General features: G+C 43.3%; 2 protein-coding genes and 2 long non-coding RNA genes across 5 annotated transcripts; 2 read left to right on the top strand and 2 right to left on the bottom strand.

Annotated features, from left to right (window-relative positions):
- Positions 1 to 28,763: 28,763 nt before the first annotated feature.
- Positions 28,764 to 33,175, bottom strand: LOC128327048 (uncharacterized). Of its 2 annotated transcripts, none has more exons than XR_008308424.1 (3): positions 32,099 to 33,175; positions 31,705 to 31,797; positions 28,764 to 29,836 (listed from the first exon to the last, which is right to left on the bottom strand). It is a non-coding gene; the product is annotated as an uncharacterized LOC128327048 (long non-coding RNA). The 2 variants fall into 2 exon arrangements; XR_008308425.1 differs by having other exon boundaries at positions 32,577 to 33,175.
- Positions 33,176 to 51,300: 18,125 nt separating this feature from the next.
- Positions 51,301 to 79,269, top strand: LOC128327046 (uncharacterized). The gene is made up of 4 exons (XR_008308423.1): positions 51,301 to 51,664; positions 53,041 to 53,271; positions 72,731 to 72,830; positions 79,088 to 79,269. It is a non-coding gene; the product is annotated as an uncharacterized LOC128327046 (long non-coding RNA).
- Positions 79,270 to 94,203: 14,934 nt separating this feature from the next.
- ARAP2 (ArfGAP with RhoGAP domain, ankyrin repeat and PH domain 2) lies at positions 94,204 to 248,514 on the bottom strand. The gene is made up of 33 exons (XM_053255178.1): positions 248,319 to 248,514; positions 238,592 to 239,651; positions 228,391 to 228,461; positions 222,701 to 222,777; positions 214,262 to 214,350; positions 212,014 to 212,385; positions 211,726 to 211,795; positions 209,234 to 209,354; positions 206,508 to 206,686; positions 189,740 to 189,855; positions 186,812 to 187,011; positions 184,865 to 184,950; positions 182,230 to 182,412; positions 176,926 to 177,100; positions 175,385 to 175,519; positions 168,195 to 168,345; positions 165,912 to 166,014; positions 164,435 to 164,633; positions 161,594 to 161,657; positions 156,496 to 156,659; positions 154,930 to 155,142; positions 153,615 to 153,720; positions 151,693 to 151,840; positions 144,056 to 144,124; positions 139,615 to 139,698; positions 135,261 to 135,378; positions 133,328 to 133,456; positions 124,448 to 124,587; positions 117,251 to 117,333; positions 115,143 to 115,178; positions 108,235 to 108,298; positions 97,195 to 97,329; positions 94,204 to 95,099 (listed from the first exon to the last, which is right to left on the bottom strand). Exons 2-33 carry the CDS (start codon positions 239,476 to 239,478, stop codon positions 94,770 to 94,772), a joined length of 5,097 nt encoding a protein of 1,698 aa, XP_053111153.1. The 5' UTR covers positions 239,479 to 239,651; positions 248,319 to 248,514; the 3' UTR covers positions 94,204 to 94,769.
- A 6,314-nt stretch (positions 248,515 to 254,828) lies between these two features.
- Positions 254,829 to 284,851, top strand: DTHD1 (death domain containing 1). Its single transcript, XM_053256785.1, has 10 exons — positions 254,829 to 255,099; positions 266,434 to 267,232; positions 269,777 to 270,107; positions 271,230 to 271,409; positions 274,002 to 274,246; positions 276,001 to 276,165; positions 277,650 to 277,939; positions 280,971 to 281,215; positions 283,700 to 283,757; positions 284,550 to 284,851. Exons 1-10 carry the CDS (start codon positions 254,829 to 254,831, stop codon positions 284,849 to 284,851), a joined length of 2,886 nt encoding a protein of 961 aa, XP_053112760.1.
- Positions 284,852 to 288,358: the final 3,507 nt, after the last annotated feature.

Raw genomic sequence — 288,358 nt, 5'->3', positions numbered from 1 at the left:
AGCCACCATTCACACAGACTGTACGCTTGAATAAAATGCGGTCTTCTTTAAAGGGCAAACCAACCCTCTGCCTGAACCAGGACTGTATTCTGCTCCAATACTGGGAGACCCTTGGTCCAAATCAACTTATTTGGCTTATTTGGTATCTTAAGGTGGTTGGACTGCTTGTTGTGCTGATTGTTTTGCCTTATAAGCAGCAGCAGCTTATAAGGCAAATTCTTTTGATTTGACTTATGCACTTTGATTTGACTCATTCTTTTGATCTGACTTATGCACTTGACATAAACTGGTCAATGAGTTAGTTGTTTGGGCTGTTTTGTGCTGTTTTTTCTGAGTAGATGGGATAGAATTCTGCAGAAAATCTAGCCAATGAATTGGGCTCAGAATGAAAGGGCTTTGCTGTAATAGGGACAAACCATGAACAGAGGCGCTCTTACCCCTGGACTTCAGAGCCTAGGTCCAGGGCCTCCACAGCCCCGGCCTGGGGGGGGGGGAATCCTCTTTAGTCTGTCCCAGGTGGTGTGGTCGTCCGGCTGAGCATAATGATGCTTAATTTGCAGGGAAGGGGGGCCTCCAAATGCCTTTAGGTCCAGACTCCAAAATTACCCAGGTGCACCTCTGACCATGAACAGGAAAAAGAGATAGTAACATGCACAGGACATCCTGGCTTACATCCTAATGAAGGATGCTCACTTCAAGGGCCTGCAGAGGTGCAACGAGAGCCCTTGCAACACCCCCATTCCCCCTGCATACGTGCTGTAGCACAAGAGCCCTTAGAGTGCTCCCATGCTCCAGAAGGGTTATGCAAGATCAGAAACATGTCGCTGACCCCCTGGAACTCAGGGAATGCTACAGACATCAAGGGCTCTTGCACAACAGCATGCACGCAGGTGAATGGGGGAGCCGTGAGGGCTTCTTTCATACCCCCTGTAGGTCCTTGAAGTGTGCATGCTTTGTTAGTCAGGATGCCAACCACTCACTGTAGCATTTTTTTCATTTTGAAAAAGTATGAGCCGATCTACACACACAAGAAGTAGCGAGCATATTTCTTCCGCCATCATTGTCCCCTACATCATTGGCCCTTCTGGTTTATTGTGCTCTGAGCATGAGTCCTGAGGAAAGGGCTGATGACTACATATGTGTGGGAGCTGCGCACCAGCCTCCCATTGCAATGAATTCCCAGCACACTTCAGAGTGTTGTGTAGCCTTAGGAGATCCAGGAAAGAAACAAGAGAGAAGTGGATTCTATGGTGATCCGCTCCCACACATGAAGATATGCCTGTGGGGGCTGAAGTTGATGGTTCCTACAGATCTATCAAGCCAGCAGAGCCACAATTCACCCAGTTGAGAAAAAGGAAAGTACAAATAAATATAAATGATGAGGATTAACTGACATGCATAAGCCTAATAGAAACAATACTTCTACTGTTATTTCTATTTCTATTTGTTGAGGAATAAAGAATGATGTGGGGCCACTTATGTTCTTTTCCTTTGTTTTCCTTTTTAAAAAGCTTATATTGTTAAAATCAAATAGGCTCACCTACCAGCTCCATTGGGAATAAAAGTATTCAAACTAGTCACAGTCAAACCAAAATGTTGTTGTGTGAAGGCCATTTGTATGCGAAGTTAGTTAAAAGAATAAGCGTTCACTTTTTGAAGCACCTTCTATCACAATCAGCCATTTTCCCTGCAGGAATTTTGAGTCAAGAAAATATCTACTGTTTTTCATGAGAAATGCTTCTACTGCCAAAGAAACCGTATTTGGTACAAGGCTTTGTGGGCCAACAGTGGCATCCAGTGGAGAATCAATTTATCATTTAAAAAAACATTTTTTCCCTATCACGGCATTTCTTCACTGTTCTCCTGTCTATTATGTTTTCAGCCTGGAAGGAACAGCTCTTAAGTCTGGTTCAGTCATTTAACATTACCATCTCCTTCTTACTATTTTGTAAAGTTATGAGAAGTATAACAATGTATTCTTCTGAATAATGGATATCACAGCATTGCTAAAAAGGATTTTATGGTGTATTAGAACAAGAGCTGCTTTGTGTGTCAAAGTCATCTGATACATATAGAGAATTGCTGATTAGATACTCTTACCCCTGTCTTGCCCTCCAACATTTCACAGATGAAAGCAGGGATACTCTTGTGTACTTATAGATGGAGGTGTGGTTCAAACTTTTGATGCCCTAGTAGAAGTTTGACTTTGGTGCCCCCTAGCGGACAAATGTGGAGCCTCAGCTTTACTTGAGCCACGCTCAATCACCAGGTCAAATGACCAGCCCAAATGGATGACCAACAAATGACTAGCCCATGCTGGCTTAGGAATAAAGTGGGAGAGGGGGAAAAGCTGAGGAGCTCAAAGCCTGTCTGATGCCTGCCTTTCCTCTATTGCGAACGCCTCCCTCCTCTCAGTAGTACAGGCTCTGCTTTCTTCTGGTCCAACCAAACTCTCTGTTTTCCTGAGAGGGAGCTTTTAATGGTATTGCATAGAGTTCCCTATGTCAGGCCTGCCTGACTGCAGCTGAGCCAACTGCCACGCACACCACTTACTTACTATTTGGGGATTAGGCACTTGAGAAACCAGGATTAGGGCTCCCACCTGAACAGCCACAGCACTAACAGCACCGAGGGCATCAGGGAGGGTGTGGGGACAGAGCATGAAGAAGGTGGGGGTAGGAAAGGAAGTCAGAGACCAGCTAGGAGATGGGTCCTGTCCACTCAGCATCTGCCCAGGGAACTGGCCTTGTGTGTTGCCTGTTCCCATTCGTGCATGAAGGGCGGAGATTCAGCATATTCCTACTTTAGAACAAACCTCAAGGTGTTGTTGCATCAAAACTCAGCAAACTGTGGTTTGTTTATTTCTCTAAAATATTTCTATCCCATCTTAGCAGGAAGCTCACAGTGGCCCAACAAGCTCAAGCCAACTTAAACCAATTTGTTAACAAGCCAGGATATCAATCCAGAATCAGTGTTTAATCTGAACTAAGCCTATGAACATAGTGGCCCATATTCAGCCCCCTCCTCAGTGGCACGCACACATGCGATTCCCCACCCCCAGTAGTGCATGCTCTGTGTACAACCCGCTCACAGCCCCCACTCACCCACCCCACACTTTGCCCAGACTCACCTTCAGTCACCTGCTTGAACATCTCCTGCTCCCTCTGAACACTTCCTGCTTCTTCTCAGGAGTAGGAAGAGCTGGCCAGTGGCAGGTGGGCAGAGAAGGAGGAAGCGGCAAGGAGGTGGGCAAATGGATGATGGACAGGCAGCAGGAGAAGCAGCCAGGCAGGTAGAAGGGGGAGGCAATGAGGTGGCCCTCAGGAGGCTGCAGAGCCCATGTTCCAGGGATACCCTGGAACACTGGGAGCTCCGCCCCTGCCTATGATAGTGAAAAGTACATACTTTTGCACATTAGGTCACCCTCCTTAGATGCAAGGTGCAGTTAAAAAAACAACACTCTCCATCCAGCAGCATTTGGACCATCTCTCTCCACACTATAGATGAAGACTCTCCCCTTCATATGCTAGAGCAGTAGTGTAAAAATTGTGATTCATGACTCAAGGACAGTATATACAAGCAGCACAATAGATAGCAAAACTGACAGTAACCATTTGAGGTTGAGGGGAGGGAGAGGTTCTGCCTACATACAGAAGCTCATAAGGATATCAAGAAGAATGGTTCAGTTCAACCTTCTTCATTCATGCTATTCTTTTATGTGGAGGAAGGAATGTTTCTTCCATGGGAAAGTACCAGATTCTGCACTGAGTAGTGGTCCCATGTTTTTGAGATAACCAGACTCATTTGGTTCCTTTCTACAAAAGTTGTTCAGATTTCACCAAGGCATCCAGCACAAATACTGGAATCTGGTGTATTCTGTGTTGACCATCTACTCCAAAATAGAGTCAAAAGCAGCTGCTATAACATGAGACCTCCAGAATGTGCTGAGTTAATGACATCAATTATGCACCCTGAAGGCACCAAGTAGGCACTGTTACAGCTAGTGCAACTCAGGATGTTCTCAGAACATACTAGGCCTCACCACACATATACACAGAGATTTTCTGTATGTCACCATTGACAATGGCTTCACAACCTTGCTATGGCAAAGATTTCCTTAAAGTCCCTGGGCTTTGGAATGTCTGATTCAGGCCACATTCACATGTAACACAGAAGCAAGGGTCCAATGGACCTGAAGTTCTACCTTATCCGTCCCACCCCCCCCACCCCGCCATGCGCTAACCTGCACGCATTCAGATGTAACCACTAAGACCCGAACTGCAGTCAGGGAAACTGCAGCAAGGGGAAATTGGCTGAACAGGCAGGGCAACTTGCTGCCTGGCTTCCTCCTTCGCTTGAAGGTCAGGCATGACATCCAATCGGAACCAAGAGAGGGAGGAGCTTCCTTCTCTCAACTCCAGTCTCAGAGAAGGCTGCCTCCAGTTCAGCGATCATATGTAATGCTGCCAAACTCAAACCTCAGGTAGAGTTAGTGAAATTCACAACAATCCAAGGGTTCAAATAGGAGTTTGGAGAGGGAAACCTCAGGTCACTTTTCGAATGGGACAGAGGTTCCATTCATTTGAACGTCCAAGAAATCCAACCTCTGCCACGTTTAACTCCAGTTTCCTGTTATGTGTGAATGACATCAAAATCATGGTTTGGTTAAATCATGGTTCCACAGCTCATCTGAACCCAGTGCTGTACTTCAACTGTGATTTACAACTTCCAATTAAACCTGCATTTGAAACCAAAGTTCAACCTCTGCTTCAAATGTGATTTAATTGTGGCCTGGTTTGTAAAATACAGCCGCAGGTTCAGGCAAACTGTGAGCTTAAGCCTTAGTCAAATCATGAGCAGGGACTGTAAGGAGACAGGGGAAGGAGAACATATGTGGGTTCAGCCATACTCACAACAGTTTCCTCAGTTATTTGAACCCACTCAGTGAATCGGTCTCTCCACTCTACATACATGCACCAATGTCTCAGTAAAAGAGCAGTTCAGTAGGGAACTGGCTAGACCTTGAGCCAGATCACCAACGAGCCAGCCCAGTCCAAGGGTCACCTTGGAGCTGGACTGGGCTCAGTTCAGCTCAAGGTCAAGCAAAACCCCCTGGGCCAGGCCGGGGCCAGTTGGGTGTTTTTTTAAAAATGGTGGACTTATCACCTTTAAGGCCTCAGGGGGTGTTGCTATGGCCGCAGGGGGTCTCTGGTGGTTCCCAATCCCTCCACCAGCCTCCCCTTGGTCTCCCATGGGCAGTTTTGGCCCATTTTGCCCTCTCTGAATTCACGGTGGCCAGTTCAGAGGCCCACGCACATGCATGACAGCCTTCTAAATGACTGCTGCAAACTCAGGGAGGGCCAAAATGGTTGGAAAATGGGCCAGAAGGGCCTGCGGGAGACCAGGGGGAGGCCAGCCTGGGGGACCACCAGAGACACACACCCCCTGTGGCCACAGCAGACTTGGAGGCCCTGGGCCTTGGAGGCAGTAGGTCTGCCATTTAAAAAACAAAACAGGCCCTGGCATCCCTGAACACAGCCTGAACTGGCTCAAATTTGAGGTGAGCCAGGCCCTTCATTTGGGGTGCCAAAACTGAACATGCTCAGTTCAGTTTGAGCCCAGTTTGGATTCGAATCAAACTGGGAAAACCGGGCAAACTGAACTAGATGTTCAATTGACATCTAGCAATATTTCCCAGCATTATACTGGGAATTACATTGGGACTCTCACAATAGTCTGTTCTGCCTGAAGAAGCACACATATATACATCATTTCTGGCAGTTTGGTTTTTTGGAGAAGACGGACTAGCAGAAATAAGCTCATGAGCTATGACTGTTACAGTTGTACTGGTTTCCATTGCTAGGTACATAGGAACATAGGAAGCTGCCATATACTGAGTCAGGCCATAGGTCTTTCTCACTCAGTATTGTCTACACAGACTGGCAGCGGCTTCTCCAAGGTTGCAAGCAGGAATCTCTCTCAGCCCTATCTTCGAGATGCCAGGGTAGGAACTTGGAGCCTCCATCCCCTAAGGAAGCTCACACTTCTAGTCTCCCTTTTGTATGCAACCAGGGTGGATCCTGCTTAGCTTAAGGGGACAAGTCATGCTTGCTACCACAAGACCAGCTTTCTTCCCAGGTCTAGGGGTATATTTATTTATTTGTCAAATTTATAAATATTTTAAATAAATAATAAAATAAATAAGTTTGTACACCAGCCCAAACCTTCACCTCTGAGCAGTTAACAATAACATAAACCAAGTTAAAACATACACAAAAATCTTAAAATAATTTAGACAATCAAAAATTCAAAACAGACAAAAACTACATATAAAAAGCTGGAAATGCTTGGGTGAAGAGGTGGGTTTTCAAGTGCCTTTAAAAAATTGTCAGAGATATGGAGGATCGTATTTCAGTAGGGAGAGCATTCTACAATCTTGGGGCAGCAATTGAGAAAGCCCGTCCCTGTGTGGCCACCAGCTGAGCTGGCAGCAACTGGAGTCGGACCTCTCCAGATGACCTCAATGGACAGTGGGGCTCATAATGAAGAAGACATTCTCAAATACCCAGGGCCAAAGCCATTTGGGGCTTTATAGATTATAACCAGCGCTTTGTATTTTGCCCGGAAACCTATTGGCAGCCAGTGTAGTTCTATCAGCAAAGGCGTGATGTGGTCTCTCCTCGATGATCTAGAGACCAACCTGGTTGCTGCATTCTGTACCAACTGGAGTTTGCAGACTATGTACAAAGGCAGCCCCACATAGAGCGCATTGCAGAAGTCAAGTCTGGAGGTTACCAGCATATGTAGCACAGTTTTGAGGTTGTTCATCTCATCTCAAGAAATGGGCACAGCCGGTGTATCATATTATATACTGGCATATATAAGAGAGTTCACCCCTGAGCTGATCCGTACAACTTAAAGAAAAGTAGATGTTATAGCGGAGAGAATTTGTGGGTGATGTATTTTTCAGCCTTTTTGTATATCAATTTGTATAAATTTTTGATTTACTTTAATGAGTGTAGCTAATTTAATTTATATTGTTAAAGATGTATGTTGCCAGTACTGAAATTTAATGTGAGAAGTGACAGTGTTTGAAATCCTCAAGTAGAAGGTGAGTGTAATGAGCCCATGAAAGTATTGTTCTATATTTACTTATAGTGGGAAATTAACTTTCATTATATGTTTCTAACTGAGCTATATAAGTTTGTCTCCTATTCAGCTTCTTGATTGAAATTTATTTCTCTCTGTATTTATTGTCAATAGCTCATTACTGGCAAATTGTCCATGGGAGACTTTGATTGGAACTTATTACTCTATCTTTATTGGTAACTTTCAACTTTTGTATTCACGTTGGGTATCATATGTATATTAAACAACTTTTTAGTATACTCATGGAGATTTTATTTTATTGTTTCTATATTTTCAAACAAGTGTTTGAATAAATAATATTGTCCATCCATTATATCATTGTGCCCTGGTTTTAAATATTTCACCCATTGTATGGGCCAGGTTGTTATTGTTCCTAGTTTGTGGGGGTGGCACGGGAATACAAACAACAACAACAACAACAAATGTTTATACACTGCTTTTCAACAAATGTTTCCAAAGCGGTTTACAAAGAGAAACAACAAAGAAATAAATCAATAAATAAGATGGATATCTGTCCCCAAAGGACTCACAATCTAAAAAGAAACATAAGATAGACACCAGCAACAGTCACTGGAGGTACTGTGCTGGGGTGGATAGGGCCAGTTACTCTCCCTCTGATAAATAAAGAGAATCATCACATTTAAAGTGTCTCTTTGCCCAATTAGCATGGGCTAACACACAGACTGAAATGTTCATTGATGTGGCCTGTCTCTTCCTGATATCTCTGCATTTGCCTCACAAAAGGACACTACATGGCAGACCTATTCCAAATCAAAACAGCATTTGAAGAAAAATAACATTAACAATGTTTTTACCTCAAATAAAAAGGAAGAAGAGAAAACAGGCAGAAAAAGATGAATCCTGCTGTACAATCCATGAAGTAGTTTTAAACTAAGAGTCCACAGATGGCCTCAATCATATATATGACAGGGCACAGGAAACATCCTCAGCTTGTCCTCTTCTCTAAAGATAATACTACTAATCTTTAACCCCTGCTAACTGGGCAAAGAGGCACTTTTTAACGTGGTGATTCTCTTTATTTAGCAGGGGGAGAGTAACTGGCCCTATCCACCCCCAGCATAGTACCTCCAGTGACCATTGCTGGTGTCTATCTTATGTTTCTTTTTAGATTGTGAGCCCTTTGGGGACAGGGAGCCATCTTATTTGTTTGTTATTTCTCAGTGTAAACCGCCCTGAGCCATTTTTGGAAGGGCAGTATAGAAATTGAATACATAATAATCTTGACACTGAACTAAGGTCTACATGTGTCATTCCCTCTCATTGCATCCTTTTGACCCTTTTTCATGACAGATAGATCACACTACTAAAGGGCCTACTAATTAGGAGTTAAGCACTTGGGTTCTGGTTCACAATAAAAATTATGTGCATATAATCAAGGGTGGGTTGGTGTCCCACCACAAAGAAGTAATACACATTGGGTGGCCTTCAGGCCTTTACTGGAGCAAAGAGTCATCAATAGAAGCTCCTTTGACAAGCAGGAGAGCTGCACAAACTTCCATTGACAGTTCCATTCCATTTTGACTTCTGCTCTGCTGGATGCCATCTACTAGAACAGGAGATCTCAGCCTTTGGTTCCCAGATATTGTTGAACTACAACTCCCATCAACCTCAACCAGAGGCGTAGCAAGGTTGTAGGGGGCCCAGAGACGAGATATTAAAATGCCCCCCCCCATCACTGCCTTCCTCTCCTCCTGGCCTAGTGTCTCTGCTAACTATCCCAACTAGTAAAAAGGTGAAGTGTGCCATCAAGTCAGTTTCGACTCCTGGCACCCACAGAGCCCTGTGGTTTTCTTTGGTAGAATACAGAAGGAGTTTACCATGGCCTCCTCCCACACAGTAGAAGATGATGCCTTTCAGCATCTTCCTATATCACTGCTGCCCCAAATAGTAGCAGTGGGGATTCAAACCGGCAACCTTCTGCTTGTTAGTCAAGCATTTCCCTGCTGTGCCACTTAAGGTGACATATCCCAACTAGTTACAAGGTGTAAATTTATTTTGTATTTATTTTTATTTATTTTACGTTTTATTTCCCGCTCTTCCTCCAAGGAGCCCAGAGCGGTGTACTACATATGTAAGTTTCTCTTCACAACAACCCTGTGAAGTAGGTTAGGCTGAGAGAGAAGTGACTGGCCCAGAGTCACCCAGCTAGTATCATGGCTGAGTGGGGATTTGAACTCGAGTCTCCCTGGTCCTAGTCCAGCACTCTAACCAACTAATACAATAGAGTAAATGGCACATCACTTGAAGTCAGCAATCCTCAGATGGGGAACAAATAGTGTATTTGCAAGATGAGGAGACAGAAGTTCTGTCTTCTCATGTTGCAGACACACTATTTGTTCCCCATCTGAAGGTTGCTAACTTGAAGTGATGTGTCCCCTGCACAAAGAGAGGGAGGAGGGCAAAGACCATTCAGACCATCTATTCCTCCAGAATATGTTGGTGCATGAAAGTTCTCTTCTAACCCTTGTTAACCATATTTAAAGTAAAAAAGAAAGCACTAATAATTTCATCCTACACCTCCATGATGCCAAAACGACTCAACCCTTTTTCATTTAAGCAACAGCCATGTTCATCATCATAATTACCACCACTCCAGCCTACTTTTCTTACTTTACAATATGAAGGAAAAAAATAATTAAAGCATCAGGGAGGGGTGGAATCTTTCTAATTAAAAACAAAGAGGGAAAATATATCAATGTGAAATAGGAGTGCAGTCTTTAGATACTATGTATTTGGGAGTAAGTTGTCCTGAACTCAGATTTACTTCTGAATAAGTATAGAGAAGTAAACGTTTCAGACCATGGGACCAGAGGGGCATAAAGTATAATGGATAGTAGTAGATGTGTCACATTCCTATGTAGAGCCAAGGTGTATACATGATAAAAGTCAGCACCACCCACACTAAAATAGCATCTAAGTAGATAAACAGCCTAGTAAATACCACCATATTTTTTTGTAGAGAATGCATTTTTTTAAAAAGAGATCTATGCCAAAACAGCAGTGCTGGAGGAAGCTTTGCCAGAATGCATCCGCTATTCTTCCCTGCCTGACTTTCAAAGGGTTCCAACACCCCTTTCAAGCCCACTAAGACCCCTGTTTTCAAAGAGCCTAACCTGATCGCACTTACCGGAGAAGGCAACGTCACCCAAGCACCTTCCCCAAACCTCGAGTCCCGTAGTCTTTCAAGCACACACATACATCCAGCCCCGAAATCTGACTACTCCATAAAGCTGTGAGAGAGGAACGGCCACTTTCAAGGCTGGAATGGGGCGGGCGGGGGGGGGGGGGGAGCAAGGAAGCCGAAGCCTGGATGGCTGCAGGACCTGAGAGGAAACTTTCAGAGGCTGCGCTGATTTGGTGGTGGGCGGGGTGGGGGGGAAAGAATCTCCCTCATAACAAGAGGCTTTAGCAGATTTACGCTTTTGCTTGGTGTCCACAGGCTATGGGCTCTCCCCTTTTGCAGGCTGAGCCTGCATACATGTGGGCTGGTGGAGGCGGAGAAGCGGCGGCAACCACTCAGCTAACCTGAGGGCTCAGAGTCCTGCAAGTCCTCCTGCTGCTCCATGTCTTCTTTAACTTATAAGTTAGAAAAGCTCAGGCTTGACGTTACCTCTCCTTGCTGGCAGCGCGTGTTCCAGGCAGCAGCCGACCCACTGGTCATGCACCTTTCTGGATCATGTGGGGTGCCGCCAGCCAATGGATGGGGAAGGAGGAGGAGCCCACGAGGCAAAAGGGTGGAGGGAAGGAGAACTGAAACAAGGAAATACGGCGACCCGAACAAGGAGAGAATGTTTTTTTAAAATAAAATAAAATGATTCAGGAAGAAGCTGTGGTGGGTGCTGGGTGGGGGAGACATGTGACATGTCTCTGGGGGGCCCCTAGACAACTGCCTCCCCTTGCCTGATTATAGTTACGCCCCTGACCTCAACCACAAAGGCCATTGTAGCTGGAGATGATATGAATTGTAGTCAAACAACATCTGAGAGTCCAAATTGGGACTGTACTAGAGCTATGTATGGAACTTATTTGTCAGGAATTCATTTTTCAAAACACCATTTCCTAGGCCTAGATGTAAATTGTTACAAAGTATTGTCGCAATACTCCAGACATGTAGAGGAAGACAAAGAGAGGAGGCATATTCTCTTTTCACTCACCTGCTCCTTGTTTTTCATCCATGAACAGCAGCCATAGTTTCAGACTATAGCCCCTAGTCAGTCATATATTTATTCCTTTTTTGCTTCCAAGTTTTCTATTAAATGCTAAACAATGCATTCTAAGCAGCACAAGGGACACACAACACAACTCATCTGTCTGAAATATGCAAAAGATGACCTTACGAGCGGTGTCAGCTATTATACTGAACTCTCAATAAACCATTTCTCAATTTGTACAAGCCTTGTCTTTGTCACCACTCATTTGGCATGCTTAATTACCTCCCCTGCATGGCAGCAGAAATCACACAGCTAATACTAAACATCACTTAATATTTCCAGAAACTAGATCCACTTAACCATGTCATTTTGACAAAACGCAGTTAATATGAGGGAGGAACACTGATTCAGAAGCAAGGGAAGTTGAAACAACACATATAACTTAAAATACATTCATTGACATGTTAGGGTCCCCCCTACAGGGAAGAAGAGGAGGCCTCTGCAAACTGCATATGGTAACAAAGACACGTTTGTTTCTCTCACTTGTGCAAAAACAGGAGACCTCATCAAAACAGTGGAGCAGATTTGTTCTCTAGTTGGAGTACTAAAGGGACTTTCCTTGCTGCTGTTTCCTGCTACAGTCCTGTCTCACCATACTGAGACCTGATTTGTTCCTAGGACCTTGTCCCCCAATGTTTGGGCAGTAGCTGGATCCCATTTTTAAGTGTCCCTGATAGAACGCATGGGACATCCTTGATTTTCACCAGTTCAGATTTTCACCTGCTATGGGATCAAGTTCTAGCTACAGCTCATACACAATAAAAATATTTCTGTGTGGTGTGCAGAAATCCAGAATCTGGTGGATAAAGAGGGATCTTTTGTGCCTAGATCAAATGTAATACAAGTGCAAGCATGACTGGTTTGAAGGATACGTTCCAGGAGAAGGTGTGAGAGAAATGTATAGCGTGCGAATGAACGATAAAATCTGTTTCGCACATCATAGGGTGCTGCTACAGCATAGTTCACAGAAATTATGCAGAGGGCCACACAGTGTAGCAGACTCCATGAAACAACTGATACATTTCAGCCATGAAACCACAGTATATTCCCTCACCTATATGTGAAAATAAAAATGTTAAACTAGCCTGAGAAACAAATATCACAGGCAGTTCTGTACCACACAGTTGACCTGACATAATGTGAGTGAATGGAGGACAAGGAACGTACTTTCAGTAAACACTGACGTCCCATGTGGGAGCAATCTTGCAAAGGCCCCCACAGAGAAAATATTGTTATTTATTATTTATTTTTATTAGATTTCTGTACAGCCTTTCATTAAGACAATCTCAAGGAGGTTCACACAAAAGTTTAAACAAGTCTACAAAAATTATACAATTAAAATATCAGCTAGAATATGAAAACACAGATCTGATTAAAAGCTTAAAAAAAACAAGCACAATATGAGAATAGCAAGACCTGAAGTACCTGGAGGCTTACCATCTGAACAGGATCACAGTCGTTCCATCTGTCATTTCATTAAATGCTCTAATATCAATAATGACAACAAGGAAGAGCTCACTAGGGGTGTGCATGGAACCAGGAAGCACAGTTTGGTTCGAATAGAACCAGATTTGAACCAAACCTGGTCTGGTTTGGTTCCATGCATCTCAAGCCGGGCTCCAGTTCAGCTCGAGGCCAAACCAGTTCAGGCCAGGCTTGAAGAGGAGGTCTTCTAGAGGGTCTGGCAGCCTCCAGGGGAGGTGCTGCCATGGCCATAGGGAGGTCTTCAAAGGTTTCCCATCCCCCCACTGGCCTCTCCTCAGTCTTCTTCGGGCTGGTTTGGCCCATTTTCAGGCCTTGTTGGCCCTCTCCTGACTCATGGTGGCCATTTTGAAGGCTGCTACTCATGCGCACTGACTATTTGCATGCCTGAGTCATGGCCTACTCACCCCCATGCAGCTGCGGCAGCACCCCCCAGAGGCCACTGGACCCAGCTGTAAGTTTAAAAATTTGTATTTATTATCTCTAGAACCCCCAAGCTGCCCCAATTTGGATCAGTTCAAAGTCAAACTGAACCAGGCCCTGTTTGGCTGGAGGATGAGCCATCGAACAGGCCCAGTTCAGTGGCGAACCAGTTTGACCTCACACATCCCTAGAGCTCACTGCATGACCTTTAAATGTCATTAAATGTCCATTCGTCTGGCAGCTACTCAGGAACGGGCCTTCTCCGTTGCAGCCCCTGGACTTTGGAATGTGCTCCCGGTTGTAATAAGAGCCTCCCCATCTCTGGCAACTTTTAAAAAGGCAATGAAGACACATTTATTCACCCAGGCTTTTATAATTTTAAATAATTTTAATAGTGGGTTTTAAATGTTTTTAATCTTTTAAATGATTTTAATTGTTAATTGATTTGATGTTTTAAATCATTTTAATTGTAAACTGCCCAGAGATGCAAGTTTTGGGCAGTATAGAAATATTTCTAAATGAATGAATGAATGAATGAATGAATTTGTCATCAGCAACACACCCTTCCCTCTGCTGCATTTTTGACAGCCTCGGGGACTGCACAACTTCCTTGATTCCCAGCTCAGGAGTTTCCTAGCTTGGCCTTTAGGAGCTCCCACCACTGATCCCTGAGAGCAGTGCCTTGTTTATGGATCTTGGACAAAATATAGCAAAACAATCTCAGTTTTACCATTATTGACATAGCTACCCAACAAAAAAGTAACCTCTGTTAGACAAGCACATTTTCAGTACAAACACTGAAAGTCATGAACTATCAGTCCAAGCCTACTTGAAAGCCAACAGTCTAATGTCTTTATGGTTCAAACAGTACATCAAAGCAAGGGCTGCCATCTTTGTTATCAGCCAAACTCTGAGTCCATTGGCAGCATTTTCTGCCCCATACCTGTGGAAGGAGGCAGCCTGGAATCCATCACCAATAGCCTCGGACCAGAAGAGCCTGCACATCAACAGAGGGGCTGTGTTTATGTGCTGCCATCTTTACCATTAGCCAGGCCCTGATTCCATCTGCAACTCCTTCTACCCCTTCCATCTGAAGCCAGGAGCTTAGACCATACTTTATAAACTTCCAGGCACCATAACACAATGCCACACATACCCATATATTCCTGCTGTAATTATAACTTTGCATTTCCGCTGTAATCTGCTTTGGAGCCAACCTTGACTGAAAAGCTGGATATAAATAGATCAAAATAAATAAATGAAACTGTTGTGGCTGATGTGGTTCATAGGTCTTCTTGTTATAATGTAGCAATATATATGAAGTGGAAACCTAGTGATAAAGTATGCAATGAAACTTTTTTAAAAAATTATATGAATACGTTAAATGTAATAGATGACAAGGGCAACAGCAACCTGAACATCCAAGCAGAAGACATACAACAACAAGTTGTTCTGGTAAGAACTAATCTGTCTACTTTCCTTTCACTATACTCTTAATTGATAACTACCATCTTCACAAGTTAGCCCACTTCAGCCTTAAATGTTCACATGTTCACCATCTTGAACTGGGGTGGATGTTCGGGTGGAATGTTGGTTTGAGGTATCCCTATATGTCCCTAAAACTATTCCAAATTTGGTTCAAATTGGTTAGGCAGTTCACAAGTTAGTCTTCTTGTGCCTCAAACAGTCCACAAGTTAGCCCACTTGCACCTTAAATGTTCATGTGTCTGCCATCTTGAATCGGGGTGGGTGACATTATCACAAACTACGCTCATGAGCCATCCCTATGTGTCCCTAAAGCTATAGCAAATTTGGTTCAAATTGGTTAGGCAGTTCATAAGTTAGACCAATTATGCCTCAAACATTCATGCATCTACCGTCTTGAATGAGGTGGATGACATCATCACAAACTACGCCATTGAGGTGTCCCTATGTGTTCCTACAACTGTTCCAAATTTGGTTCAAATCTATTAGGTGGTTCACAAGTTAGTCCACTTGCACCTCAAACATTTATGCATCCACCATCTTGAATTGGGATGGATGACATCATCACAATGTTGAGGTATCCCTATGTGTCCCTACAACTGTACCTTGGCCATCACCCAAGTTATACTCCTTGAATATATACAGGCACACAATCGAGCAGGTTTAATGCCGTAAATACCTGGGGGGTCTTCCATACCTCTGGCACCAGAAAGGCTCATGGCACTCATGCTGCCTAAAACACCTAAAGGAGCACCACTGCCACCGTAAAAATTCTTCTAGTCAAGAGGAGTCCACTACATACCTGCAGCCCTTAAACTGTTTGAAGCCAGGTCTCTGGTACAGCTCTTCTATGGCACCCAACTGGGCTGCTTTGCCCCAACTTTGCCCCATTGAAGCCTGCCCCAGTCCAAATTCCTAAGAGCACTTCTCCAAGTATCATGGTGCATCTCTAATGCTAGCCTAAATCTAGAGGCAGGCCTGGTGAAAGTGAAGACCAGAGTTTGGATGGCCATACTCAGTTACTGGTTAAGACTATGAAGCTATTCTCACAACCAGCAAAAACAGGTCTGAAGGCGGGGTTAGCACTACCGTGTGGAACCTCAGCAAGCTCTCAAACAGGGCTTTGTAAAAAGAGGGTCACCCAGTTCCCAGCCCCTCCTCTAAAACCAGGTTCAGCAAGCAGGGGAGGTTGCCTACCCCCTCCCAGTGCCCGTGTGGAGCCACGGGACACTGTGGGACCCTGCTTGAGGCTCCCTCCCCGGGGATACCATAGAGACTGGATAAAAGAGTGGGCTGCAAAGCAAGCAGAAGTTTGCTTGGAGAAAGCCTGTCCAGCAAAGAGCACTGAGCTTCCTTAAAGTGGCAGGCACCTTACAAATGAGCCCAAGGGGAAATATGAACATAGGAAGCTGCCTTCCACTGAGTCAGACCATTAGTCCATCCAGCTTAGTACTGTCTTAGTCCTGTCAACACAGACTGGCAGTGGCTTCCCGAGGCTCTCAGGCAGGATTCCCGCTCAGCCCGACCTGGAGATGCCAGGCAAGGAGCTCAAATCCTTCTTCCTATAGCAGCCCTATCCCCTAAGGGGAATAGTTGCACAGACACATGTCATACTATTCATTCATTTTACTAGCTGACCCTGCACAGAGCATCTGTGTTGTCTTGCACTGAACCTGTGGCATTGCACCCCCACAATGCTCTTGCTCGCTCTCACAACCCCCAGCAATGCTCTCGCTCACTCTCGCCACCCCTGCTCTCCCCCCACAAGTCTCTCGCCAACCCCCGCTCTCCCCTGCAAGTCTTTCGCCACTCCCACAATGCTCTCGCTCACTCTTGACCCCCCGCTCGCCCCCGCAAGTCTCTCGCCACCCCCCGCAAGTCTCTCGCCACTCCCGCAATGCTCTTGCTCACTGCCTGCTCACCCCCTGCAAGTCTCTTGCCACCCCCACTCTCCCCCCGCAAGTCTTTCCCACCCCACAAGTCTCGAGCTCATGCTCTCTGTCCTCCATCTTCCTATCTCTGTCTCGCAGTCCTTGCTTCCCCCTGCCACTGCCAGGGACTGTCACCTGCTCGCCTGACAGCCTCCAAGCTCCCTGCTGCTTCACATCACCCCCGATCCAACTGTCAAACTGGTTTCCAGCTGCCCTGCAGGGCGCACGGCCTGTCTAGAAGAATTAATAATATAGAATATCCCACTCTTCCTCCAAGGAGCCCAGAGCAGTGTACATCATACTCAAGTTCCTCCTCACAACAACCCTGTGAAGTAGGTCAGGCTGAGAGTGAAGTGACTGGCCCAGAGTCACCCAGCAAGTCTCATGGCTGAATGGGGATTTTTGTGCTCCTTCCTGTCCCCTGCAAGTCACTGGACAAGAGCAGGAGTGTCCCTGCCCTTGCCTGCAGCTGCCCTTGCCTGCAGCATGGTGTAGTGGTTAAAGTGCTGGACTAGGACTGGGGAGACCTGAGTTCAAATCCCCATTGGTTGTTGTGAGGAGGAACTTGAGTATGTAGTACACCGCTCTGGGCTCCGCCGGTTCCTCCTTCCATCTGCTGGTGGAGTGGGAGCGACCGCTGGAATGACTGTCCGCGCAAATGTCACTGGTTCAGCCTCATGGCGGCAATGGCAGGGGGGGCAAGGGGGGTTCTCCCTTTTACCCTCTACACACACTATACAGTGGGGTGGGGTGCCACAGAGGCGACAGCCACAGCTGCGGGGAGGGTGAGGTTCCCCCTTCTGCCTTCCCAAACCATGCTGCAGTGTACGGAGTGTGCCTTTTGCCTGGGCTACTTATGGGGGCATCTGGCAATTGCTCCAGGGGGCATCTGCTGTGTCCCTCCTGGATCTGAGGAGTGCGTTGGGGGTGTGTGTGACTCTTCCTTTGGGGCTAGTTGGCAGCTGCAGCTGCTCTAGTCTTCTCTCTCCTTTTGGGCATCAGGACGGAGTTCAGTTCCTTTGACAGTGCTGCAATTGCCAGGAAAGGGTTAACTGAGGCTACCAATCAGAGAGCTACAAAGCGGGTCTGCAGCTTGGAGCCCTCTGAGTGGTCTCCTTGGGTCATGTGCTTGCTCTGTCCACTCACGGACTGCTGTTGCCATGGGCGGGGCTGGAGGACCAACAATGCTAGCAATGGCTGGAGAGAACCGTAAAAAGTTAATCGTCTGTCACTCACACTCCCTGCTGGGTTTGCAGCATGTACACGTCTGTTTGCTGTGAGGTAAAAATAGGGTTCTATCTGCTTTCAGAAGCTAAACCTGTTTTCTGCTCAGCTGAATAGCTTCTATCTCTCCTACCACTGGGTCTAGCCCCCCTAACACTACAGGACAATCATCAATCGACCTGGAAACCAACACTGCTGACAAAAATGTCATCCCTGGGGCTCTCCCCTCCCTTCCTACTTTCCATGGGCTATGTACAGGCAAAAACATTCATTAAACAACACATAACATAATGGACATAGAGCACCAAAATGATTTAGGCAGGGTCCCAGACTTCCTCATCAATGAAAGACTGAGCTACATTGCATCTCCCGCTATACGAATGCAAATACGACAAATATTTATATACCGCCTTTCAACTCAAGTTCAACTAAAAGCAGTTTACATACAGAAATTAATTAATTAATTAAATGCCAGTCCCCAAAGGCCTCACAGTCTAAAAAAGAAACAAAAGAAAGACACCAGCAATACCCACTGGAGAGATGCTGTGCTGGGGTTGGATAGGGCCAGTTGCTCTCCCCCGTTAGATAAAGAGAATCACCACTTTAAAAAGGTGACTCTTTGCTCAAGCAGCTAGAAGCCCCCAAACACAGAAGGGCTGTCACCCTAGCCCACTGTGCTGCCCTTCCTTCAGCTGTGCTAAAAGGTAAATACAAGAAGACACCCTTATCAGAACACCTGTGCCCCTGTGATTCTGGGCAAGTTGAAACAGCAGAACATGGCCTTCTCCACTACCCATTCTTCAGAGACATTCTTCTCACCCTCATTCTTCCAGGATTATTTGAGACCCCAGGTCACTCAGGTCAATCCTACATCTCTCTCCTGCTTTCTGATTGTCTTAACATATAATGTTGCCAAGTTCTGTGTGGCAGCATGTAAATTCATTGGGTCCTGACTGACAGCAAGAACTAAGCAGACCCAACACAGCTCATGTTAACCCATGTTAACCGTTTGTCTTTGTATAGCATATTTTACTATCATAGTTTTCACTCCATATTATTTTATAGTTTTTACTGACAATCTTCACAGACTGAGTCTATTTTAACCACTTAAAGTTTTTATAATTTTCGGCAGCATATACTTGAGGCTGCTTTTGTAATCTCTATAGACTATATCCATTCTGCATTAAATTTAAACGTCAATTCTCAAGCTACTCACTTTGACTGTAGTTTTAAGATAGCTTAACAGTAGCTGTATAGCATATTATCTTTTAGCCACACCTACCCATTAGCTACTGTCTTAACAGTTCCAGGCATAGCCTGTTTCAATGCTGTTTTAATGTACTCTGCTTTGTGCTGGTCAAAGACCGTAATAAAGACTGATTGATACAACTGTACCCAGTTTGATTCATATTGGTCCAGGCATTGAGAAGTAGGGATGTGTAAACCGTCTCGACGTCGAACAGGTTTGACGTCAAGCCGGTTCTATTTTATTTTATTTATTTTATTTTATTTTATTTATCAAATTTGTACACTGCCCCAAACTTTCGTCTCTGGGCAGTTAACAATAGAATAACACAAGTTAAAAACATATACTGTACAACAACTAAAAACAATTTAACTATTTAAAAATGAAGCAGAAATTAAAACCTAAAAATTTAGGAAGCCGAGAAAGCTTGGGCGAAAAGATGGGTTTTCAAGTGTTTTTTGAAAATTGCCAGAGATGGGGAGGATCATATCTCAGCAGGGAGCACATTCCACAATCTCGGTGTAGTGACTGAGAAGGCCCGTCTCTGTGTAGCCACCAAACGAGTTGGCGGTAACTGGAGATGGACCTCCTCAGATGCCCTCAATGGGCGGTGGGGCTCGTAGTGAAGAAGATTCTCTCTTAAATACCCAGGTCCTAAGCCTTTTAGGGCTTTATAAGTTATAACTAGCACTTTGTATTTCATCCGGTAACCTATTGGCAGCCAGTGTAGCTCCATCAGTAAAGGAGTAATGTGGTCTCTCCGAGATGACCCAGAGACCAACCTGGCTGCCGCATTCTGAACCAGCTGAAGTTTCCGGACAACGTACAAAGGCAGCCCCATGTAGAGCGCATTACAGAAGTCAAGTCTGGAGGTTACCAACAAATGTACCACTGTTCTGAGGTCATTGATCTCAAGAAACAGGTGCAGCTTGCATATCAGCTGGAGCTGACAGAAAGCAACCCTGGCCACCGCCAGGGGTTTGACAGTATGGGGTCAAATTGAACCACCCCGTTCAGTCCAACCCTGGACTGAACATCCTCCGACTGTTTGGGGGGGGGGTTGCAATTTTTATATGAATTAAAAATTTTTTTTATCATATCCCCTTTGGGAGAGTTCCTTGAGGCAGCAGTGGGGTGGGGGAGGTCCATGGAGGTTCCCCCTCCCCCAACAGCCTCCATTATCACCACCAGAGGCGCATTCGGCCAGTTTTTCAGCCCATTCAGGCCTTTGAACTTTGGTGCGGTGGCCATTTTGGATGACACTGTGCCTGCGCAATTGGACTCAGAGAGGCCTGGGCCATGCCAGGCCCCTCAGAGGCCAATTGAAAAGGTGCAGCAGTGTCCAAAATGGCCACTGTGCTGAAGTTCAAAGGTCCAAACAGGCCAAAAAAACAGCTGAACGGGCCACCGGTGGTGATAACGGAGGCTGGCAGGGGGGAGGGGGAACCTCCATGGACCCCCCCCCCCTCGATGCCCCAAGGAATTCCCCCAAAGGGGAGACAGTTAAAAAATATTTCTTAAATTTTTTTAAAAAAATCACCCCACCCCCCCACCCCCTGACCGAAACCGAACTGGGGTTGAAGGGGGTGCTGGAATGAACTGGTCTGGTCAGGTTTGAGTCCGGTCCAGACTCGAACCGAACGGGGCCAGTCGGTTCTATGTGCATCCCTATTGAGAAGTTGATAGGCACACACACACACACACACACACACACACACACACATACACAATCCTGGGTGTAAACCTATTTTCTTTAAGGAAATTAGGCAAAAAACTGATGAATTTGTCTACTATTACCTTTGATAATGGCATTGCTTAAAATAGGAATGAGAGGTAAAATGGATCTGGTTGAATTCCCTCAAGTAGGATTGTTTGGTTATACAGCATTATCATATTTGCTATGTGACCCCTAATTGCCTGGAATTACCCATGTGCTTGAGACAGTAGCAGCAGCCAGAAGAAACTATGGTCCTGACAAGGACTGAAAAGGTGAATATTCTTCCAAACATTTTTTTTTAATAAAAAAGAAGCATTTTACCACATTGAAATCACTGACTAATATCTAGATTAATCCTGTACCAATGCACCAGGGGCTTTGGTTCACAAGGATGGCCCCACAGTTTTTGGTGATCCCTCCTTCTGTCTGCAGCTATCTGTGCCTCCTGAAACTATGTTCCTTAGACATAACAGGAAACTCTCAGGGATGTAGTTTAAGGAGGCATGGGTAGCTGCAGAGCAAATCGGTAGGGAGAAATAACTGAAAATCATGCTTCCCTTGAATGACAGAAAACTCTGGCATGCCAGTGCAATATTTGTCTGGTTGTTGGCCACTATTTCCAGCCCCAAATATGAACACAATATGCAATGCTAACTGAGCAAAGAGACACCTTTAAAGGGGTGATTCTCTTATATTTAGCAAGGGGAGAGCAACTGGCCCTATTCAGCCCCAGCACAGTATCCCTCCAGTGGGGGGAGGGGGCATGTTGTTAGTCCTTTAGATGAAGGCAAAGCCCCCCCCCTTTAATATTTATACAGTTATAAAATCTGGCACACATGAAGTCCTCATTGGAAGGACTCTGTGTGATTTGTTTTCAAAGTTGTGAGTCACTCTGCTTCTGTTTTATTTAAATATTCCCTAAAAAAATTATTTTTTGAAAAAATAATGAAAAAATGAAATAAATGAAAATAAAAAATATTCATTCATTCATTCATTCTTTTAAGAAGTGGCTAAAAATGCTTACATCTGTCTTGTTTCAAGCCACAACTTTACAAAACGTTTTGGATCTGTAGCCCCTCCTTGGACCATAATTCCACCCCCATGTAGAGGAAAAAGGATATTCCTTTGATTCCCCCCCCCACCTCCATTGCAGGAACAGGAAGACCTTTTAAAAGGGATTTAAAAATACTTCACACTTTTTAATCCCTTAAAGAGCTAGAAGGGAAAGTGAGAAATTATTTCTAACCACAAAAGTAGAAACATTTAAAGTAGGGGTGTGCACAAAATAGACTTTGGGGCTCTTCTGGCGATCACAAAAATCGGGCTAGGAAAGCCTAGTCTGATTTTTATGGGTTGTCAGAACCACCGGGCTCGCAGCCAAGCCCGGTGGTTCTGGAGCGGCTAACTCACTCCTGTAGCCCGCCCCTTAGCCCGGGTTTGCGGAGCGAGTGCTCCGCAAACCCGGGGCTATCTGCTTGTGAGTAGCCGCGGCATGGCTCCACGGCGCGGCTACTTGCGAGTAGACCCCCAGCCAGGAGGCTTAAAAGCAGCCTCCCGGCTCGGGGGTCTCCCCAGTATGCCCTACGCGCTCACGTGGGGCATACTGGGGCTTGCGGGGGCCGCGCGGCCCCCAAGCTCCCTAGCCTCCGCTGGCTCTGTCTCGGAGCCAGCAACCGTGTGGGCGGCCGATCCAGCCACCTAGGGACCCCTGCCAGCTCGTCTGCGGGGAAAGCGGGCTTAGCCCACTCTCCCCACAGTTTCTTAAAAAGCGGATCTCACGGATTGTGAGACCCGTCTCTTTGTCTGCCTCGGAGGACTGGTTTACCCACCTATCCCAATTGGTAGACCAGCTCTCCCCAAACAGGCCTCAAAATGGTGCTTGAAACACTCAAATTGATTCAAGCTGAAAGGGGGCTGTTTCATTTTGAGCTTGAAACAGGCCCTTTATTTTAAGGGTGTTTTGTTTCAGTCTTGAAACACTCAAAATAGCCCAATTTGAGTTGATTTGCACTTCAATTTGCACATCTCTGATTCAAAACACTTTCACTCTTACGGCTTCTGCAATGGGGAAGACAAAAATTAATATAAACTCAAAAGTATGTCCTTTTTCCCCTACACAGAGGTGGAATGCTGATCCTATGGAGGGCTTCAGATCCAGAACCTTTTGTAAAGTTCTGGTTTGAAATAAGCCAGTTTTAGCCCTTTCCCCCTATTTTTAGTTTCTCCCCCCCAAAAAAATTCTCCAAAACTAGAAGTTACCCATAGCCTTGAAAAACATAACACATATTCCGGCCAATGAGGACTTCATGTGTACCATATTTCATAACTGTATGCCCTTCCATTCAGGAGATATAAAAGGGGGAGAAAAAGGAGCATGCTATTACCCCTTTTGATGAAGGCAAAGGGAAGATTCCTCCACGTGCTTGTGGAATGGTGGTCCAAGGAGGGGCTTAAGTTTCAGAAGGATGTTTTTTTAAAAAAAGAGTTCTGGCTTGAAACAAGCCAGATTTCACCATTTTAAGCTATTTCTAAACAAAAAATTAAAAAGTTCACCAAATGTTAGGGATTGACCAATTAGCTTCAAATTAACTACAGGGGGGTCTGACCCCCTTCTGCACATGTGTGGCAAGTTTCAAGGTTCTAGACCTAACCAATTATTTTAGTGAATTTATTTTATTTTCCCCATTCATCTCTATGGGGGAAAATCCTATTCCATTTTGCTAATTCCAAAATTCTGAAGTATTTCTAAAATTAATTTTGATATTTTGGAATTAATCCCAACTTTTCCACTCTATTTTTTTAAAAATGGATTAGAATGTTACTGATGTTTACTGATGTGGGGCAATTTTGGATAAAATCTGAATTTTCAAATCTGAATTTGCACAGGCCTAGCTTCTGTAGCTATGTTTGGTGAGCACCACTGTGAGCACTACCATTCCAATTCAGCTTATTTGTATATTTGTTATATCCTAGCTTTTGGCCTAACAAAACACTGGAGTGGAGAATATACTTCAAGAGATAAATGGGCCAATCAGAATTTCCAGTCTCGGGATTTATGAGTTTACTAACCTTGAAGAGGGAGCAGAGCCTTTTGCCCAGGCTCATGCAGTTCTTACATTTTCTAGTTTTATTTTCTAATATATTTGGTATTAAATATTAACTTGGGGTGAGCAAAGGTAACATGTAGCATAAAATATAACTTTAAGCTAAACCAGCATCAACACTAGCAGAAGAGGGTAGTTTAATAAGAGCACAATGGGCACCAAAGTTTCAAATTTAAAATTACTTCTGAGTTTGAAGGTATTACTGACAGTACTGTGAGAATGTAGGAAAAATATGCCCCTATTTGCCCCTTACCAAAATAAGCCTCAAGTCAGGGAAAGCTAGTTGTGTTTATGTCCCATTTAAAATAATGGGTAAGTTAGTTGTGACTAATTTGTCTCATTAATTTGAATGTGACTTAAATGTGACAGACTCTCTCTCAATGCAGGCCATTTTCTTTAAAGTAATAGACCTGATGTTCTAAAATACAGCCAAGTGTGTTGACTCTGCAGCAGATCTTATTAAATATCTACATTTTTAGACAAAAATAAATAAGCCTGATGTCAGAAAATTAGTGGACTCTTCTTCATTTCTCCTTTCTAAAGGGCTACAAAATGGTGACATGCTGTAGAGAATGCAAATTTGAAAAGTGATTTTGTTAACTTTCAAGTTCAAGTCAAAGTCATATCATTTCCTATCTTTAATAGCAACCCAACGGCAAAAGAGAAAAAAATGTATTTCATGTGCTGAAGTGCAGTAAAAAAGAGGAGCTAAATCCAACTGTGACCTTCAGGTATATTTCTGCATACACTCACAAAGATATCAGAAAGACTACTTTGCCCATAAAAGATGTCCCAAGGGATACCAATATCAAATAGTTTGTCTTTTCATCTGTGAACTCAGAATTCCTGCACATGTTTGAGTCTTCTTGCCGCCAGAGTCCCTAATCTTTTAATAGAGTCATTGACAACCTTTTATCTGTTCAAACACACTTTCCTGATGATCTGAAGAGTTAAGGACTATCTTCTGCAGAAACACAAGCAAGAATAACTAATGCTGTCATCTGTGGGTTGCTTCACGTAGGACTTCTTTTCTACATGAGTAGATTAGATTTTAAGACAATGGACAAGGCCTGTCTTATGCTTGTAAATTTGTACCGCAGCTAGATTTTTGAGGCACTTTATAATTAATGAATACTATCAACATATTCCGGATAAGCCAACAGCAATTGCCATGTTCGTGGTGGCATGACAAGAACCACCATGATTGTGAAATTTGTTGCTGCATCTACCTTCTCCCTGGTTACACATCACATTTCTCACATTGACACTAGGGATGTTACTGAATTCCTTTCTTGCTTAAATTTCATGATGAAATTCATGGTTCCAGACTTCCCCTGCTGCCTAGTAGATCGGATTTTAGAAGATACAGAATCTCTGTTCAGACATCAGGCCAGTGGCGGTACTGGGCGGGGGGGATACTAGTGGGGGGGCACAGTAGTGGCAAAGCACATGTATGTGGCAAAGCTGTGTTCCATAGATCAGATTTCTGAAACAGAAATGGGTGGCCAGGCACTTCATGGGGGGTAGTCCCCCTCCCCCACAAGCCACCCTTGCACTAGGCCAGATTACACAACCATTTGCAGGTAGGGTGGAGGGTTAGAAAGCTCCTATCCCAGTAGCAGCACATCAGAACCTCTGTTTGTGTCGGCAAACTCAGGAAACACACAATTAAGCCTGGTGAGGTGTCCAGTGTTGGAAGTGGGAGCTGAAAGCATGGAAAGTCCTCCAAAGGCCTAGCAGGCCTACCCAACATGCTTTGCACTGCCATTAGACTGGAAGGCCTCATGATATCAGCAGTTGCCCTCTGATTGGACCCATCCCTGCTGAAGCCGCTACATCTACAGAATCATAGAGCATGAACTGCACAGAGTGGCACATCCATGGACATCAGTCTCTGTAGTCACAGGTCTCTGTTGTTTCCAGGCCTGCTGAGTCCCCAGTGGCTAGACAGAAAAGGTAAATGGATCCACATGACCAAAAAAGCCTGCCTCCTTCCCTGATTTTGATGATTGTCTGAACAGACACATGTTGTTGTATGTGCACACATCTGCACACATGCACATGTTTTTGTACATGTATTTACCTTAAAGGGGAACCCTAGTACAGGCCCCTTAAAATGTATGGTACAGATAGGAAGTGTACTAGTGTACTACTATATGTGCATTGAATGTAACATGTTAATAACTGCATATGAACACAATGTCCACAGATTGTATAAGCGCTGAACATTAAAAGGCTAATGATGTCTGAATTCTATGCATTTTGGATGCATGTGTAAAAATACATATTTAATTTGATTGTATTATTGCACAAGCAAATTCTTTCCATGGCTATTAATGAGGTACAGATGTTCTTACCCCGCTCTATGCATAACAGTTCTGGCTCCTTCTCTTGCACCCCTGACCATTACCTCCAGGTCCTCAGGAGCAGAGGTAACACCAGGCTCCAGATCTGAAGATGGAGACGCACTTGGCTGGTTGGGGTCTCCCTTCCAATGGGTCTTCTCAGGAGGAGGGGGAAACTAGCCAAAGTGTCTCCTTGGGAGAAGGGCTGTCCTAGGAGTTCAGGAAGGGGCAGGGCCTCTGCTAACTAGAAAAGGCCCTCAGGTCAGCACCTGCTCCTCACTGCTCCCATTAAGAGCTCATGCCTTGCCTTACCTGACCTGCATTTTGACCTGGTCACTGATTTAAAATGAACTTCTGCTACCATCTCCTGTGAGAGGCAAGACACAAGGAGAGGGATTTTCAATCCATTTCCTCCCCAATTTGAATAGAAATAGAGTCTCTGGCGCTATTTTTCTCCTTATTATGCACATTAGTGCATGGGCGTCTGCAGAGGGTCAATTGCTTCCCTTCCCCTGGATTCATGGCCACATTCACAAGGAACAGCAGTTACATTTATGTATCAAACACCGATGCATACCTGTCAGCAACTGAGGTACAGAAGAGGGTATCTCAGCCAAATAGTGTGAACAGCCAGTGTTGCTTTTCACAACTTCCTGGGAAGGAAGTTAAAGTGCCCTGTGGCTGTGTAGTGCTTTGACTTGTGTAGGAATGAGCTTGTGATTCACAGCGCTCATGACTGCTGAAAACAGAGCTGAAAACAGAGTGGTAGAGCATCTGTTTTGCATGCAGAAGGTTCCAGGTTCAGTCCCTGAAACCCTGGAGGATCACTGCCAGTCAGGGTGGACAGCTAGATGGAACAATGATTTGACTCAGCATAAGATCCCTATTTTCCTAAGAAACACCCGAACTGCCTGGAAAATGTCCTTGATGTTTGCATGTCCATTTAACTCCCTAAGTATGCATTTGGCAAAACCTGAAATACCCAACAGAAGGTCAGAAATTCTGACAGAAGGTCAGAAATTGCCTGATGCACTACAGCAGTGGTCTTCACAGTTTTTCAAGAGGATGGAATCTTGGCAAAAACCTTTCAATGTGAAAGCTATTTCCCACAGTGCTGATCTCGATGCAGTGATGTGCTTTGCCCAGCACCAGTTGGAGGACTGTTTTTAAGAGAAACATAGCCCTTTCAAATCCTAGTGCCATTGTGGAAGGCATGCACAGTGTGCCAGGAAGTGTTGTCCTTCCTAAAACTCTCTCCATACAGATCTGTAAGGAAAGCAATTGGAAAGACTACACTTCCCATCATTCTGTGGGCACCTTTCATGGGGCCCTGGGGCTCGAGAGGGCTCTGTTTGCTTTAAAAGAGTTCCTCTGGTGCTGAGCAAAGCATTGCACTGCATTGTGGGAATGATTGCCTCCACATAGTGCCAGGGGGCTGCTCTTAGTATTCAGCTTTGCAATTCGAGAGCTACATTTAGGGTCAATGGGAGCTGCTGCTGGCTCCTGGGCCTTGCAGTACAGAGTATCTAAAGGATCTCAGCCAATCTATTAACTCTTACTGACTTTAAGGCTAACAACTGCAGTCATATTCAAACATTATTGCTCAGTGATACATTATCACTCAATGACATCAACAAGTAGTGTCTTGCATCTGTGGATGATCCACTGCAGCACAAACACCATCCACAGAATTTTCATATCATCTCACAATGCTTTTCACAGGATCCCCTTCACACATTCAGCTAGCAGTGATCTAGTGTTGGATAACAATGTGATGTGCATACATGTGACATGACCTAATGTTGCACATTCTATTCCCTGCAAGGAGATGCTACATGGGTTCCCATCTACTTCCCAACAGAAGATGGTGATAGTGAGAAAGTTTCACTTAATTTAACTTGTATTTTAACACAATAAACTCTTGTATTAAACAGAAAGGAAGCACCCTAATTCCATCCATATGCATTCTCAAAAATTGCAAATGGCATGAGAGAAGGAGGCGAGGGTTGTCTTTATATATAGGGTCGTTAATGGGCACCAGTTCTAATAGGAAAACCTAATGTGAAAAATCTACATTTGAGTATAGGATTGTAATTGAAAATGAAATCTAAATTTCCCAAGTGATTTGATCAGTATTCTATAGCAGCAAATAGGAATCTGTTCTATTTTTAATAACCAAGTGTCCCCAAAAGAAAGGAAAAAAAGGACACTGCCTATTAAAAAATAAATAGAACCAAAATTGTCATGGTTTCTTCATACTGTTATTCAAAGAGAAAGCTGTATAATTCATAGGGATAATACTATGTTTAATGTGCTAGCATTTCAATATTTTGCTGCATTTATTATGAGTTTAACAGATTGCTTTTGCTTATCACTGCTCTGTATGCATTAGAACTTTCACTTGTAACTTTTTCTAAAGTATTTTAATTAAAATGGGACTGTTTACATTTGTTTATGGCACATTAATATTCCAGCATGCATAAAATTTTTACTAAATAATATTAAATAATTAAGAAGTAATACATTATTTATTGGTTCTGAAGAGTTTTCTGCAATAATGTAAAGCGTTGTGCTGCCCTGTTATTGCAAAGTCAAGTTGGTGACAACAAATGAATTGCTTCATATACCCAGCAAATATAAAAATTACTAGCATAGCTCAATTGGCAATATTTTAAAGCTTAAAGTACATCTTTGAATTCCTCCAAAATAAATATGAATATATTGTATGACAAGAAGAATGAGACTAGAAATCAAAACTGCACCTGTACACCTGGTTTCTCATCAGCATTTTATGTCAGAAAGTTGCAAGCTTGATTAGGTGCTCATAGAAATGTCCAAGGTACTATACCTTTGAGAAGCAATAATTCACACACACAGTTTCCAGAAATAAAACACTGATAAATAATTAGGTTTTACTGGCAGCATCACAATTAATGACCATCAAGCCTCTTTGCCTCAGTTCATATGTTCAGCCAGGAGTGGTACTGAAATTACATGGTGGAAAGAAGCACAAGTCCCTCCCTTCTCCCTCACAGAGAGCCTGCAGTGTGAACTGAGCCCTTCATGTGAAGATCCAATTGCATGAAGGATTGGTTCATGTGCTTCTTTAATTTTTGGAGAGGAAAGAATTGTGGAGATCGGGCCCTTATGTGACTGAGCACTCCCAAAGTTTTTTCCGTTCACATGGAAGGGGTTTCAGTTTATCTCATTTCAATTTACGGAGGAAGTTTCCATTCACAAGGCTCTCTGTGGTAGATGGTGCACTGTTCCATTGAATCTTCTCCTCCAGCCTCAGAGGAAAGGTGCCTCTTAATACTAGTTGCAGGGGAGCAATAGCAGGAGAAAGGGCAATGCCTGTGGGCACCTCTTGCCTGTGGGCTTCTCAGAGAAATCTGGTGGGCCACTGTGCAAAACAGGATGCTGGACCAGATAGGCCTTGGGTCTGATCCAGCAGGGCTGTTCTTATGTTCTTATCTCTGCATCAAGGTGACAACTATACTGTTAAAATAGCAAACTAACTTTATTAAGCAAGAACTTTAAAAACCAACATAATTAAAAGGAATATATATATTTGGAAAAACATGCAGAAATCCCTTAGAGATGTTAAATAACGGGAAATGTCCTGATTAACACTGCCCACACATAAGTTTGACATTTCCCTCTGCTGCTCTTGATGCTCCCTGAAAATATGTTCCTGACAGTCACTCAATCCTTAAGGACATATTTTCAGAGGCATTAGGGGCAGCATGTAGGGGAAGAATGGCAGTTCAGTCTCCAAATCGCAGAGTAAAGCCAGTATGGTGAGAACTCAGCTAAGCAGGAGGTCTGGAGACAGTTCTTTAAGTTTGAAGAACAAGGATTTATTCACAAGTTACAAATAAAACAGGAAAGCCTGCAGCCTAATCTAGCTGAGTTTATGGTTGAAGGGAGAGAGAGAATAACAAACAGCCATTAGGAGAGACTAAAATGGTGACTAAAATCCCTGGGAGAACAAAGAGGGGAGGAATCCTGCACTCTTTATCTATGCCCCTAAAGCTCCTAGTGGTCATTAAGAGATAACTGCTGCTGTGAGCTGATGCTGCTAGGGTGCCAGTCCTTACACAACAGAGGGAAGGGTGGATTGTCAAAAATAGTTGTACAAGCAAAACTTACACGAGGGTAGTATTAGTCTGGATGCAGCCCAATAACAGTATCCTGAACCAGGCCTGTACATAGCCAAAAAAAATTGGATTCCAACAAGACCCAGCCAACAGTAGCACTGTTAGAAAGCACCATATGGAACCCTCTCAACTACAGTGTTCCCTCTAACAGGGATTCCCAGATGTTGTTGACTACAACTCCCGTGATCCCCAGGCATAAACCATTGCAGGTGAGGATTCTGGGAGTTGTAGTCAACAACATCTGGGAATCCCTGTTAGAGGGAAAACTGAGAGGGTCTGGTGCTATTATTGGGAAACACCAGCATTCTGTCAGTAAGCCCACTCAGCCTGCCCTCTCCTCCTCCCCCCACCCCCCGTCTTTTACCTGTAGTTGGGTTGAGGCAAGGGACAGGTTGCCTCACTTCCTCTTCATCCAAAGGGAGCATTTAACCAGCAGGCTGCATTACTGGATGAGGCTTGATTTTAAAATTAACTTCTCCGTGCGTTACCTGTCCTTCTAGGTACCTGAGGGGCGTGGGTAATCCAGCAGCTGGACCACTCGGGCACCTAGGAGGACAGCTAAAGAAAAAAAGTGTTGGTTTAAAATCAGTCCTCAGCTGGCAATGCAACCAACTGGTTGAGTGCTCCTTCCAGAGGAAGATGAAGCAAGGCAGAGGGCAGTGCAGAGGAGGGGGTCCAACAGAAGTGTCAGATGATATCTCTGACAGAATAACAGCAGAGGGCCTTTTGACAATTCTGTCAGAGGCTCCCTGATGTTGCTGCAGAACTTCATTCAGTTATGCCTGGTACAAGACATGTTGGGTCTGGCATGCCTGCCGGACCCGAAACAATACACAGCCCTGCTACGAACCATTACAAACGAACTATAAATTCCCATTCCAGGGAAATCGGCAATACTTGAAGTTTAAAAATAATGGAGTTCAACCCTGGTGCTTGCACAATTTCAGAAAGTACATCAGAGCTGCAATGACTACCTCACCCAATTCCAATTTGCTATAAATTTCTAATGGGCTGTAGCTCAGAACGTCTAAAGAAAAATAGGAAGGCTCTGAGTCAGGAGCTTAATGAAGTGATGCATCCAAACCAATGAAAGCAATACTACTGACCATTAAGCACATGCAAGATGAGAATTAATACAATCCAAAATGATCCATAGGACTTATTGGAAACTTCAGAGACATGCAGATAGAGAGCCAAATTACTCACCAGCCTGTTACAGTGTTGGCTGCTGCTTTTGTGTTCTCATTGTGTGAGATTTTGTGTTGTCATACTGTGGTCTTTGAAAATTATTTCTCCATTCTGGAAAGGAACCAGAATACATATATTTATTTTATTTTTTTATCTATTTGATTAATTTATACTAGCTTAACCTGCACAGAGCACCTGCACACTTGAGTGCTCCCCTCACCCCTTGCCACAGTCCCCCTCACAGAGATCTCTCCACCCTCACCTGAGCCACACTCCTGCTCCTCCTCCTCAGTCTGGTTGCTTACATCCCCCTCACCCCTCTTGGTCATGGCTGTAGCCCCCTATTCCCAGAGACCTCCCCACCCTCACCCAAGTCCTGTTCCTCCCCACAGGAGCAGCAGCAACGGTTTACCGGGTCCTTCTTCACTGCTGCCATGGTCGCTCGATCGCCTCAGGCCACTGACAGGCCCAGTCCCATCCCTTGCCTGCCACCCCCACCCCTCCGCTAATGGCCTCGGTAGCCCCAAACTGCAGCAGTGCTTGACTGGGCCCTTCTTTGCTGCCAATAGGCAATGCCATGGCTTCTCACTCCCCTCAGGCCACTGACAGGCTTGGGCCCATCTCTCGCCCTTCATTATTTCTCTCTTCTCCTCCACTCACTCTTCCCTTCTGTCTTTTCCCCTCCCTTCTTTTCTTTTCTTTCTTTCTTTCTTTCTTTCTTTCTTTCTCTCTCTCTCTCCCTTCCTGAGTTAACAGATCTTGTTTCCTCCTCTAATTCACACAATGGCAGCCTCCTTCTCCTAAAGGGGCTCTTTCCTCCCTCATGACCCATCTTTTTGCAGACCCCTGCCTGCTATCCTTGTATATATAAAGACTAGCCAACCCCTCACAGAGTATCTGTGTGCTCCTTGGGGCCAGTGGTTACCCCGTGTTCTGTCACAGTCTCCATTTCCGGGCCCAGCCACCTCTCCTCCCCAATGCCACTTCTGCCCCCACACTTTCTTTCCCCCCTCCTGGGCCTTGCCTCTATGGGCGGGCCGGGCCTGCCACCACCTCTGGCCTCTGCGACCAGGCCCGCTGCTGTGGCGACCAATCCTCCTGGGTGTGCCTCAGCCAATCATGCCGGATAATACTGTAAGGCTTTATTTAGCTCTAGGAATGAGGTACCAGTATTAATGATGCTTAGGAGGCTGATGAAGCTTTGTCTGCGAAACGGCGAGTATCCGGAATAGCCACTTGACTTTGACTTGTGTAGTTCATATTCCTCCACCAGGGCATGCAGTGGGCTTTATCTCTCATTTACAACACTTAATTTATTGAAGCCACGCTCGACTGGTTCTCTGCAATTTGCGTGTTTGTTATTTGAAACTTTCACTTCTGTGTGGATGATATTGAGTGTTTATCAAACAAGCCAGCACCCCCCTTTCTTTTGCCCTGCTCAGCTACATCTCCATATGTTCAGTTTGTATTCTCCTGAAAGGTCATAAGGGGGTTAAGTCTGGGACTGATGACTTCCACACCCTAGTGAGACTACGTTTGATGCGGCTTTTTTGTAATTTGGAACTTCCACTATTGCATGGACACCAGTGAACTTTGCCCATTTATTCAGCAGCCCTATTTTTGCCTTGCTAGTCACACCTCCTCTGGAAATCTTGGACTGTTATTGTACATGTTAATAACTTTGTATTGTGATGGTTTGAGTATCATTGTACATATTATTCTTGTTGAAATGTTATGTTTGGATTAATGATTTATTGTTTATTAGTATTAGTAATTAGAGATTATTCTACTATTGGTTTATTGTTTCTCAGTATACATTTTCACTGTTTGGTTGCTTTATATTATTTGTATATATGTTTGCCGTAGTCACGGTGGGATTTCCCCTCCCCTCCCTCCTCTTTTTTGCATCCAGTGCCCAGCCAATCAGCTGGGTGCTGGGACGTACATTCCAAGGCACACCCAGTACAATCAAGAACATCTTCAGACCAGTAACAGTTGCATTCCAACTGATCTTAACCATCACAGGCTCCTCCTCCCTATTTGCATATGGATTCCCCTCTGCCCATTTACCACAGTGCCACAGGCTCCTCCTTCCTCTCTGTATATGGAACCCCCACTGCACAATCACCACAGTGCTTCTGCTTACAAACTCTCACAAGAGCTGCCACACATGGAATTAGCAATAGGTACATCTAAGAGAAATAAATATATAGATACCACCCGACTCCAGTCCAAAGGCTCTAGGCGGTTCATACAAATAAATATAATAAAAACAAAACAACTATTAAAACAACAATTTAAAACATCCAACAATTACTAAAAGCCAGGCCCCAAAAGAAAAAGGTTCTTAAGAGCTCTTTTAAAGGATGGTAAAGATGTTAGACCACAAATGTCTATAGGGAGTGCATTCCACAGCTCAGGAGATACTACAGAGAAAGCCTGTTCCTGAATTGTCACCAGAAGAGTTGGCAGCATCTGTAGACGGACCTCGCTCAATGACCTTAATGTGTGGTGGGGATCATGCAGAAGGTGGCGCTCTCCCAGGCAACTTGGTCCTAAGCCATTTAGGGCTTTAAAGGTAATGACCAGCACTTTGTATTTTGCCCATACACTTATTGGCAGCCAGTGCAGTTGTTTTAAGACAGGCATAATATGGTCTCCCCGAGAAACCTCAGAAACCAATCTAACCACTGCATTTTGGACCAACTGAAGTTTCCAAACTACATACAAAGGCATAGAACGCATTGCTGTAGTCAAGTCTACAGGTTAACAGAGAGTGCACCACAGTTCTGAGATCATTGTCTTCCAGGAATGGACACAGCTGTTGTTATCAACCAAAATTGATAGAGGTTCCTGGCCATAGCTTCAACTTGAGAAACCAGAGTGAGGCCTGGGTCCAGAAGCACTCCCAAGCTATATACCTGTTCCTTTGTGGGGAGTGCAACCCCATCCAGAACAGAGAGATCTATCATGTCCCTCAAAGTATGACCCCCTACCATGAGTACCTCCCTCTTGCTTGGATTCAGCTTCAATTTATTATCCTTCATCCAGTCCATTACTGCCTATAGACAGGCATTTAGAGGGGTTATGTCATTTCCTGATGATGATGTCATGGAGAAATAGATTTGGGTGTAATCAGCATGTTTATAACACCCTGCTCCAAAACTCCTGATGCTCTCACCCAGAGGTTTCATGTAGATGTTGTAAAGCATTGGAGATAGGATGGAGCCCTGAGGGACACCATACAATAGCTCTCATTTCAGAGAGCAGCTATCTCCTAGCAAGTCCATCTGGAATCTACAAGAGAGGTAGGAATGGAACCACTGCCAAGCAGTACCACCTATTCCCAAATGCCTCAAATGATACAGAGGGATACCATGGTTGATAGTATCAAAAGCCACAGAGAGGTCCAAAAGAACCAACAGAGTCACACTAGGGATGTGCACACAATTGGCTGGCCTGGTTCAGATTGAGTCTGAACTGGACCGGGCCAGTTCAGTTTTCCCTCCCATTGAACACCCCACCCCACCCCGATTTGGTTCAGTTCGGGGGCGGGGGGTTCAGGAGTCTTTTTATTTTTTTTAAGTACCTTCCCCCTCCAGGGGACTTCTCCGAGGCCATGGGAGAGGTCTCACAGAGGTCCCTCCCCTCTCCCCCACTGGCCTTCCTCATGCAACAAATAACCCGGTTCAGGCATTTAGCTCTTTCTGGCCCTTTCCCCCTCACAGTGGCCATTTTGAAGGCCTGGGTCATGACCTGGCCACACAGGGGCCCATCATGCATGTGTGGCAGCCTCCAAAAAGGCTGCCACCATGGGGGAAAGGCCCAGAAATTACCGAAGAATGCCCAAACTGGGTGGTTTTTGGCATGAGGAAGGCTGGCGGGGGAGGGGGAACCTCCACAGACACCCCCATGGCTTTGGAGAAGCCCCCCCCAGAGGGATAATTTCTATCTATCTATGAAAAATGACTCACAAACTCTCTGAATGGCCAGTGGGGGTGGGGGTGGTCTGGAGTCAGACCGAACAGGGGGTGATTTGGTTCGAATCTGCACTCTTGAACAAAACCTGTTCACTGTCAAACCTGTTTCTACATCCCTAAGTCACACTCCCTCTCCCCATTCCTTGGTAGAGATCATCCATCAGGCCAACCAAGTCTATCTCCACCCCCATAGCCCTCTATAAAGCTAGTTTGAAATGGATCTAGATAATCAGTATCTTCCAAAGTTGCCTGGAGCTGATCAGACACCACCCTCTCAATTACCTTGTCCACCCAAGGGAGGTTGGAGCCTGGCCTATAATTATCCATCACTGAGGCCCCTAGGGCAGGGTTCTTAAGTAAAGGTATCACAATTGCCTCCTTCAAACATGGAGGCATCCTGCACTCCCTCAGTGAGGTATTTATAATGTCAACTAGGCCATTTATCTAGTATGTAATCAGAGATGGGCAGTATCTAAAATACAAGTATTTTAAATATTTGTGTACTTTGTATCTAACACACTTTTCAGAAAAGTATGTTGCAAAAAATACATTTGCTCAAGTATTTTTTATTTTTAAAATACATTGCTGAAACCAAAATACATCTCAGCCAATCACTGCTTTGCTTTTGTGCTTCAGGAGCTGCCTTTTTATTGCAAGCAGGCAACCCATTGGCTTCCAAGCATGTGTGTGTGTGTGTGTGTGTGTGTGTGTGTGTGCGCGTGCGTGCTCTGTTCCTCCTTCTTTGCCCTGTGAAGTTTGAATAGTTTTACTCTGCTGCTGACTGGTCAGCCAGTCTAGTTTGCAAATCAAAGGAGAGAGAGAGAAAGAGAGAGACTGTCCCTGTGAGTAAAATGAGAAATGAGGGGTGAGAGTGGCATGAGAGTCAATTGTGGGGGGCGAGCTAACCCTCCCATTTTGGATGCAAGAGAACTCCTTACCTCACAGCTCCCTTGCTTTTATTCATTCACTTTCTATACCGCCCTTCCAAAAATGGCTCAGGGCGGTTTACACAGAGAAACAATAAATAAATAAGATGGCTCCCTGTCCCCAAAGGGCTCACAGTCTAAAAAGAAACATAAGACAGACACCAGCAACAGTCACTGGAGGTACTGTGCTGGGGGTGGATAAGGACAGTTACTCTCCCCCTGCTAAATAAAGAGAATCACCATGTTAAAAGGTGCCTCTTTGCCAAGCTAGCACAATACTTTAAAGTTTATCTGTTCCTCTAGCTAAAAACCTGACCTGAAGCAGCTGAAGTTCTTCTGGTCCAGTCTTTGTGTGAATTTGCAACTTCCTAAGGCTTTGGCAGATTGTTTACAAATATCTCCCTGTCTGTGTTCCCTATTGTTTACTGTGTTGACTAATGGTAGCACATTTCCATTTCTTTCCTCTCTGTGGAACAAAGCATCAGCATACTCTCCTTTGGAGAGCTTTGTGTTTAGATTGCTGGAGGGCATGCAAAGTGCTTTAATGCCTTTCCAGGTTACCTGGCTGTGGTGGGAGGGGATTCTCACATTGAGGTGATTCTTATGATCGCTGAGAGTGGGCGGGGAGGGTGTAGAGAAAAGACTGCTTTTAACTCCCCCCCCCCCCCCCCCGCCAGACAACCAAGCTCCAGGTCTTCGGCATGCTTCCCACACACCCAGATGAGCAGCACTCCATGGGAGAGCATGGAGTATTTTGCAGCCAGAATTCATTGTTCCTGCCACCACGTATCCCCACAATGCACTGTGTGCTGTACATTTGGGGATTCCACCATCTCTCTCCTCAGAGCCTGAGGAGACACACAATACCTGGCAGCAAGATTAAGGGTGTGCTCGCACCCTTAACTTTGGCGAGCATCAGGTATAGTAAGGAGATCAGGCTGTGCGAGAGTTCCAGGATCTGCAAGGATCCCAATACTTCACACAACCAGCCTAACCCAGGCTGGGCTGCCCTAGCCTGGGTTAGACTGGTCTTGAGAACAGGCTCAGTATCACTGTGGGACACACAGAACAATACATGAGATCAAGCAGCCATGCCTGCTTAGCCTGGATTAAAAGCTTCTAAAGTTTTAAAAGCCATCTTTTCCCTCACAACAGCCTGTAAATTTGAGGGGGGTGGGAAGAGCCTCACCGGAACAGATGACTCCATGTACAGTACCCAAGTTTGTTTTCCCCCATTTTATCCTCACAGCAATCCTTTGAGGTAGGCTAGGCTGAGAAATAATGAGTGGCTGAGATCACCCAGTGATCAGACTAAGTGAGGGCTTCATGACTGAGCGAGGGCTTCCACCTGGGTCTCCCAGTCCTCATTCAAAAACCTAATCACTACACTATATTGGCTTACGTGGAAGTTAGAATCTTATTTTTCTGATTTGTAGGAGGGTATACGAATAAACCCTTTTGGTTTATATGTAAACTAGAAGCTTTCTTTAGCTTTCTTAGTGAGTAACAGCTTGGGTTTAGGGGAATCCTTCTGCATCACTCCTATAAAACACCTCCTCCCCCAATTGTTCTCAGTGCTTCAAGAATAGCATAGAGAGAGAGAGGAAAGGGGGAAGAGAATTAATTGGCATAAAAGGAATTATTCTCTTCCCTCCCCATATGATTTGACCATATAATTGCTTCACCATAAATACAACTTGCAGCTCATTTGACTAAGCCACAGATATAGAATTGCAGCCTTTTTCATGCCTAGATTTCAATTATTTCAATGGGTGTACTCTAAGTAGGATTAACATTGGATACATCCTGTTTTGTTTTGATTTTTATTGACATATTCTGTGTATATTCCACACACACACCCAAAAAAGCCTGCAGATGCCCATGGAAGGTGGTGAGAAATAGAGCAATTGTGGCAAAAAGAAACGGTATTACGTTGTTTTGGAATTATTGATCTGACTGAGTGTTTAAAAAGCTGGAAATTCTCCAGTTTTTGCAGGACAAATACAAGCACATTTGTATGTTGGATGGGTATCCCATTGTCTGATGGCTATTTTAAAAGATATAATACAAGTCTAACATCAAGTGGTCTTGTAGAACAGTTATTGTCCTTTGCTGGGATGATTCATAGCCCCAGAAGGCACAACTTGAGTAATTTAATCTTTGAAAAACCTATATTACCTAAAGGAAATGAAAATAAGTTCAGATAGATAACAAACATCTCAAAATCGTTTCTCTCCCCCCACCCCGCATTATATTTTGTGGTTTAAGATATATTTTAAACTACTGTTTTGTATTTTGTATTTTTATTTGTTGTTTACCAAGTATTTTGTATCTAAAATACTTTTTAGAAGTATGTTGCCCATCTCTGTATGGAATCTGCTTATCTATTTCAAAATGTAAGCAGTTTATAGTTGGATATTTGCCTGTTGTCTAATCGCTATCCAAAAGGAGCACATAGAGTGGATTCTTAGGGCTGTTGCAAAATGTCTTGACTGCAAAGAAGATTTGAGGCACACCATCAATCCAGGAATAAATTAGGCAATTGACAGACCTAGCAATGAGGAAAAAGATTTTTTTTTTTTGATAAATTGGGTAAATCAGAAGTATTTTGTGGAATCTAGAGTCCATTACCATAGCTGACCAAAAAAAATGTTTCTTTTTCCTCTTCTTTAATCAAATAAGAATCTCCAGTATTTATCCATGGATGTTTCCCAATCATAGAGATAATCCAGAATATTGTAGCTTTCCTAAAACCTTATTCTTTCTTCCAGACAGTGTATCAGTGACTATTCTTAGATTTGTCAGCAATCTCAGAGTAATAGTTACTAAATTAGGTTTATGATCTTCACTTATTGGTGAAATTACAATGTATGGATTATATGTGGCTGCCAATATTATATTTGAAGTATATTGCTAGCCTGAATTCTGTGCTGGCTACATTAATAAAACACTAAGTAGGTGTTGGTTTTCTGTGAGGTTTTTGATAAAGAAAGACTATTCTAGAGCTAAATACTTGATTGACACATATTGCAGGTCACACGCTTGATTTGGTCTTTTACTCCGATCAGGGTGGTGTTCCGTGGGTGGGGACTCCTGTGATTTCCCCATTGTCGTGGACGGACCACCGTCTGGTTAAGGTTGGACTTACGACCACTTCCCACCTCCGCAGGGGTGAGGGGCCTATTAGAATGGTCCGCCCAAAGAGGTTATTGGATCCGGTAGGATTCCAAGAAGCCTTGGGGGGATTTAATGTTGGCTTTGCTGGTGATCCTGTTGATACCCTGGTTGAGAATTGGAACAACTTGCTCACCAGGGCAGTAGACACGATTGTTCCTAAGTGTCCCCTCCGACCTGCTTCAAAACTGGCCCCTTGGTATACAGAAGATCTACGGGGGCTGAAGCAGCAAGTCGGTGATTGGAGCATGAGTGGAGAAAGACTCAACTCGAATGTGACAGATTATGACACAGAGCACATAGAGCACATTTAAAGATCTATGCTCAGATGATACATGCGGCAAAGAAGCAGTTCTTTTCTGCCTGCATTGCCTCTGAGAGTTCACATCCAGTGAAGTTGTTCAGGGTTGTGAGGGGACTAGTATCTTCCCCCCCTCCCTTGAACCAGAATTTGGAGTCATCAGTTACCCACTGTGATGTGTTTAAAGAATTTTTCGCAGATAAAATCTCTCGGATTCAGGCCAACTTAGATGGAGACTCCACAATTAATTTGATGTCTGAACTGGAGGTGTCCGATAACTCCTCTTATGCAACTCGACTGGATCAGTTTCAGTTTGTAACTCCTGAGGATGTGGACAAGCTGCTTGGAGCGGTGAGGCCTACCACTTGTTCTCTTGACCCTTGCCCGACATGACTTGTTCTATCTAGCAGGGATGCTGTTGTAAGAGGCCTGGTGGAAATCATAAATGCCTTTCTGAGGGAGGGCAGGATGCCTCCTTGTCTTAAGGAGGCAATTATTAGAGCTCTTCTAAAGAAGTCTGTGTTAGATACCTCAGAGCTGAGCAATTAAAGGCCTGTTTCCAACCTCCCATGGTTGGGCATGTTAATTGAGAGAGTGGTGGCCTCTCAGCTCCAGGCGGTCTTGGAGAAAACCAATTAGCTAGATCCATTTCAAACTGGCTTTCGGGCGGGCTATGGGGTGGAGACTGGCTTGGTTGGCCTGATGGAAGATCTCCAATTGGCAATTGACAGAGGACATGTGACTCTGTTGGTCCTTTTGGATCTCTCGGCAGCTTTCGATACTATTGACCGTAGTATCCTTCTGGGATGTCTGAGGGGGTTGGGGGTGGATGGTTCCGCTCCTACCTCTCGGACAGATTCCAGATGGTGTCAATTGGAGATTGTTGCTGTTCGAGATGTGAGCTTAAGTATGGTGTCCCTCAAGGCTCCGTACTTTCTCCAGTGCTTTTTAACATCTACATGAATCCGCTGGGAGAGATCATCAGGGGATTTGGAGCTGGGTGTTACCAGTATGCTGATGACATTCAGATCTAAGAACATAAGAACATAAGAAAATCCCTGCTGGATCAGGCCCAAGGCCCATCTAGTCCAGCATCCTGTTTCGCACAATGGCCCACCAGATGCCATTGGGAGCCTACAGTCAGGAGTTGAGGGCATGCCCTCTCACCTGCCATTACTCCCCTGCAACTGGTACTCAGAGGCACCCTGCCCTTGAGGCAGGAGGTGGCCTACAGCCCTCCGACTAGTAGCCATTGATAGACCTCTGCTCCATGAAGTCATCCAAACCCCTCTTAAAGCCATCCAGGTTGTTGGCTGTCACCACATCCTGTGGCAGAGAGTTCCACAAGTGGATCACACGTTGTGTGAAAAAGTACTTCCGTTTGTTGGTCCTAGACCTTCTGGCAATCAATTTCATGGAGTGACCCCTGGTTCTAGTGTTGTGTGAGGGGGAAAAGAATATCTCTCTCTCCACTTTCTCCACACCATGCATGATTTTATAGACCTCTATCATGTCTCCCCGCAGTCGTCTTTTTTCTAAACTAAAAAGCCCCAGGTGTTGTAGTCTTGCCTCATAGGAAAGGTGCTGTAGTCCCCTGATCATCTTGGTTGCCCTTTTCTGTACCTTCTCCAGTTCAACAATGTTCAACAATGTCCTCAAGATGTGGTGACCAGAACTGTACGCAGTACTCCAAGTGTGGTCGCACCATAGTTTTGTATAAGGGCATTATAACGTTAGCCATTTTATTTTCAATCCCCTTCCTAATGATCCATAGCATGGAATTTGCCTTTTTCACAGCTGCCGCACATTGAGTTGACACTTTCAATGAGCTGTCAACCACAACCCCAAGATCCCTCTCCTGGTCTGTCACCGACAGCTCGGATCCCATCAGCATATACTTGAAGTTGGGGTTTTTCGTCCCAATGTGCATCACTTTACACTTGCTAACATTGAACTGCATTTGCCATTTTGTCGCCCACTCCCCCAGGTTGGAGAGATCCTTTTGGAGCTGCTCACAATCCGTTTGAGATTTCACTACCCGGAAGAGTTTGGTATCATCTGCAAATTTGGCCACGTCGCTGCTTACCCCTGCTTCTAGATCATTTATGAATACATTAAAAAGCACCGGTCCCAGTACAGATCCCTGGGGGACCCCACTTCTTACTTCCCTCCATTGTGAAAACTCTCAATTTATACCTACCCTCTGTTTCCTGTCTTTCAACCAGTTAGCAATCCACACATGTACTTGTCCCTTTATCCCATGACAGCTAAGTTTCCTCAGGAACCTTTGATGAGGAACTTTGTCAAAAGCTTTTTGGAAGTCCAGGTAGACTATGTCAACTGGTTCACCTTGATCCACACACTTGTTGACACTCTCAAAGAAGTCCAAAAGGTTGGTGAGGCAAGATTTACCTTTGCGGAAGCCATGCTGGCTCACTCCCAGCAGGGCCTGTTCTTCTAGGTGCTTTACAATTTTATCCTTGAGGATGCTTTCCATCAATTTGCCTGGAACGGATGTTAGGCTAACTGGCCTGTAATTTCCCGGATCTCCCCTGGATCCCTTTTTGAAAATCGGTGTTACATTTGCCACTCTCCAGTCCTCTGGTAAAGAGCCCAATTTCAGGGATAAGTTAAATATTTTAGCAAGAAGGTCGGCAATTTCACATTTGAGTTCTTTGAGGACTCTTGGATGGATGCCATCCGGCCCTGGTGATTTGTTAGCTTTCAGTTTTTCCAGACAGTTTAGAACATCATCCCTTGTCACTTTTATCTGACTCAGCTCTCTAGCCTCCATCCCTAAAAATCCTGGTTCAGGAACAGGTATATGCTCAGTATCCTTTGCCGTGAAGACAGATGCAAAGAACTCATTCAGTTTCTCTGCAACCTCCATATCCTCCTTAATAATCCCTTTCACTCCCTCATTGTCTAATGGCCCAACCGCCTCCCTGGCAGGTTTCCTGCTTCTGATGTACTTAAAGAAGTTTTTGTTATTCCCCTTGATACTTTTGGCTAAATGTTCCTCAAACTCTCTTTTTGCCTCCCTTATTGTCACCTTGCATTTCTTTTGCCAGAGTTTGTGTTCCTTTTTGTTCTCTTCGTTTGGACAGGCCTTCCAATTTCCGAAGGAAGTCTTCTTCCCTTTTATGGCTTCCTTGACAGTACCTGTTAGCCATGCTGGCATCCTCCTGGACTTAGTGGTACCTTTCCTCCTTTTGGGTATACAATCTAACTGGGCTTCTAGTATTGTGGTTTTGAGTAAACTCCATGCACTCTGGAGCGAAGTGACTCTCCTGATTTCCCCCCTCAGCTTTTTTTTCACCATACTCCTCATTTTGGAGAAGTTTCCTCTTCTGAATTTCAAAATGTCTGTGTTAGACATCCTTGGTGATTCTCTCCCCGCATGTATGCTGAATTTGATGGCACTATGGTCACTGTTCCCTAAAGGGTCGATGACACTGACATCACACACCAGGTCCTGGGTGTCACTCAGAATTAGATCTAAGGTCGCCTTCTCTCTGGTTGGTTCCATGACCAACTGTTCTAGGGCACAGTCATTTAGCGTATCTAGAAATTTGACCTCTTTGTCCTGACTTGAATGTGAATTTACCCAGTCTATGTGTGGGTAGTTGAAATCACCCATTATTACAGCCCTGCCTCTCCTTGACGCCTCCCTGATTTCCTCCTGCAACTCCCAGTCACTGTCGGCATTATGATCCGGAGGGCGATAGCACGTTTCCTTTCCGACCTTGTATAGTCACCCACAGAGTTTCTGTGGAGGACTCCAGTCCACTTAGGTTTTCTAGCTTGTTAGAATCTATCCCTTCTTTAACATACAGTGCTACCCCTCCTCCAAGGCGCCCCTCCCTGTCCTTTCTGTAGAGTTTATACCCAGGGATAACAGTGTCCCACTGGTTCTCACTGTTCCACCATGTTTCTGTTATGCCCACTATGTCTATTTCTGCGTTAGCAACCAAGCACTCCAGCTTACCCATCTTGGCTCGGAGGCTTCTGGCATTGGCATACAAGCCCCTATACGCTGAATCTCTCCCCTGATGTATGCTACTCTTTTGACTCTTTGACCTGCTGGCACAGGCTCCCATCTGCTCTTTATGCAGTTTTGCTCCATCCCCTTCTGTTTTATTTGCATTCTTTGCAGCCTCACACTTTAAAGGATGGCTTTTGCCAAATGGGATACTGCCCAGCTCCCATCAGCTGTTCCCCAAGTGTCATTTTAAAAGCTGCTTTGCAACCTTTTTGATTTTAAGCGCCAGCAGTCTGGTTCCATCTTGGTTCAAGTGCAGCCCGTCCCTTTTGTACAGGCCTTGCTTGCCCCAAAATGTGTCCCAGTGCCTAACAAATCTAAACCCCTCCTCCCGGCACCACCGTCTCATCCACGCATTGAAACCCCTCAGCTCTTCCTGTCTCACTGTGCTTGCACGTGGAACAGGTAGCATTTCTGAGAATGCTACCTTGGGGGTCCTGGACTTCAAAATGCCACCTATCAGCCTAAATTTGGCTTCCAGGAACCCCCGACTGCATTTCCCCACATCGTTGGTGCCGACGTGCACCATGACAGCTGTCTCCTCCGCAGCACTGCCTAGGAGCCTGTCTAGATGCTGCGTAATGTCCGCAACCTTCGCACCAGGCAGGCAAGTCACCGTGCGGTCAACACGCGGGTCACAAACCCATCTCTCTATCCCCCTAATGATCGAATCACCAACTACAAGGAGGCCCCCACCCCCCAGAGGAGTATCCCCTGTGCGAGAGGATATGGGCTCATCATCCACGGAAGGGGTCCCTTCTAAAGGAGCATCTCCCTCTTTCTCAGACTGATGTCCTCCTTGCCCAAGACCTTCATTCTCCCTGACAGCAGAGGAGCTACCGGCCCTGGAGTGGGATGCCTCTATCACATCCCTGAAGGTCTCGTCCACATGCCTCTCTGTCTCTCTGAGCTTCTCCAGATCTGCCACCTTGGTCTCGAGGGAACGGATTTGTTCCCTGAGAGCCAGGAGCTCCTTGCACCAAGCACACACCCACGACTTCTGCCCATGGGACAAATAGTCGTACATGTGGCACTCTGTGCAATACACTGGGAAGTGCCCCTTCCCCTGCTGACCTTCTATCTTCATACTGTTTTAGTTAGCTCTTTACAGTATTTAGGGAGCTTATTGTCCGCTTATTAGATATTTTGTTAGGATAGGTCTCAGCTGTAATGGTCAGCTATTTAACTGTCCAAACAGCCTTTCCCAAGAATATGAGGGAGGGATATGTACTTACGTTCTCTTCTCCACCAGGCTCCTTGTGATCGCGATTGCGATTTCGATTTCAGGGGCTCGTTCCAGGCTCCCCCACACACTTCCCGCTAAACTCCTGCAAAACTCCTACGTCCTGTTCGCTATGCTCTGTTCGCTATGCTCTCGGGCCTTCACCTCATATGTAGAGTAGCCTTCCAACTGTCACACAGGATGAGAGCCAAAGGAAAGGAAATGTGGGGCCCCGCCCAGCCCTAGCTGACTCCACCCCCACCAATCAGCAAACAGTGCCTTTAGGGAACCCTAAGAACTCCTAGCCCTCTGATATCTTAACCCTAACAAGGAACCCTAGCAAGGAACCCTAACAAGTAACACTCACAAAGATAGAGAGACTAAGACCTACCCCTTAAAGAGAAACAGCCCCTGCAAAACTCTCCTCTTCTTGTTAGTTTGTTTGAGGGAGAAAAGGCTAGATGCTTAGAAAGGCTTGCTCACCTTCTCAGCTGTGTCTGCTCTTCCCAGAGTAGCCTTCCAACTGGAAGGCTACTCTGGGAAGGATCTGCTTCTCCTTGTAAACTTCTTCAGGAGCTGGCATATCCTCCCGAAATGTCTGCCTGGAAGCAGTAATGGGCTGGATGAGGGAGAATAAACTGGAGCTGAATCCAGATAAGATGGAGGTACTTATTGTGCGGGGTCAGAACTCCAGAGACAATTTTGATCTACCTGTTCTAGATGGGGCCACACTTCCGCAAAGGAACATGTATGTAGTCTGGGAGTACTTCTAGATCCACACCTCTCCCTGGTTTCTCAGGTTGCGGCGGTGGCCAGGGGTACTTTCTATCAGGTCCGGCTGATACGACAGCTGTGCCCATTTCTCGAGATCAATGACCTCAAAACAGTGGTACATTTGTCGGTAACCTCCAGAATCGACTTCTGTAATGCGCTCTATGTGGGGCTGCACTAAGAAGTCCAGAAACTTCAGTTGGTACAGAACACGGCAGCCAGGTTGGTCTCTGAGTCATCTCGGAGAGACCACATTACACCTCTGCTGATGGAGTTACACTGGCTGCCCATAGATTTCCGGGCAAAATACAAAGTGCTAGTTATAACTTATAAAGCCCTAAATGGCTTAGGCCCTGGGTATTAGGGATGTGCACGGAACAACGGAGGTGTGGTTCGGCACTGGGGGGAGTGTGGCTTTAATGGCAGGGGGGGTAGTACAGGTGAAACTCGGAAAATTAGAATATCGTGCAAAAGTCCATTAATTTCAGTAATGCAAATTAAAAGGTGAAACTGATATATGAGACAGACGCATTACATGCAAAGCGAGATAAGTCAAGCCTTAATTTGTTATAATTGTGATGATCATGGCGTACAGCTCATGAAAACCCCAAATCCACAATCTCAGAAAATTAGTATATTACATGGAACCAAGAATGTGCAATGCCTTTACTACATGAGTGAGCCCATTCATATTTCAATAGCACTCCAACAGTGCATCCACCGACCCAGGTCTCAGTTTCGTGGTGTGCTAGCTATACGCACAAAAGGACTATCTTGCACAGTGTGTTTATACATGATTTTTTCCACAGGCAAACAAACACTTTACTATCTGCCATGATTAATATCATAAAAGGAAGGAGCTTGTGTTTATGCATGAACCAAGCCTTAGACTCTTGAGATTACATTCTCTCTCCAAGGACTGTCTCTTTCCATATGAACCCACTAATGCAAAGCATTCAACAACTGAGACCTTGCTGAGACTACGAAGCTACCCAAAATATTTGTTTTCCATACTTCCCAGCCATCAAATATTCAGAATGAAAGCTCCATTGCATCTCACGAAAGAAAATGGGTGACAGAGGGCTCCTGGGGTTTCTTTGTGCATCCTAATAAAGCAGAGCTTGCTCATCAACTTCACAGAGAAAGTCCTTATTTATACAGCTGTACATGACAACTGATGGCTCCAGAGTTATGAGCAAATGCTAATTAAGACCCCTTTGTTAGATTATCTGTCTAATTGAGGCTCTAAGGCTCCCTGTACTCTCATTAGGTTCTGTTCCAGACAACGGGTAGATACCAGCAACAAATTATTTTATACAGGAATAGGTGAACCATAACATTTAGGATTTGGGCAATGCTTCAAATTTGCTGGATTATTTTTCTGGATATCCACTTAATATAGGACCACTGTTCTGATGACATTATTGGCCCCTGGTTGGGCTAGAGGAGGATTTTTGTGCCTCCTGAACCTCATCAACTGAGCTCCTGTTGAGTTGAAGGTAGGCAGGGCAAGGCACAGGCAAAGAGAAGATGCTCTGTTGCCCTGAAGGAGTAGTAACACCAGAGTCTCCCAGCTGCTCAGACAGTGAGCAAAGCCTTTATAGGAGCTGACCACCTAAGCCAGGGGTGGGGAACCTCGGCACTCCAGCTGTTGTTGAACTACAACTCCCATCATCCCTAGTCACAATAATTGTGGCTGGGGATGATGGGAGTTGTAGTTCAACAACAGCTGGAGTGCCAAGGTTCCCCACCCCTGACCTAAGCTGTTCTGGCCTATACTAGTCTGATTTTTCTCAGATTGGCAGTTTAACTCAAGACCCAATTCCAGTTCCATACTATTTTTTTTTTAACATTGTATATCCCGCTGTTCCTCCAAGGAGCCCAGAGCAGTGTACTACATCCTTAGGTTTCTCCTCACAACAACCCTGTGAAGTAGGTTAGGCTGAGAGAGAAGTGACTGGGCCAGAGTCACCCAGCAAGTCTCATGGCTGAATGGGGATTTGAACTCGGGTCTCCCCGGTCCTAGTCTAGCACTCTAACCACTACATCACGCTGGCTACTCACAGTCAGGGGAAAAAGGGAAAGGCCTAGTTTTATAGCATGTGGGCTACAGGGCATAGCAGTTTGCATTGCATTATTCCACACAGAGCAGCACACAGGACAGAGTTCATTCTGACCCGTCACAGCTAGCCATCCTATCTAGGTACTTTATATATCTGTCAAAAGAACAATGAAGGCTACAACATCATCAGGTACCTGTGCTGCCATAAGAGGTTTTGTGCTGGTGTCAGAATGAAAGGAGTAATAGAATTCTAAAATTGCCAATATTTCCAATTAAGAATTCAATTTCACATTTTGAATGTAAATGTTTGCCTCAAAATTTGAAATTTTGAATGTTTTCAACTTATTGCCTTCTTCTTTGCTTGATTTTGACATTCAATAACAGCCAAATATTAAATGCCATCATATGCCAACTATCAAATACTATCAAATATTAGATACTGCAGCATATCAACTATGAAATGCTGTCAACATCAGATACCATTCTTGTCAGCCTAAGTATTAAAATACAAGTCAAATATCCTTGAGTACCAACTAAAATTTCAAGTATTTGAAGAACATTTCCCAATTAGTCAAGGATTCACAGAAAATTTGGAGCATCTCAGTCTAACCTACCTCACAGCGTTGTTGTGGCAATAAACATAACAATGTACACCATTCTGGGCTCCTGGAAGGAAAAGTAGGATATAAAGGTAAATAAATAAATAAAAATATTTGACACCAACATTCACAGAACAGGATTTGGAGGAGAATTTTTGAAACATGTTTATTTTCATTCTAATTGGTATTATGCTGGCTCCAATCAGGGCCCAAGTTAATGGTGGGGGAAAAGGGTTACCCAGACTCTGAAATCCAGGAGAACTCAGTTTAGGATGCAAGGACATTGCCAGAGGGGGGGAAATGAGGGTAAAGTGAAACTCATGCTTCAAGTTTATGAAAATGAATTTCCCTCTATCTACATGTGATAGCTCAATCTTGTAAAATCATTTGAGATTTGTTGCAGTCAAACAAGCAGCATTCTGGATTGTGAGTCGTCAATCCAGACCCTCCTATAGGAGGAAGAGAAAGTGAGTAAACAAGAGAGAGAGCATGTGCTTGTACAGGAGACACAAGCTTGAGACTCAGATATGTACCTCTCTATGTCTCATGCACTCAAGAAGATTGCCAAGATTTCCTTAGTTCCAGCCAGCATTGTCTGTGCAGGAGAGCCAACAGAATGTGGCAGCAGGAGGGAAGAACAAGCGTTATAATAATTCGACACATTGAGAATCCAGCGAAAACAGGAGTCTGTTTTAGAGTTCGTTGTTATCAATATACTTATAGCAAATCTCTCTCCCCTTCTCCACCACCCCTTCTCCACCACCCCCTTTCAGTCCAGGAACGGTCCTGAATTAATCTCTAAGAGGAATAATTTACTGATCTTAGACATTGATTCAGGTTGGGGGTGGGGAAATAACAAGCATAATCCAGAGAATACAGAAGTAATCCTGGTTGGAAGAACAGCTGATTCAATGTGAAGTTAACAGTCTGTTCTGTATAATGTTATACTTCCCCAACCCCTGAAAGATCGTGTTCACAATCTGTGGGTACTCCTGGATGCTCAGGTGACTACTACGATCAGGAATGCTTTAGCTAAACTTAACCTGGTGCACTCACTGTCCTCATTCCTGGTGAAAGCAGACTTGGACATAACCATGCATGACTTTATGTCATGTCTTATTTTGGACTACTGCAGCTATATGGGGCTGCACTGGTTCCCGGTCATTTTCCAAGTGCAACTCAAAGTGATAGTTATTACCTTCAAAGCCCTTCCTCCATATGAATCCATTAAGATCTGTATGGGAGGGCCCTTTGCATGTCCCACCTCTGAGATGTGGCTGGTGGGGCCATATGAGAGGGCCTTTATAGTGGCAACCTTCTTAGCTATCAGTTTTTCTTATATTGTCATATTTCGAAGACCTGGCTTTTTCAGCAGGATGTTGACTGATTACTTCTTCTTGTTGTTGTTTAATTGTTCTGAAAGCCACACAGACACAGACTCCTTTACTGATGGAGTTACACTGGCTGCCAATAGGTTCCCGGACAAAATACAAAGTGCTAGTTATAACTTACAAAGCCCTAAATGGCTTAGGCCCTGGGTATCTAAGAGAGTGTCTTCTTCATTATGAGCCCCACCGCCCATTGAGGTCATCTGAGGAGGTCCGTCTCCAGTTACCGCCAACTCGTTTGGTGGCTACACAGAGATGGGCCTTCTCAGTCGCTGCCCCGAGATTGTGGAATGTGCTCACTGCTGAGATACGATCCTCCCCATCTCTGGAAATTTTCAAAAAAAACCCACCTGAAAAACCATCTTTTCACCCAAGCTTTCTCAGCTTCCTAAATTTTAGGGTTTTTAATATCTGGTTTATTTTAAAATTAAAAACCAGATTTTGGGATTTTAATCACTGTAATTGTTTAATTGTTATTTTAAAATATTTTTAAATTGTTAATTGTTATATTGTTTTTTAATTTGTTTTAGCTCTTTGCTGTTTCGCTCTTTACTTAATTTGTTTTAGCTGTTTACTGTTTTAGTAGTTTGTTTTAATTGTAAACCGCCCTGAGCCATTTTGGAAGGTCAGTATACAAACCCAATAAGTAATAATAATAATAATAATAATTTAATTTATTTAATTTATTAATTTAATAATAATCTGTGGCCCATAGGGGCCACAGAAATCATCATCGACCAATTACAAAAAGCAACTTTACTGGGAACAGCCTATATTCTGCGGCTATATCTATAATAACAGCAACAACATTGATAATAAAATCCAGCCATCCCAGGTCCTTGGGAAGGACTTGATGTCTGTATAAAACAAACCAGTCAATAACACTTGCCTGACTGTGTAAACAACAACAACAACAACAACAATTGCTGACCTTCATTTCTGATTTAGCTGCCTTATACATATACTAGTAAAATGGCTTGCAGTTTGCAAGCACGTGAACACCTTATGTTGCTGCGATTCTAGTTATTTCCTAGCTCTATGACGTCTCATGAGCCATGCTGTCCAATGAGAGAGTATCTCCTAATTTTCCGGAGCATGACTGCATTTTTCCAGGGTATGTGATTGTTGTTTTTTCTGTCATCTGGGCGAGGTATGAAGTCTACCTGCAAAATGATATATTTCTATCTTTCATGGTTTGGTCTGGGAGTTTTATGTCAGTCAGTAAGTGAATCATTGAGGGCTTGGCTCTTACAAGCATCTTAATGATTTCTCTCTCTGTGACTTTAGTTTTTTCTTAGTTCTATGGGGTTTCATTTTCCGTGCTTTCCAGTAGGAGATTTTTTTCCCTGGATTTTCTGGGATAATGAATTTTTCCAGGTTTTTGTATATTTTTGGTGGTCTGGGCAAGGTCTGGAACTTGTTGCAGAATGTGAGCTGTCTCTGTGTGGTTTTCAGAACAAACACCAGCACAAGCTTTAAGACTTGACTTTACTTGTGAGACAAACACTTCGAGGTCAGTACAGGACTTGCTGATGACACACACATAGGAACAAACAGGAACTGGAAGGAGAGTAGAAACTCCCATCTAGCCCAACCCTCTCGAAATAGCTTCAGTCAGAGTTAACAAGCATGTGGAATGAGGGGAAAATGCCTTTTCTGAAAGCTGCTTTGTAATCACTTTGTTCTCATGGAATGGGAAAGTGTCTTTGCAAAAAGTGTGAGAACTCAGGTTTGCACTGGTCAAGAAATGGTTAATAGAGTCTGCAAGTTGCCTTGCCAAATTGCGAGCTGTAAAGCCATAAATTTGCTGACAAGATAGAGGGGGAAGAGCCCCCCTCTCCTTGTATCTCTTGAAAAAGCAAAGGCCTGTAAAATATCACTTCAAGGCCATCTGAGAGAGACAGTTTCGCTTATCAATATGCAGTAGAAATGTTTCTTTGTACTAGGGAATGCTTGTCTAACTAGCAATGATTATAATATTTGTAATATGACGGACAATGATGTTAACCAATGAACTAATTGGTTCTTTGGGGCTGAATGTTGATGCCCAGCTATGTAGTTATGCCAAAGTATAAAAACTTGTGACCCAGGCAGCTGCGCGCAATTCTCAGGTTTACCGTGAGGTACTGGGAAAAGCCACCAGCGCTGGGTTAAAATAAGCGGTGACTATTGCTTCCTTCAATCATCCTTGTTTGTTTTGGTTTGTGGTAACTGGGCCTCCCAGGTAACAAGCATAGCATCTCCCCCATTAAATATTGCTGAAGGCACTGCAATAGCCTGTCCTGCACCAGATTCTCAAACAACTGTAGTAGCAAACAGGCTATAGCAATGCATTCTTCAAAACATTATTTAATCCCACAATTGATCTGGTTGTGTACATTATAGAGCAGCTTCAACTCAAACGGGTTCTGTAATATTTACTACCTGGAGAGGCAGTTATGGAAAGTTCCCAGGAAACTGCTCCTCTTCTTACCCCTCCCCATGTAATTAAGATTTCTTTTGAGGGGCAAAAAAAGATAATTGTGAATGCATGAGCCATTTGCAGTTGCTGGAGAGATTATTAAGCGCTCTGAAGCATTAAAATGAGCAAAGGACTGTACTGTCAGATGACAGTGCACTAATGCAAGGTATGTGATTTGTCTGCATGTGGCTTCTCTTCTAAAACAACATTTTCACATTACAAACCAGGAAAGTAATCTCATTAGGCTTCATCTCTATATAAATGAACATGCTTTGCATAAAGAGGAAATGAATGAGGAAAGAGAACCCATTACTGATTTTGCAAGAATTGCCATGCACTCATTCAACAGAACACAAAACACGTTTTTGTAGCCTATATTCTTTTGTCATTAGGAATGAGTCCATCTCCTTTCATTTTTATTATTGTAGAGTAGTTTTGAAGACAGCAAGTCCCCCTGCAGCTTTGGAATAAAGCTTCAATTAATTTCTGCAGAACTGAACAGAGGAAGATTTGTGGCAAAGTGATATAGGAAGCAAGATATTCTGAATGTCATCCAAAGAAAGCAGAATAGACCATGTTGCTGGTGATAGCACAGTTCAAGTGTACAAAGCTTTTCATACATATTATTTCAGGAATCTTTAGGACACTCTGTAAGTAAGGTAAGTCTGAATTACTACTCCCCATTGTTTCAATGGGGATAACAATGTTGCAGTGCCAAAATTGGGGAAGTATTTTTGTGAACATTATTAGTATCAAAAGGAATTCACCTTTTCAATGACTCGGAAGGTGTAAAAGAAATGAAAGTGTTCTCCATTCAGGAAGTGTTTCATTTGCCCTCTCACATTCCAGGAAGTATTGCCCTCACTCGACATCAGCTTTATTTACCTTTAGTCATTTTTTTTGCATTTTAAAATTTTATTGGTTTTTACAATATCCTAACAGTCAAATTACATTTAATTAAGTAAATATTGACTTCACACTTACCAATCTGCACGGTTCATATTAGCTATACAAATCTACCATTGCTATAATAATTCAAAACACATATACTCCACATTGCAAACTCGATTTTACCCTAACCAACCAGCTGTTGTTACTAAATTTCAAACCGTGCTGAAAGGTCCATATTGGAAAAATAGTTCTTTAGGTAAAGTAAGAATGGCTCCCTATCTTCTTTGAAACATTCCAACTTTTCATCCCTTATGAGTGCTGTAAGTTTTGCCATCTCAGCATATTCCAAAATTTTTATCAACCAATCTTCTTTTGATTGATTTTCATTTTATCAACTAAACTTCTTCTTCAGTCATGTTCACACATCTCCAACTCTCATTGGCTTATTAAGTATTAAGTATGTACTATGTAGCAAATTATTTTAGGTATGGATTTAAAAATTGACTTTTTATTTTTGTTTGTTTTTAATTGAATTTGTTGTAATTGATTTTATTTTATGCTGTCTTTTATTTGTTTTGTTGTTCTAAACTTTATATTATGTTTACTGTTGTGAGGCGCCTGAGCAGTATTGAACTGGAGAATTGGAATATTAATTAATTAACTAGCTGACCCTGCACAGAGCATCTGTGCAGTTGTGCACTGAGCCTGTGGCATCCCTCCGCAGCTCGCATGCTCGCTCCACCCACCCCCCGCAGCTCAGCAAGCTGCAGCTCCCTATCCCCAGAGACCTCCCCACCCTCACTCGAGCCCCTCTCCTGCTCCTCCCCACAGCAGTGGTTGACTGGGCCGTTCCTCGCTGCTGCCACCACCATGGCCGCTCATTCTCCTCAGGCTGCTGACAGGCCCGGGCCCATCCCTTGCCTGCCTGCCTCCCTCTGACAATGGCCTCGGTAGCCCCAAACAGCAGCAGTGGTTGACTGGGCCCTTCCTTGCTGCTAGTGCTGCCATGGCCACTCATTCCCCTCAGGCTGCTGACAAGCTCAGGCCCGTCCCTTGCTCTTCCTTCTGTCTTTCTTCCCCCTCCCTTATTTTTCTCTTTCGCTCTCCTCCACTCTTTCTTCCCCACTCCTTCCCCCTCCCTTCATGTTTTTTCTCTCTCTCCCTCCTTCCCTGAGTTAACAGATTTTGTTCATCTTGTTTCCTCATCTAATTCACACAACAGCATCCTCCTTCTCCTGTAGGAGCTCTTTCCTCCCTCACGACCCGCCTTTTTGCAGACCCCTGCCTGCTATCCTTTTATATATATAGATAGATAGATTCCTCTACTCTACAATCAAGAACATCCTCCAACCAGTAACAGTTGCATTCAAACTGATCTTAACCATCACAGGCTCCTCCTCCTTATCTGCATATGGAATCCCCACTGCCCAATCACCATAGTGCCACAGGTTCCTCCTCCTTATCTGCATATGGAATCCCCCCTGCCCAATCACCATGGTGCTTCTGCTCTCACAGGCTCCTTCTCCCTATCTGCATATGGAATCCCCACTGCCCAATCAGGTACTTCTGCTTGCAAACTCTGTCAGCCAATCACCTCCTTTCTACCACGTCCCCACGCATGGCCCGTCTTGGAGAATTAATAATATAGATTATTAATAATAATATGGCATCATCATTACCTCAACATGAAACCTATTACTTGAAAGCATCTCTCTTATTAAAGTATGACATAACACTGTTCCCAAATTCCATGTTCTAATGTGCAGAAGGGGAGGACTAGGAATGAAAAACTAAGGGAAAATGTGGGTGCATGGTGACTGTGAGTGAGACTGTAGGATATGTTACTTATATGCATCTATATGCTTGTGCTTTCGAATCAATGCATATTTATTTAACATGTTTTTATACCGCCCAAAACCTAAATTCTGGGAGGTTTACAAAGATCAAAAAGTAAAACATTAATTTAAAACACAAAAAAAATTAAAAAGCAAGAAATTTAAAACACAATTTAAAATTTTAAAACAATATTCTATAAACAACATTAAAACAATCAAAACAATATCAGTTAAAAGCCTGTGTGAACAGATGTGTCTTTAAAGACTTCTTAAAAGTTTTCAGAGATGGGGAGGCTCTTATTTCACTAGGGAGTGCATTCCAAAGCCTCGGGGCAGCAACGAAGAAGGCCCGTCCCTGAGTAGCCACCAGACGAGCCAGTGGCAAATGCAGACGGACCTCTCCTGATTATCTCAATGGGCAGTGGGGTTCATAACGAAGAAGACGTTCTCTTAAATACCCAGGGCCCAAGCTGTTTAGGGCTTTATAGGTTCTGACCAACACCTTGTATTTTGCCCGGAAACATATAGGCAGCCAGTGTAACTCCTTCAATACAGGAGTAATATGGTCTCTCCTAGATGACCCAGAGACCGGCCTGGCTGCCGCATTCTGGATCAACTGTAGTTTCCAGACTACATACAAGGGCAGCCCCACATAGAGCGCATTGCAGTAATTCAGTCTGGAGATTACCAACAAATGTACCACTGTTTTGAGGTCATTGATCTCGAGAGACAGACGCAGCTGGCGTATCCCCCGAAGTTGATAGAAGGCACTTCTGGTCACTGCCTCAACCTGGGACACCAAGAAGATACTTGGATCCAGAAGCACCCCTAGACTGCGTACCTGTTCCTTCTGGGGAAGTGTGACCCCATGCAGAACAGGCAGATCAAAATCGTCTCTCAAGTTCCGACCCCGCGCAATGAGTACCTCCGTGTTATCTGGATTCAGTCTCAGTTTGTTATTCCTCATCCAGCCCATTACTGACTCCAGACAGGCATTTAGGGAGGTTGTGCCCTCTCCTGATGATGCTGACATGGAGAAATAGATCTGGGTGTCATCAACATACTGATAGCACCCTGCACCAAATCTCCTGATGATCTCTCCCAGCGGTTTCATGTAGATATTAAACAACATTGGAGACAATATGAAGCCCTGGGAAAGACCATACAAGAGTTCAGATTTTGAAGAACAGCAGTCTCCAAGGGACACCATCTGGAACCTGCCCAAGAGGTAGGAGCGGAACCACTGCTAAGCAGTGCCTCCCACTCCCAACCCCCTCAGACGCTCCAGGAGAATACTATGGTTGATAGTATCGAAAGCCGCTGAGAGGTCCAGAAGGACCAACAGAGCCACACTTCCTCTGTCAATTCATCCATCATGCCAACCAAGGCAGTCTTCACCCCATAGCCAGCCCGAAAGCCAGTTTGAAATGGGTCAAGATAATCAGTTTCATCCAAGACTATCTGGAGCTGGGAGGCCACCACCCTCTCAATTACCTTGCCCAGACACGGAAGGTTAGAGACAGGCCTGTAGTTATTCAAGTCCGAGGGATCCAGGTAGGCTTCTTCAGAAGTGGTCTAATAATTACCTCCTTAAGACAAGGAGCCATCCTACCTTCCCTCAGAGACGCATTTATAATCTCTACCAGGCCTTCTACAACAACCCCCCTGCCAGATAATATAAGCCATGTCGGACAAGAGTCAAGAGAACAGGTGGTAGGCCGCACCATTCCAATCAGCTTGTCCACATCCTCAGGAGTCACAAACTGGAACTGATCCAACCTATTCACACAAGAGGAGTTGCTGGACACCTCCACATCAGACACTGAAGTAATTGTGGAGACAATGAAGTGGTGTATAGCTTCTGCCTTTTAGGATCAACCATCAACAGCTCTGAGGGATCCAAGGTAGGCTTCTTTAGAAGCGGTCTAATAATATACCACCCCATACAAAAATGTCCCTGGGTTTTAGCACAAAAGTTTTAACACAATATAAAACTTTTACTATAGTAACTAAGAAAACTTTTTAAAAGACATCTTCAAAATCTTTCATAAAGGAAGAATAAAAAATAGTGATACTTTTTTTCTTAGATGGCAGAAAGTAGGAAGTTGTTCTTTTAAATAGGGGAAGTTGGGTCCAATCAGCAAACTTTATTGCCTAAAGCCATTGCTACAGCAAGTATGAACAGTGAGAACTATGGGCAGGGGGTAGCAAGATTGGAGTAGGCTTTGGGACAAGATGGATGGACCCCTGCTGCCTCTGACTTTCTTCTCCTTCCTCATGTCTTTGCTACAGAATAAGCATAAGCCTGGGGCATGGTGAAAAACAAAACATTCTGTCCTTTCACTCCTCTTCAAATATCGCACACTCCCCACACATGCAGACACATTCACATGCACAGTTGCACATCTGCATTCCCCTGGCTCAGAAATATATCTTAACATGTATACTTTTAACCTACCTTCGGGAGAGGGCTTTGTTGTTGTTGTTTAAGTTGAGACCTGTGATCAGGAACCAACAGAGTGCCAGTGAGCTGGGGACAGTGAAGCACAAGCTGTCTCCCAGCCAGAAGGTCCTCTCCCTCCGGGGCCTGGGGAGTGCCTCCCCCCCACCACACACACACACTTGTTCAACTATAGCTATGTCCCTAATTCTGGTAGAGCTTTCGTAGTACCTACTCTGAAGCTGTAGATATCCCCACTAGCAGAGGTTATGGAGACCATCCTTTTGCTTTCCTTTCAGAAGAGCAGCACAACTTTATTTAAAGTTTGTTTGTTTGTTTGTTTGTTTGTTTGTTTGTTTGTTTAAATCAGGCCTTCAGCCTGATGGCTTTAGCTTTTTGATGGTTTGCCGCTGTGGAAATATTTCTTGCTTGAATCACATCTGTCACTGCTTTGTAAACTGCTTTGAGCAGTGGAAAAGTATCTCTATATACACACATTCCCCTACCATCATTAGTTGCGCAGTTGTGGTAAAATTTATGCTTGTCACCACAGTGAAAATGCTTGACAGAGCTATTAAGGCCGTGCACATGACCATACTGGCTGTTGGGCAGGGAGGGCTGGTGGGGAGGGCTCCCCGCACATTATCACCCTCCCCAGTTTGTTCTGCTGCTCCTTGTGGCACATGAGCAGCACTGCAGTAAGTGGCGGAGCAGGGAGATGGAGGAAGAAGTCCTCCAGCATCCCTCAATGCACCATGCCAGGACCACAGTGCACTGAGGGATCCGTCCTCAGCCGGGCGTTCTTGCTGACTGGCTGGCTTTACACACAACCCTGGCACCCTTAACCCTGGCTAAAGGTTGGGATACGAAATAGGGTTAGGTGGGGTGAGAGCACTGGGATCAGGAGCAGTGTTCCTTCTAAGGTGTGCACATGTGCGCATGCTCACACATTTTTTTGATGTCCACTCAGTTAACTTTACATCCCGCTCAGGTTGAAGCAGGAAGGTCCCACTCTCAATACAGATGTGCACACACTGCCTTGATACTGCTGCCCAGGATAAAACTCATTCCGCACACAAATGAAAAAAATTATAGAAAATATTGATCAGGAGCAATCCTGGCACTCCATATAAGCAGCCTAACCTGGGCTGCCCTAGCCTGGATTAGGCTGCTTGTGAGAATAGCCCTGTTCTGTCCTGATGATGCAGCTTTAAACACGCCCGCCCCCCCATGAAAATAGCTTCAGTTGGGTGTCTCCTGTGTAAGTTGCACTGAGGGCTATTATTTCACTCCAGAAATTATTTGAAGTGCTCCCCATTTTTAACTACTGCACATTCAAATGTAAATGCTTTGGCAAACAGTGCTGGTTTGCCAAAAACTGGATCTCTTGCAACTGTAATTAAAAGTCTGGAGCATTATTGCAGGGTGCATTTTAGTTTGATGGAATGCTCTGTTAGAATCAATATGGTCATTATGACTGTTCATTACTCTGAGCCTCTAATTTGCCCTGAGCTTCACATTGTGCCGAACTTATTCAAGACCACTAAAGCAGAGAAGCCAAGCCCATGCTTTCCAGCATTTCACAGATGAAAATAGGGATACACTTAACATAACCAATTTTCATACCAAGAATTATGGGCCAAGCTGCCCATCCACTATTACACATTGCTGAAGACTGGATTCCACCTTCTATATGCTGTGCACTGCATAGTGCCTTAACCTTGTGCACTACTGACATGCAGGTGCACTAAAGGCACCATGCATTCACCCACCAATCGGGAGGCTCAATTTCTTGAGACTCTGGGAAGGGAGCTGAATCCTGGAGAATGACACTTAGCAATTCACGAGGGGGAGGAATTGACCAAAGCATCCTCACAAGGCAAAAATAGAGACAGTGCCAGTGATTTCCCAGGGACAGATTCTAGGGAATAGAAACAGGGATGCCTATGGACCAGGACTATGCAGATAGAAGCAGGCTTAGTTCTTAATTGCATTGGTTACCAGGGGCATGGAACAGATTTACCACCATCTCAATAGTGCCTTTCTAGTAGTGGTGTGCATGGAACCAGACCTCCGTGGTCCAGCACTAGGGAGGGGGCTCTTTAAGGGTGAGGGAGGGTGTACTCACTCACAGTTTTTTAAAGGCAACTTACTGCCTGGTCTGGTAAGAACCCCTGAGCCAGCCTGTGGGGGTCGGGGGTTGGCTTGAGGTTGAACCAAATCAAACCGGGCCCAGTTTGGCTTGAGGGTGAGCCAATGAACAGGCCCAGTTCGATGGCAAACCAGCTCTACCTCAAGCTGGTTCTACCTCAAGTAACACACCCTTACTGCCCAAAAGAGATTCTGCAGCGGGCAAGGAACTGGGGTTATTAACATTTGTGGTGGGGGAAAGCCCATAGAATACTGAGCTTTATACTGTGTCACTCAGGACTGGTTTAGACAAACAAGTGGCACTTATTTTCTTTACTCAGTTGTGCATAAGATCCACAGCTGCATGGAGGCACTTCACTGCAAACCAGTTGCTTACATGAAGACAGCCATTTCTTGGACTCTGGTGACTTGAGAGATGGCAGCCATGATAACAGATATGGCCAAGATCATCCTGGTAGGTTCATCCTAAACCGACCTCTTCCATTCAGTGTGGCTGATGCAATGAGCTCAGTGGGTGGGGGGAGAAAACAAGCCACAGGTGTGGAGCTTGCTGCTCCTATTCCATCCAACCCCACTCCAGATCCAGCTCCTCCTTGCTAATCTCTCCACCTCCAGCAGGCTGGTAATTCACCATCTCATTCCCCAACTGGGTGGATTACCAGCCTGCTGGGTTTGGGGTGAGTCAAGAGAGGGAGGAATAGAGGTAGCTAGGGCAGGGTGGAACAGGAGCACCAAGCACCACACACACACACACACACACACACACACACACACACACACACACTTCATTTGCACCAGCCACCACTGCTTCCATACAGTAGCTAACTCCTTCAGCCTGAGGTGAAGGGCTTTCTAAACCACAGCTGGCACTGTCATGATACCAAGCAGCTTGGCTATGGAGGGCATGCCCCCTCCCCGATGAAAAACATTGCAGATACTCTTCCTTATGCAGAGCAAAATAATGTTCCAGAGGCATTTGGGGGGTTATTCTCATTTTAGTTGTGCTGCGGGTGGCAGTAGGGTGGGGTATGCAGGTTAGACAGCATTACTTTTAACACCTGGAATGGGGGACTGGCAGAAGAGATTACACATAAAACCACAATGGAGGGCCAGATACAGCCTGTGTGCTGCCAGTTGGATCTCTTCAATTTATTCTTTATATATACTTGCCAACTGCTGGTTGTTTAAAAATACACTTTTGCATATGGTTTTGTTTCTGTGAGCCCTTTATGCATTTGAAGTATCCTTTTCTTTCTTCAGCTGCATGCTGTCCAATACATTTGTTTTTCTGCAGATGCATTGATTTTTGTTTAATGCCACCTGTATTTGGGGGGAATGATCCATCATACTACTAGGTAGCCATTAAGCGGGTACACAAGTGAATTCTGCTGATCTGTGTTGCTCTATAAAAATGGGCTGTAAAATAGTCAAAGAATATGGTATGAAAAGGGATTGTCCTGAAAATGCGTGAACCAATTTGCCAAATAATGGTATTATCCACACAGTAAATTATATATATCAAAATTACATTATTTCAAGGCATTCCAGGAAATATAATATTTCCTGTGATTTTCAAGTGATCTACCTACAGGCATCCAAAACATAACTATGTTAAAGGTATATAGCAAGATATATATATATATATATATATATATATATATATATATATATATATCAGATCAAGAGTCCCAAATGGCATAGTCAAGTTATACCATCATACATCTTGCAAACTCTATTCTCTTGTGGTTTTTGGTAATAAGAGAAGCGAATTTTCTTTGGCTTTACCTGCCAGGGATGCAATCCATATTTCAGCAAATATGGGATTTCTGCCTCACTCTGGTTGTAGAGGTTTCAGAAGGAATAACCCCATTTCTTATTTCTCAATCTATACGCTAAATGCAAATCTGTCAATAGCTTAATTCTGCTTCTCCCATCTATCATCAAAACGATAAAGCTTCTATCTCACCTGAACAGATCTATCAAATGTCGTAACCAAGAGCAACAGCTACAAGTCATTTCCTCTACTTGTCAAACCAGAAACATATTGTCTGTTTTATTTATAGACAATGTAAAATTACAGCATCTATGGAAGATACAAAAAAGACATACAGATAGTATAAATTAATTGAAATACAAAAGATGCACAGCATCCATAATGTTTCCATTTAGACTTCACCATCAAAGGGTACAAAAAGTTTACCCTCTCATACTGGCAGAGTTTTTGCTAAAAAAATTTGCTTATTAAAATGCAAATTTTGACCTTCCACCTAGTATTAACCAGAAGCTTATCTCCCCTGAAACCATTTGGGGTAAGATATAGTTTAAAAGAGAAGAATGATTATCTTGCCAGATTACATGTGTTTATTTTCCCCGCTAGTCATTTGGTATTTTAAGGTGCTTCAGAGAAATTAAAGTGAAGCCACTTTGGAAATGAATCAATTTCAAAAAGGGGGCATTTAAAATTATGAGGAAGAAATTTAATGAGAACAGAGTAATTCCACTGCCCAACTCAAGGAATACTTTATTGGTGAGCAAATCCAAAAAGAAAAAAATGCAATGGGATATTGTTTTGTTTTCTAATGTGCCAACTTCTGAACCACCTCAAATGCTAAGGCAATCTGAAGTGTTGGACTGAATTCTGACATGCACATCCATTCTTTAAACACTGCAACATCAAAGGACAACTCACGCGTGTTATTAAACACTTCTGTCAAAACTTCCATATCACCATGTATCACCTCAAACCACAATCATTTTCAGTGGCCATAGTTCAGGCATTAAGCTACATGTGCTGAGAACTGAGAGTCAAGACATATTATAATAAGAGATGTGAGAACCTCCAGTGAGAAATCTTGCCAGTCTCCAAAACCATTTCAGTTTCCTTGAAATCTCTTAGATGTTCAACTTAGTTTATTACTCAAAGACCAGCGATAAGAGCAGATATACAGAGTCAGCAGTTTTACAAACAATAAAACTATTTCCTCTCTGCTCTAATCCTCATTGCATTCATTAAAAAAATTGACAAAAGTCTCTATTACATATCTATCATCTGAATTAATAAAGCAGAATATTAAATCAGATGTTTCTCCTGAAGAACACCCAAATTTGCTATGAATTTCATTTGAGGTAAACATTTATAAACAGTTAGATAAATGATAATTAACATACTTAAACTGTCACAATAATTATCTGATTGGCCCAAGTAAAGTAGAATCTTATGTAAATTTTTGTTTGAATTATTAACTGATTTTAATGGTGTTTTAATGTAAACCGCCCTGAGCTTTTTGCAAGGGCGGTATAAAAGTTATAATCGGGCATTCTCCAGGCTGATAACATTGCACACACTGAAGTTAAAAGAAAAATTGGAAGTGAATACATCAGGAGAGTCAGAAAAATCCTCAAGTCCAAACTCAATGGCGGGAACATCATACAAGCCATAAACACCTGGGCTATACCTGTTATTAGATACACTGCAGGAATAATAGACTGGACCCAGGCAGAGCTAGAGACGCTAGATCGTAAGACCAGGAAAATCATGACCATCAATCATGCTCTGCACCCCCGCAGTGATGTCGATAGGCTATACCTCCCTCGCAGCTCAGGTGGAAGAGGAATGCTGCAAGTCTATCAAACAGTAGAAGAGGAGAAAAGAGGCCTTGAAGAATATATAAGGGACAGTGAAGAAGATGCACTTCAAATGGTCCATAACGAGAAACTATTCAACACCAATGAAACAAAACAGGCCTACAAGAAAGAACAAGTCAAGAACTGAGCAGAAAAATGGAGAAATAAGCCCCTGCATTGTCAATATTTACACAATATAAGTGGAAAATCAGACATCACCAAGACCTGGCAATGGCTTAAGAATGGCAACTTGAAGAAAGAAACAGAGGGTTTAATACTGGCTGCACAAGAACAGGCACTAAGAACAAATGCAATAAGAGCAAAAGTTGAAAAATCCACCACAAACAGCAAGTGCCGCCTTTGTAAAGAAGCAGATGAAACAGTGGACCACCTGATCAGCTGTTGTAAGAAGATCACACAGACTGACTACAAACAAAGGCGTGACAAGGTAGCAGGGATGATACACTGGAACATCTGCAAAAAATACAAGCTACCTGTAGCCAAGAATTGGTGGGACCATAAAATTGAAAAAGTTGAAGAAAATGAAGATGTAAAAATATTATGGGACTTCCGACTACAAACAGACAAACATCTGCCACACAATACACCAGATATCATTGTAGCCGAGAAGAAAGAAAAACAAGTCAAAATAATCGACATAGCAATACCAGGGGATAGCAGAATAGAAGAAAAAGAAATAGAAAAAATCACCAAATACAAAGATCTACAAATTGAACTTGAAAGGCTGTGGCAGAAGAAGACCAAAATAATCCCAGTGGTCATTGGCGCCCTAGGTGCAGTTCCAAAAGATCTTGAAGAGCACCTCAACACCATAGGGGCCACAGAAATCACCATCAGCCAATTACAAACAGCAGCTTTACTGGGAACAGCCTATATTCTGCAATGATATCTACAGTATAACAATTGACAATAAAATTCTGGCATTCCAGGTCCTTGGGAAGGACTCGATGTCTGGATAAAACAAACCAGTCAATAACACCTGTCTGACTGTGTAAACAAGAAATAATAATAAAAAATACCATTCCTCTTTATCCAGATTTCTGATTATTGAGTTGTTTTGGATTGTCACCCATTGTGCTCTGGCAAATCCTGCAGAAAATAAAGAAACATAGTATTTTAATTTAAAGTTAAATTATATATTGCTTTCTTTCTAAATTATATATTGTGTTCTTTGCCTTCTTGCTTTTTTTTTTTACTTCTCAAAAAATAAGCAAGCAGAATTAACACCCTGTTTCTGACACATATTGGCAGTCCAAGTTCTTAGCTTAATATGGAGGTGGCGGGGGTGGGTAGAGCAAGGAATCAAATGTTGGCAATAAAGCTCAATACAGTCTAACTCTTTTTGGAAACTCAACATAGCCATATTTTTATATGTCATTGACTACTGTCAGGAGGTTAGAACATAAGAACATAAGAATAGCCCTGCTGGATCAGGCCCAAGGCCCATCTAGTCCAGCATCCTGTTTCGCACAGTGGCCCACTGGAAGTCACAGGCAAGAGTTGAGGGCATGCCCTCGCTCCTGCTCTTACTCCCCTGCAACTGGTACTCAGAGGCATCCTGCCTTTGAGGCTGGAGGCAGCCCACAGCCCACCGACTAGTAGCCGCTTATAGACCTCTCCTCCATGAAGTTATCCAAACCCTTCTTAAAGCCATCCAGGTTGTTGGCTGTCACCACATCTTGTGGCAGAGAATTCCATAAGTGTATTATGCGTCATGTGAAAAAATACTTCCATTTGTTGGTCCTAGATTTCCCGGCAATCAATTTCATGGGATGACCCCTGGTTTTAGTGTTATGGGAGAGGGAGAAGAATTTCTCTCTATCCACTTTCTCCACACCATGCATGATTTTATAGACCTCTATCATGTCTCCCCGCAGTCATCTTTTTTCATGAGCAGGTGTTGGAAAACTACAGAGTTTTCTACACCACTTCAAGAAGAAATCTGAAATTTTGGGGCTGGCGTGATTTCTCCCTTCAGAGGATTGTTTCCAGGACCAGCTATTCCCATTCACCAGGACAGTCCCTGTTTTGAGTACCTGATACTGAGGTTGTCCTTATGTTGTCTTTTGAGAGAGATTTATTTCTTGTAGGCACCTCAAACATTTTCTTGGTATGCATTGCTAGAATTATTTTTATTCAGGTTTCAGCCACATGCCCACAGGTTTCTGGAAGTTAGATCTTTGTGGGGGAATGAGTTACATCCTGACATGCACAGACATGTAAATAAATGCATATATGCACAAAAATACCAGTGCAGTGCTTTCTTTCCATTTCCCCATAAGCACCAACTCACACATCAAATACTGTTGTGGATGTGTGCACCTCAGTTATTTTAGTATAAATACAACCAAACCATTGCAAGATTCAATATGCTGATAACTGTTCTCAGTTCTTATGGTCAATTCTTGTTATGGTCAGCTGGCTAATACCCTGCCTCAGAATCCAGTGTAGGATAGTCTATTACTGACTAAATGAACACAGCATACAACAGGTGATGTGCCTCCTGCAATGTATTGTAGGGGGAGGACCAAGACTCAGGCATTCATCCTTAATATGAACATGGTAAGTGTTACAAGCACATAGAAGGGTCCCCATTTTCATCTGAAATGTTTAAAGTATGCAATTTTAATAGTGATGTATGTTCCTTGAAAAATATGTAGAAAAGCTATGAATGCATGTTTCCATTTCTTATACATTATATGTATTCCACCCTTTCCCCAAGAGGTACTATTTTGCAAGATAAATTACAAGCATTCAGAATTAACTGTCCGTTGGCCTCTTCCTGTGTGCCTCTGTGCCAAGAGCCAAGTGAATGGTGATACCAATAATAACTGTCACACAATAGCATCAATACTTAGCATTTGTATAGCACTTTCAAATGTTCAAGCACTTCACATGAATTGTAATGCTTACAACAACCCAGTAAGGCACATGTTACCTTATGTCCCCATATTGCAGATGGCCGTACACCTTGCAAGTTCATAAAAGGTGAGATTCCTGGTTGATAACAGCAGGGAGAGAGTTGACATATGGCACCCTTGGGCAGTTGTTGGGGGTCCAGCACACAGGGGGACCTTCTGTTGATGCCCATCCCAGTATCCTGGGAAGAACTGGGCCCAGCCAAAAATCAGCAGCTGCCACACAATACTACATGGGGCATTTGGGGGGGGGTCATGAATTCTTCCATTTCTTATATATGTATAAAAAGCTCTTGCTGGTGCCTGTGGCTGCCAGCTAGAATACTCTGCTCCTGTTCCTTCTGGTCCACCACCACAATCGCACTGCCAAGATAAGGGGAAGGAGTCCACTGGAGGGCATCTTGCCAAGTGCCCCCTCCAACCTGGAGGGTTTCACCCTGCATAGCTCCGACTCTTTGCTACAAAGCTACTATCTAGGATCAGAGAATGGTCTAATGTATCAGTGTTACTTCAGAGTACCATTGTGAGAACCATAAGCAAGAGTTTATGCTATTCCTGCATCAGGCTTCTACCACTATTGCAATAAGCAATGCTGCAATGGCATGTATGTAGATAGCATGTAACAGCACATAAGTGAAGCATGGATTGCACCAGTCACCATCACTAGATGCAATACCACAGCATGGAGCTCGACTCTGTTCCATATTCCTCCCTTCCCTTCCCAGGCATAGAATCAGACATACCATATCATATCAACTCTCTTCACATTACTAGAGAAGTCTGGCCAGGGTATGAGCTAAGAAGTGGATCTGGAATGAGGATGCAGGCTGACAGCAGGGCAGTCAAGGTTGCACAGGGGGAGGGTAGCAGGTAGGCAAGAAGACAGAGGAAGAACATGCATATCTGTCCTGTCCTGCAAGCAGGAGCCACAAGGTCCAACAAGGTGTTCAACAGGCATGCAAGTGTTGCAGAACCATGAAAAGCTCCAAGTAAGCCACTGGCTCAGAAAAAGGCCAGAAGTGGACTGAGGCCTTAAATCCCTCCAAGTTTGAATTGCTCCTTACAGGCTCCACTTCTTTCTCTGGATAGTTCAAAGGGCTCCTCTGGCCTGGAGTCTTACACTCCTCTACACCCCTCATGACCCAGTGTTGGTGTGTAGGCATGGAGGAGAAGCATGAGGTTCTTCATCTGAAAGGGGCAGGTTCCTGGAGGGACTCAAGAGGGTGTGGCTTTTATTGAGTCTGCAGCTCTGAGGGCAGGCACAGACTCCACCCTGAGGCTATTCCCACAATGGAGCCCAGCTAAGGGAGCCCAGCCTGGTTTTCCTTCATCATAACAACCACCGGGCTTATGGGCGAGCCCGGTAGTTCAATGGCAGCTAGCCCACCAAAGTAGCCCTCCTCTTAAATGAGGTTAGTGGAGTGAGTGCTTCGCTAAACCTGTTTTTTTTTATAGTGAGTTGCTGCAGCGTGGCAACTCACAAGGAGATCCCCTACCAGGAGGCTACAACAAGCCTCCCGGCGTCAGGGCATTCTGGAACTTCTGGGGGCCAAGTGCACCACTCCAAACGGCTCCATGACTGAGCCAATAATTTTGTGGGTGGCCAATCCGCCCTCCCAGGGACAGATTCGCAATCACCTGCAGGGAAGAGTAAGTGAGCCTGTTCTCCCCACAGACCCGCCCGAAGCTCTTCTCACTGATCATGAGAAGAGCTTCCCTGTCTGAGACTGAGTCTGCTCTTCCTTATCCAGGTCAGACTTTCCCCACCTCCACTGAGGATGTGGTGGGGGAGGGGGGTCACTACACAGGGGGGCTACACAGGGGTCACTACACAGGGGGGTCACTACACAGGTGGGGGAGGGGGGTCACACTTGCGCCAAGCAACCTACAGAAACAAGCAAGGTCAGAGTCTGTCTGCTGCAGTGACAGCCCTTCAAGATCAAGAGAAACCAATGTATTGACTGGGAGTGAGGTGGGGGATTCCCCTTACTTCCCCACATGTCCTGTTTTCATAATCACAAGGGCTATGAATGCACACACCAGGAGGCTCCTAGTCCCCACTCCACCCACCCCCCAGAACTTTGATCCCCCCCCTTATTTTCCAGCTCTAGATATTTATGAAACACAAGCATGTTCAGATAAACAAGGATTGTCTATGCACATACTATGAGCACAGGTAAAGTGAAAGCCAGCAAGTCTCCGTCCCTGCTAGAAGCATGGTCTAATGCACATATGCAGCATGTGTAGGCAATGGTCCATGCAAAAAGGAATCCTGGTGGTGGACAAGGCTCCCAGCTGCCTGGAACACTGCCTATGCACAAAAACATGCATTTGAACACATGTATGCCAAAGGGCAAGGTCTGCTATCTCCCACCATAGTGCATTCATTGTAATGCATAGACAAGCCCTCTTTGTCTGAACAGGGTTATAATAAGCACTGATCACATTGACTACAGTTCTGAGCCCAGCAACAGATGAACTATTCCAAATGCGCCTGCCAATGCCAACGTGGTTCAGATGTCACTTATCCCTGGCTGGGTGTCATAAGCTATTTATTTCTTTGCTATGCTTGATTTTCATTTCCCTGATATTCTTTTCCAAAACTGACTGTAGTTTGGCTTCCTTATTGGCATCTGTCTTTTCCAGATCATTAATTAAGCAGCCATTTGTTTGGAATGAATACTGTTTTACAAGAGAGAAAGACCATGCTTCACACATTTTCATTCATGTTCGCACTGAAATCTCATACCATATGTCATTTCTTTGCTATGCAAGTGTTTAAGGTAGAGATGTGCAGAACAGTTCATGGTTGGGACATCCTGACAGAGAACTGGTCCATTTCGAGTGTTCTGAACATGGAAAAGAACACCCTTCATATGAGGAGCCTGTTCCGAGCTCAGAATGGAACAGCCCTGTTCCAAGTTGGAACACTCAAAATGTTCTGAGCGCCATTTTGGAATTCATTCTTCTGGCCTCTGTGCATGCACAGTCCCAATTTGTGTGCATGCAAATTGGGTCAGCAGCACCACGCAAATGGCTGCCATGTGTGTGTGTGCACAGGCCAGAAGAGTGCCATTTTGGAATCCAAAATGGCACTCAGAATAGGGTCATTCCATCTGAACAACTGGCTTGACTGAACCACTGGAACAATCCAGGAATTTGCATTCCATTCTGAACTCGGAACAGAACGCAAATGCCATTTCATGCATATCCCAAGTTTAAAGCTGTACATCTATCATTCAAATTTTATGGTCTGAGCCAGTAATTAATATTTAAAAGGAGGTGTATTTTGAATTGACCAAAGATTGGAGGCCTGACAACATTGGCTCCACCAACTGACTCACTGCCATATAAGCAGAGGCATACACAAGCAGCTCTTGAGCTCCATCTGCCCCCATCATGCAGCTCAGCTCTCCACTCCTATTTACCCATGGGAGTACACAGATGAGTGGGATAAAGCCCCTTTTTATCATTCACATGGCAGTAAGATGAAGGTTAAGGGGGTTAAGTGCCAATTTCTTCTCTGGGAGAAAGCACTTCATAGGGTCAAGTAGAGGATAAATGCAAAGAGGAAGAAACAACAGAATATGAGCAGAAGGGTAGGGAATATTGTTACTATCATCTCCTGCAGGAAACTCCCTTGAGCCAGATCCCAGCACCATATTGATATCAGGCTGAAATAATATGGGCAGGGAGCAGTTCTATGGCTCCTGATGAAAAAGCTGAACCCATGCAATTTTTATTGGCAGGAATATTTGTAATATTCAAAATTGCAGGCACTTGCCAAACGGGTTTGCTGTTGGGGGCAGGTCCATCTTCAGTGGTAGAGCATATGTGCTGCATCCACAGCCCATTCCAAGTCCAATCTCTGGCCTCTCCAGTAAGGCTGAGAAACAGCCCTGTATAGAGAACCGTTGCCAGTCATAGAGATAATGCTGAATTAAATCAGGGTGCACAACTTTGGCCCTCCAGCTGTTGTGGACTACAAACCCCATCAACCCTAACTGTTGGCCACTGGGAATGATGAAAGATGGAGGGTTGAAGTTCTGCAGCCCTGAACTAGATGGGCCAGTGATCTGACTGTATAAGACTGCTTCCTACATGGTGCTGTGATCAATTCACTATGGTAGTGGTTTCCCCTAACAGCAATAGGGGGGAAACACATTCCTCCCACCAAGAAGAATTATGGATGTATTTGTCACAATTAGCTGGGGCATGGAGCCTCTAGGTCTGAAAATCAGGGTAACTTGCGGATAGCCACCAAAGAATTCACTCAAAATCCTCAAGGCAAAGAAAGCCATTAGAGATTTGTGGCATTACTTGAAATATGATGCCAACATGATGTCAGATTTTTTAGGTGGTTCCAAAGTAAAGCATTTGCCAGAGCCAGGAAAAGCAATAACAACATGAATTTACAAAACACAAAAATATGACTTCCATGCCAGTGACAGGAGGTGATTCAGCAAGCTGGCTGGCAGTAAAGGTTGTTTACCAGGTTCTGGACTCCTAATTGGGTTGTCGAGCTTGCTAAGTAGCAGCTGGTCTTTAATTAGTTGAAAAATTATTACCACTAAAAGTTGCCACAAAAAAAGAAAGAGAAGACTATAATTAAAATGTTAGAATCCATATGGCAAGACACTTCTCTCCACTTGTCAATAGCTCTTGCTTTCATTTTCCCTCCTTGCTCACCATTAACAACAGTCAAAAGTGGCTATTTGTGATTATGGTCCCTCCCTGCCTTGTTTTTAATTTCTGCCAGAGAAAATACATAACAACCCCCTGAGTGCTCCAAAATGTTAAATGCACCAAGAGACCAAAGCTCAAATATACTAATTCTCCCTTTGACTACGAAATTATCTATGTTGCTGGTTTCCAAGAATTGAGTGGAATGATTGATGAGTCACCCTTGTCAACACACCAAGCATAAACGTTTATAACTGAGCATCATAATCTCATTGAGTTGGGGGGGGGGTTTAATAAGAAAAAACCTGAGTATCACCTAGACATATATGGGAGAAATATATTGTGGATGAGCCACACTCAAAAGAGAAATAAAACAATTTCATATACAACATTTCTACCCCACTGTCAATTAAAGAAAACGAATCCCAGTGAAAAAAGTTAGAACCATAAACAATTTACTACAGTTAGAGGCAGAGGAATCCAGGGATGAGCAGTTACATACCAGGCTTTTCAAACATTCCTCCTCATTGACAGAAGCAGACATACAAAGCATTATCCCCTGTTGGGCATGGGTAACATCCAGAACCAGCCAAGTTGGACTCCAGTTGTGGACCCAGGACTATCAGAGGGTCCACACAGCCAGCCCTGAAGGACTGTCCAATATCTATCTAGGTTGAAAGCCAGGGTGATGGCAGCTACCTGGAGCATTGTCTGCTTTGTCCTGCATGGCCCCTTGTCTACCTGCATTGGAACCTGGCCACCATCCCTTCCTCAACCATACCATATGCTTCTGATCCTTGGATCCCAATTTGCCTGCTCAGGAACCTCCACCTTAGACCATTTCATCTGTTTTTGGTTCTTTGGACTCTCATATGCCTGCTCTGGAACTTTGACACTCATTTGGGGTGGGGGCATGCTGTTTCTCTCAGGCCTTGCAGGTGTCCAACACCCTCAGGAGCATACTTTCCTCCTTTTCTTCCTCTACATTGACAGTGTCCATATTCATATGTAATGGGGAAAAACGGGGAGTGAAGGAGCCTGAGGCTGAATTTCTTGTATGTCTGAGTGTGTGTGACGACGGTTCCATCAGAAAAGTGACCAAAGGCTTCCCTTCCCAAATTCCAATTTGAACCCTCGGGTTGTAGTGAGTTTTGCTGCTACCACTTGAGGTTTGCATTTGGCACTGGTACATCTGAAAGCAGAATTGGAGTTGCAGTGAGGTGTAACCAGAGTTGAGAGATGATGCTCTTCCCTTGCTCCAGCTGTGACTGGCTGCTGGGGCTGTCCTTCATAATAGAAGGAAGCTCACACAGCCAACTTCCGCGCCCATGCACCCAATTTCCCCTCCTCTCTGCAGTTGCCGGGACTCCAATTTTGAATGTCTATGAAGTGCGTGAGGGAGTGGGGAGGGAAACCATGGGTCCCGTTACATGCCAATGCAACCAGTTTTCCTCAGTGCAAGTTCATTGTAGCAGAGTTACTGAATCAAATATATATTCTGCTTGCTCAAGTGTCTGACTCTTCTCCCTCATTCTACTGCTGTTTTTGTAAACAGGTGTTGGAAAGGCAGAATATACAATTGGGGACAGGGGAGAGATACTGTGCCAAAGCAGCAGCCAAATGGGGGCAAACAGGCTGTGGAAAGCAGTGAAAAGGTAAACAAAGAAGTAGTTTTGGATACTATTTAAGTCTTACATTTGGAACAAAAGTATTCACTTGTGAGAAGTTGAGGCAACTCTAATTATAAATCTCTTGTAATCTCTCCTGTGGAGACCTTCAAACAATAGACCCTGAAACTTCCCTAAATGTTCCTGTTTGAGATCACCACCCTTTCCACTCTACCAGCCACCACAGGATCTTCTGCTCTCAAATGACTTTTCACATTCTTCCTTGCTGCCCTTTTTGCCTGGAGTTGTCCTATTTAGTTCACAGTCTCCTTGCTGGAGTATAGGATTGGCTCCTTTAAATCTCAGTACTCAGATTCCTCAATCTTATGTCTAATTCTAACTGGGATGGCAAACCTGTCTCTGGGCTGTACCACTTAACACAGCAGAGGAACTGAATGTTTCTCCATTTTCTTTAAATCTTCCATATAGGAAAAGAACCAGCATCTTGGGAACAGTTGTGCTAGCCCAGCCTTATCTCTGACATGCCAATTTCTATGCATTCCATTATGTAAGCCCCCAGCTGCAATCTGAAATGGTATAGCCCACACAAAAAGCAAAAGCAAATGGTTGATAGATGAGACAGAAAACAAAGATTTGGATCTTGTGCCTCTTTTGTTTGTATAAATGAAACCAGCAAGATAATTTTGGTTGACTCCGGAATTGTCTTCAGGCCCCTGAAGGTTAATATGTAGCACATTAAGCATGTTATAAATGAACTGTAGGGAAACAAATTAAAATTGTAATGAACTCAAGCCAGCTGGGGCCTGGCTCGATGTCCACAGAACTGAACTGGGCCGTGTTTGGTTTGATTCAAACTGGGTTTCCTGGTTCCGTGCACACCCCTAGTAGATGGTGCACTGTTCCATTGTATCTCCACTTCCAGACTCAGAGTCAAGGTGCCTCTTAATACCAGTTGCAGGGAAGCAACAGCAGAAGAGAGGGCAAGCCCGCACCTCTAGCCTTGAGCTTCTCAGAGGCATCTGGTGAGCCACTGTGGGGAACAGTTTGCTGGGCTAGAAAGGCCTTCGGCTTGATCCAGCTGGGCTGTTCTTATGGGCTGTTCTTATGTTCTACACACATACCACTCCATGGTATTCTTGTTCAAGAACACCAATACAGGTGAAACTCGAAAAATTAGAATATTGTGCAAAAGTTCATTTATTTCAGTAATGCAAATTAAAAGGTGAAACTGATATATGAGATAGACACATTACATGCAAAGCGAGATAAGTCAAGCCTTAATTTGTTATAATTGTGATGATCATGGCGTACAGCTCATGAGAACCCCAAATCCACAATCCCAGAAAATTAGAATATTGTGAAAAGGTTCAACAGTCTACGCTCCAGGTGTCCCACTCCAATCAGCTAATCAATCCATAACACCTGCAAAGGGTTCCTGAGCCTTTAAATGGTCTCTCAGTCTGGTTCATTAGGAATCACAATCATGGGAAACACTGCTGACTTGACAGTTGTGCAGAAAACCATCATTGACACCCTCCATAAGGAGGGAAAACCTCAAAAGGTAATTGCAAAAGAAGTTGGATGTTCCCAAAGTGTTGTATCAAAGCACATTAATAGAAAGTTATGTGGAAGGGGAAAGTGTGGAAGAAAATGGTGCACAAGCAGCAGGGATGACCGCAGCCTGGAGAGGATTGTCAGGAAAAGGCCATTCAAAAGTGTTAGGGACTTTCACAAGGAGTGGACTGAGGCTGGAGTTAGTGCATCAAGAGCCACCACACACAGACGGATCCTGGACATGGGCTTCAAATGTCGTATTCCTCTTGTCAAGCCGCTCCTGAACAACAAACAACGTCAGAAGCGTCTTACCTGGGCTCAAGAAAAAAAGAACTGGTCTGTTGCTCAGTGGTCCAAAGTCCTCTTTTCTGATGAGAGCAAATTTTGCATCTCATTTGGAAACCAAGGACCCAGAGTCTGGAGGAAGAATGGAGAGGCACACAATGCAAGATGCTTGAAGTCCAGTGTGAAGTTTCCACAGTCTGTGTTGATTTGGGGAGCCATGTCATCTGCTGGTGTTGGTCCACTGTGCTTCATTAAGTCCAGGGTCAACGCAGCCGTCTATCAGGAGATTTTGGAGCACTTCATGCTTCCTTCTGCAGACGAGCTGTATGGGGATGCTGACTTCATTTTCCAGCAGGACTTGGCACCTGCCCACACTGCCAAAAGTACCAAAACCTGGTTCAATGACCATGGGATTACTGTGCTTGATTGGCCAGCAAACTCGCCTGACCTGAACCCCATAGAGAATCTATGGGGCATTGCCAAGAGAAGGATGAGAGACATGAGACCAAACAATGCAGAAGAGCTGAAGGCCGCTATTGAAGCATCCTGGTCTTCCATAACACCTCAGCAGTGCCACAGGCTGATAGCATCCATGCCACGCCGCATTGAGGCAGTAATTGCTGCAAAAGGGGCCCAAACCAAGTACTGAATACATATGTATGCTTATACTTTTCAGAGGTCCGATATTGTTCTATTTACAATCCTTGTTTTATTGGTTTCATGTAATATTCTAATTTTCTGGGATTGTGGATTTGGGGTTCTCATGAGCTGTACGCCATGATCATCACAATTATAACAAATTAAGGCTTGACTTATCTCGCTTTGCATGTAATGCGTCTATCTCATATATCAGTTTCACCTTTTAATTTGCATTACTGAAATTAATGGACTTTTGCACGATATTCTAATTTTTCGAGTTTCACCTGTATATCAGAGCAGTCCAGCAACATTTCCTTTCATAAACATAGAAAGAAGTAATAACAGTTCTGTGGTATCTGGGAAGGGGGCCTGTGTGGTGTCCTGCTGTCCCATGAGATATGATATGAATATGACTAATATTTATATACCGCTTTTCAGCAAACGTTCCCAAAGCAGTTTACATTGATAAAAATAAATATAATGGCTCCCTGTCCCCAAAGGGCTCACAATCTAAAAGAAAAACATAAGATACACCAGCAACAGCCACTGGAGGGATGCTGTACTGAGAATGGATAGGGCCAGTTAGTTACTCTCCCCCTGCTAAATAAAGAGAATCACCACTTCTAAAACGGTCCCTCTTGTTCAGTTATCAGGGATAGATGTGGTAGATCTTCATGTTGCTCCAGTGTACTGGTGTTTTTTGCATAACACCACCACCAGAAATTTATTTTTAAAAACCCTTCCAGCGACAGTAAGAATGGAAAGTGTTTCCATTCCAGAGGGAAGCTTCCCACCCCTTGGCCCCACCCCCAGTGAGTCTGCAGAAGGTGGTTTAGAGTTAGTGCTTTTGATCTAGTGTGCAGTTATTGTTGCTCAAGAACACTGGAGATAGGGGTGGTTTAAAGACAGAAAATTACATTGGGGGGAATCCGCAGGCACCATACATGCACACGCACATGTACTCCCCTCATTCTCTTTACTATCTAGGTACAGGTGAATTCACCAATCAGAAGCAGGAGCCTCATCTCTACAACCCTATTGGCCAGAAATGGGCAGGATGGATCATGGGGGAGCCAGCTGTGTGAACAAACCAACCAAACCATAATAAAAAGCAGTCCTGATTTACTCTGAGTTATGCTTATATACACTTGTATGCTCTTATACGTGCTTGATATACCCTTATCCTAATTTACACCACTTCCTCCTGCAGTAAAGGCCCCATTCTGGGAAACCACCTGCAGAGCTTTCTCACTGTTATGCATGTTTCATGAAAGCCAATCCAAAATGGATTTTCAGCCATTTTGTGCCCATCTCTGAAAATCAAGAGCCCAGAAAGGGCTTACCCCATCCAACATAACCGTACAGAAAAAGAAAGTCTTTACATGGTTCGTTTTTCATGCACATTAATTATGTGAAATTAGAGCCACAGAGAGTGGGCTATTAAGTGCTGATTAGACCATAATATCAAGAACTCTACCAGTGCTGGTAATGATGTACCTAATTTTACTTCCAAAGGGAACAGAGTTCATTACAATTTTAATTTGTTTCCCTACAGTTCAATTATAACATGCTTAATGTTCTACATATTAACCTTCAGGGGCCTGAACACAATTCTAGAGTCAACCAATATTACCTTGCTGGCTTCATTTATACAAACAAAAGAGGCACAACAAGATCCAAATCTTTGTTTTCTGCCTCGTCCATCAACCATTTGCTTTTGCTTTTTGTGTGGGCTGCACCATTTCAGATTGCAGCTGGGGGCTCACATAATGGAATGCATAGAAATTGGCATGTCAGAGAGAAGGCTGGGCTAGCACACCTGTTCTCAAGATGCTGGCTCTTTTCCTATATGGAAGATTTAAAGAAAATGGAGATGTATTCAGGCTCATCTGCTGTGTAAAGTGGTGCAGCCCAGAGACAGGTTTGCCATCCCAGTTAGAATTAGACATAAGATTGAGGAATCTGAGTATTGAGATTTAAAGGAGCCAATCCTATACTCCAGCAAGGAGACTGTGAACTAAATAGGACTGCACAATTGGTTTGGGCTGGGGTGAGGAAGTTAATTGGTGCATTGTGCCAGTGTAAATAAGTAGGAGGTCTGATGCTGCAACATTATGAAATATTGGGGGCGGGGGGCACAGCTGCACCAGTGGTCTTCAACATCCATTCTTAAAGCAGACATGGCTACAAAAGGGCCAGAATAGGGGCGAAATACGTTGCTGTCCCATTTATATTCACTGGATCTCCCTGCACCACTCTCCACCCTGTGCTGGTGGTATTCCGCACAGAAAAGAAATATGAGCATAAGGTATAAACCTCCAGTGAACAGCTTCATGGAGAAAACATGTGCACGCTACAATATCACACATTAAGTGCCAGAAATATGGTAGAACCATCATGCCGAATACTCGCTGATGCACATACACCCACCCACCTATGGACTTGGTTCAGGAAAAATATGGGAAACACATCCGCAAACAACAAAGTCAGGGAATACTTGGCAAGCATAGAGGACCACAGACAAAAACAATTTGCAATCAAGTACAATAGCACAAAGAGTTTAAACCACATTGGAGGAGTAGGATCACAGCTTTCAGGTCCAGCCTGAGCTGCATAAATTCCCTCTAATGTCCCCATTTCTGCCCGATCTCCTCACTATCTTTTGCCCCACCTACCCCAGAACACAGAGAGCACACCACTTGCCAATCGCCTCACTTCATCTGGTTTCCCAACCCCAATGGCACGCAAAACGCACTGCATGCCAATTCCCCTCATTCCCCCGATCTCCCCACTACCACCTGATCTCCCGCTCCTGCAGGTACAGAGTGCACCACATGCCCAACCATCTGCCTGCTACTGCTCCTCCCATTTTTCTCATCTTGCCTTTTCAGAAGGCAGAGGGCAGGAAGCAGAATTGCAGGAAGCAAGTGGAACCTTCTGCCACTCCATTTGCTGTCTTCTGCCTTTTCAAAATTCAGGGTAGGATAAGCATGAGGAGGAACAGTAGTAGTAGCAGTAGCAGCAGCAGCAGCAGTAGTAGTATTGTACTGCCACTATAGGTAGGCTGGAGTGGGGGAGCCAATACTGTGGAGGGAGATGTTGAAGGTGTTGCCTCCACTAATCTGCCCCCTAAGGCAGCCACCTTACCATGCCCCATTACAAGGCTGGCCCTGATGGCTTGCATAAATCATCTGAAAAAATATTTTTGCAATGCACTTGCACTCTGCTGTTCACAACATAGTTTGGAGGTTTGCAGGGTTGATGTGTAGGAAGGTAGGTCTGGTGAATAAGGGCTAGACTAGACAGGCTTCTGGGCCTTTCAGTTTCTAAGATATAGCCATGGTAGACACACATCATAAGTGTTGCATACTCCTTTGTCAAATTTGCTACATCACAGTGGTCGAGCAAGTCCTATCCTGAGGTCCATCCGCTTCCTATTTAATCCCTTGTTTGGTTATTTGCCTCCTTCATTTTGATACAGGCTGTTAGTTCCAACATCACTTTTTAAACATCACAGATCTTTAGAGTTTATGTCAATGTCACTTTAGCCTTGGGTAAAATGTGTGTCAATTTCATGCCAGTTTTTCTCAGAAAAAACTCAAGGCTTCAGAAAAACCTGGTATATTTGAAGGGAAACTGACATGTAACTGACGTATCTAACCATTGCAAAGTGACTCAAGCAACCTTAGAACAGGATTTGGAAGATCCATGTTGACATGATGGAATGCCAGACACAACCCTAAGTATAAAAAATTCTACTCTCCAGGCAATCACTTAACTTACCTCTCCTCCTATGTGATTTTCAGAGGAGCTTGGGAAGGCTTCAGGATCCAAAAAAGATTCCAGGCCTGCTACTGAAATATTGATCCACAAGCCAAAAGTACTTTGCCCAGGAGATACAACACAACTGTTGGTTGCTGTATACATTTAGAGCCTTTGACTTCATGAGCTGCCCATTATTAAAACATATTTAACTGAAAGAGCTGCAGATTCAATATTTTGGTCACAATCCATACTAGTGTGGAATGAGGGGGAAATGCCTTTTCTGAAAGCTGCTTTGTAATTACTTTGTTCTCATGGAATGGGAAAGTGTCTTTGCGAAAAGAGTGAGACAGAACTCAGGTTTGCACTGGTCAAGAAATGGTTAATAGAGTTTGCAAGTGTGGAATGGAAAATTCCTTGCTGAGTTACTTATCTGCCAAGGAAAGACAGGGTGGGGGAAGAGGGTACGGGTGTTGCAAACTTCATTAGCATAGGCATCGAATGATCGGCTTATTCCAAACTGCCCTGCTTCTTAGAATGTGAAAGAATCTTCTCTTAATTTGCTTATCTGTCTGCTGAAGAACCGAAACTTAGGGCAAAGTCCAGCCTCAAGGCAAACACATGTGTAAATGTAATGAATTAATTGGTCCCTCGGGCTGAATGGGGGACGCCCAGCTGTGTAACAATGCCAAGGTATAAAACCCCAAGGCACTGGGTATTTGGCGCGTCTTTCCTGGTAGGCCACGAGGCACAGGAAAGAGCCACCAGCGCTGGTTTTGGTTCAATAAATGGTGACTATTGCTTCCTTCAATCATCCTTGTCTGTCTGGTTTGTGGTAACTGGGGTCTCCCAGGTAACACTAGTGTGGCCATAATCCAGGCTTGTGTGGCCTTTACATGCTACAGTTTTAGATATTATTTGTTCCTTGCAATGGCAACTTGCAAGAAGCAAAGGCAAGTTTAAGTAATTAATATGCAATCCTATGTGTGTTTACCCAGAAGTAAATAGGAGTTCAGTCTGCTCCACTATAGGCACAGCCCTTGTTCACAGAGGAATTCCCACAGGACTTAACCGAATAATCCTGGTTTCCCCCTCTTCTCATGGCATGTGTACTTAACACTGGAGATGTTGCCAGGTTTCAGAACACCTTTGCCTGGAATATGACTCACGTTATCCTTAAAAATGTCCCCAGTTCTTTTCCAGTTTAGATGTCAGGCACTCTGAGGAAATGACTTCCCCTGGTTTCTGGTGTTTGGGTAGCTGCCATGGTTTCAGTTGCTAGGGAAGATGGAGGGAGAGGGAGAGGGAGAGGGAGAGAGAGTGAATGCACTCCTTCCCTCAGTGCTGCCACTGGACCAACAGCACCTACCACCAGGTAAAAGAGCTCAAGGACAGGATTCCATTGCACCTGCAATGATATTAGCCTTATTCAAGCATCATGTTATTTGAGTGTACAGATGTCTGTGCACTTGTACATGTTTTTGTGTGAATAACAGTACCTGTATTCATTTTAGAAGTGGGTACAGATGCATGGTACAGATAGGAAGTGTAACTGCTGTGCCTGTGTCCAACACAACCCGTGAATTACTGTACCTGTGTACACTGTACACTTGTATGAGTGTTTAACATCATTTCTGAAGAGGGCTATTATCAGCAGTATGACATAGTCTGAGTTGGCTCAAAATTGGGGCTTTCCCCCCTTAGTGTATTCTACCAAAGAGAACCACAGGGCTCTGTGGTGGCCAGGAGTCGATACTGACTCGATGGCACACTTTACCTTTAGCTCTGTTAGTCTAGCTCACTACTCAGCATACTAGGCTTTTATAGGGAAAGCGAGGTCCATACATACTCTTCATATCCCCATCTGCCTCTCCCACTCTGTTTCATCAAGGTAGACAGGGTTGCAGCCCATGATCAAGTGTTGGTTGGAGGTCTGAATAAAGATATGGGAGGTCACACAGGTCTCACATTCACTGTAACAAAGGGTACTAAGTACTCCTGGGGAGGAAGAAGAAGAAAAAAGGCTATGGGCCAAACTGTTAAATGCATATTTGGTCATTTGCTCTGTGTTGTTGTTTTTGTCCTTTGTAAACAGCAGCGAGGCAGGATCAGAAACACAGTGCATAGAGAGGGGGTATTTAACCCTTGCTGGCCACCCTCTCGCTCCAAGGAAAATTGCTTTCCACCAAAGTTATTATTCCCAGGAGGGAAGCTACCACAGATGCCAATGGCAGTTTCTTTCCCATGACCAATAGCAGCTGTTGGAGAGAATAATTTTGTTGGAGGGTTGTGATATGATAGGAAAGGGTTAATTCCTCCCCTCCTGCATGCCCCAGATCTTGATCTCTGCCCCTTACAGCTTCAGGCTTACAAAGGAGAATGCAGAACCAAACTGTGCATTTAATGCAATATGTACTTTGTCCCCCATTATGCCCTGTGGGGACCCCACCATACACAGGTGCTTCAATAGCACTGGGTCTGGATCAAACAACTTAGTTTAGTAGGTTTTCCTCCCTAGCATGTTTTGAATTGCAGCCCAAGTTTTAGATGCCCAATAATATTAAACGGAATAATAAAGACCTGAAATAGGAACTATAAAGTGTTTTCTGAACAATAAGTGAAATATTTAAATATAAGAGGCAAAACTATTCAAAATCTAACACAATTAGCTCTTAATTGGCAATACTGGAATTAAAGTTAGGTGAGAAAACAAGTCATTATACCTTCTCATATACAGAGTGAATGAACCTCAATTTGCTCTTAATAGATGCAAAATGGTTTGCTATCTTAGGTGAGTTAAATCTAAGATGTAAAAGGAAAGGAGGATTATTGTCTATATTACCAAGGCATAAATTACAAGGAAAAACATACAATTCAACATAAACACTACTTATTTATCAAGTCAGTAATGACTTGAAACAAAAATAAGGTAGTATGAGGTGAGAAGTGAAATTGGAATTGTTAGAGCAATAATTCCCAAATTTATGTTTTCCACAAGTGCTGTATTGAAGGTTCCAAAGGGTGAAGACAGTGGCCTGGATCCAAAGGATCATATGATTAATTCTGCACATCCAAATGAGCTTTGGACTGGTTTTTCCCAAGCTTCTGGTGCTGCATGGCAAACCTCTACTGAAAGTTTGTGATTGGCATGAGAGGGTTAAAAACAGAAACACCATCAATTACACTGAAAATGCCCAACTCTTGAGCACATTTAAAATAGCTCTTTGGATCCCAGCTAAAGACTCTGAGAATATGTACTGGTTTTGTGGGGGGCTTCAGCAGCTAAAAGGAGGCAACTCTTCAGATTTTCAGGATTGATCCTTCTTAACCAGGGATCTGGTTTCTCTACCTGGCAATGACTTATGATTCCCATCCCCCCACTTTATAGCAGCCATCTTTGCAGAGCTACTAACCACAACATTTTATAATTGGCCAGAATTGGCAAACAGCTGCTGCAACATGCTCAAAGGAAGCCACTAATAAAAATCAGTCCTAGGTGTGGCACAAAACACTCACCCTGAAATCAGTGCAGCATTGGCTAATACACATAGTGACTTTTAAATAAAGTGCTACCAAGTGGTGAAGACTATGCACCAGCCCACCAAGAACAGAGCTGGAGCTGAGGGCATCATCCTACTTTTTCCTGAGCAGCCAGAGAGGAAGGAGCTAGTGAGCCGGGTCTCACGATAAGTGAGACCCAATTTAGTAGGGTGAGCAGGGAAAGTGGGCTAAGCCCGCTCTCCCTGCTCATGATTGAGGATGGAGCCCTGGGTGGCTGGATTGGCTGCCCTCATTATTACTGGCTCCGTGACGGAGCCGGCAGGGGCCACGTGGCCCCCGGAAGCTCCAGTATGCCCTGCACAGGGCATACTGGGGAGACCCCTGGAGCTGGCATTTTGCGTCCCCTCTGGGGGTTTACACATGAGTAGCCACGGCGTGGAGCCGCACTGCGGCTACTCATGATCAGATAGCCTGGGTTTGCGGAGCGCTCACTCCACAAACCCGGGCTAAAGGGAGGGGTACTTGAGCAGGTTACTCGCTCTAGAACCACCGGGCTTGCAGCTGAGCCCGGTGGTTCTCATGATCAGCAAAAATCGGACTAGGCTCTCCTAGCCCAATTTTTGCTAATCGTGAGAATAGCCACACTGGCTTACAGCTTCTAGTCTTTTTCTCTCTCTCTTTAGCTCAGCTGTTTTCCCTGATCTCACATGGAAGTCCTCTTACCTCTGGACTTCTGGGCCGAAGTCCAGGGCCTCCACATTCCCTGGGGGCCTTAATTCCTCTTTAGTCTGTCCCAGGTGCTGTGGTTGCACCGGGCGGCCAAACGTGACTATGCCCTGCGCTGGGCATGGCCTCTGCTTTAGTGACAGAGAGAGGAATGGGGAAAGAAATATGTGGGATGGGAATATGTTGCGTGTTGAAATGTTTCTGCTGATGCATATTTGCACAAATATACCTGTTTTCTATTTTTACATTCTTGTGAGTTCAGTTGCTGTTTGTTACCTCAAGAACCCAGGTGTTAAAAATACTATTCTGTGTCACAGTGTGTGTGTGTGTGTGTGTGTGTGTGTGTGTGTGTGTGTGTGTGTGTACGCATGCATGTCTCTCTGTGTGTAGGGGGATGATGCTCAACTTGTGGGGGGCTCCAAAGGTCTTTAGGTCTAGGCTCCAAAATTACCTAAGTGCACCCTCGCAACATCAATAGACAGAAAAGACCAGGGCTGCACAGCTTCTGCACTCCAGCAGTGGTTGGACTAAAACTCCCATCATTCCTGACTACTGGCCGCTGTGGCTGGGGATGATGGAAGTTGTGGTCCAATAACAGTTGAAGGGCTGAAGTTGTGCAGCCCTGAATGAGATGATTTCATAACAAAAGGCAGAGGTCTTTCCCCTTGGACTCAGGGAGAGCAGGGCAGGTAGGGGATGGGGGAAAAACTGGGGGAAATGTTTGTAAACCACATTTTGCCTGTGTGTGTGTGTGTGTGTGTGTGTGTGTGTGTGTGTGTGAGAGAGAGAGAGAGAGAGAGAGAGAGAGAGAGAGAGAGAGAGAGAGATGGCCAGAAGCATCAATAGTTTAGCTAGGAAGTACCACACTAGCTTATGCCTTGCCCTCGGCCTACCAGGATACCTTATGTTCCCTTCTGATGACAGTGGTGGTGGGGAGGAGTTCTTCTTGGGCACTTACCTGAATTATTTGAATGGGCTTGAGTTTTAGCAGCCATGTGTTTTAAGAGCAGGCTATATGTTAAGAGAGATGAACAGCTGCTGGTCTCTTTCTCCTCTGTACAGTCTAGTCTAGTAAGCAAATCACAGGAGGGAAAGAAGCAGTGCTGCTGGTTTTGGCACTGACATCTGTCTCCTGTAATGGCTATTTCTCCTCTAACAATGTATATCAGGCCTGCTCAACTTTGGCATCCCAGCCGCTTTTGGATTACAACTCCCATAATCCCCAGCCACAGTAGTCAATAGCCAGGGATTATGGGAGTTGTTGGCCAACAAAGACATGGCCGGGGGCCGACTGTGGAACAAGCAAGTCCCAAGTCAAGCTAAAGCGGGAAAACAAAGCTATTGAGTTTCCACGGTATGAGCTTGAGAATGTACCCACCATTTTCAAGGAGAACATCAGGAACTGCTTTGAAGTTCTGAACCTCATTGATAGGGAACCAGAGGAATTGTGGAATGAAATCAAAGAAGTTGTTAAGGACTAATGTTAAAAAAGACTGCCAAAGAAACAGAAGAAAGCAAAATGGATGTCAGAACAGATGGTAGGAATTGCCAAGAAGAGGAGCAAAGCCAAAGTCAAGAAAGATATGTATGTATGTATGTATGTAGCTTATTTCTATACTTCACAAAACGCAAGTTCTCTGGACGGCTCACAAAACAAAAAAAATCCAATAAAAAGATTAACATATTTCAACAATTAAAATTTAAAAAGTTAAAACTATTAAAACACAATTAAAATACAATTAAAACAATATATCTTTAAAAGCCTGGGTGAACAAATGTGTCTTGGCTGCCCTTTTAAAAGTTGTAAGAGATAGGGAGGCTCTTATTTCAGCAGGAAGTGTGTTCCAAAGCCTCGGGGCAGCAATGGAGAAGGCCCATCCCCGAGGAGCCACCAGACGAGCCCGTGGCAACTGCAGATGAACCTCTCCAGATGATCTCAATGGGCGGTGCAGTTCATAGCAAAGAAAACGTTTAGATAAAGACCTCAGGAAGGAACTTAATAGGGAATTTCAGGAAGTTGTTAGAAGTGACAAGGAACAGTACTACAATACAGACACGTAGCAAGGTTGGAGTCGGCCCAGAGAAAAGATTTTAAAATGCGCCCCCCCTCACTGAAGCTCAGCTCATGAAGTAAAGATGATGCAAGTCATTTAATGGTACTAGAGAAAGACATGCTGTTCTGGTAGTTCCAGGTCTTAAAACTCACATCAATTTCGGAGGATGAATACAACTGAAGGAAGCCTGGGCAGGTGCATGGCTGGGGGAGTCAGTCATGTGACTTGCCTCTGGGGCCCCCCACGGCAGTGAGCCCCCAGACAACTGTCTCCTCTTGCCCCATTATAGTTACGCCGCTGCTACAATGACTTCTCTCCTCTTCTTGGCAATTTCCACTGTCTGTTCTGGCATCCATTTCGCCTCAAAGGCAGGATACCTCTGAGTACCAGTTGCAGGAGAGTAACAGCAGGAGGGAGGGCATGCCCTCAACACCTGCCTGTAGGCTTCCAGTGGCATCTGGTGGGCCACTGTGTGAAACAAGATGCTGGACTAGATGGGCCTTGGGCCTGATCAAGCAGGGCTGTTCTTATGTTCTTATGTTAATGACATCTGTAAAGACCTTGAGGATGGAAATAGACACGGAAACACAAGGAAAGTTTTCCAAAAGATCTCTGAACTCAGAGGGAGGTTCCAAATTCAAATTGGTATGTTAATGGAAACCAAAAGACAGATAGTAACTGATTCAGAGAAGATCAAACAGAGATGGAAGGAGTATACTGAAAATCTGTACAGGAGGGACGTCAACATCCAAGATACTCTAGAAGATATTCCCTACTTGCAAGAATATCTAGTTTGGGAAGATGAAATTAGATCAGCACTCCGGTCATTACCAAGTCAGAAGGCTACAAGAATTGATGGAATAGCTACAGAAATATAGTAGGCAACAGAAGAAGAATCAGTCAAGGATCTAACCAAACTATGCCAGCAAATTTGGAGAATGACACAGTGGCCAACAGATCGGAAGAGGTCAGTCTACATACCCATGCCAAAGAAAGGAGACTTAACAGATTGCACAAACCACTGCACAATATCCTTAATTTCACATGCTAGCAAAATAGTACTCAGGATCATTCAGGATCAGCCCTACATGGAAAGGGAAATGCTGGATGTTCAAGCTGGTTTCAGAAAAGGCTGAGTAACAAGAGACATCATTGCTGATGCATGCTGGATAATTGAGAAAGCCAAAGAATACCAGAAAGAAGTCAATGTTTTATTGACTACAGAAAAGCCTTTGACTGCATCAACCATGTCAAGTTGTGGAATATGCTTAGGAAAATGGGTATCCCAGAACATCTCATTGTTTTCATGAGACACCTATACACAGAACAGGAAGCCATAGTCCAGACAGAACATGGTGAAACAGACTGGTTCCAGATCGGCAAAGGAGTAAGACAAGGCTGTATAGTTTCTCTCTCTTTATTCAATTTATATGTTGAACATATACTGAGAGAAGCTGGATTGGAAGAAGATGACCGTGGTTTTTAAATTGGAGGAAGAAACATCAATAACCTGCACTACGCCGATAACACCACTCCGACAGCTGAGATGGCGGATGATCTGCAAGCTCTAGTAATGAATGTCAAGGAACACAGTGAAAAAATGGGACTATGGCTAAATGTAAAGAAGACTAAACTGATGACAATGGGTACAGCGACCAGCCTCAAAACTAATGAAGGCACTGAAGTGGTGGATAGTTTTTGCCTTTTCGGATCAACCATCAACAGTCAAGGATCCAGCAGTCAAGAAATACGCCGCAGACTAGCACTTGGTAGGGTTGCAATGAAGGCCTTGGAAAGGCTATTTAGATGCTGTGATGTGTCTACACCTACAAAGATTAGAATCGTTTGGGCCATGGTTTTTCCCGTGACAGTCTATGGATGTGAAAGCTGGACTTTTAAGAAGCAAGATTTAAAAAAGCATTGACGGTTTTGAACTTTGGTGCTGGAAAAGACTTTGAGGATACCATGGACACAACCAGGAAAATAAACAAATGGATCATAGAACAAATCAAACCAGAATTTTCACTTGAGGCAGGCACAAATGACCAGGCTCAAACTATCATACTTCAGACACATTATGGGAAGACCCAGTTCCCTTGAGAAGTCCATAATCCTGGGGAAAATCAAAGGGAAGGGAAGAAAAGAAAAGAAAACAACCAGCAGCAAGGTGGATGGACTAGATTACAACAGCAATGAATGCACCACTGCAAGACCTTAAAGGCCAAGTTAAAGACAGATCATTCTGGAAAGACTCTATGTATGTGGTCGCTAGTAGTCGATACCGACTTGACGGCACTTAATCAATCAATCAATCAATCTGGTCGACATCTGCAGGAGGGTTGAAGTTGAGCAGCCCTGATCTATTTCATTATTATTACTAGACATATTTATAAATCACTTTTCAACAAAAAGTTATCAAAGTGATTTACATATTTTTTTAAAAAAATAGAAGATTGTTCCTTGTTCCAAAACAGCACATGATCTTAAAAAAACTAAACCAAAACAAGCATAAAAGGAGATAACAGCCACTGGAGACACACTATGCTCTGCTGAATAGGGATAATTTCTCTCCTGCTGCTAAATTATTATTATTATTTAATTAATTTATTTATATATTGCCTGACTCCAAAGGCTCTAGGCAGTTTACAAAAATAAATAAATAAATAAGAAGTAGAAGGTCAGCCCACAATCGTCATGGTCGCTATGAACTCTTGAGCTGCCCCCGACAACCTGGTCCTAAAATGAACATTAAAGTCGCCCACCAACAACCTGGGTGACTCCAATACCAACACAGCAACCAGGTCTGTCAGCTCAATTAGGGACTCCACTGGGCAGTGGGGTGATCGGTACACCAGCAGAAGTCCCAATCTATGCCTGGTCCCTAGGCTTAGGTACACACGTTCAGTATAGGCCAAAGCCATGACAGGGATCCTGCTAAGAGAGATGGTATTCTTATAGACCACAGCTACCTCACCTCCCCGACCACATCCTCTCACCTGCTCTACCATGGAGTAACCCTCTGGGAGAAGCTGGGACCAAACTGGACCACTACCCTCTCCTGACCAGGTCTCCGTAATAGATACCAAGTCAACTCCTTCATCCATCATGGACTACCTCAGATTTATTTTGAACTGACCTGGCATTACAGAGCAATAATGTGAGATTCTGTGGGTGGGTAGCATTGCTCTCCAGAATCAAAGAGTTGGTAGGCATGCTGGAAGGCAAAACAGCAGTTAGATTTCTGAATTCCCTTCTGCTATAATGGCCCGCTGGCCTACCAACGCCGTATCTTCGTCGATTCACCACTACCACTGGTTTAGCCATACCCCACCTCCTCATCTCTGTTCAGCCCAAAACACATACCTGTACCATGCCTAACTAAATACTAGCTAACAATGAAGTGAGCAAGTCTTCCTTCCAGCCATTCAAGTTAATAAGTTGGCCCCAGCCCTCAATCCCACCCCCGAAGGCTGCCTCCAGAGGCCTCATCGGAGGTTCCAAGTTCCCTCCCTGGCATTCCAAGGTAGGGCTGCGAGAGATTCCTGCCTGCAACCTTGGAAAAGCTGCTGCCAGTTTGTGTAGACAAGACCGAGCTAGATGGACCAATGGTCTCACTTGGTAGAAGGTCAGCTTCCTATGTTCCTATTAAATGAACCCAACCATAAAGAGCCACCAATTTAAAAGGTGTCTCCTGGTCCAGTCGGCAGGAGTATATGCAATTAATTGCAGGGCCAAATTATGTTATAGTAGCTGCATTTTTGTCTTCATGCTTCTCCCCTTTTGATTAAACAGAAACCATAATGGGGGTGTGTGTGTGCAGATCAGGACCATGGCACTGAGGGGGGGCTCTTTACCCTTTTGACCCCATTGTGGCTCTGATCAGGATGGGGACATGGCTGTAATTTGTCTTGTGAGGGAAGCTCCCAATGAGGCCCCAATCCATAATGACACCACAGTGGGGGCACAGGGCCTCCTTTCCTCATGCCATCCCAATATGGATAACCCCCACTCATAGCCTGGCTTGAGCAAGCAAAAACACGGATGTCTGGTTCAATAATGCAACTAGTAGTTTGGCCCTTACCTTGCCAGTCAACAACCAAATAAGTAGAATAGGCAAAAGCAACTTTCTGCACTTTTCTATCTTAATTTCTTATATTCCGTAAAAAAAATCTTTAAAAAACTTAAAATTACAAAAAAGCTCCTCAGAAATAGAAACTACCCCTCCCCAAGAAATTCTATCTCAATATGCAGATTTTGTTTATAAATGCCAGCTTTCATTTTTCACACTGAATAGAATTATTCTCTGCTAACAAGCTTGAGAAGCAAGTGAGATTGCACAACGGTGATGGTAGGGAAGCTGTTGGCTTATCAGAAATTAAATCAAAGCCATTTTTTAAAGGGTCATTGATTTTGTTTGCCGAGATACTGAAAGAGACAAAAACACAATGGCTGCAATCCAAAGTTCTGTGGAGCGCTAATGTGCAAAGAAATCCTCAAAGAACACGGTGCCCAATTTGGTTCTATGCTGCATAGTGTTTTGTGCCAGAGCATACTCCAGCGCTGGGGGCATTCTCATGAAGATCTTCGTGCATGCACTACAGCTACACTAGAATGCAGCAAAAACCCTTTTAGTTTTTAAAAAAATGGTTTTGTACAATGCACATTGAAGCTGTTCTCATGAGCAGCTAAGACAGGGCTAAGGCAGCCAAGCCTGGGCTTGGCTGCCCATGAGAACAGCCGGGATCCATGCAGCTCCCGGCAGTGCTCTCTCAACAGCAGACCTGGCTTTGAAACCTGGCATGCACTCCCTTAACCCGATTTAACTGACCATGTGTCAGCACTGGCTGCTTTCAGCCAGTACCGAGTCACTGAAGGGCACTCACCCATCACCGGGGGGATACCCATGATACATCACACACTCACACAGTGCATTGTGGGATTTCCGGGGGCTGGGATGACGCGTCCTGGCCACCACAACTCTGTGCTGCCTCATCAGCAGCAGATCATCTGGGCATGCAATCCGCACAGCCAGCAACTGGGACCCGGTCGTCTGCAGGGGAGGTAAGCTTCTGTAGCCTTCCTTCCTGCATGCCCTCCCACCCGGGTCCCCTGATTGTGAAAAAGGGCCCATTGGATGCTTTAAGGAACCAATATGGTTTCAGAGGGGGGAAACAATACCAGAAGGTCTAGCACATTTATTAAACAAAAATAAATAAATGTATATACCACTTTTAAACAAAAGTGTCCAAAATGGTTTACATAGAGAAATAATCAATTAATTAATTATTTTAATCAAAATAAAATAAAATAAAAAGATATGGAATCAAATCAAATCCATTAAAAAAAAACACCAAGTCAAATTCAAAGCAGCTTCTAACATTATGGAAAGAGGCTGTGCAAGCACCTATGCCCAATAAACAAAATGGATGTTGGGGAAAGTGATTTTTTTTTATTACTTCTCTTGTATTTGTGTCTCTCTTATTATTGTGAGCCGCCCTGAGCAGTAGTATACTGGAGGGGCGGGGTATAAATATTTTAAATAAATAAATAAATGTGCAAGCCATTTCCACATTCCCCTCTGTGCAGCCTTCTTTCGATGTTATGATGAAGGTACTGGATGATAACTTGCATGGATTCCTGCTGAAACAGCCAAAGCTATACACCATTAGGTTTTATAGTCACAGGAACTATTCTGTGTTATAGTAGTGGTAATATTGTGGCCATGTTTTGCAGTACAAGAAGTTGAGAAACTCAAAGGAAGTCCCAAAGTGAAAGCCCTTGTACCCTGAACCTCTTCTAATGCTCCGAATATAGTAGGAGTGCACTGAATAAAGTGAAAAGAAGCTGCCCCCCAAGCTCAGCTGGAGGACACCTCTACACATTCATCATTCTTGAAGATGTTATGACAATGTAGATTGATTTCACTGTGGCAGGCATTTTTGGAAAGTCTTTTATATAATCATTTGAACTACTGTCCTGATGTGACTCCCCATCCCCCGCCAAGAGAATCTTTAAACTGATCATTTCTTCTCAGCAGTTGGAATGCTCATGAACTTTTTATGACATCACATTAGTCTCATTAATTCTCACTAGTCACCTCTAGCCTCACCTTTCTCATGCCTCCATTATCTGGCGATGATTGTTCCTGAGGCATTGCAGCTTTCAACCCACACAATCAGTGCTACAAGTTGTCACTGCAGCTTCTACGCTTAGGGCTTGCATAGCAGACATCACACAGGCAGATAAGAGCAGCAGTTAAATTTAGAAATAAGGCTTATGAGATGATCAGACTTCATTGTGATCTCTCTTGTCTTTTTCTCCAGTTACTTATACAAATCTATTAATTTACTTTTCACAATACAGTTTGGACTTCTGAGGTGAACATGGTTGGCCAATATAATATTTTATTTTTCAGTCTTACCAGCAGCAAATTGGACATAAATAGATAAAATCCCTCTTTTAAAAAATATAATGACAATATAATACATTCCAGACTTTCCATTAAGTTATTAATTTACACCAGCCAAAATACTGGCCTGGTCTACATGTGTAGCAGAATGAGGTGATAGTATCCTGTTGCCTATAATGGATTATATTACTTCAAGACTGCAGGTGTGCACATGCGTGGGTCACATTTCTGAATAGACCCCTTGTAAAAACAAGCCCAACTCCTTGCAAAACAAAACCCTAGCACAGCAGCAAATGGGCTGGAGTAAAACTTCTTTCTTGATGTGCTTCTTTTGTACTTGAAGGGACCCGCCCCCTGCTCCGGGGCACCATTAAAAAACTGCATCCTTCACCTTCAATCTGAACTGTTACTATTCATTCCACAAGGTCAAGATTCTACCACCTCATTCTACCGCACGTGTAGAACAGATTGTTTTAGTATAGTACTATACAGTAGTTATACATGAAAAGGTACAAGGTAAAATGTGCCATTAAGTCGATTTAAACTCCTGGGGCCCACAGAGCCCTGTGGTTTTCTTTGGTAGTATATAGGAGGGATTTACCATTGCCTCCCCCCGCGCAGTATGAGATTATGCCTTTCAGCATCGCTGCTCCTGATATAGTATCAGCGGGGATTCGAACCAGCAACCTTCTGCTTGTTAGTCAAGCATTTCCTCACTGCGCCACTTAAGGTGACCAGTTATACTTGTACAGCATAACTTGTACAGCATACATATGCGGTGGCTCAAAATAATACACGAGTGACTGATGATGGTGTGACTAACATACTTTTAGTCAAAAGACTTTTAGTCAAAAGACTAAGACTTCACGTATTCTAGTGTCATCATACTCACCTGTGACTAGAGTTGCAGTCTATGACAATGGTCCAGAGCACTCTGTGTACATAAGATGCAAGTCCATTAACCAAGTTTTCCAGTGTCCCTAACCTCACCCTCCTTGTTCTGCCCAACCATTTTTCAAAGTTATTGAGGCTTTAAAATACTTTTTTTAAAGTTCCATGCTTTATACAGTAAAGGAAACCATGGTGGTCATACGACTGTATGCTGCAGGAAAGACTGGTGTACAAGCAGCAGTTGTTTGTGTCATATAAAGTATGCAGTTGTCCACAGCAAGAGGGGCTGGGCAGGAAATGCACTCCTGAATGTGAGAGGAACCCAAGATAGCACAAGGCAGTTGCAGACTAAAAGCTTTGCTGGATTTTGGCCCCATTATGTATTTATTGGGTAGTCTACAATGCCAATGTGTGTGTGTGTGTGTGTGTGTGTGTGTGTGTGTGTGTGTGTGCACACGCGCGCGCACAGCTACCCAGTGTTTCTAGAGAAGGGAGAGCCAACAGGGTGCATGGCAACCCACAACACGATTATCTGGCACCCCATAAGCTATTATATGGGGATGACAAATGGTTGGAATTGCCTGTACTACTTCTGTCCTTATGTTGTCCCTTATTCAGATCATTCACAATAGCCACAAGAAATAGAATGTAGGAGGAGAGCCACCTCTCGGGGCAAGAAGGCTCTTTTCATCTATATGTCAGCCTCCCCTGTTTTTTTAACATGGAAGCTGATGGTTTAGCCTCCCGCGGTTTGGGTGGGAATAGCTTGATTCTCCTACTAGATTAAGAAATTTGAAATTTCTATTCTGGATCAAATTTAAGGAAGAAATGGGATGGTTGCATCATATTGATATTGCTAGCGGTGCCACCATACTTTTTACATATCTGTGAAGGTCTTGGGATTGGTAGATAGCACCCAATTTTCCTTTAGATAACGTTTACATACAAATGCATTTGATACTCTCTACACTGTACATAGACAAAACAAAGGCCAGGAAAGTTAGGAATAAAAGGAAGTACTTTTTCACTCAACACATAATCTATGGAATTCTCTCCCATGGGATGTGGTGATGACCACTAGCTTGGATGGCTTTAAAAGGTGCCGAGACAAATTCATGGAGGACAGGTTTATCAACGGCTACTAGTCTGGTGACTATAGGCCACCTCCAGCCTGAGGAAAGTAGGAATGTGCATGAACTTGTTCGGAGGCCCTTTTACGGGCCTCTGAACAGGTTCGAAAGACCAGCGGTTCGACCAGTTCAAAGGTGGGGGGGGGATAACTTTAAGGATTGGGGAGGGTGCACTTACACCCCCCGGCCACATTTCCCCTGCTGCTGCTGCAGTTTAAAAGGGTCTGGCGGGGCGGCAGCGTACCTCCTTGCCACCCTGTTGCCTCCTAGGACCAGAAGTACGCAACGTGTGCACACATGTGCCTGATGCACACTGGGCACTTCCGGTCCGAGGAGGCATCGGGGTAGCAGGGAGGTACGCTGCTGCCTTACCGCACTCTTTTAAACTGAAGCACTGGCGGGGGAGACGGGGCCGGTGGGGGGAGACGCGGCCAGGGGTGTGTGCACCCACCCAGTCCTTAAATGTATCCCCCTCCACCCTTGAGCCATCCCTGCCAGTTCTGTGCACATCCCTACAGGCAAGTTGCCTCTAAATAACAGTTGCAGGGGAGCAACAGCAGGAGAGAGGGCATGCCCTCACCTCTTGCTGTGGGCTTCTCAGAGGCATCTAGTGGGCCACTGTGTGAAACAGGATGCTGGACTAGATAGGCCTTGGGCCTGATCCAGCAGGGCTGTTCTTATGTTCTTAAATATTTCATTTCCTAGAACAAACTATAAAGACATAACAAAAGCCCTGCTAAATCAGGTCAAAAAGTCCAGGATCCCATTTAGTCCAGCATCCTGCTTCATGCAGTGGCCAACTAGATACATCAGGTAAGCCTGTAAGCAGGAAAAAGAGGGTAACTGCCTCCTCCCATTGGTTTTTCCTAGCACCTGGTGTTCAGGGTATTGCCCTGATTCCAATGGAAATACACAGCTATCCATGTTAGTAGCCACTGATAGCCCTATCCTCTATGAACTGGTCTAATCTATTTTTGAAGCCAGGTCTTTGATGTATATTTCTGAAGAATAGTTGCTAGGATTCTTCATGAAGAGTTCTGTGCTTCTGCAGGACAGCACTGAGTTCTTGAATAACATTTACTGGAAGCTGATTATCAGATTCCAGATGAGTCTGATTGGCCTTATCATCACTTTTCTTTGGTGATTTTGATTCCTGGTAGTGTCTTTGGTTCAAGCTAACATCATCTTGCCCCATGTCATCCAAACAGATCAGACTTCGATGCTTTCTTGCACGGATTCGAGCTCTCTCCTCCTTATGTTCTAGGCACTGTGCTACCAGTGATAGCTTTTGCTTTAAACCCTTCTTGTCTTCTGTTATGTCACTCTGAGAGTCCAGTTTTGAATCCTGAGAAAAGATTAGGGGAAACTGAATAGCATATATAATGCATCCCTGAACAATTATGTGTTAAAATTAGTGTGTTTAAAACAATTATGTGTTTAGAACAATTAGTTTTAAAGCAAGAATAGCCAGGAACCTAAAACTGATAAGTGTACAAGAGTTCTGAGATTAATCTGAAATGCTAATACAAGAAAAGGTTTCTTCACCACTAACACTGTTCGGGTGAGTTCCACATGAACATGCTCCCTAGTCCACATTTTGTGCCAGCATTTGTGACCAGACTGTGCTGCTGTGGGTGTCTAAGGAGGTGCCAGCGGTCTTGCACGAGCATAAGTATGCGCATACTTTAAGTTGTGCACTCACACTTTGGGAACACAGCTTACACTGTAAACAAAGCACATTGTGCTCCAAAGTGGCGGTGTGAAACTGTAAGTATCTGTGCACTTGCAACTCTTGTGCAAGATTGCCAGTGCTTCCTTAAAAATCCCCAGCAGCACAGGCATGACATCAGCTTGCACACCATGTGGGCCACTGTAACCCCCCACCCCCACCGCCAAGTTATTAACTGCAGTGCTTACAGAAACATGAGACTCTACATAAAAATAAAAGCCATGGGTGATACTGCCTCAGGCTTCCAATTGGAGAGACTGAACATATAAAGGAGGAGAGAGGGAGATCTGTACAAAGATCCCACAGTGAGAAGTTGGGGTTTTTAAAACAAGGTTACACAGCACAGGAACGAGTGAGATAGACATCAGGCGATGAGGAGTTCCACAGGTAGGGAGCAGAAAGGGAGAAAGGTGATATGTAAGATACAAATTTTCATTTATGGAGAAGAACAGAAGAAGCCTGAAGAGAGTGAGAAGGAAGAGCAGATAGATGAATGGGAGCAAAAGAATGAAGACATTTGAAAGTCAGTAGTTTATATGATTGTCATCATTAATCATGTATGAAGTTTCTTCTGTATTCCCACATAGACAACTCAAAATATATGACTCATATCCACATAGACAAACCATCTGTTGCGTCCCCATATGCTTTACGTGATTTCTAGTCAAATGGAGTAAGTTAGAGTTATAAATGTTCTCTTCTCCACACCTCACCTAGAAATGGAATTAGACAGCTATACTCAAAAGGCATAGCTGTACTCCTTATGGACCTCAAAATTCATCTTGGAGAACATGTATGTTGAAGAAACAAATCCCATTAGACTTCCCCAAATGTCTGCTAGAATATGAGTAGGCCCTGGTTGCTATGGTTCCAGTCAATTTCATCTTTAAGTCAACATTATAATAGAAATATATGGCTGCTAAGTTCCAGATGAGGCTTAATTTACTACTGCACATATTTACTACAATTCTAGAATATATATATTTCAAAATCTGCCTTGCCCTGTGGGAATAAGTAGGGAGATGGCACAGAACAAAATGTGAAATTATACTTTGATGGTTTTATTAAAGCCTTTGAAGTGCAATGACTTTCATTTAATTCTACTGCATGGCTTTCTTTCCCTATAGATAAGACTTTTTTGGTTAATAAAAAAAATCAATTTGACAAAAAAACACAGATGGATCAGATGTATGAGTTACCATGCAGTTAAACAAATCTCTTAAAATATCAACTTCAACAGAACTCATGTTGTATGTAAAGATGTAGAAAGTGTATACTATCTTTTTCTCCTTTTTAGGTTTGTTTGTTTTTAAGTTAAATTTCTCTCTCTCTCATATATTGTTTGGAGTATAGAGAGACAGAAAGAGGGTTTGTTTGCAACTAAAATATCCAGTGTTCTAATTACTACTGTGGTAAAGTAAAGTGTGCCGTCGAGTCAGTGTCACACCTACAGAGCCCTGTGATTGTCTTTGGTAGAATACAGGAGAGGTTTACCATTGCCATCTCCCACACAGTATGAGATGATGCCTTTCAGCACCTTCCTATATCACTGCTGATATAGTCTTGGAAACATACCAGTGGGGATTTGAACCTGCAACCTCTGGCTTGCTAGTCAAGTCATTTCCCTGCTGCACCATTAGGTGGCTGCTACTACTGAAGTGCTCTGTTTAAAGAGAGTAACAGTTCATCAGATTTAGCCACAGCAACTTACCTCTGATGTGCTGACATTAGCTTTCAAAGTGCTTCTCTCATGCTGTATGGGTATTAAAGGCAAACGACCAATTTTTGGATTTTTTGTTATAGATTGCTTTCTTGTGTTTCCATCAGGTGGCCAGATATTACTGTGCTGTGGAAGACAATTTTCCTTATATATTACAAACAAACATTCTATTGCTACAAATTGCAAACTATTTAATCTACAACATTAAAATTAAAATTACAGATCTAGATGAAACCAAGATGAAACTAGAAAGCACACTTGTATTTTCATATATGAAAAAAACAATTTCTTTAAGATCTCAGCCAATTGTTTTGTTTCAGCTATGTTGCCCATATGCTATAAAGCACAATTTATTTGAGAAGTGGTTAAAAACAGACAATAGACCATTTTCCTGCAAAGAGAGGATTTTGGCACGCAGTGAAATTTATTTCATCTCATAGGTAAATACTTGTAAGTTTTTGTTTGCCCTCTGTTTATTTATAGAATTAGGTTACAAAACACCAAGTTTCATGTTAAAGTGAATTCATTTCATCCAGGGAGACGGACATTTCATATTCCTCATTCATAACATTGTGTACCTGACAGAAAACAGGTAACTGATGGCAGACCCCAGGTCTAGAAGTTTCGGGGGAGGGAATTTGCTAAAATCTTTCAGTAGAAAATAGGTGGAGGCCACATAAGAGTTTAGTAGCCACATGGGGAGGTGATCCATTGAAGGACCCCATAGGATACATAGGATTGTATCCAACTTCCTACTCTGCCTGTGGTAGTGCCTCCTGTGAACAGGAAGCGGCTTTCATTCACAGGAAGGGTCATGCGAGCATAAGAGATCCTTGTGTGAACACAGCTCTCTCCTCATTCATGGAAAGTACTAGAAGTGGAATGGTAAATTTTGATACAACTTAAGATATTCAGATATTTTTATATCTGCATTCAGGTGTCTGTACACATGTTCATGTTTGTGTGTTAATGACTGCACATACGTTTAATTTAAAAGCAAACCTGGGTACAGGTCCTTCAAAATACATGGCCATCAACCAGGCAACCAAGACAGCTTCAGTCCCAAGCCCAGACTGAAATGAGTCAAAATCCCGCTGCCTCCGCTTGAATAAGCGGAGCAGCGTCTTTGCCTGGCCCCCTGCAAGAAGCACGAGGCTTCTCCTGGCCTGATTGGCCGAATAGCCCGTGCAGGGGGCGGGGCGTGAGCCAGCGTCCTGCTCACTGATCAAGAGAGCTTATTCCGCTCTCAGACGGCACAGGAGCAGGACGCTTCTTCGTGCCTCCTGCTCTTCTCTGGGGACGGTCGGTGCGAGACGGGGACGGGGTTTCCACCCGAGTGGTGGCGGCGGCAGTTGAGGGGACGGCTTTATAAGGGCCCCCCCGGAGGTTTGGAGCGGCCTTGGGCCGCGTTTGGCCGGAGTGCCCGCGGCGTTTTTGGGCCCGGCCGAGGCCGGCCTGCGGCCTGAAGCCCAAGCCGGCGGGCCGCCCCTAACGGCGGCCCTGCAAGCATATAGGGGGGTGGGTTTTTCTGTCCCCATTTCCTCATGTTGGGTTGTTGGGGATAGGAGCTGCTGTGCTTTCTGGGACTCTTTGGGGGTTGCAGCAGCTGGCGTGGGCGTTTCCCCCCCCCAGCTGTATTTGGGTTTGGATTGTTGGGTGGTTGCCTGTTTCTTTTCAAGTACTGTGGGCTGCAGGGCGGGAGTGGTTTGGCTGCACCTTTCAGTGTGCTGCCTCAGTTGGATCACTAGAGCAGCAGTTCCAGCTTCTGGGCACTGCTAGATATCATGGGTCCTAAGAAGGCAAAGGCAAAGACTGGAGGAAAGCGGGTTCGCCCCCCCCCCCTCGCCCTGCGCCAGTATCTGATTCATCCTCGGATGAGGATGGGGATATGGGTACAGTTAGGGCGCTCATTGCGCGCCTCGAGGCACTGGAAAGACAGAAGCTGGCGCCTGCGTCAGAGGAGAAGGGTGGTCCGTCAGGCTCACACGTGGCTTCTAAGAGAGTTACCAGAGGTCTTAAACGTGCCAAACTTATGCAATCCCTAGCATCCAGAATTGAAGCCTTGGAGGCAGGGAATCCACAGCCGGTCCCGGCGGCGGCGGACTTGACGTCAGACAACAGTGGTTCGCCGATTGTTTCCAGATCTGGCGGTGGGGATGCCCGCCCTGCGGACATGCAAGGGCTAGGTGAGTTCCCGCACTACACATGGCCCTGGGGGATACCTCCTTGGTCCCCTACTTATCCTCACTATAACTGGCAATCTGCTCCTTTAGGTTCTCTGCCCCCTTACGGGGCTTGCGCTCAGGTTTGGCAAGGGGCTCCATCTGCTGCAGTTGGCGCACCGCATGCAGTCACAGGTGCCCTGGCCGACCCTTTGATGGGTCAAAGTCCTTATCCGCCGTGTGATACCTCCTTACCTTTGGGGGATCACCTCTTACCAGCGGTTAGGGAGCGCATTTGGTGCGGGGAATTCGTTGACCTCTTTCACCTGCTCTTTAGGGAGCCTGAGCCCATTTTAAAGGACGGTGAACAGAAGAGGGAGGAGGTTAAGTCCAAACGTAAGCCCATTGAACACAACTGGGCCAATTGGCTGTCTGCTTATACAGTATACATGGGCGTGGTACTTCAGGTGCACACCTCCAAGGGCCCCGCCCTGGTAAAGTACCTTGATATTATACACCGTGGCTACATGGACTTCATGGGCAACACTTGGGAGCATTATGATCGCTCTTTTAGGCTTAGGGCTTCCTTGAATCCATCTATCCCCTGGGATAGGCAGCATCAGGAGCTCTGGCTACTCATCATGACTCCTTCCAGGCCTATTGCGGGCGAACGGGCGGACAGTGGCCACTTAATTTCTAGGACTCCTGCAGCGCAGTCTTCTGGGCTTGCCGCTGCCCAGGGTGTTCAATGTACCCTGCCGTGCTGGGCCTTCAATACCAGTGGCAGCTGTAACAGGTCCCCTTGCCGATTCCGGCATGAATGCGGTTTCTGTGGAGGCAAGCACGCCAGCATTCGTTGCTCGCGGGTCAGGGGATCGAGGGGGGGGGGGGGCCGGGAGCCTCCAGCAGGTGGCAGAAAGAGCAGCGGCCCCGCCCAAGGCAGCAATACTGGAAAAGGGTCCCAGCCCAGTTAGGGTGCCAGTTCTTGCTCGCTTGTTGCGGGACTACCCGCTTGAGGCACAAGCGGCCTATTTGTGGGAAGGTTTCACCACAGGTTTTTGCATTCCTTATGTTGGTTTGAGAGTTCATGTTATGGCCCCCAACCTTAAGTCCGTGGTGGGGATGGAAGCTGTGGTTCAGAGGAAAATTCATAAGGAGGTCTCACTAGGGCGGGTCCTTGGCCCTTTTGATGAGCTCCCCCTGCCGGATTTGCACATCTCCCCCTTGGGGGTAGTGCCTAAGAAGGCGCCCGGAGAATACCGCCTTATCCACCATCTTTCTTTCCCCCACGGTTCATCCGTTAATGATGGGATCCCAGAGGGCCTTTGTTCAGTTAAATACACCTCGTTCGACCAGGCAGTTCAGGTTGTCCGTTCATGTGGACGGGGTGCATTGATGGCTAAGTGCGATATTGAATCTGCATTTCGCCTCCTCCCTGTTCATCCGGCGGATTTTAATCTTTTAGGGTTTGCCTTTCAAGGCCAGTTCTACATCGACCGGGCCCTGCCTATGGGCTGCTCGATTTCCTGTGCAGCCTTCGAAGTGTTTAGTTCTATGCTCGAGTGGGCTCTTAGACGGGAGGCGGGGCTTGCGTCCACGGCTCATTATCTAGACGACTTTCTCCTGGTTGGCCGACCCGGGACTGACCAATGTGGGCACCTCCTTCGGGTTTTCCAGGCCTTATGCTCTGAGTTAGGCGTCCCACTGGCCCCGGAGAAAACGGAGGGTTCCTCTTCGGTTTTCACCTTTTTGGGTATTGAACTGGATACCTTAGGAGGCTGTTCCAGGTTACCTCAGGCTAAACTCAATACCTTGCGGGCCTTGTTGGCCTCTTGCAGTCATGCGCGCAAAGTGACTCTTAAACAGATGCAGCAGCTTATTGGGCATCTGAACTTTGCTTGCAGGGTGGTAGTCCCCGGCCGCCCTTTTCTACGTAGACTGTGTGACGCGATCAAGGGGGTGAGGCTTGGCCACCATAGGGTGAGGGTTACTGCCCCCATGCGGGCTGACTTGCAACTATGGGAGTCCTTTTTGGACTCTTACAATGGGGTGTCCTTTTGGCGTGAATCCCTCCTCCTGGAAGCGGATTTGCAAGTTCAGTCAGACGCCGCGGGTGGGTTTGGCTTCGGCGTCTACTTTCGTGGTCGTTGGTGCGCTGAACGCTGGCCAGCTGCTTGGGTGGCGAGCGGCGTTATTAGGGATCTGACCTTTCTCGAATTCTTCCCCATTGTTGTGGCTATCCACCTCTGGGCTGATCTTTTTCGGGACAGGGCGGTCCGCTTCTGGTGCGACAACCAGGCCACGGTGCGGGTTATCAATAGGCAGACCTCTAGATCTCCCAGGGTGATGAACTTGGTTAGAGCTTTTGTTTTGGCCTGTTTATCTAACAACATACAGTTCATTGCTTGCCATGTACCTGGCGTTCAGAACGGTCTGGCGGACGCGCTGTCTCGTTTCCAGGTGCAGCGCTTTCGCCAGCTCGCGCCAGAGGCGGAACGTCATCCCGAACAGATGCCGTTGTGGCTGTGGAGCCTTGGCGCCTAGAAGCGCAGAGGGCTGTTTGGGCCTCCCTGGCCCCCAGCACACGCACAGCTTATAATAGACAGTGCAGGGCCTTCATGGATTTTAGGACACAGGTAGGATTGGGTCAGGACTGGCCTCCTCCTGCGGAACATCTGATGCAGTTCCTGGTACACCTTAAGGGTAAGGGGCTTTCTTCCAGGGCATTGGCAGGCTATTTGGCAGCCCTGGCTTTCCAATCTAAAGCTCGGGGCCTTACTGACACCACAGGGGACTTCAGGGTACGGAGGATGCTGGAGGGTTGGTCCCGGGAGCATCCGGCCGAGGCCGATAGCCGTAAGCCCATTTTGCCTTCGGCGATTCGGGGTGCAGTGGAGCATTTAGCGGGTGTTCGTAGGTCCCCTTATGAGACTGCGCTTTTCCATGCAGCTATTGTGGTCCTGTTTTTTGGGGCCTTTCGGGCCAGCGAGCTTTTCCCCAGGGGGCGGTTCAGCCACTCCACTAGGGTAGTCCAGTTCGGGGACACGGTCCCCGGGCGGGCCGCATTGACTTTGCGCCTGCATTTTTCTAAGACTGATCAGCGGGGCAGGGGGCACCTTGTGTCACTTCATCAGGCAGATGACGTTTTGTTGTGCCCGGTGCGGGCCCTTAACGCTTACCTGGCCCTTCGGGGGGCTGCGCCTGGGTGCCTTTTCATCCATGAGGATGGGCGCCACCTCACTCAGTACCAATTCTGGGCGGTGGCCCGCCGTGCGCTTCAGGCGGCAGGGGTGGACACTGCACGGCTTTCCCTTCACTCCTTCCGCATTGGTGCGGCTTCAACGGCCTCCCAGCTGGGTCTTTCTGGCGAGACCATCCAGCGCATTGGGCGTTGGCGATCTGCCACTTACCGGAAATATGTGCGCTAGCGTCTTTGGGTCGACGCTAATTGTGTTTTTCTTTACAGGCCCAGCGCGTCGGGCGGAGAGGGCTCGGGTCCTCATCCTGGGCCATTCCATTGTTTTCTGGGCTCACAAGGCTGCACGTGGGGTCCAGCCTGGAACGCAGCTGGGTCTGGGCCAGTGGGCATCGATCTCCTGGATCGGTCGTCGCGGGATGGTCATCGCCCAATTTTTGCCTCTGTTTCAGGAATTTATGGCGGCAAACCAGCCGCCGGATATCCTTGTTCTGCATCTTGGTGAAAATGATTTGGCATCCCAGACTGGGTTGGCCATCTTCCACAGCTTAAGGAAGGATATTTTACAGGTCCTTAGGTGGTGCCCGGGGATTGCCATCCTTTGGTCAGCCATGCTGCAGCGCAGGGTTTGGAGGGGAGCCCGGGACCCTTATGGGGTGGACAGGGCCCGCAGGAAGGTTAACGCACAGATGGCGCGTTTTCTGGGGTCCATTGGTGGAGGGTTTATAGAACACCCGGGCATAATTTTTTCGTTACCCTGCCTCTTTAGAGGGGATGGTGTCCACCTTTCGCCTAGCGGGACCCGTTTGTTTTTGAAGGATTTGGAGCAGGGATTGGCTGCGTGGCTACGCACTCAGTGGGGTTAGCATGGTGTTAAGCTAGGCTAACCCATGCTTTGGCAGGTGCAGTGCGGTTGGAAATGATGTTATTAGGCTGGTGAGCACCTTCGGGTAAGTGTTTGGCTATGGGTCATAAAGGGGCAACTCCCTAGAGACTGCACGGCTCAGGGATGTCTGCCCTTGGTTGACCTACCCTGACTGGTTAAGCCCCATGGAATGGCTGAATGGCTACCTGGGGGCGATGCTAGTTCAGGGACACGGCACTAGGCTGGCTAGGATAGGCAGCCCCGGTTTCAGAGCTTTCGGGTTGCCTGGAGCCAAGATGCATCGCCCTATGCCATAGGTTAAGCATGCCATGGTTGTGCATGCCTGTAGTACCGCACTGTAAGAAGCGATCAGCCATCCCTGCTCTTTCATTGTTGTTAAAGTTAAATAAACTGTGGCCCTTATTTACACCAATTCCTTGAGTCTCGTGTCTTCTTGGGTGTCGGGCAATGATATATATGTATTTTTTGCAATTCTATACGCTCTTCCTCCAAGGAGCCCAGACCGGTGTACATGATTATGTTTCTCCTCACAACTCCCCTGTGAGGTAGGTTAGACTGAGAGAAGTGATTGGCCCAGAGTCACATGTGATCAATAATAGCAATGTATCTTACAGGATGACGTAAGGATTATCGAACTAGATATATCTTTTTAAAAGCTACAGCCTACTCCATTACTTGTGGTTGCTAAGCTGATAAGCAATCCATAGGTATAAGAGCCTATCATCAGCCCTGGCCCCTCCCTGGAGAAAAATGACAGAAGCCCTTTACTACTGGCAGTTGCTGTCCCATTGCTGAGTCTCAGCACCAGCGTAAGGTAAGGAGCCTTTTCACACCAGTGTTGTGGAAACAGCAGCTAAGCAAAGCTCAAGCTGTTCAATAATTCAAACACACCTTGGAAAAAATAATGTAAGGTAGATAGCTTCTGTGCTGTTTCAAATTGTCCACTGGAATTTTAGTTATTCATAACTCACATCTTAAGAGACAATTTGTGCATGGGTATAGAAGGAGTGGTATAGACGCATTTAAAACAGACATATACATAAAGGCTGTGCTTGTATAGCCACAATGCTGCCAGTCTGTGAAGACAATACTGAGCTAGATAGACCAATGGTCTGACTCAGTATATGGCAGTTTCCTATGTTCCTATGTGGCATTATATCTTTTGTGGATTCTTAACAGAAACTTCCTTATCCAGATGTGGGTTGATCAGTGCACTAGCCCAAGGAGTCTACAACATTATTGAGTCTTGTACTCACCAGGCACTAGTATTCTGAGATATAAGAGGCTGCTGTCAACTTTCTGTGTGATAGCAGCAACAAATGTAGATGTACAGAATGAAATTGTGCTCATGGGACTGAGCTTATGTAAGCAGTTATGAACCTCTGGATTCATGGTACAAGCATAATATTTGCCCATGGAATCTGTAAGACTATATAGACATAATTTTGCTCAAAGGAGAAAGAAGGGGTATCGAAGAAGAGAGTCCAATATCAGTTGCATCAGCCTCTGACTAGGAAACAGAGAACTCTTCTGGAAGTTCACCAGAAATGCATGCTTCATCAGATGTGTTAGGGACGAGATGTACCTCCCTGATAGAAATTGATGAGATCATCCAGAAAGTGATCAGATTAGATCATCCAGTGAAGGAATAAATATGAAAATCTGAGGATCAATGGTGGGCCACCAAGAGCTTTATAAAGATGTGTGCGGCCAGAGAGATCAAAGGAAACCACTTTGAACTGTACCTGTCACTTCCATATGCAAACCAGAAATGCTTCATGTACTGTTGAGATATCTGAGAACTAGAATTAGTCCCAAATCCCCATGCTTTTTGGGCACCATGTAGAAACTGAGAGCATACCCAAGCACTTCCTTGGCAATGGCACTTTACTTGCTAAGCATCCAAGAAATCAATAATCTATGGCTGACAGGAATCTTCAGTAGATTTTTTGAGGGGTAATCTTTACAAAGAATACATTCTGGATAATACAATGGCATATCTCAGCATGACCATTACCAACATTCAGAGGTTGTAGAAAGACTCTTCGCATCTCTCAGAGGACTAGATTCTGCCCGCCCACCCCCAATCCCCTTCCCGGAGAGCCCTGATGTCAGGTGGAGGTTTGTTTAAGGGGTTGTCTAGGAACATGTTGGGGAAGATTGTCTACCATACTGGATGAAGACAAAACGGACTGACATCGTCAGGAAGGCTGCAAACATGAATAGCTTGTTAACACTTTCCCCAAGATTTTATTAATTATATTGAAGTAAACAAGAAGTTCAATGCCATGAAGAAACTCATCCAGAAGATCATGTGTCCAGTACAGTAGACAGTTGTGAATCTGGCCTTATGGGTTGCACAATAACCTTATGTACCTCTGAGCTGGGTGAAAGAGAAAAGAACAGACAAGTCCTGCTGGAGAAGATCAGCAAGAAAAAAGACCGTAGGGTCATCAAAGTAGAAGGATGAAATAGCTCACTTGGAAAAGAAGCTTACACACTTGTGGGACTCTGTTAGGCTGAGTTAAAGTGGTGCCAGCATGGTGTAGTGGTTAGAATGTTGGACTAGGACCAGGGAGACCCGAGTTCAAATCTCCATTCAGCCATGAGACTTGCTGGGTGACTCTGGGCCAGTCACTTCTCTCTCAGCCTAACCTACTTCACAGGGTTGTTGTGAGGAGAAACTTAAGTATGATATACACTGCTCTGGGCTCCTTGGAGGAAAAGCGGGATATAAAATGTAAAATAAATTTAAAAAATTAAAAATTAAAAGTACAGTGGCCATGGTTAGCCATCCTGAAGGTAGGATTGAGGAGAAGACTGGTAAGTTTAGAGCTCTGCTTGAAGACAACTATGAGCATTATCAGATTCTTCATCTGTACTACTAGAAACGTCTCTACTTGTGTAGATGAGCAGCTAATAAAATTTCTTGTGTGACGAAAAGGGAGTTTATAAGCTCTTTTTCTCTGATAGTTGAAATGCACTCTCAATTAATGCACAGATGTTGGCAGTATTAAAGAACTGTAGAATATTAATTCAGAGTGACTGTTAACATCTGGGCTCAAGTTAATCTGCACAAAACTATCAGTGTTGGCTATCACACAGACTCCATGAGATGTAAACATCTGTACAGAATATTGTGCACTATAATTCTAATAATGAGTATTATGGAAATGACTCTGAGTAGTCCATTCAAAGACTCCTACACAGAAGTCTTTCTCATTCCACAGTGGTGACAGATAACACATTCAAATTCTTATGAGATACAAATTATAATACTATTAGAATAGATCAATGCATTTTCACTATATATTATTATGTCCAAATTATAAAATAGAATCATTTGGTTTGTTTTTTTTAAAGGGAATAAATCAAGTGTACTCCTTGACAATTTATGGCACAATTCATGAAGTCTACAGCTGTTTAAATGAAACACAGTAACCAAAATATATTCTCACACTGCCTGAACTGGAAGGGAAAAGAAGGATATTTTTGAATTTGGAAAAATAAGGAATGTATTTTTGCCCACTAAATTAAAATCCCTGAGAGAGGGGTGAATTGCTCCCCTAAAGCTACATTTCAGGTTGCTAACACGATCATTGATTCACATTTCACACCAATGCCTCTAGAGTTTTAACATACTGTATTCTTTCTTGTGATCTTGTGTCAACAGGACTAGAATGGAATTGCTAAGCTACAGATGACTTATTTTTAAGCAACTGGTACCAATAACCTGAGAATCTGTTCATTGTGATACTACTCAAGAAAATCCCCATGAGATGTCTCCCCACAACCCTACTTAAAGGCTGTTTCTATAGAAACTAAAATGCTTCCTCTCAGAGGAGGCAAGTATGATAGGTTTTTGAGAAGAATCAATTTTGAGACACCCTACACATTCCAGTTTCATGATCTACAAAGTCACAAAGATTGAATGAATGTTTATTAAATCACATCAACAAAATTGCCCTATGTTCATTTTGCAGTAGTTACAAAGTTAAGGGGATGGGATTCCCTTAACAATACATGAACTTATACAGGATCTTATATATCCATCTTATTTATTTATTATTTCTATATGTAAGCCGCCCTGAGCCATTTTTGGAAGGGTGGTATAGAAGTTGAATAAATAAAGAACAACAACAACAACATAATCCCAGTAGTAATGGGCGCCCTAGGTGCAATTCCAAAACACCTTGAAGAGCACCTCAACACCACAGGGGCCACAGAAATCACCGCTAGCCAATTACAAAAAGCAACTTTACTGGGAACAGCCTATATTCTGCAACGATATCTATAATAACAACAAGAACAATAGTGATAACAATATTCTGACATCCCAGGTCCTTGGAAATGACTCGATGTCTGGATAAAACAAACCAGTCAATAACACCTGTCTGACTGTGCAAACAAGAAATAATAATAAGTACTATCAACACTCAAGTGCAATTACTGATAAAGGAGGTTGGGACTAAGAAAAATCATCTTAAGCTCCTTGGGAAGGGGAAAAAGTAGAAACGCCTACATAAAAAGGTACATATCACATAAACCGTGTTATGGATATAGAAAATTAAATTACACTTGATGGTGGCCTGTTCCATTGCAACTTAGATTTTAATTGGAAAGGTTTCCATAGGGAGGTTGTTATTTATATTGAATAGGTAATTTTTTCTTTCAATGAGTGTGTAGGTGTGTATACATATAAAAGCACATACATTATGTATATATTAATATGCAAATTTATTTCCAGGAACTCAAAACAGTTGCATTATGACTAATTAAAATAGTACCTGTGCAATAAAAATGCTGCTCAGCCATTCCAGCTGAGAATCACGTCTGTCACAACATAAGTACCTAAAAGATACAAATTAAAAGGAGTTCAGTTGTGGTGGCCTACTATCCGGTAGGCACATGCAATGTCAGTCATTTTAGAGTTAATTCACTGGTGCCATAATTGTTTTCTGCAAATCCCTCATTATCCGAAGGAAATGAAGCAAAGGTAAACAGGGTAAAGTAGACATGGATTTAATCTAGACATATACTCATACACTATTTAGCATGCTCAGTAGGAGATTTCACTATTGTTAGATGGATTTAATTAGCTTTTAGTTTTGCAGTTCCCTAGGAGAAAACCTCACGAGCCAATGTTACATAGTTGATCAAATGCTGGACTTGAACTGGGGAGATCTGAGGTCAAATTTCTGATCAGCCATGAAACTCATTGGGCAAGTCATTCTTGTGTAACCTGTTTCACAAGTTCATTGCGTGGCTAAAATGTGATAGCACCATGTATGCCCTCCTGAAATCCTTGAAAGAAAGGCAGGATACACACGTGATAACATATTTTTATATATTTATTTGTAAGGGGATCAATGAGTGGACTGGGAGAACCACATGATGCAACTTAGTTCAAGTTAGGAAGGTGTGGACCTGAACACCACATTGGATAGTAGATTACTAGGTGCCCTTATGTAAAAGCAGGATCTAAGTATATCAAAGAGAAATACTGGTCTTACTGTGAAGGGTTCTTTTTCACAGTGTACAGAGACCATCCTATATAGTGGGTTGTGGACCCAGCAGGCTCTGGCAGACAGGACTGATTTGAATTGCAGGCTAGAGGGCGCCAAAACTCCAGTTCCGGGAAGGCTGTGACTAGAAGTCAGGCGAAGAAGAGAGAAGGCCTGGAGAGGCGAAACACACAACACAGCGAGAAAAAATGAAGAACAGGAGATACAAAATCCTAACAGCTGTAAACCCTGGGAGTCTGTACCACCCAAAAACTAACCCAACCCAAAAGGAATAAAAAACAGACAAACTGGGAGGCCTGGATGATCTCCGTACACTGTGAAAAAGAACCTTTCATGGTAAAACCAATGTTTTCCAGCAGTGCAGGAGATCATTATATATAATGGGATGTGCTGAAGTGTAACATGGTGCGGAACAAATGCTGCTTGCACAGAGTGAGGCTATTTTGTAATGCTTAATAAATGGCGTCAGAGATGCCCAGGTCCTGCCTTGCAGATTTCTTGGAGTGGGGCATGAGCCAAGAAGGCAGCCAAAGTGGAGGCACTTCATGTGGAATGGGCCGTGATGTTCTGTGGAACTGGCAACTTGAGGGATTCATAGGTGAAGACAATGCAGGTGCAAATGCATCTGGACAAGGTAACTTTTGAAACTTTCGTCCCTATGGATGAAGGCTGAAAAGAAACAGAGAGTCAAAACAACAAAAATCCTTAGTATATCTGATGTATATGAGAAGAGCCCTTCACATGTCCAAGGTATGCCATGCCCATTCCATGGGATGGTATGGAGATGGGCAGAAGGAAGGGAGGACCACATCTTGACAGCGATGAAAGGTAGAATTGATCTTTGGCAAAAAGGTAGGATCAAGTTTGAGGATGACGGAATCAGGTTGAAAAATGCAGAGCTCCCTGCCGAACGAAAGGGTGCCGAGCTCTGAAACACTGTGCACTGAGGTGATGGCTACGAGAAAGAGCACCTTATATGACAAGATCTTAGGAGGGAAGCCATACAGAGGCTTGAAAGGGGACTTGGTCAAGGCACTGAGAACTTTGTTAAGGTCCAGGATGGGAACTGGTGCACTAGAGGTGGAGCTATGTTGGATGAGCCCTTCAGAAATTGACAGATGAGAGGATGGCGCGTGGCGGAACCGTGAGAGGAGAGCTTGGGTACAGATGCGAAGGCAGACATCTGGCACTTTAAGGGTACTGGGATGCAGGCTGAGATGCAGGTCAAGCCCAGATTGAAGAAATACCAAGACCTCCAGAATGCTCGAAGAGAAGGATCAAGCTGCTTTCTGAGAGCCCAGTGAGAGAAAGTCATTTGTTAAAACCTGCGGTTTTAAAGGCTGTTGCATGGCCAGAGAATACCTCTTTTGAGCCAAGGCTTAGCACTCAACTTCCAGGTGCAGAGTTGGAGCCAATCAGGGTCTGGATGCAGGACAGGCCCTTGATATAGAAGGTATGGTGGGCGTGGAAGATGCCATGGGGGCATATAGAGAGGACCACCAGGTTGGAGAACCACAGCCCCTGAGGATCAGATCTGTGGCTTCTGTCTGTATCTTTCAGAGGACCTTTGCTATGACGGCTGTTGGAGGAAAAGCATAAAGGAGGGTTGCAGGCTATGGGGCTGTCAGGGCATTTGTCGCCTCTGCCAGGGAAGAATAAAACCTGGCAAAGAAAACCTGGGGAAGGAAGTAGTTCATGGGTGATGCAAAGAGATCCACCATGGGAAGACCCAACAGCTGAGTTAAAGTCCTGGAAGACTTCAGGATGTAGACTCCATTCGGCAGGATTGATGGATTCACGGAGGAGCCAGTTGGCCTGCCGACTGGCCGTCTCGCTGAGGTGCTACACTGTGACTGATGCTAGATAAAGCTCCACCCACTGAAACAGGTGGGAGGCCTTCACCATCAGGGAATGAGAACAGGTTCCACCCTGGTGATTCACATGGACCTTTGCTGTCACATTGTCCGTGTGAATGAGAACAGGTTTGTAGTGAATCGTCAGTAGGAAATGGATGAAGACATGGTGAACTGCCAGGAGCTCCAACTAACTGATGTTGTGACACTGTTCAATAGAAGACCACCTGTCCTGTGTATACAGATGGTTGCAGAGGGCTCCCCATCTGCTGACACTCGTGTCGGTTGTATTGATCAGGCAGACTGGTGATCTCCTGTGAGAGCCACCATCAAGTTACCCCTGCTAACTTGACAAAGAGGCAACTTTTAACACGGTGATTCTCTTTATTGAGTGTGGGGGTGGGGGAGTAACTGGCCCTATCCACCCTCAGCACAGTACCTCCCAGTGACTGTTGCTGGTGTCTATCTTGTGTTTATTTTTAGATTGTGAGCCCTTTGGGGACAGGGATCCATCTGATTTATTTATTATTTCTCTGTGTAAACTGCCCTGAGCCATTTTTGGAAAGGCAGTATAGAAACTGAATTAATAATAATAATAATAATAATAATAATAATAATAATAATAATATGACTGCCCAGAGGACTGGAGAAGAAGGACCAGCTTGTGTGTGAGTGCCATGATGAGGTCCTGGAATGGCAGAATGTGCCACTGGAGAAGATTTCATTTATTGTTAAATTTATATACTGCCTTTCACTAAAACAATCCCAAGGGGGGATGTGAGTGCCACCTATCCCAAAGTATGCATTCGATGCAGGCTATCATGGTGCCCAGGACCTGGGAGAGGAACATCAGATTTGCAGAGGTTCACTGTAGAAGAGAAGCCAGTTTCCCCTCTGTTTGCGGGGCAATGAGACAGTGTCTTGGACCGTGTTGAAGAGTACACCCAGATGTTCAAGTACCTGAGAGGGCAATAGATGGTTCTTCTATTGGTTGACCAAGAAGCCATGGCTGTAAAAGCAACTGAGAGTCAAGTAGACATTGTACCTCTGTGCCTGGCCTGTGAAAAAGATGGGGATCACATCAGGAGATCTTCCAGGTATTGATGTACATGGACTCCAAGCATTCACAGGTGAGCAATGAGTGCCATTATGACCTTCATAAAAATGCAAGGTGTTGACAACAGGCTGAAGAGGAGGGGCATTACCTAATTAGCATTAGATAATGATAACTGTTGTAGCTGAACCTTAGGAACAACTGATGATCCAGGAAAATGGGGATGTGAAGGTATGCCTCCAACAAGTCTATGCAGGCCAGGTGGTCCAAGGCCTTGACTGCATCCTTGATGGTCCTGAGAGACTCCATGCAGAATTTCCTCCTTTTGTTTAACCAATGCAGGTGTTTGAGGTTTGACACCCTCCAAGAGCCATCCTGCTTTGGCACTAGGAATAATATGGAATAAATGCCCTGACATATTTTGGTCAAGGGCAAAAGTTCTGTGGCCTGGATCTGTACAAAATGGCCTGATTCATCATCAGATGTTTTGTCTGATTCCTGGATGTGAGGGTGACTATGAAGTGGTCTGGGGGCATGGAAGAAAGGTTGAGGGAGTACCCCCTGGACACAGTGGAAAGTGCTCAGTGATCACTTGTAGTGGAGTTCTATTCAGAGGAGAAGTGGAGAAGCTTCCCCACCCACCACCACTGGAACTGAGTCATTGCTTCCTGGGCGGGGGGGGGGAGGAATGAAGGGCTGGGACTGCTGGGCTCTGGGAGGTTCTCTATTATGCTACTGCCACTGGTTAAGCCAAGTAGGTTTATAGGTGGCAGAGTGGCTGTCTCTTTACGGGCCTCCTAAAGGTTGTCTCTGTACTGGTCTCCTGACCAGGAGGTTCAACCAGACGGCATGGCTTTCTTTTTATCCGTTGTTTTCACTAGAATGGGCTCCAAGGAGTCTCTGAAAAGCCTGTGAAGGGAGTAGAGGCGAGATTCAACTTGGAACATGATGCTTTAGCCAGAGATAGCGGCAAATGGCCAATGCTTTATCCAGAGGCAGTGGCACAGGCACATGGCCACCCTAGAGACCATGGCTATAGAAGCATGTTGTGTAGGCTGGAGTCAGCCATGAGGGCATGGCCTTGGCTAGCTTGTCGATACCTTGCCACAGCCTGGAGTTTTCTGGGGGAACATGTTGCATCAGCTCCTTCACCCAGAGGATGGAAGCACTGGAAAAGATGGAGTTGGTGGCCGCTGCTCTCATGACAGTAGTCGATGCTACATGGGCCTTCCTGAGGAGAAAATCACACTTCTTGTTTCTCAGGAATTTTAAGTTGGTCTTGGCCTTCTTTATTCAGTACTGTGCCCGAGACCACCTGGGCTACAGGAGCTTGTCCAATGGCTTGGCGGAAACTTCTGCACCACTCTAACCACATGGGAGAGACTGAGTGTGGGTGCTTAAGCCTGGCAGGGGGATGTATGAAAACTGGCCTGCCTCTTCCTTCCAGCTGGGTTCCCTCTGAAAGCATGTCCCCATGGTCCATTGGAGGGGGGGTGGAGTAAAGGAAAAAGAAAACTAAGTATGAATTAGTCAAATTGAGGAACAAAAAAACCATGAAAAGCAAACAGAGCTCTTTTGACAACCTGCTGCTCAGAGCAAGACAGGATGGGAACTGGGGTTTTGGTAATCCCTACTGGGTGGAAGCTAGCCTGCAATTCAAAAATAGTTTCCTTAACCAAAACTAGTTCTGACCACATTGATGGTTTCATCCTGTGTACAGTCCATATTTATCTAGTCTGTCTTCTACATATGAAAACCACAGGCTCCAATTAGGGAACAAACCACAAAACTCTTGGCATTCCCCCTACTTGTTCATATGTACTGCCCGGCCATATTGTCTGAACTGGCCCACAATAAATAAAACCAGCAACACAACAAAAACAGAGAAGAACAGGGCAAAATTAGATGTATACCTACTGTGAGACCTTTCAGGCCTGTGTGTGTTTTTAAAAAATGTAAATAGCATGTATGAAGGACCCAACCTGGGTCCTCTTAGCAAGAGAGAGGACTTTAATCCTTTCCTCCCCACAGTCTTGTTCTGGGATCCCCCTCCCCACCTTTCCACATCTATTTGCCTGAAAGGATTGCTTTCAGAAACTCTCCCCTTGCTTTGATCTCTATCTATACTCCCCACCTAACTGCTATTTACAAAAGGCTATTTTGGCCTTACATTGAAAATGGGGCTACAGTTCAGTGGTACAACACCTGGTTTGCATGCAAAATGTCCCATATTCAATCCCGGGAAGGCTCCTGCATGAAACCCTGGAAAACTGCTGCCAGATATGTAAACAATGCTGAGATAGACAGACCAAAGGTCTGATTCAGTATAAAGCAGCTTCCAATGTATTTATGTATAATGAAAAATTTTGCAGAGGCCATCATTTATAAAAGATATAACACTCATCTAAACAATTAGATAGGAGCTCTTCAGTAACAGTGATAGTTCCCTTAAAAAAAAATCTGTAGTAATCTGTTCTGGTTTTAAGTATCAATTTTTGTCTATGGTCAAAAGGCCATTTTCTGGTCTTTAACTTACTGCCTTATTTTTTTATTTATTTTGGATAGGCTTTCAGGACACTGCTAGCAGTAACTCTGTTTCTTCAGAATCCAGTTCTGCTTGAGTATAGTTGTGTTTATCAATATACCATTCTACATTTACAAGCACCAACTATCCTCTGCCATTTTGTATTCCCTTTCTTTAAGTACTTTAAGTATTTTTTCTTCAGTTTGTCTTTTGGGTGCAGATTTTGAAAAGAAGTGTCTCCCTGTAATACCACCAGAGTTAAGAATAGATGTATTTAAAATGGTCCTGATAATCCATTTCATATTTTGGGTACTCATTTTGTTGGCGAATCTGTCATCTAGATATGAAATTCTGTCTTTTCATTTACACTTGAAAAGTGTAAATGTACACATTTCATTTTTATTTTCCTGAAAGCTGTCCTTTTCGTTAACCAAAACTAGTTCTGACCACACTGGTGGTTTCATCCTGTGTACAGTCCATATTTATCTAGTCTGTCTTCTTCATATGAAAGCCACAGGCTCCAATTATGGAACCACAAATTTAAAAAAAACAATCCCTGTGTTTGTACTCACAAGTACAAATTATCTCATTACGTCCAATAACTAGTAGATTTGCAGTGCAGTGTTCAACAGGGAAATATTAACCGATGTTTTTTATGACATTTAATTACAAACAGGTTACCAGATATATTTGGGTAGGGATGGGGGGCGGGGATATCTTGCTGATGATGATCACTTACCAATGGTGCTTTTCAGAATATAGTGTAAGACCCCAACTGCAAAAGGAAAAAGAACATTAAAATATCTGAAATAAATTAAAAAACAAGAACACCCAGGAGTTTATCTGATATGCCATTAGCCAAGTGATTGATTCATTTTCCACAATGCCTGTTATTCATATATTGTCATAGTTCATATATTGTCATAATAAAGATATGTCAATCATAGATTAATATTAAAAGTACAGGAAGTTTCATGCTAATTATCTCATTGTTTCTATAGGTTTATGTCATAGACCTTGGAGGTATCAAGACAAATTTAAGTTTTTGTTGGTGTTTTTTTAAAAGGCCAAGTGGTGACTTAATCCACACTTCTGCCCTCCTGAGTTACCTGAGTAACTCAGGTCCCAGTTTCATGGTTAATGTTATCAACATTTTCTATACAGTTAGCCTATCAGTAGCTTCAAGGGCAGCAAGAGGAAATAAGAGCTATTCCTAGCATCATGCTCTAACCACCATAGCTGAACTGCAGCACAGAGAAATAATTATCTATGTACTGTAAGTGGTCCGCACTTGTGCTTCCGGGAGCTGAGAACAGGGCAGACATTTCTGAATGAAGGCCTCTTAAGCCTAGCTGGATGCCAATGGCGATGAACAGTTAATACTCGAGAATAAAAAAAAAGGGTGACAGCTAGGACTCCTGGCTGTTTCGCAGGGGTCTGATTGTCAATAGTCAGACTAATCACAGTACTGCTTTTAGATCCCTGGGCAGCATCTATGACCCAGAATAATTTTTTTTATGTCACTCAGTATTCCAGCTGTGCCCACTGCTGGAAATAGAAACTAGCCACATCACTGATGTCCTGGGGACTTTCCAAGCTCCAGTACTGTAATGCAGTTTCCATGTGGCTGCCCTTGAAGACAGTTCAGAAACTTCAGTTAGCGCTGAATGGTGTTGCTTGCCTATTAACAAATTGGCACTCTCGTATAACACTTATTTAGAACTATACTGGCTGCAATTTGTTTCCAGACTCATTTCCATGTATCTTTAAAGCTCTAGGTTGTTTCCTCCTATATTATGCTTACCTGTGATGAAGCTCTAAAGCAGGCATCCCCAAACTGCAGCCCTCCAGATGTTGCTGAACTACAACTTCCAGCATACCCAGCCACAAAAAATTGTGTTTAGGGATGCTGGGAGCTGTAGTTCAGCAACATCTGGAGGGCTGCAGTTTGGGGATGCCTGCTCTAAAGGTTGTATTGTGCCTGGAGGTCAGATTGGTCTCCGGCAAGCTGCAGAGTCTTCTCTGTTGCAGCCCCCTTTTCTGGGTTGGTTGGTTTGTTTGGAAAGTGATTTAAGATTCTTCTTTTCTGCCTTTTATAACTATGTGGCTATTGCTTCTGGTCAGCTGCATTTGTGATTGAATTGCTATCCTGTTTTTTTTGGTTTTAAGTTGTTTGAATGTTTAAACATGTTGTTCACTTTGAAATGTTGTTGCAAGAGCAGCATCTCCAAATTTAAAGCAAAACCAACCACAGGCCATGGCTTCAAAGTGTGATGCTGCTGCTGTGATTACCGATAATGCCAGCGCTGATGTGTGATACACCAGCACAACCAACTCCAAGATTCAAAGCAAGATGTTGACACTAGAGGGAGGATTGCCACTCTCTACACCATGATTAGGGTTACATCTGCAAGCAACAAGTCAAAGTGATGCCTTTACTTGGAGAAGGGAAATTTTCCACTGTGGATCAAAGCTTGACACCAAAAGACCAAATTAGTGTGTTTTACTGTTTTTCACATTGAGTAACTGTCTATCACTAGAATTCAGGTCAAATGCTATGAGACAATTTGAGCACATAACCAATATAGCCCTCATGAGATAGCACACTAAGATTAGAAAAGATCAGTCAATAAAAGTAATTTCTTAACACAGAAGCATTAAAACAGAGCAAAGGGCTCTCTTTGACAACAGAATGACTAATATTACAGGGATGCAATTTAACACAGAACAAAGGATGGACACAGATTATTTTCTTTGGCTATTAAACGTTTTATGTTCCTGTCTTATCAGAAAAACAATTCTGGCTGTAAACAAACTAAAAGCACTTTTCTCTCCCCTCTTCCTTACTTTGTTGGTGGCTTGAATTTCTTCTTCACTCCAAGATAAAGTTTCAGCAATTTGACTGGCAATACTTTCTCAGGCTTGCTACTCTGTTAAATTCAGAAGTAACTAAATTAGTGGATTAGAAGTGGATAAACAGGTATGCTGTACAAAGCTCTGCTAAGCTGTTGGATGTTCCTTCTCACAGTTTCATTCCAGGCCACTTTATTTCAAATACTTTTCTCTATTAGCACTGCAACAGAAGGATATAACCTCAGAAATTGCAAAGAAAGATAAGTCCATGTAAATAGCTAGTAAATTACAACTACTTCTGCAGTAAATCTACAGCTGTTGTGCACTCATGACATTTTTGTCATATATTACCCATTTTTCTTCATGAATGAGCTCAAAGAGAATTGGTTTAACAGCAGAAGTCAGGTATGTACTGATTGGCTGGGAGCCTCATGACATGAGCTCACCTACCACCAGAGGTGCCCGGGGCCGAAGTCCAGGGCCTCCACACCCCCTGGGGCCCCCAAAATCATCTTTAGTCTGCCGTGGGTGGTGTGGTTTGTGCCCTCAAGAACCTACAGTATGTGTTAAAAAATAATGCTTAACTTGCAGCAGTGGGGCCTCCAAAGGTCTTTAGGTCCAGGCCTCAAAATTACCTAGGTGCACCTCTGCACCTACCACACCCACCATATCCCTGAAACAGTTTTACAATATTTTAAAATCAACTGTACATTTCTTTAAGTCAGGCACTGACAATTGTGATTCCTCTAAGGCGAATTTCAATAGTGGTGAAATAAGAGAAGATTTTGCTTTTACTGATCTAGTTCTAAGGATGTGGCAAGTAAAATTATGGCACAGCTTTCTTTTGAGGATGGGTTGTAATGACTAACCATCATTACAGCTGATCCTAAACTTTCCATTTAAGCAAAATATCATTTCCCCATGTCTGGGGGCTGGGCATTTAAGATGTTAAGAGTCCAGGGTGTACAGCACACATGCCTATAGGCCAATGTAACTCACTTAAGAGCTCTCTTTTTCCTTGGTATTTTGTGGCTAATTTGCCTTATGATCTTTCAAAAATGATTCCTAACCCAATTCTGCTGCAGTAATAAAAGTGCCCATTCATGCAAAAGAAATGTACTTATTAATCTAGGTATGCCCTAGTGAACAAGTTTTAAAATGATAACTTTGGAGTAGAATACAGACTCTTCAGGCAATTAACGTAATATTGTGCATAATGAAATAAATGCAATATCTATGCTGACATCATCAATTTTGAATAACTTGCAGCTGGAATGTTTTAACAAGCAATTAATTACTGGGGTGAGGGGAATGAACACATAAAATAAATAAGAAGAAAGAGAGCAGGGATAGGAAGAAGATGGGGAAAGACTGGGAATAAGAGAAGTTGCATAGAGGAAGAGGGTTAATGCTGAGGTATGGTTTCTTTTGAGCCTCTTTAGTCTTGCCTCCATGTTATTTAATGATATGTAAAGATCTGGAAGTTGGGCAATCTGCTCTAAGCCTTCAGGACAGGACAGTATAAAATGAAAAACTAACAAGAATTGCTGGTCTCCTTGTGGTAACAAGCATGAATTGTCCCCTTTGTTAAGCAGAGTCAATCCTGGATTACATTTGGAGGGGTGAGTGACTACATGCGTGTCCTGTCCTGCTGTGAGAAATTCCACTTAAGGAATGGGACCGTAAGGTCAGTGGCAGAGCATCTAATCCCAGGTTTGCTCCCTAGCATCTCCAAGAAAGACTGGGAGAGACTCCTGCCTGAAACCTTGAGAAGCCACTGCTAGTCCATGTAGACAATACTGAGATTGATGGACCAATGGCGTGACTTGGTAGAATGCAGTTTCCTATATTCCTAAACAAGTAAACAAATATAGACCAGTGTCCATATAGACATCCTAAGGGAGAATACTGCATCGCAAAAGAGCATCAGTCTGTCGCCAAAAATGGCAACTCTGTGCTGAGATTTCCCCTACTCTAGCCCTATTTGGAGTTCAGCAGCATTAGTCTGAAGAGGCGAAAACTGAAACCATGATGGTTGGCGTTTCTGTGATTGAGAGCTGAGCTGTTCCAGCCTGCCCACTATAAAAACACCCACTATCTAACAAAGTTACAGCTTTGTGAGCAGGACGGCAACGGTGGTGAGTGATATGCTAGGGCAGGACTTCTGGACCCACTTTCGGCACTTTTATGAATGTTCACCAAAAATTTCCAGAACATTCAAATAGGGCTTCTGCCATATCTGTTCAACTTACCCTATTATTCCAGTTGTCACCACTATGTTGCAGTGTTGTCGTGCAACAAGGGCAGGGAAATGTACAACAACATAATGACAACAGAGTTGAGCTAGTCCTTACAGAGGGGTCTTGGTGAGTTTATATGATGATAAGGGAAAAGACTGATGAAGAAGCTGCCAACTCGTGAGCTTGCTAATGCTAACTGGCAGTCCCGAGGGACAATTCCTATTCTAGGAAATCCTGAAGGGGGCGTAAGTGCCCTCCCGCATCAAAGAGTTACATCTTTGACAGAGGAGAAGAGAAATTGACATAGTGCACCATCATGTTCTTTGTAACATGGAGTTTTGCCCTTAAAAATAAATGACATAAGAATCCTAGATGATTCAGATATTTGGAAGAGGAGCATTTTATGTTATTTTAAAATATGTTTTCATTCTTTTACTAAAATGCCTTTCTGATGTTTTTCTCATGCACATGTACTGATCACCATAAAAAGGTGAAATATTAAGTAAAACGTTTTGAAAGGAACAGTTTAATGGTAAGAAATGCAAAGTTTAAAGCAATGTATTAAACAAACCCAGCAATAAACACTTGCCAAAGTGTTAATTAAGACTTCAATCATGCACACAGTTACATGTGCATAAGTTTTAAAGGTGCCAATTTATACTCACAAATGTGCCAGTTTTAGATTTTTATACTAAATAATTAGATGCCATTTTTGACACCCAGGGTCATGCCAATTAAGGGACATAGTTTAAAGTTCTTTGGGAGAAAAGCGCTTAATGCTATGCTAATATCAACACATATTTTGTTGCATAGTTTTAGGGCTTTTTTCCCCTTTGGAAAGATACATATAGATTAAGAAAAATTAAATGTTTTTAATGGAAGTAAGTTGTTATTACTACTACTTTTATTTACCACTTTATATTCAAGACATGGTGAAAATTTGTTTTGTAGTTTTGCTTAAGGTTGCTGCAGCATGAGTTTTCTGAATAGGTTTATGAAGAAAGCATTATTTTAAAACTTCCCTTGATAAAGGTACTATTAAAGCACATTGGGAAGTCTTTGCAGCTGTTCCATCTATATTTGCTTCAACATCTTTTAAAAGTTGTTTTTGATACTCCTTGTTGCTAACCAAAATGTTTTTAAAGAAACATTAATTGTATCAAGACAAATGGTAATTCTTAAGTAGCTATACAATTGCCATATGTGAATTAGGATGCCCTTGAAGGCAGGAGATCAGGGTCTGGAGTTCTTTTCAGGCATAGAATGTGTAAGACTGTAAAATGTGGGTGGAAGGCAATAAGAGGCCTTTGGACAGGCAGGACACAAATACAAGGAAGTCTACCCTCATTTAGGCAACAGAGCAGTACCTCCTATCTGATGCCCTCCAGTCTCCAGGTATCAGCTCCAGCACCTAACTGCAAGGACAGTGGATTGGAGAACACCCACTTAGGGCTCTGGCTCATCCATTTAGTTCCTTGGAGCCAATGCTCAACACACTTGTCAGAGGAGACACATAAACCCTTCTTCACCATCATACAGATTATATCTAGCATTAGCTGGATACTTCAGGTAAGATTCCGATAACATGGGAGCCCTGTTCATATCATTTGTCCCCTAAGAGGAGAGGGAAGTATACTACATTCACATTAGATGTGCAGGTGATGCGGAAGAAAGGATTTCCAATGTGCAGATTAAGAACCATCTCAAGAAATATATGAACTGAGGTATGTCAAGCCTCATGATCTCTGCTTGGCTGTGGAATCTGCCAGCTTAACTAAAGCGAGTGAAAAACCATTTTTAGAAGTGAAAGATGAGGTTTCATGGTTTTCTTGTTAATTTCCAGATTTTCTACAATCAGTATACTCTGCCTCATCAAAAACAATAAGGGAGGTGAAAAGAGAGTTTGAGGAACATTCAGCTAAAAGCATCAAGGGGAATAACAAGAATTCTTTAAATACATCAGATGCAGGAAACCTGCCAGGGATGTGGTTGGACCATTAGACAATGAGGGAGTGAAAGGAATTATTAAGGAGGATATGGAGATTGCAGAGAAGCTAAATGGGTTCTTTGCATCCAACTTCACAGCTGAGGATACTAAGCATATACCTGTTCCTGAACCACACTTTTCGGGAATGAAGGCTAAAGAACTGAATCAGATAGAAGTGGCAAGAGATGATGTTCTTAACTGTCTAGAAAAACTGAAAACTAGCAAATCACCAGGGCCAGATGGCATCCATCCAAGAGTCCTCAAAGAATTCAAATATGAAATTGCCCAACCTCCTTGCTAAAATATATAACTTATCTCTGAAATCAGGCTCTGTACCAGAGGACTGGGAAGTAGCAAATGTAACACCAATTTTCAAAAAGGGATCCAGGGGTGATCCGGGATATTACAGGCCAGATAGCTTAACATCCATCCCAGGCAAATTGATGGAAAGCATCCTCAAGGATAAAATTGTAAAGCACCCAGAAGAACAGGCCCTGCTGGGGGAGAACCAGCATGGCTTCTGCAAAGGGAAATCTTGCCTCTCAAAACTTTTGGAGGCCTTTGAGAGTGTCAACAAGTGTGTGGATGAAGGTGATCCAGTTGACATAGTATACTTGGACTTCCAAAAAGCTTTTGACAAAGTTCCTCACCAAAGACTCCACAGAAAACTTAGCAGGCATGGGATAGAGAGACAAGTGCATGTCTGGATTGCTAAGCGGTTGAAGGACAGGAAACAGAGGGTAGGTATAAATGGAGAGTTTTCACAATGGAGGGGAAAAAGAAGTGGGGTCAGCCAGGGATGTGTACTGGCACCGGTGCTTTTTAATTTATTCAAAAATGATCTAGAAGTAGGGGTAAGCAGCAAGGTGGCCAAATTTGCAGATAATACAATACTCCTTTGGGTAGTGAAATCCAAAACAGATTGTGAGGAGCTCCAAAAGGATTTCTCCAAACTGGGGGAGTGGGAGACAAAATGGCAAATGTGGATCAGTGTTGGCAAGTGTAAAGTTATGCACACTGGGACGAAAAACCCCAACTTCACATATATGCTGATGGGATCTGAGCTGTTGGTGACTGAGCAGGAGAGGGATCTTGGGGTCGTGGTAGACAGCTCATTGAAAGTGTCAACTCAATGTGTGGCAGCTGTGAAAAATGCCAATTTCATCCTAGGGATCATTAGGAAGGGGACTGAAAATAAAACTGCTAATATTATTATGCTCTTATGCAAAACTATGGTGTGGCCACACCTGGAGTACTGCATACAATTCTGGTCACATCTAAAAAAGGACATTGTAGAACTGGAAAAGGTGCAGTAGAGGGCAACCAAGATCATCAGGGACCTAGAGCACCTTTCTTATGAGGCAAGGCTACAACATCTGGGGCTTTTTAGTTTAGAAAAAAAGACGACTTCCAGGAGACATGACAGAGGTCTATAAAATCATGCATGGTGTGGAGGAATTCTTCTCCCTCTCACATAACACTAGAACCAGGGGTCATCCCATGAAATTGACTGCCAGGAAATCTAGGACCAACAAACAGAAGTACTTTGTCACACAATCCATAATCAACTTGTGGAATTGTCTGCCATAAGATGTGTTGACAGCCAACAACCTGTATGGCTTTAAGAGGGGTTTGGATAACTTCATGGAGGAGAGATCTATCAGTGGCTACTAGTCGGAAGGCTATAGGCCACCTCCAGCCTCAAAGACTGCTTTTGAGTATCAGTGCAAGGGCGTAACAGCAGGAGGGAGGGCATGCCCTCATCTCCTGTCTGTAGGCTTCCAGTGGCATCTGGTGGGCCACTGTGTGAAAGAGGATGCCGGACTAGATGGGCCTTGAGCCTGACCCAGCGGCTGTTCTTATCTTATTATTATAGATCAAACTGTTCACACAATCTTGTAAGTGGGCATGTTCCTTACCACATATTCAGAGCAAGTAGGGTAGGGGATGGGGAAGTGCTTCAAACTCAGTAAATATTAATTTGGGAAGAAGATTGAAAAGTCTTGTGGGTCTCCTCCTTCCCCGGACTATAATCAATCAGTATTCTAATAACAGTTACATTTCTGATAATAATCTCCATGTGACTCAGTTTGCCAAACATACACTTTCCACTCAGACATCCCCACACTAGTAACCAGAGTTACTAGAGAACCAGAGATACATTTGAGCTTATGTCTGACTGAGCGGCTCCATGAAGTCTATTGTCTTCAACGGTATTTGTTCTTTCTCCTTTGCTTTCCTCTTGCTCAAAATAATGGAACACTATTGAATGGTACATACCTGCCAATTTGTCCCTATTTTTCCATTCAGGTGAATGGGAAAAAAGGGACATGTTGGCATTTATGAATGATGTGGTGACTTGTACACTTTTCAATCCTTGTCAGGGCCTCTGCTATTCTAGGACTAATTCTGCCTTTTCAGTCTTTCCCTATTAATTTTGTAACTATCCTATATTTCTTCGCAGTCTTGGAACAAATGTTTTCGCCTTTCCTTTTCTCTAGCTACTGCTTTTCCTCTTGTTTGATTTAGTGATGTGATTTTGACAAATGAAGGCCGTGCTTGTCTCATGCTTTAGTTCGGGGAGGTTTGTTGAAGGCGCTATACACAATGAAGAATAAAGTAGTAATTCTGGACTACTTATACTTAAACAGACAGACTCTATTCAAACTCCACTAATAAGGGAAGTCACTATTAAAAGTGTTGGCAATACATTTTACATTCACTCATCAAGTGTGTTTGAATTAAATGTTACATTTAAGTACATTGTTGCACAAAGCAGAATAAACTCGTTTTAAAGTCTTCACTTTACTTATTCTGTTGCCATAAACCAACTTGTTTTCCCACTTTCAAACAGAGGCAAGAAGAACAAAAAGCGTCCAACACTGCTGTCAAACTCTGTGGAAAGGGAAGGATCTTAAGCGTAATTGCTCATGATTTAAAAGAGTCCAAAGTAAGCGCCCATACCTTCATATCCTTGTAAAGAAAAAGGTTTCCTTCCCACAAAACAAAATAACGCTCTTGAAACTTATTTCCAGACAGTAATTTGGATGGCTCTTCTTTGTATTTCAGATAGCTGGCTTTTACGCTGCCTTTTGTATTCTTCTCTGTCAAGATGATAAAAAGAGCACTTGGTTCACAGCATTTTTAAAAAAACCACAATAATACACACAGAGTACTGAATTCTGCACATCCTCAACATTAATCTATGCAAACAGAACACAAAAGCAAAAGAAGAATTTGACTGTTCCCATTTATTTTGAACTTCATGGCTCTGTGGAGACATTACATTTTACCAAGTTTGATTTCTTTAACCATAGTTAAACATTACACTTGAATACCAAAACCATAGCTAAGGGTTGACCTCAAACCAAGATGTGAAATCATGGCTAAACATTATCCATGGTTAAGCATTAAGGCTGGATCAAACAAACAAGGTAAAAAGCAGGTCTTCCAAATGTTAATCTACAAGTTATCCTGAGGCACCCCATCTATAGACAACAAAAGTCATGGCCACTTTGGCTATTTTTTCTGGGAGGCAGCAACATTTGACATTGTTGCGCATTGTCATATGTTGCTTTAGAGGGCCAGCTTACAGGGGTGGTGGCAGTGGACTTTTAATCTCTTTCTGGCTCTAAGGAGGTTGCAGTATTTCCAACTTGTGGCAGGTGACAACCACAATTTTTCTCTCTAGAATGCCCTTTGAACACTACTCTGTCTTGATGCAGGATCCAAGGTGGTTCCTTGATGGAGAATGCCTCAGCCGCAACTGGCAGCTGCCACTTTCCCCCAAGAATTCCCCTCAGAATTACATCATGTCATAGTTTCATTCGAAGGATATTCTGAGTGGGGTGGGAATCACCTGCCACTCTGATAATCCCTCTGGAATTATTTGTTACATTTCACTGGCCTAACCTGAAATTGCCCCATGATCCAGGAGGGGGGCAAACCACCTGGCATGTACATTTGAATCGGAAGTTCTCTTCTGAAGACTTCTGACCCAATTTTGGAACAAACAAGTTCACTTCAGCCAAGATGGAGATGCTGATGGTGGATGAGTGAGACTTAGAGAACATGCCAGCTCTTGACGGGGTCAGATTGATACTCATGAAAGAGTAGGCTTACAATAAAGTGTAGGTTTACAGACAGGGAGTCCTCTTGGGTTCAGCACTGCTTTAGGATGCTCAGGTGGCAGCTATAGGCTGTTGCCACTGACCATAAGTGAGTCTTATCAGTGGATATACCAGCTGCACTTTTCCCTAAATATAAGAACCTGGAGTCTGGACACCATCACACATGCTATGTTTCTCTCTCAACTTGACTGCTGCAATACAGTCCACATAGAGTGCCATATAAACCACTGGAAGCATGCAACACTGAGGTCTTCACCAGTGACTTTATTGAAGGAGTAAGCTGAATGGCAATTGGGCAGAAGACTCTCTCTGCTGTGGTGCTGCCTTTGTGGAATGCTGGTGAAGTTAATCTGCTGTCTACTTTGATGTCATTCTGGTGATAAAGACTTTATCACCTCAGGCATTTCTAAGGTCCTGTTAATCTGATTTTATCTGATGCATTTTTATCTGCATGTTCCATTTTTTGCTCTTATTTTATTTTGCTCTTTTCATCTTATAATTTTTGAGCTGCCCTGAAAGCACTGATATGCGAGAGAATTTGGGAGCTCCATGCTTGGCCAGTGTGCTTTCAACCTAACTTCAGTCTGCTGATGCTGACCTATATGACAAGGGTCTTGGATAACTTAGAAGTGCTTTCTCCCATACATATTTCCCCATGGAGAGGAGAGCTGATCTTGTGGCAGCAAGCATGACATCCCCTTAGCTAAGTAGAGTCCACCCTGGTTGAATTTGAATGGAAGACTACATCTTATTTATATATTATTTCTCTCTGTAAACCGCTTTGGAAACTTTTGTTGAAAAGCGGTATATAAATATTGGTGGTGGTGGTGTGAGCACTGTAAGATATTCCCCCTTAGGGGATGGTGCCACTCTGGGAAGAGCATCTAGGTTCCATGTTCCCTCTCTGGAATCTCCAAGATAGGGCTAAGAGAGATTCCTGCCTGCAACCATGGAGAAGCAACTGGCAGTCTGTGTAGACAATACTGAGCTAAATAGACCAATGCTCTAACTCTTCCTGTGCTTCCTATGTTCTATGAGCTGATATCAACAGGACAAATGTTGCTCAGGGTATCATCTGCTGATAGATTTTTTGCCATCAGAAACAGATCTTTTTTAGTGATGATGTCTAGACTGTGGAACTTTCTCCATAGAATGGCCTGCGTGACCAGATCCATCAAGACCTGTCAGTGTCTAGTAAAGGCACACTTTCTTCACCTGGCTTTCACATTTTAGATTTTGATGCTTTTAAACCAACAGCATGTTGTATGTTGAAAAACATCGTTTCCAATATCCACATTTAAGAATGTGGTATTCTTATATATAAATATAAAGACAAATGTAACACTGGATCACATTCTCAACTTGTGTTTGCAATTTCCTTCAAACGTACATGTTTCCGATAGGCTAAACCTCACATACTAGCTAAACCTCAAGTAATGATGTATAGCATTGAACCAAGAACCATTCCCAACCCAGAGAAAAAAGGATTGTTGACAAGTTTTTAAAAAACATTGGGCACCTCTCACATCAAGAGTGTATTTAACTTTATTTCATTCGCAATCCTATTGAAATGTTGATTTGCAGACTTTCCATCACATCTTAGGGAACCATTGGGGAACAGTGAAAACAGTGTGATCAAATCCAGCCTATATGTGTGAATGGAGCATTGCCAAGGAAGTCCAACACAGATGCACTGGACTTCAGAAAGGGAAACTTCTCAATAATGAGGGGACTGCTAAAAAGGAAGCTGAACGAAAGGTCAGGAGCATCAAATCATTCCAGAAAGCATGGAATGTATTTTAAACTACAATAAAACAAACTCAGTTGGAATGTATGCCAAGAAGAAGGAAAGGTACCACCAAGTTCAGGAGGACAGCAGCATGGCTAACAAGTAGAGTCAGGAACTGAGCTTCTCAGGCTTAGAGGCTGAAGAACTGGCCAATTTGAGGTGATGAGAAAGGATACTCTAAACCAGGGCTGCTCAACTTTGGCGCTCAAGCTGTTTTTGGACTACAGCTCCCACCATCCCCAGCCAAAGTGGCAGTAGTGAGGGATGATGGGAGTTGTAGGCCAACATCTGCAGGAGGGCAGAAGTTGAGCATCCCTGTTCTAAATTGTCTTGAAAAACTAAAAATTAACAAATCACCAGGGCCAGATGGCATCCATCCATGTGAAATTGCTGATCTCCTAACAAAAATATGTAACTTGTCCTTACAGTCAGGCTCTATACCAGAGGACTGGAAAGTAGCTACTGTAACTCCTATTTTTAAAAACGGATCCAGGGAGTTCTGGGAAACTACAGGCCAATTAGCTTAACTAATTGGGAAGAGGGGACATCTTGGGCAGCTTGGGAACAAGGCAGTGTTTGACTGTGCTTTGGCTTCTGCCCCACCTTTTTCTCCAGGTGCGTACCATCAGGCATCAGCCTCTGCTCCTTTAAAACTCAGGCTGGGCCAGGGGCGTGAGCCTCTTGGCGTGAGCCGAAGGGCGAGCGCACAAGGGCTCTCATCCTTGTGGCTCTCAGCCGTGGGGCGAGCTGCCTTGGGCCTGAAGACCTTTTTCTTCTGCCTCGAAGAGTCGTCTTCCTCCAACCAGGAAGTCAGCAGAGATTGTATTGCAGTGATTGCAGAGATTGTATAAGTCTGGTCCTGGTTTTAAATTAAGCCAAGAAGCTGTGGTGGGTTAGTCTGGGGGATGTGTCTGGGAGAGCGAAAAAGTGGGTCTGGAGTGGGGGCAGCAATATCACGGGTAGCGGGCAGAGGGAAGTATGGCGGTGGGAGTTGGGCTGGCCGTTACAGGGGAAATCGGTCCAGGCAATTGAGGCCTGTTCCTTTTTCCAACCCCTCTCCCAACCCTCTGACCCTAGGGAACTCTGAGAACACTCCTTCGAGGATTAGGGTGCTGCTGCTGAATGCCAGGTCAGTTAACACAAAAACATCTCTCATCCACGATTTGATTGTGGATGAGCGTGCTGACCTGGTATGCGTGATGGAGACCTGGTTGGATGCGCTGGGCGGGGTTGGTCTCTCTCAGCTTTGTCCTCCAGGTTTCCAGATCGTGCAGCAGCCCCGCCTCGAGGGTCGGGGAGGAGGCGTTGCAGTCATCTTTCGAGAGACCTTCCCCGTTTCCAAGTGCCCAGTCAGGCCATCTCAGAATTTCGAGTGTTTGTCCTTGAGGGTGGGCCTCCAAGATAGGCTGGGGATTCTGCTGGTGTACCGACCACCCCGCTGCACCTCAGTCTCCCTACCTGAGCTGGTGGGGGTGGTCTCGGAGGTGGCTTTGGGTTCCCCCAGGCTTATTGTTTTGGGGGATTTCAATGTCCACGCTGAGGCCCCCCTAGTGGGTGCAGCTCAGGATTTCATGGCCTCCATGGCAACCATGGGCCTGTCTCAATTGGTATCGGGCCCTACCTATGTGGCGGGACACACTCTGGATCTGGTTTTTGCCGACCAGGAAATAAATGATCTGGAGATGGGGGAATTTGAGATCACTCCCTTGTCATGGACAGATCATCACCTGGTGGGGTTTAGTTTGACTGCTCCGTCTGCCCTCTGCAGGGGTGGTGGGCCGATGATGGTCCGCCCTCGGAGGCTTATGGATCCGCTTGGATTTCAGACGGCCCTCGGGGAGTTTCCAGTGTCCAGAGCTGGTGACCCTGTCGAGGCCTTGGTTGATCTCTGGAATGGAGAGATGGCCCGGGCTGTTGACACGGTTGCCCCCAAGCGCCCTCTCCGGCTTGGTGGAGCCCGTTCTGCTCCTTGGTTTTCCTCGGAGCTTAGGGTGATGAAGCAACTCGGACGACGGCTAGAACGACGCTGGAGGAAGAGTCATCATGAATCCGATCGAACACGGGCTAGAGCCCATTTTAGGGACTATGCCGTGGTGGTGGGGGCGGCGAAGAAATGCTTTTTCTCCGCCTCCATTGCGTCTGCTCAGTGCAGGCAAACAGAGCTGTTTCGTGTGGTGAAAACCTTGCTCCACACATCCCCCCGGACAATGGGGGAGGAGTCATCTACGGCTCTTTGTGATCGGTTTGCCTGTCGCTTTGCAGATAAAGTCGCTTGCATCCGTGCTGACCTGGACTCCAGAGTTTTGGCAGTTCCGGCAGACGTGCCTTTGGTACCATCTGGTCCCGTTGTGTTGGATTCTTTTCGGTTGGTGCGGCCTGAGGATGTGGACAAGATCCTGGGCAGTGTGCGGGCGACTTCGTGAGCTCTTGACCCTTGCCCTTCATGGCTAATAAAAGCTGCCAGGGAGGGGACAGGCAGATGGCTGGAGGTGATCGTTAATGCTTCGCTGAGGGAGGGCAGGATGCCACCGTGCCTCAAGGAGGCGGTGGTAAGACCTCTATTAAAAAAGCCCTCCCTTGATTCCTCCAACCTGGACAACTATAGACCTGTATCTAACCTTCCCTTTCTGGGCAAGGTGATGGAGCATGTGGTGGCGTCCCAGCTGCAGAGGGTCTTGGATGATACGGATTATCTGGACCCTTTTCAATCTGGCTTCCGCCCCGGGTATGGGACTGAGACTGCCTTGGTCGTTCTAGTGGATGACCTATGCCGGGACCTAGACATGGGGAATGCGTCCCTGTTGGTTCTGCTGGACCTCTCGGCGGCCTTCGATACCATCGACCATGGTATCCTTCTGGGCCGCCTCTTGAGTATGGGGATCAGAGGCACTGCGTTGCAGTGGTTCTGGTCCTTTCTTGAGGGGAGGGTCCAGAAGGTGGTGCTGGGGGACTACTGCTCGGCCCCGTGGCCGTTGGCCTGTGGGGTCCCGCAGGGTTCGGTCTTGCCCCCCATGCTGTTTAACATCTACATGAAGCCGCTGGGAGAGGTCATCCGGGGATTTGGACTGAGTAGTCAGCAATATGCGGATGACACTCAGCTCTATCTCTCCTTGTCATCTGATCCTAGGGAGGCGGTGGATGTCCTGAATCGGGGGCTGGAGGCCATGATGGGTTGGATGTGGGCTAACAAACTGAAATTGAATCCGGATAAGACGGAGGTACTGTTGGTCAGTAGGAGAGCCAATCGGGATGAGGAGATTTTACCAGTTCTGGATGGGGTTGCACTCCCCTTGAAGGAGCAAGTATGCAGCTTGGGGGTACTACTGGACCTGGCTCTGCTTTTGGGAGCTCAGGTGGAGGCGGTGGCCAGGGATGCCTTTGCACGGCTTCGGCTGGTGCGCCAGCTGCGTCCCTTTCTCGAGAAGGCAGATCTGGCCACGGTTACCCACGCCTTAGTCATGTTGCGGCTGGATTACTGTAACGTGCTCTACGTGGGGCTGCCCTTGAAGAATATCCGGAAACTGCAGCTAGTGCAAAATGCGGCAGCGAGGGTTTTATCCGGAGCTGCCCATTGGGAACATATCACCCCCATTTTGAAAGAGCTGCACTGGCTGCCGGTTTGTTTCCGGGTCCAATTCAAGGTGCTGGTTTTGACCTTTAAAGCCCTAAACGGCTTGGGCCCGGGGTATTTGAGGGACCGCCTGCTCCCAAGGGTTGCTGCCCGCTTGACTAGGACATCTGAGGGGGCCCTGCTCCGGGTGCCGACAATGAGGGAGGCCCGGCTGTCGTGCACTCGGGACAGGGCCTTCTCTGTTGCTGCTCCTAGACTCTGGAATGCTCTCCTGGTGGCCATTCGTTCCTCGGATTCCATCACAGCTTTTAGAAAGCTTTTAAAGATTTGGCTTTTTACCCAGGCTTTTACATAATTGTTTTTTACTGCTGTTCTTGTGTGTTTTTATCTGCTGTCTTGTTTTTATGTATGTTTTTAGCTTGATGTTTTTACTGCTTTTATTGTATGTTTTAATTTTTGTAGACCGCCTTGGGGTTTTCTTTTAACGAAAGGCGGTATAAAAATGTAAAAATAAAATAAATAAGTAAATAAATAAACTTCTGTGCCGGGTAAATTGATGGAAAACATACTCAAAATTGTCAAACATATAGAAGAACAGACCTCGCTGAAAAAAGCTTTTGACAAATCTTTTCCCACCAAAGGCTCTTTTTTCCCACCAAAGGCTCTTGAATAAGTTTAGCAGTCATGGGATAAGGGGACATGGACTGCTAACTGGTTGAGGGACAGGAAAAGAAGTGACTATGGGGAGAGATGATCGAGCTGAATATAATAATGTATGGAATAGAGAGAGTGGACAGGAAAAAGATTTCTCCCTCTCTCACAACACTAGAATCAGGGGTCATCCCATGAAACTGAAGGCCACAAAATTCAGGTCACGCAAAATGAAGTACTTTTTCACACAGCACATAATTAATCTATGGAATTCTCTGCCATGGGATGTGATGATGACCACTAGCTTGGATGGTTTAAAAGGGGCTTAGACAAAATCATGAAGGACAGGTCTATCAGTGGCTATGGGTCTGGCGACTATAGGCCACCTCCAGCCTCAGAGGCAAGATGCCTCTAAATGCTAGTTGTAGGGGAGCAACAGCAAGAGAGAGGGTATGCCCTCACCTCTTGCCTGGGGGCTTTTCAGAGTCTTCTGGTGGGCCACTGTGTGAAATAGGATGCTGGACTAGATAGGCTGTGGGCCCTATCCAGCAGGGTTGCTCTTATGTTCTTAACCAAGTCTAGCAATTTAGAGAAATACAAACCAAGCATGATCTCTTTTTCAGACAATGATTTTGACTAATACTCATTACATCTTTGATTTCTAAAGTCCTGCTGATGGTATCAAATGAATTCATCAATTGTTCATCCATGTTAGGCCTACAATTAGGGCTTCAAGCCATAAATTTTGCTTTTTTACGATACAGGCAAGCACTTATTGTGTCAGATCCCGCAGAATGTATGTACCTGCCCAATATATAACGTGGTATAACCCAGCCAAAGTTCAGTACTTTTATGTCCCATTTATTTCAACAGAAGAGTGTTAAAAAGGTGTTTAATTTGCTTATCTAAAAAGTTCTTCACTTTGGCTGGCTTTAGTCCAATGGTAGGAATTCTAAAACCTCCACAGCAAGAGGACAGAACCAATACTCCTACATTTCTTTTAATGCAGATCTACTTTCTACTGGGTCTACTTTCTTTTCCATTCAATCATTACTGAAAATTCTTCCCTTTTTCAGCCCCAACTCAAATAATGAGACTACTTCTATGTCTGTACAAGCCGGGGTCCGTACTCCATAGACAATTTGAAAGGAGGGTTCAGCACAAGGCAAGAGGATGAATAGAGTTCCATGGATTTTAGATTTTATCAGAACCTTATTCATAGGTTTTTATTATAAGCTGTCCTCCAAGCAAGGCCAAAAAGGATGCCTCCTCAATTTATCCAACTATTTAACCTTTAAACTTTTATTTTATACTGATCTTTCTCCTGCTAAAATCAAAATATGGATCTATAGTATTCAGGCACTGAAGGAACTTTCAGTATTAATTCAAATAATTTTAATTATTCCCAAGATTTCAGCATATTCCGTGCTGAATATGGTATTAAGCCATACCATACATGTATATGGTATTAAGCTAAAGGACTACTCAGCACTAACAAACCTTTTGTGCTACTCTCCAGGTAATCCATCAGTTCTGGGAGATTATGATGGTTGCTAGTGTTGTGATTTTGACTCCATTATTCCTATTTATCACTTTTCTTACTGAACCTACTTAAAATTTGAAAACCCAATCAGGATTAATAAATGAAGGATTTTATTAGTTATGACATGGAAAACGGAATTCATTAAAAAAAATCTACATACCATAGTACAGCTTTGCTGTGTCTGCTGTCAGAAACTTCTTTATAACAAGGCACGCACTGCAGGGGTTAGGCAAAGAACTCCAGTGAAGAATTTGTTCTAGAACATTCTCGGTATAATGTAGAGGGCGCTCTGCAGGAGAGGGAAACAGAGATGGGGGGAGGGAAAGACTCAACTGCTTGTGAAGTAGGAGATTGAATTCTTTAAAGAAAAGCTTTTAAAAGCAAAAATGGTTCTCCTTTTTAAGAATTACAGATCTATACTACAGAAGAGTCAAGTTCTATATTTTGATCAAATGCAATTATTTAATTATAATTCCTAGATCTGCTCAAACATGGTAAAATCTGAGTTGCTTGTGTATAAAAAAGTATAGACTGCTTCTTTAAATTGAAAAAGTACTGACAGTAACACACAGATTTAAACAAGAGAGGATCCCTCAATGCATGAAAATGCTTCAGCACCAAGTAAAGATATTATTGCATAGGATCATATGGACCATCTGTGTAAGGGGAAATCATATAGCTACAAACCTTGAACAAATAAGGGATAAAGGACAGGAATGGTGCACTGAAAAATCAGAGGATGTGAGTGTGAGGGTCTTGGGAACTATGTCCTCCCTGCTACCAAGACATCACCCTGACTCCCGAGATACACAGCCCTATGGGGCCATTGCAAGCGTATGCTTTGCACCTTCCTTTGATTGCTTTTGTGCAGATCTAACAATCATCACATGAAAAAAAAGAGGAAAATTATGTGCAGTACAGTATTTCCAAGTTAATCAGCATTAGAATTAGAACACATATTACTCTTGCTACAGAAATGCACAACTATTTTAATACTGAATACAGCTTTCTTCAAAAGGCTGCCATACAGCTTAATGAAAATTAACTTTCACACAAAGATAATGGCCTAGTTTCTGTTCCACCTTAAAGCAAAAATTTAGGAGAAAAAGACAGTGAAACAAGGCACATCAACCAATAATGTGTGTGCTCCCAGAGCAAACACCTACTGCTTTATTTATAGTTACGTTGAAGACCATCTGTCATAATGGATTATATGGTACATAAATCATCCTATTGAAATGCATTAGATATTTTACTGGCAACACACCTCATTTGCAAGCTATCCATCATATAGAAATTACTAAAAAAATTATATAGTGCAGATCCCATTTTTATCGCAAGTTCCCTGTATAAGGCCAGATAATTTTACCAATTATTTCTGCTGCTCTATATGTAAATAATTTAGCCAATCTTCAATATTTCATTTCCAATATTTCAGACATCTAGCTGTCAGAGCTAACATATCCCATTATTCTGCTTCCAAGGTCATTATGTGTTTGCCAGTAAACAGCAAGAAAACTATTTGTTCCAATCCAACAATAAATATGAGAAGGAAATGGTATTATTGAAAATGTAAGATTTTAATATACTTGTCTTCAGAATTTGGTTTCTGCCTGTTCCATGAATTCCAATTCCATGTGTGTATGTGTGTGTGTACACACCCTGAATGAAATTCAACAAGGTCTGGAAGTCATCATGCGGGTATCAAGTTCTCACTGACATGGTAAATGTATGCCGGTTGTACCACTTAAGACTGCAGGTGAGCTCTCATAACTGAATACAAATAATGTTCTCCTCACAAAAAAATTAACATATGTGAGGTTTCTAGCATGGACTTCTCTCCAACATGCTCATTTTCTAGGTGCAGGGAATGTTTATTTGGTTTGAGGGTGTGTTCAGTCTTTCAAACCCTCACCAGAAGTTTGAAGTGGTACAGCCAAGACAAAAGATATCAGATTCAATATCTATTTTAACTGAACTATTTTTCAAAATAACTTGGCTTCCTCTAAAAAGAAAAAAGAAAAGAAAAGAGGGACAGAGCAGATAAATATACAAGAACATGAGACTAATGTAAAAATACGGAAGTCACTAACCCAGCTCTCCATTTTCAATCACTTCAAAGGTAGCCCACACGTCATCTTTGAGGGGGGTGATGTTTTTTATTCCCAATATGTCATTAGTCAACTCTTCTGCCTCCATTATTGGTGATACCTGTTTTAAAGAGGACAACAGCTGAGAACCCATTCAGGTAGTTCTTGAGATTCTAATTTGTGCTGGAGTTATGCGCTCTGTCATAGGAGGACAAACTATCCAACTTGTTTTATAAGGGCAATTGCAAAAATGCCAACCACACAGATCCATTCATTATTTATCAAAATCACAGCCAAATCTGTGAGTTTTTATTTATCAAACTCACAGCCAAATCAAAACTGTGCAACAAGAGATTTGAAAGGATTCTTATTGCTTTAGAAAAATAAGAGAGGGATTCATGTCCCTCATGTATTCTCCTCCAACAGCTTAATTTGGTATTTCTAAAAGTCTACAAAATAATGTAACAAAATGCCAAAATGGATGGGCATATTTCTGCAAAATAGGAATGTGGGTACTAACTGTGAAGGTTTATTCCTTCTGGTGTAATGGAAGTCACCCATTGTGGTTTATCCCCACCCACATGCTCCGGAAAGCAGGATTATTGAAATGAAGAGAACCTTTAAGAGACCCCTGTGGGCAGTTCCCTCCAGTTCCCTTGAAAATCTCAAAACAAAAGTCAGCATCACAGACAGGACAGCAAAGTTATCAAACATCAACAGAAGAAGACGGGGGTGGGGGGGGGGAGACGCCCTTTCTTATTGGTCTTTTTCTTAACATACTTTAAATACTTTTTTCTAGGTTCTGGTGAGGAGGAGGATGACGAGGAAGAGGAACTACTCACATGCCTCTAACGCTTATGGGTGAGCTTTAATAATAATAATAAGAAGGAGGAGGAGGAGGAGGAGGAGGAGGAGGAGGAGGAGGAGGAGGAAACCGTGGACCACCTAATCAGCTGTTGTAAAAAGATTGCACAGAATGACTACAAACAAAGGCGTGACAAAGTAGCAGGGATGATACACTGGAACATCTGCAAAAAATACAAGCTACCTGTAGCCAAACATTGGTGGGACCATAACATTGAAAAAGTGGTAGAAAATGAAGGTGTAAAAATATTATGGGACTTCCGACTACAAACAGACAAACATCTGCCACACAATACACCAGATATAACTGTAGTCGAGAAGAAGAAAAAACAAGTCAAAATAATCGACATAGCAATACCTGGGGATAGCAGAATAGAAGAAAAAGAAATAGAAAAAATCAACAAATACAAAGATCTACAAATTGAAATTGAAAGGCTGTGGCAGAAAAAGACCAAAATAATCCCAGTGGTCATTGGCGCCCTGGGTGCAGTTCCAAAAGACCTTGAAGAGCACCTCAACACCATAGGGGCCACAGAAATCACCATCAGCCAATTACAAAAAGCAGCTTTACTGGGAACAGCCTATATTCTGCTACAATATCTATAACAACAGCAACAACATTAATATTCTGGCATCCCAGGTCCTTGGGAAGGACTTGATGTCTGGATAAAACAAACCAGTCAATAACACCTGTCTGACTGTGTAAAATAATGATGATGATGATGATTTGCATGCATTATGGCTCTCCTGCACTGACTGTTAGACCAATTGCCTTATCCATTCATGCCAGCCAGATGGGTTGCCCAGACCCAGGGGGGTAGCAGTGGGCCTGTGGGAGGAGGAGGAGTGGGCAAGGGTAGGGAGGGAGTGGTAGTATCAATCTCCAATCCCCCTGGAGGAAGGAAAGCTCTCACTGGCCTGACGTCCCATGGATTGTCCTGAAGAGCTTTCTCTCCACTATCTGGGTGCTCAGCATTGTCTCCCTCACTACCCAGGGCTCCAAAAACAGTTGTAGCTTGGGAAGTCTGCACTGAGAGTACAGACTGTTTAAGGGCGGGTCTTGGGAGCTCCACGGTAGTTTGCAATGGCTGCAGGCATGGCGGCTTCAGGGAGGAGGGTGATGAAACAATCGGGGAGCACTGCCTCACTGGCAATAGAATCTAGACATGGGCACTTGTTCACTTTGAAGCACCTGGAGTCCTCCTCCATGATCAGGTACTTCCTTTTCTTTTCAGTGCACTCCTTCTTGCGCTGCTGTTTGCTTGCCAATGGACTCTGGTGGCTGGAGTGACGTTCAGAGCCGTGGCTACCGCCCTCTGCAATCTCGATGGTAAGGTCGACGTAAGTTTTGGGCGGTATAAAAGTATGAAAAATAAAGAAAGAAAGAAAGAAAGAAAGAAAGAAAGAAAGAAAGAAAGAAAGAAAGAAAGAAAGAAAGGGGATGGAGCAGCTCGGGCCTACTGGCACTCACAGAACAAGACACAGAATCCTGCATGCTGGGAAGCTTGAGTTTGGGTGGAAAGAGAAACCTTTTTGCTCTAAAAGCTAAAACCTTTGTCCTTCTTTCCATTTTCATTTCTATGGCAGCGGAGCAGGGGAGGAAGAGGATAGGAATGACAGGACAAAATGTATTTTTAAAAAATATGTGAGAAAAAGAGTAACTACCAGAGAAAGAAAAAGGAGAACAAACAAGTCGAGATGAGGAACAAAAAGATATGTGGCCCAGAGAGTAAGATGGGCCCTATGAAGCCTAAAAGTGAATTGGTGCTATTTGGAGCGAAGGCAGGAAATGAACTGGAGGGAACCACTCACAGGTGTCTCTTAAACGTTATCCTCATTTACATAATTCTGCCTTCTGTAGCATGTGGGTGGGGATAACCCACAATGGATGACCTCCTACACCAGCATCTATATATTTATTTATCTAAGATACACCCGTGGCTAATCCCATGTGTGTGAGCTCTCGCGAGAGTTCGCGATCAGCTGCTGATCAGCCACGGGGATGGGGAAGAATATGATGATGGCGGCAGAGGGTAGCGGAGAGGGTGGCACAGCCTCCCTCTCCAGCCCGCCTGCCGGCCAAAAGGCAGAAACTCGGCGGGGTGGGGAGAAGACGATGGCAGCAGAAAAGGCGGCTCAGCCTCCCTCTCTTGCCCACCTACTGGCACAAGTCAGGAGCGCCGGGAGTAGTAGTTCTGGTGTGGGGGGGTGGATAACAGGAGTGGGGGAATGGGGGAAAACTAGTGGTGCAGTTGCTCTGTACCCAGCCCAGCTAGTATGTATTATACTCCTACTCTTCTCCCCACTCAAAACAACAGCCAATATCAAGCTTCTCTACTTTTAAAATGCATGAATTTAATTCTTCATGCCCTGTTGCATAATAAAACTGGAATAATTCTGCATAGGGACAAAATGTTCAGAAATGTTCTCAGAACCAAGGCTGGAAATTTCACTTATCAAGAGGAATGGATTTAGGCTTTTCAGCATCAAAGCAAAATGCCTTTGGCTCAAATGATGTCATGAGGAAGGACATTTAAATGAGCTTGTACTGTTAAATAAACACAGCATTCACTGGGTAACTGTTCATTCTGTGTGCAATATAAGTAAAGGAAATAACAGTTTCAAAACTGATATTGCCATAAAGCTGTCGGAGAAGACTTTAGCTTTAAAAACTATGCCATAGCCTTCTGTTTAAATCATATGATGAACTGATAAAGTGCATCAACACAGCCAGGCCCAAGCAGACAGAAAGGCAGACTTTGCCTGTAGCTCATTATTTAAAACGAGAAATTGCATGTACAAACTATTGCTACATATATAGCTCCCAAGATGATAATATCTCATAGTAGCTGACACTGTGCATGCACTGCCCCATCTGATTGTTGACAAAGACACACACACAGAAGTATGGCAGGAGGGAATAGAATGGGCGACTGGATTTATTTCCACTGGCTCTTTTCTGCCTAAACAAGCGTTTGGTGCTAACACCAATAAGATGACTAGGCTAGCAAACCTGCAGTCCCTGGTAAGTTATTTCCTGCTTCTCTTTGTATATTTTATGATTGGTTTGGGGTGTGTGTATGTGTCTGTGTGCACGAGTGTTATGGTTTTTATTGTTTAACTCATTTAATGGTTTTTAATGTGATTTTAATGGAGTTTTACTGTATTTTAACTTTTGTAATACAGCCTTGGGATATCTTATGAAATGCGCTATAAAAATGAACAAATGATATGGGGAAGTAGACATATGCACAGAAGCCCACCTTCCATCCACACTTGTGGCTGGATCAAGGTAATGCTCTACACATTTTAATGACTATTGAAAAAGAAACCCAGAAAGGAAGTATTTCAACCCCAAACCAGAAAACTAAATGCTTAGAATGGAACATTTAACATTCAAAGTTTTATGCTTATGTTTCAAAACAAATTATCTGAACTCTTTAAAGTCTATAGAAAAGAGAGATTTATCATTTTAAGAACTGGACATACGAACCCTTATTATAACACTGCAGTCTGGCTCCTTTCTTTCCACATAAACTTCAATTAGCAAATCTCCAGCCTGGGAAACCTGAAAGTACTTTAGAAACATTGAACACTGAGGATATTATCCAGAACTTTGTCATCGTATCAACTTCTTCTGAATGCTGCCCCCCATGCATAGCTTTTCCACCAACATTACTCTTCATCCCTATTAGGTCCCTCTCATGCATTGAAAGCTGTATTTATGTGAGGATTGTGCACATGAGCACTGCTACATGCAAGGAACAGACTGGATTGCACCCACAATTTTTGATTTTCCTGCCATCAAAAATACATTATGATCAATGTTTGAGTCCTGGTCATATCCTAATCTTCCTTTGTGTTCCAAAATTAAAGTATGAGGTGAGCAATGGTGCCCCTCAGCCCAGGCCTAGTTCTCACAGAAGGGGCAAACCCATGTCTACAATGTACCTCTTCAGACTACTGACAATGTTTTTCCATACAAAACATTTTCCTTCACAGAGAAAAGCCTAGGCTAGAACTCAGCTCCCTGACATGCCAGTTGTTGGTATTCAGAGATTATTTTTATATATGAAGAAGCAGTTAGTCATGTAATACACCTCCAACCTGTAGCCTGAAGTAATACAACCCAGACACAGCTTTACTACCTTAGTGAGAACAAGGCCTTAGATGCCTTTGATTTGGCCCTTTTAGCTGTATCCTTGATTTTTCCACTGGACAGCCTACCCTTGTTGCCCCGAACAAGCATAAATACACGGTGATGTGCTTGGCTTGTTTTTATCTTCATGGCTCTTGAGCAGGATCAACCACTTTTTTCATGTTTCAGGGAGACATCTTTGAAACAAAGTTTGACTCCTCAGAAGATAGGTTAAAAGCCCTAGAAACTCTCAAGACATCTGTGCAGTTTTCTATTTTACAATGAAAACTCTGGACAGATCAAGAGTTCAGCATTCTGACTGATGTGTGGTGAGGTGATGATCACAAGTATAGGAAGTTCATCTTAAAACATTATCCTCATACATAAATTGATGCATCTATATTGATAAATAGAGACTAAGCAGAAAGGAACAGAAGGGATCCCCCTGGGCACCACAGGGGCATCAATATTGTTAAAGTTTTTCCTCAACAAAGAGAAAAGTGAAATCTGATACAATCCAAGATGGCATGATTATTATTAGAAAATGGGACATTGTTGTGATTAACAGTTGAAACACACAATAGAACCGAGCAGGCAAGCTCATCACGGCGTTTTTCACATGGGCTTTTGAAGCCCTTTAACTCGCACCGCCTTCGGAATGGAGGGGGTGTGTTCATATACTGGCCTGATTTACCCCAAAGTCTCTGCAAGTTATTAGGGAGCAGTTCACACACAATTCGGATTTTTCACTGCATATAAAAATCCACTTTTTGTGTTGGTTTTTTGGGACAACTTCAAGTTCACAATAAAGCCTCCCAGTAAATTCGCAGTAAAGCTTGCTGTGTGTAAAAGTCCCAAATTTAATCAGTGAACAAACCAGGGAACACAAGTAAAAGAATGGATGAGTTCACACATCTGAACCAACCTACATGGACATTAGAGAATATTTCCCAAGGTCGGCAGGAATGTAAACCTGGCAACAAACCACACATGTAGCATAACAGTGCATAGAGGACCAGTCTAAAATAACCTCAGATTGTCATTTGTGAAGTGGGGATAGGAGATTTCCAGTGGGATTGAGGAACGCATTTGCACTATCAGATTGCAGACCATATTTATTGGTAATAATATATCATAATCATGAAAGAACAAAGAAGCTAGGAATATGTTTTTAGTAGCTTTCTGCAGAAACACTTTATTTCCTGTGACTAATATAGGCAGTGTCACTATGTTTTAAGAACCACATAATGGAGAAATTAGGCCTTTAAGGTCACAGTGGCCTCAGAGAATTGAAACTAATGAAATCATTTCTGAGGGGGGGAAACGCTACAAAGGAACTTTGAAGAAAGCTTCTTAATTATACTGGCAAAGGCTCAGAAAAAGCCTTTTTCCTGGTAAAATTTGCTTTTTAGATGATATTACTGAAAAAAAGGTTGGCGGAAAGAATGAAGTTGACATTTGATTTCCCCTGGGCATTTGCAAACAACTGAACAGCGAGGGGGGAAAGCTGCTGCAAATTACAGCAGCAAACCAAAACACCTGGCAAAGTGTTTGGTGGGCAGAAAAAAGAAGAATGGTTAACAAGTGCCAACTGGAATGGAAAACAAGGTCATCATAAGCAACATAAGAAGTATGTGATTTTTCTTTGAACTGCAAAAGAATTTTGAGTTAAACTAGTTAGCTTCATTTTTCAAACCAGTTTTCTGTTTCTAATCACAGAATGATAACTTTACAACTTCTACCTCACCAACGTTTACTTCATTTCGGCACTGCCAATTGCCTTTCACTGCTATGTGAACAGGTGCTGTATAAATACAGGTAACATCTAGATACCTGTATTTTTTATCTTTGAAAAGATTATCAGAGACAAGATTGCCTCATGCAGCAAGCAGAGACCACAGACCACAAGCATTACAAGAATGGTTTCATTTGCATAAAACAGATGGACATTTGGCTCCACCTAGGGGATGCTATCTACCTATCTTTTAAAAAATTAGAACATGCCCTACCCACCTCTTTTGAGACCAGACATACTAGTGCTGAGCCAAAATAGGGGACCCATTTCATGAAATTTTCCACCATTTGCCAAAAGGGCCCTGTTTTGGAAATCTTTTGGACTATGTATAAATAGGGCAATCACAGCCACCTCCTTTGAAATGGCAACTGCCACTTCAAAAAAGGTGATCTGCATCAGAAGCCGCATCACCGCTCCTCTCTTGGCAGGACTTTAAAGGAAGTGATTGTCAGCACAATTGCCCCCCAATACCTTCCCCAGCCCATTTGCAAAGCATGTCTCAACAGGCAGCTCTAACTATGCATTGTTCAGCAAAAAGAGTGGGTTTCCCCCCACAAGGGGAAGCTTATCTTTCTGCAGGAGTTTTGATGGCCATTTTATTACCAAAAAATGAACCCTGGGAACTTTTGGCAGTTAATTATTTTGTTGTAAAATATGGCACAACAACATACTTTATGGAAGTTGCAAAGATTATGAACAGGTTACACAAATAGGACATAGCTCTCTGGAGTAATGTTAGTAGACCATGTTATGCTTGTTCACTGTTCCACTGTGTTGTGATAGAGGAATACAAATGGCTAGCAGGGATCAGCAGTCAGAGGGCAAGGACAATAACTAAAACTTCATTCTAGCCATCCATAGCTGAAGTGTAGCCCTGTTCAGGAGTTTGCCTGCATGGCTGCAAGCGGGAAAGAAGTCCCACCTCCTGCCTGTCACTCACCCTCCTGATCCACTCTTCTTGCTTACCATAGAGCCCCAGCTTTCCACTCACAAAAATGAGTGTGATCCTGCTTATGGCATTCATCTCTTCAGACTAACACTGCAGCAATCATGAGGAGCATGAGTAAGCAGTGAGGAGGGAAGGGGCCAAAACTCCAACCCGCTCGCAGCCACCAAAGTGTGTACAGTGGTGTTCAGTGAGCTCTTGGGCTTGTGTATTCTCCAGCCCAAAGTCCCCAGAGTCAATTGCTAAAGTCTGCAGTGTGGCGAACAAAAGGTAATGCTTTGTTGGCTAGGTAAGGGGAGAAAACCAGGCTCTGAATATGCAACAGGTCTGGCCATTCAAGGTAACGTTGTATGGCTTAATAACTGCAGGAGCCAATGTTGCAAATTCAGAGTCTCTTCTCTGTCCCAAGAGATCTCTGTGGCCTGAGCACACACAATCTAAGGTATCTTACCAATAGTCCCAGTCTGACTGTAGTATAGACTATAATTTCCAGTCTCAAGTCATGTTTTTCTGGGTAGAACTTTGGTGTGGCCAATACCCTCATTATGAGGTTGACATGTGTACCAGTCCTCAGCTGAAGTTAGGATAAGGTGCCTCCAGACTAGGAATTACATTGGTTCTAGTTTCTTGAAAAACTTCAGTTTTTCCCACTCTCAGATTTGTATACCAAAGTCCCTGCTTCTGGTCACTACTAACCACCTGTATTATTAGTTTCACAATCTCACATCCCACCCATCTGCAGTGTTTTATGACAACCAAACTCCTAATCATTTCTGCTGTTTCCAAAAAACTGCAAGAGGATCAAGACCTAGAAAACAGTTTGGACTCTCAGTAGTCACTATATGCTGCTGAAATGTATTCTTTACCACTTTGGATGGCTGAATGGTAAGAGACAAATACAATTTCATCCAAGAGACAATTACAATTTTTACTATCAAATGTGACATGCTAGTGTAACAATAAAAAAAGTTTTTTGTCCCCTTAAACGTTCTTTATGATTTAAGCATAGAAGCATAATCTGGCGGTGACAGAAGGAAGAAATTGCCATTACTTACTTGAGGATCCTTCCATTTGGTAATAAAGCTGTTCTCAATATCCATTTGCTTCACTTGGTTTTCATGTACCTGTTGATAAAGAAATGTTATGATATCTAGCTATCAGTACAAATGCCTTATGTTCCTTGCACTATAAAATCAACATAAGGATGCTAAATCATTTGCAAGAGTCATCAGTCAAAAAACACACCTATAATACTGCTGAAGATGAAAATGGCCTGGTGTACACCACGGAGCAGAATGAGGAGGTAGAATCCAGTTCTGAATGCTTCCTCACATGAAAATTCTTATATAGTATATATATGGGAAAACATATATACTAGTGCATATAGAGAAATGGTTCAAGGCCAGTCTACACTGCATTACACTAGTTTTCTATCTGCAAATAGTGATTTTTAGATTTTATTTTATTTTATTTTATGCTTTTTATTTTCGCAGTGCTTTGCAATTTGGAGCTATACCTGCAGTCTCAAGTGGCAGGATAAATGTTATTACCTCAGAACTCTACCACTTCGTTCTGCTTTTTTAAGTTTCAGGGAGCCCTTGATAAACTGATCTCCATGAGCCCCCTCCTATCTAGGGAGGCCCTGAGAGAGCATTACTCAAAGTAACCACACAAAGTGACCACACAAAGGCTATGACATGGTCACAGGAATCAACAGTGGGCTCTTCTGAGGGTCTTAGGCCAGCTACCAAATGAAGCTAACCCCCGATGTGCAGATCAGACCAGCTTTACAAGCAGGGTGTGGTGATCACAAATGAGAGCCTTGTTTACAATGTTTCACTCAGGAGATGCCCCATTCACACAATAAAGAATACCAAGAATTCGGTTTTCAATATAGATGTCCCATATTTTTAGTGTTTGTTAGTTTGAGAAATCTGAATGTGTAATGTTCCCCCCCCCCAAAAAAAATTAATGACAATTCATTCAAGATTAAAATGGGATTCAAATGAGCTAAAACAAGCAATGCTGAATTCAGTGGGTAAAACATCTTGTTAATTCCAGTTGATGGTAATTCACTTCAACTGCTACTACGTTTTCATGCTTTGAGCACAACTCACCAGGAAACTCTCCTGCTCAGGCATCACTGAAATACAGGGGAGTTGCAGAATGGGGGTGTGCACGAACCGAGGTTCATACACAGCTCCGGAACCGCCAAGGGGGCAGGAGCAAGCAGAAAACAGGACCTTTAAAAGGGAATACAGCAGGTCCTTACCTGCTCTCCACCTCCCTATGCAGCTTCCTGCTGCATTGGCACTCCCCAGAACCCACATGTGGCACTGACACACACATGGCCTCTGAGCATGCACGGATGCCATTTGCATGGTCAGCAACACCATGCAAATTCCAAGCATGCGCGGAGAACGTGTGTGTGCAGCAGCAGGAAGCTACATGGGGTGGTGGAGAGCAGGTAAGGACATGCTCTACTCCCTTTTAAAGATCCCGCTTCCTGCCACTGGCCCCTGACCCCCCACTCCCCACAACCTCTGCACAAAGCTTGGTTTGTTCCCTTGCAGAAAAACATGGTAGTGCTCTTATTCACTTTCAACCCTAATGGTTCTTGCGGAGGAGAATTTCCCAGTGTGCTGTCCTCATATCTGGTGTTAAATATTTTACTTTTATTGCTGCAGGTTTTATTGCGACTATGTTTTAATGTTTATATTAGAACATTAATGTTGCCAGCAAAGCAACCTCACTGATAGAATTGAGGTGCAGAGTGAAATTTGTTTTTTCTCCTACTATTTTAAATTGACTTACAGGTATTTTAGCTGTGGCTTTTGGTAGTTTTATTGCTGCTGTTGATGGTTTTATTGCTGCTTTATGGTTTCTGTGAGTTGTACATCACTGTATGTGCCTTGTAAGTACAAAGGTGAAACAAATTTTATAAATAATACTTCTTTAATGTTAGAGCCCTTATAGGTTGAAAAGCAGTTTATATTTAAGCAAACAAACTTAAATTGTATTCATGCTAAAAGAATAAGGGAATTCATAATTGTTCATTATATAGTTCTATATTCTATTAGTTCTCTTTTTAAAAAAAACAAGCTAATCCTCCCTCATCCTCAACTATAACCAAGCTTAAGTATGTCTGTCTTATCATGGTATAATGTGGCTTCTGGCTATTCTCCCCTGGAAATTGGTAGCAATCCAGGGAGATACTGTGGGACAGGTGGTCTTCAGACTCTTCTCCCAGACCACCAGGTAGATAAAAAGCTGCCATATACTGAGTCAGACCATTGGTCCATCTAGCTCAGTATGGTCTATACAGACTGGCAGCAGCTTCTCCAAGACTGAAGACAGGAGTCTCTCTCTCTCAGCCCTATCTTAGAGATGCCAGGGAGGGAACTTGGAACCTAGATGCTCTTCCCAGAGCAGCTCCATCCCCTAAGGGGAATATCTTATAGTGCTTACACATGTAGTCTCCCATTCATATGCAACCAGGGTTGACCCTGTTTAGCTAAGGGGACAAGTCATGCTTGCTACCACAAGACCAGCTCTCCTGTGATGGCCAATCTCTCTGCCAATTGATTTGAATCAAATCGATTCAAGCTCGAATTGGGGAAAGTCGAGTGATTCAAACTCGAATCAAATCACCCTTAGAATAAAAGGCTCGATTTGAGTTTGAATCAAATACATATTTCTCTATGTAAACCACCCTGAGCCATTTTTGGAAGGGCGGTATAGAAATCGAATTAAATAAATAAATATACCAGAAGGTGAGATGCCCCTTGCCATGGTCAGGTTATAGAACTTAGAGTTCTTTAAATAGGGCCTAGTTTGCCAAAGGGAGGAATTAGGTACTCGTAGGATTGTAGGACAGCAGGTGTGGGTTTGGGTTAGAAAGGCCTCAGGAATCTCCTGCCCTTTGCCTTCTCTTCCCTTAGACATTGTTGCTCACACCCCGCCAAAAAAAAAAAGGCCCGCACAAATAAAGCCTGCTTATTTGGGTCCAGCACCACCCAGCTTTTGTCCACTACAGTGCTATAGATAGCACTGTGTCATACACAGCATATACAGACCACCCCGGCCCCTCACCCCTTTTTAAATACCTACCTTAAAGGCACTTCCCCCCCCCCCCCCCCGCATCAGAGTTAGGGCTTTAATTTTTAAAAACCCAAGATGTCAGGGAGTGTGCAAGGCAGAGCCAGGAGCAGATTGCCCTGAAGAGGGACGGGTGATGCTTCTGGTCATTATGGATTATGACGAGAGGGGCCTATACCCCAAGTTGTGGTGCCGTGCAGGCTCACCTATCCATGGGAGCCTGGTCCTGCGGTGCAGCAGCTTATGGTGGCTGAGGTAGAATTAGTGGAGAGGTCCTCCCCTGTCAGGGAAGAAGCGCTTCCCATGGCAGTGGAGGAGGAGGATGCCGTTGGCTGCTAGCCCAACCTGATCACTCTCTCCATCCTCCCCAATGCCCGTTGGTAGTGTGACCCCGCCCCCGCCACCTGAGACTGCAGAGGAGCAGGAGGATGTGCTTCCGCTTCCTGGTCCTTCTCAGCCCCAGAGAATGGCAGCAGTGGTGGCCCCCAAAACAAGTCAACAGCTCTAGTATTACCACTACCAACAAAACAGTCCTGGACCAATAGTAGCCTGGTGTAGGACCACTTAGGGCTCTACCATGGTGACCCACATTAGTCTGCCTGCATCAACTGTGGGATACAAGTCAGCAGGGGTAAGGACCCTAAACATCTGATGACGGGGATGCTGCAGCACCTGCAACAGCATCACCTGGGGAGTCCCTGCTCTTGCTAGCAGCAATAGGCCTGGTATGTCCTCAACTAGTGTCAAGGTACCTGCTCCTGCTCCAAAGCAGGGGAAGTTTCCTGCACGGTGGGTGCAGTCGGTGGGCAAGCAGTCTGGCCACCCAGAACCTCATCTCCTCACCCAGGCCATTGATGAGATTATCATTTTGAATGACCAGCAATTCCAGGTAGTGGAGAATGCTGGTGAATGCTGGCTGCTACAACTGCTTGCCCCCTTTCTGTGAAAGATTTACAGAATATGAAGACGTGTAGATTTAGCAGCTTCTAAACTTTGATCTAGTTTCTAAATTAAAAGCAAGTGTAACAGTCCTTCAAATACAAGGTGCTAGTTATAACCTATAAAGCCCTAAACGACTTGGGCCCTGGGTATTTAAGCGAACATCTTCTTCGGCGTGAACCCCACCGCCTATTGAGATAATCAGGAGAGATCTGCCTGCAGCTGCCACCGGCTCGTGTGGTGGCTACTCGGGGACAGGCCTACTCAGCTGCTGCCCCGATGCTTTGGAACGTGCTCCCTGCTGAAATAAGAGCTTCCCCATCTCCGACAATTTTTAAAAAATCTGTAAAGACACATTTGATCACCCAGGCTTTTAATTAAATATTGTTTTAATAGTTTTAACTTCATTTTAAAAAACTGTTGTACAGTTTTTAATTCTTGTAATGTTTTAACTTTTTGTTGTCATTTCTTGTAACCAATGTTTTGATTTGTCATTTATTTGTTTTAACTAATGTTTTAACTTTTTGCCTTTGTTGTAAACCACCCAGAGATGTAATTAACTAAATTGCAACTACAACATCCCCTCATGCACCACCTTCGGCAGGTGGGTGGTGCCCTCCCTGTACCAGTTGTGCAGTAGGCGGTGTCAGGATTGCTGCACACAGCAGCACCAGACACCAGCGTGCACTTGAGTGCAGATCTCTGGACCAACCCCAGTGGGAAGTATGCTGCTTTCCTGTCCCTCATGGTGCCCTGGTGGGGGCAGGAGAGCAAAGGGAAATCTGCTGGTGGTGGTGTGGCCAGCCGCGCCCATGCAGCAAAACACAAGTGGGCTGCATTGCATGTGGAGGTTCTGGACACTGACCACAGATCAGGTTAGTGGCCAGCTCACCTGACCACCTACTGGAAGGGGGCCAGTGAAGTTGCCACAGGGTGAGTGTAACACATATGAAGCAACTTGTGCCCATGAGCATCCCAGCAGCAGCATTCTGGACCAGCTGAAGCTTCCAAATCATCTTCCAGGGCAGTCCCACATAAAGTGCAATGCAATAGTCCAATCTGGATGTCACCAAAGCATGAGTGACTCAGGTCAGGTCCAACTCTCCAAGTGGGGTTGCAGCTGGCATACCAGTGATAACTATTCTCTTGGCTTATCACTGAACAGATGTATATCATGCCTTTCCCAACCAAAATCACCTTACAATTTATACAAACTTTATATTACACAATCTAAAAATAATTAAAAGTCCACTAAAATCACTGAGCAAACAACAGCCAGTCAAAATTTAAATCAGAGCCACCCAACTTCAACATCTGCAGGAGGGACAGCTTACAATTCCCATCAGTCCTGATTACTGGCCACTGGGGATGCTGGAAACTGTAGTCCAAAAACAGCTAGAGGGCTGAAGTTAGTAGCCCTGATTTAGATGGTAACACACATCCATTTAAAGGGCCAAATGGAAAAATAAAAAAGAAGAGCATCTGGCTTTTGTTTAAGAGAGATCCAGAAAAATCAAGTCATGCAGCTGCCACCAACAAGACTGTCCCTAGTGCCTACCAGTGTTCCCTCTAACAAGGATTCTCTGATGGGGTGTGCAATTCGGTATTTTCAGTGTTTCGGTTCGGACCCGAACCGAAACACCCCTGTTCTGTTCTGTGCCCAGATTTTACTCACCCGAATCACCCTTGATTCGGTTCGGATTTGGATTTACCCGAATTGATTCGGGTAAGAAAAACGGGTCCTGGGGCCAAAAGAGTGGGGTGGGGTAGGGTGGTAGTGCCAAATGGGTGGAGGCTACCACCCAAATTTCAGGGGGATTGGGCAAAGGGCTGATTTTTGGTGGTTTTTTTGAAGTTTTAGTGTCTTTGGGGCAGATCGGGGGCAGAAAGTGGGATCTGGGCCAGAAGAGTGGGGTGGGGTGGTAGTGCCTAATGGGTGGAGGCTACCACCCCAATTGCAGAGGTATTGGGCAGAGGGCTGATGTTTGGTTAATTGTTGAAGTTCATGTCTTTAAGGTTTAGATTCTATGATAGCAAATTAGAGTGGATTCATGGTGTGTCATTGAAAATCTCATTTGCTATCATAGAATCCACACTCAGAATACCTCAGAAACAACAGAACCCTGTACGCCATGGGTTAGAAACCCATGGGGGTGGTTGGCACCCTATGTGCACTACACCACCACTCGCTCTGGGCCACCCCAGCACCCCCAAGTGCACTTATGGGGCTGCTGAAAGCTCCATTCTATTATAACTTATGAGGGAAAACCTTAAAGACGCGTAAACTTCAACAATTAACCAAAAATCAGCCCTCTGCCCAAATCCTTTGAAAAAATTCAGGTAGCTTCCTTGCCCCTACCCGGCACTACCACCAACCCCACACCGCTCTAGGCCACCCCTTTCCCCCCGACGTGAAGCGATACACCCTCCATTATACTTAATGGGGGGAAACCTTAAAGACGCGTAAACTTCAGAAATTCACCAAAAATCAGCCCTCTGCCCAATCATTCTGAAATTGGGGTGGTAGCCTCCACCCATTAGGCACTACCACCCCACCCCACTCTTTTGGCCCAGATCCCACATTATGCCCCCGATCTGCCCCAAAGACACTAAAACTTCAGAAATTCACCAAAAATCATCCCTTTGCCCAATCCCTCTGCGATTGGGGTGGTAACCTCCACCCATTAGGCACTACCACCCCACCCCACTCTTTTGGCCCCAGGACCTTTTCAATTAAAGTAAAAGGAAAGCAATTTCTGCATTGAAATCAATGGAGGCAAAAAGGCGGGAAATTCAAAAAGACGTCAAACTGAAAACGGAGGGGGAAGAAGAAGATAAGGCTGGCACTTTCCTAGGGCACAAAAAGGAGACCTGAAACACCCAAAAAATTTGGACCTGAAACAGGGGTGATTCATTTCGGGTCCGAAAATTATCGGGTCTCATCATGGGTGATTCGGTTCAGCTCCGAATCACCCGAAATTGGTTGTTTCGGGCACAGATCGTTCTGTGCCCAAAACGTTTTGCACATCCCTATTCTCTGATGATGTTGACTACAATCCCCAGCTGCAATGCTTTTGCTTGGGGATTCTGGAAGTTGTAGTCAACAACATCTGAGAATCCCTGTTAGAGGGACATTGGTGCCTACCAACCAGATCTTTCCCAGAAGTGAGTCTGTGTGCAGGGCCTCTTAGACCAATTGCAGGACCCTATCAGGTTAATATGGGAACAAGTAGTCCTGAAGGTATTGCGGTTATGAAATTCATGGGATGTAACCGTCATGTATATTGCAGAGATAACATAATAATGATAAATATTTGAACACACATCGTGTACAGAGAGAACCATCATGGAATTTTTCTATGACACTGCAATCCCAGTTAGAAAATTACAGCAGTTAATCATTGGAGGGAAGCATTAAAAAGATTCACAGAAAACAAAGACATGCAGATTTAGCAACTTCTAGCTGATCTAGCTTCTAAATTAAAAGCAAGTGTAAAAGTCCGTCAAATTGCAAAGGAGGGTGACAAACCACAAGAATGTCTGCTAAAAGTACCACAGAATAGAGAAAAAATGTTGCATGATATACAATTACGTTTTCATCCATTTCTCAAAATTATATTACTGGAGCAATCTGATAAATAGGTAGTGTACTTACATCAAAGAGATGCACATAATTTATTATTAGGTCTTCAATAACATTGACTTCTTCACTGGTCTGGCCTTTAGTTTGAAACAGGCATGATGAGAACGCCATAGCTAGATTGTGAGGATCCATGTGATTGATTTCTGAACACTTTTGTACCCTGTTTAAAATTAATAAGATCAATTTATAGTGCTTCAGTAGGCACTGCTCTGTGGAAGTGCAGATCTCTATGTCACAGTCTGCACTTCCAACAGGACAGCTCAACTAAAAAGAAAGCTTCCATTAAATTGAAATTATGCATCTCTCTCGTTTCCTAGCTCATTAACTTAATGTTTCTCATGCTGCCTGCTTTTACACAAACAGATTGTTCTGCTTATCTCTGCTGGAATATAGCAAAGTGCTCCCTAAGCATTAGAACTGCCAGTGCTGCCTCAGACCATGGGTTCATCTAGGCCTGCATACTGGAATGTTTCCAAGTGGTCAGCCAGCTCACAGAAAGATGGAGAGAGCCATTTCCCTGTGGCTGGCCCCCAGCATCTGGTAATCAGAGGTACAGTCTGAACATGGAGATTTCATTTAGCTACCATGGATAACAGCAACTGCTAGAACTATCCTCCATGAATTTCTCTAATCTTTTTCAAAAGCCATCAAAAGCTAAAGGCAATCGCCACCTCTTGTGATAATGAATTCTGCATTTAATAGGAACATAGGAAGCTGCCATATACAGAGTCAGACCATTGGTCTATTTAGCTCAGTATTGTCTTCACAGACAGGCAGAGGCTTCTCCAAGGTTGCAGGCAGGAATCTCTCTCAGCCCTATCTCGATTACCTGATGTGCCTTGTAATCCTCCACCCCCGAGTTACAGTACTACCTGCATATACTTCATAACTTGTGTGTTTCCAAATTCTTGTGTGTAAATCTTTGTAGATACATCATGTACAAACAACCACTTTGTATATAATTGTGCTTTGGCAACGTACTGTATGCTTTGGTAGTTTGTTGGTTCAATAAAAAAATCTTGTCCTATCTTGGAGATGCCAGGGAGGGAACTGGGAACCTAGATGCTCTTCCCAGAGTGGCTCCATCCCCTGAGGGGAATATCTTACAGTGCTCACACTTCTAGTCTCCCATTCATATGCAGCCAGGGTGGACCCTGCTTAGCTAGGGGGGAAAGTCCTGCTAGCTACCACAAGGCCAGCTCTCTTCTCCAATGGTAATAGTAATTTTAAAAAAATTAATAGTACTACCAGTTTCATTAGTTAACTAATTTAATAGGAGTTAAAAATATTGCTATTCACCCACCATATTGTTCATGGTTATACAGGCCTCTATTGTATTTCCCTCCTACCCCCACACACTATACTGAATTGTCCTTGAGACCATTATATCCCTTTTTGTTTGAGGACCAATTCTGGAAAATTTGGATACATTCACACATACATGTTCATCACTTGACAACTATAGCATGAAGAGAATATTTTCATTATGAATAAGGTGTCATAGAATCAACACACAGCAAGCATTATAATGTGATAATGTATGAGAAGCACTTTGAACATTATCAGGTTCTACATAAAAGTTATGCATTAGGTCAAGGTAGAAGAACCAATGTTTTGCATGTATAAAGTCCCAGATTCAATCCCTAGCATCTCCATTTTTTTAATTTTCAGAAAGGATCAGGTAGCAGGTGATGGGAAGGCCCCTCTGCCCTTGGAAACTGCTGTCAGTCAGAACAGACAGGGCTGGGCAAAATTGGCTAGTGCTGTGACTCAGTACAAGGCAGCTTCATATATTCATACATCTAGCATCTAACAGTGGTTGCTAATAAAATCTGACATAGTCATAGACATTTCTGACATAGAAGGTTTTTGGGTTTTTGAAGGTCCACCATTAAGGATAACTCTGATATGATGTCTTCTTTCAACACACTGACCTATAAAGGTGTTCCATTAAAGCAGTCAGAGTTGCCCTATTGACTGGTGGAAGTGTTCGAATAAAAGCACTGTATTTCCTTACTCTTTCTCTGTCATCCAATGTATCTGATGGAGAAGGGAGAGGAGAGAGAAAAATCAAATTACCCAGCATCAACTACAATGCAATTCAAGAGAGGCTATTGATCTGCCAAGTCAGCAGCATCTAGTCATTTAAAATGACTATTTAACCAATCAGCCTCCACTTCACAGACACAATGTGGATAATTTTCTTTCAAGGCAGACTGTCACTGAACTGCATTAGAAGGGAAACAATCTTTGCTACAATGAGGATGTGCCTTACAAGGTCTAGGTTCATGTATCGCTTACAATGGGTCTAAGGTAACTATCCATAACACACAAGCCAGATTCCACTTTTCGCTCACAGATGCATTTTATGAGCACAGCCAATTAAAATCCAAATGGACAAGACAGACAAACAGGTAGAATGGAGGCTCCTGTTATTCATAGGAGGTTACTGAGAGGTCACAGCATTGGCAAGAATACATTCTTCTGAACTAGAGAATGAACACCTGGGACGGGCTGCCTCATAATATTGATTCCCTATTTTTCCCTGCAGCAACTGGTGGTTTCAGAATGTGTTCTGCTCACAAGTCCACAAAAGACACTCACCACTAGTGAGTGTACTTTTTAATCTGGTGAGAGCCCTGCCCTTCTCCCAAGTCTGGAGAAAAGCAGGAGCTCTTACCAGCAGTGGCCACCAGTACGGGCAGGGCTGGGGGAGCAGAAAATGAGCTGCAGGTGCAGCTCATTCACACTTGTCTCACCCTGTTCCAGCTGCTTCTCTGTCTCTTGCTTCACCCCCAGAGATGCGGTCTGGTATCTGTCACTGCTCATCAGATCTCTTTCCAAGTCTGTGCTGACTTCAGAGATGCTTGGAAAGCAGTAAGGCTTTCAGAGTGCCTCTGAGGCTCTACGCAACAGAGACTAGCCCCCATCCGGCTTGAAGCTGAGGAAGAGGGTTTGCACTCTGGTCTTGGAAATACTCTGGACTGAGGAAGCTGACAAATGGCCATGCTAGCCACTCACACAAACAAATTTTTCACAAGGCATCTTCTCCAAAGTCAAAAATAGGGATAGTGATTTATTAGGAACACAGACCAGGAACTCTCCATGGTAAACAGTATTAGCTGGGATGTATGTTGGTCACACTAGAATGTGTTGCAATTCTGGGAACTGGCTCTTTTATACATACGTACACAGATAAACAATTAAGTGTTGCCTCTGAGAATTTAAAGCAATCATGCAGTGCATTACCTAGTGCAGAGATCCAAAATGGATAGAGTTCTTTGGTAAGAATTGCATCATCTATTTCAGACAGAAAACATTTCAGTGTATCAGTAACATCTTCCAGTTGGTGTGTTCCAGCCCTCAGCTTAACACTTCTTGCATCCTTTTTGAAGCACTCGAGAAGTTCACTTACATGAGAAGAATCCCCACCCTTCAGGTAGATATGTTTGCTACCCAAACCTTAAACAAAGGAACACAAATTAATTTAAATATTTACATGAATAGAATGTAATTCAATGATAATTAACATAACCAAATACTTCTACAGCTAAAATATTGAAGGGGGGGGACCCCACTATGTACACACCAAATTACATTAGCTTTGAACCAGTGCAAACAAATCTGATTCCTCTGTAGCACAATGACTGAAATCATTTGTGAACATGGCTAAAGGTGGCAACCCAAAAGGAGCTTTTGATTTATGTTATTATTTATTTATCATTTATCATATTTCTATACTGCCTGATATATGCATCTCTAGGTAGTATACAGAGTTAGCAGTGTGTGTGTGTGTGTGATTCATAAAATATTGTTGGGTGTGTCTCTGGTATTTTTTCTAATTCCATCTCCAGGCTGCTCCTACTATAGCAATGTGTCTGCCACAGTTCTCCAGTAAGGTGTCTTTTAGACATTCCCCCATTTGTCCTTTAGACAAGCAGAAGACTCTTTAGTCTCTTATTTGTGAGATATTTAGAAGAACATTTTAAAAGAACATTTAAAATTCTTTTAGAAGAACATTTAGAAGAACAATTTAAAAATGGGTCTTGCCCAAACAAATGGCAGCTATCATCCACATCACCAGATAACTAAAATTTTATCTCAGCTCTGCAGGAGCTGCTTGTGAATAAGTGATTTATATTACATCCCAGAAAATACAAGGCAGCATTACATCCCAGAACCCTCTGTAACATGTTCTAGGCAGAGGTTCAGTACTTGTAGACAACTGGGAATGCGTGTTGAATCTCACCATTGCTCATGAGATCCAACACAGGCTAGAACACACCCCAAAATCATCTGTGACTGCAAGCTGCAAGGGAAGATCAGTAGTGGCTGGCAAATTGTCTTTCAGGAAGACTGTTCTCTATTACTGAATTTCTCATTGAGGAATTCAAGGTAAGTTTTGAGGAACGGAAGTTCCCTGATACATAGTTTGAAAATCACTGCATTGCAAGTTGTTTGTCTTTACAGCATGCCTTTCCCCCAACAAAATCTTGCAATGACTATATTTTTCAGTGAATCATATTCTACACCAAACAAAAATAAATGGGCTCATGTTTCCAAGATGTTTCCATTTTCATTTCCCAAATTGTTTTCCTCACAGTGAGATAAATTACACTAGATCTCTTGACATGTATATTCAAAAAAATATACTGCCACAAACACAACTTTATAGAGGGAAAAGCTCAAAGCATGGTCATTACAGATAGCAGCTCAAGCCCAAGTAATGCAATCTGATATAGATGCTTCTTAAGTACTCTACCCGGATACATCTCCGATTTTCAGGAACTTGAACAAATGCTCCACTCCACTTACCATACTGTGTAACAAATGCAATACAGCTGTTCACTATAATAGGGACGTCGTTTTTGCTGAGCTGCTGATCTTCTAACACATTGCCATCTGTACCTGCTGCTTTTTCAATTGCACTATGCCAGACTGTGAAATCCAACTTTGTGTGGCCATGGATGTATAACGTTCTGCAAAGTTTGGGGAAATATTGTGAAAAGAGCAATAAGAGGAAGTGCAGAGAAATGGTTCCTGCTTTAGTGAAGACAGTGTGATTGATCTCGTACAAATGTATAAATGCAAACTAATGCAACAGCTTGTAATAACCTAAGGGTGAAAACAGACATAATATTTCTAGAGCTATGGAGCCTCCCCCAAAACACTCTCAATGTATTAAATCCAAACATAAAATTTCTTTTTGGAGGAATAGAACTCAGAAAAGTAAATAGAGAAAAGAAAAAAGAGAAAGAAAGCCCTGCAAGTATAGTGCTGATGCTAACTAAATGATGATGATTAACTAGGCCCTCAGCATCGAGAAACCCCTTCCCTCTATTTTACCAGTGTCCGGTCAGCTTTATACTTTTTCACTTTCCTATGAAAATGAATGAAGATCTTGTTGACAGTATTTAAGTTATAGGGGATAATTATAAAAAAATCACGTAGTTAATACAACTTGGGTGGTGTAATTAGTTCTTCCCCTCCCACATCACCTGAAAACCCCAAAGGCCTAGAGCAGCCCAAGGCGCAAAAGAAGCAGCTAGCTTAAACATATTGAATTCTGGGGGGCTAACCACTTTTATCAATCCCCTCCCCTCGCTTTGCAGGAAAAGTATAAGAAAAATGCAAGATGCTCAAGTTCCTCATTAATCACAGAAACATCTTAATTAAAAATGCTTTAAATTAGGCTTGCTAGTGAAAATAGAAAAAAATGGGGAGGCTTCCTTGAATGTTGATATTATGGTAAATTGAAATCCCACTCTAACCATTCAGGCAACCAGGGTTTTGCTTGTGGCCAGTGTTAGTTTTTTTAATATACATTTCTTGTACTGTACCAAGCTTATTTGCGGTATGCTTCCAGAATAAATTTAACCAACTGCACAAAGCTTCAAGCTGTCTTTTCAAGTATGCCAAAAAGACCAGTAGCAGATGTCAGAAGTGGTAATTGAATAAATCTCTACAGAAGTTTCAACTCCACTTTCCATCCTTAATATTCCCTTCAGAATTTTTCTCAGTCAAATCAGCCCATTCAACATTAATTTATCTGTATATAACTAGGCAATTAAGACAGGTGCTTTTAAAAAAGTTCACATCCATATCTGCTTGTTCTAGGATCTTTCTAAATGCATGTCACTCTGGTAAAAGTATGGGGGTGAGGGGACAGAGAAATGGTCAAGCTATCACTTTTCTGAAATATGAAATCCAAAGCCAGTCTTTCAGAAGCACCAAATCAGCATTGCCCCCAAACAGCCCACAGCTCAGTGAATAGCACTGTTGTATTGTATGAGATGCTGTTAGATTGGCAGGTTACACATTGAACATGAGGAGAAGGAAAGCTCTCCAGAAGCAATATGGACTCCTGAGAAAGCCACTGAAGTCAGATAATATTTTGGGGTGGGCGGGGAGGCAGCATTTCCCGATAGTCTGTTAGGAATGTTACTGAAGTGCTGGGAGCCTGTGTCTTTCTGATAAGATGAGCTGTGTCCTTCTTCAAAGCCAAATGTCTGCATTGTACTTTTATTTTATTTATTTTGGTGGTCCTGAAAAAAGGAGATCTATCTTATGGGTTAAGAAAGAGCTGAATGTAAATCTCATTCAACAAGTATAGGAAACAGGAGGATGGATTTCATTTTCTGGTCAGAAAACTAATATTTATTTAAAAGTAAACATTTACAATAGGAAACCAGTAGGACTGGAAAGAATTTAAAGTGGCCACCTAGGGTTGGTCTGTCCACTAGGCAGTTGCCTAGGCAGCCGAGCGGGGAGTGGCACCAACCGTTTTGGTCACATGTTACTCCACGAACTGGCTTACCCATTAGGCGGCTGCCTGGAGTGCAACTTGTGGAGTGCACAGTTGCACACACCCCCACCTCCTTTACCCTACAGACATCCCCTGCCCCTGGAGGCAGGTGACTGAGAAAGTGTTCCTCAACCCTGTCGCTCGCTTTCTCTCTTCACTGCCTCTGCCCGCCGCCTGCTTCTGGGCAGCTGGCCTACCACTTCATGTTATAATAATGTTGCAGCATCACAGCATAATGTGCAGCAGTAAGCCAGCTGCCCAGAAGCAGTTGTCAGTGGCAGGCACAGCAGGTGAAAGCAACAGAGTGGCAAGGACAGCAAGCAGGCGGAGGGGGGGGGGCAATGGGGACTGCCCACCCCACTTGCTTGGATGGGGACAGTCTGTCAACCTACCCACCCACTCGTTCAGATGACAGGAGGGACAATGGGTGCAGGGTGCCAAAGCCAGGATTTGCCTGGGATGACAGCAATCCTTATTTATTTATTATTTCTCTGTGTAAACCACCCTGAGCCATTTTTGGAAGGGCGGTATAGAAATCGAATGAATGAATGAATGAATGAATCCTTGGGCCAACCCTGTGGCCACCTACTCTATTCACTGGATTAATGAAAGAAAGATGCTGTTTAAAAACAAACAAAAACATGTACAATAAATCTTACATTCATGATATAGACATCATGCCAAACAATAGTTTGTTTTCACATCTGAACCTATTTTGCTTACAAACTATAGTTTAGAGAGCCACCAAATGCAAACTACAGCTTGTGCTAACAGCGGTTTGCAGGGGCAGCTTCCCCCATGAGGCAAAGTGAAGCCTCATGGGGGATAATATTTACTATAATAAATAATAAATGAACTCAGGTGGTGAGGGTGGGCACTCCAACTCTCTCACACACACACCCCATCATTAACTGTCACTGGGTCAACTGTCACTATAATTTTGAATGGGACAAGAGAGTTTTAAATCAAACTCTCTTAATTGGGTGGAGAGAATCAAGCTCACTTATGACAACACACTGTGATATTAGAAGCCCAGTTAGATTGTATACCCCAAAGGAAGAAGTGTACCACTAAGTCCAGAAGGATGCCAGCATGGCTAACAGTTAATGTCAAGGAAGCCATAAAAAGGAAGAAGAATTACTTCCATAATTGGAAGGCCTGGCCAAACGATGAAAACAGAAAGGAACACAAACTCTGGCAAAATAAATACAAGGTGGCAATAAGGGAGGCGAAAAGAGAGTTTGAGGAACATTTAGCTAAAAGCATCAAGAGGAATAACAAAAACTTCTTCAAATACATCAGATGCAGGAAACCTGCCAGGGAGGCGATTGGACCATTAGACATTGAGAGAGTGAAAGGGATTATTAAGAAGGTTATGGAGGTTGCAGAAAAGCTAAATGAGTTCTTTGCATCCAACTTCACAGCTGAGGACACTAAGCATATACCTGCAAAGGGAAATCTTGCCTCACAAACCTTTTGGAATTCTTTGAGAGTGTAAATAAGTGTGTGGATCAAGGTGATCCAGTTGACATAGTATACCTGGACTTCCAAAAAGCTTTTGACAAAGTTCCTCATCAAAGGCTCCTGAGGAATCTTAGCAGTCATGGGATAAGGGGACAAGTACATGTGTGAATTGCTAACTGGTTGAAAGACAGGAAACAGAGAGTGGGTATAAATGGAGAGCTTTCACAATGGAGGGAAGTAAGAAGTGGGGTCTCCCAGGGATCTGTACTGGGGCTGGTGCTTTTTAATTTATTCATAAATGATCTAGAAGCAGGGGTAAGCAGCGAGGTGGCCAAATTTGCAGATGATACCAAACTCTTTTGGGTAGTGAAATCCAAAACAGATTGTTTAGGAGCTCCAAAAGGATCTCTGCCAACTGGGGGAGTGGGCGATGATGTACTTCAATGTTGGCAAGTATAAAGTGATGCACAGTGAGATGAAAAAACCCAACTTCAAGTGTACACTGATGGGATCTGACTTGTCAGTGACTGAGCAGAAGAGGAATCTTGGGGTTGTGGTGGACAGCTCATTGAAAGTGTCGACTCAGCTGTGGAAAAGGCAGCTGTGGAAAAGGCCAATACCATGCTAGGCATCATTAGAAAGGGGATTGAAAATAAAACTGCTATTATTATTATGCCCTTATACAAAACTATGCTGTGGCCACAGCTGGAGTACTGCATACAATTCTGGTCACCACTTCTTAAAAAGGACATTGTAGAACTGGCAAAGGTGCAGAAGAGGGCAACCAAGATGATCAGGGGCCTAGAACACCTTTCTTATGAGGCAAGGCTACAACACCTGGGGCTATTTAGTTTAGAAAAAAAGACGACTGCGGGGAGACATGATAGAGGTCTATAAAATCATGCATGATGTGGAGAAAGTGGATAGAGAGAAATTCTTCTCCTTCTCACACAACACTAGAACCAGGGGTCATCCCATGGAGTTGATTGCCAGGAAATCTAGAACTAACAAACGGAAGTACTATGTCACACAACGCATAATCAACTTGTGGAATTCTCTGCCACAGGATGTGGTGACAGCCAGAAACCTGGATGGCTTTAAGAGGGGTTTGGATAACTTCATGGAGGAGAGGTCTATCATCAGCTACTAGACGGAGGGCTATAGACCCTCAAAGGCAGGCTGCTTCTGAGTACCAATCACAGGGGAGTAACGGCATGGCCTCAAATCCTGCCTGTAGGCTTCCTGTGGCATCTGGTGGGCCACTGTGTGAAACAGGATCCTGGACTAGATGGACCTTGATCTTGATCCAGCAGGGCTGTTCTTATGTTCTTATTATAGACCAAACTGTTCACACAAGCTTGTAAGTCAGAGCAAGTAGGGTAGGGGATAGGGAAGCGCTTCAAACTCAGTAAATATTAATTTGGAAGAAGATTAAAAAGTTGTAGGTGTTTCTCTCCCCGCCCTCCCCAGGCTATAATCAATCAGTATTCTAATACTAGTTAAATTTCTTAAAAGAATCTCCATGTGACTCAGTTTACCAAACACACACTTTCCACTCAGACATCCCACGCAAGTAACCAGAGTTACTCGTTTATTGTATACTGAATAATATAAATAGTCACTACCATCGCCTCCACTCCTTACCTTCCTTTCTCAACCAGAAGCAGAACATCAATTTTTTGTCCATTCTGGATAATGCTGCTGATCGCTGAAAAACAAAACATCCCCCTTTACAATAGACTAATGATGTTTAAAGAGACATACGGTTTACATAAAGTTGTTAAAACTTTAAAATAATACTGCAACAACAGCTAAACTTGGATGTATGTTTTAAGAGCCATTAGCCTTTCAGTGAGAATAAAACAAAGGCCAGTAACTAGTAGAAATAAGATAGGTAGCCTTCTATAAGAGCCATTACAAAGGTAAGTGAGGTAATGAATATATTCCTCATTAATTATGTTCAAGTGTAAAGTCAGCAGAGATAATTTGGTTTTCAGGTAGTAAATAAATCTGCCTGAAATGGGCCACACTACTTTATAAAGTAGTAAGTTTGCTCAGGATTACAGGGCATACATTTGATCTGCTGGAACAACGTGGAACAGGAGAAAAGAAAGAGGAACAGCATGCATATTTTTGGTTCAATCCAGCACTAACTGGACAACTGAGCCATGTAAGAAATTATTGTTATACAACCTGTATGAAAACAGAAACAAAACTTGCTTATTAAGCTGCCGAGAGATCCAAAAGGACCAACAGAGTCACACTCCCTCTGTCAATTCCCAATTGGAGAGCATTCATCAGGCTGAGCAAGGCAGTCTCCACCCCATAGCCTGCCCAAAAGCCAGTTTGAAATGGGTCTAGATAATCTGTTTCCTCCAAGATCGCCTGGAGCTGGGACACCACCTTCTCAATCACTTTGCCCAACCATGGAAGGTTGGAGACAGGCCTATAATTATTTAACTCTGAGGGATCGAAGGCAGGCTTCCTCAGAAGCAGTCTAATGATTGCCTCCTAAGACAAGGAGACATCCTGCCCTCCCTCAGAGAAGCATTTATAATCTCTACCAGGCCCTCTACAACAGCCTCCCTGACAGATAGTATAAGCCTGTCTTGTTTGATTGTCTTGTTTTTATGCTTGTTTTATATGCTTTTAGCTTGATGTTTTTATTGCTTGATGTTTTTATTGCTTTTTATTGTATGTTTTAATTTTTGTAAACCGCCTTGGGGTTTTCTTTTAACGAAAGGCAGTACAGAAATGTAAAAATAAATAAATAAAAAATAAAAGATAGTATAAGCCATGTCAGACAAGGATCAAGAGGGCAAGTGGTAGGCTCCGCCATTCCAAGCAACTTGTCCACATCCTCTGGAGTCACAAACTGAAACTTCTCCAGGGTCATCACATAACAGGAGCTGCTGCACACCTCAGCATCAGACTCCGTAACAACTGTGGAGTTTGAATCCAAGTTGGCCCGAATACAAGAGATTCTGTCCACAAAGAACTCATTAAAAATGTCATAGCGAGTAATTGTTGGTTCTAAGTACTGATTCAAGGGGGGAGGGACGCACATTAGCCCCTTCATGACTCTGAACAACTCCGCCAGACATGAACTTGCAGAGGTGATACGTGAGAAAAAGAATTGCTTCTTGGCCGCACATATCACCTGATAATAGATCTTCAAATGCTCTCTATGTAATAATCTGTCAGATTTGAGTCGAGTCTTCCTCCACTTGCACTCTAGTTGTCTACCTTGCTGTTTCAGCCCCTGTAGTTTTTCCATATACCGAGGGGCCAGTTTCGAAGAGGGTTGGAGAGGAGCAATCGTGTCCACTGCCCCCTTATTCCAATTCTCCACCAGAGTGTCAACAGGGTCACCAGCAGAGCCAACACTAAATTCCTCCAAGGCTTCTTGGAATCCTATTGGATCCAGTAGCATTCTCGGGCAGACCATCCTAATGGGCCCCCCACCCCTGTGGAGGTGGGACGTGGTCGTGAGTCCAACCTTAACCAGATGGTGGTCTGTCCATAACAAAGGGGAAATCACAGGAGTCCCCACCCATGGAACACCACCCTGTTCAGAGTAAAAGACCAGATCAAGCGTTTGACCAGCAATATGCGTCGGTCCTGAGACCACCTGGGATAGCCCATAGTCATCACGGCCGCTATGAACTCCTGAGTCTTCCCGGACAAATTGGTCCCAAAGTGAACACTGAAGTCCCTCAGCACCACAAGCCAGAGAGACTCCAACGCCAGGACCAAGACCAAGTGCATCAGCTCAGTTAATGATTCTGTTGGGCAGCAGGGCAATCAGTACACCAACAGAAGTCCCAGTCTATCCCTGGTCCCCAAACTTAGGTACACACATTCAATATGGTCAGACACTTTGACAGGGATCCTGGCAAGGGAGATATTGTTCTTGTAGACCACAGCCACTCCACCCCCCGCCCACTTCTTGCCCCCCTGCTCCTCAACAGAGTACACTGGAGGAAGATGCCGGAAACAGACCAGGCCACCAGCCTCCCCCAACCAAGTTGTAATACATACCAGATCAGCCCCTTCATCCAGAATCAAATCATGGATGATTTCAGGTTTATTCTAGACCGACCTGGCATTGCAGAGGAGCAGGATGAGGCTCTGTGGGTGGTTAGCATCACTTTCCAAGGTCAAAGAGCTGGCAGGACAGCCAGAAGGGGAGACAGCAATTAAGTATCTGATCTCCCCTCCCCTGCAATGGTCCGCTGACCTGTCAATGTTGCTTCTTCTATTCCCCACCACCACTGGAATAGCTGCCCCATAATCAGTGGATACACACTCTGTCTCCCCATCTCCAGACAGACCCAGAAACATTAAAACTCAACTCACCCAAGATTTCAGAAAGAAGCCCAATTATAATATCCACCCTCCTTTACACACCCACCTCGTCCTAGTTCAATACTAACCACGGGGGAAAGCTCTAAAACAGATGTTAGAAATGTCCTAGAGCCTTACTTAACTCCTGCAGCCTCCTCAGATGCATTGTATCCTCTTGAGAGTTTTCCGATTCTAGGCAAAAATGTAGGCTTGACTTCTCAATGGCAAACCAGCCTTTTTTCCAGTTGTCAAGGTTATGGCCGTCTTTGTAGTATAACTGGCCAATCACATCATAGTCCCTCACCAGCAGACATTTGGCTACCATGGGTACAAAGTGCTATACAAAACAAAAATTGGGGGAGAAAGAATATTTTATATATATATATATATATATATATATATATATATATATATATATATATATATAAACATTTTTAAAATTGAATGTAATATGAACTTTGAGTTTTGCTGAGTAAATTCATATCCATTTCTATTGCCAGATATTGAAATAATTAATAATTAATTAATGAAATAAATAATGGCCAACATGATGCACAATACAACACTGGCATTGCCCATCAGCTGGCAATGCTGTGCATGGGACAAGCAGCCCCGGCAGTGTTGCTTAAGTGTGCCGTTGCACAACTCCTCTAAACTACTTGGAAAGGACTCCAATGGAAGTAGTACTGCACCACTGTATGCACACAGTTTTAAGTAACTGCACACCTGCCCACTAGCACAATACCACCAGGACTGCCCGTCACATGCGTAATGTCCACTTTGCATTGTACATCTTTGTCAGCCAGTATAGTTTGGAATAAATTTTGCTCTTGTGTAAGCAAGTAATGGTCACCACATTCTGCTTCATTTCCCCCCTCAGATGGTAGTATAGCAGTATAAAACATTGCTTTTTAAGAATGTACAGAACCCTTCTAATAAATTTCACAATCTTACAGAAACTTTGAAAATTCTCATGTTTCATCTTGGGAGAAACCCTAAAATTCACTTCAAGTTTCACTTTTTCAAAATGTTAGTGCCAAAACTATCATTATTTATTTGTCCTTCAGAGACCAAGGCAGAGGAAGACAGAGAGCTATTGAGAAATTGGGGATCAAGACTGGATCTTGGCCAAAAAACTTTGGGGGAGAGACTCATATCACCTGTTCCTCTAGGCAGATTTCTCTCTCTCTCTCTCTCTCTCAGGAGATCTACAATAAAACTTTATTCTTCACGACAGAAATATCAGGTTTTTTTCATTTTGACTAGAATCCAAACACTTTCACACTGGCAGCAGAAAAAACATCTATAGCAATTGCTTCTAAAGTATTCTATGAGTGCATCTGAACACAGAGTTACATACTTAAATTCAAGTATATCCAGTTCTTAAAAAAAAATAAAAATCAAGAATCGATTTGTTTCCTTGCATGGTTGCTTTAGAAGCATTGTAACAATAGATATTTTCCATTAAGAGAATGTTGAAATGGGTTTTGCTTCAAAATCCAAATTCCCTTGCATTAACAACTGGTTTCCTCGCAAGATCTCAAGATTGCAGTGCTACTTTACATTTAATGTAGAGGTTCTCAGCTTAACTTGAACAGATAATTATCAAAATTACCTTGGCAATTGCCTGGGTCCATTTTCTCTGAGAATGTGCAGTTTCAGCACCAAACAGAAAAACACGTTCTGACAGTAAGTAGATTTCAAAGGTAAATATAGCTCTAAAACCACCAAAGACAAGATGAGTCAATTTTATTTAGGATATGTTTTATAAAAATGAATCAACAAATCATTCAATTCTCCCTCAGAATTCCCTGCATATTGTTGCTATTATGACCAATGTTAAAAACCCAAAGTAGGTTATAAGAATTACACCAACAAAACTGCTTTAATCTGTATTTTATTCTTTTTATAGTTTTCTTCTGTAACAATATTAAAGTATGTATTTTTATTAGTTTGACATTCTAACTAATGAGCAGGGAACAGAGGGAGCCAAGCAACATTAAACAAAGAAAAGAAAAGGAAGACATGGGGCTTGGGGTGGGGAGAGGAATATTCAGTGAACTGGTGGATCTATTTATTTTATTATTTATTTATTTATTTATTTATTTATTTGATTTATATACCGCCCTTCCGAAATGGCTCAGGGCGGTCTACTTGCTGTTCTGTTGTGTATTTCAAATAGAAAGAAAATCTGATCTCCTTAGTGACACAAGGAACAACTGAAGTTTAACTCCATGCTAAACTGAGCATCTTTTCATTCTGAACAGAAAATCCAGTGCCTCCAGCCCCTAAACAACATGGACCAAATTCTCCATTCCAATTCCCTCACCACCACCAAAATAAGTGCAAGGATAGTAGTAGGGGAGATAGCACCTGAAAAATGGCACCACATGTGCAATGCACACATGTCCTCTATAGTGGGCATGAGAGCAATGAGAATGTGAATGCAGCAGCAGCATCTTACAAGTTTTGTCACAAGCATGCAGACATACATGAGCTGCTGCTTCAGGAGGCTTTTTACTGACAGATTTAAGGGCACATGTACATTCTTCTATCAGATACCAAAAAGCTGTCTGCAACAATGAGGGATGGGACAGTCACACCTCCAAGAAGTGCATACATATTTCTTAAATCAATTCTAGCATGCATATTATATGATACAATATGCAAAATCATGGGTACAATGCCTTCTTGGAGATGGTATCCACTGCGGATAAGAGCTTAGTGATTGATCTAAGGGGGTGTCAGATCAGTAATCCAAGATTTGTCATCTATTTAAACTACATGAAATATACTGAGGTCATTCACACGATCAAAAACTATGTTCTACCCAGGTGTGGGAGTTGTGTGTGCTCCCAATTTCTGGTTGTGTGGAATTTCCTCCTCCCTTGCTTCCACACAACCGAAAATTGGGAGCACACACAGCTCCCAAACCTGGGTAGAACACAGTTTTTGATTGCGTGAATGACCTCACTGTCTTCATCCTGCTGTATGATCATCCCAGCCCCAATGTTTACTGCCATTTCAATTTCAAATCACAGTGTAAAATATCTTAACCATTCAATTAGGTCAACCATTCAATTTGCAGCTTGTCTGTTTGCTCAGCAAAAAATTGCCACAACTAACAAGTGAACAACCAACAGCCAACCAATGGCACCTACTGCTCATGCTACTGCAGCACTCTCCTAGTTGCTGGTCCTAGCCCTTTATACATAGAGCTGCCATCCAGAATAGCTCCACAATCTTATTGCCAGATAGGAAAATATTGTAATGGTGCCTGACTATAGATTCATTCTCTCTCCTAAGTCCCAACTTTAAAGGGTCAGAAAGTGAGTGAAGAAGCAGATGTTATGAGGGAAATATGGAATTGAGAAACCTGGGTTTTCTTCATAAGACAAACTGCAGGGATATCTGATGGGTAAAAAATGACTTCTCCAATCTTTGCATTAATAGTCTCTCATTATTGTTTGGGGATATGCTTTTGCTGAGGTCTGAGTACTATTGCCCCAATCAATACATGCACAGAGAAGAATAGCTTTGCCCTCAGTTTCAAGAGCAGCTGTCAGTTCTAACCTTAAAGGGTTTGGACAAACATCCAGAAAAGTACTGCAATGGCTGCAGAAGTGGGAAGAGCTATCAAGGTGAAAGCTGACATAAAGGGAAGGAGGGACAGCACATGCAACTAGCAAAGTGGATAAATCATTGGAAAATGGATGCTTATACAGGCTATATATCTAGTGTATTTAAACACTACAGAGATTATTATTTTTCAGTGTGCAAACTGAAAGCTACTTTTAAAAGAAAAAGCAAATTCAGATTCCTCAAATTGACCATATTTTGGATGATGATAATAAATCTTTTAGAAATACAAAATTATAAAAAATGAACCAGAACTTACCCCACATTTAAGGATGCAACATAATTATGATTATGAACAGCAAGACAGATAACTTCACCAATGTCAATCATTCCATTTGGTGATGGAGTCTTCTCATTTTCATAGTAGCTCAAAAAGCTGCTTTCCAGAGCACACCACCTTTTATTATACTCTGTAATAAGAAGTTAATGGGGAGAAAAGAGATGTATGCATATAGAGACCAGAAAAGGTGATGCACATATAACCCTACATTATTGAAATATCCAGGATCAACTGAATATGGACAGCTAAGGCAAAACACAAGTCTTCCATTTCCCTTTAACATAGTCTGAAGGTCAATAAACAGGGGCGTATCTAGGGTAGGGCAGGCAGGGCACGTGCCCCAGGCGCCACTTGAAGGGGGGCGCAATTTTTTAAAATTAAAAATTAAAAAAATTGGCTGCCAAAAACAAAATGGCCACTGCACATGCTCAAATGGCCTCTGTGAGGACCTAGGCCATGCCAGGCCTCACAGAGGCCATTTGAGCATGCGCGGTGGCCATTTTGTTTTCAGTGGCCATTTTTAAAAAACCCAATTATTCTAAAAATGGCCACCACACATGCTCAAATGGTCCCTGCGAGGCCCTAAAGGCCCAGGGGGGGAGGCGTAACCTTTGCAGATCCCCCCTCCATGGCCTATAGGAAGCGCCTGGAAGGGGCTACAGGTAAAACAATTTTTTTTTAAATTCAATATAATATAAATCACTGTAAACATATTCAGTTTGACACTATGTACAGAGAATCAGGGCTTGTGAATACTGAGCTGAAGCTTATGAGCTAGGATAGTATTCATTTGCTCTTAATATGGCTGTTAATGGTGAGTTTGTCTTTGAATCCATGTGAAATCCTTAGTAAAAAGGCCCACGGGGAGTTTCTTGGTCTTTCTCTCATTTTAACTGTCTTTCTGAAATGCTAGAATATATTCCAAGCGGCGACACAGTTTACCCTGCATATCCTTTAATTATTTTCAGAGTAACTGGGAAAAGTCAAATTCTCCATTTATTTTTAAAATGTATGTAATAGTGATGCTACAGTGCATAGTAGAGAATTAGACGGGCACTTCTGTTTAGTTTTCCAAGTACACCTCCACATGGTATTTGGGTATTTCATGAGCCCCAGCATACTGAAATTCGTAGTTTTCCAGCATTTTTTGGTCTGGCTACGTCCACTGCCAAATAGTTTTTGAAATTTTAAAAGATTAACGATCTTGACTTGTATTTTTCAGCTGATATTATGGTAAAGTTATCTGAAAGATGGGTGTCAGATGTTTGGACAGGGGGCGCAATTTCAGTGCTTGCCCTAGGCACTATTTTCCCTAGATACGCCTCTGTCAATAAAGGTATGATTTGAATGAGCAAACTTGCTTTCTAAAATATGATTTGCTTTTTACAGAGAGTATTTGTAAAAGATGAATTAAATAAAAGCAAAAGCAAAAGGTACTGGCTGTTTAAGAAGAAAAGAAAAGCTAACCACTGATGAATATTTTCCAGAGCCCAATGCAGCAGTTCTGGTATACATGCAGATAAGAAGTGGTAGCACGGACTGTAGCACTTTTTGTAGGTTTATGCTCCCCTACATAAAAAATTTCCTGAAAGCAGATACTAGCATAGGAGGTAGCAGACTGGGCTAGAACCTTTCTTCCTGATGTGCAAGGTGTTTTTTTTTTAAACATGTTCCCCATTTTACATGTTCCACAAGCATTCCAAAATGGTAAACAGCAGCTGTATGTGTAGACTACCCACAAAGCCCTTAAGCAACAGCAAATACTCTGTTCAGTAACCTGGACTGCTCTCTTGACGCTAGAAACTCAGTTGGCCCCTCATCAGAGCTGTGTGGGGAAGTAGGGCTCTTCATCCAAGCTCACATAGATTTCATCACAATTAACTTCAGCTGTATAGGAATCTTGGATTTGAGTGCCCCCTGCCCCCCCCCCCAATATATATATATAACCTTCGTGACTACACACAAATATATAACCTTCGTGACTATTTTAGCTCAGTTATATAATGTGTAGAACATACTTATGTCCTTTACATAATAGTTGCCAGGCATTTATCACTTTATCGAAATATCTGGCAGACAGACACATTTCTTTTTCTTGTAAACTGATGCAAATTCAAAACTGTATATCAGTGGTTACAGATCACCCTTTTTTCAAAAGAGAATCCTTGTCCCCCTGAGTGGCTTGGCCCACATTAGGGGCAGGTAGTACAGTACACATATGCAAAACTTTGGTCAAGTCAGGCTTGCATAGCAGCACGGGAGGGGAGATTATGGGCAAAGAGATAAAAGAGAAGGCAAACAGACTGAATCGATATCAATGAAAAGAAGGCAGAGAAACCCAAGGCAACCAAAGAAGGCACAAATTGGTCCGAGACACTATTTATTTATTTATTTATTTATTTATTTATAATATTTATACCCCGTCCCTCCAGTGCAATACTGCTCGGGGCGGCTTAACCAAAGAGCCCTAAATGTTGAGCCATTGTCCAGCACGCCAACAACTTCTTTCTGCTTCATTTTACACTGGCTGCTGGAAGACAGCAACACGAAATCCCAAGTGACCTTAGGAGCACTTGCATTCCAAACCGGATTAGGCAGAGGAACCTTCCCTGACATCATCACCAGTGAATGGGAAATTCAACAAATTACTTAAGAATCTCCTGTGAAAAAATCATAAGCTACTACAACTGCCATTTTCCCCACCAGGGTGGGGGAAATATGGCCTCTGTTTACAAATATACACAACTACAAATCTCCACTCCCATCAGGTGTTTACAAGTTTGCTAGTAATAACCATTCTCTCATATCCAAGTTCAATTTGAATACTGGAGCTCAATCAGTGGCTATTTCAAGCAACCCTTCAGATAAAGAAACTGATGTTTTATACAGCTCGTTTATAGATCAGGAGCAGAGTAGACAATGTTTCCTCAGATAGTCTCTCTTTAACACTACAAACAACCGCACAGGGTTTTAAAAATGCTTTTAAAGAATAATATTGTATTTGGCAATTTCAGGTTTACAGGAACCATAAAGGCACAGACAAAAGTAACAAAACAAAAACCCTCTGAACTTAGAAGAATTGAAAGCTTCAGGAAAAAATATAGGCTGACAGAAGTTGATTACAAAATGAACAGTTGAATCATAGCATGCAATAGCTAGAAGGTGCTGCTCTTTTTTTCTCCACAAACACTGGAAATAGAGGCCAAGGCAGAGTCAATCCATTTTACACTAGTAGAAGTGATGCTGGAAAGCCCACTCAGTGTCATAAGGCTAAGACTATAGCTTTCAAAAAAAATCTTTGAGAAAACATGAAATGATCAGCCTTTTCCAGAAGGTATACGCATAAGCAGACTTGCAGCAAACAACAGGATGTAGAAAGACTAGTATTTTAAAGCTGATCAATATTTTTCTTGTGAGAAGCTGCACAGCATTAAGATCTGCTGGTCAATTCTATAAAACACATCTATCTATTATGACTACTGCTACTGCCAGCACCACCAGCTAAAGTGCCTGCAACCTATGGATGTTGGGCGCAGGGAAGAAAAAGGAGGTTCTATATTCTTCCTTGCATTTTCTCACAACACTTCAGCTCCTTCCCCTGGGCACATTCCAGATTACAGGCTACAACAGCCATAAAATGCTTTGGCTTGGTGGGATCAAATTGAAAACATAATTAAAGGGTGTTGCGCAAAGCCACCAGCAGGGGGAGCAGTCTTTTCTAATTGTGCAAAACTCTACAATGGGAAAATACAGCAATTTATTAGCGTTGCACATGCGATGTTATAGGACTGTAATGTAGCCATAAAATCCAAAAGAAGGCATCAGAAATATGAACAGCACCTTTCTGACAACACAGGGACTGCAATATCAGAACACAAGTAGTTCGGAAGCACACTTAATGGACACGTATGACACTGTTTGATTGACAGTGTCCAATCTGGAAAGCACCCTGGACTCCAAGTCTTTTTCCTCCCTAGCCTGGAACTCTTTGTCCAAGTCAGAGTGTTCCCTCTAAAGCATGCACATGTGTGCGTGCACACAAGTTTTCCCCCCAATGTCTACTCAGTTAATTTTAGATCCCACTCAGGTTGAATCAGGAAGGCCCCATTCTGAATGCACATATGCACAAACCGCCTTGATACTCCCGCTCAGAACAAAACTTATTCTGCGCACAGATTAAAAAATAGCGTTAACACTGGACATTGCCTCAGTCACCGCTCCAATGGCAAAGCAACATGGCTGCTGCAAAATGGCTTTAAAGTGCTTCCAGGCAGCTGCAGAGCACTCCGTTCCACTGGAAGCAACTCCATAAATACCTAATATTACTGGGGGAAATGGAAAGGAGCAGTGAGCTGCTGCCCGGAAGTGCTTTGAGGTCATTCTGCAGTGGCCTTGTCGCTATATCATAGGAGCTGCTTTTTAAGTTGCACAGCTGCTTAGCGGCAACAAGAAATTGTGCAAAATGACAGTGTTCAAAATGACAGTGTTCAAAATAATTATCTAACACAAAACTCAAACACTGTATCTACTTTAAAAAAATAAAATAAACTTGCTCTGTACTTTACATATGAAGTGCTTACTTCATTTATTCATTGTTTGGATTCAATGGCTGTATATGATTCAGTAATGATCCCGATGGCTCATTGAGGTCATCTGGAGAGGTCTGTCTCCAGTTACCACTGGTATGTCTGGTGGCGACTCGGAACTGGGACTTTTCTGTAGCTGCTCCTGGTCTATGGAATGCAGCTACCCGGCAGATATCCACAGTTTAGGCTCGCTGTCGGCCTTTGAAAGAGCCCTTAAAACCTACTTGTTTGGCCTGGCCTTCCAAGGCTTGTAAAGTGTTGTTGTTTTTTAAAAGTTTTTAAATGGTTTTAATTGTTTTTTAATTGTTTTTATATTGTTTTTAGCACTGTGTTTTGAATTGTGTGTTTTTATGTCTTTTTAAAAGTTGTTGTACACCGCCCAGAGCCTCTGGATGGGGCAGTTTATAAACGTAATAAATAAATAAATAATACATGTCTCACGGCAAACCAAAATCTCTCTCAAACACACATTTGCGCTTTGCAATGAATCTATACATCTATTCCATAAACACCCACTATTACTGGCAGTACAGGGGTGTGAGGGAGAGAGAGAGAGTTTACATCCACATGCAACTGAAGAACATAGCCATCCCAAAACCTTATTTTTGGTTTTCACTAGCAATCTTCATTTTTCTGCCACACAAACTGCTCCAGAAGTAATCCCTTTCAATTAAAATACCCAATTTTTTAAAAAAGAACTTATGTTAAATAAACTGAGGGGGATTTGAAAAGCAGCAGCCTTCTGATTTTATCATGTTAAAGTCACTTGTCTTCATTTTTTCATAGAAGACAGGCAAATGCTACCTTTGTAAAATACTGGACTATGCAAAATTGGAGTGGTTTTTGGTACTAGTTTTCAATTACACACACAAACATACACACTTTCATACCTAACAGGGCCTGGATTTTATTTGAATTGTGACAGCCTAAGCTTGGTTGGCATACCATATGAACTATAAATATTTCTAGACAGCGATCATCCTGCTTTGTAAAATTATTCTTTGATGTTCTGTGAGTGAACGGTAGCCATGCTTGGGAACTCTTCATGCTTATCCTCAGCTGCTTTAACTAATCATTTTCTGTCCTGAAACCAAGGTTGTTTACAAACCAATAAATGTACAAAATAAGTACTTCCATGTGCCATCTTTGTTGTTGGATGTTCCCCATAAGACAAGGGTAGAGTCCCCCGCTAACTGAGCAAAAAGGCACCTTTTAAAAGTGGTGGTTCTCTTTATTTAGCAGGGGAGTGCAACTGGCCCTATCCATCCCCAGCACAACATCCATCCAATGGCTCTTGCTGGTGTCTATCTTATGTTTCCTTCTCAGATTGTGAGCGTTTTGGGGACAGGGAGGCATTTTATTTATTTGTTTATTTATATCTGTGTAAACCACTTTGGGAACTTTTGTTGAAAAGCAGTATATAAATATTCATTGTATTCGTAGACTATGTCAACAATGACCTTTGACAGCCATCACATTCAAGAGTTTCCATGCCAGAGAGCAGCAGGAGATGAAGCACATCCTCTCTATGTAACGCAGCTGAAGCATGCCCTCAGCTTTCTACACATGCTTCTTTCTACACAAAATCTGTAAAGTGCAGATTGGAAATGAAGCCACTTGCACAGGGCCTCAGACATTGGGTAACACTGACAAGCAGTATACTTCAGCTGAGAGGAAAGGGACTGCATCAAATGAACATTCAGCACCTAGGTCTCTCAAAGTCTTAAAAAGATTCTGGGCCAGAGAGGAATCTATATCATCTGCCAACACTGCTTACTTTCAACCTGTGAACAGTAAGTCTCCATATCATATAGCAGCTTTTGAAGTTCCCCTCAGTTTCATAAGAGGTTTGCAATGTGGTATTTGGGGCTGCTGTTCAAGAAGCAGAAATCCAAATTTTTCTTGGGCAGGCAAAACCAGCTGCATGATTCTTTAAATCCACGACATTCTAAAGGGGCAGGATTGCATTGCATTCCCTAACAATGCTTTGTTTTATAACAGTATTTGGACAAAAAAGGTGCCATGTAAAAAGACATTATGCTCTCAGAAAATGTACATATACAACCTCATTTGCCTTTTTAAGAACTGTAAAATTATTTAGTAGGAATGGTCCATACAATGTTTGGAGCTACAGATTTTTGAGAGGGGAGTGCTTTTATTTCAAAGATCAAAAATCCCCATTCTAAGGTTGCTTTGTAAAAAGTAAGCATGAATACACTGTCCAAAGACTGTCAAAATCATTTGTCAGAATTGCAACTTTTAAATCCAAAAGTTATTTGATTTTGATTTTGTTAACATCAGTCTATCTGACAGTTTCAGCAATCTCTACATAGACTCAATTAGGGTAAACAAAATTTAAGGAGAAATGTAGTGCCTAGTGACCACACTATTTATTGCCAAGTTATTCATTCTCCTTCTCGCTCCCCTCATACAGCTGTGACCAGAAAATGTTTCCCTTCCTCTGCCTTTTGCTGCATATACACCATTTCACATAATTTTTCTCATTTTTAAAGCTCTAAAATAAAAGTTGTAGAGGACAGTCTGAGCATTAGCAAGGGAAAAAACACAAAGAGACTGAAATACCTTCTTTTAATTTTCTCTCAGTGAACAGCTTTGGAGCGCTGAAGGAAACTTTGTATAAATAGTCACAGAGGAATGTGGATGAGCAAGAATCTTGACAGAAAACACTGTCTGAATGAACATCATAGTTAGGAAAATCTGTAAAGGCATTGAAAAACATCATAGAAGTAGCCATTTTAGCCCATTTCCTTGCCCACTGTACATACCTTATTAAATTGACAAATCTAATGTGGTGCACAACCTGGTATTTTGGAGCCACTTCACACATTTAAATGTACACCTAGAAAACGTAAGTTGTGAATGCTGCAAACGTGTATTTAACAGGTATATTTGGCAGGAAGCAATGGTTGATTAAAGCTCTATGTTATGTGCACTCTTGTTGGCAAATTCAAGTTTGCCTCTGTGTAACTGTACTTAGTAGCCCTTATCAAAATAATTCTGACATTCTTTTGTTATTCTGTAGTTTACGTAGAATGATAATGGCTTTTGTTGATATTTTCGTTTCTTGTTTAATTTCATTTCTAACACTTTACTCTGTCTCTTTCCAACAAAGAAAAGGCATAGCTAAAAAACCCCCAGCTATTATCAAAATGCACAATTTACATATGCAATATTGAATATAAATATTAATGGGGGGAAATTTAAAGATAATATAGAATAGAGCACAAACTAAGTACAATTACACAGAATAAGAATGAGGAGCCTGGTAGTTGAAACCATCGCTTAATGCAATGGGGGCCAATATTCCGCGCTTAAGCTACTTCTGTACAGCCAAACACAGTTCTACAGAGAATTGTTAGATTTACAGATTTAATATTTTAACAGCAGGTTTCTACCCTTATGGTCATAAAAGCAGGTTTGAAAACGTAATGGCAGAGATTTCTGATCGGACCCAAGTGCTAAACAAGGCCCTGCACAGACAAAATGCTTAACCACTGTTTGTTTTGCTTAACCATAGTTAAGTTCCACCTAGTGTTAACAATGGATTGCAAATCAGAATGTGAAACACTGGTTTCAACAGAGCCTTCAAACCATGGTCTGCATTTACCAAGTTGCTGTTTCCCACCCTGATTCCAAGATCCTCATTCAACAAGAGATCTGTCATTGGTGGTGGTTATTGTCTTAGGTCTAAGAAAGCAGCAATATGAATGAAGAGTCTGCTCATCATGGTTCATCATTATTCATCCTCATCATCATTTTGAATATCCAGGAGTACAACTCCTTCCATCCAGTGCATCTATTTATCTGTGTCTCTCTCATACAGACCCACATAATGTAGCAAAGCTGTGAGGGTTCAAAACTCAGGAAAGTCAAGAGGAATTTTCTGCAGTTAGCTAGGGAGAGTAATGATTTTTAACTAGCTTACAAAAGAAAATCATAGCATCCAATTTATATCAAAGAGTCTTTGGAACATGCTTTGACTTCATGCCAGCATATTATCTCCATTTTGTCATTTGTTTTCATCAGCATTAATATAAACACACATTATGCTGATCTGACGTGCAGTTATACCATAAATTGCAAATATTGGCACAATTCTGTACCTGCAAACTTATTGTGGTGGAGAAATTCCATCTGCAGCCTTTGTCCTGCTTTCTTGGCTAACAAGTATGGAGTGCTGTATACAGGATCTCCAGTAGCGCACAACACCTCTGCTCCACTGAACAACAACATCATTGTTTCCAACACGTCCTGCGTAACTACTGCAGCACACAGAGCCTGATCATAAAGATGAGAAGCATGAGAACACCAAACAGGAAGTGATTAATGTCTCCAATTTAGTGGACCATCTTATCTGTCTCTTCACACTCTGGATGGTAGATTGGGTTGAGATTCATACAGCAAAGTCAGAGAGGACCACATTTCAGAGACAACAGCCATCGTACGGTTATTAAATCACAATGTACTAGAATTATAGGTGAATTGGTAGGTCTGAACCAAGACACTTCGATGAAAGCAGCATACACTATATAGAAAGTATTCCACAAATGTTCTACCCTTGTTCAGACAATGAATGGCGTACACTAAAGGGAAGGGGGGAAGGGGAATGCAAAGCAGCAGCATGGCAACAGGCCTCATTACCAACCTCAGCACATTCAGCTAATTCTTACAAACCCTATCCATGTACAATTTGTGCATAGGGTCACTCTGCACATACAATCAGGTCCCCTGTTTTGTTTTTGTTTTTTGTACAAATTGTACAAGTGTACTCTGCAAAGAGATTCAGCTGAATGTACAATCAGAGGCAAGGCCTGCCACAACTATTCTGCTTCTGACAGAAAGAAAAACAGACAGGCACGGAGTATACTCATTTGTCATCTGAACAGGGCTTCCATCTTCCACAGATGCAGGAAAATATAGATATTTTGGTATGAAAGGGACATGGTGATTGTTATATGGCTATAATCAGGTTCATCCAGAAATGCAGGCTTACAGATCTCTTTAGGATTACATAAAGACTGTTTTTGTAGCAAAGTTAGATGGGCTCTGACTTCTGATGGCAGCTTATGATAACAGCCTTTACAACATTAATAAAGTGTTGCACACAGAATGGGCATGGCAGCTTTATTATATGGCACTGCAATATTGGTGTAGCACAGATGCATCTGCAAAGCCACTCTGGCTTGAATGAACACATAGCTGATCCTTGCCTTCACAGAATAAGCAATATAAAGCCAAAGCCCCGTTTCCTTATTAAGTCACAAAGCACTTGGAAGCAACTGAAATACCAGCATATTTCTCCAATACTTAATATACCATGGCCCGGTGGAATGTTAGTGTTAGGGTACTATTGGAGCTGTTGCACAATTTGAAAGACAATCCAATGGTGTTACGTTGGCAGTAGTGTTATGACTGAAAACTGCTTTGAGACAGTTGTGCAGTGCTATTTCCACTGGAGCTTTTCCAGTTTTAAGTTATTACACAGAGGCCTTGTTACATAACACCATCAGGCTGTTTTTCATATTGCACAGCAGGTCCAGCAAGATCCTAACACCAACATTCCACTAGGCCAGTAACTTCCCCCAGAATGAGTTTAGATTAGTATTATGTTCCTCCTCCTGCTCCTACTATTACTACAATAAGTTCTTTATTTTTATTACATAGAAAAATGAACAATACATAATTAATTAGGATGGCCCCCTGTCCCCAAAGGGCTCACAATCTAAAAGGAAACATAAGGCAAATGCCAGCAACAGCCACTGGAGGGATGCTCTGCTGAGGTTGGATAGGGCCAGTTGCTCTCCCTCTGCTAAATTTAAGAGAATCGCCGCTTTAAAAAGGTGCCTCTTTGCTCTGTTAGCAGGGGCAATGCTCCTAACGATGCTCCTACAAACATGAATCCAAAGAGCCAAATCAATGTTTTCCATATACTCCTGGGATTTTTTTTACTCTCCCCTTCAGTCTTTAAATAGCAGGCTTTCATGCCATATCACAAACTGACTTTAAAACTTTTAATTATGTATACAACTACAAAAGAGTAACTTAACTATTAAATGAGATCATTGAATTTTAAATATGTAATGCCCAGAAATAGTTTACCAATAACATTACATTAAATATGTAATGCCCAGAAATAGTTTACCACAACATTATACCTTTTGAGAAGTCTGCATTGGGTGCTAAGATCAGCCCTGAACAAGGCCATGGAACTGATCATCTGATTTTGGAGCTCGGACTGAGTTTTAGAGAGACTTTAGGCAAGGAGCAGGTATATGGGTCATATAAACCTTCACAGGCATCAGCAGAACGTGGTTAGGCAGGAGGGCAACTGAGAATCCTAGGTTCTGGCTGATGGGGACAACGGGGACTCTGGCTGTGACGCTGATTTTTATTTTTTTTAATTAAAAAGAAAACAAAAACTTTCCTGTGGTATTCCTTCTCCTGAATGTTGCCTAGGCCTTCGTGAGCTTTACTAAGTTCAGTTTGGCTGCCTTGGTGATTGTTTTGTTATCAATATATTTTTCCTCATACTTTGGCAGAAGGATCAGTGTAGATGTGAAACAAAACATCTTGATGTGAAAAGAAAATGCACAGATGTGAAAGAAAACACATTTGCACAGCATATTAAGGGTAATGTTGCTCGCATTCGCCATGAGAGGGACACTATGGTTAATGCAGGATCATCGGGAGAGGTGCCCAGAGTACACAGAGTACATCGTCATGTTTTGCTGGAGGAGTTCCAATTATTGGTACCCGAGGATATGGACAAGATATTTAGTCGAGTTTGGCCAACCATGTGCATGCTTGACCCTTGCCCTTCATGGCTTCAGGGAAGGAATTTTTAGTTGGGTCCAGCAGGTTCTAAACGCCTCGTTGAGAGAGGGAGTAGTCCCAGCTCCATTGAAGCAAGCTATTATTCGACCACTCCTAAAGAAATCCAGTCTAGACCCAGAGGATGTTAAAAACTATAAGCCTGTGGCCAATATTCCTTTCCTGGGCAAGGTGCTTGAGCATGTTGTGGCCAGCTCCAGACACTCTTAGAGGAAACAGACTATCTAGAACCATTTCAATCAGGCTTCATTCAGGCTTGACTTTGGAACGGAAACTGATTTGGTTGCCCTGTGGGATGACCTATGTGGAGAGAAGGTGATGTGGAGAGCACCTTTCGCAGTTTGGGCTGATACGCCAACTGCAACCTTACCTGGACAGAGATAGCCTGGACACAGTTACTCATGCACAATTCTGGTCGCCACATCTAAAAAAGGACATTGTAGAACTGGGAAAGGTGCAGAAAAGGGCAACCAAGATGAGCAAGGGCCTAGAGCACCTTTCTTATGAGGCAAGGCTACAACACCTGGGACTATTTTGTTTAGGGGGAAAACAACTGCAGGGAGACATGATAGATGTCTATAAAATCATGCATGGTGTGGAGAAAGTGCACAGAGAGAAATTCTTCTCCCTCTCACATAACACTAGAACCAGGAGTCATCCCATGAAATTGATCGCCAAGAAATTTAGGACCAGCAAACAGAGGTACTTTTTCACACAACACATAATCAACTTGTGGAATTCTCTGCCACAAGATGTGGTGATAGAAAAAACCGGGATGGCTTTAAGAGGGGTTTGGATAACTTCATGGAGGAGAGGTCTATCATTGGCTACTAGTTGGAGGGCTACAGGCCACCTCCAGCTAAGGCAGGATGCCTCTGAGTATCAGTTGCAGGAGAGTAACAGCAGGAGAGAGGCCATGCCATGCCTGTAGGCTTCCAGTGGCATCTGGTGGGCCACTGTGTGAAACAGGATGCTGGACTAGATGGGCCTTGGGCCTGATCCAGCAGGGCTATTCTATCTTCTTATGTGGAGCCGCCCTTGAAAACAGTCCAGAATCTGCAGCTGGTACAAAATAGGGCTGCAAGATTATTAACTTGGACTGGACATTTTGAGCATATTATGCCAGTGCTTTGTCAGCTGCACTGGCTTCCAGTGCATTTCCAGGCCCAATTCAAAGTGCTGTTTTTAACTTTTAAAGCCCTAAATGGCTTAGGACCTAGTTATCTGAAACAGCGCCTTGCCCCATATGTCCCAACCTGGACCTTAAAATCTTCTACAGAGGCCATCCTCTGAGTGCCCCTACCAAATGAGGTAAGGAAGGTGGCTACTAGGGAGAGGGCCTTTTCGGTGGTTGCACCCCAGTTATGGAATTAATTATGGAATAAACCCAGATGAGGTTCACCTGGCTTAATCAAGTTGTTCTTTTAGATGCCAGGTAAAGATCTTTTTGTTCACCCAGGCCTTTTAAATTCTTCAGATTTGATCTGATTTCTAATTAATTTTAAAATGAGTTTTTAAGCTGCTTTCTATTGTATTTTGTATTTTCTTTTCACCTTTTTTGTCTGTTATGATTTAATGTGTTATATGTTTTTATTGTATGTTTTAATCCTCTGTTGTGAGACTCCCAGAGAACAATTTATGGGGTGGCTAACAAGTTTATTATTATTAAAATGGGGTGAAATGGACTGATAACTGGGCTAGAGGGAGGGCTCTTCTGTCAGATACAGGGCAGGATCCTCACAGAAGTGGTGCAGCTCATAATGCAACTACTGCTTTTGGTAGTGAGGATACCACAAGCAGAGATTACAGCCAGTTACAATGGGAATTCTAATCAATATTAATCCTTTCCCATGTGGGAAAAAGGGGATTTGTGGATTAGCTCAAGTGTCAACCTAAGTTGTGCTAGGGGGCATGTTGACTGTCTATCCATGTCAGCCCACTTTGGCATCTTGTTAGTCTGAGTCACCTACTCTACTCTGTACCGGTAACAATTACATCTATATTATAATGCTTTTTAAATATGGATATAGTTGCAGTCTGATTAGTCCCATTATTTGCTGTCCAGCTCCATATCTTGCATACTCAATATTCTATACTTTTAGTTCACATTTGGGATGTGCACAAATTAAGATTTGTGCACTGGTTGCATGCCTGCTATCCACCACGGCATGCCCCCCAAGAACCCACACTTGGCACCAGCGCACACGCATGACATCCATGCATGTGCAGGCACTATTTACATGGTCAGCATGGTGTTGCTGACCACACAAATGATGCCCATGCATGGATGCCATGTGCGTGCCAGCACCAAGCATGGGTTCTTGGGGACAGCATCATTGCAGCAGGAAGCTGCATGCGGTGGCAGTGAGCAGGTAAGGTCCTTCTCTCCTCTTTTTATAATATGCTGCTCACCACTCTCTCCAGCACCGAAACGGTTTGACACTGAACCAGTGGACAGACCTTAGTTCATGCACATCCCTACTTCACATATATACATAATGTGGATGTATCTATTTACAGATGATAATAAGTAACAAATAATAACACCCACACTCCAATATTTCTGTATGCTTTACCTTATTTAACTCTTCTTTGGTTTTGTAAAGCAGAGTGGATTTTCTGAATCTTCCCTCTTTGTACTTTTGTATTATGAAAGTTAGTCTCCTGTCTGTGGGGGCATCCATGGGCAATTCCTCATCTGGCTGAAGATTTCCTTCCCAAAAACTGTTTGCCTTCTTATTACCTATCACAATAAAAAGCTGCAGAAAGAACACCACATGATTTTAAAAAATTGATTAAAAAGGTCTTCTAAGCATGAAAGTTGATTATATAAGTTTGAATTAAAACTGACATGGGGAAAGTTAGGAGATATGTAGCATTAAAACTCTCTCATACATGACAGGCAGTGAAAGATAATTCTGGCTGGCAACAATTTCCATAACTGGCTGGAAACGGCATGTACACATGCACACCAAATTCTGCATCAAGGCAAATCAAATTCTGAATAAGAAAACAAAGTCTGCCACCTGCATATATTATGTACATTTGACTACAAACAAAACTAGTTACTCACGGAACCACTGTTAACAATTTCTCATATTTGCGAGTGTCTAACTGACACCCGATTTCATTATGCACAGATACAAAAGGATTAAAACCCACATATGCATGGTTCATAGAGGGCCAAAAGTGAAACAGAAGTCACTTCCAGCTACCATTTTGTCTGTAGGAGCCATTTTGTGGCTCATTTCTTTAAAAAGAAAATTCTGTGATTTGTTGTGGTTTGGGGGGGCATTTCACGGTTTGGGGGGCATTGCTGGGCACAAGGAGACCCCGGGGAGCACAGTACAGTAATGCCTTTCCGTCTTTTCACCTTTTTTGCCCTCCCCCTCCCATCCAGGAACCTAACCCCATTTTCCATAGGCACAATGCCTCATTCCTCACAGTTTCATTACTTGCGGTAGTAGGCAAGGAATGGAACCCCCGCAAGTAATGAGGTACACTGTACCTGTAATTCCTCTAACTTCTGCCTGACTTATTTTGCTTTTGCTAACTACATTAAGCATGAACCCTCTAACCATCTTATTCAGGTACCTTATGAAATCTTATTCAGGAATTCCTGTGGCTTCAACAAACTACCCACACACCCTCAGGCATATCTCCACAGTCACAGAGGCTGAAATAAAAAGGCTACTTTTTAAAATGAGACCTCTCAGAAGCCTGCGTTCTGAGCCACTGTCCAATAAGACATTTTGTGGAACTGCAGCATGCACACCACCCTACCAACATTGCAAAAGAGTAACTAAGGAGGAGAATGAGAAAATATGTAGTAAGCACAAATGAATAAAGACACATCTGTACAAAATTAATTATCTATCCCCAAATTCCCTACAAATGCTGATGTGTCATCAACTCGCCACATTCCAGAAATGGGAAAATGTGGAAACAGAAAGGAAAATGGTGTGACAACATGGCAAGTTATGAAACACTTTCAGAATCTAACTACCTCATTGTAACAGACAGAACTCTGAAATGATCAACTGATTCAGGTAAACTAAAGGCCAAATGAGGTATTACTTTAAATGTGTGGATGAATTCTGTGCTTGGGATTCTATTCCCACCCTGAAAAGCAGCTGTGGGTACCCTTGATACAAATCAAAGCTGTGGCATGTGGAAAGGGGGTTAATCCTTTCCTCTTGTATGGAAAGAGCAGCTTCAGGTGATGGGAGAAGAGCTTGGGAAGAATGGATTAAACCTCCACCCCTCCAGTCCTCACTGAGCTTCTCTGTGGCTGCTTATGAGCATTGGGGCGGGACGGTGGGTGGGTGGGAGACAGGAGTCAGTCAGTTCCCATTCAGTTCAATGGTGCATAATCCCAAGGAGCAGAGAAAGAGCTACCTGCCACGGCCTCCCCTGCCACCGCCTTTGGCCCCTGCCACCCAACCTTGAGATGTCAGCAGAAGAAGAATTCATCAGGGTGCCTGGTGTGTGAAAAATTAGCTGGGAAATGGCAGTGGGTACACACACAATTTCCCAGGTGGCTTTTTACACAAGAGGTATGCTGTTGAGTTCCTTTGCTGCTGGAACCATAAGAGTTGGAGGCAGTGGCAGAGGAGGTGCAAGTAGCAGCAGTGGAAGCAAAGGACAAGGAGATGGAAATGAAGCTTAGTGGGCACTGCTGGGTGCCGCGGGGGTGGGGAGGGAGGTGGTGGCAGCAGTAGTGGCTGTTCTGTGGTGGCAATGGTGGCCACTGCTACTACCATCCAAAAATTAAAAGTAAAATAAAAGTCTGCAGGTGGGGCATAATCACTATTTTAAACACAGGCCCCCACTGATCTTGTTACACCATTGCCAGGGAGGGGAGGTATGATTGCTTACTTTGCCCCCACCCCCACCCCCTGAAAAAAGTCCTGCAGATGCCCATGCTTTTGGTTAAAACAGAAGGTATGGGAAACTCCAAGCACGGGATCTACCTGTTTGCCTGTAAGAAAAAGTAGCAGAAAATGTTTTGTTCAGTAGTGTGTGATGATTCCAGGACTATAAACAGGGTGAAAGGTTTTACTTGAATAGCAATGTGAACCCTTCATTGAAATAGCCAACTTCCTCAGGTATGTCACTTATTGTAATGAAGTGTCACATAGAATATTCACTGCTCTCACTGACATGGTTGACACCCTCCTGCCATCCTTGTCCTAGCATGTTCTCTCCTACCTCAATGAGTTCATTGCTCCAAATGCTGGCATCCATTTTGAGGCTTCGGACTTTCGAATCTCTGGGTCCTAATGATCTGTGTTGCCCTGGATCAAAATATCAAAATACAGCACTTGTTAGGATTGAAACAAAGGACAGAAATTTGGAAGACAGATAGCAACATTAATAGAGACTAGGAGTACATAAATGTGTAAGAAACAAAAGGGTTTTAATAAGCCTTCTGTAAGACACAGAAGCTCACATTAGGACTATGTTCTTGTCAACTGATTTGGTGCACAGACAAATGGAATGGCAGTAGGGAAACTCAGTCAGTCATAGAACTCATTCAGTTGTCACAAAAGAACATAAGAACAGCCCTGCTGGATCAGACCCAAGGCCCATCTAGTCCAGCATCCTGTTTCACACAGTGGCCCACCAGATGCTGCTGAAGTCTACAGACAGGAGTTGAGGGCATGCCCTCTCTCCTGCTATTACTCCCCTGCAACTGGTACTCAGAGGCATCCTGCCTCTGTGGCTGGAGGTGGCCTATAGCCCTCCGACTAGTAGCCATTGACAGACCTCTCCTCCATGAAGTTATCCAAACCCCTCTTAAAGCCATCCAAACTAGTAGCCAACACCACATCTTGTGGTAGAAAATTCCACAAGTTGATCATGCGTTGTGTGGAAAAGTACTTCCGTTTGTTGGACCTAAATTTATTGGCATTCAATATCATGGGATGACCCCTGGTCTAGTGTTGTGTGTGTGAGTGAGAAATTTCTCTCTATGCACTTTCTCCACACCAGGCATGATTTTATAGACCTCTATAATGTCTCCCTGCAGTCGTCTTTTTTCTAAACTAAATAGCCCCAGGTGTTGCAGCCTTGCCTCATAAGGAAGGTGCTCTAGGCTCCTTGATCATCTTGGTTGCCCTTTTCTGCACCTTTCCCAGTTCTACAATGTCCTTTTTTGGATGTGGTGACCAGGATTGTACACATTACTCCAGGTGTGGCCGCACCATAGTTTTGCATAAGGGCATTATAATATTATCAGTTTTATTTTCAATCCCCTTCCTAATGATCCGTCACATGGAACTAGCCTTTTTCACAGCTGCTGCACATTGAGTCGACACTTTCAACGAGCTTTCAGCACAACCCAAAGATCCCTCTCCTGGTCAGTCACCGACAGCTCAGATCCCATCAGCATATACTTGAAGTTGAGCAGTTTTGTCCCAATGTGCATCACTTTACACTTGCCAACACTGAACCGCATTTGCCATTTTGTCACCTACTCACCCAGTTTGGAGAGATCCTTTTGGAGCTCCGCACAATCTGTTTTGGATTTCACTACCCAGAAGAGTTTGGTATCATCTGCAAATTTGGCCACCTCACTGCTTACCCCTACTTCTAGATAATTTATGAATAAATTGAAAACACCGGTCCAAGCTCCTTTTAATTTGGAACCTAAACATGGAATCTAAATGAAAAGCCTGGTTCTGCATGACATCCCCAAGCCTTGGAAGTGTGTGCTCCTTTCTCCCAGGCTGCACAAGAATCTACTTCTGATGTACGTTAAAATAAACTGATATTGGTTGTTATATCCAAATCAACTGATCCCATTTTATTCTAACCTATTTACTTGAAATTAGGGGTGTGCGGTTTGTGGTGGTTCAGTCTAAATTTGGGCCATTCTGCAAGCTGGTTTGTTTGAACCGACAAACCTGCTCAAACCATTTCAAAGTGGTTCATGATCGAACCGCTCAAACCAGTCCTGTCTACAGCGGACCAGTTTGATAGCAGACCAGTTCTGCACATCCCAACTTAAAATATACTGAGATATGAAGCCAGGATTTCAAGTAGAATCCACATTTGCAGTAATTCAGTTAAAACAAATACACTGTGATTAAGACATGCCAAGCTTTTCTAATGCAGATAAAATGTTCTATGGAGTCCTCAAAGAGTATTAATTACCTGCACATTTCTTACAAATGACAACACAGAGATTGATAGATGCCCAGTCAGGATCAGGAGCTTTACAATCAGCACAGGTCCTGTTTGATTCATTGAACCAGATCTTCTCCGGCACTTCATAGTCCGAGAGAGTTTCTGCTATAGATTGTTGCAATGCTTCGATCCACTCCTGCTTCTCTTTTTCTGACTCTGCTGTAAAGCTGAAACCCATTGACATACTTTTGTTTTAATTCCAAAGCAAATTAGGTCTAGTTTTCCTTGAAGTAGCAGATTAGAATTGTTTGCTGCATGAATATAACTGCCTGAAGATGAAGAATGCAAATTGAGGACCCCGCATTAGGATGGGTTGGGGATGCAATGGAGATTCAAACAAAACAAAACCTGTCCTGTTTTCTTGCCCAGTCCATTTAATTGTCACCCAATTACGCTCTCCAAATACATCCATCCTTTCCAGTCTCTGCTACTGATAATCAGAACCTAAATGCTACAGATAGCATAAATGAAGTCTCCCCTAATTTGCTGGGTAGCTCATACTACTATCTATGCATAGTCTATCCAGTTCTCCCCAACAAAGCTATGTCCTGTTGTGGAAAACATACACACACACACACACACACACACACACACACACACACACACTTACTTTCGTAATGGGACAAATCACAATTTCCCTAACATGACAAAAGGGCAGACAGGCACTTTTCACTGGGAAACAGAGTGGGGCAGGGTGGAACCCCCATGCCATTGTCCCAGTCCAGACTGTTGGACCCTGCAGCTGCTATATGCAAAAATTTAGAGAGAGACTGGAAGTGCAATCACACTTCCATCTCTGTGGTCTCATCTAGACTGGTCCTAATCACTGTGGATGGTAATGTGTTGCAGCAATTTGTATGGCAGATCAAGCTCCAATTACTACCCAAATCAATAAAATATCAAGCCTTTTTTAACTTGTCAAAGATGTGTAACACTATAAGCCAATCACAATACATGCACACAGGTCTCCAGTTATGGTTTCCTGCCAGGCCTGTAGTCAGCCTAAACGTGAGAGTGGGTAGCAACAAAAGTAGGAGGGCAGCTTATCTGGCCTCCATCTGTCCTGTGTGCAAGCAACATACCATTATTAAAAAATTATTTGTTTGAAAAAAATGGGGGGGGCCTGCACTAGCCCCACCCCCAGCTTCAGATCTGTCTCCTGCCCAACACAAGGCATCTACAGGCGAAACTCGGAAAATTAGAATATCGTGCAAAAGTCCATTAATTTCAGTAATGCAAATTAAAAGGTGAAACTGATATATGAGACAGACACATTACATGCAAAGTGAGATAAGTCAAGCCTTCATTGTTATAATTGTGATGATCATGGCATACAGCTCATGAAAACCCCAAATCCACAATCTCAGAAAATTAGAATATTACATGGAACCAAGAAGACAAGGATTGAAGAACAGAACAATATTGGACCTCTGAAAAGTATAAGCATGCATATGTATTCAGTACTTGGTTTGGGCCCCTTTTGCAGCAATTACTGCCTCAGTGCAGTGTGGCATGGATGCTATCAGCCTGTGGCACTGATGAGGTATTATGGAAGACCAGGATGCTTCATTAGCGGCCTTCAGCAATTCTGCATTGTTTGGTCTCATGTCTCTCATCCTTCTCTTGGCAATGCCCCATAGATTCTCTATGGGGTCAGGTCAGGCGAGTTTGCTGGCCAATCAAGCACAGTACACTGTATACTTTTCAGAGGTCCGATATTGTTCTAGTTTTCAATCCTTGTCTTCTTGGTTCCATGTAATATTCTAATTTTCTGAGATTGTGGATTTGGGGTTTTCATGAGCTGTACGCCATGATCATCACAATTATAACAAATTAAGGCTTGACTTATCTCGCTTTGCATGTAATGCGTCTGTCTCATACATCAGTTTCACCTTTTAATTTGCATTACTGAAATTAATGGACTTTTGCACGATATTCTAATTTTCCAAGTTTCAACTGTATCTTGTAAACATATTTATAAACATGCAGACATGCTTCTGTCTGTGCCTTCACTAACTCTCATTTTCATATTGAAGGGGAATGCAGTGATAGTTATGTGCACTAATGCACTCTGCACTCTGACTGCATTTAGCAAAAGCTCTACTCATGTTCTTTTTTGCCTCTGAACATAAGGTGTGAGATGTCTATCTGTGAATGTCTCCATGTTTGGAGACATTCACTATGTTTGCCGAACAAACACAGTGGACTTTAAACTCATATTACTTACTCTTTCCATTGGGTATGCAACTAATCTAGAGCTTGACCTAAGGCTTAAGATAACTGCAACACTGAACAGATGTCCTCCAATGTGTAAGCTGAATCACACAAATCCAACACTTACTCTGCCTTCATCATGTCAAGCCTACTTATGAGCAGCCTAGGTAAATTTACCCTTTGAAAGAGGGATCTAAAAAGGTGGAACTACATGTAATTGTGGGAGTGGTTTATTATGGAATCAGCATTTCCCTAGCAATAATAGAGATGCAAGGCATTTGTAGGTGGTGAGGGGTGCTTAACCATTCCCTTGCAAAATGTTCTTTCAGTCAATTTTGAATCATTTGTTTCTGCAATTGGCTCCCAAACCAGAAGCAAACTGTGTAGGGTGGGGGAGCAATCTCAGAAGCATTTGCAGAGGGAAATTGTCAGAGGAGGTAGCTATACATCCCTCCCACCCATGGGTTCTCACCTGCAGGTGAGAATCTACACTCTTCATTCACATTATTTAAACAAATATAGATTTAGGAACACGTATTTGCCCTGAGTTTCAGAGGTAATGCTAATCTTTGTTATAGAGAAATGGCCATTACTACATATACAGATGTCATCAAAATCCCCAAAGTTGTTTTCACAATCGTCTCTCCCTGCATTTTTAAAACAACTGCTCAAAGATCTTACCTAAAACTTCTGTACGGTGTAATTATTTCAAAAGATTGTTTTGCTGTCCGGCCTACTTGTTTCACATTAGCCACATTCATGGGGATTATAGTAATGCCATATCCAGTTTTGAAATCCTGGGAAAGGGAGGGAGGAGAGCACACAAACTTCTTTATTAAGAAATTACACACAGTTTCTGTTCAAAAGAGTGATTTACAGACATGGGCCTATTGAAAGTAAAAGAAAAAGAAAATCTATATTTCGATTCATACTAAAGATTATTTAATGCAAACATTTTGTCAATTACGTCCTGCAAGTTCAATAAACAATCACTTTTATTGAAGTGCATTTCTTAGCATTATTCCCTAAATGTTTAAAATGATTATCTCTGGATTCCTCATAACTTGTAACATTATGAAGGTAAGGTAAAGCTAAAGCTGCCTTGCCTGATGCCACCCAATAAGTGCCACACTGGCTTGCCCAATGCCATCCAATAAGTTCATGACTGAGCAGAGATTTTAACTTCTATCTCTCAGCATGTGCTTTTAAACACCTATACATTTTAAAATGCACACTAATTTCTTCCTCTGTTTTCAAAACAAGGCAAACCTACTTGGAGCTCTCAAATGCATGGCTCCCAAAAATATTATTAGGATCTGCAGAATTTTATCAAAACCTTCAGAATCGCAACCTAAATTATTAAGATTCACATTATGCCAATGGCCCATCCAGTCCAACTGGCAGGACACCTGGAATTCATCTGGCCAATGTTTCAGAAAGAGGTCTTTCCAAGAGCTAAATGGGAGATCTTTTCTTCTAAGGATGGGAACATTTACAAAAAAGAAATCCTTGCTGTAATAAATGACCACGTCCCTCTCAAGTGATCTCCCCAGTATGTATCTTATAAGAGCACCCAGAGCCAACCCATTCACTAGGTGAACTAGGTAGTCACCTAGGGCACCAAGCAGGGAGGGGCACTGACAGTCTGGGCCAGGCGACATCCAGTGAGCCAAAAACAGGGCCCAACTCCCAACTTGTGGGATGCACTGTTACACCACCCACCTGGATGAAAGGGAATACACACCAACCCACCCAGATGATGGGAGGTGCCCCCCTCATGGGCGAAGTGGGTGGGGGTGCCAAAGCCAGGCATCATCTGGGGCACCAGCAATCCTTGGGCTGGCCCTGAGAAAACCGTGGAAAGCACTTACGCAGAAGCAACAAATATGTTGCTGAGACAATCAGCCCTTAGCTTCCCATCCAGAACTGCAGAAACAACACTGGAATTGAAGCATGTCCATCAGCCATGTCCTAGTTTCCAGCAGAGGGAAGAGTTCTCCACAAATTATCAGTTACCAAAGACTGGAGGGGGCAAACCCTCTAATGGATTATGGCTTAAGGTTTTTACATTTATCATCATTTGGCACTGATTTAGCATAATTGTTTTTTCCAGTATTAATTTTGTTAGCTGCCTTGAGCATTTACTTAAAAGGCAGGATACAGATTTAACAGATAAAAATTTTCACACATAAGGAAAAAAAATTTCATGTTGTAAGAAACAGATATTCTGTTCTCATATTACAACTCTCTATTGGGTATGCTAACACATGTTTCAAAGAGAACTGAGACGGAAGGTCTTCTGTCACTATAGCCTCTTGGATTTTTTTGTTCTTTGTTCTTAATGAACAAGTGTGCAGCATGTGTGTTTAATGGTATGCCTGACTATACCTGTCCTTTATTACACAACTTTATTATACAGCCTGAACAATACAGCATGAACAATTGTAACGCTTATCAACCTGTGTGAAAAAATACTCTTCCAGCCCATCTGGAACTACACTGGCTTCCCAAAAATACGCAAGCTGGCTACTCCTGATCTAATATGGCAATTGGATAAATTCAGACAAAAAGCTCATGTAGACTGTCAGCAACATTTAGAGGCAAAATAAAATGAACAGCAAAGCCATGCAACACACACACTTTTATTTTAAAATAAAGTGATTACTGTCTGAATGCTCTACACAGTCATAAGAAGAACACACTGGAGGGTGGCACCAAAGAGCAGAAAATAAGACAGAGGAAGGGATCTCAAGACAGTGCAAAGAAACCATTTTAGGCATAACACCCTTATTCAGGATAATAATGCTAGCTACTCTCTACTAAAAGGTACCCCACAGCAAGGCCGAAGCTGAAACCTAGGGGCTCATTCCAAGAACCACAGAACACCACTTTCCTGTCCTCCACCCTAGCCACATGGAGAGAAACCCCAGGCCATCACATTCTAGCTTACTTCTTGTGCTTCAGGATGCAGAGATCTGCAAATTTGGCATTCAAAAAGCCTAAGCTCATGCCTGTTGCCTTTTTTGTTCCTTTTTTGTTTTTACAAGTTTGCATTGCATCTCACAATCTTAGTCACTACACACCTACAGTAGCTGTTAAGAGTCTGGTGTACAATGGTTATCTAGCAATTACAAAGTCCTGATTAAACAAAAAAAGTAGCACTTGAAACAAGAGGTTTCTGCTACACAGCTCACACACATTTAACCACTACGTTCTAGTGGCTCTCCATTATAAGCCAGAATCTCAAAGTTATGGTTTTAAGGGAATACAATACTCTGGCCAAACATAGTTATTTGACATGAAAGTCAAAAGAAAGAATTAAAGTATGTGTTGCTTCAAATATAGCACAAAACAGGGGTGTAGCTATAATTGAGCAGATAGGTTCAAAGAACCCGGGCCCCTCAGCTCCTGAGGGGGCCCCAGCTCCATCCTTCCCCATTTTCTTCATTATCTCCCTTACTCTGAGGGGCCACTGGGGAGAGGGGTGAACATGAGCCACCTTTCCCTAGCTACGCTCCTGGTACAAAATTGTCACCTGGATACTTCAAGAGACTTTCTCCCCCAACACACATGCCTGCCAGTGTTCAAGAAGGAAACAAAAAGGTATGTCTTGGGCAAAAGACATAGCCAGAGGCATGCTGGACAGTACACAGACCAAGTCATCCTGCAAACATCCCAAATGATCTCACATAAGCAATGAACAGGAGGGGGTAACAACAGCAAAACTAGAGGGTGCACAGCAAGAGGGACAGCATACCAGCACAACCGAACAATCCCCATTTTCACAATGAGAGTCTAATTCTCTCCCAGCTGGGCTTCTCTCATACAGTTGCTGAGGACCATCATAATTAAATGGAGTTTATTCAAAACTTCACACACTGGTGGATAATGGACCCCAGCAATTGTGATCACATTATCTGCCTAGCTCTGTTCATTTATATTCACATGTCTGAAGAGTCAATATCAATGACTGGCATTTGCTTAACAGCCAGCAATAATGAAAAGATAACAGAATCAAAGACCCATGAAAAGAGCCATGCCACATTGACAAACCCTAAGACATTCATCCCACTGGGCATTTAGGCTGGTTGTTTAGAACAACCTCAATCATGATTCAGATCTCCTTGGATACGTCTGCCTTAGAGTGTTATTGGGGCGGGCAGGGGGGATGAGGAAATAAACCATCTGAAGCACTTGCAGAATCTTCACTGAAACATTTAAGAGATGCTGTGACAGTTTTGCCATATTCCTGAGCTACAAGCAGAGGGCCGCTTCTTTATTCCAGTCCCATTTCTTTTCCTTCTCCTTAAGAGAAGGAGAAAACTTTGTTTCATGGAAACATCAATAATGTCACCTACAAATGCTTCCCATGAGGCTCTTCAGCTTCTTTCTTTGAGCAGCAGGCCCTGCATCCTAGAAATGCCTCCCAGGAGTTTACATCCATAGTGCATTCCATGAAGCACAAGCGGTGAGATCAAAGGAGAAAATTGACACCCATCTTCCCAGCGCACGTGCAAAATGCTTGGAGTATGCCCTGTGCTCCCTGATAGCAGCTAGTCTCCAGCAGCGTTCCTCATCTGTTTACCAAGTAACACTCCCCTTAATCATACCTTAACATTTTTGTCAGCCACCTTGAAAGCATGCGGGGAAAGGTGAGGTGTACATTTTTAAATAAACAGACAAAACAGGATTACATTTGTCTCTTATGAATGGAAGTCGTAAAACCTGTTTCTCTACACCTCATTAAGTTTGTTCCTTTTCATCAAAACCTCTTGAATGTCTCTAAATCATCTGTGAAGGTACTGTTCAATAATGAATGCAAATATTCCAGGTCTGAATCAAACAGAATGGGACTTACCACATCCCATAATTTACTAAACTTCATTGCTTCTCTTCTGCTTGTACAAGATGCCCTTGCTCCTCCCAGTACTAGAACCTCTGACTGCATTTTGCTCAAATGTCACCGATTATTTATGCATCTCCTGCCTGACCTCCAAATTTATTTCCTCCCTAGTTTACCACGTATGCAATTGCCAATGAGAATTCCCCCAACCTCCTGGCAATAAAATTTAAGCTTCTTACAGGCAATAATTTTTACATTGGCCTTTCTCTGTTTTGATTCTTCCTGTTATAATCCACTACTTGGTTGGTTGGGTTTCGGGGGGGAGGGGGGGTTGCAATGGTTGTGTTGACTATCATCATTTATTTGGCTGGCTATTGTGTCAGCTCATACTCCCCATCTCCACGATGCTTAAAAAATAAGATGAAGACAACCAGGTCCTGTGACACTTTCAGAATTAACAAATATCTACCCTGCCTCCCATCATCCCCAACCACAGCAGCTAATAGTCATGGATGATGGGAGTTGTAGTACAACATCTGCAAGAGGGCCAAAGTTGTAAAGCCATGAAATATACTGTGACATAAGCTTTTATGGGCCAAGCAGGGTGTCAAAACTGTTCAGGAATGTCCAGGAGTCTCCCAGAATTTGCCTCAGTCCCTGAAAGTAAGCCAGGAACTCAGTTCTTAGGAGTAAGCCAGAAGGGTCAAAAGCAGCAACCTTTTTTTAAATGCTTTCAATTTTTTTTTTTTTAACCACACAACCCCAACAGCAGTGGAAATGTGATTCACTGAAATTCTCTCTCTGGTCAGCTGTTACTTGCTCCTCTCTTTGTCCCATTTAGCACCAACACAGAAAAAGACAGAGGAACTGAAAAGACTTAAATTCCACTTAGTTTGCAGATGTCTCACAACTGCAAGACCAGCCTAACCAGTGAAGCTCGGTAGAAGGGATAGAGCCTTTTGCAGACTAGGGTTGATGTGAGCAAAGTGGTCAATGTGAGCAAAATAAATAGAATAGAATAGAATATATCCAGTCAATATCTCCAAAAGAACCTAAAGTGGAAAAACTGACCACTAACCTGCCACTTGCACCAATCAAGTCATACTGAGAGTGGAAAATGAGGATTCTGCTCTAGGACAACTATTAGTTGTCTTACATTTCTATCCCCTTTGCCTCAGTTTTTAAAATGAGTACATCTCTGTTCTCCGGAACAATTGGGTTTATGGGAGCACCATCAGAATAGGGTTCATACTTCCACTCTACCAGGATGCTCCTGTTAATCTCTGAAGAGCTTCTATCCAGAAAGCAAGATATCAATTTATCAGAGATAATCTCACATGGCCCCACTACACTCTAGCTACCTGTGGGGAAATGCATATATTTGAAAGCTAACATAGCTTCATGGGAGAAATCCTGGCTCTGCATCATAACCAGTGTTCTCTGTAAGAGGGAATCCCAGATGTTGTTGACTACAGCTCTCAGAATCCCTAGCTGCAGTAGGCTTTGACTGAGGATGCTGGGAGTTATAGTCAAGAACATCTGGGATTTTCTGTTAGAGGGAACACTGATCATAACTTGAAAAAAAAGGGAGGCTCTGTTGAGAATTCTGAAAGGTCCTCCAGGCCAGGGGTTCATAGAACCACTGGCTGCTTATCATCTCTTTCCTCAGCAGTTAAAGTCCTCTTCTCAGCTGCACATCACATGCTTCATGTACACATGAAGAGGAAGCAGCTTAACAGTGGCTGGCCCTGCTTCAGTCCTTGACACCTTTGACAGGAGGAAAGAATGGGCACTACTGGCATACAATTGATTGCATGATTGGGAACCCTGACTCTGCTAGGGTTTCCAAGTCACAAATAGACTCTAAAAGCATACAGGTGTACATGCATAGAGCCCTTTCTCACATTCTGCAGCTTACTCAAACGACAGGGCCAGGTCAGCTGATGTGAAACCACTTTCCCCACACATATTCACTCATTGTGATATGTAGGTGAGAATTTAATGATCACATTTCCAAGCAGAGACAATTATCTACTAAACAGAGAGATAAGACAGGGACAGATAAACAATGGGAAAAGGTGGACAATGGCTTTATGAGACAGTTTTTTTTCTGGTTATCTCCAGGAGGAGCATTCAGCCTTCTCAACAGCCAGGCCTAGGTTCGTCAGCCAGCAGAATGAGGTGATAAAATTATGAGGTGGTAGACTGTGAAGTACCACTTCAGACTGCAGCTGAGATATGCTGTTATTAAAATGTTCCACCAGCACATCAAGGATAAAAGGCACTAGCCCAGCTTACTCCTTACATAAGTGACCACCTTCCCTTACTCTGCCTATTACAACCCTGGCTGGCTACTAAAGCTTTTGTTTGATTGGTTATCTACCTTGTCTTTCCTGCTTTCCTTTATATTCCCTGCTAACTGAGCAAAGAGGCACCTTTTAAAAATGGTGGTTTTCTTTACTGAGCAGAGGGAGAGCAGCATCCCTCCAGTGGCTGTTGCTGGTGTGTATCTTATGCTTCTTTTTAGACTGTGAGCCCTTGGAGACAGGGAGCCATCTTTATTTATTTATTTTTTAAATTTCTCTGTGTAAACTGTTTTGGGAACTTTTGTTGAAAAGCGGTATATAAATATCTGTTGTAGCAGTATGTTCAGTAGAACATTCAAAAAGTGGACCCCCACCTGTTGTCTAAATGGGGACAAACTCTAGTCTACCACCTCTAAATTCTAACATTCTACTGTCTTGGAGCCTGGTTTCCATGAGCCCACTTTTCACATGATAAGTATAGCATGTAGCCAAGATCTAAGCCTCAGTCCCCCAACAAACAACAGATGCATAGTTGCCTTGAAGTGCTATATAAATATTCTTTAAATATTGTGTGTGCATGCACATGTGAGAGGGAGGGGGAGAGAGAGAGAGAGAATGTGTGTTTGCGTGTGTGCACGTCCACACACAACATTTTTAGAAAACCCTTACAACAACAGGAATCATATGTCTTTGTGAGCACTGCCCAAGTAGACAGGGAAAGAAAGAGACATAAATTAATAATTGTGCATGTTTGTAAAGCTCCTGAATAAGTAGGACGTCTATCACAAGATCCATCGTCATGTTTATTCAAGCAAGAAAGAGAATGGATGTCTGTCTATCTATTTCCCATTTTCAAAATTTAACATTCTAGATGGAAGGATTATCACTGCCTTAGAAACCATGAAAGCCAGTTTCCTATAAGCTTACACCTTGTGGTTTTTTATATTATATCATATCAATGAGGAAGTCATATAACCCACTGGCTTTATTATTCCAGTTGGTATATAACTTATAAAAATCAAAAGAAACGTCAAACCTATATCTGCCCACTTGCAAAGAATTAGTTCAAAATTCTCTATGCACATTTATTTGAACTACAATATGCAATATAGAATGCATGTACTAATGTACTGTTTTTAATAGTTCATTTTGCATTTACCTCTTTGTGATGCTTAGGAATATAGGAAGCTGCCTTATACCGAGTCAGACCTTTGGTCCATCTAGCTCAGTACACAGTCTGGGAGCGGCTTCTCCAAGGTTGCAGGCAGGAGTCTCTCTCAGCCCTATCTGGAGACACCAGGGAGGGAACTGGGAAACTTCTTCATGCAAGTATGCAGGTGCTCTTCCCAGAACAGCCCCATCCCGAGGGGAATATCTTAGAGAGCACACAGATGTCTCCCCATTCAAATGCAAACTAGGGCAGACCCGGCTTAGCAGAGGGAACAATTCATGCTTGCTACCATAAGACCTGGGAAAAGTCTTCTGGGAAGAGTTGAAGGAAAGAGAACGGAGCGTTGGTCACTCACAGTGAAGGCTCCTTCTTGCTGCTGGGTCCAAGGGCATCTCACGTGTGGTTATGCAATCCCATGTGACTCCAGAGGCAGGACTAAGTTAATTAGTTTTGCTTTTGAGGCTGGGAGGAGCTAACCCACCTCAGTTCTTTTAGGCCAAGATGCGATAGGTACTTCAAACTCTAAAAACCTGATAGAAACTAGGAACAACAACATGTCAACAAACAACCAGACCAGATTACTGCTGCCATTCTTGTCTGGTAATGTGGTCAATAATAAAAAATACTATAAATTAAGTTATTCAGAAAAAATTGCAAACTATGATCCCCCGGTTCCTGGACAGTATACATTGGCATCAAGGGTGGGTCGAGACGCCCTTGGACCCAGCAGCAAGAAGGAGGCTTGGTCACGGTGAGTGACCAATGCTCCGTTCTCTGCTGCTGGAGTCCAAGGGTGTCTCACGTGTGGGGACATATCACAGCCCTAAAACCAAACGGGGCGGGGGGGGGGGAGAGAGCTGGGCACTTACTGTGCAGGAAGGACCTGTTGTAGGATGTGCTTCACAAAAGCCGCCTGAGAGGAGGAAAAGGCATCCAATTTATAATGTTTGATGAACGTGGAAGGTGCCTGCCAGGTGGCTGCTCTGCAAATATCCTGGACAGGGGCATTAGCTGAAAAAGCAGCCAAGGCTGCTGCAGACCTCGTGGAATGGGCAAGAATTTTTGTGGGTGCCCTGAGATTTTGGGATTCATAGGCTTGTGTTATGCACACCTTCAGCCACCAAGCTATGGTGGTGGGTGCAACAGGTTGCCCCATAGATTGTGGCAAAAAAAGAAACAAAGAGAGACTCAGAGGACTTAATGTGTTTAGTTCTCTTAATGTAAAGTTTAAGGCACCTGCACACATCTAGCTTGTGCCAGGCCTTCTCTGCCAGATGGACCAGCTTTGGACAAAAAGAGGGCAAAATTATACTTTGAGACATATAAAAATGAGAAGCTACTATTGGTTGAAAAGGGGGGTCTGGAATCAGTTTCACAGAGTCTTCAGAAAAAATACAAAGATTTCCATGTATAGAGAGGGCCCTGAGCTCAGACACCCTGCGTGCAGAGGTAATGGCGACGAGGAACGCCAATTTGAAGGAGAGTATGCGTAATGGAATTGAGGACAGAGGTTCAAAGGGAGGACCCTGGAGAGCCTTAAGAACGGTATGTAAGTTCCAGTTGGGGAAATGATGGACCACTGGAGGAAACAGGAGGGTAGCACCCTTCAGGAAATGTTTTAGGTGAATATGGCGCTGCATGGATCTCTTTGATGTCCCCGAGATGAGGCCCACTAAGGACACAGCTTGGTGTTTTAAGGTATTTGCGGACAGTCCCTTATCCAGTCTGTCTTGCAGAAACTGCAACAGGTGTTTCATGGTGGCAGACCCTCTAGGTACTCCATGACATGCTGACCATCTTAATAAGGCTCTCCATGTATACTGGTAGATCTTGTTAAAGTATTGAGGACTGTGGCCGAGTAGCTATGTTGTTGTAGGATGTGCCATTCAGTTTCCAGGTGGCCAGCTTTGACCATCCTGGATCTGGATGACATACTGGACCTTGTTGAAGAAGATCTGGCATGACAGGAAGCATCAGATGTGGCTGAGTGGCCAGGTTAGTGAGTTCTGTGAACCATGGTCTCCTGGGCCAAAACAGGGTCACTAGGATGAGTCTGAATCTTGACTCTGCGCAGCATATGTGCCAGGAGTGGAGTGAGAGGAAAAGCGTACAGGAGGTCCTCCGGCCAATGGGATGAGAGTGCATCTATCACTTCTGCCTGGTGACATGAGAACCTCATTAAGCAGCAAGGAACTTGTGCGTTTGTTGGGATTGCGAAGAGATCTACTGCTGGAAGGCCGAAGTGTTCCATGATATGTTGGAACGTTTTTGGGTTGAGATGCCATTCCGCCGGGAGCAGGTCTGAGTGGCTCAGCCAGTCTGCTACTGTGTTCAGGCCGCCCTGAACATGGTGGGCTGTGCCAAGTGGATGGCTCTGAGTTCCAGCCAGTTGATGCTGTGCTGGCATTCCTGTATCGACCACCTACCCTGAGCAGACCAGTGTAGGGAGTGAGCTCCCTAGCCCCTTTTGCTGGTGTCTGTGATGATTATGATCCTAGGAGGATGCAGGAACCCTTTGCCCACTGACAAGTGGGGAGCAGTGATCCACCAGCATAGAGAGTGTCAGGGTTACTTGCCTGTTGGACTTCACTGCGATGTCCACATGGAAGGGTAGCAGGAACCACGGCAGAGGACTCAGGTGGAAGTGGGCCCGTGGGACCGTCTCCAATGTTGCCACCATCAGGCCTTGAAGCCTGGATAGGGACATCAGGTATGGAAGTTCTGAGCTCAGGACCTTGTGGACTTCTGTCTCCAGGGATTGTCTGAATTCCTGTGGGAGGAACAACTTGTTTTGCTGAGCATCTATGAGCACTCCCAGATGAAGAATCTGGTCCCTTGGTTTTAACTGGCTTTCCCCCCCCGTTCATCAGGAATCTGTGACTGTCGAGGGCCCGAAGGGTGTCCTGTAGGTCATTCTGGGCTGTCTTACTTGTTGTGGATTGATGAATAGATCGTCCAAGTACCCATAAATCCTCACGCCCTTGAGCCGCAGGTGTGCTATCACAGATGCCAAGACCTTTGTGAATATGTGCAAGGCCGATGAGAAACCAAACAGGTGCGCTCTGTATTGGTAATGCACCCCTGAGTACAGGAAACGAAGGAGGTGGCAACTGTCCTGGTGGATCAGAATGTGAAGATAAACCTCCTTGAGGTTGATGGACATGAGAAAGTACAAGTGGTGGAGTGCCTCTGCGATGAATCTCATGGACTCCATCCCAAAATTGCATTTTCGCATAAAGTGGTTCAGGTGTTTTAAATCCAACACGGCCCGCAGGGAACTGTCCTCCTTTGGTACAGTGAATATTATGGAGTAAACCCCTGAGCCTTGCTGGTGTAGTGAGATGGGTTCCACGGCTCCTATTGCCAGGATTAGGTAAATTGCCTCCTGTAGACCTTGATGTTTTCGCTGTCGTCGGGAGGTCGGGGTGGGTAAAAATCTGTGAGGTGGTCGGCTGGTCAACTCTATGGAGTAGCCCTCCTTGGCGGTGGAGAGCACCCAGTGGTCTGATGTGGTGGCCTCCCAGATGTGCCAGTGAGAGGAGAGGCGACCGCTGAGGGGCACCTTTCCCGCCCTGTCATTCCTGTTGTTTGGACTGCTTGTTTTAAGCAGCGAATTAGGCCCTATTTCTGAAGGCCTGCCTGGTTGTTCTGGACCAATCCCGCTGGGAACGCTAGGATCTGAAGCCCCTGTCTCGGCCTCCATGGAGGAGCGAAAGGACTGTAAAGAATGCCCTCCTTGAGGACAGTCCTGTGGTATGTGTTTTTTGTTGTTGTTTTGGTTTGATTTTGTGTGTGTGTGTGTGTGTGTGTGTGTGTGTGTGTGTGTGTGTTTCTTTAATGCAGCAGGCATGGATTTATTAAGTTAGTTAGTTAGTTAGATTTATATGTCGCCCTACTCCCATAGGACTCAGGGCGGCTTACAAGCAATAACATACACAGCAACACAATTCTATAAAATACATCTTACATAACATCATAACCCCAAACCCATACAGTATTCCACATGACATAGTAACCATGGATTACAAAATCACTCTACGACCAGCTATCTCAGCAACCGAACACCCGACGGAACATTTCAGACTTATATGCCTTACGGAAAGCCAACAGATCATGGAGAGCTCTGATATTATCCGGGAGACTGTTCCATAGAGCCGGGGCCACCACTGAGAAGGCCCTGGCTCTCGTTGATTGCAGTTTAATATTCCTAGGGCCCAGGATCACCGAGATACTACTTATGGCCGATCTCAGGACCCGGCAAGGGACATATCGAACAAGGTGGTCCTGGAGGTATGGAGGGCCCATACCATGTAGGGCTTTAAATGTTAAAGTTAATACCTTAAACCTAACCCAGGATTCAACCGGCAACCAGTGTAGCTGAAAGAGCAAAGGTGTCACCTGTGCTCGCCAAGGCATCTTAGTAAGGACCTTGGATGCTGCATTCTGCACAAACTGCAATCTCCGAGTTAGGCACAGTGGCAACCCCACATAAAGTGAGTTGCAATAATCTAACCTAGAAGTGATAGTTGCATTGATCACAGTGGCCTATTGGGACAGATGTTTTTTAATTGGTGTTTATATTTGTAATTCTGTTTTGTTTTTAATGATTTCTGTTTTTTAATTGTAAACCGCCCTGAGCCAGCTTGGAAGGGCGGTATAAAAATCGAATAAATAAATAAATAAAGGGGCTAGCCACCATATTTGGCGTAACTGGGGAAAAAAGGCCTTTCGAGTGACCTCCAGGATCTGAGCCTCCATATTTCTTTTTATCTTTAGACTACACCAAGATGTCTAAGGCCGTGTCACCAAACTGCTTTTCTCCATCATAAGGAACTGCGGCTAGGTTGGCCTCCAACGCCAGTACTTCTACCTGCCAGTACTTCAGCCACAAGTTGTGCCGGCCTACCACCGAGGATGTGGGTGCTCTAGATGTAAAACGCAGGCTGTCAAGAGTAGCGTCTGATATCAATGTTTGTGCCTTGTGCAGCTTTAATAGGGTTTGGCATAGTCTGGCTGGGTCCGAGGGCGGATCCTGGATTAAGTCATCCAGCCAGATTAGAGACGCTCTCACCACCATAGAAGCAGCTGCCGAGGCCATCATTGACAAAGCTGTTGATTCATTTGTACGTTTGAGGGCCCCTTCCAAGCATTTGTCTGTGGGGTCCTTAAGGGCTGACTCCTAGTCCCTGGCCAGAATTGAGCCGGAAATAAGTTGGATGATCAGGGCATCCGTAAGGGTGTAGTGAAGATTTCACTCCCCTCTTACTGGAAGGTATAAAGTCTATTAGCCACCGCACTAGCCCTTTTTGAGGAGGTGGACAGGGACCATTCTGTTTCAACCGTTTCCACAAACCGTTTGGAGAAAGGGAGAGACTTTTTAGAGGTCTTTGCCCAAGGAAACACCAAGGCACTTTTCCCCGTTGGTTGAGCCTCTTGAGACGTGGGTGGGCTAAGACCTAGGGCATGTATGGTCTTGGACATGAGGGGCACCAAACCTACCACTTGGGAAATTATGATGGGTGCTTCTGAGGACTCTGGCTCTTGGCTATCAGACCATTTGCCCTCAGATCTTGGTTGCTCAGGATCTCCCCCACCCAGTGGAGACATAGGGTCATTCTCTAGAGGAATAACTGGAATGCGCTTAAGAGGAAGTCTTTGAGGGGTCTCTCGATGAATTTCAGTGGGTATGGCCCCCGTACCCCTTGAGGATCATACTCTGGGGTTAGGACAGCCATGAACAGAGAGCTCAGATGAGTGTACACTGTGTTCCCTCTGTCTAGACCTAGATCTGCCTTTTTAAGATTGTTTTCATATGCTTTCTCTCGTTCTTAGCCTTTTTCACTTTTTGGACTTCAATTTATCATATTTCTCAAAGGAACTTGCCAATGCGTCCTCAAACCATGACCCCCACATAGGTGGCATATCCCAGGCATTTGAGTTAAAGTCTGGGTTGTGGTTAAATTTGGGGTCAGACTCTATGACCTTGAGGGGACCAAGTTGGGGGGAGCAGCAGATTCAGTTGACCCATCATGGGCCAAGCTCACCAATTCAGATGTGCCAGTCATAGCCGAGCTCCTCATCACCACCATGTGTAGGTGGGAGGCAATTGTTTTATAAGAGAACTGCCCACTGCCATTGTCTCAGGTGCTGTCCCCGCCTTACTTTTGAGTCTTCTTGGGGGCCTTCTGGCCAGAAGACACCATTACCAGAGGGATTGGTACCGCGAGGCCTTCCGCACGCCCCACGAGGCCTCAATGGGCGTGCGGGGATAGTGGGAATGCCGCCACTGCTGGTGGTCGGCAAGTAGGGCTGGAAGGAAGCGGCAATGCAGTCAACACTCGGGCCACTTCCTTGCCCTCCGCAATGGCCTCTGGCCCAGTTTGAAGCTCCGGAACACCACCAAAGAGCTGATTGGTGGTGGCAGTGCATTCTGGAGCATTGCGACTGAGGCTGTCGATGAAGTCTGCCTGGTAGGGGGCCTCGCGGCAGCTCCAAAGCCCAAGAGACGGCCTGAACTTTTCTCCCCACACCCAGTACTCTAATATGGAGTAACATGCTGGCCCTTTCCATGCAGTATAAGGAGGAAGGGAGAAGGACAGAAAAGGGGGCGGGGAGAGAGGCTGAGAAGTGGAGGCCAAGTTAGCAGGAAGGAGAGAAAAACTCAGTAGAGTTGGGAAGCAGCTGCCTGGAGCCTTGCAGGACTAAAAGAATTGAGTTGGGTTAGCTCCTCCCAGCCTCAAAAGCAAAACTAATTAACTTAGTCCTGCCTCTGGAGTCACATGGGATCGCATAACCCACATGTGAGACACTCTTGGATTCCAGCAGCAGAGGAGAAGAGGATCACCAGCAGCAAGGTGGAGGGACTCGACTACGACAGCAATGAATGCACCACTGAGAGACCTTAAAGGCCAAGTTGAAGACAGTTCATCCTGGAGAGAATCTATCTATGTGGTTGCTAAGAGTCGATTCCTTATGTTTTCCTGTTTATATTATAGACAAAATAATAAAATCAATATATATAAAAAGAGTCGACTCCAACCTGACGGCACTTAATCAGTCAATCACCAGAAGACCAACCTCTTCTCAGATGCTTAATATCACCTTTTTGTAAGCTGGTTGGGGTGGGGGGTGGGGGGGTGGGAGGGATGTTATACTTTAAAACTAACTAATGTTTTTAGAAAATAAAGAAAAATAATGGTTAAAACCAGAACATGAAATATATCCCATCAGAATATATCTAGCAACCATTAATTTGAAATTATCAGACACCCAGATCTATTATCAACATATTTCAGTATGAGACTGGAATTATGTATAACTTAATATTTATTCTTTTTTAGAATGCTATAATACACTATTGGAATTTTCCCTATCAGGTTTAATAGTCATCAGTATATCAGCTTGATCTGTTCTCATTTCAACACTATGATTAATCTAGACAGGTGTCTTAATGCTACCATTAAGAAAAAATCTGGAACTCGCCATGGGAATAGTTCCAGGATATATGAATTTCAGAACTCTCATGATACTCAGTCTACGTATGCAATAATCCGTCAATACTATATACTATCTCTTACAGAATAAATCATTAGAAAACTAGAGCACTCTGCTGGCATCTAAGTTTAATTCAGTGTTACTGATCAAGAAAATCTTAGTTGATGATCTGCATGAATTTAAGTCAATTAATTGAGTAATTTAAATCTGCATACATTTGTGCATGAGTAGACAATCTTTCTGAAGCAAAAAGCTTATTTTGTTTTCAGGCAATACAAACACATATATCAGACATCACTAGCCTTCTGTCCCATATATGAAAGAACTAATATGAACACTTATGTACCACTTTTCAACATAAGCTCTCAAAGTAGTTTACATAGAAGATCGTTCCCTATTCCAAAAGAGCTCACAATCTAAAAGGAAACCTAAGGTAGAGACACACAAGCACTAGAGATGTTTGGCTTGCTTTGGATAGTGCCTGTTGCTCCCCCCTTGGTAAACAGAAGAGATTCACTGCTTTAACAGTTGCCTCTTTGCTCAATTATCAGGGGGTTAAGAAGGGCTATGCTACTTCTAAGATAATGATAAAACCCACCAGTAGTGTTAAGAAGTGTCCATGTCAAAGATATGTCCATTGATTAAAAAGCAGGGTGGGGACGACGACACTTGTAGCACTGGAGACAGAAGCTAACAAACCTGTGCCTCTCAAAACCCTCAGGAGGGTCCCTGAAAGTCAAGGGAGGGCGGCTTTTAATTTGGGTGCTTCCTAGTTCTAGTTGCTACAAATTTCAGCTCCAAAAGGACCTGTTGGTCCAGCTTATTTTTAAACTGTTTAAGGGCAAGGAAGGTTGGTTTGGCCTCCATTATTTTCCCATAAGTTTAGGATTCCATCGATTGTCTGTTCACCTTCTTTATATGAATATATGACGCTACCTTCTACTGTACTGAGTCAGATCACTGATCCATCTACCCTAGTATTGTCTATTCTGAGTAGCAATAGTTTTCCAAGGTCTCAGCTGGATATATTTCCACCAGATCCGTTTAACTGGAGGGGCTGGAGCCTCTCACATGCAGAGGATGTGCTCAGTCACTGAGGTATACATTAGGGTTAATTTACACATGCAATGCAAGTGGTTGTGAATTTTTACTTAATGAATCTGTCCACAATAGCTTTGCAGTAGCACTGCTAGCATTCCCGTAATTTCACAACTGGGTAGCAGGGAGCTGTGGATGAAAAAAATTGCCTTGCCCAAGGCTACCAGATACATCCATGGCTGAATTTTTGTTTTAAAGCAAGCCAAAAGGAGCTTGCATCCCAAAGCCAAGTTCTCTTGTGAGTACAATGGTCCCATTTTTATTCTGAAAATGCTTTAAAGCTCCAGAAATATATTGTGGCATTTTAGTTTGGGATCAAGGTTGACTCAGCCTTCCATCCTTCCGAGGTCGGTAAAATGAGTACCCAGAATGTTGGGGGCAATATGCTAAATCATTGTAAACCGCTTAGAGAGCTCCGGCTATAAAGCGGTATATAAATGTAAGTGCTATTGCTATTGCTATCACTAAAACCACAAGTTTTACAAAACTACAAAGACTGAAGAAGATGGGGTCAAGAGGGGGAAAATAGATATCTACCTGGTTATTTTTGCAGATCCACACATTATTTCCTTGAAGTAAGGTAAAGATTTTGGCTTTGTATCCTTTCAGTTCCAGATACCCACTCTTTTCAGGAGGAAGCACAGTTCGTAATAGAGATATTTCAGGCTGGCATTTCAAAGCACCGAGTATTGTACTAATCCACTCATTTCTTTCATCTCAAAAAGAAACCAAAATTAAACAGAACAATTATGCATGGACACGAGCAACATTTTAATGCAATTTAATATTACATTTTGCTCTTTTGTTTATGACTTTTTATTATAAGTGCTGTAAGCTTTGGGAATAATGTTGGAATTATTGATAATATCAATTCGGAAATAACACAAACTCAAAACTTGTGAAACCAATGCAGATACTTCAGTCCTATTCAGACATTATGTTATATATGTGTTTAGATGTCCATGTACTTGTTGTACATATTTGTATGTGAATGACTGTACCTGCATTCATATTAAAAATGAATGTGGGTATAGGTCCCACGATGCATGGTAGATAGGAAGTGTACTGCTGTACCTACATTCGACATAACATGTGAATGACTGTATCTGTGCACACTGTGCACAGAAGCCCTATGTACAGAAATCAGAATGCCAGTACAGCATAATGCCTGAACAGGGCTAGACAAGACGAGTGGTGAACATAATATGCAAATAGGGCTATCATATATCATATCATATAGTGGTTAGAGTGCTGGACTAGGACCGGGGAGACCCGAGTTCAAATCCCCATTCAGCCATGAAACTAGCTGGGTGACTCTGGGCCAGTCACTTCTCTCTCAGCCTAACCTACTTCACAGGGTTGTTGTGAAAGAGAAACTCAAGAATGTAGTACACCGCTCTGGGCTCCTTGGAGGAAGAGCAGGATATAAATGTAAAAATAATAATCATCATCATCATCTTTAGAATTAGCGATATTTCACTGAACTGCACTTGGAAGAGCCAGTGCCCACAAAGAAGAGAACTGCTCACAAAACCTGGAGGCTTCTATATCAGAAAGAGAAAACTCATTGGAGTGCAGCTTCTCTTTCATGAGCAGAAGAGCCATAACTTCCAGTTTAACAACGGAGAAGGAGAAACAGTCTTCCACAAGTCCCTTTCTCCAATGCCACATTACTCATGTGAGTAGACCACATCTGGGGGCACCTACGTCTATGGCTGGTCACATCAGCTTTCATCTTTTCCACCAGATCTACAAACCAGTAGATTAAACTGGAGAGCTTAAAGTTAGAGAGCCAAGCTAAATAATTTGAAATCTTTTAGTTTAAAAAGGGAATCTATTTAAAAATAGAGAGAAAGAGAAACTGCTTTACTCACAGAAGGTGCCTTCACCCAATCTCTGGGGGTTTCCTCTTCCACCTACACTTCCCTATATCCATATCATTCACACCATTCCCCTGACCCTCAGAAACAGCATGGGGGGGGGGCTCTGGGAGAAGGAAGGGGCAGGAAGGATCCCTTGTGCAAGCTACATTTTCCTATGCAGTTTTGACTTCAACTCTATGACAAGTTGATCCCACATACAATTTCTGTGAAAGAGTTTATATGTAAATAGCTCTTATGTGAATGGCTCCCCCATAGTTCTGCAAATTTCACCCTTGCTGATAAAACTTTGGAGGCGAATAGTTGAAGTGTTTCAAATCATTTCTACAGTTAATATTCCTAGGCTATCTGATTTGTTCTCTCTATAAATAATTCAAGCTGTACCGTTATCTTCCACATCGATTCTGCATCACATAGTCTAAAGGTTAATAAATGAACAGAGAAGAAATTACTCTGCCCTCCATTGTTGAGCTTAAGCCCTGCATCCAATCTCTTAAACATAGCAGGAAAAACTGCAGAAATGACAATATATTGCCTTTATCTATTTCTCTGTACGTGTAAGTCACAAGAAAACCTAAGCCAGATTTCCTTCAAACTTCACACCCAAGCCATCAACTTCACATTGCTCTTTGTCAGTTCTATATGGAGCAGTGACTCACAACAGATGGCTGAAAGCACAGCTTTTAAGTGGTGTTAATAAGTGCTATAGGAGGTCTCAGACTCAGCTTTATATTATTTCATTTTAAAATGCTACTTTCCCCCATTGCACATGATTGTATCACAGGTTTTGCCAATTATTATAGTCTGGTATTGTTCCAACATGCACCGAATACATATATTGGAGGCAGGGAAGCAGGTTCACAGCCACCCATCTTGCCCCCAACCAATATACATAATCAGCCAAAGGTCTAAGAGATCCTATCCCTACATGACCATGGACCCTAGAAGAGGCAGGATCCAAGATTATGCAGAGAAATCCTATGCACATACAAGTTGGTGTACACAAAAGCTCTTTCAAATGCTTGGCTAAACACACATATAGGGTGGATACAGCAGGTGTAATCCTGTTCCACCTGTGTATAGCCAGAACCTGATGCAGTCTATGATCAGTACAGAAAGTACAGTTAGGATTATACAGTGTTTTTTGCACATGTTACTAAGGAAGCCCACCAACAGGTTTTTTATTTTATTTGGACCTGCTTACAAGTCATAATCCTTGACCTGGAAGAGAAACCTACTTAGCTTCTTATGAAATATCACCAGTGACATCTGCTACTAGCAGTGGGAGCCACTGACAAGACTCTTCCAATCATCTGGAATCACTGAACTGAAAAATAATCAACCAGCTGTGGCTAGCAATGGCCCTTAAAACGTGTGTCTTACCTTCCTTTTCAGCCCTGAAGACGAATATCCTGTGTGCTGTAACAACTTCAAATTTGTTATCCCCATGGACTCTGACTGCAGACATAGCAGAGAGGAGGATTATTCCCTTGGAGTACACTTCCTGTATCAAATGCAACAGAGAGAGTCTATGAAGACACAAGTAGATGTCTTACTTAAAATACCCATCTTAATGTACGAAAAGTACCCTGCTAACGGCAAACGGTGATTTTGATTGTTGATGCAAGAAAAGGGCAAGTCTAGTGTGGGCAAGCCTGCACGTGTATAGTTTGCCTATGGGCAGGGACAATCAAAGCACATTTTGTGAACACTGGGAGTGGGGGGCGAGAATCATGTTGGCAACTCCCAACCTGATTTACGAATGTTCACTACTGTGTATAGTGTCGCAAACGCGCACAGGTCAGATTGGAGTTTGCCATCAGAATCCCCCTGCCCCACGCAACCACACCAGTTCACTCGGAATGTCTGAAAGGGTTTACTGATTACATACAGCAGATAAAACTAAAAGACTGCTAGCAAAAATCATTTCCTCCCGTGAAACTATTTGTGCAGTTGCACAAAACAGATCTATTATTTAGCAGCTTGAGCTCAGCATTTTACATCAACCCCCAAAAAGCATATATCACTGCACATGCACGTATGTTCACATACATTCTCATCACTCTTAATGTTGTTATTTTTCAGGGAGGAAGCTAGTTGCCATCATTTGTGTATATTTCAACACACTACTACCTAAATTGTAAAAATCCTTGGCATTTTTTCCTTCCAAAAATCATGTCCTGGTGTCTACAGACATCTACTGGCTAGATTTGGTATTGTAGCTGCATTACTATCATAAGAAGTGTCTAGAGAGGATTATATTTTAGGATGTTATTTAACATTACGTGGATTGTTTCAATTGCCAGATACTCTGTATTTGAGAATTTATTATTTATTTGTAGCATTTACACATTGCCATTCGTCACAACAAATGTCTTCTTCAATCAAAATAAATGGCACAATTTTAAAGTTTTCCACCTTAATGGTTTGACTAGTATATATAGAATAATGCTTCTAAATAGTCCTTAAAATGAAATACAGGATTTGAATTTCAGCATTTGAACCACTGAGAATTTTAACAGTCTCAAAAAACGAAAAAGAAGAAAGTACCAAACACACAATAAAGTCTAACTTCATTCAAAGAACTTTGTAAGCAGTAGCAAACAGTTTTTACAATTGATAACAAATGGATGAATGATTAGGTTTGCTGCACTGAAATGGTGGATTAAAACTCCTCTAGTGGATTGTGAGAAAACTGCTAGTGGATTGTGAGAAAACATACAAAACCAAGGAACTCAAGAACATTGCTGCAGCAATTGAGAGATCAGCATCTAATGTCATACAGGTGTTTTGATCCCATAGGAACATAGGAAGCTGCCATATACTGAGTCAGACCACTGGTCTATCTAGCTCAGTATTGTCTACACAGACTGGCAGTGGCTTCTCCGTTTCAGGCAGAAATCTCTCTCAGCCCTATCTTGAAGAAGCCTGGGAGGGAACTTGAAACCTTCTGCTCTTCCCTGAGTGGCTCCATCCCCTGAGAGGAATATCTTACAGTGCTCACATATGGTCTCCCATTCAAATGCAACCAGGGCAGACCCTGCTTAGTTAAGAGGACAAGTCATGCTTGCTACCACAAGACCAGCTCTCCTCTCCATTCCTTTCAAGTACCAGCTAGGGTTTGACAAAGGACAGGTTATTTTCCCTTCTGCTGTGTTAACATCATATGACTAACAGTGTTTCCTAAACTGTGCCAAAGAATGTCAGCATGCTGTGAAATGGGCTGAAGTATGCCTTGAAAACTGAAGCCACCATATTGGATGCATTCACCACCTTATACCCATAGCAAGGAGACCCCATGTAATACTGAAAACGTTCCTCTGCCCATATATGAGCAGTGACATCATGTCAAAGGAGGAAGTTCAAATTCCCAGCTGAAGCCTGTGCTATAGCTGAGAGGTACAGGAAAAAAATTACAAAAGCATCGCAGTTAACAGAAGCTATTAAACCAATTGTGTGACAATTACAATGACACCAGTCAACTCCTGTATCCAATTTAAGGTGCTGCTATTCACCTTTGAAGCCCTTCACAGCCGAGATCCTACATAATTTGGGGACACCTATCTCTGCCACCCAAGGCACCAAGTCAGGATCAATAGTGTCCTCCTTGGAATTCTGGTATAAAGCCCTCTAAACTGAAATGGTATTGTAGTGCTGCTGTTCCCAGTTCTTTTATTACCATATGTGTTTCTATTTATGATATTGTAAACTACTATCAAGAGCCACATGCTGTAGTAACAGCTTCCTTAGATCTTCAATGGAAATACCATAGTGTTGAACTCTGTGTGACTTTTCCATAAAAACTAGGCACAATATGCTGCAGCTAAGTACATGCTGACAGATGAGTACGTATTAGCAAACCAGTGCAAACTTACCTTGTCATTATTGTAATAAGAAATGCTGTCACCATCAAATTTTACCCAGCGTTTCTGAAACATGTGCTTTCTGCATGCAAAGAAAGAAAACCAAGATTAAGAGCAAAACAACCAAGTTTTAGATGATTCGTCTACACTTTTACTATGCTTGCATCACCCATTTATTTTCAGTTGATTTGCTTTTCATGATACAGAAGGAGAGCCACCAGAACTAGCCATCTAAAATTTATAAGTTATGAAATTCTATTCAGCAACTTTATACTTCTCTTCAACATAAAGATGACATACCCCTGAGGAGACAGCTTGTCCAGCCATCCTTCTTTAACCTTCTTTATTGATGGTCCATAAAAACAGGCATAAGGTGTTATGGAGTCATTAGGGCTGATCATTGGATCACTGAGCAATTCATTGGGGCCACCATGCTGGGGAGAATAAATCTGTTCTTTAGCAGTGAGGTCCAGATTCTCACTTCTGAACTCTCTGGAGCGTCTTGATATCTTGTATTTTCCTTTTCTTGCATATTTAGCACATTCTTTCACAGTAGAATATTCAGAATCACTGATGAATTTGTTTGGCAATATCGATTTATCCTCCTGTGGTACTAATTCACTGTTCACTACATCTTCAGATGCTTTATATTTACTATTATTTTTACGAGTACTGAAAGCAAAACATTAAAAAAAATTAATTTTTTGTCCATTGGCCATTAAAACCTGTAAACAAACGACAGTCAAAGAGTAAAACATTCGTACATATGCCACTAACAACAAAAACAGACATGACCAAAAGCACTCCACCACAATTTTTGAAAATTAAAAAAGTGCACAGAAAAAAATACTGATCAATTCAAACCATACATGTTACTCCTTGACTCCAAAAAACAATATCCCAAATTGGTCCATGGTGTTGGAGGAAAGTTGAGAGATCTCTGGGCCTGGTATCAATAATGGTAAATCATACTACTGGCATTACAGAAGTGATCGTGATTGATTATGAAAAATGTTGTCCCAATTTTAGCTGCTGCATTAGGTAACTATTATTGTTTAGAAAATAATTATTGATACCAGTAATGGGGTTAGAAGCACCACCACCAGAGCAGCATTCACAGGTCCTCATCAGCACAATCTTTTCTGCACTCATAAGCAAAGTCATGCAACATCATGCTCCTCCTCCCTTTGGTACTAGAAAAATACAACTGTGTCTGTTGTGATATAAAAAAAATTCTAAGAATTATTCCTAAGGCCAAGCTGCAATTTCTCTCATGAAAATCCTCAGAACAAATTTTGGAGAAAAAGAAAGGGACAAAGCTGCCTTTATTCATTTATTTATTTATTCATCACATTTATATACTGCCCAAACTTTCTTCTCTGGGCGGTTAACATAAAGCAATTAAAACACATATAAAAAGTTAAAACAATTCAACAATTTAAAATCAATCACAAAATTAAAACCAAAAAATTTTAAAAAGCTGAGACAGCTTGGGTGAAAGGATAAGTTTTCAGATTTTTAAAAAAAAATTGCCAGAGATGGGGAGGATTGTATCTTAGTGGGGAGTGCATTCCACAATCGGGGCAGCAACCGAGAAGGCCCGTCTTCATATTTCTGGCTTTCATATTTCTTAGCCACCACTGCCTGCTTCCTATTGGTAACAGATTCCTGACAGTTGCTATCCCTCTCCACCCCAGAAGCCCACTTCAAATGGTGCTGCATCATAACAGTGTTGTTCTGAGACTTCTGGAGGAAGGGTGGAAATATTGCAGCTGCTAGCCAGCAACTACCAGGAAAAAGAATATTGCTGCTAAAACCACTAAGTACAGCTGGCATTTTGCAGTCTTTGCAGTCTAACCTCCCACAAATGCCAAAGGAGGAAGGTCATTTCCACCCAACATTTTGTGGCTCATTTTGACCGAAAAAAAGCTCCCAACATCGGGATTTTTCAGGAGGGAAATCTGATTGAAGCACTTTGGGGGGGCATTGCCAGAGTGTTGGAGGCCCGTGGACTATGGTAGGGCACTTTATTTTGCTCCCCCCCCCCCGCTTTTTTTGCCTGTTTTGTTCGCGATTTTGGGGCCTCCATAGAACTTAACTCCATTGGACACTGAAGTCTTGTGCTCTGGGATATGAACTGGTATATGAGACAAGCCGCTTCTTAACATGACCCCAGCCACACAGAGCACCTACAGAATCTAGTGCTCTGTCCACGCTCAGCTTCTTGTTTCAAAACAGGCCTTAGTTTCATCAAAAAGAAAGGGAAAGATGATATTTCTGGAGGGAAACTAAAAGAAGAGAGCAGTAGTAGAACAGAGGTGCGCAGGTACTGGATAATTCTAGAACTGTAAAATGGCTCCTGCAGTAATTCCCTTATGAAAACCAGATTCATTGTAATAATAATTTACAGTGTTTGCAAAAAAGGTACAACTCTTCAGTTAAAAATTTGCTTATAAATCCTAACTTTGAGCCATATGTTCTCACCATGATATTTAAAATCAAAACATAGATGCCTGCTATTATAATTAAATAAGTTTTAATTCAATACCATGTTTTGCTAGGAAAGTTATCCTCTTCAGTGCTTCTGTCATCTCTGTTCTCTTTTTGGTTGCTTGAAAATTCATTGCCACAGATTTCCTGGAAAGAGGAATTCCAAAAGAGATAAATACATTATTTCTGAGATATATGCACAAAATAATATTATGTAAAATACTTTTTCTGAAGTATTCCCTGTTTGTAAATGCATTCTACAAGAGTTCTTATAGAGTATAAAATTATCAGATTAAGGTTTCTTTTCTATTAAATGTGAACATGTAAACTATTTTCATAACCTAAGTGAATCAGCCTATCTTGAGAAATGTACTGCTCTTATCCAGTAGAGATGTAATGCCAAGTTGTCGAAAATCACAATGTGCAAATTGGGATCCATCCTCAGATACACCCATCCTATCCCCACTCATGTCTGGGAGATGAGTTCTAGAGCACCTACACATGCTGGTCTTCTTTGTGAAGGGAATTCAGTCATGAGAGCTTTGACATGTAGTCAGAGTTGACACAGCTCGTAAGCAGGTTTTTCAAGTCTATTGCTTGAGAAAATGAGGCCCAAGCAAAGGACAGCCAGAACAGTGTTTTCAATTCCTACTAGTCCATTCACCATCAGCAATACGACCCACCAACTGGAAAGAAATGGTTTTGGGATTTTTGTTTGCCAAAACAGTTATGGAATGCTATTAACTCCACTGAAGCTGCTATGAACTGGTTGAAAATGTCCAAGCATCTGTCTTTTTATGAATTTTAAATGTGTTATATTTTATGTTTTAATTCTGTACACGGCCTAGAGATTTTTATACTAGTCAGTAAATAAACTCACTCACTTACTCACTCACTCAATCAATCAATAATGTGGAATCACAAAATGTCAAGCAAAGACAAACACCCTACTGGCCCAATAGTCTGTTTATAATTGAATATTGCACTCATTGCCTTCATTACTCCGGACATTAAAAGATTTTTCTATATATTTAGATGCAAAGGAACTATTTCTGTACACCCAAGGTAGATTTGGGCTTGTCGTACTAGATGACAGACCCTCTTGAATCTGAAGTAGATTTTCAAAGAGCTGGTTCAGATGAGCATCTGCTTGCACTTGTGTTCAGGGCGGGGATGTGCTGAGAAAGAACCTGCCCTGAAGTCACTGAGGGATTTCAATGAAAGACACTGCAACACACTATCAAGATATCTTTTCATCATGTGAGAGGAGTGTTCATCTGAGTTGCCCCTCTACATGGGCTCCAAAACAGAGTTTTGGAGCACATGCAGAGGGGCAGTTCAGATAAACACCCCTTTCATGTGATGAAAAAATATCCCAACAGCACATTGGGACATCCTTCAGTGATGGCACCTCCCTGCCTTAATCATAAGAGCCTGGCTGTGCTCATCTGAACTAACCCAGAATCAGTCTGAAATATGTTATGGGAGGGTGGCTGGTCTACTTTCAAAGAAAAAAAGATAGTCAAGAAAGCTACTGAAGAAATCCTATGTAAAATAGCTCTTTGGATCCCAGCCTGACCATGTACACTGGCCATTTTACAGGGCAGCATCTTAAAGGCCTTATAAGCCTCTTAGCATGTTCATTCCCTAAAAGTGGTCTTATCACTAGGAGATAACTTTTCTCTTGGTTGAAATCACAAGCCAACATCTCTAACATCCAAGCTTATTTTTCTGTACAGATCAAATGCCCCAAGTTCCAGCTGATTTGCCTTCCTTCTCTAGCTCCCTATTGTCTCATTAACACGTTTCTCCAGGCATCACTCCTATAAAATGAAACCTTCGGTTCGCCATGTCTTGCTCAATATCCTTCTTCAATCTTATGTCTAACCACGCAGAACATAGGGATAGTATTTTCTGTTGTCTGTAGGGCCATCTTTTTAGTTTATTTTATTTTTCCCAGACAAAACTTACATAATACTGCACTAGAACATGATCAGTGTTAAATAAAGCAAAAAAGCTCAATAAGCTTTTCTCTTGATGGATGTTTATGAAAATTCTCAGAAAACAGCCCTTTTCAGATGCTATATAGTGATGAAACGGGGTGGGGGGGATGTTGACTTAGTCTGCCACTGTAATGTTCTGCCACAGTCATGTCTGCAGAGCATAATGTTTGAAAAGGGCTAATCTAATGCTTTCATTTCAACACATTTGGCAGTGTTGGGGCTGGTGGGTTGGAGCAAGGAAGTCCAAAGCAGATTGTGCTTGAGAGGAGAATTGATCAGGCTGAAGGATTAGGCCAGAATCAGCAGTTGGAATCCCACAAGTCTGTGTCCCTTGACTAGGGTGAGCACAAATGGTTCTCAGCAAACCCACCCACCACAAACCAGGCTCAATCACAAGCAACTCAACTGCAAACTAGACCAGCCAGCCGGCCTGAGATAAAACCAAATCGAGCCCGGTTTATAGCATACTGGTTCAGCAGTTCGAGGGGCTATGTAAAGTGGTTTGTAAAGGGGAATCCAGTGAGGGAAATCCTTCACAAAAGGCTCCTAAGGGACAGCTGAGAGTGGGGGACACGGGACAGAGAGAGACGAGGCACCTTTAAAAGTTATAATGTGCTTACAGCTGGTGGCCGCAGCATCATTTTTCGAAGCTGCCTGGGCCCAGTGTGGAGCAGAGGTGCTCCCCACAGCAGACTGCATGTGGCAGCGTGGCTCCAGCACTGACCTGGCCTCTGCGAATGCATGGCTCTCACCACCGTTGATGCCCCTGCTGCCCTATTGTGAATGATTTTGTGAAGAATTCTCTAAACCATTTCGAGCTGATTCAGTTGAACAGACCGGCCCAGCCGGTCAGTTTGACTGAACCAGTTCACAGATCTGCGATTCAGTCTGAATTTGGAGCAAAGCTGCAAAAAAATGGTCCGCACACACCCCTACCCTTGACTGATAGCTGCAAGATCACCCTCTAGCCATCTGTCAGGACCGCAAGGAAGAGACAAGCAGCTTCCTTCTCCAAGAAGTTGCTATGATGGTGCAAGGAGTAAGGGACCTGGACCCTGTTGCTAGGGTTCCTAGTTTAAATACCATCATGCATTAGACACATTTCCTCCCTTCTTAGCAAGGGCCTATACATCCTCTCAAACTACAATTTCCAGAGAGCTTTGAGCTGTGACCTTCCTGTTGGGAAGGCTTTAGGGTGCCAACAGGGTGCAATCTCCCTCTGTGTACCAACCCTTGCCAGTTATAGAAGATATGTTTTGGGGAAAGGAAATGGGCAGTTTGGAATGGGGGGAAAGGTCATATACAAACCACATCAAAATTCAAATGAATTTTGGCTCCAATTCCCATGAATTTGATATTTGTGAACTAAATTGCTAGTCTCTCTCTCTCTCACACACACACACACACACACAGACACTACACCTCTCAATTTCTGAAATTCATCTGTTCCTAGTCAAAATGGAAGGTGATTCTGAGAGCATTCTTTTCTGGACTGCAGTCAACACAAAATGATCTATTCAGTGGATCTCTGCAGGCCGATTCACACTTTGAAATCATTATTGTATATAAGTACTCAGGAATAAAACAGAGTGTTAAAGTGAAGCATATGCACTTAAATCAAAACTAACTTTGCTGCTACCCTTCTTATCCTGTCTCCATGTGTCCAGTCTTCTAAAGGATTTGTCTCTTAACCTTTGCACTTCTAATTATTAACAAGTGGGAACTGCAACAAAATATCTATTTCTGAAAAACCTGGAAATATTATGACATTATGGATGCATAACTGGAGTGGTAGGCCCAAGGCCTATCTAGTCCAGCATCCTGTTTCACACAGTGTCCCACCAGATGCCTCTGGGGAGCCCACAGGCAAGAGTGCGTGCCTTCTCTTCTGCTGTAGCTTCCCTGCAACTGGTATTGAGAGGCATTGAGCCTCTGAGACTGGAGATGGCCCACAGCCACCAGACTAGTAGCCATTGATAGACCTGTCCTCCATGAATCTGTCTAAACCCCTTTTAAAGCCATCCAAGCTGGTAGCCATCATCACATCCCATAGCAAGGAATGCCATAGATTAATTATGCGCTGTGTGAAAAAGTAATTCTGCTTGTTGGTCCTAAATTTCTCAATTGAGTCGACACTTGGAACGAGATGTCAACCATGAACCCAAGATCTCTCTCCTGGTCAGTCACCAACAACTCAGACTCCATCAGTGTATATGTGAGACTGGGTGGTGGTGGTGGTGGTGGTGGTGGTGGTGCTGTTGCTCCAATATGCATCACTTTCCACTTGGCTTACATTGAACTGTATTTGTCATTTTGTTACCCACTCATTCAGTTTGGAGAGACCCTTTTGGAGTTCCTCAAAATCCGTTTTGGATTTCACTACCCTAAATAGTTCAGTGTAGTCTGCAAATTTGGCCACTTCACTGCTTATTGCAGCTTCTAGATCATTTATGAACAAATTAAAGAGCACCAGTCCCAGTACAGACCCCTGGGGGACTCCACTTCTTACTCCCCTCCATTGTGAAAACTGTCCATTTATACCTACCCTCTGTTTCCTTTCCTTCAACCAGTTACCAGTCTACCCATGAACCTGTCCCCTTATCCCATGACTGCCAAGTTTTCTCAAGAGCCTTCCGTAGGAAACTTTGTCAAAAGCTTTCGGGAAGTCCAAGTATACTATGTCAACCAGATCACCTTTATCCACATGCCTGTTGACAATTAGTGAGGCAAGACTTGTCCTTGCAGAAGTCATGCTGGTTCCCCTTCAGCAAGGCCTGTTCTTCTATGTGTTTAACAATTTTGTCCTCAAGTATCCTTTCCATCAATATACCTGGCACAGAAGTTAAGCTAATCAGCCTGTAGTTTCCCAGATTCCCCTGGATCTTTTTTTGAAAATCGGAGTTACATTAGCTACTTTCCAGTCCTCTGGTACAGTGCCTGATTGCAGGGACAAGTTGCATATTTTTGCTAGGAGATCCGCAATTTTACATTTGAGTAATATCTTGGGTAGATATCATCAGGCCATGCCCATGTGTTATTTTTTAAGTTTTTCAAGACAGTTTAGAACATCCTCACTCATCACCTCAAATGGACCCTGTTCAGAGCCTCCAAGACTGAGAAGCTCAGTTCTGGAGTGGGTATATGGTCAGTATATGGGTATATGGTCTGGGCACACAAACAGCACATCCGTGGCGGCCTTCCAAACGGCCTCCACAAGCCGGGAGAGGGATGTAAAAGCCCCAAAACGGGCCAAACCAGCCCGGAAAAGACCGGGAGGAGGCTTCAGAGAGAGAGACACACACACCCTGTGGCCATGGCAGCACCCCCCAGAGGCAGCAAAATTACACCCAGGCCCAGCAGTGAGTTATAAAATAAAAAATAATTTTAAAAATTGTAACTTTTCAAACCCCAGACCAGCTCAAATTCAAGCCGAACCAGAGGTGGGTGGGTGTGAACAAAACTAAACATACCCGGTCCAGTTTGAGCCCAATCACACCCCTATGCTGCATTTACATATAAGCTGAATTGGATCACATTATGGTAACTGTTTCTCAATGATTCTACAACTCTGACATCTGACACCAGGTCCTGGGCACCACCCAGGATTAGGTCCAAGGCTGCCTTCTCTCTGGTTGATTCTGCAACCAAATCTACAACCAACCAGAAACAACCCCATCCACTTCTGTGGGGGAAAGATGTGTAAAACTCTTGTTTGCTCACCATTCATTTCAGAGCTTTGTGTTTCTGAGGAGGAAAGGGTTTGTCAAGGACTGCAACTGAGCAAGAGTACCTGCCTTCACAAAAACACTCAGAAAATTGGTGGGGGGGGGATCAGTCACAGGCTCAGGTAACACATGCATATCAGGGATATAACATTTTGTTGTGGGTCCATTCTTCTGGTAGTAAATTCCAGACCCATAGCAGAAATGCAGGGCTCAAGCCAGCCTGGTACAGGAGCCTGGTGGTGCTGTCCAGGCTTTTTTAACAGCAGTGGGGAGAGAAGAGGGGAACATCTTTTTTCCTTTTCTATTCCCCTTAAGATTTCCCCCCGATGTGCTATATAGCTCTAGAGGGTCATCTTTGGAGCTGGCTATTGACCAAAACCCTGAACATTTCACTGCTGTATGGCAAGGAGGGAGGGAAGTTCTGGTGAGTGTAGAAGGGAACAGGTATCTTTTTTTTACATTCCTTTTGAAATATCCCTGTCTATAGCCTAGAGGAGAGCTTGGGTGTGTGTGTGTGTGTGTGTGTGTGTGTGTGTGTTTGTTTAACTCAGAGTACACATTCCTTTCACCCCCTTCCAGAATCATTAATAAAAGCTGCTTGAGCAGCCTAATTTCCCCTCTCCTACTGCCTTTCATTCCCCTCCCCCTTTCTTTTAAACTACCCAAAACCCTAGTTCATGCCCTAAGCATTCCACAAGTCCTAGAAGCTCACAGTACAATCATGGGGCTTTTACAAGTTCATGTTTCTTTACATTTACTAACTTCTTATATAGGTGGCCCTCGATATCCATGGTCCTGTCACCCACTGTTTCATATATCCGGGGATGGGTCTTAGAAATCTGGCTTCTTTATCCACGGTCCAAAAAATAGGCTAAAATTCGCCTATTCACGTCTGCTGAATGGCCGGAAATTACCTGGAAATGACTTCCAGTGTCAATTCCTGCTCCCATTTTATAGCTTGGAGCCATTCTGAGGCTCTTTCTTTTTAAAAAAAAAAAACAAACCAAAATTTGGGGGGTGAATATTCACCAAAAATTCAGCCACTCTGTGAGTTTTGGTGGGCATTTCTGGAGCCCTGGAGAGCAAGTTACTGTTAATTTCTACTCTTATTTCTCCCCCCTTCCCACATTTTTGGCATTTTAGTGGTTAGGAACTACTAGTGGTAAGGAGCCCTAGATTCCTATAGGGGTAAAGTTTCTTTATTCGCAGTTTCTGTACTCATGGTTATAGGTGAAGATGGAACCCACACAAATAAATAGGGCCAACTGTACTTATTTTTGGGTGTTCCCCATTTCACAACCAAGAATAGGCACTTGGCCATCCAAGTGCCTCTGTCAGCAGAAACAAGTAGGACCTACAACAAAACATTGCATCTCTCCAACACAGATTCCCACTTGCAGAATAGTATAAGCTCAAGAGGTTCAAGCAAGTCAATTCTCTCTCCCATACCCCACCCCACACTATTTTCTGCTGTTAATCCAACTATCACCTCAACATGCACACCAGAGATATAACATTTTGTTGTGGGTCCATTCTTCTGGTAGTAAATTCCAGACCCATAGCAGAAATGCAGGGCTCATGCAGAACCCATAGCAAAAATGCAGGGTTTAACCAGCTTTCTAAAAACTCCGTCACAGTTTTTAGAAAGCTGGTTAAATCTTGGATTTTTATCCAGGCCTTTGCATGATTGTTTTATTGCTGCTTCTGTGTGTTTTTATCCATGTATAGTTTTCTGTGTTTGTATATTATATATTTTAATATCAGATTGTTTCTATATTTTTAGCTAAATACTTTTAACTCATTTTTATTATATGTATTTTAAATTTTGTAAACCGCCTTGGGATTGTTTTTAATGAAAGGCAGTATATAAATCTAACAATAAATAAATAATAAATAATAATAAACTATACTATGACTCCTGAGGGCCAATGAGCATGCTCAGTGCAGATCAGATTGCATTTTGGAACTGGTGCAAAGTCTATTTAGGAATAGAGCCGCAGGAACCATAGTACAGTCCTTGCAGACTATAAGTGCCTGTGTGGTGTAGTGGTTTATTAATTTATTTTATATTTCAAATTTTGTAGACCACCCCAAAGTTCCATTACGAGTGTTGGACTAGAACCAGGGAGGCTACTGTTCAAATTCCCATTAAGCCATGAAACTCCCTGGGTTTCACACTGGGCCAGTAACTTATCGCCTAGCCTAACATATTTCAGAGGGCTGCTGTGAGGATAAACATAAGCATACACTGCGAAAAGTGTGGGGGAGAGCTCTCTCTTATTCTAGAATTTCAATTAGAAAATATTTGTGGTAAAGTAAAATAGAAAATGTTTGTGGTAAAGTAAAAGGTTAACCACCTAATGGTACAGTAGGGAAGTAACTTGCCTAGAGAGCAGGAGGCTGTTGATTCGAATCCTCACTGGTGTGTTTCCCAGAAATTGGGAAATTGGGAAACACCTATATTGGGCAACAGCGATATAGGAAGATGCTGAAAGGCATCATTCCATACTGCACAGGAGATGGCAATAGTAAACCCCTCCTGTATTCTACCAAAGAAAACCATATGACTATGTGGTCGCCAGGAATCAACACCAACTCGATGGTACAACTTTACTTTATGGTAAAAGGTTATACTGAGGTGTCACATACACTATTCTGGGCTTCTTGGAGAAAAAGTGGGATATACAGGTAGCCTTCCCTTCCTCATTCCTTCATCATGCATACACATGCCACCCATCATGACAAGCATTTTGCTAGCCAACAACTTACAGTGTCTTCTGAGCAGTTAAAAAAAAAGGTTTCGCCATAAGGAGATATGAGAGGTGTCTTTTCTTCCACAGAATTTCCTTTAAAAGAAAATAAGATTTGGTTCAGACATGTACATCCATCACGAGATATCTCTAACATGTGATGACCAGCAGTTGAATGTATGAATTGGCCCACAGCAAACAACTAAATGGGAGCTGTTGTGGATATGACTGTTCCCATGGATCATTCACAGTACCTGATGCTGCAAGCCAACAAGCTGATGAGCATGAATGCAGCCAGTCCTAAGAGTTTTCAGATTAGCATACAAAATTGTTCAGACTTCTCTAATTTCCACTATCAGTCATCACCTCTCAATTAAAGCCATTTTAAACCAGAGTAAGCATATAAAAATGGCACCAGTTTAAAGAGATGGGCCTTCAGAAGATCAGGCCCATTTTTAATAGGCTTATACAAGCTATTTTCAGTGCATGTATTTTACAAAATAGTGTGTACCCAGTGATAATTCCATTTACTTAGCATTCATTTCACTGGAACATGCTTCCAAGTAAGCCTCAGCATTGAAGTCTAACTTAATTGAAACTTTTGCAGAGGCTTATGTTCCAACTCAGTGTCTTCACTTTGTTCGTACTATTCAGTGCATTTCTATTTTATTCTAACAAGGCATATCTCCCTCTGTCAGAAGTATTTACTTTCTCCCATGGATGTATTTATTAAATACATTTAAACCCCACCTTTTAAGCAGAATGATTCAAGATGGCTTACAATAAAAATCCAAATAATAAAAACCACACGTATAAAAATCATAAATCTATACAGCTCATATAATAGATGTCAGTGGGTTCCACAGAAAACTGTAGGGGAAAAATAAGGAATCAGTACTCAGAAAGGCAGTTGGTTCAGAGGCATAATCTTCCCAGCTGCCTTGGGCAGGGGCTAGCCTTTCCACGTGCACACACGCACACACTCTCAATGAACAGATACCCCAGAACCGCAGGCTCTGTAAAATGAGAAACTGAAGAACAAGAGGTAATTCCTCCTGCTCTGGTCATTTTCCTTCTAACACTTTCCCTTCAGGAAATACTATGAACTAGCAGACCCTGCGCAAAACATCTGCACGCTAGGACTTTATTGCTCTCCTTAAAGTCTCCTCCTTTATTGCTCAAGGTCAGCCACCCCCCTCTCTTCCCCTCCACTACTTTCAGCGACCCACTCGCAGCCAACCCACTCGCAGTCACCACCTCTCCCCCACTCCCCCACCAGGAAACCACCCCTTGCACCCCCTCTCAGCCACCCCTTCTCCTCCACTCCCCACACTCAGCCACCCCACTCCTCCTCACCAGCAATTTCAGCCACCCCACTCACAGGCACCCCCTCCTCCACTTCCCACTCACGACCACCCCACTTGCAGCCACCTGTCTCCTCCCACAAGTCACAGCCACCCCCTCTACTCCCCAACTCACAGCCACCCCCGTCCTAAGGCTTATAAATAGAAAGAAGATATTTACTGTGTAAGTGTATATGCCGCCTTTCAATTAAAGCTCACCCATTGGCTTGCCATTTTTTAAAAAAAGAAATCATTCCAGCTAAAAGCCAGGGCTTGACATATTCAAGGCACCAGGGAGCCATGGCACCTAGAAATTTAACTATAGCACCTAGGTTAGGATATTCAAAGAAAGAGCTAGAAACAAAGGAAACTGCCATATACTGAGTCTAGCTAGCTCAGTATTGTCTTCACAGACTGGCAGCGACTTCTCCAAGGTTGCAGGTAGGAATGTCTCTCAGCCCTATCTTGGAGATGCCAGGGAGGGAACTTGAAATCTTCTGCTCTTCCCAGAGTGGCTCCATCCCCTGAGGGGAATATCTTACAGTGCTCACACTTCTAGTCTCCCATCCATATGCAACCAGGGCAGACCCTGCTTAGCTAAGGGGACAAGTCATGCTTGCTACCACAAGACCAGCTCTTCTCTCTTTAATAAAGCCTTTATTTGTCCCACCCAGTCCTGTTTCTGTTCTAAGAATTTTTATTTTAACAGGGATAAAGAAAAGTCCCTCCCTCCCTCAATTTCTTTCATGACGTCCAATAATTTTGTTAATGTCCATTGTACAGTTCATAAATCTTTGGGCTGGCTCATAGATCCAAAGAAAATCTGTCAGGCCTTCCATAACCTTTAAAACTATAACACAGCAAGCTTGATTATTCAAAACTTCTATTGTGACTAGAAGGGAACAGATGGAAGAAAGAAGTGTGTCTCTGCACAGAGATACAGTAATTGCCTCTCTCATTTCTTCTGCTTTGTGGGGCGGCAGGGAGTGTGTGCACATGCACATGTACACACACACACCCCAGAGAACAGCAGGACACCCACACTGGAAACCTAGTGAAAGTGGAGAGGACTTTGATATACAGTATACGAGTATAGATACACATGCATCCATATCTAGCAGAACAATGTACATATCCTACAGAGTTATTGCCTCCCCTAACTTAATTCAATTTTCAGTTCTCTTAGGGCTATTCATTTTAAGCAGTCCTCTTCTGAGGCTATAAATTTAATTAACCAAAAAATGCCACATTTGCTCATTGGTCATATATACAACATCTTCCTTTTATTTGAGATGATCCACAGGACTGTGCTGTGCAACCAGTCAGGGTCACACGCTATATGAACATCACAGAGCAGCTGACTCTTGAAAGAGCCTACGCAGTCAGACTCATATTTTCCAGGTGTCAGTTTTGTGAGTGAATCACTGAGCCATGAACATGGCTTTTCAACAGCACCACAGCTTCTTCCTGTTGACCTGAAGCTGCAAGGATGTGTTATAGTTCTGTAAGAGGGTGACAGAAACACACCCTGTTTAAATGTAGAATGCCTGTCATTATTTTATCCACCATTTCATTGCATTGCTTTTCCTTCCCAAGTGTGATGCCATGTGGATCAGGTCATTATTCTTTGCAGAATACTAATGTTTCTAGCCACTATTTCTAGACAAAACGCTTCCAAATCTAAACATTAAAAGAACCAAGAGGAGGGCAAACAAAAACAAAAAGTCACAGCCTTCAAAGCAGTCCCATTGTTTCCCCGATGTGAAGAAGAGGAGAGAGGAAGTTGTTGCATTACTGTATTTTTAAATGCTTCAAGACGATAGCAGGGCTATTCTGCAGAGCACAAGATGTGTCTGAACATGTGCAGGTATGTCTTAAATAGATGCCAGCAAAAGTTCACTCCAAGCGGTTGAGCAACCCTGTTTATCCATCTTCCCAGAAGCCAGCTAAACACCATGAACTCCTTTTAATCCTTCTCCCTCAGGTAAAATGTCAGTTATTCAATTAAATGCTATACCAGAATCCAAAGAACCGTATGATGACTTACATGCACCCAAAGGGGAACATAAGACTTTTATTTTCCCCCAAGGCTGCATGCTAAACCACTTTTGAAACCAAAGAGCATCGCAAAAGCAGTTTGCAGTATGGCATGGGGTTTTGTTTTGTTTTTTACAAAGGGTGGGGGTGGTGTAGTGAACCATGGTCCCAATACTGTGGAACAGCTTCCTCTGAAAGCCACACTGCTTTCCACCAATCACTACGCTTTACTGGCTGGGGAATCTATCTATCTATCTATCTAAGCATTTTCAAGTTGATGCAACTGGTATTTTCAACCTATGCTGGCTTTTAGTAATTGATTACTCTATTGCTGGTCTTCTTGATCTGTAATTTTTAGTGTGATTTTAGTTTTGAGTTATGTAAGCAATGGAAAAGCAACAAACAAATATGAGCAATATTTATTTACTGCCTGTGCATAATACGCAGGAAAGTGGATTCAGATAAAGCATTACACACAGAGAGATGTATGCATACCTCAATGTTTATTCCATGTCCACACCAAGCTTATTCTTAAAATCCTCTACGATTTTCCACCTGACTCGAGATATAATCCATGAGGCCCCAATGGGGTGCCTGTAGAGGTATTTTCTATCACTCAACAGAGCAGAAGAGAGGCGGAAAAAGCAGCAACATGCACATTTTGTTGGGGTTAATTTGGGTGTGTTGGGAGTAGAAGACTGTGTAGCATACAGCTGCTGCTTTAGCTTACAGGGAAAGAAGTGAGAACAAGAGACATATTTCGTACACAGGCACTGGTGGGGTGAGCAGGAGCAGGCTGCAGTCATCTTAAATGCCCTCTTTCCTTTGCTCAGTCTGCTTTGCTCCACTTGGCTAGTGCACAACTTTGGCTGCTGGTCTCCCCTGTCTCCCCACCTCCAGTTCATTCTCCAGGCCTCCTCCACCCAGCAATTGTCCTCTGAAGCACAGCACACTTTTAGCTGGCCTCTCACAAATACACACCCTTTCCACCCCACAGAGGAAAAGAAGAACACACAGATGTTTTGCAACAATTCTCTCTCATTTCTTTGATCACTTCTCAAAGGCAGAAATGATCAAAACTACCGATAAATTCAAGATTAGTGATAAGTTCAAGATTAAGAAACACACACTGCAAGCAGTTTTCTGAGATGTGAAAATGAGATGCACATCCTGTCTCCATGCTTCTGAGGTTTCACACTGAAGCAAATTTTGCTATGAAAGCACAACATTTCTCCAAAGAGATGTATGAATCATCCCAGCATTAAAAGCACACATTTCCCTCTGCAAGAGATTGAGAAGCCCCTTCTTTATACAAATCATCAAGTATCATTTTCCCATTACAAGTAAAGCAACTAGTGTTAACAAGGAGAGCTAGTTTTGTGGTAGCAAGCATGAATTATCCCCTTTGGTAAGCAGGGTCTGCCCTGGTTGCATATGAATAGAGACAACATGTGTGAGCACTGTAAGATATGCCCCTCAGGAGATGGAACCACTCTGGGAAGAGCATCTGAGGTTCCAAGTTCCCTCCCTGGCTTCTCCAAGATAGGGCTGAGAGAGATTCCTGCCTGCAACCTTGGAGAAGCCACTGCCAGTCTGTGTAGACAATACTGAGCTAGATGGATCAATGGTCTGACTCAGTATATGGCAGCTTCCTACGTTCCTAAGTGGAAATCAGTGAAAAATTACAGGAATTCCCCCCCCCCCCAAATGAAGACAATTGGGTCAGTTCAGTCATCACACAAAGCCAAGTTTAAATCTCAGCTTAGCACACACACTCTTAGCATTGGGAGTGTGCATTCCTCGCTCCCGTTTGCACAGGGATTTTGGAGGTATTCTACTTCCGACTATACTTAGAAATAAGCCAGGATCAGTTGTGACATCAAACCAACTGATCCTGGCTTATTCTAAGAAGAGCTCTTCAAATATTATTTGAAGTCTGGTTCAGATTGTGGATTAGCTGGTTGGGATGTCATGACTGATCCTGGCTTACTTCTAACTACTGGCTTACTTCTAACTACAATCAGAAACAGAATATTCCCAGGGCTCTTGTAGCAAAGGCGGAGGAGGTCGGTGTGATGTTCGCTCCCAAAGCTGAGCATGCACAGCCAAGGATCAATCCTGATTCTGTGTAATATCTGAATTCGCCCAATATACATTCAAGATGTACCCATTTCTCACCAAAGATCCTTCGGTTATTCATGAGGCCTTCCACACAATATCTGTCACTCTGAACACTGTATAACAATTTGATATCATTGCTTGCTTTTTTTCAAACTGCACCTTCTGATGTTTCAACATGATTTGTAATTAGTCATAGTGTTCAACTCACTTCTTTGAGAAACAAGACTCTCTGAAGAAAGGACACTTAACCCATTCTCATTACTTCTTTCCTGTAGGGAACTAGAAAGATATCAAAGAAAAGAAAGAACTGTTAGAATTATACAAGTATTTATTTAACAAGTGAGTGGATTTAAACTTCCAGGTTACCATACATACACTATGTTCTCCCACTCAGCATCACAATTGTTTGACTCAAAACATTATAGCATCTAATCCAAATTCAGTATAGAACTGTGAAAGTAGATATTACAGACAGAATATCCACACATGAAAAAATTCCCAAAGTGGAAAAAAACACATATTCTCAGCTGTGGATAAGTATCCTGAAGAAATCAAGAGATGTCTAAACAGTTATCACAGAGCCATGAAAAGCAATTACTTGTAGCACAATGGAGAAAACTGCACTTAATGGGAAACAAAGCACAAAAATCCAGTCTTGAGAAATAGCCGATGCACAACAGCAAGCCAGGCAGCACTAATTACTGTGGAAACAGCTGTATATCAACTTGGTCTTACAGTCACATCTGACAGGACCTATTAAAATAGTCCACCCAAGATGGCCGTTGGATCCAGTAGGATTCCAAAAGGACTTGGAAGATTTTGGAGTTGGTTCTGTCAGTGATTCTGTTGATGTCCTCATGGATGCCTGGAATGGGGAACTTACCAGGGCAGTAGACACAATTGCTCCTAAGCATCTCTCCAACCCACTTCAAAATTAGCTCCATGGTGGTAGACAGAAGAGCTATGGGAGCTGAAGCAGCAAGGTAGACATGAGCGCAAATGGAGGACTCCTCTTGAATTCGAAAAGACACAACATAGAGCCCATTTGAAAGCCTCTGTTGTGGCAATACGTGCAACAAGGAAGTGTTTTTATTCTGCGTATATTGTGTCTGCAAGTTCTCGTCCAGCAGAGCTGCTCTGGAGTGTTAGGTGTTTAACTCATAGGAACATAGGAAGCTGCCACATACTGAATCAGACCATTGGTCTAGCTAGCTCAGTATTGTCTTCACAGACTGGCAGTGGCTTCTCCAAGGTTGCAGGCAGGAATCTCTCTCAGTCCTATCTTGGAGAAGCCAGGGAGGGAACTTGAAACCTTCTGCTCTTCCCAGAGTGGCTCCATCCCCTAAGGGATGCTCACACTTCTAGTCTTCCATTCATATGCAACCAGGGCAGACCCTGCTTAGCTTAAGGGGACAAGTCATGCTTGCTACCACAAGAACAGCTCTCCTCTAACTCAAGCCCCTTCCATTTTAAATTTATTTCTGGAAACAATGTCTCACTGTGACGTATTAAATGAGTTCTTCGCAGATAAAAATCTCTCACATTCGGGCTGATCTGGACTGCAATATTTCTGCAGGGCTAATTAGGGTGGTATCCAGCAATCTCTCTTGCAGGTTTAGATTGGATCAGTTTCAGTTTGTGACTCCGGAAGATGTGGACAAGCTGCTTAGAGCGATACGGATGTGGACAAGCTGTTTGGAGCGGTACTACCCGTTCTTTGGATCCTTGCCCAACATGGCTGATTTCATCTTGTGGGGAGATTGTTGGAGCTGGCCAATTTGTCCTTGTCATCAATATCAGGAATTGGCATCAGCCCCTTAAATGCCTGCTTACAGGCAGTAATGGGCTGAATGAGGGATAATAACCTGAAGCTGAATCCAAGCAAAATGGAAGTGCTCATTGTTAGTGGTTGTAATCTGCAAGATGGGATAGAACTTCCTGTTCTGGACAGGGTTAGACTCCCTCAGAAAGAACAAATTTGTAGCTTGGGAGTATTCTTGGACCTGGGTCTCAGCCTAGGTGCCCCACGTTGAGGCCGTGGCCAGGAGCGCTTTTTACCAACTGCGATTGAGTCGACAATGCCGCTCATTTCTTGAGGAGAATGATCTGGAAACAGTAGTGCACCAGCTGGCAATCTCCAAGTTGAATTACTACAATACACTTTATGTAGGGCTGCCTTTGTATATAGCTCAGAAACTTCAGTTAGTCCAACATGCATCAACCAGATTGGTCTCTGGGGTACCCCGGAGAGACCCCATTATGCCTATTCTTAAATAGTTGCACTGGCTGCCGATATGTTTCCAGGCAAAGTACAAAGCGCTGGTTATTACCTTTAAAGCCCTGACTTTAAACTTCAATCCGGGTTACCTGAGAGAGCATCTTTCTCTAAAAGATCCCCACCACTCATTAAGATTATCAGGAGGGGTCTGTCTTCAGGTGCCACCAGCTCATGCATTGGCAACCTGGGATCTGGCCTTCGCAGTTGTTGCCCCTAGGTTGTGGAATGTGTTCCCCATGAATATAATGAGTTTAATCTGGTCTGAATGTTTCTTGATTTTAATTGTTTTATTTGTGTTTCCAATTTTAATGTAAATCCCCCGGACCATTTTAGGAGGGGTGGTGTATATGTGTGTGTGTGTGTGTGTATACACACACACTCAATCAATCAAATAACAACAACTACTTTATATTAGGTGCTACAATTAGCAAGAAATCTATATATTTAATTCTCTTACGGCCGACTGAGTAGGGAACTGCATAGGGATGTGGGGATGCATCTGGATGCCTGCTGGATCAAGTTCCAACCATTGCCTTGGGAGGGAACGGCATCGAAGGCAGCGAGACACCAGGAATCTGCCTTCAAGCTGCCCGACAGAAAGTACGGCTGCTTTAGGAGCGGCACAGGTGGGAGATAAATAATGGTGGTGTTGGTGAGAAAGCAGAGGAGACTGGGGCCAAAGCGGCAGGGAAGAGAGCAGACTGGGGTCGAAGTGGGCAGGGGAGGTGGGCAGAAGGTGAGGGGAATGTAGTGCCGCACAGATGCTCTGTGCGGGTTCAGCTAGTTACTAGAAAGTGCATTAAAACAGGAGAGTCACACCACATCTTATATTTTGGCAGGGAAACGTTCTCATCACCCAGTAGATTAATATCTAAATCAAACACTCTGGCATAAAATGGGGGTGAGAACAAGTTCCTTGAAGGAAGGGCAGGATACAATTTTGAGATAAAATATGCATGCACAGTTTTAGTCTAAGGCTTGGTCTCCAAAAACATTGAAGTTGACCTGACAAAAATATTTAAAAATGCAGAACTTGACCTGACAGAAACTTTCTCAAAAAAGAAAGGTATGCATGAGCTTGTGTATAACCCCAAGTACAGCATGTACAGTTACAGCTTCATCGCAGCTAATGTGTTAGCACCTGCTGTTCCTCTTTTCCTTTTGTGGTCAGTAAGACCACAGTTGCCTACAATTTTGTATCACAGCTTATCCAAATGACGAAAAACGTACTTTTCAAATGTTATCTTTGTATGCTAAGAGAATTAAGTGAGCTAAATGAATTCAATGTAAGAAACACACTAATAGATCATATAAATCCTGTCCTTCATTAGAGCTCTCTTAACGTGAAGGAAACATAGCATTTCTATCCTATCCACAAGACTTATTCTTAAAGTGAAGACAGACCTAAAAATCTAAGTGCAGAAAGCATGGAGGGAAGTGGTTTTGAGCAGTGGCATAGGAAGCCCTGTAGCGGCCCATATTCTAGACCACATGAGGGGGCCCCTGCACTGCCCCACCAAGCACCCCACTCCCCTCCATATGAAGGCCTAGCACTAGCCCATCTGCCATCTCCACTGCCTCCCTGTCACTTTGAACTGGCTTCTGCCAGCAAGCAGGCAACTCAGTTGTTTCCTCTTTCACACAAGTGAGAGAAGCAACTTGTCTGCCCTTTTGCTGGCAAGAGGGCGGACAGGCTTCTTCTTCTCTCACTTGTGTATGAGAGGAAACAACCAATCCACCCACTCGCCGGCAGGAGCCAGAGTAAGGCAAGCAGTGGAGCAGGGCAAGCCAAGGCGGTGGGGAGGGGGGGCATGCAGAGAGGCTAGCTCCAGGCACCCATATGATGATGGAGGGAAGCAGGGCGGCTCCTTGGAGGTAGGCGGTTCATGTTCTTCTGATGCATCTGCCCAATTATGCCTCTGCCCCTAGTTTTGAGTACATAGTCATTGTCCTTACAGCATATCTTAGAATCTAAAAACAGATTCTGGGATGTGTGTTCATGCCACTCTCACCACACTTACAGTGTGTGGTTGCCTTCAGCCTTATGCTGCTAAGAGAGCCAGAGCTGCAGCTCCAATTTACACTACTCCATAGGTCCATAATATAGCAAATTGTGTGGGCAGACTGATGGCCTACTCACCACAACAGTTTCAACTGTAACATTTTGTGAAGGAGCCATGGGGAAGCAGCACTTACAATGCTCCAGTAATCTAGAACAGACTCCAGGATGCTGGGAGTTCATCCTTATAGGCTGAATCTAAGAAAGCATGAGCGGAAAGAAAATAGCTGCTAATATTACCCACAACCCAGGGTGTAGATAATGGGTGTAACTGCTCCAACATGAGCGCTCGTTCACTCCACATAAGAGTTTAAAAAAAACAACAACAACAGGCTTTAATTTGTCATATGACAACTTCTATTAAAGAATAAGGACTTCTTTTGAGGTATAGTGAAGTTCCTGGTAATTAAAAAAAAACACGTAGCAGCTGGTCCCCACCACACCCTGACCACAAAAGTGGAACTACTCCAAGCATTATCTATCTATTTATCTATCGCTTGACTCCAAAGACTTTAGACAGTTTACAAAAATAAGCTTCTTCCATCTGGCCTGCAGAACTCTGCCTATCCAAGATTTCCCTGGTTCAGTGTGCATTTTTAAGATCACTATTACTCTTATGCTTAAGTGAACCTGATTTTTTAAAATTCCTCTTTAGCTACGATGGTGGTGAACATTGTAGACTCTTTAAAAGGGATTGGGACAACTTAAGGAACATATTTATCCAAAGGGAACTGCTCATTTTATAGTAGTTAAAACTTTGGATTTGTCCTTATTCAACATGAAAGTTCAGGCACACTCAAATACGTACAGACATTTCGGAAGGTCAGTAACAGGATTATAGAAGTTTCTGTTGGTTGTCAGGAAACCACTGGCTGGTATCTAGACTAACTCTGTGCTGACAGGTGGGGTGATTTTGCCAATTTCCAACACTCCTTTCTGCTGCAGAAATTCCCCTCTATGCATAACAAAAATAGGTTCCTGAGGCTCCTGCAACCCTCAGAGAGATCAGAAAAACACACAAATTGCACACACAAAATTTTATTCAGCACATACTCTGTTCAGTGGCTGACATCCAGATGATTTTTCCATTCATTTACTTAAAGCTCCACCTAGAAAGCATGGCTCACCAACTTCAATCTGAATGCATGTGCACATCCAGTGCCTTGAAACTGCCACCCAGACCAAAACTCATTCCACACAGAGATGAAAAAATTAGAGGGACCACTGGCTGAGACCCTCAAACCAGATCAAACCAGTTTGACAAAACTGCTGGCCAGTTCAACCAAACCAACTCACGGACTGGCAGTTTGGTTTGAATTTGAACCCTACCGGCTAAAACCGGTTCCCTGCACACCCCTACTTCTTTGTCATGAACCCTGCCGATTATTAAGATCATCTGGTGAGGTCTGGTTATGGTTGCTGTCAGCTCATCTGGCAGTGACTCAGGGCCAGGCCTTTACTGTGGCTGCCCCAGGGCTTTGGAATGCACTCCCTGTCAAAGTAAGAGCTTCTCCGTGACTCCATCTCTAATTGCTTTTAAAACGATCCTCAAGACACCTCTTTTCTCAGGCTTTTAATCAGAAATAATTTTAAACTGTTTAATTCTTTTTTTACTCTGTGAATCTTCTTTATATATAATTTGCTAAGGCATACCCTTGGCTAATCTCATGTGTGGCAGCTCTCGCAAGAGTTTGGAGAGCTGCCAGATAGGATCGTGATGGGGACAGGTGAGGAGAGGAAAATGGCGGTGGCAGTCAGCCAGATATCCAAATCCGATATTGTCAAATTCAAATCAGGTCAAATCTGAATTTTATGAATGCACACCGGCCTAGAACCTATTATCAATTTGCTCTGCTCAAGACACTACAAGTTCCCTGCCGACTTCTCCTTTCAAAGAGAAAAATAGCCTTCACAGAAATTAGACAGCAACTGACATCCTGACTAGATTAGTCAACAGAAGTCCCACTGAAATTAAGTACTCCTTTAGAGTAACACCAAGTTGTACTATTGAGTAACTTAGTCTGGATGGCAGCCAGCATGTTTTAGCTGGGTGTGTGGGCACATGTGTTAACTATACACACACACTCATATACATATATACATGCATATATATAGGTTCTACCACTACTATTTATATAATGCTTTTCAATAAAAGTTTTTTTAATTAAAAAAATGTAAACTGCTGTAAAATGTAAACGTTTTTTAATTTAAAAAATGTAAACAGTGTACATTTTAAAAAAAATTTTAAAAAAATGATTCCCTGTCCCAAAAGGCTCAAAATCTAAAAAGAAACATAAGGCAGACACCAGCCGCCGCCACTGAAAGGACGCTGTACGGGGCATGAACAGGGCCAGTTGCTCTCGCCCTGCTAAATATAAGAGAATCACCATTTGGAACTGTGCCTCTTTACTCAGTTAGCAGGGGTTCAGTAGCATTGGTTTATTTTCACAATCTCAAATCCACATAATCCATCCGATTCCAAAAAAACTGGAGGAGCCACTAATTATTTCAGGTAACTAGAGTTGCTAGGCCCAGGTGTCATTATGAATAAAGTTGCAACTAGGCATTATGGCAAACACAGAACTATTGTTCAGAATGGCAACCCCCATCTCTCCTCCTCCCCTTTCTCCATAATGTCTAGTCATATTCAAGTGCATGATATGGCATCATTACACCATGCTTCCCCACCCCTGCCCCAGTTCACTCACTGCCAGTTGCAGGGACAGGCAGCATTGCAATACCATGTCCTGTGCTGAATATCCCTGGACATCATTTGGATATCTGAAGCTGCCTTACACATAATCAGACAACCGGGTCATTTAGCTCAACATCACCTGCATTGACTGGCAGCAACTCTACAGGGTTGCAAAACTCCTACCTGAAGATGCCAAGGATTGAACCTGGGACCCTTCTACATGTAAAGGATGTGCTCTACTTCTGAGCTAAGATCCCATCCTAAGACAGGAAATAAGGGAGAACAGAGTCATACTCTAAATATTAATAATGGCCGAAATAAGTTTCAATGAGAACAATGCTATTTTTTAAATAGAGATTTCTACAGTATGATTTAACGGAGAAAAATGGGGCCCTCAGTAGAATTAACAGCCAAGTTGGTGACACCACTGCACCTTTCCATATCCCCCAAAGTTCCATTACTTTTCAAAGAACAGGCATTCTTCTATATCTCTTCCTAATAAGCTGGAGGCAATTTTGAAAGACAGAGAAAGGGCTGAAAAAATATCTGTCCCTTGGCCATGTGTAAGGGGAATGATAATGTATAACGATCTTTTTAAACTCAGATATGAAAGAATGCTAGGTAAGCGCACTATACAAGGGTGTACCTTTCAGGGGGAGGAAATCCAAGCACTGACTGACAAGTCAGTGTTAACAATAAAGATCTTGGCTTCAAAATCAGCAGTTTGTCTGCATTAAGAAATGTTAGCGTTCTTGCACTGCATTTAATAACAGTCACAGGGCAAAGGGTGACCACAGCTCTGTGGGTTATCTGTCACAATTATATTGATCACAAAGCTCAAGTCAAACTTCACACAGGCTATTTTTGAGGCAGGACTACATGTTACAAAGAACTTAGGGATGCTGCCAATAATGTTAGCCCTGAATCCACCCTGCACCCACCTCCCTTCCAAAATAACTAGATCTACCCCATCTCCTCACCACCACTTCACAAGAGTAACTGGCCCTATCCACCCCCAGCACAGTACTTCCAGTGACTGTTGCTGGTGTCTATCTTATGTTTCTTTTTAGATTGTGAGCCCTTTGGCGACAGGGTTCCATCTTTTTTGTTAATTAATTCTCCGTGTAAACCACCCTTAGCCATTTTTGGAAGGGCGGTATAGAAATCGAATGAATGAATGAATGAATGAATGAATATTAGCTGCTGCTGCAGGGGGTAATGACACTCACATCATAATGACATCAGGTAAGCCAACTTAGGTATTATGGAGAGGGTGCTGGGCAGAACTCAACACACGCCTTCCATTTTCTGTAGCATCACAGTAGCAGTATTCACACATTATGTTCGACACTTGTTATTAATATGTTATTATTATTACATTATTACATTTATATCCCGCTCTTCCTCCAAGGAGCCCAGAGGGGTGTACTACATACTTAAGTTTCTCTTTCACAACAACCCTGTGAAGTAGGCTAGGCTGAGAGAGAAGTGACTGGCCCAGAGTCACCCAGCTAGTTTCATGGCTGAATGGGGTTTGAACTCGGGTCTCCCCGGTCCTAGTCCAGCACTCTAACCACTACACCACGCTGGCTCTCTATGTTATGTTGAACACAGGTAGAGCAGTACACTTCTTATATGTACCATGCATTTGAGGGGCCTGTGCTCAGGTTCATTTTTAAAATGAATGTTGTCAGGGATCAAAACAAACATGTAGAAGCATACAGACATTTGTACACTCATATGGATGGCAGCAAGTGGACAGTTGTGGGAAAGGGGAGAATGGTGGCCTTCTCAGAAATGAGGTGGCATGGGCTGCTACTTTTAATGAGTAAGCTCCCAGCCCCCAGGAAGCCTTTGGAAGGGCATCCAGAAAGATGGAGGCTTCAGGCACTCCACTGACCAGTTATAGTTGAAGTGCAAGGCCTGAAACGTTTTCCTTAATGGAACACTGAGCACCACTGCCAGTCAGTGAAGACAAGAGCTAAATGGAACAATGCTCTAACTCCATATAACATGGCTTCCTATGTTCCTAATACATTATTTGAAGGAGGAGAGTTGGTCTTGTGGTAGTGAGCATGAACTGTCCCCTTACCTAAGCTGGGTCTGCCTTGGTTTGCATTTGGATGGGAGACTATATGTGAATGTTGTAAGCTATTTCCCTTAGGGGATGAGGCCACAGCTCAGCGGAAGAGCATCTCCCAGGTAGACTACCTGGTATCTTCAGGTGTGGCTGGGAGAGACTCCTGCCTGTAACCTTGGAGAGCTACTGCCAGCCTTGTAGACAATACTGAGCTAGTTGGACCAATGCTCTGACTTGGTATAAGGCAGCTTCCTAAGTTAAGGGAAAGAAACTGAAGAGGGGAGGCAGAAGTTAGCCAGGAGGCTACCATATGACCTCTGCAGTCCCCGACAGCTATTAAGTCCCAAAGCATATTATTTATTTGACATATTTTTATTCCACCCAAAACTTACATCTCTGGGCAGTCTGCAACAAAGCAAAATAAAGGAAAACAGAAAAAAAATTAATTAAAAGCCTGGGTGAACAGATGCCTCTTTAAAGACTTTTTAAAAGTTGTCGGAGATGGAAAGGCTCTTATTTCAGCAGGGAGCACGTTCCAAAGCTTTGGGGCATCAGTGGAGAAGCCCCATCTCCAAGTAGCCACCAGACGAGCTGGTAGCATCCCTCCTGATGATCTCAATGGGCGGTGGGGTTCATGACAAAGAATATGTTATCTTAAATACCCAGGGCCCAAGCCGTTTAGGGCTTTATAGGTTATAACCAGCACCTTGTATTTTGCCCAGAAACTAATCGGCAGCCAGTGTAGCTCTTTCAATACGGGAGTAACATGGTCTTTCCCAAGTTGTGTGGCAATGCTGGAACTAACCATGGCATAGGATACCATATCCTATCCACATTGCCAAATAATGCATCTGACATAGCCCTTAGCAGCTGCAATTTGCCAGCAAGTTGGAGCTTGAATAAATATGGAAAGCCCTTAAAACCTTAACAAAGGTTTTTTGTTAATAGATTTTACATACAGGAATCCCAGTCCTCCTTTGCATCTGGTCACCCTTTCTCAAACCAGGTTTTTGCCATAGTTTACAACACCCTTGCGATTTCTTCAGCTTCAGAATTAGCATGGCATAGTGCTAAGAGACTGAAAGGTTTGAACCAAAAAGCTCCTGGCTCAGATTTTGCTTCTGCCATAAACTCAGCGGGTGCCTTTCAGCAAACCACTGTTGCAGCCTCAGGCATCTACCTACAACTGAGCAACCTTACAGAGTTGTAAGAATTATTGAAAAAATGCATGCAAAGTTCTCTGAATACTCATAAAGCACTGTATAATAATCTGCATTTATTAGTAATTAAAATGTACCTTGAAGCAGCAGCAGATGTGGAAGAACCTGGTATTTCTGGAACGGGACGATGTCTGAGCATAAAAGACCGGGTTGTTCTGGGAGCTCCTTTCGTAGGACTTTGAGTACGATGGTTATACAAATCATTTTCTATCATTTCACCTTTAAACTCAAAGAACTGAGAGATAGGTAGACCATCTGATAAACTTTGCAGTCCCATAAGCAGAGGATCAGCACCCTCTCGGGACTTCATCTCAGGTGAAGATAAAGCACAGGAAGAGGAAAATGTTTCTTCAGGAGCATGATCAATCTGCAAACTAATGGATTCCAATGCTCCCTTTTCAAGAGCTTTATTCACACAAGGTATCTTTTGGGGCATCACATTTTTCAATGCATTTGCCATCACAGCTGTTGCGCAGTTCGAGTTCTGACAACATAAAGAGTCAGAATCTGAATATGGGTCGCCTCCAATTTCCAATGACTCGCCTTTAGTGGGCTCAAGATTTTCATCATATGTGCAATTCTGATCACGGACCACATTTGTCAGTTCGCTGGATGCCCAGCTACTTGTTATTTCACTGTCATTTAAGTTTAGAACCTGCTTGTTGAAACTGTGGCAAAGTGACTGAGAACAGCTATTTCCTAACTCCTCAGTGGCTCCAGTTTTCTGGTTTTTAACAGATGCAGATTTTCCCTGCATCTTTGCAAACATGGCCTCCAACTGCTTCAGAATTCTTCTGCGGTGCCCAGTAGGAGATATTCCAATCTGCTGAAGCACACAGTTGTTAATCCCCAAACAGTCTTGCAAAGTGTTATAACCAAAGTCTTGGAAGTTTGGAAAGTACTGTCCCAAGTTGATGCCCACTAAGAATTCTTTTATATCTACATCAGTGTTGCTGAATGACATACTGGCAATTTAGTTCCCTACTTTCTCTTGCAGAGCTCCAAAGAGGCATAATACGATGTACACATTTTCAGTATCAAGGCAACGTTCTTCTTTCTTTAAGCCTCCCCAGGTAGAATTAAATGTCTTCCACAAGTAGTAAAAACATATATAAATTCAACACAGCTTCAAACCCTCTGGCAGAGGAGAAAGAAAAGAAGAGCATATGTATAAGAGATACTTTCAATTGCCAAAGTCAGTATTATTTTAAATCAAATGAGCATGCAGCCTTTTCTCTTGTGCTCGAAGATTTCAGAATTAAATCTGACATATGTCACTCCTGCTTGACAATTAACTCTCAAGTGCCTGTAACATTACTCAAGACAACAAAACAAACACAAACTTGCAACTCAACTGGTCACATGTGGCAAGCAAGCATCATCTCCAAGGAACTAGGCACTTCTGTAAACTGGTAAAACTTTTGTTAATTGGGAAAAGTTTGGTTCTTTTTTCTTTGAGGCTGTATATATAAACTATCAGCATAGGTATGTTTTCTTTGAGGCTGTATATATAAACTATCAGCATAGGTGTGTGCAAGCAGGTGTTTGGAGCCAAATCTTTCTTTTTCTTTTTTTTAAGACTTGTTTGCATAACACTTGCTAATATTTGAAGAGTAAAATTAACAGCATGTGTATTTGATTAAAAAGGCATATTGACAAGGCAGTGGACGACCCCTGCATGCTTAGATCCAGTTTGACATAAGCAAGATAAAAGCACAGTCAATTGAGGATCTCAAAATGTCAACAAGGTTTTTGGTTCTGGTATGTTATTTTACTAAGGAATCAGGAACCCTGATTAAGCAGGGTTCCCAATCACATGGTTGCTATATACACACAGAAACCCAATTCTCACCTTTGTCTGAGTGCAGCAAGGTTGAAAGTAGGGCCAGCCAGCACAAGGTGGCCAGGAGTGGGGACAGTTCCTGTACATTCCTTTAACAGTCATTCTTCATATAGTCACTTCACAAATATTATACATATCCTGCAGCAGCTTTATTGGTTACCAGTCTGCTTCCAGGCTAGATTTAAAGTGCTGGTCTTGACCTTTAAAACCTTCTGCCGCTTGAGGGTGGGGTATCCGTCAGATCGCATTCATCCATATGAAGCTGTCAGGGTCTTTCATTCAGCATCTCAGACCCTGCTTGTGGCCCTACCACTAACTGAGATTTGGCTGGTGGGGACTTTTCTGTTTTGGCTCCTCGGCTTTGGAATGCCCTAGTGGAAGAGATTTGCTGCTCTCCTTCTGTGAGGGATTTTTTTAAAACAAAAACATCAGGAGGGAGAGGCATGCATGCCACGTCCACAGGGGACTTTCTGTTTAAGACATCAAAAAATGTTATGTCTTCACCAGACCACAAATACACAGAAATCCATACCAATTCCTGCTATGAGGAAAAGGGTGCCCATTAGTTTGTTTCACTGAAACACATCGGCAAGATTTCATTTCATTCCCAGTCACATGAACAAATGGGTGCAACACATGACTTCATTTTATCTGCCTGATTACACTATGGACTATGTAAGAAAGCTAGTGACTTCTCTCACCACCCTCCATAGTTGTCTATCTTATGTTCCTTTTTTAGATTGTGAGCCCTTTGGTGACAGGGAACCATTTTATTTATTTATTTATATCTATGTAAACCACTTTGGGAACTTTTGTTTAAAAGCGGTATATAAATATTTGTCGTACTCCTCCGCCTTTCATATACACACATATTGAGAGGGACTGGCACTCATGCAATGCAGAGGAAGGAATGACTTTTATCAGTCCTGCTGGCAGTACTCAGTTTTACACAATCACACCCATGTAGCTGAAGAGTCTTTTATTCCCTTGACAAGGCTTAGGGCACTGCTTACAGGCTATATTTGCCTAAAGCTCGACTGGATGTGTCAGCTCTGATAATCAGAGTTATTTGAGCAGTAATCATGACTCCATACTCTTTCTCATGTCAGCCGCTCCCTAAGCAATATTTAGCTAGCACCACCTTTGCTTCTCAATTTCCAGGCTCAACAAACTGGTATCTTACCCACTACTGTTTATTAGTGTACAAAAACTATTATAAGTAGTAATGCATTCTCTTGATTACCAAGCCAAACAGACTGAAATTATCCAGCTACATAGATCTCATGCAGCTCATCAGGGTTCCTCAACTTCACCCCTCCTGCAGCTGCTCACCTACAACTCCCATAATCCCTGACTATCGGCCACTGTGGCTGGGGATTATGGGAATTTTATTCCAGAAACAGCTGGAGGGCCAAAGGAGGGCCTAAACTGTGCTGCCCTATATTGCATATTATGAGACATAATATTTCAAATTGCAGTTCTGCGGATGAAACACTGTTTCATAAAATAGCATGGAAAAATGCACTGTGAACTCCTAACAGGCTAGCAGTTGCTATAATGGACAGCACTTCCTTCAACACACATTCACAGAGGTGCTCTTACCCCTGGACTTCTGGGCCAAAGTTCAGGGCCTCCACACACCCCTGGGGGGCCCCCAAATCCTGTTTAGTCTGCTCTGGGTGGTGTGGTTCCCACTGGTAGCCGAGTGTTATTGTGACCTGTGCCAGATGCTTTTGAGACAGATAGGGGAGTGTGGAATGAAATATGTGGGATGGGAATATGTTAAGTTGCATGCTGAAATGTTTCTGCTAATGCATATTTGCAGAAATATACCTGTTTTATATTCTTACATTCTTGTGAGTTCTATTGCTCTTTGTGCTCTCAAGAACCGTGTTAAAAATACTCTGTGTGTGTCACAGGGTGTGTGTGTGTGTATAAAGGGGGATGATGCTTAACTTGCAGGAGGGGACTCCAAAGTAGTGGTGTGCATGGAACCAGCAACTGCAGTTCAAAGGTGGGGGGAATAGACTTAATAACCGGGGAGGGTGCTCTTACCACTCCTCCCGCCCACACACACACTGCATTTCCCCCACTGTCACTGTCATTGAAATAAGTTCCATGGGGCGGTAGCGTATCTCCTTACCACCCCGGTACATCACGGACTGGAAGTGTCCGGAAGTGTCCACTGCACATGCACACATCACATGACATGGCGGTGGGGGAAATGCAGGGGGGCAGGGTAAGAGCATCCTCCACAGTTCTTAAAGATATCCTCCCCACCTTCAAACTGGAAGAACTGCCCAACATTCGAACTGGTTCAGAGGTCCATTAAAAGGGCCTCCGAACCACTTCTGTGCACATCCCTAGGTTCAGCCTTTAGGTTCAGACACCAAAATTACCTAGGTGCACCGCAGCACATTCATATCGCCTTCTCTCACACATACATATAGAAGAAACACTCTTGTATTCATCTACAGAGCTTAATTAGTGCTCTAATGCAAGTGATAATTCTCCGTTGCAATACACAATCTAGTGCAGGACAAGGCCATGCAACGATCATAACAAAATATGTGTAATGCAAAATGCTGTAAAAGAAAGATTCTTCCAATGCAGACTGAATATAATTTAAATCTATTTTAGACCCTTTAAAACAGCTCTAGTTACAATTTGTCTCTTCACAAATATTCACTTTGGCATGTTGAGTCTTGCTTCCAAGAGCTGCTAAAGCTTGACTGTTTAAAGACCCTTGACCAATAAGGGAGGCTTTCTAATACAAAAGGAGAGACAGATCTGTTCAGCTTAGGCCCCCCCAGCTGTTTTTGAACTACAACTCCCATAATCCCTAGTCACAGTGGCCAATAGCCAGGGATTATGGGAATTATAGGCCAACATCTGCTGGAGAGCCGAAGTTGAGCAGCCCTGGTTTAGAATAAATATGTACATAGAAACCAGCAACTGCTTGTATTTTATCCCCATTGGCAAGTATCTTCTAACACAGAGGGAATTCCCAGATAACAGCAGCAAAAGCTTTAATGCTATACTAGCACTTTTTGTCTTGTTGAGTGGTGATTACATGTTATTTAGCTCAATCACCACCGCAGACTCACTTCCTCTACATGAGTCTGATTACTTTAGTGCAACCAAACTCATATGTAATCATAGTGCTGTTCACACATTTGTTCATGTAAAATCTGTACATGTACAGTTATTTACACATTTTGTTCAATGTATACTCTGTAGAATAAAAAGTCTGTACTGTACGCTTGAGGAATACAGTCCCCAGGTTCAGTTTTAAAAATTAAACATGTACAGTCACCCACACTAAAATATGTACACATGTACAGACACTTGTATGCATGTACAAACTAATGTGCAAATAGCTCTCTAATGAGGCCTTTTTACATGTTCCACTGCCTTCTAAAATGATGATCGCTGGGATGTGTGAATGTGCCTTTTCTGTAGTGGACACCAGGTTGTGAAACTCTTTGCCCCAGGAAATCCACAAATCTCCAATCAAAACTGAAATTCTTCCCATCCTCAAACATGCTTTTGGTTTGCTCCAACAGCTGCTGTTATTGTACTCAACCTTCCTTCCTCTTTTCCGCCACCGGTACTCCATGGTAAACTGGTCAGGCAAGGTAGCAGCGTACCTACCTGCCGGACTGTACCTACACAGGTACCTACCCGCCGCAGCGTACCTACCAGCGTACCTACCTGCCTGTCATTGGACCGGAAGCGGAAGTACCTGGTGCATGTTGGGAACGTGCGCGGGAACGTGCACAACATGCGTGCCCAATGTGCACACACGGACCAAGTACTTCCACTTACTTCCAGTCCGACGAGGGGCCTGGGCGGCAGGGAGGTATGCTACCGCCCTGCCGGACCGGTTTATAATGGAGCAACAGTGGGGGGAAAGTGGAGGGAGGGGTAAGTGCACCCCACACACACACCCTTAAAGTCAACACCCTCCCCCGCAACACCTTCGAACTTCCCCTGCCCAGTTCCATGCACATCCCTAATTACTACCCAGGCCCCATGAAATGCAGAAGGCAGTTCCAGAGGCACATGCATCACCCCATTTTATTTTATTTTAAAAGCATGGCTTCTCTGGAATTGCTTCAAAGGTGATCCAAAGTCTTACCAATTTTGCCCAAGGTTTTTTTGAAAGCAAATATTACTGTAAGCTCTAAGGCTTTTCCCACCCCACCTCTCCAAAAAATCCTGGTAAAGCTGACACTGCAACACTCCTCTGCCCCAGGTGAGAAAGTATACTACAGTCAGTCCACACCTGGAACAATGGCATTAAGTGCTGATTCCGCACAATATTTTTTGTTTTCTTCCACAACTGAAGACACAAAAAAGTTAGATAACAAGATAAACACAGGAATCATCATCATTTACATTTTACGAGTAATGAGTGAGAAAAGTGTGGCAACACAGGAGATCCATTTCCTTGAGATGGAAAATAGGTGATAGAATTGCAACACATTCAGCTTTCTATGTGTTATCGTGCTTTTATTGTCCTGACCATCAGGCCTGCATCAGTCAAATTTGCAATGGTGTTTTAAAAACTTTAAAACATTTTGGAAACTCAAAAATTGCTATAAAATTTCAACACTGTTGTCAGAGAAGTGGAAATGAAAATCGTCAAGAATGTCCTCCAAAGATTACTCCATGGAGACAGTACAACAATTTGTTCATTGTTACCATAACCTTGACTACTACTACAACATTGAATATTTATATACCGCTTTTCAACAAAAGTTCCCAAAGTGGTTGAATGCCCCTTTGCTCAGTTAGCAGGGGAATGACCCTAACCCTACTCTAACCATTTACTCTGTGCAAAAAACGATAGCAATTTTACCCTAATCATTTGAAAGGAGGGGAAAGGGAAGGATGATAACACAGACAAAGCTTTAAGTGCAACAATGCTATCGCCTATTTTCCACCTCTGGTTGGTAGGCATTATCAAAAATCACTATGAGCATTTATCCCTTGAAATGTTAACAATGGCTAAAGATTGAGGACCCGGTTCATGGACTCATAATGCACCTTTATCTTAAATAGTACACACCATATACACCCATGAATGCCTACCAACAGATGGAGAGTTAGTTTTATGGTAGTAAGCATGACTTGTCCCATTAGCTAAGCAGGTCTGCCCTGGTTGCATTTGAATGGGAGACTACATGTGAGCACTATAAGATATTCCCCTCAGGAGATGGAGCCACTCTGGGAAGACCGGAAGGTTTCAAGTTCCCTCCCTGGCTTCTCCAAGATAGGGCTGAGAGAGATTCCTGCCTGCAACCTTGGGGAAGCCGCTGCCAGTCTGGCAATACTGAACTAGCTAGACCAATGGTCTGACTCAATATATGGCAGCTTCCTATGTTCCTAACACCAAAATAAATGTTTGTAGATGCATCAACACTCTGATTCCTGAGGTTAGCTTTACCAACCACAACACAGAAAGTAGCTGACTGAATAAAGACTGAATGAACAGAGCAGAGTCTTGTTCTACTTCACTTGCTGAGAAGCTCCCTTCTTTCCCTTTCGAAGCGTAAAAGCAATGGCTACTAGTCTGAGGGCTACAGGCCACCTCCAGACTCAGAGGCAGATGCCTAAATACCAGTTGCAGAGGAGTAGCAGTAGGAGAGAGGGCGTGCCCTCAGCTCTTGCCTGTGGGCTTCCCAGAGGCCTTTGGTGGGCCACTGTGTGAAACAGGATTCTGGACCCGATAGGCCTTGAGCCGGATCCAGTAGGGCTGTTCCTGTCTCCTTGCTTGGAAAGATGAACAACATTTACTGATAAGGGTAAAACGAGAAATCGCTTAAGTGTTCCCTCTGACTCAAACTACATCTTTTGAGAACAAAGTTCTGTTCTTTGAGCAGGGCAAGTTGTTCAACAAAGTCCCAGTGAAGCTACTCCCTGAAGAGGAACACAATGGCATTAAAAGCAGTTCACCATGAATAAGCAGCAACAACTCATCTCAAGAGACTAAGAGAGTCCTTGCTCAACATCTGCATGTAGTCATCGATACCTTGTGCTAACTCAGGCCCACAACCCTGCTCATGCCTGGTCCTGTTGAATTGAGACAGTATAACTTTCAAGGAAAGTGTCTTCAGGAATCACAGCCTTTTCCCTCAACAGCAGTGCTTAATGTGTGGGGAAAGTAAAACCAAGCCCCAAGGAAAATGCACTCTGCCCCTACTCAGGGGCACTTTCACCTATCAGGACTTCAATCATTGTTGCAAGTTAGAGCCCAGAGTCCAAGTGAACACCAGCACAAATTAAGCTTTATTGAAAAGCCATCATTAACCCATCAAAGCAAAACAGTCTTCAGCTTTCATATTTGCCGACAGTTTCCACAAGCTTGCAAGAAGGCGGAACAGAGGAGACTTGCCTAAACTTGCCATTGTTAGCACAGCTGAACAGCAAATAGCAAAAGTAGGAGTTGCCAACTTATTTTACCAGCCCTACTCCTCTACATTTATTAGCAGCTCGTTATACAGAATCCTAGCTAGAGAAACTTTTTCTTGACAGAAATGAGATTAATTAGAAATGAGCATCTTCACATGTACACTGCTTAAAAGTGTACATGTGAAGATGCTGTTAAAAGGTATAGATATAGGACCAGTAAAACAAACACACACAAAAAACCAGTAAAACAAAAAATAAGAACTGGCTATCCTAGAAGTCTTTACAAAGCCCCTGGTTCACATTTTGACTCAGTCATGGACTCAACATGACCTTAAGTAAGCTCTCTCTGACTCAGCCCTCTACTATCATTTTCAGCAAATACCACCAATCTACAAAAGCTTTGGGGGTTGTAAGAATTACTGATATAATTCAGCTGACGTTAAATTGTTTTTGTTTTGAATATGCTGAAAACTGCCTTCAGAGATCAGGACCATAGCTCAATGGTAGAGTACCTACTTTGTATCAAGGCCCTAGTATCCCTGGCATATCCAGGTAAAGCTGGAAAATAGTCCTATCCTGCCTGAAACCATGGTGAACTACTGCCAGTCAATACCAAGCTAGATGAACTCCGCAGTTGCTATATTAGCAGAAGGCAGCACAGAAATATAAAAATAATGTACGAAAAAAGCTAAAGCTACATCTATATAATAATCATTTTAAAAGCGAAAGAGGGCACACTTAAGAACACGGGAATCTACCATATACTGATCAGACCATTGGTCTATCTAGCTCAGTATTGTCTTCACAGCCGCTTCTCCAAGATTGCAGGCAGGAATCTCTTTCAGCTCTATCCTGGGGATGCCAGGGAGGGAACCTGAAACCTTCTGCTCTTCTCAGAGTGGCTCCATCCCCTAAGGGGAATATCTTACAGTGCTCACACTTCTAGTCTTCAAATGCAACCAGGGCAGACCCTGCTTAGCTAAGAGCACAAGTCATGCTTGCTACCACAAACGAAATTTGGTGTGTGTGGGGGTCCAAGTTTTAAGAAGAAAATTAGACATACTATGTTCAATACCTGTTAACCCAGGGGGCATTAAACTCCAGTCGTTTTCCATTCCAAAACACAGATTTGAGCTACTTTTTCAACTGTGCCCTAAATGAGACAGTTTTTAATATCAGCTATAAACAAGCTGTCGGTTCTCATTAACTGTGCATTAGCTTTCTCTCTTGCCTGTAAAGTAAGCTAAGTCCAATAAAAGTTGATTACTTTGTACAGGGGAGTGGGTGCTTTTACTACATCCTCATAACAGAGGAGTCCCTAGTTTTAAGCACACAAACGTTATCAGGGCATGAGTCGAGGCAGTGAATCCGATTTCAAAAAAAATAAAAATAAAAAAGCCAGTGAGGACAGGCAAAACAACAGAGAGTTGTTTTGCCTGCCCACTAAAACAGTCACAAGAACTCAAAAAGCTAGAAGAACGTTCAAGAGAGACTTTCTTACGAGTGAACATCTCTCCCTTCCCCCGCTACGTCTGCAAACTTACCTCTAGACTTTAAAAGACGCAGAAGAAAGAGAAGGAACTCTACGCTCCCTTTCTCTCCTTTCGTTTCTCTTTCCTTCCTTCTTTTTTCTTCCGCTCGCTCATTCACACTTTCCCGATGCGCTCCTGACGGGTCACACGCTTGGCCTGGACTCTCTAGGAAGGGGCGGTAGCAGCGCCAAAGACGGCCGGGAAGAGGCGGAAGGACCACCTGAAGCAGGAGTCAGTGAGACTGCCGAGTTGCCTCCGTTCCTTCTTGAGCGCAGCAGGGCCCAGTGTGGGCTGGGAGAGGCGGCTGCTTCTCCACTGGGCGTGCTCACTTTGCAGAGTACTTGGGAGAAAGGAGGAAACAGCTTCTCGGGGGCAAAGGGTAGCGGCCAAGCCCCTTGGACTGTCACCGAAGAAGGGAGTTGTGCAACCTGGCCACGAGGGATATGCTTTGTTTCTTTCCTTAGTCGCACTCCCTGTAGGGTGCAGCTTTGTAGCTGGCCCCGTTTCCGCGCCTGGAACAGCAGTCTGACTAGCAGAGGAACGTTGGAAAGTGAAGCTTTACCGGACAGGGAGAGAAAGTCATGGCAGAAACCTTACCTGCTTGTTTTCTGTAGGCCAGGCTACCATTAAAGGCTGCAGACCCAAGAGCATAATTATGAAGGCAAGATAGGACAAGATTTTTTTTTTATAGGACAAGATTTTTTTATTGAACCAACAAACTACCAAAACGTTGCCAAAGGCTGAGAGAGATTCCTGCCTGCAACCTTGGAGAAGCCTCTGCCAGTCTGTGAAGACAAAACTGAGCTAGATACACCAATGGTCTGACTCAGTATATGGCAGTCTCCTATGTTCCTAAGGCGGAAGTTTAGGGTTGCTAAATTTTCAACTAGCTTCTGTACACAGAGCACCTTGGTGATGCATATGTGATGGCAGCTGATCAAGTAAAAAGAATTGCCTTCTGATTTCTGCACATCGAATTGTTCAAGTGACAAAGGCAAGCCAGGATGTTTTTCAGCCCAACTGGAAATGACTTTAAACATGTTCAATCCGATGTGTTTGTTTGGTTGTTGGGGGAGGGGTGTTAAATGGCCATGATGAGGGAGTGCACAGGCAGGCAGCCGAAAAGTTCAGGGGGTTGTCCAAAAAAAGGAGGGTGGCAGGTTTTACCACTTTAGTTGATCTCCATTACCTTACAATATAACAGTCCAAAAATTATTTGTTTGTAAAAACTTCAGGGGGACAGGCCTGTCCTAGCCCCCCGGCTAGGGTCCTGGGGGTTCAGTCTAGATAAAAACAGCTGTGTGAGGGAGAGAGATTTAAAGCCTTCTCCCCAGGCGTGCACACAAACCTGTTCGGCATTCTATTCTTAGAACGCCAAACAGGTTCAGAACCCCCACGTTCGAATGTGGAGGCGGGGGTGGCTTTAAGGACAGGGAAGGGTGCACTGACACAAACACCCCGCCATGCTTCCCCCTCCTGCTCTCTGTGGATAAATAGTCCAGCAGGGCGTTGGTGTACTTCCTTGCCGCCCCGTTGTTTTACTGACCAGAAGTGCTGTGCGCACGTTGCGAGTGGGCACGGACATGTCGTGCATGCATGCATGCAACGTGGGTGTGCATGCCCACAATGCACGCACAGCACTTCCAGTCAGTAAAACAACAGGGCGACAAGGAGGTACACTGCCGCCCTGCTGGACTATTTATCCATAGAGCGCCGGAGGGGGAAGTGTGGCGGCGGAGGTGGTGGTGCAAGTGCACCCTCCCCCATCCTTAAAGTACAACCCCCTACCCCCACCATTGGCTCGAAGGGAGCAGATTCCTTGCACATCCCTACTTTCCTCCACGCTGCTGTTCCTATTGAGACTGCATTTAATCTTTTGCACCTGGCACAGTCTTGGTCGAGAGTGAGGGCCCTAAATCCAGCCCCAGTTCAATGGGGGGGGGCCCTTTGGGCATATCTTCAGAGTGAAGCTCACATTGCTCTGTGTGCATGTTTCTAATCGAACTCTATGCCAGAGCTCACTATACCACTGAATTCATTACAACTTACTTCCAAATAAATACAAGTCAGATGCAGTGCAGTCCCATACACACTTGCTTTGGAATAAGTCCCACCAAATCCAGTAAAACTTAACTTCCAAGTAACCTGTATAGGATCAGGCTAACTGGCACAGAAGCAGGGCCAGAAAAATTCCCTTATTTTTCTTTGTAATGAAGGCAATGGGCAGATTCCTCCGTATGGAGGAATGATTCCTCCGTATAGGGGTGTGGGGTCCTCAGTTCCACAAGTTCTGTATTTTTTTGCCATGAAACTAGCCACTTATAGAGCTTTTTAAGTTTGTTTGTTTTTAAATAAAAATCATTAAAAATCAATAGATGGGCCAATGTTCTTCAAAATCAATACACAGAGTCCTGATAACATGTCCTACATCTGTGCCATATTTCAAAACTCTAGGTCTAGGCTATTCCAGAAATATGAAAAGGATCCTCTTTACCCTTGGGAAACATCATGGGCAGGGCTCAGGAAATCCACTAGTCTACTTGTCTATGATGAGTAAAAAATGATGCCTGCTTTGTGAAAAAAATCCTGATGAGTATTGTACCAATATAGCTTGAGGAATGACCTGATGTGTAAGAATTTTGTCTGGCTGGTGAACAGAATCAACATTTCTTGACCCAATTTCTTGACCCTAGGAGAGTGGGTGCACTGACTTGGGCCCCCAGATCCATGCCTAACAGTGCCCCCTGGTGGTCATGTGCATACATATACATGCATGTGTATCTCCACCCACCTCTAGTCAGAAATGTAGTTCTATCCAGGGTCTCATGGGAGAGGACTGAAGATTCAAGCATTATAACTCTAGTGTAAGTATGTACTGTCCACAGTAAAGTTTTTAAAAATTGCATCCTCAAAATGAAATGATTTACCAGGATCATGCACCAGACACTAGAGATTGTCCCTCAGTAATAGGGACAGTTGGAGTTTATGTTGATGTATTCTCACACCACATAATTCCCAAAGCAATGCTGTCACATTTGCTCTTATTTCTTCTGTATTTCTTTCTTCCATCTAAATCTGGCATTAACTCATAGGAACATAGGAAGCTGCCGTATACTGAATCAGACCATTGGTCTATCTAGCTCAGAACTGTTTACACAGACGCATTCATAAAACAAGATTCAGTACTTCTGTGTTTCTATTATTCTGATTGAGCTAGATAGCAGATAGTAGTTAGGTAGGTAGGTAGGTAGGTAGGTAGTCACAAAAAAACCCCCCAACCACCACCTTGTAAAGCAAGTTATGTGTAGAAGATTATTTTGTGATTTGGAGTCTCATACAATAGTTTATACTTTCTCCCCTCAATTTTAAAGAAACAAAAAAGTCAGTTTATCAAATTCTATGAGACATTATGGTTTGTTCTGACCAAATGAAAGTTTCAGCACACTATAAATTCTTTCACAGTGCAGTAAAGCTGAGTCAAAAAGAATCTTACAAAAATCGGAAAGGAAATTGCATTCCATGAACCTGATGCAATTCGGATAGTACAAGATGGACAAGACAACACTATTCTTTGAGCTAACAGTATTCCCAGGCTGCTCTCCGTTTGCAAATATCAGCTGACAGCTTTGAACACTCCAGAGATTTTATTATCTGATATTGTCCTTTTTTTCAGAGATTCTGTGTCAGCATCATTGGGAAGGGCTTTCCCCCCCTTTTAAATTACAAGAAAATACAATCACCCATTTAAAAGTTGGTTTGAAATGGCACTTCTGAAGCCCTTGCAAAGCATTTCTTCCATATTCTGTTGATTTGCGAATTCTGTAAGCTGAACAAATGAAACAGATAAAGAACCATTATGTTAGGGACTCTTGGCATATTTGAGCTTTGGCTCCAAACTCCTTTAGCTTCTTCTGCTTCACCTCTAGCAGTTTGCAAGTTATTCTTATATATTAAGGCAATTTAAATGTAAAGTATAGCATCCTCGCATACCAAAATTCTTCGTTGAGCAAACTGATTGTATATGCCAAATATAGCATGTACTTAATCATGTTAGAAAAAATTGCTTATTACAAGTTACATTCTAGAAAGAGGGAGACCTAGTATCAAATTTAGGCACAAGATAAATAAGCTACAGCTTAGGACATTATGAGAGTAAATGTCAAGTTTTACATTATGTACTGTATTTTCATTTAAAGTTATTTCTCATGCAGTTATGCTTATAGCAAGATAACTGTTTTTGTTAGTTTTTGTTGCATCTTTGCCAAGTAAAAATAAAGCTATATTATTTTTATTTTCATTGTCCTTTTTCATAGAATAATAACTTCTTTTAAAAATGCTATGGGGCCCTTTAAGATTGCCATAGCTTAGGGCCTCAACTTGTCATAATCCGACCCTGGAGATACCCTGCTTTTTTCAGTAGGAGTCCTTGGTAGGAAGAGGATATAAATGAGGAGCTGATATTTTCTAGATCCTTGTCAGTCGAGTTTCAGGCCATGGCATAGCACAGAAACGGCATTGGTCGCTTTGGTTGATGACTTGTATTGTGACTTTGATGATGGTAGCGCCCCTCTCTTGGTCCTTTTAGATCTCTCAGTGGCTTTCGATATCATCGACCATGGTATCCTTCTGGAGCGCCTGTGCAGGTTAGGTATTAGGGGCACTGTTTTGCAGTAGTTCCGTTCCTTCCTTAGTGGGCACTTTCAGTCAGTGTGTATTGGTGGTGAGGCTCTGCCTAACCCTAACCTTTGTGGGGTGCCTCAGGGCTCAGTTCTCGCACCCATTCTTTTTAACATCTATATGAAACTGCTGGGGCAGGTCATCTGCCGGTTTGGGGTGAGATTCCATCACTATGCTGATGATATTCAATTGTATATTGCCATCCTTCTGTGCTTGCCCAGTGTCTGGAGGCTGTCAGGGTCTGGATGGGCCAAAACAGGCTCAGACTTAATCCCTCCAAGACTGAGTTGCTTTTGCTTACTCTTCGATCTGGCCAACTGCCAAGTCTGAGTCTTTCTCTGGATGGGGTTGTGCTGCCACTGAAGAAGGTGGTCCACGACTTGGGGGTCCTATTGGACTTGCAGCTCCTGCTTGAACAGCACGTGGAGGTCGTGGCCAGAGGTGCCTTTGCCCAGCTTCGACTGGTCCGCCAGTTGTGGCGCTATCTTGACCAGCAGGCCTGGCAACAGTAACTCATGCCCTCGTCATCTCTTGTCTGGATTACTGTACGACACTCTGCCTGGGGTTGCCTTTGAAGATGACCCAGAAGCTTCAGTTGGTCCAGAATGTGGTGGCCCGCCTGCTTATGGGCACTAGGAGATATGATAGTGTGACACCTCTCTTGCAGTCACTGCATTGGTTACCTATTTGCTTCCGGGTGCAATTCAAGTGCTGGTTCTCACCTTTAAAACCCTTCAGGGCTTAGCACCTGCTTACCTTCAGGACTACCTCTTTCTGCCAGTCCTGTCCTGTCCTGTGAGATCTTCTCAGGTTGCCCTTCTTTCGGTCCCTAGTCTCAGAGAGGTCCCTAGTACTAAGGCCCATGGAAGGGCTTTCTCTGTTGCCGCCCCTTCACTTTGGAATTCTCTTCCACCCCAGATTCGGTCTGCCATCTCCCTTTCAGCCTTTAAGATCTTATTGAAGATCTTATTGAAGGCCTCATAAATATGACCATTTTACCACACATTCTACCACATAGCTGCTATGTAGTAAAATCACCCTTACCACTTGGCAAAATCATGACCAAGGTCATGGGAAAAGCTCATCCTGAGGTACTCTGAATCTGGTATATTCAAGGTGAAGAAACATCTGTGGCTAGGTGAATAGAACCAAATGTCTGATGTCCAAAGAGACCATATAGTTAACATATAGGAGAAGGCATGGGAGGACAGGAGCTAAAAATGTCTTAAATAACATACATGCAGTTTTGCTGCATTCTACCTTAAGTGCGTAAGCCACCTAATGGCACAGCGGGGAAATTACTTGATTAGCAAGCCAGAGCTTGTTGGTTCGAATCCCCACTGGTATGTTTTCAAGATACCTATATCAGGCAGCAGCGATATAGGAAGATGCTGAAAGGCATTATCTCATACTGCATGGGAGGAGGCAATGGCAAACCCCTTCTGTGGTCTACCAAAGACAACCACAGGGGTCTCTGGGTGCCAGGAGTCAACACCGACTCAACAGCACACTTTACCTTTACCTTAAGTGCACCAGCATAGTTTTAAATAGCTGGTGGACTACAATTTCACTGATGTTTGAAAACACAACTAACAGTGTTGTCCATTGGTCAGATCAAATATTAGTTCTTTGTATTCCAGTTCTGCACATTCCAGGAAGGCCACTCCTATTTGTCACCTAGTAACTTTTTCATCAACAGCAACTCAGTATTTCATTGCCAAGTGCTTATTTTTCAGTTGGACAACTGTACAGTATTTTCCAAGCGTAGCAATAAATAGCTTGAGGAAAAATACTTTTACAATTGTACGTTAAAAAACCATTGCACTATTGGTTTATGAGCCTGAGATGGAAGCCGCTGACACTGTTGTTGATCATCCAGAGCAAATATTGGAGAAGATCTGGCAACAAAACCAAACTTTAAGAGAGGCTCTTCGCAAAAGTGACTTTCAAGACAAGGAGAAGATAATGGAGTATATTCCAAAAGTGACTGTTCTCCTTCTGGACCTCATGAAAGCCCTCAGCACACCACTGGAGAACACTACTAAGATTCTTCAAGATACTTGCCAGTTACTGAATACACTTCAGGATAAAGGTCAGCAACAGATTTCAAGTCAAGGCAAGTAAAGCTGAATTTGTAAACCAGGATTTTGTGTGTTCACTACCTAGTAGTCAATTTCCCCCTCCAACACACATGAGAATTCATGTATATTCACACCTATATGTATGTTTGAATATGTTAATTAAGTGAAACTGGTTTCTTAGTCTCTCTCTCTCTATGAGGTCTTTCACACGACCTCACGGGTGGGGGAGGGAGGGAGGGAGGGAAGGCAAGAGCTTGCGCTGGCCCATAAGTTTGCTTAACCGTGGCTAAATGCCAGGTTAAAAAGTGGGGCTTGGTGGAGGGGCAGCTCCCAGAGCTTCACATGCGTAGCCTAACCAAGGCTGGGTTGCCCTAGCCTAGGTTAGGCTACGCATGTGAATAAAAATCCTTTAAATCTTTTCTGAGTCTCTGGCAGCTATCCCTTGCAGTGGTCTCACAAAGAAAAGTAAGCAGACACTGCTTACTAAAGTATAACATGGTAAATTTAGTACAGCAATGTAAAGGTAAAGTTGTGAGCGTCGAGTTGGTGTCAACTCCTGGCAACCACAGAGCCCTGTGGTTTTCTTTGGTAGAATGCAAGAAGAGTTCACCATTGCCTCCTCCCATGCAATATGAGATGATGCCTTTCTGCACCTTCCTTAAGTGCTGCCCGATATAGGTGTTTCCCCATAGTCTGGGAAACATACCAGCGGGGATTCAAACCAGCAACCTCTTGCTGCCTAGGCAAGTTACTTCCCCACTGTGCTACTTGGTGGCTACAATATAGCAATGTAAGGTAAAGTGTGCCATTGAGTCGGTGTCAACTCCTGGTGACCACAGAGCCCTGTGGTTGTCTTTCGTAGAATGCAGGAGGGGTTTACCATTGCCAGCTCCCACGTAGTATGAGATGATGCCTTTCAGCATATTCCTATATCGCTGCTGCCCAACATAGGTGTACCAGTGGGGATTCTAACCGGCAACCTCTTGCTTGATAGTCAAGCATTTCTGCACTGAGCCATTAGGTGGTTACTATAGCAATGTACTCAGTCATAATTTTTTGGAGGGGCTAGGGGTGCACTAACAGGGGATGGGCTTCATAAGGCAATGTGAAAGAACAAAAACCTAACTAAAATAGCCTTAACATTATTCATTGCATACATTTAATAGCATGTCATTTTTTTAAATATACATTTAAAATAAATGCCAGGTGTGGTTGCAAATTTTTAGATCAACCCCTGCTCCTGTACCCTTCAAAGTCCATCATTTTGCAGACATTTGCAAGTGATCGTGCTTATATATCCACACTATGAAAAATGCTAGATCCTGCAGATCAAACAACTCTTAAAAGGGTAGGAGTAGAACATTGTTTTCTGGTGAGCTGGCAGTCCTTGTAGAAAGTGTTTCTCAGTCATCTCATTGCCCAGGACACAGGAAACTGAGATCCAGTCAAGTAAAATACTCATGTTTTCTCCTTATATCTTTGAAAGAGACTGTGGTAAAGGTCAAGAAACTTTAAAAAATGAACCTGTTCCTGCCACACAAACCTTTCAGAAATATTTGAAAACATCAGCAAACAAATAGGTACTCTACCTGATCAGGCATATCAAAAGCTATTATATACCTGATGACAGTTCTCACAATGGAGACAAGTTAACAGCAGGGTCTACCAAAGAGCTGTATTGGAATTAACACAATTTAATTTATTCATAAATTATATGGAGGAGTGAACCAATCTTTGTATGACAGTGCTCCTAATCTTTGGTCCACGCTGCTTCAGACTCTCAGTGGATCCACTCAGTGGTAAGTTAATGGAACACGTACTTAAGGACAAATTTGTTAAACACATAGAAGAACCAGGCTTGTTGAGAGAGAGCTAAGATGACTTCTGCAAGGGTAAGTCTTGTCTTACTAAGCTTTTGAAGTTCTTTGAGAGTTGTCAACAGGCATGTGGATTAAGGTGATCCAGTTGACCCAGTATACTTGGACTTTCAAAATGTTTTGATAAAGTTCCTCATCAAAGGCTCTTGAGCAAACTTAGCAGTCATGGGATAAGGGCACAAGTTCATGTATGGATTGGTAACTGGTTGAAGGACAAGAAACAGAGGGTAAGAATAAATGGAGAGTTTTCACAATGGAGGGGAGAAAGAAGTGGGGTCCCCCAAGGCGCTATACTGGGACCTGTGCTTTTTAATTTTTTCATAAATGATCTAGAAGTAGGGGTAAGCAGCAAGGTGGCCAAATTTGCAGATAATACCATACTCTTTTGGGTAGTGAAATCCAAAACAGATTGTGAGGAGCTCCAAAAGGATCTCTCCAAACTGGGTGAGTGGGCAAAAAAATGGCAAATAAGGTTTAATGTAAGTAATAATATTATTATCAATGTAAAATTACATATTAATGTAAAATGATGCATATTGGGGCCAAAAAGATCCAACTTCACATATACCCTGAGCTGTCAGTGGCTGACCAGGAGAAGGATCTTAGGGTTGTGGTGGACAGCTCGTTGAGACTGTGAACTCAGTGTGTGGCAGCTGTGAAAAAGGCAAATCCCATGCTCAGGATCATTAGAAAGGGGACTGTAAATAAACTGCTAATAACCTATGCAAATCTATGGTGATGCCACAGTTGGAGTACTGTGTATAGTTCTGGTCATCGCATCTCAAAAATGACATTATAGAACTGGAAAAGATGCAGAAGAGGGCAACCAAGATGATCAGGGGCCAAGATGATAAGGAGCATCTTCCTTGTGAGGGAAGGATACAACATCTGAAGCTTTTTAGTTTAGAAAAAAAGGCAACTGAGCGGAGACATGATAGAGGTCTATAAAATTATGCATGATGTGGGGAGGACAAAAGGAAGTACTTTTTCACTCACTGCATAATTAATCAATGGAATTAATTCTCTGTCACAGGATTTGATGATGGCCATCAGCTTGGCTTTAAAAGGGGCTTAGACAAATTCATGGAAGACAGATCTATCAATGGTGTGATTCTTGATTACTATAGGGAACCTTCAGGCTCAAAGGCAAATCAAATTGTTACGGTCATTGGACCAGCAAAACACAAAGTACGAACAGGCTCAAAGGCAGGAGCCTCTGAATACAGGAAATCCTCATTATCCGCAGCTTTGCAGATCGTGTTTTAATGTATCTGCAGATAGGTCTTAAGAGTTTACCTGTGGAATGAAATAAAGGTGCTTTTTGCCTATCCACAGTTCTTGAGTGGCCAGAAATGAATTCTGATGTAATTTCTGGCCACCATTTTGAAACACGGAGCCATTTTGTGGCTCTTTTTTTGTTAAACAAAATATTTAAAACAGAAAATAAGAGGATTTGGGGGATTTGGAACATGCATTCCTGGAGAAAAAGGCACTATGCTTTTCTACCCTTATTTCTGCCCCCTTCCTGCTTTTTAGTTTGTTTTTAAGCTCAAGGAACCTAACTCCCCCAGTCTCCATAGACTCAATGTCTCATTATTCGTGGTTTCATTATCCACAGAAATTGGCAGGAAATGAACCCCTGTGAATAACAAGGGCTGTACCAGTTGTAGGGCAGCAACAGTAGGAGAGAGGGCACACCTTCATCTCTTGTCTGTGGGCTTCCCAGAGGCATGGTGGGCCGCTGTGGGAAAGAGAATCCTGGTGGGATCGGTCTTGGGCCTGATTCAGCAAGGCTGTTCTTATGTTATGTTCTTATGTTCACCCACACTGCTGTGGGCTCACAATAAAGCCCCAGAAGTATGGGGTATTTGCACAAGATCACAAATACTTTGAGTAGCCCGCCTGCTCTCTAACATTGCTGCTGTTAGAGCAACATGTTCCTGATCTTATACCTCTAACAAAATATTGCAATCTGTTCCATCCTAGGGTTTTCCTGTTCCAGGTTCCAGTCAGCCACTCCCTAACTGGATTAGGAGCCTTGAAATTATATTCAGACCTCACAGGGAGAGCACGTTTTTGAAGGGGGGAAGGGGGAAAATGTTTTACATTGCCACTCTGTTAAGGCCTTCCCTGCTATACATTGCTAAAGGATCAGGTTTAGGGCTGGCTAGCTGATATCCCTGAATTTAAGCATTTTATTTCTAAAAGCAGGGCCAGGAGGGAGAAAGATCTGGCGAGTAGGAAAAGGAACTTTTCTTCTTTTCTACCTTCTTGAAATATCCCTGCATAGTACAGAGGAGGAATTCCTTAACCTCATGGCACACATTTGTCTCAATGCTAATCCTTGTGAGAATACTTATTGAAAACTGTTTGAGCAGGAAGTTTCCCTTTCTCTTCATCCCTGCCCTTCATTTCCCCAGTGTTTTTAACCAACTGCAATCCTGACTCAGAACCCTCCATATTCTGTAGGTCTAGCTCAAGGTCCTAAAAGCTTTCAGGCCCTTTTGGTTTTGTTTTGTTTAAAAAAAACTTTTCCATTTATTTTACAAATTTATATAAGCTGTGTCAGGAGCATAGTGGGCTTGGCAGCAGCTTAGGAACTGGCCACAGCCAGCCCCCACACTGCCCACTCACCACCCACCCGCCTGTGCCAGCCACATCCCAGCTTTGTTCACTGGCTGACTGCAGGTGGGGTGAGGGGCCCTCTGGAGGATGGGGCATTGTGATGGCCCCCAGTCCCTGGTGGTCAAGGCACATTTGTTCCCTCCCACCCAGTGTTGGCTATGTCCCTGAGCTGTTGCCGGGGGAGCTAGAGTTGGGAGCCCCCCTCCTATCTACAATCTACCTTTGGATACCATTTCACTTCCAAACTAATAGCCACCTGAGTTTGCTATTAGGTAAAATGACAAATGGCAAATGCTATTAGGTAAAATGACAAATGGCATCATAGGGAATTTGTTCTCTTTCCCAGTCTTCAGAAACCTCCCTACTTCCAATATATAACACTAAAATTGCATTTAAAAATACTCTGGCTCAGGGCTGGCAGCCAGCCTCAAACCTGAGCCCTTCAGCACTTTTTAGCACAGTATGGGAAGGATTCAGGTGGATGGGAAAGAAAAAAAATATGTAATTTGTCCTTTTCCTGAAATCCCCTCTCCATTAGTTCCACATTACAACAAGTTTCCTGTTCTAGACTGCCTGGAGCCCTAAGCAGCAGTACTCCTGTTACAGACTAGGGATGCATTGAAACACCTGTGGGACACCCAGGATTATAGCAAGGTTGGGTGTGGGCACTGGGACAAAAAGTGCTACCCTTGCTACCCCCCGTCCCACTTCCTTCTTCGGAGAAGTGAGAGGTGGGAGAGAAGAGCAAGCTGTCACCCAGCTGGTAACCCCGCCCCTCCCTCAGGGGCCCAGAGGCCCCCCCCCCACACACACACCATTGTTCAAGTCTAGCCCCTAGGAACCTGCCTTCTAATTTTCATGTCTTGAAACCTCATTTATGCCTGAGTGAACAAACCATTCCCTGGAAGCTATCCAAGAATGCAACAGAAGAAGCTTTCTTGTGAGGAAAGAATCAAGACCCCTAGTCTAGTGGCTATACGTCACCTCCAGCCTCAGGCTAGATGCCTCTAAATACCTCTAAATACACTTGCAGGAGAACAACAGCAGGAGAGAGGGCATGCCCTCAGCTCTTGCCTGTGGGTTTCCAGAGGCATCTGGTGGGCCACTGTGTTAGTGGTACTGCTCCTGGGGAACTGGCAAACACCCCTGACTACTTTTTGGACTTGTGTGAGGAACTAGCAAGCATGGATGGAGCAGCCCACCTCAGAATAGATTTGTGCAAAGCTTCAGTCTCTGAAAGAACTGACAAGGAGTGTGTAGTTCGAACACAGAATCAGGTTTATTTTGGGGTTTGGGGGTACAGGAAATGAAATATGATTAATAGGCAACACAATACTTAGCTAGCAAAACTAAGGAGACTAACACACAAATAGGACTAAGTTGAGGCTCACGAAGAGGCATTTTAGCTTGAGATCCAAATTAAGTCCACTCAAGGCTGACTAGAGAAATGGTCTTAGAGAATAGCTTTGGAGTTTAAAGAGAGAGAGAAAGTTGGGGAGCAAGAGGCTTTGGAGCAGAGATTAGTCATACCTAAGTCCGTCCAGTGGCGGGGAAGGTGTGACTTTGTAGCTTGACTTATGTTGAGGGACCTCTCTCCTCCAGGGAAGGCAGAAAGTAAAAAGGCAAGAGTGGGGACCCAAGAGCCAAACAAGGATCAGGGAGCCAGAAAGAATCCAAAGGGAGTCTGATCTCAGGAGACCAGTATCTCACTGCAGCCAAGTGTGCTTCACAGATCAGGCCTGAGAATAGGGCCGATCCGGAGGTTTCGAGTGGGGCAGGAACAAAAGTTCGGGCAAAGCAAGATGGTGTAGCTAATGCCCAAACATACAAACACACAACTGGTGAATACGAGGGAGATATAAACTGATTAATTGTAAGTTGACTAGAAATAGATAGGATCTTGCCCTGAGGTGGCATGCTAACCACACCTTTCTGTTAGAAAGGGTGACAAGAGGGATAGACAAAGGGGCAATCCTTGTCCTATTCAACTTTGCTGGGTATGCTTCTAGTAGTACAATGAGGTGAATAGGTTAAGGAACCTGTGTAGAGTGGAATGAAATGGGCACATCAGAGTTTATCTCACATTTTTAGAAAACCTTGGGGTGACTTAGGAATGTTTTAATAAGCTTGCTTCCTGTGCCCTGAGCCTAGAGAACTTCTCATCTAGAGAAGTAGATGAGCTTGTCACCTCTTATCTGTTCCTTCCTGTGAAGGTGATAGGATTGAACTGATCCAATGTGTCAACATAGGAGGAGAGTATTTGGCTAGTTCTTTTATAAGAATAGTGCTTAATTATCTTATAAAATTGCATTTAATTAATCACTTTATTATGTGGCGGCTAACAAATAAAGTGTATTTGTTATTGTTGCTATATTATTATTAATCATCATCATCATCATCTCTCATCTACTCCGGCTTCCTTCTGCAGTTTTGGGTTAAACTTGGACCTAGAGTCACCTTTTCCCAGGCTATTTGCCAGGTGACATATCCCATGAGTTAGCTCATGTGAACCAAATGGTGAGCCTATGATCCTGTGAGTTCTGAAAAGGCAAAAGTGGAAACTAAAAGCCTGTAGCTTCAAAACAGGTGTAGAGGTGCTCTTGGGAGCCCCAAAACAAGCTATCTCAGTAACAATTGTGCAAAACAGGATGCTGGACTGGATGGGCCTTGGGCCTGATGCAGAAGGATTGTTCTTATGTTCCTAGATAAGGTGGTTCACCCTGTTGTCCACATTTGATCTGCTTTTGCTCCTTTTCAGATGTTTCAGAGTACTGTGTCTCCTTGCTGCCCTCCACAATACTTCTCAGTACAGCCTCCCTCCTGCTTTCTCTAAAAAACTCAGTAAGCAAAAAGGAGAGGGATGACAACAGAGTCTGTGACTGTATTATGAAACTGGGCTATCAAGGTCAGAACAGAAAGTAAAGGCCAAAATGAAGTTTACTTGATTTTGAAATATGAAAAGTGTTTTTCTTGTTCAACAATGATGTGCTGATCATTTGTTTTTATACAGAGTGGGTAAACACATTCTAAAATTATAGAACAGTGTCTCATTATAGCACTCCCATGTCCAGATGAATTTAGATTTTCAAAACTTTGTTAAGAAATGTGGATCTGTTGGTATTAACATTCTGCTAAAAATCCTATCATGTTGTTGACAACATATATATACACATATACCACTTCCTAGCATTCTATCACAAACATGACCAAGAAATAATAGGCAGAAGTGGGCTATGCAGATGAAGAGACAGGGTTATATATGGAAGAGCGGCTCTTTGCCAAAAGGATTTCAGGAAGGAGGAGATCTTGGAGAGCTACCACCAGTCAGGGTAGATAGTACTGGCCTGGATGAGACAATGACAGCTCCAGCATATCTTAAAATTTCAGATGGAATGGATTAGAGCAGTGGTTCCCAGCCTGGGGGTCTCCAGATGTTGCTGAACTACAACTCCCATAATCCCCAGCCACAATAAATTGTAGCTGGGGCTGATGGGAGTTGTAGTTGAGCAACATCTGGAGAGCTCCAGGTTGGGAACCACTGGATCAGTGCAAAAGCACACTATAAGATGATAATTATGATTCAGAGAGAGTAAGGAAAGTCAACAGTAGCTGTCCAAGAACACTTAAGAGTCTGCAGCGGAAGCATTTAAGGTCTATAACACAGGCTCCCAACCTTGGGTACCCAGGCCAGATGTTGGTGGACTACAACTCCCATCATTCACAGACACAATGGCCTTCAGGGATGATGGGATTTATAGTCCAATGGCACCCGGTTGGGAACCTCTGCTGTTAGGAATGTGCATGGAACCAGCAGGGGGTGGCTCGAAGGGGGGGATACCTTGAAGGGCGGTGGAAGGTGCTCTTAGCGCTCCCACTATGTTTTCCCGCTGGCGCTGCACTTTAAAAGGGTCCAGTGGGGTGGCAGCATACCTCCCTGCTGCCCTGTTGTTTCATAGGACTGGAAGTAACCAGAAGTACCCAGCGCTTGTGCATACGTTGGGTGCATGAACGCGCACGTCACGTGCATGCCTGACGGCATGCCTGAGGTACTTCTGGTCACTCCTGGTCCAATGAGGCAACAGGGCAGCAGGGAGGTATACTGCCACCCCACTGGACCCTTTTGAAGTGCAGCACCAGTGAGGGAAACATGGAGGGAGGGTAGGAGCATACTCCCCGCCCTTAAAGGTATCCCCTCGCCTTCGAACCAGTAGAACCACTAGTCTTTCGAACCTGTTTGAAGGCCTGTAAAAGGGCCCATAAAAGGGCCTCCAAACAGGTTCGTGCACATCCCTATCTGCTGTAAGATAATATTCCCTGTCTGAGGAAAACATGAAGCATTGTACTGTTGTGCATTGTACTGTTTCAGACAACTGATTCATTGAGGCCTGTGATGTCTGCTCTGACTGACACCAGTTTTCCAAGGCCTCTGCAGAGGTCTTTCCCAGGCCTGATGTCCAAGATAGTTTTAATTCAATGCCAGGTATTGAACCTGAGACCTTCTTCATGGGCTATACCATCATTATGGCCTCTACCCAATTCTGTTTCTCAGAAATTAACATAATGCTGATCATCACTTGACATGTGTAGTGGTTTGCCAAGCACAAAGTCATTTAAGCTGCCTTTGATACTTTTGAATTAGACAAAGACAAGGCTGTCTTAGCTGACTCATCTACAATCACACAGTTGTACATATAAAATACAGCTCTACAAACAGGTTTCGGTTCATACTCAAACATATAATTAACTAGGATATAGCATCACAAAAAGAGGCTGACAATATGTACCTCCTATGTCATATTTAAAAAGGAAAAAAAGTCTACTTTTATAGACTTCCTGAAGTTGATGTTTCAGGATGTCTTTTTTCCCCCAGAGTAGGCCTGCACAACTTGTGTCCAACCCAGCTGAATATTGCCATCCAACCATGGATTGTGCCCTGTCTGGTGTTGTGCCCTGATTGTGCCACACCTCTCACTGATTTTGCAGCTCAAGGCAGTCGCAAAACCCGCAAACGTATCACGCTCATGCATGGCTGATGGGCTATGCTCATCTTCGTGTATCATAAATTTGTCATACCTTAATAGTCCCATCAACTTCAACGAGAGTGCTCTGGATTAAAAGATTTCAGGTATGAGGACAACTGTTTGAATTAAGCCCCAATTAACAGCAGCCTTGTGAATAATCACACAGCAGCCAAATTCTTGATGACAACCTTTCTAAAATCAGAAGGTGGAAGTATAACAGCATGTTTTAATAGCTGCTTTCCTCACAAACACAATGTAATTTTATATAGATTTAACTATGACTTTACTCAGAAACAACTCCCTTTTCTCCTTCCCCTCCCCTTTCCTTTCTGATTTCACCCCTGCCACTCTCACTCTCACTCTCTACAGGTACAGGATCCCCACTGGGACAAACCTCTAAACAACAAAACGTAAAAGATACTGGATAGAATACAACACAGCAGTGATCAACTGAGAAGCAGTTTTGTGTTTGGTCTTAATGGCCCTTTTTCATGAGGTTCTACAACCTGAGCCCCATCAGCAAAGTGCCTTCACATATACATTAATCTGCTCTGCTAAGGCCAATATGCACCACACTGGGCAGCCTTAGGCAAGGTATTGTCAAGGAAGCAGGAGTTTCAAACTGGGAACTCTGGCAGTAGGTCTGGCACCTTATTCCTTGCACTACAACAGCTGCTTCCAGACAGAGGGAGTTATCAGCCTGTTCTCTGGTGCAGTGCAGCACCACCCACACAAGAGCCAGAACTGGTGGTGCAGCTCTTAGTCTAACTGAGCCCTGCATAACAGTTGCTCCAGTTTGGTTCCTCAGTCTGAATAATGCCATTTTTTCTGAGCCTTACGTTCCTCACTTCACCTCACCTTTCTGGTACTTGACCACCCACTTGCTATGATTCAGTCTTCCAAAAACCTTCAGTTTCTGATAGAATTTAAGATGGCTTTACATTTTCACTTGTGCTCTAAAAAGCATGGAAATTGCAAGTTAAGGTACCCATCTTAACTTCTATGCAATATAAGCTGTATATACAGTCCTGTGTATTATGCTGGCTTTAGAAATGAGGCTCCATGCAGCCACACTTTGTCATGGTCTTTCAGCTGGACATTGGGCTGGGGAGGGATGCATCCAGGCAGAACATTTCAGCAATCCAGGCAGAACAATTTCAACATATGTAGCTTCCCCAATCCCTTCCTAGAGATGCCCCCGATGAACTTCTGCCTGGTGCTTATCTACAAGGCACAGTGCTTCCTTTTACCCAGCTGTAATCCTCAAATAACCTGCACTGGATTCAATAGGTGGTTCAAGTCTTGGAATGCTTTCCAGGCAAACACCGGTTCCTCACACTTCAGCCTAAACTGGTAAAAGCTGCTAGAGGAATTACAGACAGTTTAAAACAGGGCTTTGCAGCATGTGTAGACGGGTAATCTGGATGTTGACTCTTAACATGTGAGTGAAGAACATGTCAAGAATGCATCAGCATATCTGTGATGTTTGGGCAGGTTCGTTTGCAAGGAGGCTCCAGCCTTATGTGTATGAGCAGTGGCAGGTGTAGGTTCACCTGAACCGGCCCTGTATATTTCCTAAAAGTTCCTTTTGACCCAGCACTTCAAGCTATATCACTACTGCATAACCATTACATCAGGGCTGCGCAACTTCAGCTGTTGATGGACTACAACTCCCATCCTACCAGCCATGATGATCAATAGTATGGATGATGGGAGTTGTAGTCCAACAGCAGCTGGAGAGCCAAAGCTGTGTAGCTTTGCACTACATACATGCCATTGCATTCTTGACTATTCCACCCAAAGAACAAATCTATTGCCTATGAAATATCTTTGTTTGCTTCTTCAGAGAAGAACAACCCTGCTGATTGGCTTCTGGAATTAAGCAGGCACATACTGCATGCTGTTAGACACATTGAAGAGGCAGAAAATAAGCTGCTTGGAAAAAACTGTAGAAAAAAGGATCAAGTTCACATTGTCCCATGTATATCTGAGAAATCTGAGTGGGATGCTGAAAAAAAGAATTCAAACAGCGTGCAAGTACTGGCATATGTAAATCAGCCATTCCATGAACCATCATCCATGCTTGAAGAGGAAAACAGAGCCCAGCTAACAGAAAGCCAGATGGTTGAAGCTGAAACTGTTGGATGCATAAAGGAAAAAATATCTGGCCAAAGAAAGGAATCTCCAGCACTCATGGAAAATGAAGATGAAAGTAAATCAGATAAATCAATTCGAGTGCCAAGAAAGGGCAACAGAAAAAGCTCTCGTAAGATGAAATCTTCACATAAGAAATCCTCAAAAAGCACAGATTTGGAAGACATTTCAGGAAACAATGAACAAAATACAACTGTGTCCAAAAAGCTGGGAAACAGTAGTGTGAAACACCAAGGGGCACTTTCTAATCAAGAAAAACAGTCAAAAGAAAAGGAATCCCCAAAACAGACCAAAAATGTGAAGCACCAGCTGATAGGAAAGCCAGCCAGGATGGACAATCAAAATGAGAAAAGTAATGAAAGCATGCACAGCAATCAAGGAAGTGTGCTTGGATTTGCAAGTTCAGATGATTTACATGCAACCAGTTCCATTAACCTGTCTACGAGTAAGCTGGAGGAAAGGGACAGTGAAAGTGACTGGATGAACAAAGAGTAAGAGTAAATGGAGCCACTGTTTATTTGTTTTTATTTACATTTGCAGACTGCCCTTTGTCCTTGTACTTTGGGGCCCAAGTGAGATTTGCTTATAAGATCTTTGTTTTCCCCCTGCCTGAAAAAACATGTATTGGGGGAGGATGTGAGAACTGGGTCTTTCTCACACCACTTCCTGACATGATTTATTTATGAATGTGTTAGAGCCCCTTCCATTGCTATCTTAGCAGTTTGGGAGCCTCTACAATGTGCGTCCTTCTTGCTTCACTAATGTCAGACTCTTCCCAGGCATATGGGAGAAGGCACCAGTGACACAGCGGCTTCCCATGCATGGCAGCATCACCTTTGCCTCAAGCTGAAGCAATACTTGCAGGGGTGTAGCTATAATTGAGCTGATGGGTTCAAAAACCCAGGGCTTCCAGCTCCACCCCTCCCTATTTTCTTCATTATCTTCCTCACTCCACTATCCACCAGGGAGAGGGTGAACATGGGCCCCCTCTCCCCTAGCTACATTCCTGAATGCTAGCATGGGAAGGAGCTGCATCACGGGGTCATCCCACGTAACATGGAGCTCCTGCAGCTCCTGCACAGCTAATCTAATGTTAGAAGGGGCCCCTCAGTCACTTTTCTACAAAAGGTATTCAATACAACTTAGAACTCAGATACAAATACACAAAACAAATTGCACTTCAGAAAAGAGTTGTTTGCAGCAACTCAACTATGCATATTAAGTGACATGTGTATTTGAAAACCTGTGCCCTGGAACATTCCCTGGGAAACCTGGAAAGTGTATTTCTTTGAGGGGGAGCAGGGCTCGCTGTTAGAGTCCAAAGAATCCTCATCATACTACAGTTCTCGGGGTCTTTGTGGCAAAGCCAAACTGATAAAAACTGATATATGTGGTACTTAGATATCTGCTTCTCTTTATTAGAATGCCTGCCCACCCAGCTGTGTGGTATCCATTTCAGTGGCATCCAACTCAAAAGAGGCTACAGGTTCAAGACCAGATAGGCAACCAAGAAGACCTGGGAGGTGGATTAAAAGATGGCAGGCCTGAACTTGTGAACAACATTAGTAGATTAGGAACATGGAAAAAATGGTGGGGAGTCTGAAAGTGAGATGGGTAAAACTTTGCACTGCCACATAGACAAGAGAATCCAGGAGCCCAGGACAGATCTTTGTAAGGAACATGAGAAATATAGGGTGGAGCTAGACTCAATGTATCAGGTATATTCATGCTCACAGCCCGACATGGTCCATGGTTATATTTTAGATTGGAAAGGAATTCTTTCCCTATTTGGCCACTGATAGTGGGAAGGGGGGGTCACTTCAAACTGATTGAATTATCTAAATGTCTATATGTCCAATTACAAGGATATCGGGCAAGAAGTGATACAAAAGACCCTCTTTCTGCCTGAGTTGGGAGGAAGGCCTTAGAACTACATTTCCCAAGAAGGAGATGGATAAACTGGAATGGGGTCAGAGGAAGGCAGGAAAGATGAGTGGGTGCCTGGAAACGAGCCCCTATAAGGAATGGTCGAAGGGGCTGCTCTGTTTCGCCTGGAGAAGAGAAGACTCAGGGGAGATATGAGATCCCGCTTCAAATATACTGTAAACCACTTTGGGATTATTTTAATGAAAAGTGGTATAGAAATTGATTGATTGATTGATTGATTGATTGATTGATTGATGTTTTTCTCTGCAGATACTCAGAGATATTCTCCGCTCCAGGCATATTTATGTTATCAATTGCATGGGTTGATATGGACTGCTGATAGTCAGTATGTGGATGCCTACCTTGCAGCAGGGACAAATTAGCTGGCCATTGCACACTTCCAAATCTATGATACTATATCCTATGTGCAGATAACATAGACTTTTAATATGCACATGTATATATTCAACTGTTGGTGGTCAACTTGTTACTAGAGAACTATGGAACATTTAGAAAACTTTCTGTGGGTTTCATTGGGATGTCACAGACCTCCATGACAGATAGCTTTTCACCTGTTTTAATATATGTGCTGCAATCCAACAGAGTTTGGAGTGTCTAAGTTGATAGAAATCAATGAGTGCTCCCAGCTGTTGCCATAGGCTTCAAACCAATGGCACATGTATGCTAAATCCCCACTGATAATCACTTAGGTAGAAAGCACTAGTAGAGGGGCACTGAATCCAGCACAGACCACTTCCTGAATAACTGATCAGTAGGATTCAAATTGCTGGACTGGGCAGGGAAACTGTGTGCCTGGCAAACACAGTTCCCTGTCAAGCAAGGGACACCTGCATGTAAGCCTGGTTCTGAGCACAGATGGCTCCCAGCTAGATCAGGCTGCTTGAGTCAGATATATTATTCCATTGGTATTGTCTAAAAGGTTGCCATTATTTTGAATGCAGTGCATTATTTATGGATCTCCTTCCTGTGCTTTACAAATGTAAAAGAAGGGTGGATAATTGGGACTAAGTTGCATTTTAAATTATTAAATTGCTCCATCTATCAGTATATGAATTGCAAATACAGATAATGTTCTACTTTTTCTGCAGGTTTCTTGTGGAAATGAATGGGATGAATGAACCAGAAATGGCCTGTTCTGTCACAGCACCCTGTAGCATTCTAGAAAACCTAGCAATTGGGATTGTCAATGATTTAAGTTCATTGGTGGTAGATGATTCAGAAGAATTAGTCAGCCATATCATTAGTATTGAGTGCTTGCAGGATGACCAAGCAATCACTTCTCCAATCTCTATTGCAATCCCATTTACTTCACGTTATAGAGGAATGTACAAAGACATTATGGTGAAGGTGACTGACATGAACTTTCAGTCAAGTTATCTAACTCCAGTCTCTTTGGAAGGGCACCAAGGAAATCATAAGGTTGGTGAACTCTCAATTGGCTCTAACAGTAAGTCCTGAGATCAATACTAAGGCAGGAGGAGACTGGAAGGCTTGAGAAGAAATCATTTTTCAGTTGAATTCATAGTATACAAAACAGAGCCATCACTTTCCTGGAATTACATGGACGAATGTGATAAAACAGCAAATCCATGGTGTTTTCTCTACAACATGACTATAATGTGTAAGCCTCTTTTATTGTATGGAAAATGTCCATGCCAGTGTCAGATGCCACCAAGAATGTATGGAAATTTTTCATGTGATCAAGAAGAACCATATGAGTTATACTCTATGTTACAGCAATGGCTTGGAAAATATACCATGGGTATGATGTTGCAGCTGGTTCTATATTGTGCATGTATTGTGTACAATGACATTTTTTGTCAAGAAAGAATTATTCCCTCACTCATCTCATCCACAATTCTGCTAAGACTGCCAACAACACTTCTATTCATGGGCAATGGAAACAGATACACAAAATTTAAGATCGCATCCATTTTCTTTTTTATTGTTTAAAAGAAAATAAGGATACAGTATTCTGTTGAACAGTGTAGGATATTTAAAAACTGTCTACCCTATGCATACTGAACTAGAATAAGAGCAACTTACTTGAAAATGGAACACTTTGAATGCATATTATTATTAACAAAAATATACTTGATTAGGGATTATTCATCCATTGTTACAGTGTTGTGCGGGATTGCTTCTTCTCACAGTGCTCTGGTAACATACAGATAAAGGAACAACATGATTTAGGCCAATCATGCAGCCCAGTTATATGACCAGTCCCCAGGGCAAGTGCCCCTAGCCAAGGAAAGAACTACATTATTGCTTCCATCTTGTGGTTGCTTCATTCATATGTTATCAAAGTGGTGAGAATGAGATCTGTGTCTCTATGATCAGCCATCTGATCAACCTCCACTGAAACATAATGGGGAAAACAGTCCTTTCCAATGGTTGTAGCACTCTAGTTACATTTCTCTAAATGACTGTAGCACTCAAACTACTTTCATTTCCCTAACAAAAATGTATCTGTGAGTTCCCCAGATACAGTTCACAATCTGCTCTTAGTTATAGCATCTTTCATTCTTTTGTTTCATGTAGGGGACTTTTGCTGAGGTAAAAACCTGCCAGATTGGTATATTTTCTGTGGTTTCATGCTTAAAGTCGGAAACATTCACTATTCCAAGGAAAGGTCTCTCACGAAAATTAAGTATGGATTCCAGAATTTCATTTTGTTATCCACCATCAACTTTCAGTTCTCGGGTAACCATGCAGTTAAAGGTCAGTTTAAATGATGTTTACAATAATTCTTGGGAATGATGGGAATTATTCACTAGAAAAAAGCATAAGTGTTTTGATGTCAAAGGTGTGTATTTAGAAGATGATCATAGCAGCAAAATTTGTATCAAGAAGTCACAGTTTCATACAATGCAAGTTCACATATGAACTCAGTGACGGCAACGTGAAGTGGTGATCTGCATGTATGAAATGGCCACAGAGGCAAACCTTAACCTTCCATATAACCTTTTGCAAAATGCTTTTCAGTGGATCAAGTTTACATTTTCAGCTTCAAGTCAAGTGACAAGTCATTGAGCAATGAGATAACAAGTATTGTGCATGCATTTTGGCATCTTCCATGTAAAGCTAGATGTCTCAGGAACAGGGCTGTTGTGGACAGCAGCCATGGCATGGACTCTCCCGTGTTACCTGCACTTCTGATGTGACCAAGTGATTCTAGAAAGGGCCACGTTGTAGCTGTTCCCATACTGCTAAAAGTAACAACTGGGATCAAAAGAACTCTTTTTGGTCCACCAAGGGTTTGTGCATGTTCCTCGGGGGAATTTTGTTTTGTTGTTTAAAGAGCAGCAGATGAAAAAACCATATTAGAAACTGCTTTTGAAAGCCCCCTCAGTTTCAAAAGGAGTTTGCCATGTGAAATGAGAAGACTGCTGTTCAAGAAACACAAACCCCAAGATGTGTGGGTCACACAGTTTCCAGCCATGTCTGAAGGGGCCTTAAAGGTCACTGGAAATGAATTGCTCTCCTTCCTTTATAAACAAAAATGGTGGTACACAGGGGCTAGCTTTTTTGCTCCTAATAACGGATTCTTGGTATGAAAAAGAGGCTGTCATTCATTTCATCCCTTGGTGGCAGCAAAAGCTTAGGAAAAACTTGTTAGAAATATTTACTGCCACATATTAACCACTGAATGTTGAATATTCCATTAAGAGAGAATTACAAGCTACCTGCATGGCTGCATTTTTCCTGAAAGAAAAACAGCTTGTCCTCTTTACAATTCAGCAATCTTCTATAATAATGCCCTGTATTTCTGTGACTCTGCCTGCTGCCTGCTTTGTCCTCCTAAACTGCTCTGCCTATGTGAATAGGAGAGGTGCCATGAGGATGTAGACAGGGAGGGGACTGTGATTCACTGTGCCTGGGTAACCTACACATTTGCCCCTGGGAAATAGCTCTCAAAATGATCCTTCTGCCAACCAACTGCACTAGAGGCTGGCTCTGCTTCGCCCTGCTTCAGGGTGTCATCTGTACCTTTATGACATCAGCAGCCATTTTATAAATCTCCACTTTCATCTCATACCAGTTTCCATGCCTAGCTACCAACACACCTCATGCAGACAAAGAAAGTGAAAAAGTCTGCCATGCTTAACAGGGTTGGACGCAAAGGGTCAATAAGTGGGCATACAGAGGTAAGCAACAGCCAGCACAGCTGCTCTGTAAACATTCTACAATTTGGTGGGCATTTCATAGTAAAACAATAACAGATGCAGCTCCCAGCTGCAATGGCTGAAGGCCAACATCTGGGGACCCAAAGTTGGGAACCTCTGATTTGTAGAATCTACAGCAGTTGTTGCTTATTCCCTGTTGCATATTTGCTTTATATTTGCCTTTACAGTAGGAAGTGAAAAGAGAGCAGAAGTTGCTATTAATTCCAGGCAGCAGATACCCCCAGGAACTTAATCCCATCTGCTATACGTATGAAGAGAAGTGCTCACTGCACAGGCGGAGGATTCCCTTTTGTACATTCAGACCATTTTCCTGCTCACAGACGAGAAGGAAGCCCCTGAATGTTGGGTCATGGCCTATGGCCACAATTCTGTTCAGTCAATGAGCTTAATCATACATAATGGAGGAATGGGAGCATGAACTATTTTGAAAATGTTGTCATAAATTACAGAAAATAGCAGGAGATTTGGTAAAACTGAAAGAATTTCTAGACCTATTGGAAAACTAAAGACAACAATTTGTACTGAAATGATGCATGTCAAATTATGGGGGCCCACATTCTCCACAGCATTAGGAGGGTGGAGCAAGAACTCTGCCCTTGCAGGGAGTCAGGACACTAGCTGCTCTGAAGGCTTGCTGCACAGCCTAGCATACAGGGATGGGGGCAAGGAAGCAATTTTTCCTTCTCTCCCCTCCCTACAAAAACCCTGTCTGCTGCCAGAACTGAGGGCTGTTGAAGAATGTGGGCTATTAACTAGTACTATTTCAACTTTACAGTAGGAGTCAGCACCTGGTGGCCCCTGGGCCAAATCCAGCTCTATCTGGGGTCTCATTTGACCCCAGTTCTTGACTACAGAGGCAAAAGGGCATGTATATGACTTTGGCCACAACATCTGGCAGCAGGCCATTTTTCAGGGTAGGTGTTTGGAAACTTTGTTATCCCTTATGATAACAAACTTTCTATAAAACTGGTCACTGGCCAGATTTTTCATCTGTAAGTTCATTTGGGGTAGAGGCTGTCTTTTTGCTTATATTATTCTGTAACACATGATGTACATTTATTGAATTGTATAATAATATGGCAATAATAATAATAATAATAATAATAATAATAATAATACCCAACAGGTACAACCAATCGAGCCATCAGTATTGTCCATATTGAAAACAAAGCATGAGACATATCATTCAGTAGTGTCTACAAGTCCTCTGGTGCATGTGCAACATTCTTCATCCCAGCCATTCAGAAAACCCATCACAGTTATTCTACCCTGTCCTCCAAATCCAGAAAAGAAGAGTCAGACAGATGAGGCAGACCATGGGAGAGTGACTAGTGCGTCTATACCCAGGGCTACAACTATGCATAATTTTCGGTGAGAAATCATCATTCTTACCAGCTTGGAAACTAGGAACCACCTACTCAATCCTTCCTTCAGTCCTTCCTCAACCACCTCCTGTGTAGGATCATTTGGCTTATGTTGTGACATCATCATGTTGAGCATTTCCTCATCAGTAACAGCCAATGATGTGGAAAGGAGGTTGGAAAACACATAGAGTAATGATGTTCCAATATAGGGTAAATGAAATGAGTTTGTGGGGAAGAGGAGCAGAACTGAACATAAGGATGCTATTTTTAGCAAGGGTGCCATGTTGGAGCATAACGTATAGTTCCATCTCAGCCTCCAATTATTTATTTATCATTATCAATTATCATTGGCAATGCCAACCAAATTGCTTGTAAAAAATTGTGACCAAAATGTTAGCAACAGGGAAATATTGGGAATATTCCCAGAAAGATGAGAATTATATGACGAAGCAGAAGCTCCCACCAGTTGTCTACTTCCCAAAGACCAGACAATGCTTGCAACTTGGGTCTTACAATAAACTTGATCTACAAAGCCAAAGGTCAGAGAAATACACCTTTTCATGGGCACACTGTGGACAGCAAAGACTACATGGTCACTCTTCTGGCTCTCATAGATGTCCCATACATACATAGCCTAAAATACAGGTTTTCAAATGTTCTACCTTCAGTGAATACTTTCCAGTTGACCTGTCTGCTGAGGAATTCCTAAGCATCTGCCAGAGAACCTCTGCACATTGCAGAGGTTTGGGGGCTATGTTTTAGAGCACACATTGATTTAATGCAGGAGGACATTTTTCAAACTCTCTAGGACTTGCCATTGGCCATGTAAACAAAGTGTGGGTTCCTCTGTGGCTGTATATTGCAGAGGGAAATTGTACTGGTGAATACACTTTTTTTTAAAAAGAGAAGTTTATCTGCCATGTTGATTTTCTTATGGAGGAACCCCTGATAAGTTATGAGGACCCAAGGGGGCCCCAGAACACTGCTGGAAAGCCACTGCCCTAAAACATGAAAAGCAATTGTAGCAGTTAAAGCAAAGGGTCAGTTTCTTTGTGAACAGAGGCAGCTGGTGGTTGTGTAATATTTTATTTTGCAAGCAGGACAGGTGAGAAGCAAGCAGGAACATAGCAGGAATTGCTGTTGCTAACCCTAATGCAGTATTAGTCCAGCACTCATACAAAAGCCAGCTAGAAACTTCTTAGCAACCTGTTCCAGCTGGCTTCCAAAGTCACACTGTTTTCTTTTTGGCTGACCAAACTGAAAAATAAACAAACTTTAACACTGACCCTATAGATATATATAATTTTGGATATCTTCCACAAGAGAGTTCAGTTGTAGTTAAATACTAGTGTGATAGGTTGTTATTGGCTATCACTGAGATATGTTGTTCATCACTAACCAGTAAGTAAAAAAAATGTACAAAGCAAGGACTATTGCTTTGCTTAGATCAACAAATTGTGTGACCCATAGCAAAACTCAGCAGAAGGGAATCCTCAGAATTAGAACTCAAGTGATTTATTGCACAATCCTGGGGTAGCACCATTTTATAGACAATCCTAAAAAATGTCTCATTAAGTTGAATAGGACTTACTCCTAAGTAAATATGTGTTAGATTTTAACCTTAATGTTCAAAAAGCTGTATCAGGAAAAACTCCTATGAGTTCAATAAGGCTTACTTCCAAGTACATGTACATAAGAGTGTAGCTTTAATGTACAAACAGCTATGTTTTGTAACCCTTTACATGTCCTATTATTCTCCAGGGCAATGAGTGCCTCTCCAAGGAAACATGGGGAGAATCTTAATGAATCCTTGAAATTACTGGGGTACAAAAGCAAAGAAGAGGAATGGGCTCTGTTGGATGACATCATGGTACGAAATGCACCGAGGAGCCTTGTATCATTTGAATTAGATGAGCACTTAGACAGGTGAGACAAGATCAAAGGAGTAAGAATGTCACATCTGACTAAATTAATGAATGGGGATTTATTGATTCTGTATTCCCTTTGTGCACAAAAATGTTCATTTCAAATATCTACAGTGAGAACCAGGAGCTGCAAATGACTTCTAGAGACGGCAGGTTTCATAACAGGCAAGATTACTATTAGTCCCTCTTCAGATGTCTCAGCAGAAGTGCAGAAAGAAGAAACACAAGTCATTGATTGGGTCAATTCAGACATCACACAGAGACAAGATTAAACTTTGGCTTTGGGTGCCATCTCACAGCCTCAGAAGCGCGTGCTTTCCCCTCCTCTGCTCACACATGAGTGAGAAGAATTCTACTTCTAATTGTGTTTAGAAACAAACCAGGATCAATCATGACATCTGATACAATCAGTCCTGGCTTATTCTAGCCAAAGTGCTTTAAAAAACCCATGATCTGAACCAGAGTTAAAACTTTTTCAGATCATGGCTTATTTCAAATACTTTGGCTAGAATAAAGCCGGATTGGTTGGTTTGCTGGTCACATCCAATCTTGGCTTGTTTCTAATGAAGAAACAGGTGTTAAATGGGAGTCATGCAAATCCTACACAGGATGAGAACATCATTTGGACCTATTCCAAAATCTCATAATAATCAGAGTTCATGACACAATACGTCTTTGTATGGAAGTACCCCATGTGGCATTTAGGGTTTGGTCACACATGCAGCACATGATTATTTCCAAATTGACACTGGATGATGCAGTGATTAATCTGAGATGACTCAAGAGGCTTGTTATGCAATGACAATGTTATAGATGAACAGTTCATCTAAGGCAAAACTGGACAATGCCACTTCGTAGTGTAGGTAAGATCTTGTATTATTGGATAGTCCCCTGCATGACACATAGAAATCTAGCATATCAGTAAAAAGCAGCACCCTTCTTTCTGTTATCTAGTTTTCTTTGTGCAGGATGTTTTCATATATAGAGGTGCATTTGGTCATGCTCCTACAGACTGAAGTGGTGTGTTACAGGCAGAGTTTTACACATGTGAGCTGTTTGACTCATTCAGAACTCACCATGATGCTATTGCAAATGAGTGAGGAAGATGTTTGTGTGAATAAGTACTTAGTCACAGTAAAACATATATTGCATTTAAAAATGTCTTGCACCACCTGGAAATATGTCCCTGAGGGCTGTGCGACCCTCAGGGGAACATTTCAAGATGGCATAAGGCACGTTCAAGAGAAGGGGAGATTGGCAAAAATCTTCTTGCACAATTGGCACAGCTGCAGGAGTAGAAGTCTTCTACTGCACAGCTGCCTCAAATGTGCAGCCTTAGCCAGGATGTCAGCCAGTAATGTTTAGATCATAACCAACCATTTGTTTTTTCTCAGAAAGATCTATGGACTGAATAAACACATTGAGTAATTGGTTTTTCTATTCCATTTTAGATGCAATTAAGTGTTTCCTCTTTTCTTAATATAGCTTTATGGTTCTTCGCCTGTCTTCTGCTATGGACAACAAACATCTAGTTCAGTTTATTCAGCATCTGGAGGAGGACACCCACAATACCATGGCAAAAGTGGTATTATATCGAAAAAAGGAAGATCCTTACAAAATAATTGTCTTATTGGTGCCAGCCAGAGAACTGAATCTGGAGCTGCAGAGCTTGCGTGAAGAGGGGTATTCTGGCCCTCCAGAGCCCTCGCAGCAGTTCAAGCTAAGAGAAGGAGAACAAATTCATTTTAGGTTTAGTGGAAATATTTTTGCTTCAGGTAAATAGGTCTTCTGTTATATAACTACATTCCATGTAGTGAACCCATTTCAAAGCACATTAGTAATGCTGATTTGGCTTTCCACATGAACATTTCAGAAAGAAGAGCAAACTCAGTTTAACTTCCCTTTCTTAAGAACATAAAAACATAAGAACAGCCCTGCTGGATCAGGCCCAAGGCCTATCTAGTCTAGCATCCTGTCTCTCACAGTGGCCCACCAGATGCCTCTGGTAAGCCCACAAGCAAGAGGCGAGGGCATACCCTCTCTCTTGCTGTTGCTCCCCTGCAACTGGTATTCAGAGGCACTCTGCCTCTGAGGCTGGAGGTGGCCTAAAGCTACCAGACTAGTAGCCATTGATAAAACTGTCCTCCATGAATTTGTTTAAGCCATCCAAGCCATCCAAGCTAGTGGCCATTACCACATCCCATGGCAGAGAGTTCCATAGATTAATCATGTGCTGTGTGAAAAAGTACTTCCTTTTGTCGGCCCTAAATTTCCCGACCTTCAGTTTCATGGTATGACCCCTGGTTCTAGTGTTGTGAAAGAGGGAGGGGGAAAATCTCTGTCTACTCTCTCTACTCCTGGCGGTCCTGAAAGAAACTGATTATCTAGAACCATTTCAAACTGGTTTTTGGGCGGGCTACAGGGTGGGTACTGCCTTGGTCAGCTTGATGGATGGAATTGACAGAGGAACTGTTGGTCCTTCTGGATCTCTCGGCAGCTTTCAATACTATCAACCATAGTATCCTTCTAGAACGTCTGAGGGGGCTAGGTGTAGGAGGCACTGCTTTGCGGTGGTTCCGCTCCTATCTCTCGAGCAGATTCCAGATGGTGTCAATTGGGGACTGTCACTCTTCAAAACCTGAGCTTTTATATGAGGTCCCTCAGAGCTCCATATTGTCTCCAATGCTTTTTAACATCTACATGAAACCACTGGGAGAGATCATCAGGTGATTTGGAGCTGGGTGCTATCAGTACGCTGATGACACCCAAATCTATTTCTCCATGTCAACTTCATCAGGAGAAGGCATATCCTCCCTGAATGCCTGCCTGGAGGCGGTAATGGGCTGGATGAGGGATAACAAAGTGAGACTGAATCCAGACAAGACAGAAGTACTTGTTGTGTGGGGTTGTTACTCGGGAAATGATATTGACCTGCCTGTTCTAGATGGGGTCACACTTCCTCAGAAGGAACAGGTACGCAGTTTGGGAATGCTTCTTGATTCATGCCTCTCCCTGGTTTCTCAGGTTGAGGCAGTGGCCAGAAGTGCTTTTTATCAGCATCGGTTGATACGCCAGCTGTGTCTGTTTCTTGAGATTCGTGACCTCAGAACAGTAGTACATTTGCTGGTAACCTCCAGACTTGATTACTGCAATGCCCTCTATGTGTGGCTGCCTTTGTATGTAGTCCGGAAACTACAATTAGTACAGAATGCGGCGGCCAGGTTGGTCTCCGGGTCATCTCCAAGAGACCATATTACTCCTATATTACAGGAGTTACACTGGCTGCCAGTAGGTTCGTGGGCAAAATACAAAGTGCTGGTTATAACCTATAAAGCCCTAAACAGCTTAGGCCCAGGGTATTTAAGAGAGTGTCTTCTTCTGCACAATCTCCATCATCCACTGTGTTGGTCAGGGGTGGCCCGTATGTGGCTACCTTCAAGTCGTTTAGTGGCCACTCAGGGACGGGCCTTCTCAGTTGTCACTCTGAGACTTTGGAATGCACTTCCCACTGACATAAGCCTCTCCCCATCTCTAGAAGTTTTAAAAAGATCTTTGAAGACTCATTTTTTAATCAGGCCTTTTAGCTTTTGTAATTTTAAATATTGTAAATTGTTTTCATTTTAGGCAGCTTTTTTTGGAGTTTTAATTGAATTTAATGTTTTATTTATTTGTATTGTTTTGTGATGGTGAACTGCTCCGAGACTTTGGTTTGTGACGGGGTGTGTGTGTGTATATATATATATTCCATGCATAATTTTATATACCGTGATCATGTCCCCCGCATAGTCATCTCTTTTCTAAACTAAAGAGCCCTAAATGCTGCAGCCTAACCTCATAAGGAAAGTGGTCCAGGCTCCTGATCATCTTAGTTGCCCTCTTCTGCACCTTTTCCAGTTCTACAATATTGTTCTTGAAGGTGTTACACTCTACAGTACATATTGCTTTCTAAAGGTAAAGTGTGCCGTCAAGTCGATTTCGACTCCTGGAGCCCACAGAGCCCTGTGGTTTTCTTTTGGTAGAATAAAGGAGAGTCTACCATTGCCTCCTCTCATCAAGTATGAGATGATGCCTTTCAGCATCTTCTTATATCACTGCTGCCTGATATAGTAGCAACGGGTATTCAAACCAGCAACCTTCTGCTAGTTAGTCAAGCATTTCCCTGCTGCCCCATTTAAGGTAGTTTTCTAGTAATGTTTAATTTGTTTCATCCACCTCAATATCCAGTGTATTACTGACATGTTCTGCCACTTAGTCTCTATCCATACATGCATATACATGCTGACACTAGCAACATCAATACGGCAGTATTCTTCCTATCTGTTCCTATCTATTCTTCCTACCATGCATTTGAGGGGCCTGTCCCTAGGTTCCCTTTTGCAATGAGCATATGTACGGACATTCACACACAAATACATTTGTATAGACTCCTGTAGGCACATACAATGTGATGTCTAGGTAGGGCTTTCGTTGTCCTCCTTTCAACCTATTCTACTTTGTCTACATTATTCTTAAAGTGGGACACCTAGAAATAGACACAGTTCTCCAGATGAGGTCTGACTAGGATTCTTTGAAGATCAGGGATGCTCCATCACTTAGGTCTTGTCAGTCATTCATTTTTCTCAGGGGATCTTTACTGCATGAATTTTTATTTCATTTTCATACTAGTTTTAAAGAAACAGCAGTTTAATATATAATGCAGAAAATATTTTAATTCATTGCAATAATCCTTGGTAATTTTAATTTTAATTTTTAATTCACTGCAATAATCCTTGGTAATCTTGTTCTGTTTGTATTGCATGTAAACAGATGATGGAATGGCATTTGGAAAAACCTACAAACTTATTTTTCATGCACAAAGAAGCCCAAGGCTTGCCCTCCAAATCAAGGAAGTGGATGAATTTGGTAACTACAGTTCACCCCATTACAAGGGAACTGTCTTATTTTATAAAGTGAGCAAGGAAGCTGTAGCTAAGAACTTGGAGCAACCGATTTTGCCTGATGACTACCAGCACCAGGCCCCTCTCTGCAAATTGGCACTAACCTTGCCAAAGGTAAGTTCCAGAATGCACATGTTTAGCAGGCAGTAAGGGTATTCACACACACAGCCTAACCCAGGCAAGGGCAGCACAGCCTGGGTTAGCAGGGGCATAGCAAGGTTGGAGTGGGCCCAGAGACAAGATTTTAAAATGGGCCCCCTGTCACTGAAGCTCAGCTCATGAAGTAAAGAAAACGTAAATGAGGCTGAATAGTGGTAATCAAAAGCAGAGTAAAATTTATATACATATCTCCTACGTGCCACAATAGAACATCATCCTAAATTATTTTTTTAAAGGTTTTGTAAATTGTGGACGATGCAAGTCATTTAATGGTACTAGAGAAAGACATGCTGTTCTGGTAGCTCCAGGTCTTAACACTCACATCAATTTCAGAGGATGAATACAACTGAGGGAAACTCGGGTGGGTGCACGGCTGGGGGAGTCAGTCATGTGACTTCCCTTTGGGGGCCCCTCAAGGCAGTGGGCCCCCAGACAACTGTCTCCCCTTGCCCTATCATAGTTACGCCCCTGGGGTTAGGCTGCATGTGTGAAGTACTTGGACCGAGGTCATCCCCAGCACTGCACCCATGCCAAGCCCCTCTTATGATGCCACTTTTCTTATGCACACGCTTTCACTGTGGAGCCTGTGAAATTTCCAAGAGGCTGCAGACATCCTTTGACAAAAGAGGACCACACAACAACTTTATTTGGTAGCCACCCCACAACAAATTTTTCTCTGAGAGGCTCACAATAGAACAATAAAATAAAATACATAATTAAAACAAATAAAATAAAAAAGTAAAAAACACAATGCAAAAACATTTTAACACGTGTTGTTGTTTTTTAAATGTACTTTTAAAATCTATTTTAAAGGGCCAGAGTGAATAGAAAGGTCTTCACCTGGCACCTAAAAAAACAAAGTGATGACACCAGGCGAGCCTCACTGAGGAGGCTTTCCAAAAATGGGGTGCCACCACTGAAAATACCCTCTCCATAGTAGCCCCCCTCTTCACCTCATTTGGCAGGAGGACTCAGAGCAGGGCCTCTGAATACTTACTTACTTACTTACTTATTTATTTATTTATTTATTACATTTTATATCCCACTCTTCCTCCAAGGAGCCCAGAGCAGTGTACTACATACTTAAGTTTCTCCTCACAGCAACCAGAGTCACCCAGCAAGTATCATGGCTGAATGGAGATTTGAACTCAGGTCTCCTGTGTCCTAGTCCAGCACTCTAACCACTATACCACACTGAATATGATCTCAACGTCCTGGTTGGTTATGAGGCAAGGCGCTCTCTTGGGTAACTTGCTCACAAGCCATTTAGGGTTTTAAAGGTTAAAATCCTCACTTTGAATTGGGTCTGGAAATGGATTGGGACCCAGTGCAGCTAATGAACCACTGGTGTGATATGATCAAAATTCCCAGTCCCAGCTAATAATCAAAATATAGAGAAGACCTGAGTTCTTAGTAGTGGAGTGGGCTATTGGTTGCCAGAACTCAATTTATCATATTCAAGGGTGGATCAGTAATTGGGTGGACATGTTCCAATAATATGAGCTGCCCCAGACCCTGCGGATGTGGGCTTAGTGAGGTTGATGTGGAGGCCTGCAGAGGTGGAGGCTGAGTGGCAGAGGGAGGCTGCAGGTGACCCAGGGGGTGACAGGTGGGGGGGGGGGCTGCAGTGGCAGTAGCTGTGGGGGTGGCAGCCCAGGCCCACCAAAAAATTTGAACACAGGCTGCCACCAACATTGCTATTTGTAAGCTGGTACGAGGTTTAAAAGAGACAGTAAGTAAAGTGTGCCGTCAAGTCGATTTTGACTTCTGGTGCCCACAGAGCCCGGTGGTTTTCTTTGGTAGAATACAGGAAGGGTTTACCATTGCCTCCTCCCATGCAGTATGAGATTATGCCTTTCAGCATCTTCCTATATCGCTGCTACCCAATATAGGTATTTCCCATAGTCTGGGAAACATACCAGTGGGGATTCGAACCAGCAACCTTCTGCTTGTTAGTCAAGCATTTCCCCACTTTGCCACTTAAGGTGACAAGAGTCTTCCTCGAAGCCTTGCACTTGAGTGTTGAGGATGACCTCAACTGCATTGTTTGTCTTATCAGCGCTTACAAGAAAATGAGAGGTCAGTGGTGGTTTTGTAATGGTTTGTTGAGGATTATAGTTCCTCACTGAAGCCATCTGAGCCTCTGGCTTCAGGAGACATCAGCCACTGAGTCTCATGTGGCACATTCCAGAATGCCTGCACAGGACACCACTATCAAGTTCCATTGCTTTGAGCTTCTTGGATAGGGGTGAGAGAGAAATGTAATTAATAAAGATATGTATCTTCACCCACACAGCTTCATCACAGCCATCAAAGGGTTTGGGAGAACTGCCCTGATTTCCTTTACAAAAGTAACATTGAACATTGTTAGCTTAATTTTCAATTCTCTGATCCCTTAATCATAGTTGGTATTTCCTCTGAATATCCTTTCTTGTACAGCAGGAAAAGCTCATCAAGCGTCCACAAAGCACAAAGAGGATTTCTCTTGATTCATCAGGTGAGTTTGTACTACAGAAGATAACATGCAGTGATCCTGTGCAAGTTTGCCCAGGAGTAAGCCCCACTGAGTAGATGTGCTTAGGATTGCAGGCTCAGGCTGGAACTGTATGTTACCCAGCCAACTCATCCAATTCAAGCTGCCATTTCTCAACTGCAAATGGCAGTGGAAGGGTATGACATGCCAGTGAAAAAGTGGCCGGCAGGAGAGTACTGCTTATCGCCATCCTTTCCCCCTGCAACTCATAGGAACATAGAAACAAAGAATGCTGACTTATACCGAGTCAGAGCATGTTCTGCTCTGACTGACAGCATCTTTCCAAGGTTACAAGTAGGAGTGTCCCCCAGCCCTACCTGGAAATGCCAGGGAGTTAACGTAAGACCTTCTGCATGCAAGGATGCAGATGCTCTTCCTCTGAGCAAAGGCCCCATCCCCTAAGGAGAATATCCTTTAGTGCTCACATGTAGTCATCCATCCAAATGCAAACTGAGGCAGACCCTGCTGAGCAGCAAAGTGGACAGTTCATGCTCGCTACCACAATACCAGCTTTCTCCCACCAGGCTGCCTTTTCCCTCTGCTGGGGTTTTGTGTAGTTTCATTCATACTTGCCATTTGCCAAGGATTGGGTATGTCACAAGGGATTCATTGAACTCCATGCCCTTAGGCCTTACTTAATGAAAGAATAAGACCGACATTTCTTCAAGCTTTTTACAATGATACATGTTAAGAATCCTTTAAAATAATTCCCTTGTCTTTAAAAAAAAAATACTGAGTTAATATTTTGACTAACAGAGGCACTTTGGGACAACTTAATGCACTGGCTGTCGCAAGAACTATCAGAAGATAATGCTTCGTGCCTTGCGCTTTCTCTCCCGCTCCACCGAAGCACTCTTCAGCTTATTAAGCTGAAGTGTCCTGATAATCTCACAGAGCAGATCTATGAGCTCCTGTGCTTCTGGAAAAGGAATCTTCCACGATCTGCTGACAAGCTCCATCTCCTCTCTCGCTATCTCTGTAAGAGTGGCAGGAGCGATCTTGCCGAAGATCTTCGGGTCAACTGGGAAAGTAAAGTGTTTGTGAGGACAATCCACTAATAAGAATGCAATATAGGAGTGTGTTAATGTAAACCGGATTTGTCTAGCAAAGAAAGTAGTGTGCAGGGTTTTTTCTTTCTCTCTTAATGGATGATTCTTTGCATAAGTTAAATGAAGCCATTTCAAAATATATGACCAGTTAATATTCTTCATTTGTCCAGTAAAGTAATGATTTGCCAGACTTATAGCTGCTGCACATGGAATTATATATATTATTATATAGTGTTCCTGGAAGGGAAGCCTAAGGATACAGGGGACAGGAATGTAAGTCACTGCACAATGACAAAACAGTAAATCTAGACTAATCTCTGTGTTTAAACTAATTATTTAATACATTAATAATTTTATAACTGTTAATTGTATAACTGTTAATTGATATTTTAAAAATAATTGCCAAGTACTTGGATACTTCTTGGCAGTCATCCCAGTGCCTTTGCACAAATTGGCTAGAGGTTGGAGCAGTTCTTATTGTACAATGGGATATAATACTGACTGAAGTCATTACATTGTATGTGTGTACTGGTGTTAGTATGCCTGTATATGTTTTTTGAAGTGGTTTCCATGATCAGTGGGAGCAGCCGAAATGGGCTTTACAGGGAGAGCAGGCTAAGCCCACTCTCCCCCCAGATGAGCAGCCTCCCTCTACCACTCAGCCTCCACCTGTGCAGGCCTCCACATCAACCTCATTAAGCTCAAATCCCCACATGGCACACACTCACACACACATAATGAGCCCTTTCTCATGACCGGTGAGAACGGCTCCAGAGCAGGGAAAGCGAGTTAGATATACCTTCCCCGCAGACAAGCACTCCTCCTGTGCTGGGCATTCCCTGTGCATCCAGACAGTGAGCAGGGTCAGGGACCGGGATGCGTCACCCCGGCCCTCACAAATACCATAATGCGTCTCATGAGTGCAGCATGGAAATTCCACTTCCCCTCCCCAGGCTCCCTGCTAGCAGCTGTGGCTGCTAGACAACAAAAGTTGTTCTAGTAAGAAATAATCAGCCTCCTTTCCATTCACTTTCTCTACATCTGGACTAAATTTGGTGCAAAACAAGGTCCACAAGCTAGAACTCTTGCACCTCAAATGTTTGTGTGTCCGCCATCTTGGATCGGGGTGGATGTCATCATTACAAACTGCATCATTGAGTTGTCCCTGTGTGTCACTCACTACAGCTGTTCCAAATTTGGTTCAAATCAGTTTGACGGTCCTCAGGTTAGTGCACTTGTGCTCAAAGGTTTATGCATCCACCATCTTGGATTGGGGTGGGTGACATCATCACAAACTACACCATTATGGCATCCCTATGTGCTCATTAAGCTTTAGCAAATTTGGTTCAAATCGGTTAAGTGGTTCAGTCCTCAAGTTATCAGCCATCTTGGATTGGGGTGGGTGACATCATCACAAACTACACCATTGGGGCATCCCTATGTGTCCATTAATCTAGCAAATTTGGTTCAAATCTGTCAGGCGGTTCAGTCCTCAAGTTATCGGTTAAGTCCTCAAGTTAGTACATGTGTGCCTCAAAAGTTTACGTGTCTGTCATCTTGAATTGGGATGGATGACATCATAACAATTTTCACTGTTGAGGTGTCCCAATGTGTCCCTACATCTGTAGCAAATTTGTTTCAAATCGGTTGAGCAGTTCACAAGCTAGCCCACTTGCACCTCAAAAGTTTATGTGTCTGCCATCTTGGATTGAGGTGGATGACATCATCACAAACGACACCGTTGAGGTGTCCCTGTGCGTCACTCACTGCAGTTGTACCCAATTTGGTTCAAATGGGTTAGACAGGCAACAAATTAGCCAACTTGCTCCTCAGATGTTCATGCAACCACCATCTTGGTTTGGGGTGGATGGTATCATCACACACCATGCCATTAGGGCATCCCTATGTGTCCCTACAGTTGTAGCAAATGTGGTTCAAATCAGTTAGGTGGTTCACAAGTTAGCCCACTTGTGCCTCAAATGTTTATGTGCCCATCATCTTGAATCAGTGTGAATGACATCATCACAAACTATGCCATTGAGGTTTCCCTATGTTTCTCTACAGCTGCAGCAATTCTGGTTCAAATCGGTTAAGTGGTTCACAAGTTAGCCCACTTGTGCCTCCAAAGTTTACACATCTGCCATTTTGAATCGGTGTGGATGACATCATCACAAACTATGCCATTCAGGTGTCCCTGTGTGTCACTCACTGCAATTGTACCTAATTTGGTTTAAATTGCTTAGACAGTCCATTAATTAGCCCACTTGAACCTGGTGTTCATGTGGCTGCCATCTTGAATCAGAGTGGATGACATCATCACACACCATGTCATTAGGGCATCTCTATGTGTCCCTACAGCTGTAGCAAATTTGGTTCAAATCAGTTAAGCGATTTACAAGTTAGCCCATTTGCACCTCAAAGTTTACACATCCGCCATCTTGAATCGGTGTGGCTGACATAATCACAAACTATGCCATTGAGGTGTCCCTGTGTGTCACTCAGTGCAACTGGATACTCTGCACCAGAGGACTGGAAAGTAGCTAATGTAACTCCGGTTTTCAAATAGGGATCCAAGGGGGATCTGGGAAACTACAGGATGGTTAGATTAACTTCTGTGCCAGGTAGATTGATGGGATGCATACTTAAGGACAAAACTCTTAAACATAGAGAAGAACAGGCCTTGCTGATAGAAAGCCAGCATGGCTTCTTCAAGGGCAAGTCTTGGAAACCTTTTGGAGTTCTTTGAGAGTGTTAACAGGCATGTGAATAAAGGTGATGCACTTTCATCACCTCACTTGACATAGCATACTTGGGCTTTCAAAAACCTTTTGACAAAGTTTCCTACCAAAGGCTGTTGAGTAAACTAAATAGTCATGGGACAAGGGGACAGGTTCATGTATGGACTGGTAATAGGCTGAAAGACAGGAAACAGGATAGGAATAAATGGACAGTTTTAAGAAGTGGGGTCCCCCAGGGATCTGTACTGGGACCAGTGCTTTTCAACTTGTTCATAAATGATCTAAAAGTTGGGGTAAACAGCAAAGTGGCCAGATTTGCAGATGACACTAAACTATTTAGGGTACTGAAATCCAAAACAGATTGCGAGGAGCTCCAAAAGGATCTCTCCAAACTTGGTGACAAAATGGCAAATGTGGTTCAATATAAGCAAGTATAAAGTTATGCATTTGGGGGCAAAAAAACCCCAACTTCAAAACTGTCGGAGGCTGACCAGACTGTCAGAGACTGTCCAGGAGAGAGATCTTGGGGTCATGGTGGACAGATAATTGAAAGTGCCAACTCGGTATGTGGCAGCAGTGAAGAGGGGAAATTCCAGGCAAGAAATCATCAGGAAGGGGATTGAAAAATAAAAAATACTACTACTATGATGTTAAATCTATGGTGTGACCACATTTGGAGTACTCTGTATAGTCCTGGTCACCGTATCTTAAGAAGGACATTGTAGAACTGGGAAAAGTGCAGAAGAGGGCAACCTAGATGATCAGGAAGGAGCCTGGA

This window comes from Hemicordylus capensis, chromosome 5 (genome assembly GCF_027244095.1).
Source record: "Hemicordylus capensis ecotype Gifberg chromosome 5, rHemCap1.1.pri, whole genome shotgun sequence".
Taxonomy (NCBI): Eukaryota; Metazoa; Chordata; class Lepidosauria; order Squamata; family Cordylidae; genus Hemicordylus; species Hemicordylus capensis.
The sequence above is the reverse complement of the archived record's forward strand: the minus strand, read 5'-3'. Positions and strand labels throughout refer to the sequence as shown.

Coding starts and splice junctions, on each gene's coding strand:
- ARAP2 (XM_053255178.1), bottom strand. CDS start 239,478: ATGTCATTCAGCAACACTGATGTAGATATAAAAGAATTCTTAGTGGGC. Junction 184,951..186,811: donor CATTTGTAAGAAATGTGCAG/GTAATTAATACT, acceptor ATTTTGATCCAG/GGCAACACAGATCATTAGGA. Junction 153,721..154,929: donor ATTTTGGATCTCTGCACTAG/GTAATGCACTGC, acceptor CTTCTCCATCAG/ATACATTGGATGACAGAGAA.
- DTHD1 (XM_053256785.1), top strand. CDS start 254,829: ATGGAAGCCGCTGACACTGTTGTTGATCATCCAGAGCAAATATTGGAG. Junction 271,410..274,001: donor GGGTAACCATGCAGTTAAAG/GTCAGTTTAAAT, acceptor AATACCCAACAG/GTACAACCAATCGAGCCATC. Junction 276,166..277,649: donor TTAGATGAGCACTTAGACAG/GTGAGACAAGAT, acceptor TTCTTAATATAG/CTTTATGGTTCTTCGCCTGT.